This window comes from Spermophilus citellus, assembly GCF_964194105.1.
Source record: "Spermophilus citellus genome assembly, chromosome: 5".
In the NCBI taxonomy this organism is placed as follows: Eukaryota; Metazoa; Chordata; class Mammalia; order Rodentia; family Sciuridae; genus Spermophilus; species Spermophilus citellus.
Genome location: NC_138186.1, coordinates 139,116,257 through 139,335,851, shown reverse-complemented (window position 1 = coordinate 139,335,851; position 219,595 = coordinate 139,116,257). Strand labels below are relative to the sequence as shown.

Here is a 219,595-nt window from a genome sequence, read left to right as displayed (position 1 = left end):
GGCCCCAATTTAAGGTTTGTTTAGTGAAGACATTTGTTTCCCAGTTTCTTTAATACTTGAAACAGAATTGATGCCATGTGGAAAAATATTGAATAGTGGAGAGTATAATCTACAAATGTAGGATGGAAGCCTGGATTGAACCAATTTCCCTAATAACCTATTAAATATTGTCAGACAAAATATTGTTATATACAGTGCTTTGGAATTTGCAAAGTGAGTTCACAATATTTCTCATTTAATGCTTAACACTTCTTTTGCAACTGAATGATTACATTTAAAAAGCTAAATGTGTGGCTTATTGTACTGCAATAATCATGGGAGACCTAAGTTCCAATCAAAAAAAAAAATATATATATATATATATACCAGATTGAAATTGCTGTGTGAATGACACCTAATCAAATGAATATTAAGTCTGAGCAAATTTGGCAATCACTCTGAAAAAATAAAAATAAAAAAGAATTCTTTGATGACTCGCTGAGTACTTTTTAGGTCTCTTGTTTCTGGAAAAAAAATACATTTTGCCATTCTTTTTCCTCTTGGAAATAGTCTGCTCTTGTTAAAATGAATAAAACTTCAGAGTTAAATTGAATAAATGTGCCTTTTGTCTTTAATATGATAAAATTTTTCTAAGGATAGCTTTAAATTTCTGCTGCAGTTTTTATTGCTTCATGAGACTTTCTTTTTTTTTTTTTTTGATTAATGTCTTTTCACCTCACCTTGACTACTCTGTAAGCTTCCTTAATAGGATATGTCTAGAAAAACACACTTTTCCAAATAATCCTTCTGAACAAAATGATATTCTATCAACTAAAATAAGGAATGACCTGGAAAACAAAGGAGGGGAGGGAAGGCGTTTCTTTCCTATGGTCACTAGAGGGCACTTGTGTGTCTGGTACAAACCCTGCCAATCAATGCTGGAGCAGTGCCTGGAGTTTTGGGGCTGCTCTGAGACCTGCTCTGACTATTTACAGTTCTGACTCTGCCTACCTCCTTTTACCTATTACCTTTATTTTTGCTAAATTCTAATTTAAATTACCTAAGGGTTAAGCTTTTTTTTTGAAGGTTTAGTTCCAAGACCAACCTTAAGTCTTTTAGACTTCTTGTACAATGATTCTAAGCCTCTTTTCTAAATTTCCAAATAATTTTTTCACCATAGCTTACATTTTATACTTTACTTGGTACTATTGAGGGCACATTTATATCTGTAACTTCCTGTTTTCCTATGTCTCATTTTTTTGTTGTTTTGTTTTGTTTGGGGGTATTGGGGATTAAACCCAGGGGTTTTACCACTGAGCTGCATCAACAGCCCTTTTTATTTATTTATTTTTAATTTTTGAGACATGGTCTCACTAAATTGCTTAAGGCCTCCCTAAGTTGCTGAGGCTGGCCTCAAACTTTCAATCCTTTTGCTTCAGCTCACATGTTGCTAGAATCACAAACACATTCCACCACCCCCAGCTTTGTTTTCTAATTTCCAGTCCTAGTTATGATCTAATCATCTTGACCACTTTTTAATCGGACCCTTTATCATTTAATCCATTAGTTCTCTATTTTAAGAAGATATGCTTCTTCAGTGAAAGTTGGAGGAAGTACTCTGAACATTGGTGAGAATATGCTTTTTAAACAAGGAAAAGTGGACACATTTTTTTTTTTTGTCAATTATCACTGTAAATGAATTCCCAAGCAAGATGAGAGACTGTAATTCTCCAGTGAACTTGCTTGAAGTCCCTGGCTAGTCCTTGCTGGGCTCATAACCATAGTCAGTCAGAAGGCATACAGGATTTTCAAGAACAGCCATGTTTTCCACAGACCATTTAGTCCTTATTCGAAGGACTTTGTTCTTTAGAACTCCACAATTGACAAATTATTAGGCCATAGGACCTGGGATAAACTAGTACAATTCCATTCTCCAAGTCAGGAGTCCTTTATATCAATGCAGATAAGGAATAGAGCAAGTATGGCTTATTAACCCTGCTCCACAGGTTGCTAGTTTTCTTTTATCACTTGGGTGATTTTTGCTAATTAGCTATAGAAAATTTCCCTTTCCATCTTTTAAAATCCTCCATTGTATGCTAACAGAGCTTTCCTGTGGCCTGTCCTCTTCTGAACCAGTGTGTAGACTCTGCAGGAAGTCCAGAACAGCCTTCATATAACCTTAACTGTCCATCAGTCATTCACCTTTGAGCCACTTTGCTACTTACTTAATACATGGGTGAACATGAAAGCTGAAGCTAAAATCTACTGGAGAAAATGAAATTGCAGGTATTTTATTTAAAAGAACCTTGTTCTCGAGTCTGCATTGCTTAGCAGATATAGCATTAATTCTGAGGACCATTGTACATAATTTCTTTCCACCTATAGAATATATTTTTCTGTGTCATAATATTTGGCATATGAAAAATATGTACATCTAAGTGTTGTTTTTACCATCAATGTCATTGGTGTTTTGGGAACTATCATACTTTATATATTATCTACAGGAGAGACTTTATTTAAATTCAATAATGTAAAAGATCTTCATTTTAGATATGTCTGCCTCTCCAATAATAATAATATTTTATGTGATTTAGTTCCACTTGACTCTAATTTATAAATTATTTTTTGGAGCCTTCTATCTACAGGTGTGAAGAGGCAGGGAGGTAGGATGAGGGAGTGGAACCCCAGCAGAAATGAGTCATGTTCTGTATTGGATCTTATTTTGATTTTGTGTATCTATAGGAAAACACATGTACTTGGAACTCTCACACAAAATGCTTATTCTTTGAAGAACGATACATTTTAGTACCTATTTTGATGAAAAGAATTGGCATAGAATCTTTGTCTGCCTTCATTACAGGTAACAGAATATTGATTCAAAGTTGACCTAAGTTTAGTCCCACAGTGCACAACAGTGATCTGCCAACTACAGTGGTCCCCAAGTTGGTCCTATAAAAGCAATTCACCTAGTGATATCCAGCCATCTTGGTTTGTGTAGGTACACTCTGTGATGCTTGCAGCTTATTTTAAAGCTGATGATTTTTTTCTTTCGTCTTATCCCTGTCCCCCTCCCAACTGTGCAGGAAGCAGATGAACATTCTTCCTGCCCTCTGCCAAGTCATCTGCTCTTCCACTCCCTGTCCATAAGAGCAAGAAAATGTTAGACCTGAAACTAGATCCACAGCTCTTTCAAGGATGTGCTAAACATTAATTAGATCTACCTAGATGATGCTAATTAGATCTAATTAGATGATACTTGACAAACAGCCTTGTATCCCCCTTTTTGAAGCTTTCTGCTCCCCTGGCAGTTAGTACCACAGCCTCTGGGACATTCTCCTTTGCTAGCAAAGCAATAAAACTTCTCTTTCCTTTTTCTCAAAACTTTGACCTTGTAATTAGACTGACTTCAGGGACAAGGGCCGAGCTTTCAGTACATTATGACTACAGTGAAGCCAGCCAGAATAAAACATTAAAATTTTAGTTAAATATTTATTTAAAAATCCATGTCTATTAGACTGTCTTGAGTAACTTAGGAAAAGTTTTTTTTTTAATCACTGTTTTTCAAAAGCCCTATAAAGTTTAGCACAGTGAATTTATATAGTAATTTGGCAATGAATATTAGTTGTATCACTCTGAAATTAGAATTTTAGGTTATCTCCAATGATGCTTTAAAAATTTTTTTAAAGTAAGCCATCAAAAGCACAATGGAATAAACAGGCTCAGCATAAATATGCTTTTTAAAACTCCTAAAAATTCGAACTTAGAGTGTTTCCTCTCAATGTGATATAGAGCATGTACTGTCAGACTAAATAGATCAAGATTGTCTGTGGAAAGTTTTTTCATGGGCTATCTTAATGTTGGTAGAAAAGCTCAGTAAATAGAACTATAATCCTGGCTTAAGGCTATGTCTTATAAGCAAGGCTTGCTTTGTTAAAACTGATCCCCATTCCCATGATTTTTCAGGAACTCAGAAGCCTCTGGGGTGGAGGGTAAACCACACCACTTGGTGGCTGTCTCCCCTGATTACAAAAGTGGCATATCATTATTTGGTAATGGAAAAAAGTGATACCTTAAATCTTATTGTAACTCCTTCCTGAGAAAGAAGAAATAGAATGGGAATGTGGTAAGGGTAGAGGGCTGGAGGAGGTGAACTAGTTGGTATATTTTTAAAAAAATATATTTATTTTTTACTTGAGCACAATACCTTTATTTCACTTATTTATTGTTATGTGGTGCTGAGGATGGAACTCAGGGTCTTGCGCGTGCGAGGCGAATGCTCTGCCGCTGAGCCACAACCCCAGCCCTAGATGGTATATTCAGGTGAAGAATGAACAAGAGTGCCCAGAGGAGGTAATGGGCACTAGTGAAGTTTAAGACGATCCTCTCTCCTGCTTCCTTAGTTAGCACTACAGATGTGAACGGACTACACTCTCAATATTTTTCAAGAAAATTGTTATTTCATGCATTCTCTGCTGCCACCCACAAAAGCAACATAATATTCACCCCAGGGTAAAACAGAAGCCTGTGGTTTAACAAGAGGGAAAGTCTAATTCAGAATTTTAAATGCCCTTGCCCCTGTGTACACCAGAAATTTTCTTTCAATCTTCTGCAACTAGAAATGGACTCAATTAACCAAGAACAAAATCATGGGCTAGGAGATCAAGGGGCTTTTCCTCCCCTTTGGTGGCATACGAGCCCTTCAAAGCCAGTCTCAGCAACTTAGTTAGGCCCTAAGCAAGTCAGTGAGATCCTGTCTCTAAATAAAAAAGATTCATGAGTTTAAAGCCAGCCTCAGCAATGGTGAAGCAATAAGCAACTCAGTGAAAAACTGTCTCTAAATAAAATACAAAATAGGGCTGGGGATCTGGCTCAGTGGTCAAGTGCCCCTGAGTTCAATCCTCAGTACCAAAAAAACACGACATGAGTGGCCCTGTGAGAGCTGAGGGCCAGGCACATTCCTGGAGAGTCCAGCAGTCTGCTCTTGCCAACAGGACTATGGCCTGGACTTGAGCAAACTGTGGCCCCACAGACTCCCTTCTTTGTCCTCTCCCCTCCCTCTCTCTGTGCTCCATTTCTCCCTTTAAATTTATCAGTTCTTTCTAGCCTACTCTCAGGCAGATAACACTGATTGGGCACCTAACTTTGCCAAGCCATAAAAAAGACCCACTGCCTGAACTCCTGGAACTGATGGTCTGGAAAGAAATATGCTGACCAATAACCACACAAATAATGTTATACACATATTCAAATGGCTAGGCATTTTTAAAGAATACTTAACACCTGGTGATTAGAATGTGAAGCAATGATGCACATATTTCTTACACATTGCTGGTGAGAATAGAAAGCAATGTAATCACTTTGAGAAAAGTTTTGCAATTTCTTTCTCCCTCCCTCTCCCCTTCCTTCTTTCCTTCCTTCCTTCCTTCCTTCCTTCCTTCCTTCCTTCCTTCCTTCCTTCCTTCCTTCCTTTTCTTTCTATCTCCTTCCTTCCTCTCTCTCTCACTCCCTCCCTCCCTTCTTTCCTTCCTTCCTTTCTTCCTTTCTTTGTTTCTTTCTACTGGGGGTCGAGCCCAGGGGCACTTTACCACTGAGCACATCTCCAACCCTTTTTATTTTGAGATAGGGCCTCTCTAGGTTGCTTAGGGCATCGCCAAGTTGCTGAGGTTGGCCTCAAACTTGCGACCCTCCTGCCTCAGACTTTGAAGCCACCGGGATTACAGGTATGTGCCACCAGGCCCAGCCAGTTATAAAGTTAAGCATACATTTAGCACACAACTCAGTTATCACACATCTGGGTATATGTACTGGAGAAAAGAAACTTTATGTTCATGTAAAAAACCTACATTAATACCCACAATAGCTTCTTAAATAAAAGCTAAGAAACTACAATAGCTCAAATGTCCTCCATCAGATGAACAAAGTGGATTAGGTGTAACCAATAAAATATTACTCAGCAATAGAAATGAATGAATGACAGACACACAACTCCAGTCTCAAAAAGTTACATAAATGATTCCATTTTTACCACATTATCACAATTACATGAATGTAGTGATGGACAATATTATCAGTGATTGCCAGGAATTAGGGTTGAGCTAAAGTCTGACTTTAAAGTCAGACTTAAAATGATGAAGTTTCTTTGTGGTGGAAGAAGATTTCTGTATGCTGACTGTGATGCTAACTACATGAATGTCTAATATATATATGTGTAATTGTTTCTATGCAAGTGTGTACATGTGTGTATGTGATAAAGAGAATGTATATATATACACACACGCATATATATTATGTGTATATATGTGTGTATATACTTATATATGTACATACGTGTACATATATATACCCATACATACACATATATAATAAAAAAAATGCATGGGACTATATACTACTCCCCCAAATACATGAGAATTCTGACGAAACAAAAATATTTCCTGTGGTTTATTAATTTTATTTCATTAATGTCAATTCATGGTTTTTTGACAATGTGCTATGATTATATAAGGTGTTATCATTGGGGCAAGCTGAGTGAAGAGTACTAAAAGATGTGATGAAAACAATTCACTATGTATTTGCTGCGGAAAAAAAATCACACAGATCAATAACTTATTCAATCATGATCTGTGCTCAGTGAAAAAGTATAGTGTTAGGAAGATGCTTAAATTCAAGATAGGAGTTAAAATCTGGAACATTGGTGATCATACTTACATAATAAAGCTCTCCTCTCATCTATCCTGCCATATTAGGTACAGGTGGCATTTTATGTAGCAAACACATTTTTATGTACTGAGTTAATATTGGCTAGTGGTATTAGTTAAAAAAATAAAAAGTTGGTATTTTTCAACCTTTTATTTTTTAACTAATGTCTGTTTTTATATTTGTTTGGGGCAGCATGTACATTAAGCAGAACCTCTGCTCAGGTACTGGTGAGAAATGACAAGAATACAGTGAAAATAGCTCTCTATTTCTTTGTTCTAACATTTGGTTATCTCTAACGGGAAAATATCCATACATACCCCACTTTCTCTCTCTCTCTCTCTCTCTCTCTCTCTCTCTCTCTCTCTCTCTCTCTCTCTTAATTTTGCAGCAAATGTTTATAAGTAGATGAGAAAAAGGAAACTAACAATTACAATGTTTCTTAATAAAGCCTTTATTTTTTAGCCCATTTTCAAAACGAAAACTTTCTGGCAACACAAAGTTCTAAAAAAATTGACAACTGGCTCATGCTGGCAAAACAACTATAACTGAGGAAGACGCGCCATCGTGCGGCATGAATGAAAATGACTTTAAGATTTGACCAAGAGTTGTCACATTAGATCTCTTGCTTTTGGAACTATTGAGCTCACAATGGCTTCTCTGTTCCATCTCTATCCACATCAATGAACACGTGCAATCGTTCCTGTTGCAACACCAAAACTTTTCGGGATGAGCCCGGGCAGAGCTATTGTTTCTGCAAATGTTTGGTTTTTTGAATGAACTGGGAGCACAGTGCCCTCTTGTGGTAGATCTTTCACTTTGCAAAGAGTGGTGCGTTTCTCGGAGAAAGCAATCCAGACTTTGAGATTGTAATTTATAGTTAAATAGGAGCAAGAAGATGACAGTAATGTTCTATACATTTAAAAAAATATCATCTAGAATACAGTATTTTAAATAGTTTCACCCATAAATAAATGCTAAGTATTTATGGAAATAGAGAACGTTTAACTTGATTTAAACATTTCACATTTATTGAATCAGCACATGGTAACTCCTAATATTTACAGCTTTTTATATTTTCATGGTCAAATAATATATAACAACATTAAATTCTGCAACATTAGAAAGGCTTTTTTGGTTTTGTTTTGTTTTTGAATTGCAGGAATTCTAAACATAGTTAAATATTTGTATTAGTAGAAATTGCAATACTACTACTTTTTAGTATTTAGTACATATGATATACCAGGTATTTTGCTAAATGTTTAAAATATGACACCAAATTTAGTGCACACAAAAATAATTGGAGAGATAAGCTATCATTAGTCCCATTTTTGTGGATAAGAAGATGAAAATGGAGCAGTTAAATAACTTATCTGGAGGAAGAACTGCCCCTGAACATTATAAATCTCTATGCAACCCAGGTAAGCTTCAGTTCATTGCATTTCCCAAGCATTCTTGAAGCGGGACCCCGTTTGTACAGCAAATCATGAGGTTAGTGTCTTCAGAATTTACTCTAATTAATGCCACTGTAAAATAGAAAAAAGCATATTGCTGGCTCAATACTAAATGTTTTGCAAAGAATATATAATTATTCCTTGGGAATCAGTCCAATATTTTATAGGGTGAATAAACAAGGTCTTGAAATAGGCAAAGGACTTGAGTAATACTAGGAAGCAACTGAGGAATAGGGGTCCCAGGGTGTCACTTATCTTTCCTGCCACACTGTCCACCACTAGGCACCCGACTTTGGTGTGCTGACCCAACTTCCTGCTTTCTAGAAAACAGAATCTTGTTTTGAAGAGTTTCAGGAAGACCCTAAAGGCTGGAGAGTGCAGATCAGAAAGCACAGGCACATGTTATCAGTGGGAAGGCAAGACCTCAGGTCTGCATGGGTCGTAGAAGAGAGTCCAGTAATGGTGCGGTGAGGGCAGCAGGACCAGATTCAAGCAGGTGGGAAGTCACTTCAGACAAAATAGAGAACTAGAGTGGTACGGTGGGTGATCAGATCCAAATTTTATGGTTTTTGTGGGCTTGGAGGCAGCTTGGGGTACATGACAGGAATACATCTGCAGTCTTATGTGACCCTAGAACCTCTCTCAGATCAGGGGACGTTTGTGGGGAGCTAGCAGCCATGACTGGCATCATATGAGGGGTGTGTCCTGTCTGCTTGGCTCCACTGAATGAGACCGTGTAGGGGTTGGGGCACCTCTAAACTTGTCTTAGAGGGTCACTCCTTCTTTCCAGTAAACAGCCTGTGGGCAAGGATGTGAAAGAGGCTGACAAAAACTGCTGTGGTCAAAAAAGCATTTTCCTCTTCAGAACTTCACCTTCAGAACTTCAGAAGAATAGTAGATAATACTTCAGAGCTTAGTAGATACACTTCAGAACTTCAGAAGAAGAGTAGATAATCATGTTGCTGTGGTTCAGATGTTTAATGTCTCTCAAACCCCAAATCTTGGTCCCAAAGGAGGTGCCATTTTAGAGGTGGCGGAATCTTTAAGAGGCAAGACTTAGGAAGTATTTTGGCCACTGGGAATGTGTTCTTGAAGGGCATAGTGGGAATCCAGCCTTTTCTTCTTTTGCTTTTTGTTCCCTGGCCATCAGGTGAGTGGTTTTTCTCTGCAGCACAGCCCTGCCATGATCAGTTGCCTCATCACAATCCTAAAAGTCATGAGTCTAGCATAGAAAACACTGGAATTGCTAAAATCATGAGCCTAAATACACCTTTCCTCTTTATAAATTGATTGTGTCAGGCATTTTGTTATACTGATGGAAAGCTGACTAATACAGGAAATTTGCATTAAGAAGTGTGGCTATTGACTATAACTATATATCTGACAACGTGGAGGAGACTTTGGGATTAGTTTATGGAAGAAATTGGAAGATTGGAGAAGCAGGCTAGAAAAACCCCTAATTTTGTTTGTGCAGCTTAATGTGTGATTCTTTAAGGGGCTCAGAAGATCAGAATGCTGAAAGGAATATTGACAGCAAAGACTGTGCTGAGGAAGCTTCAGATGGAAAGAAGACTCTATTGGGAAGGGAACATTAGGCCCCCATGGCAAAGAATTTGGCTGATTTTGTTCATTCACTGAGATTTTGTAGGAGGCTTAACTAAAAGGTGACAGAGTAGTTTATTCAGTGGAGGGAATTTCTAGGCAGCATAGCATTCAGGTGGCAGCATTTGCTTTTAATCAAATTTACAAATGAGAATAGGAAGCAAAGAAGAGCAGAGTAGAAAATTTTGAACAATTTGTAACCTGGAAGAGAGGAAACTTGATTATAATGGTGTAGTCAAGGAGTATGTAGTTGCTAGTGCCATAAAAAGAAGCTATGTGCCTTTGGGACAATAGGAAGGATAACTGGAGCACATGTCAGGAATTTGCGGGGGCACCACATTTCATCACAGACTTTAAAGGTGTAGAAACAAAAATTTGTTTATAAAACATTCTGGAGATTAATCATTTGGGAAAAGAGCTTCCAGGTGCTTTGCTGGCCAAGACCACAAAGAGGATAATTTTCTTGTGTCTAGCTGGTAAGGCCCCACAGCTGCTGCAGCCCAGATATGCCGGAGTACGGCTGCAGCAAAATAACCAGGGGGTGCCAAGCAACTTGTGTACATTGATACAGCAGGAGTGGGAGCCGTTTAATGTAGGACCGGAGGGGTATATATACATTCCACACAGCTTATCTTAATTAACATAAACTAGGTACAGCAGTCAACCAATAAGGAATCTCCACACTTAATGGCTCGCTGGCGTTACTTCACAAACCACTCCCTCTGCAAAATGCCAGGCGCCATCTTGACTTGTTTACAGACTCTAACACAGATAAGCATTCATGAGAAGCTTTTTTTTTTTTTTTTTTGAAGCATGCAAAATGCAATGATTATTGTGTTATAGAGTCTCCCACCGATATTTCAAAGGAAAGCCTGGAAGGCCAGTTGGTATGTTGTAGGATTAGGGTACCTGCAAGTGGTCCCTGATACAAGTGATGTATGAAGCTGAAGGAGTGAAACCAAAGCTGCCATGGAGACCCCAGAGAGGCAGAGATGCCAGCAATATGCAATGACTTCCAAAGGAACCTGTAGGCAATGGGCAAAACTTGCCTGAGACAGACCACGCGTTATGCAATGTCCGTAACGACAGGCTGTCCATGCCCTTAGGAGTTCATAGTCCTCCACAGTGTGCCTCAGGTACCAGACATGGAGATTTAGAATTTAATGTTTGCCCTTCTAGGATTCAGTCTTGCCTTGAACTGATGCCTCTTTTCTATTTCCCTATTTCTACGTTTTAGCATAAGAGTGTTTGTCCCGTCTTTCCCACTATGTGTCTTGGAAGTATATAACTCTTGTTTTGATGTTTTATAGGGATTCACAGTTGAGTTTGCCTTGTCTAGGGAGAGATTTTGGACTTTGATTTTTAAGCAGCGCTGTAACAGTTTAGACTTCAGAGACTCTTGGGGACTTGCTAAATGCAATTTGCATGGCTAGATGGGTGTGATCCTTTTGGAGCCAGTGGCAGAATGATATGGATTAGGTCTTGAAATTCTCCCAAAGCCGGTATGTTAAAGTCTTGATTCCTGGAATGGAATTATTGGGAAGTGGTGCAACCTTCAAGAGGTGAGGCCTATTGGGAGGACTTTAAGTCATTGGGGCATGTCCTTGAAGGGGATAGGGGGATCTTAACCTCTTCCTTCTTCTTCTTTTTATTTCCTTCTTGGTCATGAGGGGAGGGGTTTTGCTCTACCACAGCTCTTGCCATCATGTACTGCTTGTCATAGGACTGAAAGCAATGGGTACTCCTTATTGTGAACTAGCTCTAAAATAGTAAGCCAAAATGAACCTTTCCCCTTATAAGTTGACTGTCTCAAGGGTTTTGTAGCAGTGACAAAAAGCTGATTAACACACACATAATGCCATGTTTGTTATACTGGGCATTGCATAATCTGGAGTGATCAAGATAGAGACCATAAGTATAAGACACTGAGAGTAACTAAAGAGATGTATTTAGCTCCTGGTTTTGGAGGTGAAAGTTCAAGTTTGAGGCCCCTTGGTTAGGTCTCTGGAAAAAGGCTCCTGGACTGTGTCACCTCATGGTGAACAGAATCATAGTGGGAAAGTGGGCAAGAGGGAAAGATCATATGGTGAGACAGAAATCCAGAGAGCAGGGAGGCGTCAGTCTTGCTCTTTCATAACAATCCACTCTCAGGAGAAACAACTCACCCTGTGAGATCCGCATTAATCACTTCCATACACCAATGACATAACTGCCCTTGCAGGAAGCCACCACCTCCTGACATCTCTGCACTGAGGATCAAGCGTCCAACAGATGAGCCCTTGGGGTACCCATTTAAATTACATACAAACCGTAACAAATATTAACAAGAAAGGACAGAGAGTAGGAGATTTTACAATTTTTCCTGTGTATGGTGTTTTAAAAAGAATATACCAATACAATTGTTTAGAAAGTGAGACTTTGCAAATTTTATTCAAAAGCATTTACGTAAACAATTTTTTTTGGGGGGGAGTGGGATATATAATGGCTATTATATACATTGTAGTTTACAGATTTATTCAAAATGGAAAAAATATTTTTATCAGTGGTATTTCATCTACAAATTTATATTTACTATTGAATATTGTCTAAATTTCTTCAGGGAAATAGTTACTTATTATCAGTAATTACTTATCATCAACCCAAAGTTGTTTTCTGTAGAAAGGGGTGTGTGTGTGTGTGTGTGTGTGTGTGTGTGTGTGAATGTGTAGGTGTTTGTGTTCATTAGAGGAATAATGGGAGCTGTCAAATTACATTAATTATTCAGAAGAAACACATTGATAAATTTTTCATGTAGGAACTTTGAGAAGTGCCAAAGGAGTAACACTGTTTTAGAAAACACATCTTCCATTTGATTTTAAAGATCTCAGCAGGTGATGAATTTGCTGCCTGACTCCCAACTCTACAAAATGAGCCATTAGGGTAATCAGTGGGGCTCCAAACTTGGAATGGGAATGGAAGGGCTGAGTAAGGATGGAAGGCTGGTGACTACTGATCAGCTGTGTTTATCCACACTGACCTAATAAATGCGATCCAGGCAGTAATTCAGGACTTTGGTGCATTGCCAAGTGCACTTGGATAAAGAGATAACTCAGGGACAGGGAAAGAAGAAAGGCCAATGTTTGCTCTCAACGTCTGGCTGTTAAAACAACTTACGTAAATCACACTGGGTTGAATAAGAAGAGGCCAATGGGCTGAGCAGACACACAGGAAAGGAAGCGTCTCAAGACATGGAGGGAGTTTTCACATCCTGTTAAACTTGAGGCTAGTGTTATTTTCTGCAGTAAAGCTATGGAAAATACTGGAAGGTCCAGGCAGGCAGTTTGAAAACAAAAATTGTGCTGCCTGTAATTGTACATCTGCCTCTTTGCCAGCATTTGTAGGAGAGAAACAGCCCAGCTGAAGATCATTTCCTCTTGCTCCAATGCCCATTTGCAAGATTGATTTTTAAAGGTCACTGGGATTGCCTGCCAGCACATTTTTATATGAGGAGACCAGCACTCTGTTTTGATGTGAGTCAGATGCATATGTGGCACCCGAGGAACAAGGAAGAGACGGGGAAGAATCAGATTCTCTTGACTCAACTGCTGTCAAACTGGAGACTCTTACACATCTGAGTACCTGATTTGGCCTGGACACACCCCACCAAAAATAAAAACAAAACAACAAAACAAACCCCCCAACTCTTTTGTGATATTTCTATACCACAGTTTTTACCCTTTGATTTTTTTTTCACTCTGATAAGCTCTTCCCTTTCTTCCCTTCCCATTTCCAATTCCTTTCTCACACTTTCTCTGTACCCTTACTATGTGTGTTGGAGACCACCCAGCTGAGCGTGCGTACCAAAATACTAGAATCACTCGACCTTATTCCTTTGTAAGCTCCTGTTTTAGTCAGCTTTTTCATCCCTGTTACCAAAACACCTAAAAGAACAACTTGGAGGAGAAAAAGTTAATTTAGGACTCACAATTTCAGAGGTCTCAGTCCACAGACAGCTGACTCTGTTTCTCTGGGCCTGAGGTCAGACAACACAACATGGGGAAAGGGTCCAGCAGAAGAAAGCTGCTCAGCTCATGGTGGGGTCAGGAAGAAGAGAGAGGAGACAAAGACAGACAGAGAACGAGGAGGAAGGGGCCACAGGAAGAATAACCCTTCCAGAGCACCCCACACACCCACGCTGTAGTGATCCACCTCCAATCACACTCCACCTGTCTACAATTGGTTACCAACCAGTCAGGCCATTCTAACTAGGATGGACAGATTAGGTCACAGCTTTTATAATCTAATAATTTCAGCTCAGAATATCCGTGCATTCACAGAAGCTTCCAGGGGTATTTTAGTCATCTTTTTTTTTCTTTCTTTCTTAAATTGCTGCAACCAAAAGACCCATCAAGAATAAAGCAAAAGAGGAAAAGTTTATTTGGTGTTTACGGTTTCAGAGGTCTCAGTCTATACATGGTCAATTCCATGCTCTGTGCCTAAAGTGAAGTAGAACATCATGGTGGAAGGATGCAACGGAGGAAAGCAGTTTAGGACATGGCAATGGGAAGCAGAGACAGCAATTCTATTCACCAGAGACAAAACACAACCCTCACCCTCCCCCCACCCCCCGGAAGCCATCCCCCCAGGGACCACCCTCCTCCAGTCACACCCTACCTGCCTATAGCTACCATCCAGTTAATCCCTATCAGGGGATTCAGGCACTGATTAGGATTAGGTTTTCCTAACACCAGCATTTCACCTCTGAACTTTCTTGCATTGTCTCACACATGAGCTTTTGGAGGAGACCTCACATCTATACCACAACAGCTCCTCATGTCACATCCTCATAAATAGGACATAAATGCAACTACTACTACACAAATCCCTCCAGTTCATTGCATGCTGGTCCCTCTCAGTAGAGATACTGCTCAGCTAGGGTTCCACTGGTGAGCTCCGTTTTCATAAACAGAAAGCCCAAAAGGTGTAATTGAGCCTCTTGGGTGAATATTTTCTAGACTATCAAACCAAATCCTGACTGCAAGAGATGCTGACAACAGAGGACCAAGTACAGATGGAGTTTAGCTATTTCCTAACAGGGACATAAGTGGCTGATGGTCTATGCTTGATAGTTGTAATGGTAAAGGTTACAACTATCAAGCATAGTTACGGCCATGAGTGTTGCTGCTGCTTTTGTTCTTAGGAGTCTGAAATTTAGACCAGACTAAAGAAAGTCAGTTTTTGTTGTTGTTGTTGTTTATTGTTTGTTTTTAGTTCTTAGAAGAAGAAAGCCAAGTCCACTTTTAGGGAGTCTGCATTTTCTGAGCTTTTCTCAAATTTTCTCCTTGAAGGTGGAGAAAATATTGCTTTCTGAGAAAAGGTACGTTCTCGCAACAACTGCATAAAGCTAAAAATAGTGGCAGTGGAACATATGAATGCCTGGAGGCAGGAGAGCCAAGCTGTAGATTCTGTCACTACATTCGACTAAAAACACCTACCTCCAGGGAGAAAGGAAACAAAATCCTAATAGGTTATATTAAAAACATGACTAGTGTAACTCCACATCATGTCCAACCACAAGAATTGAGAACTTATACTCCATGTATGTATGATATGTCAAAATGCATTCTAATGTCATGTATGACTAAACAACAAACAACAAAATTTAAAAATACAATTGGTGCATTTTTGAAAAGCAGTTGACTTTTGGTGGCAAGATTTACTTATCTTAAAAAATTATTTTGTTTTATTGATTAAAATAACTCAGAATGGATTCAATTGGCTTAGAGTTTGAACTATTAATTGATTAGATAGCTAAACAGTTTTGTAATCATAAAGTAAAAATCATAACATCCTACTATAAAGGGTAGAACCGCTATCTTCGTGATTTTTAGGAATACCGGATTTCCCTTCAGTCATTTTCTACATGGAGCAGTGGAGCTTTCAAAGAGCAAGTAGAAGAGCCAGCTGAAGGTGTTACTGAACCACCATTTCCAGCCTGGTGCTCCTTTGGAAAGTACTCTTTGGATACTAATGACAATAACACATTTTTATACATCTCCTGGTTAACATGAGTGGCCGTTATTCTAATGATGAACCCAGAGATATATATTTTTAATCCTTCATCTAAACTCATAGCCTTTCATTTTGAAGGTAAGTGACACCAATAACATTCTGCCTCCCAAGGTCCAAGTTTAACGGCAGGCTAATCCACTAGATGACATTTACAGATGTCTTAAAGCTTTTACAAAGAACGAGTAAGGCTCCCTCTTAACATCTTCACAATTGCTTTCTTTCCAGTGGTTTCCTTGGAAAACTCTCCCTGGTAATGCCTGCAAAATCATCAACTTCCCTTTATGGTCCTATATTCTATTTTTTATCATAACATTGCATTTGATCTTCTCCATGAGTTATCAATAACTGAAAAGATCATACTAATTTTTCTGATATAGTTTTTATTGGCCATACTGCCAATCTTCAAAGAGAATAATAAGAACTGCTTGAAGAAATTCTTTCTTAGTTATATTTTATACCACTGCCTAATACCTTGTAGGTTACCAATAATTATTTGTACATAGCTTAATTTTGTAATCAAACATGGTAAATATTGTCATAAACATACAGGAAAGGTGTACAAATAAGAAATAGTTGTAAGCACTAAGAAAGGAACAATACTTTAATCTCTTTAGCTATTTTTTAGGGGGGGAGGTGTACCAGGGATTTAACCCCTATTGCTTAACCACTGAGCCATATCCTCAGACCCCTCCTTTTTAAAAAAATTTTTGAGACAGGATCTCCCTAAATTGCTGAGGCTGGTTTTTGAACTTGCAATCCTCCTGCCTCAGCATTCCAAGCTGCTGGGATTCCAGGCATATTCCACCATGCCTGGCAATTTCTTTGTTTTGATGCAGTAGAAAAAGCAATAGATTTAGAGTATGTACAGCTGATTAATCCATCCATCCACCCATCCATTTTCTCTTTCATTTACTAATTTTATGACCTTAGACAAATCACAAAATAACTTAAAATTTTTCCTTTTCTTTCAATTAAGTAATGGCAATGATCCCCATCTGCTTCTAAACAAAATATTTTCTGTGAAAGTGCTTTGAATATGGCGATGTGCTCTACATTGGTAAGATATTCTCATTGGGACTAACAAAGCTGTCACTAAGAATGACCCCATTAATACAAATAAAGACCAAGAAAGTAAGAATATTCATTACTGTAGTTTTCACATTTCACATGTGCTTGAGATAACGGAAGCTAAAGATATACGTCTATTTTATTTTTGAGCCTTTTTGTTTTTTCACAGTACTAGGGATTAAAGCCAGGAGTGCTCTGAGTTATATCCCCAGACCTTTCTACTTTTTGAGAGCAGGTCTTACTAAGTTGCCAAGGCTGGCTTCTAACTTGTTATCCTTCAGCTTCAGTCTTCTAAGTTGTGGGATTGTAGGTACGTTCCAAGATGCCAAGTTTGCATAAATTTGAAAGAACTAATCATATGATGTATGATGAAGAGAATTGCATTGTTCATTTATCATCTTACAAATATTGCAGTACCAAGTTATATGCAAAGCACAATGTGTGAAAGAAAATGTTTAGAGAAAGCAACTCAAAGATAAGTCTATGTTCTCTCAAATTAAAAAAAGTCAGTCAAATTAAAAAAAATATTTTTCTATCCTTAATCATTTAAATAAAATCTGGATTATTGTCATGTTTCCACTTTCAAAACATGATACATATATATAAATAATGGTTTATTCAAGCCATTAAGGCAGGGAAACCACTCTTTCAGGCACTCCTGGGTGGAATCCCCCTGTTCGAGAATTCCCTGATCATGCTGGCCTCTATCTTGCTCACAGCCTTAGGATGAAACAGCCTCCCCGAGATGGGCATAGCCTGCCAAAGGCCAGTTAACCTGTTTACTGCAAGACACTTGCCACAATGAGAAGCAAGCATGGAGACAAGACTCCTCCCACACCCAAACCCTGTACCTACTGATCCCTTTGATCTGTACCTCTATAAATAAAGGGGAGGGTTGTTGTTTTTTTTTTTTGTTAGAAGCCAGACCCTTCTTCTGGTCTGCTCAACTGATCATGCCCCTGCTTTAAAAATATTCTTGCTTTTTGTCTTTATTTTCTGATATGTTACTTTCACAGCCTGTATTTCGAAGCCAGCCCATCCTTCCAACAGGTACCCACTTCCTCACCCATGCAGGACGTGAGGGAGAAATCCAAAGCACTGACATCATATAATGCTGTCAGCAACATTTTTAGAAGACTTCATCTGTGTCAGTAATGAGTAGTCATCCATTTGTATTATGTAATTTAATATCTGCAGCAAACCTAAAGGATAGATATTCCCATTAGACATACTAAACAACTAAGGTGACATTACTCAGACCAAAACTATTAGCGACTGTTTTGTACTCTGTCCAGATTTTGCTGTCCAAATGTGTAGACCCACCATATTGTATAAAGACGAGTATGTCAGTAATACATAATATTGATATGTAATATGTTAAAGGCAGTTGTTCTCCTGATCAGACTCTGGTCCTAACTTGTACATATCAATCATAGAAACAAATAAGAACTAGAATCCTGTAGGCATAGGAACTTTTCACATTGTCTCTCCCTTAGATCACGTTTTAGCAGCTTAAAAATAATGGCTCCATTGTACATGGAAAATATAGTCATGCTTCCAAAAAGCTGGGAAATGTTTCAAAGCGTATCATGCCTAAGCCTGCAGCAAACTCTTCTTTGACATCACCCAGTTGCAGAATGTCCCAACCTGTCTGCCTCTGTTGTGCTCAACAGAGTGATGTGGCCCAAAGAATACCACCTGCTGGGGAAGCATGTTGAGTTCCAAATGACACCAGGACTTTATCCTCACTTACCCTTCAAGTGCACATGCAATAGTTGCATAAAAATGGTGAGAATTCAAATGAGAATTTTTATTTATACCATGACAAGAGGGAAGTTCTCCTTAGCTCCATAGGAAAAAATGCAGATGTAAAGTTTTTATATTTACATAAATTAAGTTTCCATTGACATTTTTATGATAGAGAGAGATTTAAACAGATAATAGTCATGGAGAAGACCAACTTTGTTGGAACTGAGATTTGCCAAGACTGTACATAGAGTGTCTCATTCTGAGCCTGATCCAGAGGTTTCTTGTGCAGACTAGAGGAGCAAGTCTACAGTTGCCACAAGCCTGAGAGTAAGAACAAATTCAGAATTCACTTATAACTGAGGTTTAGTCTCACATTCCGCCATGCTCCCTTCTGCACAAAACTCTACATAGTACAACCTAGAATAATGCATCCAGGTGAGTCTAGGTTTAGAAGGGACCATTACTGTCACTATCCTGTTTCACTTCACTAGCATTATGTCAACAGGCCAAAATCTCTCCCTTTGTGAAGGAAAATCTAATGAACAGGAAATCAAAGATTTTTAATTTATGTCCAACACGGCTTCTCCTAAGCCATGGGAGACCTTGATTATGTCTCTTCATTTCCTCCTTTAATGAATGAGGCTTTGGAAGCTTTCTTCCAAATCTAGAAATCTCTTTTTCACTTCCTTTGAAGTTGACATGTCCATTTACCCATGAGCACCTTCATTCCTTTAGTATTTATCCGTATCCCTTCTGTTTTCACCTAATCTAAATAAATAATAAGTCTTCAAATTCACTCATTCTCTACAGAGACTTTATGTTTCAATTAGGACACAACGTATGTTTTTCCAGTTACTAAATATACTGGAACAAAGCCAAGTCTGGGATATATCAATTATTCATAGTGTTTATATTGGAAGGGAGGGATAACCATAATTGTTATAGCCTATTGAGGAGGAGGAAAGCAGAAGTACAAATCATTGCCTTGAGCTTCCTAGACCACATTTGAGAATAACATTCTGAGATCCTAAGCAGAGCTCAACACGCCCAGTACAGTAGGCCCCTCTATCTGCAGAGGATATGTTCCAAGTCTTCTAGTGGATGCTGAAATCAAGGATAGTAGCATACCTTAGATATACTAATCTTTTTTTCTATATATACATACTGACGATGAAGTTTAAAATATAAATTAGGCAAAATAAGAGAGTAACAATAAATGATAACAAAATAAAATAATTACAATGATACACTGTCATAAAAGTTATGTGAATGTGGTCTCTCTCTTCTTCTCTCAAGATGTCCTATTGTACTGTCCTGTATTTTCAGACCATGGTTGACCACGGGCAACTAATACTGTAGAAAGCAGGACTGTGGATAGTGAGGACTACAATTTTGATTCTTTCTCCATATCTTTTCTGACATTAAATTTTTATTTTATTATCATTTCTTATATTTCTTATTATCATTGATTCAATGATAGTTCAAAGATTCTTGATTGAAAAGATTAGTATATAAAATTTCATTGTTAATGATTAACAAAAAGATAAGAATACACAAATATTATAAGGTATCATTTGGAGGTCTGAGTCAGAGGAGCCTGGAAGTAGCGTCCTGATGGCAGAGCTGCAGGTACCAGCTGGCGGTCTGGTCTTGCAGGGTCCAGGTGGCGGAAAAGGGTCCTGTTCTTCAGGACTTGAGTGTGAGTCAGCCCTTTCCTTCTTCCCCAGGAAGAAACAACAAGAATGTTCTCAGAAGTTGGCCTTGATCTTGGTCTTCCAATCTCCCTAGCTTGAGAAATAACATCTGTGATATATATATATATATATATATATATATATAAAGGTATCAGTAACTTACGTTACTGTAGTATAAAACAAAACATGTTATACTACTTAATGGTTTAAAACAGATTTTGAATTATCTTAAATGGTTAAAAACAGCTTGTTTAGGTTGAGATGGCCTCATCAGTGTCACCTCGGCTGCGGACTTCTGAAGCTAAGAGATGGCCTGACCCGCAGGCGCCCTGGAGAGTGGGAGGGCGATGGATGAGCAAAGTGTGACCTGGGGAGAGGGAGGTAGGTTCAAAAGAAAGACCCATCGAGGCGAAAACATTGCCCAAAGAGGAAGTCATCAAGTTTGCCAAGAAGCCATTTTGTGAAGCACCTGTTGACTCAAGGCTTTTGATGATGAATTCATGTATGGAGACTGCAATTCTTCATAGATCTTTGCATTTGGGATACGGTGCTGTCAAACACTTCTGTGCAGCTGGGAATGCAGGCCTCTGCTTCACTTTGAAGGAAACATTAATGATTCATTTCAAGAAGATATGAAAGAACTGAGCCTCTGGTATCATGCAGATTCCTTGCATTGTCCATGGGTTAGAAGAGAGAAGAGTTGCTTCATGAGATTTGATCATTTTTTTTTTCCTGAAAAGTTCCACACAGAGCTGTCTCCCCACTGAGGCTTCCTTGCACCTCTTGTCCTAGTTCCTTCATGGCAGTTTCCCTCCTTATGGCTGAGAGGACCGAGTGACCCCTGGGTTCACACACTCTCTGGAATCACCAACACTGTGCAGTATTCTCCATGGGACTGTGGTGTTTTGCATTTGAACCCACCCTCTGACCTCTAAATGTGGTCTAGACAATTGGATTGACTCCTTCCCTCCTGAAAGACCAGTGCTTGTTTGACGCCCTTTGAAGTAAGTTATTATTTTGGATTCCTTCCACAGTAGGCAAGTCCTTGGATCCCCTGCAAGAAAGTCTTCTGGTCTGAAGGTCAGACGTGTCCAGATGTTGACTTGGAGGATATCAGCTCCTATAAGCAAGAAAGTGCAGTTGGCCCTGCACCCATTCTTCTTCATCCATGGTCCCCACCAGCTGGAAATCAAAACTATAAGGAAAGAAGTTATATCTCTATTGATAGATACTTCTCTCATCGTTGTTTCCTAGATCTTACAGCATTACTGAGGATGACACTGCCCTTTCATTGTATTATGAGTCAGAAGTCATCTAGAGATAATGGAAGTAATATAGGAAGAAGATACGCAGTGTTTATGCAAATACTCTGCCCTTTGTGTAAGAGACTTTAGCATGTGTGGACTGTTATGTTTTTGGTGGTCTTTGAACTAATCTCCCTTGGATTTCCTGTGACATTTCTGATTTCTGGACTTGAGAGTCTTCAGGACTTGAGTGTGAGTCAGCCCCTTGGGGATGTGGTAGGTGGGCAGTTGGAGCTGGTGTGCAGAACCTCAATAATGGCTTGTAAGGCCACATCCAACACTGCAAGCAGGAGCAGAGAAGGGAGCCCTCTCTCCATGTCTTAAGCTTAACTCTTGTCTTATCCAAAGTCATGACTTGTGAAATCTTGAAGAAATTGAGTTATCCCAAGAAGTTTGGATGTGCTGGGAAGCACGGGATATCATTCTATTTTGTCTCTACAATATGATGTGTTACCAGGTGGGAATTTGAAGATGTGCTTAGGCCATGGACTCTCCTTCCCTGTGAAGGGGCTTCTCAAAGCAGCCCTTTCCCCTGTTTTACCTTCTTCCTCAGGAGGACACAACAAGAACGTTCTCAGAAGTTGGCCCCTGATCTTGGTCTTCCAGTCTCCCTAGCTTAAGAAATAAAATCTGTGAGATATATATATATAAACTAGCAACATAAGTTACTGATACCTTTATATATATCAGTAACTTATGTTACTGCAGTATAAAACAAATCATGTTATACTACCTAATGGGTTAAAACAGATTTTGAATTATCTTAAATGGTTAAAAACAGCTTGTTAAATTAGAAAAGGAAGAGCTACACAAACATTTCTGTGGACACTTGTGAGAAAAAGAAAAAAAACCCACTATTTTAAAACGTTTTCAGATTTTGCCACTAGGTGGCGTGAAGAGTCCAGTTTAGCTTGGTTGTTTTGTAGCTTGGAGGAACCCAGGGAGCTTAAGGGGAGAAGAGGAAAAGCAGGGCTGGGGCTGGGGAGTGCTGGAGCTGGTGCTGAAAAGTCAAGAAACTTGGGACATTTCTGTAGTGAGTACTTTCTTCAGAAACCAACCAAGTTCTTCCTCTGTTCAAGACAACAGGGGTTCTCCCGACCTGACATCTCCTCCTCTTTAACTGGCAGGAATCCTCTTTTTCATTCCAAACTATCTTCAAAGATGAGTTTTGTCTTGAGAAGTAACCACAACACCAAAGAGGAAAAGTTGCCTCTTCAGCTATAAAACACATATAAGATAAGAGTTCACGGATATTTTACAACATGAACTAAGTACTGAAATCTATGACCCATACATTTAATCTATGTCTCTCCTTTCTTAACTTGAGAGATTCGTAAGAGTATGGAAAAAAGTGGAGTAATAGTAGAAGGCTATTCCACAGGCTTAGCTTTCTGGACCAGCACCCTTGTAAGTGTTTCAACATTTTCCATCTGGGCTGTCAACACACATCGCCAGAGCAGAGCAACATTGGCGGAAACCAATCTGGAAAATCCCCTACAGGGTATTGATTTGACCTTTCCCAAAGAAAGGTCTGGGCATGAAAGGAAAGGTCGGTTGTTCTTACTGAGAGTCAAATTCTTTGGAGTGGTTGGTTTTTCTACTGGTTTGTGGATCTGAGATTTAGCAGTCCAAAAAGGCACTTAGAAAACTTTATTTTCCTGGTAAACATTATTTACTCTCAGGACAAGTTCTGCTCTGTAGGACTATCATTAATCAGAGACATTCTTCAAGAAGTAATTTATTTATAAAATTTGAGTGAAAGAGCTGCCTAAAATATAAATATATGTGTGTTTCTTCTCAATTCACAACTAGTTCTTGATGGTATTAAGTGCTGGTTTTTAAAGTCCTAGTGATGGATACAACAGTTTTCACCTTCTACAGAGTTGTTTTTCTGCCGTGAAGATGAGTCAGTATTCCTGCGACAGCAGTTGTAGGTACAACCACATAAACATCAGAAGAAAAGCAGATCAAAGTTGCTCTAGTATTTTAAAGGAGGGTCATTAATATCTGGAAAAGGTCTTTGTAGGATGCTGAATTGTGGAGGAATCATAGATACTGAGCACGTGTAGTGACTCAATTGAACACAGAGGATCCACAATCCCAGGTTTGTTATAATAGCAAGGATAATGAAAGCAAAGATTCATTTAGCCTTTAGTATGTGCTTTTATAGACTCTACATATTTAATCTTCACAATAGCCTCTTGAGTTAGATCTTATATATTACACAAACATATATGTTTATATTATATATTGTATTATATATTATATATTTTTTCAAGTACTGAGGATTGAACCCAGGGTCTCACACATGCTAGGCAAGAACTCTACTGATGAGTTACATCTCCAGCCCACATTAGATCATATTATTACCTCTATTTTATAGATAAGAAAACTGTGGCACAGAAAGGCTAAGCAACTTACCAAGTCACAGCTATTAAATTAGCTGTGCCAGGATTTAAAAACAGCCAGATTGAATTAAAGAACCAATATCTTAATTACTACATGATGTAAGTTCAAATTGGAAGGCTGAAGATGAGCATAATTGTCCTGCTAGAAAATAAACAAACTCATCATTTTAGCACATAATTTGTTAAAGACCTCCTTTATTTGTCAATCATATATACTCAGAATACAGTTGCAAACCAGGAATCAGGGGAAAAAGTGGCTTGAGGGCAGCTAAAATGTACATATCACAAAGTCAAGACGTCATCCCACAGGTGCCAAGTTCTTGGGCAGCCATACCTGGCCCTCAGTGCAACTGTATTTCCTGCTACTGAATGTACATCACTCATCCATTATTACTGTACCACACAACTTATCTATTATCAATGTAGACAAAAATGTTTTCCAAATCTAGGGCAATTCAGATTTGGTCGTTGATATTGACATCTATATTCACAGCAGAAACTGAACTCATATAGGGTCATTTAGTGCAAGGACCCAGATCCTTACTGGTTTTAACAAACCCTAGAACCATCAACAGATGATTCCCGGCAACAGAGCTCATTAGGAAATGTTCATGCTGGTGACACCACCGAATTAATATAATGTCCCCCATTCAGATAAACAAATGCTCCAATTAAAAAATATATATCAAGCTGTATTTGACTATTGTTTCAAGAAGAAAGAATAAATACTATTTGGACAGGTGAGTGAATTTCTGTTCAAATTAGTTAATAATTTTTGAAAATGAAAAGTAGTACTTTAGAGAGAAAATACCCCACTAGAACCCAAACTCGTCTAACCATAAGTAGTATTCCCTGAAGGGCCCAAAAGGCTGAGGTTGAACCCATTCTTTATTTTTGTAAGTCAGCATGACTTCTGAGTGCTGAGCCCTTAACTGGGGAGAGCTGGTCACTACTGGGCAGACAGGTCCATCTCATAGGCTGCCATGGTGAAGAACAGCCTAGCCTTTCATGGTAAGTCCAATTCACAAAGTCTTAGCTGGGAGGCAGAGCTGATGGGGACTGGCTTTTCTTTCTACAGTATTTCAACATAGCTAATTTTACATAACAGATGTTTTTAAAAATTCACATATTAGCAATCAATGGTGTATAATTTGTTTTTGTTGTTGTTGTTAAGTATTCAGAGTCCAGATCTGTCTTGGTGCCACCTGATGAAATGATGAAATTTCAATCATGATTGTTTTAATAATGGACCAGAGGTTCCTACCTGAGAAACAAAAAATATACAAGTACCTTTCCCTCTATTACTTTAAAAACCAGCTTCCTACTGAACACATGATGATTTTAGTAGTTTATCTGCTGTAGGAGATGTGGCAAAAATGTGAAAAGCATCCCGTCAACATTCTGTTTTATTTCACATACTTACTGTGATCTCTCAGTTTTGGAAAATGAGCACTTCTTCACTAATAGCATCAATTACATCAGAATATCAGTTAAAATCTGTTTTATATTTATTTTTTTCCATCATAACTCTCTCCAGCTTAAAAAACAACAACAATAAATGAAGTCACCCCTGGAAAGCTGGGAAAACTAGAATTAGAAGGAAAACTTCTTATTAATGTGTCTTTATGACATGAGAAGACCTTGCTATCAAACTGAAAATCAAGCCATTCATACATAGACTTTTTGCTCTGGGGAAGACATCCACATCAACAAACACCAAGGACCTAGGATCCATCCTTTCCTATGTCATTGCCAGAAGAGGACACTGTTGAGGAAAAGAGAAAAGGTGGAGGATCTCAAGGAACTCAGAATCTAACAGGGGACACAGAGACTTCCAACTAACCAGCAATGCAGGAAGAGCTGTGCAAGGGCAATAGTACCAGGCAGGAAGGAGGGGAGGGAACGGAGGGAGCCATGATCAGGGTCTTTTTTTCTGGATCAGGCAACAGGCCTAGACTGCCAACCTAGCCTTACTACTTAATAATAGTGGGCCTTGGGGCCAGTTGATCTTCTCTGTGCCTTTTCTGCCAAGTGGAACTAATCACAGCTGCTTCCTTCTTGCAATGTTTTGAGAATTACAGGAGATCATGTTTAGAAAATGGAAGCCCAGTGCCAGTGTATAGTTGTCCTTAATAAATGTTAGTCAAAAGTAAAGAAAAAAAGGGATATTTTTGCAGAGGAAGAGACGCTTGAGTTTGGTGGAACAGCAACTAGCATATTATTTCTTGGGGATATAAAACAATGATGCCAACAATAAAACAGTAACAATATGTTACATTCACTAGAATGTAACATACTCCTTGAGGAGCCCAGCAATTGCAATAAATTATCTCCCAGTCTCACAAGAATGCTGAAAGATTTTATTTGTAAGTTTAGTTTTCAAAACAAAGTTTTAAAAATGGGTCAAAAAATAAGTAAATGTGGGACAGAAACTTGAACATGTGTCTTCTCACTTCAAAACATAAGCCTTTTGAACTAAAGTATATCACACATTCCCTTACTATTTTTCCTCTGGATACCTGAGGGCTTTTCTTATGTCTGTGTCAATAAAGTACTACTTTTATCCATCTTGATTGTGTATCTAAAAATAGTATCCTGATTTACCTGTCAAATTTACTTTCTTATTACCAAACTGCCCTATGGGAAAATTTAGATCTTGGGTCTTTAGATGTAAGTCAATGGTGGTATACAAAGCCACGGATTGTTCTCCAAGTAACACTAAAATCACTTTATAATGCTGTAATGGTTTTAGTGACATAAGCCTTGGGGCTCAGACAAACTATAGCAACTGCAAAACATTAACAGATGTAAATAGATTGTATCTTCAAAAGTGTTAACAGCAAGACAAATGCTAATTGGACAGTTAAAATTCATCGCAACTAAAATTTTATACTTAATTTGAAGATTAATACAGTGATGTCACTATTTTCTTTACAAAGCAACCTATTATTCCATCAAAGTAGCTAAAGTCATTAAAAATAAACATATGGATTAGGGTGAATCAATATTTTGGATTAGTGATGGGAGAATTTTGGCACACAAGGAAGATTTTCTATATCTTGCTTGCAGAAATGGCTTGAGCCTGTCACAACCTGTCTTACTGTGCAGAAGTCCAAGTCACTAATTTAGTGCAAAGGCAGTTCTGTTTTCTTGTTTCTTAAAAACAAAACAAAACAAAAAAGGAATTCTACTGCCCTGTTCCTTTTCTCTAAAAAAAAAAAAGAAGAGAAACAGCCCCAAGGTGTCTGCAAGTCTGTCGGTCGGTGGTCTGTCCTGGACAAAAGCGCCCTGTAAACATGCAAGGTATGACGCTCTGGATGTGTGGTGTGTGAACACACATCACGGACTCTCCTGCAGGACTCAGAACTTCTGCTGAAACCTTGGGGTCAAGGAACATTTCACTGGGTTTTTTTGCCCCACCACCTCCCTTCCCCAGCTCATCGGATGTGTCGCCTTTCTTAATTCTCCTGCTGCCACACCTTTGACTCACCGGGGTACATGGTTCACAGTCGAACAAGAGCAAACAGAAGGATTTTCTTCCTTGGTGGGATATGCAGAACTCGGATGTGTGTATGTATAATATATAATATATATATAAATATATATAATACTGACTTTAAAAAATCAAAATTCCCCGACATACATTTTTTTTAATCTGTGCCAAAAATGTGTTTACAGAGAAAATCTTATTTTCATACTCAGACTTTGTATCGTCACTCATTTGTATAAGTGTGCTTCAGTACAGCACGGGCCCCGCTCCCGCGACGTGGAAGTGTCACACAGCACCTGTACAAAGACTGGCCAGTCCCCTCCTCCTGTGACCCGGGCCTCTCCCCAACTTCCTAACACTTATTAATTTATGAAACTGTTTTTCTCAGCACAGTTTTGTTTTGTGTGTCCATTGGATTACAAACTTTATTAAAAAATACAAAAAAAAAAAAAAAAAGAAATGGCTTGAGCCCTTCTAATTAATTCCTGAAATTTGGATTTATTCAGTGGCCTTGTTTTATATTCCATTGCATTCTTTGCCTGAGGCCCTCTACCTCTTACATGCATTCTTTAGTAATGTTTCTATGAACTCTAAATAATGTGAGTTTCCCCAGCAATGTTGTCCTATGCCACTTTTTATTAGGTATCAGTGTTCTATGCTCATCTCTTATTGCAGTTACAGTGGTTTTACTTCTAGAATAAAAGTGTGATATGTAGATTTAAAAAAAAAGAAATTTGGATTTATTGAACAGTTTCCAAGATATATGCCATGAAAGACAAAAGAATTTTAAAATGCAAAAGTTAAATTTACTTCTCATTTTTTATTCATATAACACAATCATGTGAGGATGAGTGGTAAGAAAAAATACAAGGATTAGTTAGATACTGCCGCAGTCCAGCTGCAGCAAAATAACCGGGGGGTGATGAACAACTTGTGTAGGTTGATACAGCAGGAGTGGAAGCCATTTATTGTAGGACAGGAGGGATATTTATACATTCCACACAGCTTATCTAATTAACATAAACTAGATACAGCAGTCAACCAATAAGGAATCTCCACACTTAATGGCTCGCTGGCATTACTTTACAAACCACTCCCTCTGGCATTTTGCCAGGCGCCATCTTGACTTGTTTACAGACCCTAACATTTCTCTGGCAAAATGCCAGGTGCCATCCTGACTTGTTTACAGACTCTAACAAGATACTCCCTAGCTTCAATAGAAGTCTGACTTACATGGGGAGATGAATGGTTGTAAGCAAAGAGATAAAACAGAGAAATCAGCGCCTTAGCAGGATTGAGAATGAGGGGAGCAGGTCTCCCAAACCATAGTCCAGTCCATAAGAAACTCAATGTTCTTTCCTTTAGCATGAAAGAAGCCAGGTGGTTATTAACAATCTTTAGAGTAGTAAGGGTTTCTCTTCTTGGTCTGGGAAAGTTTAAGTAGGACCTACAGTTCAGAGATTGAGTTATGCATTCCTGATAATGCTGTGCTTGCAGTGACTTCTCAGTTTCACTGATTCTTCTTAGAAGGCCAAAAGTGAAGCTAGGGGCAAAAGGGCAGTCAGTGTAGGTCATCAATGATTGAGTCAGATTGAGGAAGAGAGGGGCTAGTTCCAAAGGAAAGAAAATAAAATGCTGATGCCTCCATAGTCCTTCCCCCTCCTCTACTTGTTGTCAAGGATACCAGTCTCCAGGGAATTTTTCCTCTCTACAAAGAGCTGTTAATGAATGAATGCCCCCTGAGTGGTTCCCTTCCTGCCTGTACCCCTGGGTGGCTTTGTTCCTGCCCCTTGATCACTCCACCTTTTGACCCACCTTTTGGTCTCTAGTCACACTAGTTGCAAGGGAAAGATAAGGTAGGACACCAAACAGGAAACAGGAAGCAGGTTTATTTGTGTATAGCCAGGTTCAGAGGACAAAACTTTTGCTGTAATCAACCAGTCCCGCTGAACCCCAAGTTCAGGTTGTTTTAGAACTTTATACTCAGAGCGTAAGTGGAAGGGCTCAGAAGTTTACAGTCTGCAGAAGTTCACACAAAAGTAGCTTTTTCTTTCACTGTTCTGGGCAAGTTAACCCTTCAAGGACAGCGCCTGAGAAGGAGAGGGCTTCTTCTCCCCTTTCTTCCCTCCCGCTGCCAGCTGTTACCAAGGAACTCAATTAGTAACATCTTTTCTTATCTTTGAAATGTAAACCTCTCTGTGATGCTCTGGACCAAGGCCAGAGGCCTAGTTAAAATAATCTGTTTTCCTTATCACACTCTGCATTTGTGAACACACTTCCCTTGAAAACCTTTACAAATTGTTATATAAAATAGTACATAAATGTTTGTGAAAAAACTAGTGAAGAGGGGCTCAGCACCTGGAGTACTGATCTCTTTCAGGCCCGTGGCCAAATTTAAAGACTGTAAGATAGAGCAACAGGAAATAGGAAGCTTAACTACACTGAACTCTTTTGTAGAGATTCTTTTGCTGATAGTCCTAAGATCAGTTATGGTGAAGATTTCTGGAGAAGCTTAATGAAGATTTTCTGTCAAGGAGGGAGTGCCACTCTAGTCACATAGGCAGGATGGGGGAGGAGAACAGAGGAAATGTAATGAGAACAAAGGAAATCCAAAATGTAAGGGGCAGGACATCCCTACTCCCTGGGACATCCAGCTCTGGGGCCTCTTCTCTTCCGAGAAGTCTCTCTCTATTGTATCCTTTAAATAAAACTTGTTTTCTACACTGGCTTTGGCATTTCTCAGGTGTTCAATCTTCACATCAGGGAAATGGCACTCAGCCCTGATTCTCATCACTGGCATCAGAAGGATGTCTGGGACATCAGGATATTTGAGTTGGCCATTGTTTCAACCTTGACAATAGTTCTGGATTTCTTTCAGAAAAAAAGACTATACTGGTCAAGGAGATGCATGCACTAAACTAATAAGAAGACATTTCTAAACTATATGAACTTAGAGGTTGACATGGGTCATATATGATTCAATATTTCTATCTTGTGGTACAGAAGATTTATTTGTATCATGTTCTTTACCATTTTAACTTTGATACTGTATTAGTCAGATATGCATTGCTGTGACAAAATACCTGAGATACACAGCTTTAAAGGAGGAAGGATTTATTTAGCTCAAGGTTTCAGAAATCTTAGTCCATGATTTGTTGGTTCTGTTGCCCTGGGGCCTGTGGCAAGGCAGAACATTATGGCAGAGAACACATGGTAGAGCAAATCTGCCCACCACTTAGTAGCTTAGAAGCAAAACGAGAGAACAGACAAGAGTCCTAGTATCCTCTTCAAGGGCATGCCCCTGATGACCTAACTTCCCTCTCACCTCTTAACATCACATACCAACAGTACCATTAACTGGGGAAATTTTTCAACACATGGCCTCTGGGGATTATTGAAAATCCAATCCATAACAGATAACATACATGAAACCAAACCCTTTCCTCCTATTTCTACTACAGTAACTCAGTTGCTCATTCTACAAAACTAGGAGTCATTCTATTGCTTCCTTTTCCTTATTTGTTTTCAGTTGGGAAATAGTTCTCATTGTAGCACCTATTCTTGCAAGTTTTGCAAGCAAGGCATTGAGTGTCCATTGTTCATTACAAGGAAGACTATGGAGACACTCGGTAAAGACAGTTCCTATTCCTCTGCAACAAAACACGGATTTGCTTACAGTCTTGTAAGATAAAGATAATGTCTCTCACAGAAAAGGGCAGACATGCTTAATGTCCACGAAAATTTGGGCCTCCTAAACTCAGAGTTCTTTTCTTGTAATTCAATCAATTGTGTGTGAAAGTGTCATCTGGACTTTTCTTTGTGTCATCCTGTAGTCACAGAGATTCTTGGAATTAGCACAAAACTGCAGACACTCTGGGTACTGCTATCTCTTTGAGTAATGAACTGTCTTTTGTCTCTGGCCCGGGAGATTTGTGTCTACCATCAGCATCCATGAAATGGTGGCAGGCTAAATTGCTAACTTGCAGATAGGATATAGAGCTGCTATTGTTCTTGACATTTCTTTCACTCAAGTACTTAACCCTCACCCAAAGTAGGCTCAGATCTTTAGAGTATTTCCCCTTCAGAGCTCTAGAATTCTTATTTTCCTTATCAATTTAATAACTTCTCTGAGGCTCCCTCCCTCATCTTGCTCCTCTCTTCTTAATAGTCCCTCATGGTGCTGCCAAAGTGTTATTTCTAAAGTAAAATCCATGAACCATTCTCCTGAAGCTTCCTCCAAGAAGTGATAGTGTCAGGATAAGTTACAATTCCATGGAGTGGCATCAAAGTTTTCATAAATAGTGATTTAACTAATTCTTCCAGCTTAACTCCCAGAATCCCCAAAGTGCATATTTTACTTCAATAATAGCAAACCAAGTATTCTTTAAACTTTCAATACTCTTCCACATGCATGCCTTTGTCTATGAGGAACAACCCACCACACTGCCCACCCCATCCCAGGCCTGCTAGAACATACCCATCAGTCAGAACTCAACAAGTGTTCTCTTCTATAAGGAAATCTTTCTGGACACCCCACTTCCCAGACTGACTATCAATTATTCTTATTTCCCTTGAAGCATACTTCCAAATCGTATTTGTAGCATTGTATTGTAATTATTGTTTTGCTCATCTGTATTATCTGCTAAAAAAGAAAGTCATGTCTACTTGCCTTCTATCCTCACAGATCACACAGTGCCCCAGAAAAATGTAGGTGCTAATTCATCCTTTCTTAGATAAGTGATTGTGTATATAACTGACAAGCGAATCAGAATGTAAATTTGTTCTGAAATTGCCGTGAAAGGAGATGTAAACTTAAGTTAGAAATATAAAGGAGGTTCTTGATGAAATCGCCTTTGGTATATACAGAATGTAGATCAACTTTTCGTTACCTATTGTTTATTATAATTACTGACCCATCATTATACATGAGTTATAAAATATCAATGAATTAGCCATTCAATAAATCCTCGGGCTCTGTTGACACAGCTGGCCTTGGTCGATGTTATTAACTTTATGCCAGTCGGTTTGAAAATAGTCAAAACAGCAATTGCAACAACTCTCTACATGAATGGGCCCAAGTTTAATAGTAAAAACAGGATCTTCCTGAGTTGCGCTTGCGGGAAACCTGAGAACTACATCTGGGAAATGTACGATAAAAACACCCAAATTCTGCTCCTGTTTCGCCTCAGAGGAATGTCACCCAGCAGAAAGAAGGAGCACTCTGTGGCTGCTTCCTAGTGGATTTAAACACATCCCTTTGCTTCCTCCCCAAAGTTTACCCTGCATTCCCAGTAGGGGCAAGTCAAAGGAAGCAGGAGTATGCCTTATTTGGGGCAGGCATGCCAAGGGAGGAAAGGCAAAGACAAGAAATCAGAGAAAGTTATGACTTTGGATCCCAGGGGAGCAATACAAGCCCGTCCTCCACCTCTCTCTCCTGTGTATATTTTCATAGCCTCTCCGTCTCAGTTCACCGGCAGCCCCAGGAATGAACGCCAAGTGGGAAGATGTGAGTGAGTGAAGACCTGGGAACAGCGGTGTGCTTGGCCTCCTGGGTTTAAGCTAGAGACAGCCTCCTTCACCTCCAAAGTCCAGAGCATCCCAGATATCAGCCCACAGGCACACCCTTCATGACAACCTCCAACCCTGAGCCCCAGAGGGAACTGTGATTAGTCAGTGCTGCCTCATCAAAGGGCAAGAAGAGGGGCTGGCAACAGCTCCTCAAAGGAGGGAAATCTAACCAAGATTCCTACCTGAAACTGAAGGCCCCTTCTCTGGAGCAGAGGTGGACATGGGGACAGAGACTTCCTCTATGAGACAGCTTTGAAGTTGCCCCTTAGTAAACATGCCTCTTCTCCAAGCAGTGCACACACACTGAGCTGCCACCCACAATTCTACCTCTGCCACCCAGGAGGAACCCCTGATGGGATGACTTTCCCTCACACTGAGGATGAAGAGGAGGACCAAGGGGATGCCCATGACCTCCCGGCATTGGGCACTGGGGATTGCGGTGCTGGTTTGCCACTGCAGAGAGCTGTGCTGGAAGGGTCTGCACGGAGTTTGAACTGGCATATTTTTAAAGCCTTTTTAAAAAAAAAAATGAAATATTTATAACAGGAAATCAGGTTAGACATTCTTGAAGCTAACAAGAGTTTATGAACACACTGTCCTATCCTCCCAGTACATCTAAATGCAGTTAATATTTTGAAGAAAAACCCAAGTACCTCATTCCTTTACATTTAACCTGAACCATTGAAGGAATGCAAACATTGATTTGGAGCCAGGCCTCTGGTAAAGGATTACCATATGTGGCCCTGCAGGGAAATTACTCCCTGCAGCCAGAATTCATACTGCAGAGTGAGCTATGAATAGAAAGTTTGTGCATGGTTATGAATATGGATCAAATACATCACTCATGGCCAGGGAATGGCAAGCAAACTTGAAAACACATATTTTGGATCACAGAATATTTTCAAAAATATATTTGAAAGAAAATAAACACAGATTGTGTGTATTCATTTATTGCTTAAGGTACATTTGGGGGAGAGACATCAACAACGTTTCTTACCAAATCATTTACTCTTCCTCGTGCTTTTTAGCATAGTTGGACCCTCCGGGAAGGAACAGAGGTCTTGCAGAGTGCATGGTAAGTGGTTTTACTGGCAGGTATCACACCTCCTTCTGTAGAAGACAAGGAGTTGAGTGTCTGAATATGTTCAGAGAGGACATTGTGGCTTGAGCAGATGTGTTCAATTCTTTCCTATGAGGACTTGTTTACTCCTCCTTTGAATGGGAAGGATTCTGCCCGCTTCTGCATATTTTGCTTTCACCTTTATTTTTTTCTTTTGCTAGATTATTCACAAGCTTGCATCTATATTGTTAATCATCCAGAAGAAAAGTGTAAATTTGCCATTTTGTGTCACACAAACATGACTGGCCTCTAGTAAAATTAAGAGTGGGGAGAATATGGCTTTTGTATTTCCCCCACTTGAATGAGTACATGATAGCAACCTCTCCCTACTCCTTCAGGGCCTCCCATCTCCTTATCTTTGAGTTCCTGAAAAATCACTCACTCACCACAGCCTACATATGTCTTCTCCAGATTGGACAGATCACTCTATATCTTCAACCTTTCACTCTCCTTCACCTCAACTAAACTCAGCTCTTTCCCATTGCATGGGGACCCTGAGGGCTCATTCATTTGATAGTCTAGTCATTGGCCTGTGGTGGGGTCCAGGTGATTTTTTCCAGTTACTACCATGCTCACGTTTTCCACTGGCTCTCCTACTCACTTCCTTATCCTGAGAAACATCTCACCTGGAGCGGTTAGCTGAAGTAACACAAGCCATAGATGCTCTGCTCTGTCTGACTGAATTAGGAATTAATGCCTGGCCTAAGGAAGAGCAATTTGCAATCTGACCAATACCCTACAGCATCATCTGATACAGGCTCTGTCTAAATAGAGAGGCCTGGTGTCAATATTATTATTTCTCAGGAAGTTTAAAGAAGAAGGCCACCAATTGTTATGATCTGAACTGAGAAGTGATGATGTAGTTGACTGGGGGCTGTGAGAAGGAAAATTTAATTTCCAATTCTCTGGTTCAGTGCCCAGATGACCTACCTATTCATTCTTTTTGACTTTTTTTTTTTTTTTAATCTTGATAGGCTGTCTCTGGGCTGGAGCTTTCCTTCTGAGTAAGATGATATTGATTAGAATAGGAATCCCAGGAAAGAATCTGTCTTGCTTGTGCCAACCTTCTGCTCTACTGCACAAAGTGTCAAGGGTTACCTAAGAGTTCTCAGAATAGTTGAATAAAGGAAAAAATATCTGTGGCAACTCTGAGTTTAGTGAGAGTTTGTTCCTATGTTGGTGGCAACGAAGTCAGTTTGTGACCCATGGAATGAGACAAGCAATCAACATTTTAACTTCTTGTCCCTTCTATAATTATAACAGCACATAACTATAATACTACTTGTTGATTACAAATAGACTCATATAGCATTTTATGTGTATTATACTTATATATTACTTTATAAATGCTATGTACATGTATTATTTTATAACATGAAATATAAATATTTTCATAAATAGTAAGTATTCCTTTGCATAAAATTAGATGTACCTTTGTTAATATGTGCCAATTTCATCTGCATCAGGTAGACTCCAGAGTACAGAACTAATGTCTTTATACTTATTTTGTGTATTATCTGGCCTGGTGGTTATTCCAATGTGTGTTGAATATAAGTCATCTGAAGATGGTCATGCCAATGCTATCACTGGGTGTGATGATGATTGTTGATAAACTCTAAGATGTGTTCCCTGTTAATTGTAGCCTATCAATCTGTTTATTTTCTGTCTCCCCTGGTAGAAGGCAAAACCTGTGTGAACAAAGACTGGTTTGTTACTGCTACATCCTGAATGCCCAGAACAGTGTCTTTAATGGAGGAGAAACTTGATAAATATTTGTGAATGAATGAACCCTTAAAGATTATTTTAAAAATCCTTGAAGAGGAAGTAATTTCCTCCTTTATATCCAAACTTCAGTGTTTGGTCTGCTGCAGACAAACTGCTTTTCTCTGTGCTGTGCCAGACCTAATTTTTCTTGACATTAGGCTGTGACTGCTGTTACCCAGCCTTTAATGAATGATTGACCCACTTGGTACAATATTATTTTTTTGATAATGTGGTATTTTTGGAAGTCACACATACCTGATAATATTTCTTATCCCTGACACTGATGCGGTAACTAAAAAAATACATTTTAAATGTGTGCTCTTGTTGCTAAGTAATTTGCCAGTGTTTGAATAGGCAGCAAAGGAGGATGTTTGGTAGTATTTAGAGAGAGAGCAAAATAAACTCTCCTTTCCTCTCTCAGATTTGCCTTGTTATTTTACAGATAAATATTATATACAGATATACACACATGCATGCAGCATACATAAACAGGTAACTAGAAAGGAAAAACTGTGGCATGTACCTTAGTCTATCATTTCCACAAAACTCTTAGAAAAGTTAATTAAGGGAGAAATATTTTCCACATAGCTTCAAGATTCCTTGAAAAGTTAGCTGTATGGGAGACATGACCTAAATACCGAATTCAGATCATTTCTCTATGAACTTTATAGGAAAGAAAAAAATGTCAAATTGTGGTTTATAGAGGAGGTTTCATTCTGTCTTACTATTGTTTTCACCTGAGAGAACATTTCTTAAGGTCCACTCAAATTTCCAAAACCTAGTAGGTTTTATTTATTTTGTAGCAATCACAGAAAGGAAATGGATGGATGCATTGAAGGATAAAAATAACAAATGGGTATTATTGAGTATCACTGTTTCCCTCTATTATTTGGGAAAGCATTTAGAATTAAGAGAAGGAACATTATTTTAGTCTAGGAAAGAAAGACTCACAAGCAAGTTGAAAATATTTCAACTATTTTACTTGATGTTGTTATGGAGGCAAACTTGATGCTGTGTCTCTGGCAAAGGGATGTAGTCACGCATGCCTCTTGGTGGTGAAAAGCTGTAGTCACCCTATGACCATCTTACTGGTGCCTTTTGGCATCTGAAGGTATTAATATTTTATCAAGTGTGACAAATTCTTTTTAAATATTATGTTTATTCACATTGGAAGGAAATAAGGTTTTCTCAAAAATAAACCAAAACATCCAGTCTGAAATGTATATCATACAGGATACACAAGGTATCTGGCTGACAAATGACCTCTCAGTTGTTTTATGAACTGCAATCTTTGCCACAGAGGAATTGGTTCCCTAATAGATAACCCATGATCACCTAGACCCATTCATTAAATTCATCATGCTATTTTTTATTTTATTCTTTCTATTTTCCTTTCAATTAAACTCTATTCAATTTAACTAAGGATCAAATAGTCAAACTACCTTAAATTTAAAAAGGAGTAGTAAAGAGAATTCACACTTTAATAAGTTTTCAAGATAATAATAAAATGATAATTGGGTGGGTTTAATACAACAAAACCAAGACCTCATACATAATCACTAGACTATAAATTTCCCATTGGCAGGAACAATGGAAATCTTGTTTGACCCCGAATGCCAAGGGCTTAGCACAGTACCAGGCATGCAAGATTACACAACAAATACTTGTTGACATACTGGAACATAAGGACTATTTTCTGAATGAATGAATGAATACATAAATAAATGAATAAACAAACAAATAAATAAATAAATAAATGCAAGTCAGGTCTGGGATGTATCCCCAGCCAACAGGCAGGGCAAGCACTAGTGGTGCTAACTAGCAGCAATGTCCTCAAGGAAATGATGAAAAGCACATACATAATTCAGAGAAGTTAACACCTTCAAGAATTTTAGAAAAGCCTTCTATGTCCACATCACTTGAAGAATTATACAAATTAGAAATCAGTGGTTTGAATAAAGCCAGAGCCTCACCAGCTATTTCCAGCTTTTCAAATGTGAAACACATTTTCCCTTCTCAGCATCTAGAAGAAACCTGATGAATCAACTTCATCACAGGGGTTGTCTTCAGGGCCTCACTCCTGAGAAAAACATGGGGTACCAGGAAGAACAACAACTAAAAAGCCAATATACAAATGTAGGATGCAGACTTATGTCAATTTGTCCAACTGGAGTAGTTTAGTGTCCTTGTTCTCTAATTATAACTGGTATGGGCCTACTTTTTTTAACAATTAAAAAAATCACCATATAATAAAAATAAATGTGAGATCCACAGTGAAAGACAGTTGAGCTAGGTGGTGGTGGGGGGAGCTAGAGTACAGTTATTCTGTTTTGATATGCTTAAGAACATTACATTTTAATTTTAGATCAATGATGGTTCCTTGGGGGCAGGGCGTTTAAGTAAGCCAGGTCTATGACCACGGAGGGTTTGAGAAGAGATGCAGGGAGAACAATCACAAGATGCCCCCTGCCCCAGCTTAAAACTAGAACCTTAGCCACTGCCTGAGAAGACCTCCAAGAGCCTACCTAGCATTCCCTTTCCTTTCCTCCTCTTCAGAAGTAACCCTGAGCTGCCTATTTGTGAGTTGTTTCTTGATTTGGATCAAGGGCATGTGTTGGCCCCATCAACACAGTTTGTGGAAATGATGTTCTGTACCTGATGAGGCCAATTCATAAAAAAGATGCCATTTCTGCCTGGCTTTTTCCTCTCAGGACACTAGCCCTGGGAACCCAGTCTCCATTTGTGAAAAAGCCACACACAGAGAGGCTGGGAATTGACATTCTAGCTAACAGCTAGATCTCTGGGGTAGAAACCAGCATCAATCACCAGACACATGAGTGAGAGATGCTCCAGGTGATTCCATTGTCACCACCTTAGTCCTTCCAGCTAAGGTCCTGACATCCTGAAATGTGCCTCCCCTCCCTGGGCAAATTAATGACCTACAGAAATTGGGAAGGATAATCAATGATTATTATCACCGGAAGCTATGTTTCAATGTAATTTTTCTTCACGCAGTTGTCAATAACTAGCCAACCTGCTGCCATTTTTTTTTGTCCTTTTGAAGATGTTGTTTAGTTTTGTGTGCTTTCGAACTCTCTGTGAATAGAATTTTGTTTGATCATTTCATATGAAACAAGCTTTTTCACAGTTATATTCCTAAGATATATATCTTGGTACATAACTGAATTGATGTATTTTCTCCATTATATAGTAGTCCTACTTGAAAAAATCAAAACTTATTGATTGATTCTAAAGCCAATAGAAATTTACTTTTCATTGCCATTGGTCTTTAAAAGAGCATGGCTATGAAATTCTTGTCTTTTCTTGGTGCACAAGTATAAGAGTTCTCTGTGGTGGAGGTATTATCTATAAGCCAACCTATTAATAGCATGAAATCTGATTTAAGGCCCAGTTTGTAGTCAATTTTCAGAAATTCTTCTTAAGAAGTATAAATAGTATCTTTTTGTGTGCACTATTTTATGTTTTTATCATATCATTTATGTTAATGCTATTGCTCAAATTAATTCTTTCCTGCTATTGATTATAGAGAGGGGTATATTAAAATTTTCTGGTGTTTTGGAAAATTTACCTATTTCTTTTTGTACTTCTATCACTTTTTTGGTTTATATATTTGGAGGAAGTCTTACTAGGTAGAAAGCAAGTTTAGTATTAAAATTTCTTACTCATCTATTAATTCATTTATACTTAATTAATGGATATTCCCAGGTTCATATTGTCTAATATTATTGTACTTCACCAGCTTCATTTTGACTAGTATTTTCCAAGTATATGCTTTCCATTCTTGTGAATTTAATTTTTAATGATCTAGTACAGTTGTTGTTATTGTAATATACCAAATGAAAAAAAAATATAGATATATATAGGCTAGATTTAGTTTCTAGTTCAATCTGAAAATGTTTTCTTTCTTTGGAGCATTTATTCAATTTCTATTTGTTATTATTATTTATATATTTGGATCTATTTCTACTTTCTTATTTTGTATTTTCTATTTGTCCTAAATATGTCTTTTTCCTCCCATTATGATTTTTAAGCTCCAAAACAATTTGCTATAATAGTTTTATATGGTAAATTGTTGTTTTATATTTATGTAGGTTTTTATTTAATTTAGTTTAATTTAATTTTATTTTTTTATTTTGCAGTACTAGGGATTGAACCCAGGGTCTCAAGCATGCCAGGTGAGTGCTTTACCATTGAGCTCCATCCTCAGCCCCCTTTTACCATTTTTAATCATTAATTTTCTTTGTATCTAACACCTGGGATCATTTTCTTTCTGCCTGAAATGCAAATTTTAACTTTTAAGTTTTGAGAAATGATAACGTTAGCAGAAAATTCTCTCAGATTTTGTTAGCCTGAACATTTCTTTCATCTTCATTCTTAAATTACTTCTGAAGTTTTTTCAACCTTATGGCAATACTTATTTTTTCCTAAACATTTTGGGGATTTTGTTACATTACCTTCAACCTTCTTATGTTGCTATTCATTAAGTCAGCTCCCCCCTGTTCATTTGGAGACAGTGTTTTGGAGGTTTTTTAATTTAATTTAATTTTTTTCACTCTCCAGCTAGATTTGGGTAAAATTACATACACTGAAATTCACCAATAGCAAGCATGTAGTTATTTTCTAGCTAGATTCTCTTCTTATTGCCTTTTTAAAAAAAAATTTACTGGGCTGGGGATGTGGCTCAAGCGGTAGCACGCTCGCCTGGCATGCGCTGGGTGCTGGGTGTGATCCTCAGCACCACATAAAAATAAAATAAAGATGTTGTGTCTACCAAAAACTAAAAAATAAATATTAAAATTTTTTTTTCTCTCTCTCTCTCTGTCTTTAAAAAAAATTTTTACTCTTTGTATCAATATAAGGTTTTTGTTTGTTTGTTTTATCCTGTTTAAGAGTTATTTGACTAATTGGATTTTAATTAGATTCTTAAATTATGAGTTGGAGATTTTGTTCATTTTTGGAAAATTCATCACAACTAATTCTGGGACTACATTTTAATGTTTGCTACATCTTCTCACTTTATCTTCCATGTCTCTTAAACTTTCTTTCAAATATTCTATTTCTTTGCTCCATAATTTATTTCCATAATATTATGTCTTAATTTATTGAACATCACTTTTAGCAATTAATGTTAACCACTGAGTGTCTAAAATCAACTTCTTATTTTTATAGACATTCAATTTTACCTTTAGAAATTGTGCCTTGCAGTAATTTTATACTTTCTGGAATAATATTTGGATTTCATCTTTTGTTATTTTCAAAATAGAAAGCACATTATTTCATAGTATGCTCTTAATTTTTGCCTGTATGAATAAGTCTGCTGTCTATTTTGCCTGGCCTTCTCACATAATGCATTATTTCTTGTGTTTTTTTTTTTTTTTTATTTTTGATGCACATTTCTTGGAGTATTATCTGTGGAAACTAACTGAAGTCTAGGTTTCAAGAGTTCTTCCAAGGAAGATTTAGATTTGCTTCTACTACATGCCTAGAGATTTTGTTGACCTTTTACCACTTTAAAGTGTTGGCTAGAGAATTCTCCAATGCTACCTAGTTAGTGGGAAAATGGTCTGTGAAATTTTATGAGATATAACTTTTGATTCAAATTCTCAAAGAAAATTTTCACCCTCAAAACCTAGCACCAAGATTTATACATGTGTTTTTCTTTGGAGTCTCCAGAGTGAATTCAAACAATTTTATTTATAGTTCAATCTTCTGCTGAGGTATAGGCTTTGTGGTTATATATTCTTACAGGGTAGGAGATACATTTTGATCTTCAATTGAATAGGTGCTGGGTTCTGTCTCCTATCCACTCTGCAACAGGATGCCATGGTATTAAGTTCAAACCCACCAGGTTTTAGTGAATACCTTTAGCATGAAAGTAGAATTAAGCTTCCCCTCTGACTCCTATTTTTCCTGTTTTTTTGCCCTTTAATTATCCTTTATTGCCAGGTTATTATTGATTATTGATATTATTGATTATAATTGCCAGATTGATACAAAAATGTTTGTCTTTTCCAGCACTTTTGTTGTTTTCAGTAGATTAGTGAGCAGTCCACTGTAATGCCATATTCAATAGCTGTTTCATAGTTTAAAAAAATTAACTGTGACATTTATAAAGATATATAATTCATTCACTATTCTCTTTAAGCTATGTGTCAGTATATCTCTTCTCCAATACATATTCCTTTCTGCAGGGGCAAGTTACTTAACATTTATTTTCCATCTGAAGTGAAAATAATCCCAGTTTCTATTTTTTAGGATTGTTGTGAAGTTTAAATAAATGAATGTTCATAAAATAATATTGTGCTTGATATAGTATTAAGTGCTGAAAAAAGGTTAGCTATTACAATAATTATTTCTGTATTCAGGGAAAAATAAAGGGTGGCTAGTAAGCTTTCTGTAAATAGCTGGGAAAACACGAAGATATGTCCACACAAATTTGAAACTAACAGAAATCTGAGCAGCACCCAAAGATTTTTTTGTTGTAATTAATAAAATAGAAGAAACTTCCATCAATGGTTTAAGTAAAAAGGCAAACAGATTTGTAATGTGCATCTATAATCAAGTAGCAATAGTAATTAAAGGAAAAAATCAGGGTACATAGTCCATGAAAAATGAATTAAAGAAAAAAGTAGAAGTAATTCATATTGGATTGTTAAAACCTTATTTCGGAAAAGTGATGCTTATGATTTGTTGGCAGCTAAACATTCTGTGTAAAATTATTTAATAACACAAACACTTTAATACAGAGTACCTTAACTTCTATGCCTCATGTCTTCTCTGGATTTAAACTGTTACGATACCTTATATTCTGAGAATCTGGAGATTTGAGTAGGTGATTGGTGAAGAAGTCTAAGCCATGAGATTTTTGTCAGCAAAGCATAATCATGGTCATTGCTGAGTAGGATACTAAATCTGAGAGCTGCTGGCATCTGGGCCCTCAGAACAGTAACCTCATGAAAGTCAAGAACAGTGATCAATCAATATTCTGACAATCTAATGCAGTTGTCATTTGCTTGGCAAACGGGTGATAATAATGACTAAGAAAATCTTATTTCCCTGATGACCCAGATTTTGGGGATCTAAAGAATGGATCTCCTCAGCATTTTGTTTCCTTAATGTTTAAAACGAATCTTCAGTGGATGAAAGGTAATTTAGGGACGGTATCTCTGGGAGCAGAGGGCTGTTTATTCATAGGCTGGGGACAAGTCTGTGTGGCTTGCATTTTCAACTTCCCACAGTGTTATGGAAACACAAGTTAGCCTTGGCCTGGAAAAATGGCTCTCTGTCATTCTCTGGACGTGTGCATCTTCAGGGCATGGGCTGCCAAGACAAATAGGCACCATCAGATTCCTTTCCACCTCCCACGGAAGAGTGGCCTTATTGAGGATGAGCTCTAGAATGGTGAGAAAGGACTCATTCACCCATCACTGACTCTGCCCTCCTCACATTCTTAGACCCCTCACTTGGACCTTGCAGGGGATGCAGACAATCAGCAAAGGAATGTTTTTGTAAACACTATTTTTCAGACAGTCTTTCATCAGTGAAAAATGAGGACCTGCTGGACCCTTCCTCTGTAAACTGGCTCAGGAATGTTAGGAGGTTGGCATTTGAAATGTCACCTTGCTGTTGAGCATAGCTTTTGTAGACCTCTATGTGCATTGAAATGTATTGGATCTAAAGGGCCTTCCTAGCAAGGTCTGAGATTTGCCCTTGTTGTTCAATAGAGGAAGTTCCATAATGTGAAAAACGTAGAAGATTTTAAAGACTAATTAATCCATCCCTCCTTTACATACAAAACATGCCTTGCTTGTGACCCAGTGATTCATAACCCCTCACCAAAATGCTTACTACGTGAAATTTCTTGAATATTTTCATAAATCTGTTTAACATTCTCCAGCCCTTCTGAAAACAGTTCTTTTAAAGGGCAGTAAACCAAGTGACCTGTTAATACGTACAGTGAAAAATTTACTCTAAGGTATATATAACATGAAACCAATGAGAAAATACTCCTAATTTGGAGGAAGAGAAGTACAGTATTAAATATATTATAAATATTTACATAGTAAATATAAATTATAAGTAAATATAATATGTATGAAGTATTTTAATGTTTTAAAGTATTTAAATGTTATAAAGTATTTGTAATCATTAGATGTATCATATATTATTTTATATAATATATCTACATTTCATATATATATATGATTTTTCTTGAGCCATGTTTTTGCATAAATAAATCAAACATAAATATTTCTTTCATGGCCTGCTATGTTATAAACCATAAATTTGGAGTCTTGATGGGCATGGAAGAAGTGAAAATCTGTTGCTTGCAGAGAGGTGAAGTTATTGCAATGCATTCTGAATCAAAGAACAGAACAACACACAACATATTGCTAAATTTCATAGCACTAATCAACAGGGTGAAAAGGAATGAAGGGGAGTCGGGGGAGACCTCACAAAGAGATGGGACCAGAATTGGACTGGTTACAAAGGGAACTCTTTTGTCTTGACTTCATTTAACTTGATCATTAGCATAAAGAATCCCTATGCATGAATTGGCATAATAGAGCTATTTCTGACCACTTCACCGAATGAGATGGCCAGCAAAGGAATAGTGAGTTTCACAGACCACACACTGGCTGGTCAGGAACTGTATCTTCTGATCCCTAAGTAGTGCACTTCTGTCATCTAAGTTTCAATGAATAGCATCTGATGGAAAGAGCGGTAGGGTTAGAAACATGGTTGTAGCAGTGAATAAAAATTATACAACTTCTTCAGTTTCAGTGCTTGATAGCAGTTTAGCCCCATATCATAAATGTATCTCTCAAATTCTCTCAGCAGTAGTTAACAGGAAAGAAATGTTTTGCAGCTTTATTAACAATGTCACAACAAGAAAACTAAAAATTTACAAAACAGAATTTCTTGGCTGAATTGTTGTTAAGCAGCATAGCACAGGGCTTAAGGGAAAGTGCTGATTGCTCTATCATGTGAACATATTTGCAAAGTTATAGCACGTATGCGTGATCATGCACAAGTCCAGACAGGACCACTTGACCCAAACACTTGTTTGAGATATACCCTATCAGTTGTTCACCCTAGGCAGATTACACATATTACTTTCTATAAAATGAAAAGTTATATAATTTACTGAAACCATGAATAATTTAATAGTAGCACACACACATATATAAGTAGAATATGTCTATTTATGGTACACGTATACACATATTTAAAATAATATTCAAATCTATAGCATACACACATACATATATTTAAATGAATATATACACACATATATACACATATATCAATAGCATATAAATCTATTTATAGCATACTCACACATACATTCCCCCCAAGATGGGGGTGTTGACTTAAACACGTCTTAAAGAACTTTTAGTTATAGAATTCTCCGTTGAAGCAAATTATTTTAGCAGTGGTTTTAGGGTTTAGAAAAAAATCTCAAATTAACCTTGCAGATGAACTGAGAAGCATCTAAAACCCTATGTGAATTCTTTAGGATCTATGTGACTTCTAGACCAAGCTTAGGCAGAGATGCAGATGTATATCAACTAGGAAATGCATGAGAATTTGTTTTCATAAGGATCTTTTGTTATACTATCTCTGTGGTTAGTATAAAAACACTTTTATTGTGATTTGTCTGGAAATTGGCTCTACAACTTTAAATGCAAACAAATTCCATTCATATTTTATATCTCTAATAAAAAAAACGTTGGTTTAGAATGTTGTTTTCCTGAATATGTCAAAAATATTCCATCTCACAAGGAGTTCATAGACTTTTTGTTTCTACTTGATGGATGATTTGAGTAATTAAAACACCTGCGTGTAAGACCAGCACAGTTACCAAGGTCCAATTTAGGAAACAATCTCTCAGAAATGAGCATTTTTCCCTCAGGGAATAGTTTCGTCACTTGGCTTTGGTACCTCATATTATTTCATCATTGACCATTTTAGAAATGATTTACAATCACTGCAAGAATTATTGTTCAATAATATTTTTTGCTAACTACCCAAAACATACAAATTCATCATGAGACACTTTCTCAAAAAAACAGGTCTCTATTTTCTAAAGTTGCAAGGAATATTTTAGCATCTTGAAGTGCAAATTTTGATGATCTCAAGTTCTTTAAATATTTGAGAATGCCATGCAGAGTTCATATTCAGCTGGTATTGTAGGAATTAACTCAGGTATTATTTAAAAACAAAGAATAATTAGAAATTTTAAATGTATTTTTTTTGCTTTGCTTTATTTTTTGTACCAGGGATTGAATCCAGTGTCTCTTAACCACTGACCTATATCCCCAGCCCATTTTATTTATTTATTTTTTTTTATTTTGAGACAAGGTCTAAGTTACCTAGGGCCTTGCTAAATTGCTGAGGCTGGCTTTGAACTTGTGATCCTCTTGTCTCAGTCTTCTGAGATGCTAGGATTACAGGCATGCATCATTGTGCCTGGCTAAATGTATATTTTAAAGGAACATTTAATAGACCTGTAAAATTTTTCAATGATTTAAATAATTTTTATTTATAAATTGCTGTTTAGAATACATGTATATGATGAACCCCTCTAGAACACTGGGTAGTTGTTGAAGATATAGCACAAGAACAGAGAGAAAACAGTCCTGTCCTCATGGAGTTTACATTTCAGAAGGGGAAGGTGAGAGCATATACACTACATGTGGGCATATTTATCACAAAACTGTAGTATTAAAATCTAGCAGTTAGTAACTTAATTATCCCAATGATTCAGAAGCATAGATTTTAATGAGTGCAAGTGAAACATAGATCATAAACTATTACATATCATATAAAATTCTACTTAGACATTCCAAGGAAGATGATTTTAAAAAGTTCAGATATTTTTATTTGTTCAAATATAAGAAATAAATGGGAAAAATTGCAACAACTACCAGTCTATAAGAAATCTACATCTCATTGTTTGGCCCTGCAGCTAGGCCTGCCATTTGCCCCTATTTATTCTTTTATTAAAAATTTTTTTTATTAGGTACCAGATATTGAACTTAGGGACTCTTATCCACTGAACCACATCCTTAGTATTTTTTATTTTATTTTTTTTAAGACAGTGTCTCACTATGTTGCTTAGGGTCTCGCTGCTAAGTTGCCAAGGCTGGCTTTAAACTTGCAGTCCTCCTACCCAGCGTCCCAAGCCACTGGGATTACAGGCGTGCACCACCATACCTGGCTTTAGACTTAGATCTGCAATTTTAGTTGACTTAACTCAGAACTAACTTAAATTGTTGAACAATTTATTAGTTATTTCTGTTAGATTACCTAATTGTTTGACCATTTTGTGAACCAATCACTTGTTCATTATTCATTATCAGAACACATTGCCCTAGTATCTATGAGGGAATACTCTGTGGCACCATCTGAGGTTGCTCCTCAACAGATTTGTGTTATTTAGTATTTTACCATCTGTTAACAGGAAAACAAGTCTTGTTGAAGAGTTTTCTGACTCAGCCATTCCAAAGTGATTACAGAGGTCGGTGGTCCAAGAAAGTTGAGCACCTTATTATACAGAGAGACTGCTCTGGGAATCTATTTTCATGCATCTGGCAAAGTTTGAAACCTTGATCACTCTAGCTACTGCAAAGAAAAGGCTCTGAGCCATGATAAAACCAATGTCTTATCCCTAGGATTGGTCATAGGCCTATATAACAGCTCAATTTTTCCTTCTATTAGTTCTAAAATAAATCATTAGTACATTTGTTCTCTCAGTCATTAGAAGGAACCAGCTTTCAAGTGAAGGCCAACCCAGACAATGAACTCTTATAGCCTCCTTCTGACGTATACTTTCCACCATTTGTTGGTCTACCCATTGAGCAACACATACCATTTGAAGAAGGTATGTGTTGAGGAGGCTACAAATATTCTAGAGATATGGATATCCTGTTAGAATACAGTAGGACTTTCTAAATAACACTATACATTGGAGAGTCTGGGGAAAATTCAATATTCTCAGGTCTAGGAGATGACCCAAGACTCAGCCTTCTGTGTTGGTGTTAATTTAGTGGCTGAGAGCAGGAGAAGTCCTGGGTTCCCATCAAAGCTCTACCCTAATGAGCCATATAATCTTTGGCAAGACAAATGCCCCTCTTTGCCTTCTGTCTATGAAATGCTTACATGGATGTTATGGTGTGGATCTGGAATGTTCCCCAAAGGCTTGACTTTTCAAGGCCTTGTCCTCGATGCAGCAATGTTCAGAGGTGGGGCTTTGGGGAAGTGATTGGATCATGAAAGCACTGATCCCATCAATGGATTAATGCATCAATGAGTATTGAGTATTGTGAAGCAATGGATTCTATAAGTTGTGGGGCCTACCTAGAGGAAGTAGGTAATGTGGGTCATGTTTTCAAAGGCTATATTTTGTCCCCTGTCCTTTCACCTCTTCTTCTCTCTGCTTCCTGGCCAGGTGAGCAGCTTTGTTCCTTCATGCTCTTCCACCATGATGTGCTGACATACCACAGACCCATAACAATGAAGCCAGCTGACCATGGACTGAAACCTCTGAAACTGTGAGCCAAAATAAATCTTTCCTTTTTAAAGTTGATTTTCTCAGATATTTTGTCACAGCAATAAAAATTTGACTAACACAATGATTATCATGGGGATTTATAATCTAATGAAAAAAGCACTTGTCCTGGTGTTCAATAAGAGTTGGATTTCTATTATTACTTTAGGTATGATTTTATTTTGTGCCAAACTGATCTCCAGAGTAAACACTATCGAAAGCTTTGTATTTCAAATTACTTAAATGATATTTCATTTATTTAAATGGCATATGAATAAAGAATGCAACATATTGAAGATAACCATGAATATAATTACATATAATTTTTTTCATATTACATATATAAAATCTGATGTAAGATGTATTTCTTCATGTGACTCATACTCTAGCCAGAAAAAGAAAAAATACTGATCTAGAGTTCACTTTTAAATTAATATATTTAATCTGATAGAATCTTATCTCTGCTGTGTGTGGAAAGGGAATGTTCATCATGCAAAATGTCAAATAGCCTAACACTTCTTATTTTGGTATTGTTGAATTGAATTTTCTAGTAGCTTAGTGATTAAAAAAATAAACAAAACAGAAGAGGCTGTTAATAGGAATCATAATAGGTTATTTCACTTTACATTGGCCAATGGTTTCACAAGATTGGCCCAAGGTCCACAAGTTCATTGTATAAAATCAGATATCTTATTCCAAGTATACCCCTCCCGTAAAGAAAACATTAAGACATAAATCATTACACCATGGATTCAATGAAGTTTTAGCAAGGCTACATCCTGGTAATAATAGTATGGCCATACAGTTGGTTAGAAAATTGTTTTTAAATGATCAAGAACAAAACAATCTTTGCTCTTATATATCTTTGTAGAAATCTGTTGTATATAATATTAAAGTCTGCTTTTTAAAATTAGCTGCAACTGACTTGTGTTAACCATATCAAGCTGATGAAGGGGATTCCTAATGCAGTGGTTAAAACCAATTGTATAAACATTCTTGGTAAGTAATGAAAACAGTCCAAGAGTATAGGGACCTGATTCTTTCACCTTTCCCAGCTCCAGGGAATTAAAGTCTCACATAACATGGGTTTTGCTCAGTGTTTTCCACTCAACAGAAGTTTTCTTTGTGAGACTCCTGCAAGTAGCATACCGATGGGTAAAGGAATGACTTTTAAAAATCTGTTCTGTTTTTTTCTCAGATTTTTCAAATATATTAACTTTGGTTTCAACTCATCTTTCCCACAGAAAAAGTAGGGAAAAGTGCTTGTTTTCATCTGGCTGTAATGTTTTCTTTCATTCAGAGAGAAGTTAAGAGGGCATTTGTCTGGGTCACAAAGACAGATCTCAGCTGTGTTTTTCAATGTGCAGGTAGGTGGTCTCAGCCTTCTTGGCAAAATCCAGAAGTCACATAATAAAATGACTCTAGGGACAAAGTGCCTTTGTTAATCTGCCATCAAAGACTCTTCTTCTAATATGATTGTTTTCTACAGTGTTACAAATTTTCAGATGTCCCCAAACTCTGTACATTGAGGAATGCCAAATGAATCTCTTCTTGAAAAAGATAAATAAATAAGTAAAAAATTCTTTAAGAAATGTGCAGACCACATCAGATACATGAACTACCTCTGAATTTTATAAATATCTTGTGAACAGCACAAGAACCACATCAGTGACCCATAACCATGGTGGACAGCTGTTGAGAGACTCACAAGCTGGCCACATAAAATATTTACAAAATGCTAGAAACACAAGATATGTTGACTTATGCAACTGATGTAGAGTCAAATTCTGCCAATCATTCCATTTGGAGGAATGAAGCTGTAACAACCTTGTGATCGATTAATGGATATACCACACTGTTGTGAAGACATCTTTGATATTTTTTATAAATTTAGAAATCTCTGATTATGCAAACTGTGGCTGATTAACTGTGAGCGGTTTCATAATGGAACTTGGAAACCTTAATTATTTCTATGTGAAATAACCAATTTATTAACATTTTTATATGATAACATGTTACTTTTGTCCTGTTTACTTTGGTTCCTTTCTCATGCTCTTTTGTCGGGTATAGCAAAAAGAAACAGCAAGTAAAGCCAATATTAAATACTCACTTTCTTAGATATTGCATTAGAAATGGCCATTGAAACGTGGAGAAGAACAGTTAAGACAGAATTAAAGACAGGCAGTCATCGTAGATAGGCAATCAGGTTGGGTCAAGAGAATGAAGAATAGATTGGGTCTGGGATGTTGGAGAACACCCCTGAGAGACTGAAATGTTAATGCCTTCAGAGACCTTCCTCCACCTGCCGCTGCTCCAACCTGTTGCTAAGGTAACCTGTCCAAGGAATTATCCCTCCCTATAAGGAGTTATAAAAGCTGTTAATTAATGTCTCCTGGGCTGCTTCCTGCCTGGATCACTCTATTTGGCCCTGCCCCTGCCCATCTGCTACTCACCTTTTGGCCACCCCACCGGCATTTCCTGGGCCTAGTCATATAGGTAAAAAAGGCAGAGATAAGAGGGAAAAAGGCAGAAGAACTAGGAAAGTCTAGGATGATTAAAGGAGGAAGAACACCCTCACTTCTTGGGATACCAGGAAACCAGCTATGCCCCCCCTTCTTCACAGAAGTCTGTGTTACTCCTTTTTAAATAAACCCTACTTTATATGTTTGCCTCGGCATGCTTCTCTAATGTTACACTTCAATATGTGAGGAAGCAGGACTTGTCACCCATAACTGGCAGTATCAACAGGATGCAAATTTAATAAGAAATTGTCTTTCTCCAAAGTCGAGGAGAGAGACAATGAAAAATGCCAGAAATGATGGCTTAAAAGGCTTATATTAGAAGGATGACTAATTCACGTTTGTCTTATGGACATTTCTGTAGTCTTTAGTAGAAACATGCAGATCAAGCAGAAGTTTCTAGGTAAATCAACTCCAAGAGCAAAACACTACCTTCTATTTTTACATATGAGGTCACTATCAGTATTACTAGCATCTGCATCCTGAAAGTCACTTTTCAAAATGACTTAATAGGTTATGATTTTAATCATGTCATAACTAAATTTAGCCCTACAATTATTCAAATTTGAGTGCCACTTTCTGTCTTCACAACTACAACTTATACAACTTTCTTAAATGGTAATTTAGCTCTACATCTCATAACATGTATAGAATGAAGTTAATGAAGAATAGGTTATAAATTCAGTCTCTTGCTTTCTGCTTTTCTAAGGTCAAAGAAAAGGGCTGTCCCAAGCAGTCCTCTCACAAATACAGGGCTTTTACCCATAGCAGATTAGATAGAGAGAGAATATTGACACAGTGCCATTCAATGTTGAGTGGGCCATTGGGATCCTAGGACGCAGAGACAAAGGGTTGTAGAAAAGAACATTTTCTTTTCATTTCACTAAGTGTCAATAATCTGATGGGTCAGAGTCCTGAACCAAAAAGCACAGAGGCAAGATAAGGCTACTACACACAGAAATGAAGAAACTATTATGTGATTGCTATTTTTACCGTGTTTTGTCTAGTGTGTTGTTCAAAGTTTCCTGTGATAAGCTTTCCATGAGTTCTCCTGATGGGGATTCCTTGATCTGAGAGATCTCATCAATAGGAAGTTTATCCTCATGCGGTTCTTGTGTTTTTTTACCAGACATTTTTGAGGTCTTGATGGAGTTCAACTATTTCTGTGTGGACCACATAAGTTTTATGGAAGTCATTCCATTTATTTTTATTTAGGGAGGAACCTGTCAGGAATTTCTTTGCCACAGAACACTTTTTGTGATTCTTATTTGTCCTTTGTAAGATACTGATGGACTTTTGATGTGTTAGAAGTCCAATAGAGCTGAGAATTTAAAGGTCATGCTTATGGAAGAGAAAATAGTTTCTAGCTTGGCAGATGATAAAATGCAAAATTATAATCATGTGTTTGGATCTTATGATTCACTGCAGTTTACACAGCTACTCCAATTATTTTAACTCTATTGATTGATAGGTTGATAAATAAATGAAGGAATTCACTGAAAAATTATTTATATGTGTCATCTACTCTCTCAGAGGTGAAACAGTCATTTAGCTGACAATTATTTTTCACTTTTTTATCATTTGTTTTAACACATTGAAGATAAAAATCAATCTAGCATAGTAAGGAAAAATCAAGTCTAAATGGAACATCTTAATTGCATTTGATTAGGTTTTTGAGCACAGGGGCTCACTAAAATATAAAAATGTTACAGTAGAAAATGTCACTTATAGCACTTTGTATAGACATTCTAGAGTGACATAAAAGACACCATAAATGTCATTCCATCATAAGGGAAAAAAATAACAAGGAGGGAAAAGAGAAATTCTTTCAAATAAATTTCTTCTGCTGGGCACAGTGGTGCATGCTGTAATCTCAGTGACTGGGGCAGGAAGATCACAAGTTTCTTTGCCACAGAACAGACACTTTTTTGTGATTATTATTTGTTCTTTGTAGGACACTGAGGGATTTTTGATGTGTTAGAAGTCCAACAGAGCTGAGAATTTAAAGGTCATGCTTATGAAAGGAATTTGGTGAGACTGTGAGTCAAGAGGAAGGAGGAGAAGGAGAAGAAGAAAGAAGGAGACAGAGAAGGAGAGAGAGAACAAAGAAAGAAAGTAAGAAAAATAAACTTTTTTCATTCTGATTTTTTCTGGTCTCATATAATTTCTGTTTCCATCATATCCGTCTCCTTACAGACCTTAAAATATCACATTCGTTTTTCTTTATTTCTTTCATTTTTTGTTCTCTTTGGTAAATATCCATCCCCCTTTCTCTTTGTGGGCCAATAATCTAACCCCCTCTTCAAGTTCTACATTCTCCATGACACTTTCCTTGATGGCTTTGACCCACCCTGATCCCAATCTTCACAATTGTGAGCCAGAATTTCCCAATACACAGAAGATTTAAAATATTTGTTTGTCTGAAGACTGACTGTCAAGTGTTTTTGAACCAAGACCTTGGTTATCTCACAACAAACTAGGTCCTGAGAGGCATTCAAATAACACTGGTGTAATCAAAATACAAGGGGAAGTAGGGAGACAAACTAAAAAGAGGAAGATAAAGAGCATAAAGTTTCTGGCAGTATAAAGAAACCAAACCTGTGGATCAAATGAAAGTAGAGTTTAAAGAGAGAGTAACACACCATATCTAGCAAACATTTTTTTAAAAAATTAGACATAAAAAAACCAAATCTGGAAAATGTAATTCAAAATCAAAAGAAGAATCAGTCAATAAAAGCAGGCTCACAGACATCATAGACATTGAAATTATTGGACAGAAATTTTTTTAAGTTAACTGTAACAAATATATCAAAGAGTATTGTAGAAAAGGTGAAAAAATTATGATAGATTTCACATTTTATCAGAAACACGGAAACTATAAAAGGAAGCCTAAAACTATAGAACTGAAAATATAATACCAGAAATAAAGATCCCATCTTAAGAGCTTAACAGTAGACTAGACACAGCAAAGATAACATAGTTAAACTGCTGGACACTAATGATAAGGTCATGTTTGATATGGATCAGAGGAAATATCAATAAGAATGGAGGTTGAGGTTTCATTTGAAACCATAGGGTCCAGAATGCAGAATGACAATTTTAAGTGGCTGAAATAAAAATGAAACAATATCATATTAAAGGTGTCAAACAAACAAAGTAGAGGCAGTTCATCTTCAGCAAATCTGCACTATAATAAATGTTATAAGTTCTTCAAGTAGAAGGGAAGGTGATTGCTTATGAGAGCCCAGATTAGAGCAAGAAAGAAAAAGCTCTGGAAAATAAATCACCAACAAGTTATAAGAAAACAATAGACAAAACTACTCTTCATCTTGAACAGAAGTTTAACTGTTGTAAAACCATGAGACATGGAATCCCAGGGCATATAAAAGGAGGAATGGCCACCAAAAAGAAAAAAAAAGCCAAATAGGAATATATGTGACATAAGGAAAGGAACAATTGTGAATTCAGCAAAAGCTAGTGGAGCAGACTTTAATAAGTGGGCATATGTGTAAAATGGTTTGTGAATCAAAATCTCCTATGGGAATGGCAGCATGGACTCATAGAAGAAGCTTCTATGGGCCCTAATTGAGACTGTCTTAAGAATTGAAAAGGCTGAGATTAGTAAGTACATGGATGAAGACATGAAGGATGTGACTCTACTTTGTGTACAACCAGAGATATGAAAAATTGTGCTCTGTGTGTGTAATATGAATTTTAAGGAATTCTGTTGACGATATAATAAACCAAAATTTAAAAATATTAGGAAAAAAAATAAACAAGCCACACTGACTCTCTATTTGCAACTCCATCCCCTATCAACTCATCCCAACATAGCAGGCAAAGTGATCCTTTATGATGACTGGCTATCTACTTCCACCTATGTTCTCTTATAGGCTCATCTTAATACAGCATCCACAGGGGTCCTTTGAAAACTTAAATCAGAGAGCATTACACACTCCTGTCCCCCATTCAAAACTCCCCAGTGGCTTCTCTTCTCAATTACCCCAAAGTCAAAGACCTTACCAAAGCTTGGAGGCCCTTAACATCTGACCCTGATGACCTCTCTGCAGCTCTCCCCACCCTTGACTCTGGGATACTTGCTGTTTCTCAAACACAACAGGCATTTTCCTGCATTATGGCCTCAATTCCAATTCTAGCTGTTCTCTCTCTTTAGCGATTAGTAATACTTTTTCAAAGTGATCTTTTCTAAAAAAAAAAATCACCTTTAATCAATTATTCTTCTATGACTTTATCTATTGTTTTCCCATTGCACCTTGGCACCCCATATCCCTTTCCTGCTATTTTTCTGCATAACAGTTAATAGCATCTGACACACTATATATTTTGCTTGTGCATCTTCAATATATATGGCTCCACATGCCACTTTTACTTTGTCATCCAAGGAAACCCTAAAATTACTTCAAGAACCACAACTTGGACAGTATTGTTCTTCTTTTTAAGAACTCACCCATGGAAAATGTGCCTAATGTGGAAAAAAAAGCCCAACTCATCTACCCACCCACAAAACAAACAAAAACAGTTATTAATATCAAATAAGTCTAGAGCTTCCTTCACACTTTACAAAGTTTGGGTTGTTCCTCATGTGGAAACATCAGCTGGTCTTCATCCACACTCTAAAAAAAAGAATAATTTATAAAATGTTTTATGCATCTATAACATATGTGTAGATCTGTTTACAATCCATTTTTAAACTTATCCCCTTATATACAGCTATACTCAGGTACACAAAAGGATGCTCATCCAATAATCATTTGTTAGATTTCCTAAATATGAAAGAAAAACAGGTAACATATTTACCCAGGGTTTTGTAGTGTCTCCAGTTATTTTTGAAAAGTGTAACAGAATTACAAAAAGAAAATGCAAGTATTATGTTACTCTAATGTTATTCTCACGGCTTGCTTCCAGAATCCTCTCATAGTGACAAGGCAAATGTGAAGTGAGTTGGATTGTTAACATTCTTTCCCAGCCTAAATGAATTAATTCTTGATTGGGGAAACTGTGGCATTTGTGGTCTATTTCCATATGTGGCAATATTTTTCATCATTCATTGTAGTCTGAACTATGATATTTTCAATCCTAGATTCTGGATTTGGTCCTGGGAACAGCTTTTTAGCAGCATTCTCATTTCTATGGGAAAAATTTATTATCATGAATTTCGGAGCAGATTTTAGCAGCTGCATTTCAGTCCCATTGAGAGTCCATGAACCAGCAGCCATTAATCAACCACAGAAATATATGAATCTTCTTCTTTTTCCTTACTTTATCTCTGAGGAGAAAATCAAGTTTCATAGTACAATCTTATTTGAAGAATCTGTTCTTTGTTAAGCTTCTTTGATTTCAATAAGAGCATCTTAATGAGTGGTTTGACAATGGGAGATGAGAGAAACCATGTCATTTCCAAGGGCATGAAGTATCTGCATTATGTATGGACTTATCTTTATTTCTTAGCTGTAGGCACAGCTGGCTGCCATTTTGTTTGATACTTGGGTTCACAAGTCCAGCAGAAAAGTCATATGTTCAGGACATAATGAAAAAATAACTTTAAGAAAGGGTTACTGCTCTTCCTTGACATAAGAAAACTTTTATTTTAAAAACTTTTATTTTTTAATTAATATTTTTAAAAAACTTTTATTTTTTAAATTAATATTATGCCTTCTACAAGTAAACTGCTGGTACCCTAAGAATACTCCTTAATGGAATGGGCAGCAAAGATATGACTGGGAGAGCAAAAGCAGGAGATAATGCCAAGTGAAACTAAAGGATTCTTGAGTTCTGTGGCATAATGGTAGGAAATCTCACCATTCTTGGCTGCTGTTATTCGAGAAAACATTTTTCATTTTCTTTTTCAATGTCAGAAAGTGACTCAAATCTTTTGAGATGTGGCTTACTTCCATTAATCGTACTTAAGTTATTTGGGAAACAGAATTTACAGAGCATTATGACTCCTTTTCAAAGGAATTTTACCTTCAAGTTTATTCAAGAATTTGAGTATATGGGTTGAATTGAGAAATAAGTAAAATGTCCAATGAATGAATAGTAAATGTTAGCAGATAATTCCTACTCTGCTACTAGCTATATGAATTTAGATAAACTTTTCAGGCCTTTCCTTTAAAGTAATGAGTTTTGGTTTGTTTTATTTATTTATTTATTTATTGTTGTTGTTTGTTTGTTTTTGGTATGATACTGGGGATGATTGAACTCAAGAGTATTTTACCAATGAGCTAAGTTATATCCCCAACCCCAGCTCCCTCTTTTTTTTTAAGTTTACACATATTTTATTTGTTTAGATTTGATAACAATATGTAATAGCATATAAAACCTTTCCAATATTTTAAAGGAAAATTTTAAGATATATTAAAATTTGATATTCAATCTTAAAAGGCATATTTTAAAATGAAATTTAAATTTTTTTTAAATTTTGAGATAAGTAAGACTCACTTAGTTGTATAGGGCCTCACTAATGTGCTAAGGCTAGCATCAAACTGATATCACCAGTTATTGGTGATGAGTTTTGCTCCCTCACATGTTGAAGTATATCATTAGAGAAGCACACAGAGGCAAGCATATAAAGCAGGGTTTATTTTAAAAGGGGTAACATAGACTTCTCACAGGAGGGAGAAGGGTGCCATAGCTGGTATTCTGGTATCCCCAGAAGTGAGGGTGTTCTGCCTTTTTTTAAAAAAAATATATGCTATATATATAACAAAGGCTTCCTTTGTTCTTCTGCTCTCTTCCCTTTCTCTCTCTCCTTCCTGCACACCTCACTAGGCCCAGGAAATGCTTGGTGGGATGGCCAAAAGGTGGGAAACAGGTGGGCTGGAGGGGCTGGGGAGGAGTGATCTGGGCAGGAAGGGGGCATAAAATCCCTGTAGGGAGGGACAATCCCTGGGTCATGTTACCTTAGCAACAGGTTGGAGCAGAGGCAGGTTATCTTGGGTAAGGTTGGAGGAAGGATGGATAAGGTTGGAGGAAGGGCTCTGAAGGAATTAACATTTTAATTCCTCCATTCTCTGGATCCAACCCTTGCCTATCTGCCTGTCTAATTCTGGCTTCAAACCTTGTGATTCTCCTGACTCAGCCTCCTAATATCCTGAGATTACAGACATACCCTCAGCTAAAAAAAAAAAAAAAAAAAGAGTTTTGCCTATGTTACATCTAAGATCGTGCTGAGTTCTAACACATATAATTTTGAATACATATAGACAGGAAAACTGCTTTAATTTATTAGGGGGTACACTTATAATGTATTTTTTCCTAATTTGAGTCAAGTAACCTCTCAACTATAACCTCAGTTCTTTTCCTTGGAAGAAAAATAGAAAAACAATATTGACTTTACAAAATTAGAGGGGTTTTCCTTCCTCTATGTGCTCTTGGATGCTGTTTAAACAATATAACATGCAGTCGACAGTCCAGATCTTAAATAGAAATAGACAACTGAATTATAACATAAAATAGCATGTAGTTTGAATTGTATCAGAAAATATGTATTAAGTCACATTGGTCCAATGCCTCACACTGCTCTTTTCTTTCATGGAAAATTCTTGATAAGGAATACGCTGTAGGAAAAATTGAGTTCTGAGATGCCACAGGCAGAACAATGTGTGGAGCTGCTGTGTGTGGCTATCACATCATTCATCCCAGGCGCTCTTCAGACTAGAAGTGATAGCACTGTGGTAGGTAGAGATTAGGAGCAACCAATGAGAGTTAAGACCAACTGAAGCTACTAGATAGTCAGACTTGGCGCCTGAGGATACCTTTGACCTTTTCCTTGGCAACTCTTCAAACTGGTTCAGAAGCTTATGGAAGCATTTCCCGTTTCAGGAACTCAACAAGTGACTTAAGAGGGAGAGCCATCCTATTGTGTGTTTATTTTCTCTGATCTTTTACTCATTTTTGTAAAAATTCTTGCCCATTACATCTTTTGGGTCATTTGGCTCAACTCCCTGCCTTACATGACATCTGTGTCTCGTAAAATTTTCCTAGTTGTATATTTTCAGTTTAAACGTGTTCTTGACAGTTTTACTGTTACAAAATGAACTTGTTTGTGCTAGTATTTGCCAATTCACAGATGTCTTATTTATAGCGAATGGGAAGGCATTTTTTCCCCTTCATTTAGAAAACAGATCATGAGTCTTCACAGTCTTAATAGTCTCCTTATCCTTAAAAGTTGTGAGACTAGTTCTGATCCAAGACTACTCAATATTTGATTAATCAAAATCCAGAACAATGGATTTAAGTGGATATTTGAAAAATATATTCTCATTAGCCAGATCTATTTCTTCCTCTCCTCCTTCTTCCCTCCCTCCCTTTCTTTCTTACTTTTTTTTTTTGTTTCTTGATTGAACCCAGGGCCTTGGGCATCCTAAGCTCTCTCTCTGTCATTGAGCTGCATTCCTGACCTCCTAGATCTATTTCTTTATCTTCTATGAATTTTAATAACTTAGATAGCTAAATGATGTGTGCAATGCTTCTTGCTCCTACACTAGATGCATTCTGTGTGATTGCTTTTATTGTGAGCTGAATTTCATATAGGATAACAGGCAAGGGGTTTCTTCCTAGTGGGTCAGATCAGTGTTTAAGAACATAAGAAACACATGAACTGATTCAATGGGTCGTGTTTATTTCATACTATTAGGTACTATTGTTTCTGAGGGTACAAGGATGATCAATTTAGACATGATATTTGCCTTCACTAAGCTCAGACAAGAACAAACAGATAATTCTGACACCATATATGAGTTACTAAGATAAGGAAATACCTATAAAAATATCTAAGCCAGATTATGGGGTCTGAAAAAGCTTCCAAAATATGTGAAATCTATGCTGAGAACTGGACAACAAATAGATGAAGCCCAGTGTTTTGTTTATGCACTGCTGCCTAACAAACAACTTGGTGACACAGAGCATATTTTATTATATCTTATGGTAGTATGGGTTAGAAGTTTGGACAGGGCTTAGCTGGGAGATTCTTCTGCTCCATGTGATTTTCCTAGTGTATCACATTCCAATTTATAGATATTCAGCTTGACATAAATGCAGCCATCTTGAGTTTTAACTTCTCTGAGTAACCCTGATCAGTTTCCCTCATGTAGTTTCTTGACATGTTATAATAAAATCCTCAGAGTGGTATGTGGAGTTTTACAACACAGACCCTTGTGACATTGGTGCCAGGAATGTGCCTGATGTCCTTGATATTAATTTAAGATGAGTCAGGTGCATTTTGACACACATGAAGCCATTTTTGTCCTGACCACTATATATACCCCTTACTTTTGATAAAAATTGAGGAGATCCACTAGTCTTCTGCTATCCAGGACCTTGCTTCTGTCTGTAAGTTCCCAATAAATTGCAATATGAGCAATCCTGGATCTGTCTTCCTCTCTCTTTGGTCTCCCAGCACCTTGGGACTGGTTCTCACATACAAGAATTGTTTTTTTCTGGAACACAAGCCCTGTCAATAGGTAATCTCTTTTTTTTTTCCATCATTGCTCAAGGGGTCCAGGCACTTTAGAAGACTAAAATGGAATCTCAAAGACACCCTTTGACCAACACTAGGGTATAACAGTGTCATTCTTTAGCACTCTACTGGTTCCAAGTGAGTGATGGGGAAAGTCTAGATCCAAGGCCACATAACGTTGTTACTAAAAGGGGGTAAGTTTCTCTGGGATCCCCTTATATACAATAGCTACTCCACCAGGTAATGGGAAAGGATGAGAAACAGTATCTCAGGCAAGGAAGAATTAGAAAGCTTAGTGACAGTGGAATGTGTGATATTTCCTTCCTTTTCTCTTTATCCAAAATAAATTATATTTATTGCCCTTTAAGAGATGCCATTTTCTGAATAAATTATACTTATTACTCTTTGAGAGATGACATTTCCAAGGATTTTCTGAATATACCTAGATAGTTTTCTGTTAAGAAATCTGCATAGCTTCAACTTTTCCAGGTGAAGGAAGAAATCATGGAAGTCATTGTCTATGATCTGTTGCTACTTGACCTTTGTCCTTGTGGACAAAGAAATCTTTCCAATCAAGTTTAACCTATAGAATAAACACATCCTCTTAGGACATACAAAGCTTCATATGTGACACCCTTGCCAATGTAATAAGCTGATATTAACTGTTCTCTGTCATCATTCCACACTATGTTACCTCTTGCAAAGTCTTTTTCTTGAGATAAGCCTCCCATTTTATCCATTTATTCAGAGATTAATCTATTTTTTTAAATTCTCCTTGGTAATAAGGGCCAAAAAAAAATTGGCTAAAGATCTGAGGAGGCTGAAGGAGAGATATGACAAACACCATAATTTAAAAAAATAAGAACTAATCTGGAATAATTCATATGAAATCACCTGGTTTTATTGCCAATGACAGTGAAAGCTGAGTATTGCTTTCATTTTTAATACTTTGGAATTTTTATCTGAGTATGAAAAAAAATTCCTTTTGGCAATAGATTTTAGGCTCCCAAGGCCAGCAACTTCTAGTCTACAAAATAAAACTATATCAAGTTTTGATTTTATTATAAATAACCTAATCAAAAACACTTTATTTTATTCTTCCTAGTAGATCTCGGTTCTGAATTGCTTATGCATTAAATCCACAGTTTATATTAGAAACAAGTTTTCATCCAATAGGCTATAAACATTTCTCTATTGGGTGATATTTTTGAAAGTTTAATCATGTCAGAAATAAGTTTTTGAGGTCTAGAGGCCATCTTTCCTCTTCTATATTTCAAGTACTCAGTAAGTCAGTCCTGTAAAACTGCATCTGAGCCTCAATTTCTTTCTTTCTATCCAAATGGGAAAAACAGGTTATAATTTCTTCCTAAGGTTTATATTCAATTTGTCACAGGCACTTGCTTTGAGTCTATGGAACATGAACAGAGAAGGGCCATTGTAGGTTTTCCAGCAGAAAGGGGGCAGAAAGACATCTTGGAAACCCAGCTACCAAAGGTTTAATCTGAAGTTTGTATCACTGTGATCTAAGCTTCTCCATCTTCCTTCCTTTCCTACCAATCTTCAGCAACACTCACAAATGCCACAATTGAATGGGTGCTTTTCTGGAAATTTACAATGAAGCTGAATTCATGCCTGGCTTGCCATGTTCAGAGCAGAGGTGTACTGTATGAGTATAGGAGCCTGGCAATGGAGATGACTTTGAGAATGCAAGCCCAGTGGACATTTGCAGAAATCCTGGGGAAGACCTTGAATTCTAAAGGTATGAGTTGATATACAAGCTGATCTTACTAAGATCTTAATGAAGTGAAGGATATTCCTATTTTACAAGGAAAATACCAGATATGACAAAATCACCAGCTGGGAATTAGTCTTTTTATTTGGTAAGTAATATTTTAAATTAGAGATAATATTCTGTTATTTAAGAACAGCCTGAAACAGTGTCATCAGTCTAAAACACAAGTTAGTAAATACTATTTTGCAGGCAAGACTCACACCAAGTGCCTTTGAAATGCCTAATAGAAAACAAAATAGAGCTTTTAAATGTATCTTTCTGTAAAAAAAATATGAGTAAGTTACCTGGAAACACTATAAAATTTTATTTTTAGGCAAAATTCCTTTTATTTATTTGTAGCAAAGAAAAAAATAGTTTCGTGGAATTTTTGAAGGTATATGCAAGTCATATATATCAATATATCTATTTCAAGATTACATATCTTCTATCTGATTATTTCTTATTTCAATTTTTATAGACATTATAAAATAATAGTAGTGCCATGTCATTTTTCATGCCATGTCATTTTTCACTACAATTTGAAAAATAAAGTGTACATAGTATTTTGATTTTAGAATAATAGCAATAGTATAATATGCTGTCCACTAGATGGAGACAAGCACTCCTTCCTGCTTTTGGTAGTTTTCTTATTGTGAGAATAAAGCAGTGCTGAATGTTCAGAATCAACAACAGACTTGTACTGGAAGGTTCCTTGAAGGTTCCTTGACCCTCAGCACCACAGGGACTATTATTTGAGGAATTCCCATGTGTTTATGCAAAGACTTTTTTATTATCACGGGATAATTTTCAAACTAAGCATGTAATAATGACAATTTAAAAGCAGGTCTTCCCCCCACCCCCAAAGAATTTATCATTACCTTCAAAAGTCACAGATTTTGTTTGTTTATTTGAAGTTTTACAAAATTCTTTTTTGATGAAACGTCAGAAAAAAAAATTGCTCTCTTTTTTTTTTTTTTTCGTGGTACCAGGGATTAAGCCCAAGGGTGCTCAACTACTAAGCCAAGCCCCCTTCCCTTTTTAATATTTTTATTTTGAGACAGGCACTAAGTTGCTCGGGGCCTCGCTAAAATTCTGAGGTTGTTGTTGAATTTGTGATTCTCCTGACTCAGCCTCCTAAACTGCTGGCATTGTGGGCATCTGTTTCTGAGCCCAGCCCTATCATATTCTTTTTTTTTTTTTAAGTCTTTTTTATTTTAAGAGAGAGTGAGAGAGGAGAGAGAGTGAGAGAGAATTTTTAATATTTATTTTTTAGTTCTCGGCGGACACAACATCTTTGTTGGTATGTGGTGCTGAGGATCGAACCCGGGCCGCACGCATGCCAGGCGAGCGCGCTACCGCTTGAGCCACATCCCCAGCCCTTTCATATTCTTAAGAGAACATTTAGTGTTCAAATTACAAGTAATTTCTTTGCTCTGATAAATATAAAACATAGTTAGGAAAAACTAACAAATTTACACTCAGCTCCATAAGTGATATTTCATCACAGAACTGAAACTGATATAATAAAATGCAAGGCAGGTGCTACTGCCCAGATTAGCATGACCTTCGCCCTCCCCTGAGGGCAGGATCCAGTGGGTATCACATTTGCTCTGAATTTTATAAAATAATGCCCTCAATTGAACATTTTAAGGAAGGTTTCCACATTTTTTTCATCATTGTTGAAGAAAACTATCAGCATATTGTAAAAAGATTTTAAAAAAGCAAAAAATAAAAATATTTTAGACACTCTTTTTAATATTCCAATGGAATCTAAAGGAAAAGCCATAAGACCTTTGCCATGATCTATTTACAAATGCTTAAAGAAGCTTTTCATTTTAAAGTTTTTTTCTCCTTGAATTCATGTTTTCCATCCTATTTTCTTCACAGAGTATTATATTAATACTCATATATAGTCATGCTTGAAAGACTTATTGAACACCCATCTGGGTTTTTCTGGGGCAAAATTATGTACTTCTGCCATTATATTTTATATGCATTTGCTCTTTGGTTGCTCTTTGTCTCTACCTAATAGAATTTTACATTATCTCCTTATAGACATTTGCTTTTTGTTTTGTCACTACTGAATTCCTAGCATTTGAAACACAGACTAACATAGCTTAAGTGATGTATTTTTTTTAATTAATAAGAGTGAAATTTAAAATTTACCCTTTATATGACCATAAATATCTACATTTTAAATGTTCAAGTGGCACTATAATGACAACTATTTTTAACATACAGCTTTAAAAAGCAATACAAAATATATCACATTGATAAAAAGTAAAATGTTATTAGAAATACAGTTCTTAATGGAATGGATGAGATCTTCCTTGTTTTCATTAAGTCACATATCCATGGGTGAATATTACTGATCGTTGGAATAAGATAGAACTGAGGATCAATTCTGTTTCATTTCAAAAATTTTTCAAAGGTGTAAATGCAAAAAAATACTGAATCACAAATTAAAAATATGAAGGTGACTTTTATAATACTGACACTTCTTTTACTCCTTCTTACTTAGGTGCCATGTATCACATAGTTAGTTATTTATCATTGAAAGAATTATAGTGACCCATCAGCTAATGCCTCGAATAGGTCCTTCAATCTGGCTGAAAGTTGAGTTTTAGGCAAATTGATGTTATCCAGAGACACCACTATTCCAATTGTACATTCATTTGACTCCCTAGAAGGATGTGCTCCTGAATGTGCCTTTATAAAGTGAAAAGTGGGTAGTCACAGAAATGGAGGCAGAAACACCCATCTGATAGAAAAGAAAGAAGAGTGAAGACACCTTCATTACAGATATTTTCTCTACTCAACAGGGAGTTTACCTTGAGAAATGTGTACATATGAAACTAAAGACTGAGAAATGTATTGCCACAAAACTGTGCCTCCTACTGTTTACTAAGCTTTTCAGATCACCCAATTTAGGGGTTGCTATTCTAAGGTACAATTAATTCCACTGTGACAACCTGACTCCTGCTGTATTAAGCTGATACAGCTAAAGCAGAGTCATGTCATGTTTGACAATAATGGCTGCCTGTTTGGAACAACTCACTACAGTGATATGCAAGCAGATCCTATTGAACAAATAAATAGTTACACTGAACATTAAATAATGATGCACTCATCTAATAGAAAGGTCTTCTCATCTGACAATTGTGGCTGGTCATAGGCCAGTTTAGGGAGGGTTGTGTTTTCCAACAGATATATTAATTATTTGAACCTAGGAATGGAATAGAGTTGTAAGCTGATTCTCAATGTGATGGTGTTAAAAGGTGTGAGACTACTACATGGCCATAGCGGCCATGGAGGAGGCAGTGTGAAAGGCATGTAGCTAGCAGGTTTAAGAAAAAAGAAAAACAGCAAGCGCCCAGCCAGACCGGAGGAGAAAAGACGCCAGGCGCCCAGCCAGACCGGAGGAGGAAGTCCGGCCCTGCCCCAAGTGCTAGTCCAGAGGAAGCCCATCAACCCTTAAAACCCATCAAAGGGGGTGTGGCTACCAGCATGGTTCTGCGGCTGATCCAGGTACCCAGTTTCCAACTCCCCCACCCTTAGCTACCATAACTCAAAATATTTCCCACAAGCTTTTGGGGGTTGTAGCTATCAACGCAAAACAATAACTATACAGACACCTGGTTTCTACCTCAGAGACTAGAGTAGGGAAGATACAGGTGGAAGCTCATTTCCTTTCACACTGGCTATAACCACCACCCTGAATACAGAGGCTCAAGCTAGGAATAGACAACGCCTCCTACTGGAAGCAAGGAAAACAGTGTTCTGAGAGATTTTTTTTCCTCTCTTTCTTTCTCTCTTTTCTTCTCTCTCTTCCACAACTTCAGCGTATGTGAAACCAAGAACTGTGCATGAACAACCGAATTACCAAAGTAATATAATATAGAGGAATTGCATATACCCCATCTTCCCCCCCCATTTTTTTTCTTGATTTCTATCTTACTTTCCTTTTCCTTCTCTTATTTCTCTTTTCTTCCTTGTTATTTTTTTCTTTTCTTTTTTTCATTCGTATTCTCTTGATCCCACTTTCAATCTCCTAACTTTTGCTATTTATACATAGAGTAACTATCTAAATAGATAGGAGGTTGAGTCTATACATTCTTCCATAAATTACCAGTCTAGTGGTTAGAGTTCTCCAAAGGTGTTAAATTAGTTTAACCTCATACCCTCACTCCTTTCCCTCTAAATATAACATCCTTCGTCTGAAATTAAGTTTTCTATATGCCACCAGATATGGTACACCTTTTATGAAACTAATGAATATATTCTTAAGTAATAATTAAAACCAATATCTATAGTCTTAGAATCCAACTATAAATGTATTAATAATGAAAACTTGTGCTTAGATAATGTACTGTTGATATTGGAAACTGTTAACATTGTCTTTCTCCGCAAAAGAGGGATTTTGGAGCTATACAAGAACAATACTAATATATAAGGGGAAAAACATTAGTACAACAGTTTCACAAAGCTAGAAAGAATCATGAGCAGTATGAAAAGACAAGGAAAGAAAGGACCACAAACAATACAGGTCAATTCAACATTAGATGAGGTAAAATCTGCAGCTGATGGAATGTCAGACAGAGTTCAGGATATACATGCTTCAGATGATCTGGAGTCTCAAGGAAGACATTATACAGCAAATTCAGACAATGAAAAAAATCACTTTGACAATGAATTACATAAACAAATTCAAGAAGCAAAAGATCAACTCTATAGGGAGATAGAGGATATAAAAAACAAACAAACAGAAATCCTGGAAATGCAGGAAACAATAAACCAAATTAAAAACTCAAATGAGAGTATTACCAGCAGAGTAGAACACTTAGAAGATAGAACTTCAGACAACGAAGACAAAGTTTTTCAACTTGAAAAGAACATAGACAGCTCAGCGAGAATGTTAAGAAATCATGAGCAGAACATCCAAGAATTATGGGATAACATCAAGAAACCAAACCTAAGAGTTATTGGGATACAAGAGGGTACAGAGGTCCAGACTAAGGGAATGAGCAATCTATTCAATGAAATAATACTAGAAAACTTCCCAGACTTAAAGAATGAAAAAGAAATCCAAATACTAGAAGCCTACAGGACACCGAATGTACAAAATCATAAGAGATCCACACCAAGACACATAATAATGAAGATGCCCAACGTACAGAATAAGGAGAGAATCTTAAAAGCCACAAGAGAGAGGAAGAAGATTACATTTAGGGGTAAGCCAATCAGGATAACTGCTGATCTTTCAACACAGACTCTGAAAGCTAGAAGATCCTGGAACAACATATTTCAAACGCTGAAAGAAAAAGGATTCCAACCAAGAATCATGTATCCAGCAAAATTAAGCTTCAGGATTGAAGATGAAATAAAAATCTTCCATGATAAACAAAAGTTAAAAGAATTTGCAGCTAGTAAAGCAGCTCTTCAAAACATCCTTGGCAAAACACTACAGGAAGTGGAAATGGAAAATAACAATGAAAACCAGGTAGTACAGTAAAGGAAAAACTAAGCATAGAGGAAAAACAAATCATGTTATGTAACATACATAACCAAATATGGCTGGAAATACAAACCGTATCTCAATAGTAACCCTAAATGTTAATGGCTTAAATGCACAAATCAAAAGACATAGACTAGTAAAATGGATTAAAAAAAAGATCCAACAATATGCTGCCTACAGGAGATTCATCTGATAGGAAAAGACATACACAGACTGAAGGTGAAAGGTTGGGAAAAATCATATCACTCATATGGACCCCGGAAGCAAGCAGGGGTGTCCATACTTGTATCAAATAAAATAGACTTCAAGCCAAAGTTAATCAAAAGGGATAAACAAGGACACTACATACTGCTCAAGGGAACCATACACCAACAAGACTTGACGATCATTAATATATATGCCCCAAACAGTAGTGCAGCTCCGTTCATCAAACAAACTCTTCTCAAGTTCAAGAGTCTAATAGACCACAACACAATAATCATGGGAGATTTTAACACACCTCTCTCACCACTGGACAGATCTTCCAAACAAAATTTGAATAAAGAAACCACAGAGCTCAATAATACAATTAATAATTTAGACTTAATTGATATATACAGAATATACCACCCAACATCAAGCGGATACACTTTCTTCTCAGCAGCACATGGATTCTTCTAAAAAATAGACCATATATTATGTCAAAGGGCAAATCTTAGCAATTACAAAGGAGTTGAGATACTACCATGCATTTTATCTGATCATAATGGAATGAAATTGGAAATCAATAATAAAATGAGAAAGTAAAAATCCTACATCACATGGAGATTAAACAATATGCTACTGAATGAACAAAGGGTTACAGAAGACATCAAAGAGGAAATTAAAAAATTCTTAGAGGTAAATGAAAACTCAGACACAACATATCAAAATCTTTGGGACACTATGAAAGCAGTACTAAGAGGAAAATTCATTTTGTGGAGTTCATTCCTTAAAAGAAGGAAAAGCCAACAAATAAGTGACCTCATACTACACCTCGAAGCCTTAGAAAAAGAACAAATCAGCAGCAAATACAGTAGAGGGCAAGAAATAATTAAAATTAGAGCTGAAATCAATGAAATCGAAACAAAAGAAACAATCGAAAAAATTGACAAAACTAAAAGTTGGTTCTTTGAAAAAATAAATAAGATTGATAGATCACTAGCCATGCTAACAAAGAGAAGAAGAGAGTGAACCCAAATTACTAGCTTACGGGATGAAAAAGGCAACATCACAACAGACAATTCAGAAATACAGAAGATAATTAGAAATTATTTTGAAACCCTATACTCTAACAAAATAGAAGATAGTGATGGCATCGATAAATTCCTTGAGACATATGAACTACCCAGATTGAGTCAGGAAGATATAAACAACCTAAACAGACCAATATCAAGTGAGGAAATAGAAGAAGCCATCAAAAGACTACCAACCAAGAAAAGCCCAGGACCGGATGGATATACAGCAGAGTTTTACAAGAACTTTAAAGAAGAACTAATACCAATACTCCATAATCTATTTCAGGAGATAGAAAAAGAGGGAGAACTTCCAAATTCATTCTATGAGGTCAATATCACCCTGATTCCCAAACCAGATAAGGACACCTCAAAGAAAGAAAACTACAGACCAATATCCCTAATGAACCTAGATGCAAAAATCCTCAATAAAATTCTGGCAAATTGTATACAAAAACATATCAAAAAGATCGTGCACCATGATCAAGTAGGATTCATCCCTGGGATGCAAGGATGGTTCAATATACAGAAATCAATAAATGTTATTCACCACATCAATAGACTTAAAGATAAGAACCATATGATCATCTCGATAGACACAGAAAAAGCATTCGACAAAGTACAGCATCCCTTTATGTTCAAAACGTTAGAAAAACTAGGGATAACAGGAACTTACCTCAAAATTGTAAAAGCTATATATGCAAAGCCTCAGGCTAGCATCATTCTAAATGGAAAAAAACTGAAGGCATTCCCTCTAAAATCTGGAACAAGACAGGGATGCCCTCTCTCACCGCTTCTATTCAATATAGTTCTCGAAATACTGGCCAGAGCAATTAGACAGACAAAAGAAATTAAAGGCATTAAGATAGGAAAAGAAGAACTTAAATTATCACTATTTGCGGATGATATGATCCTATACCTAGAAGACACAAAAGGGTCTACAAAGAAACTACTAGAGCTAATAAATGAATTCAGCAAAGTGGCAGGATATAAAATCAACACGCATAAATCTAAGGCATTCCTGTATATCAGCGACAAATCTTCTGAACTGGAAATGAGGAAACCACCCCAGTTACAATATCCTCAAAAAAAATAAAATACTTGGGAATAAAACTAACAAAAGAGGTGAAAGATTTATACAATGAAAACTACAGAACCCTAAAGAGAGAAATAGAAGAAGATCTTAGAAGATGGAAAAATATACCCTGTTCATGGATAGGCAGAACTAACATCATCAAAATGGCGATATTACCAAAAGTTCTCTATAGGTTCAATGCAATGCCAATCAAAATCCCAACATTATTTCTTGTAGAAATAGATAAAGCAATCATGAAATTCATATGGAAAAATAAAAGACCCAGAATAGCAAAAGCAATTCTAAGCAGGAAGTGTGAATCTGGAGGCATAGCGATACCAGAGGTCAAACTGTACTACAAAGCAATAGTAACAAAAACAGCATGGTACTGGTACCAAAGCAGGCAGGTGGACCAATGGTATAGAATAGAGGACACAGAAACCAATCCACAAAATTACAACTATCTTATATTTGATAAAGGGGCTAAAAGCATGCAATGGAGGAAGGATAGCATCTTCAACAAATGGTGCTGGGAAAACTGGAAATCCATATGCAACAAAATGAAACTGAATCCCCTCCTCTCACCATGCACAAAAGTCAACTCAAAATGGATCAAGGAGCTTGATATCAAATCAGAGACTATGCGTCTGATAGAAGAAAAGCTTGGCTCCGATCTACATATTGTGGGGTTGGGCTCCAAATTCCTTAATAGGACACACATAGCACAAGAGTTAATAACAAGAATCAACAAATGGGACTTACTTAAACTAAAAAGTTTTTTCTCAGCAAGAGAAACAATAAGAGAGGTAAACAGGGAGCCTACATCATGGGAACAAATTTTTACTCCTCACACTTCAGATAGAGCCCTAATATCCAGAGTATACAAAGAACTCAAAAAATTAAACAATAAGAAAACAAATAACCCAATCAACAAATGGGCCAAAGACCTGAACAGACAGATCTCAGAGGAGGACATACAATCAATCAACAAGTACATGAAAAAATGCTCACCATCTCTAGCAGTCAGAGAAATGCAAATCAAAACCACCCTAAGATACCATCTCACTCCAGTAAGATTGGCAGCCATTATGAAGTCAAACAACAACAAGTGCTGGCGAGGATGTGGGGAAAAGGGTACTCTTGTATATTGCTGGTGGGACTGCAAATTGGTGTCGCCAATATGGAAAGCAGTTTGGAGATTCCTGGGAAAGTTGGGAATGGAACCACCATTTGACCCAGCTATTGCCCTTCTTGGACTATTCCCTGAAGACCTTAAAAGAGCGTACTACAGGGATACTGCCACATCGATGTTCATAGCAGCACAATTCACAATAGCTAGACTGTGGAACCAACCTCGATGCCCCTCAATAGATGAATGGATAAAAAATGTGGCATTTATACATAATGGAGTACTACGCAGCACTAGGAAATGACAAAATCATGGAATTTGCAGGGAAATGGATGGCATTAGAGCAGATTATGCTAAGTGAAGCTAGCCAATCCCTAAAAAACAAATGCTAAATGTCTTCTTTGATATAATGAGAGCAACTAAGAACAGAGCAGGGAGGAAGAGCAGGAGGAAAAGATTAACATTAAACAGAGTCATGAGGTGGGAGGGAAAGGGAGAGAAAAGGGAAATTGCATGGAAATGGAAGGAGACCCTCATTGTTATACAAAATTACATATAAGAGGTTGTGAGGGGAATGGGAAAAAATAAGGAGAGAAATGAATTACAGTAGATGGGGTAGAGAGAGAAGATGGGAGGGGAGGGGAGGGGGGATAGTAGAGGATAGGAAAGGTAGCAGAATACAACACTTACTATTATGGCATTATGTAAAAATGTGGATGTGTAACCGATGTGATTCTGCAATCTTTGTAATGTTTTGAATAACCAATAAAAAAAAAAAGGTGTGAGACTTTTGGGTGTGATTAGGTCATGAGGGTGAAATCATCATGAACTGGCTTGATAGAGACCGTTGGTCCCTTCTCCTCCGTGGGTACAGTAACAAAAATGAACCAGGAGGACAGCAAATATGTCAGCCCCTTGATCTGGATTTCCCAGCCTCCAAATGGTGTGTAATAAGTTTCTATGGCTTATAAGCTGCCCTGTTTGTGATATTTTATTATAACAGCCTAAAGAGCTTATGACAAACCCATTACAGATGTTTCCAAACTTAGGATGATTTGACTTATAATTTTTTGACTTTATGATGGTATTAAAGCAGTACACATTTTGCAGAAACTGTATTTTGAATTTTGCTCTTTTCTGGGGCTAGTCATGTGCAATATAATTTTTCTTATGATATTGGGCAGCAACAGCAGGTAAGCAGCTCCCAGTCAGCCAAGAGATCAGGAGGAGAAGCCCTTATTCTGCAGCAGACTCTGTGGCCAAGCTATGTTCCATAGGTGTATTAAATGCACTTTAGCAGACAATATATTTGACTTAAAATGGGTTTATCATCATACAACCTCATCAAAAGTATCTGCATTTCATAAAACCAATCTAACCTAATGAGAAAGGCATCATTATCACCATCTGCTAATGAGAAATACAAGGATGAAAGATGTTTAGTACATTGCTTATGGTCACGTAAGACCTAGCAAAGGCCACATTAGCCACAAGAAGAGCACATAATTGCAATCTCCACTCCAAACCCTGACAATAACAAGTAACATTTATGGAAAACTTACCATTGTTAAGTTCTATAGTATTCTAATTGGTGAGCATCAAGGATGGAGTTCCAAGAAGTGCTCTTCTTTGAATCACAGTAGCATTGAAGACATAACACTTAAAATTCTTTTGTTTACAATAATACACCTTGAGAAAGTTTGCTGCTCCATATAAAACCTACAAGATCAAAACAAATTAGCATTTTTCTGACAGAAGGTTAATATCCAGAATACATAAAGAACTCAAGAACTTAACACCAAAAAGCAAATAACCCAATTATGTGTGGGAAGATGAATTAAACAGACAGTTCTCGAAAGAAGAAATACAAATGTCCAAATAATGTGAAGAAAAAAAAAGTCCAACACCATTAGCAATTAAGGAAATGCAAATCAAAACTACACTGAAATTTCATCTCACATTAGTCAGAATGACACTCATCAAGAATACAAACGACAATAAATGCTGAAGAGGTTGCAGATAAAAAGGAAAACTTTTACACTGTTGGTGGGATTATAATTTAGTATAACCACTATGGAAATCAGCATGGAGATTCCTCAAAAGACTAGGCATGGAAGTACCAAATGACCCAGCCATTACCACTCCTTGGTATTCATCCCAAAGAATCAAAGTCATCATACTACAGTGATACATGCACACCCATGTTTATAGCAGCACAATTCACAATAGCCAAACTATACAACCAGCCTAGGTGTCCATCAATGGATGAATGGATAAAGAAAATGTGGCATATATACACAATGGAGTTTTATTCAGCCACAAAGAAAAATGAAATTCTGTCATTTGAAGGAAAATGGATGAAACTAGAGACCATTATGTTACAAGAAATAAGCCAAACTCAGAAGGTCAAGGGTCATATGCTTTCTCTCACATGTGGAAACTAGAGAAGAAAAAAGAAAAAGAAGGTTGGGGAGGGGTGAGCCTCATGAAAATCAATGGGTAATCAATAGAGGAAAAGGGACCAGGTGGGGAGGGAGCGGGGAAGTGCTAGAGAATGATATTGGCCACATTATATTGTTATAATGTATGCATGTTTCAATATGTAACAACAAACCTCATAATTATGTACAGCTATGATGCACCAATAAAACTGTGGGGGGAAAAATTTGCTTTAACTTGGAGAACAGAATGATCAGTACGTTAAAGTTATCCTGCCAGAACTCAATCAAAACTAATCATCACTTTTGATAGAGTTATTAAAAAAACTTGTATGCTTGTCCAGAATTGTATAAATGACCTTTATAGGTTTTGTTGGAAGTGGTTTTGTTCTTCAGTGTAGGTCTCCCTTTTCTGAAGAGTCCCCAATGTTGGGCATTGAATCCAGGGCCTTGCACATGCTAGGCAAGTGCTCTACCACTGAGCTACATCCCCATCCCTGCCTGGAAAGTTTAATACAGGTGACTTTGTATTTTAGAATCTTACTTCACTCTGAACCAAGCACCATTCTGAGCATTTCAGATGACAATTCATTTTATCTTCATAGTAATTCCACAAACCTTTTTGATCTCCATCTTCCAGAGGCACAGAGTGGTTAATAAATTTGCTGAAGGCCACAAAGGAAGTGGCAGAGCCAAGATTCAACCCAGGCAGCCCAAGTCCAGAGTCCACATTCTTAATCACTACCATATGCCTGGAAAAGAAAAAAAAATTAAATGCATAACTGTATTAGAATAACAGAAAGGAAACATTTTACTTTTGAAAGTATTTTCAGAAACTGTGAGGAATGCCTGAAAGATAGGGAGCCAATAGGAACAGAGAAGAATCAGATAATTCAGGTAGATGAGGAGAGAGAGAAACTGTGGAAACCCTCAGAGTAATTAATTTGATACAGTAGTGAGAACATCTAAGAAGGCAGACTCCTGGTACTTAACTTCTTGGCCAGTCCAGATGTCTGCATCTTAGAGGCACCAGTATGTGGAAGTGTGTGTCCAAGTAATAAGACAGAACTCCAAGTACTTGGCAAGATCTAGGAGAAGTGGGATGTGTCACATGCAGGCCAGTTGTTGATGTACATGGTCAAGTGGCATATTCTGATCCTTCCAGGACATATCTCTGTAAACAGATTTCTGCACAAATTCCAGCAACTCATCACAACCCTTCATCTCTACCTAGGCTATGCAATAAGGTAGCAGACTGTCTAATAAGAATTTTCTGCCATAAAATTGAAAGCATAAGCACAAATCATCAAATATTCAAAAATACAGTAAAAGGAGACCCACTGATTTATGAAACCAAATCATTTATACCTGAGAAATTCAGAGTACTACAAAAGAATACTTATCCAATTAAAAAAAAAAACTAAAGAGAGATCATGAAAATTAAATTCAACCAAGAAGGTGCTGGTCCATGAAACAAAGTTGATCATATATTAATAAAAGTTGAAGATGATTAAATGACAGACACACAAGTTTCATTGTTATTTCTTTCTACTTTAACATGTTTGAAAGTGAAACATGTTTGAAAAGAATACAAAAACATATCTAAAAAAAGCTAGCCAGGCTTGGTGGCACACACCTGTAATCCCAGCAGCTGGGGAGGCTAAGGCAGAAGGATCGCACGCTCAAAGCCAGCCTCAGCAAAAGCAAGGTGCTATGCAACTCAGTGAGACCCTATCTCTAAATAAAAGACAAAATAGAGCTGGGGATGTGGCTCAGTGTTTGAGTGCCTCTGAGGACAATCCTTGGCACCCTCACCCCCCCTCCCCGCAAAAAAAAAAAAAAAAAAAAAAAAAGATAAATAGAAAAACCAGCATGACAGAACATTAAGTTGCAGGATTCTTCCTTACAGCACATACCACAAAAGATAAGAGAATGAAAATACGAAAGAAGAATTAAGGGACATGAATGACAAATTTAGCTGTTGTGACATCATTTTGTAGCAATTATGGGCCACAACACATGTGGAAACAATTCACTGGGCTCCTGCATGTTCTGAGACTTGGAGACCTTGCACTGTCCACCCCTGCATCCCACAGTGTGGCTGTCAAGAAGATCCCAATGTTTGGTGCCACTGGTACCATATAAAATATTTCTTTCATATTCTTAGTCTCTATTTTTTGTAATATGTTCTGTAAAAAATGTTTTGGCTTGATGTTCCAACATGTTTTTTTTTCTATTTAGCCTTTTTTTAAAGATATGTTTTTGTATTTTTTTTTAATCTTGGAAACTTTGAATCATATGCTAAAATAGAAGGAAATACCTGTAAAATTTGTGCATTTATCACTAAACTATCTCCAACAGTTTATTAACACAAGACCAACTTTGTTCATTGTGGAGCAGATGGTGCAAGCAGGTAATAAAGTGGCAGTGCTGGTGTGGGACTCCTCCAGGATGCCCTCAGACAAGATACAGTGGGCCCAGGTGAAGTGGGTGATCGTCAGCAGCCAGATGACTTGGTGGGAATGTACCCAAGCAAGGTGCTCTTGATGTGCTGAACACTGGCCCTGACTTCAGTCCTGCTACAGTGATGTCTCAGAGCCCTGTAACATTGTGGCTGCAATAAATGTCCACAGAGTACTCAAGGTTTTGGCCTGATTCTCCCTCTTCCTTCTATGGGACCCAGCCAACATGCTGCTGCACTGCAGGACATAAACAATAACCACATCTGGATGCACAAAGTATTTCAGGAACAGGTCCTGAAGTACACGTCCATGATGCTGCCACACATAGGACACCAGCCACTAACTGGGACTTACTTGGTGACCCTGGATGGACAGACTTTTGAAGGTCATCTCCAAACATTACGTGGACCACTTCATACTACGCAGCCTCATGACTGATGAATACAGTGGGCCGAGCATCTACCCTTCCCACCAGTACAACTAGGACTCTGGCCCCACCTAGAAGAACAGTATTCTTGGAAATGAGGTACAAGCAAGGGAGCAAAAAATCTTGAGCCAAAAGCTTCAATTAAAAAAAAAAAAGAAACAGAAAAAGAAACAACAAACATAGCCGTAGATCAAAAAAGATACCAAGAAAGACAGGTAAGTGGATAGATACATACAAATACACAAATGCATACGTGCGCACAACCAACACCACCAAGATGCCTTGGTTAACATAACACAGGTCCAATTCAAAGGTGTGCCATATTTCAAAAGCCAGTTTTTTTGTTCCACTGCATCACACAGAGACATACACATCCCTATACATCCCTACTGTGTATGGGCTCAGAGACACTTGAAAATGTTCACAGCATCAATGAGTAACAGCAAAAATGTGAAGACATTGGACAAAGTAATTGTGGGAAAATCTTGCAATAAATATTGAAAATGAGTGAACTATAGCAGTGTGTATCAACATGAAAGGACATTATTGAAAGATACATACACTATGATACCATTTATGGAGACTCTGAAAACAATGTAGGACATTGTGTTGTAATAGTGTGAACGTGCATGAGGATGATAAATAACCAGATTCAGTCTGGCAATTATTTCTGGGAAGGCAGAGAGGGAGGGTAAGATGAAAGGAAGTTAATCAGGGAAACTCAGTCATATTTGTAACAAGCTACTTCTTTAAAAAAAATTAAATATATTGAGGAAACTGTGGCACAATGTTAGAATGAGGTAGAACTTAGTTGCTGGTCTTGGCTTCAGATTCTTGTTGTGGGAAATCCTGAATCTTTTAATATATTTGAAATATTCCTTGACAATTAAAAATTGTAGGTGCATTCAAATATGAGAAAACTGCAAAGACTTTTTAAAAATGGGCTTGATAAGGGCTGTATACAGAGTGGTGTTGGACTAAAATATTTAACTTCCTGCTCTGAAAATCTGGGACCCTCATTGAAGGAAATCATGTCCTTATCTTAACCCCAGTCTTCTCTGACCATCTGAATTTTTCCAAATGGGATCTGTCAGCAACAAGTCTTTCAACAATTATGATTCAGGAGCCTTATGTCATCAGTTGGAGTCTTTAGACAATGCCATCATTAAGAGCAGGTGAAACTGTAAAGTGGGAAGAAGAGAGATTTCCTGGAGCTCAAATCTAAGATTAGATATATACTGAGCAATGAACAAGTAATACACGTACATATCCTATGATTGGGGGAAAAGTTTGTTTTGCATTTTTTAGCTGATTGTGGAGAAGACTTTTAAATGATCTCTTTATGGTCTCATTTAAGCATTTTGTTTTCTTCTTTTCTGGGTATGGTTAACAAATTAAAGAGCCTATTTCCTGTCCACAGCTGTGCGTCATTGCCTTTGGGAATATAATGGCAACGGATTCTAAGGGAGTTAGTTTCGGCCGTCTGGCAGCGAGAGCTCTAGCATAAACAAGCCTGCGACCTACTCAGCACTGAGCAGACACGTCTGTGAGCACTCCTGCTGTCCCCTCTGTCCTGTGGGCCCACGGTGTGTGTGTGTTCACTGATAGCAGAGCCTTGACCTATGAAGTAATGTTGTCCCAAAGATGTCCATGCTGAACCGGGCCTCAAGTAAATCCAGGGAATTTACTTCCTTGTATGGTCCTTGAGAGGTTATGACTCTAAACCTCAGGAATTATGGGTGATATTTGTTAATTTTTATTATTTCCATGAAAATGAAAAACTAAAACTGATGTCTCTCAGAAACAAGTATTTTCCAGCAGAGAAAAAAAAAATACACACTATAAAGTTCCAAGTTGTTAAGTGCATTAAAACATGAGAAAGCTGGAAAGCGTGTTTGTGGGAGCTGTGTGTGAAATCAACAAGGAAATGTGAGCAATGATTAGTTTTTTGATGGCTTAATGGTTTTTTGATGGGTGTGTTTTATAAAAGTCCCATTCATAGAATGAGAATTTTATAAAGATTGTTTAAAGTTGACATAGCAGTAATGAAGCTAATGCAGACTTTGTTTATAATATATGAAAATAACCAATTTAATTTCAAATATTGAAATTTACCTTGTTTGCTAGACATCTTCAGTTTATAGGAAAAGAATATATATACATAACAAAACTTACATGGAAAATGGAATAAGATTTGGGAAAATAGGTCAGGTGGGGCACCATAATTCTTTAGATTATTAAGCATTTATCTTCTTAAAAGACAAAGGGCAAAAGGTGGAGGCCTCAATGTATCTGAGATGTTTATAGGTTGCTGTAAACCGACTTTGAGAAATAAAAGGAGGAAAATATCTTTGCAATATTGTCATATTGGATGGAGTTCGCTGATCTCATAGTCTTTGAACTTCTGGGGTTGGAGAATTTAGTATAAATAAGGAAGATTGAACAGGCCACACATTATGATGATATAAACATCGCTTTTTAAAAACTGTAATCTTTAGTTTAATTTTTGGATTTTACAGGTACTTGATTTTATCAAAATCTGAAAATGTTTATCTCTTTCTATCTATAGTACATCTATATCACCATTTGCATGGATCTTGACAGAAATAAGAAAAAGAAAAGAAGACCATATTAGAGGACACCATGGGGGAATGCAATCAGAAAAATTCAGAAGTGAGAAATTTTACTGGGTAGAGAGTCTTGTTTCCTATGTACACAAAAGTTGTTTTGAAGAGGGAAGCTTTAAATTAAAAGAATTTTACTAAACATACTGATCCAATATTAGTAAAAAGAATTTTACTAAACATACTGATCCAATATTAGTAAAAGTGTCTGTGCTTGTGTGATTTGTATGTGGAATAAACAAGGAAATATGAGCAATGATTTATTTTTTATGGCATCAAATAACTATTGTTAGAATTTTTTATTTATTTTTCTACTTTGATAACCTTAAATTTTTTTCCAAGTATATTGCAGTATAAGTGACATATAAAATTGTTACAATAGAATAATTTGAAATATGTATATATTGTCAAATTATTACCACAATCAAGTTAGTTAACACGTCTACTACCTCACCTAGTTAACATTGTGTGTGTGTGTGTGTTAAAAATCTTTAATGTCAACTGTTTCAACATATTTTAAGCATACAAACAGTAGTTTAACTATAGCACACATTTTAAGTGTAGTAATGGTATTATGGCTTTTTAGAGTTCTTATCTTTAAGACACTGAAACTAAAATATTTATGCACAAAATGATATATGTCTAAGATCCTCATCAAAATAATCTGACTGGTTGAAAAGCATAATTATTCCTATATCAATAATTGTTGAAAGTGAATAGTGAGCTCATTAATTTCCTTAAAGTATTCTCTTAATCCTTGTGTGTGTTTGAAACTGTAACAAAAAGTTTGAACACTTAATGAGAATCTTCATGAGTGAGGGAATTGTGTCTGCCTTTCTCACACTTGTATCCTTAGAACAACAGTAGATGGTATAGACTAATAGTAAATAGTATATAGCATTGTCTCAATAAATATTTGCAGAATTTATCAACTAACAATATTTGGAGGAAAATGCCTTTGTAAAAATTCTGAGAAATTCAGTTCACTACATCTTAACAAAGGGTGGCGGAGCAGGGATGTCAAGATTAAGTCAGTCTGTTTACTGTGTGAATGTTTCTTATGTCTCATACTTAGATTTAAATGATTTTTTTCAATCTAAATCTGTGAAGTATATCCTTTTAAAGAGTTCTTCCTCAAGAACTAGAGTCACCCCAAGGGCTATCTAAACAATTATTTTGGAAGTTTTCTTTCTAAATAAGTTTTGTCTCAAAATTATTTGGAAATTTTACCTAAACTTCCATAATTCTCAGGAATTCAATTATACAACTTTTATTTAGAAATTCAATTTGAAAGATATTATACTTTCTTTTGATCATAAAACAAATCTGTGTTTCTCAAGAAGCTAGCTCTATCTAGAGGAACTTACTCTGTGAACCAAATCTGACTCAACATTTTTTGGGGATCCTTTGCTCATGAGATAGTGGAGAGTTAAGTTTCCCCAGCTTATCTTACTGTTTTAGAGCAGTAAATTAAAGTAGGATGATTGGTTATTTGAGGTAGCTGATGTATTCATCTTACATAACTCTAAGATAGATGACCTCATATGCATGAGCGAAAGGTTTTATAATTAATGTGATCCTGGCTTTAGCTGTGGACCTTTCTTTAAAATCTCACCTGCTCAACTTGTCAAATCAGCATAGTTAGTTCTATCAAAGATATATCTAAATAGTGCTGGACATACATTGTTATTTTTTGGGTGTCTGTTTTTATTGGTGATATTGTTTTGTGGTTTTGGGGGCGTCTCTCTCTCTCTCTCTCTCTCTCTCTCTCTCTCTCTCTCTCTCTCTCTCTGATTGACTATCGTTGGCAGAAATCTTATTAAGACAGAATTCTGACTAATCATTGGAAAATCAGCCTTCTGTTTGCCAAAGATTTATTCAGATTTTTTATTGCATTATTATTACCATTTTTCTCTAGAGTCCAAATTCTTAATATTAAACCTACAGCATAGGAGATCATCCTTGAAATATTAAAAAGGGAAAAAAATCCCAAACTCAAGAATGTGATTATAATTTGTTCTAGCCATGAAAATTCGTGACTCCAACCCACACACAAGATGAAATTTTATTAGTGTACAGTTTGTACTGTATGCTCTTACATTTCAGTTTGTCATTCCCCAAAAATGTGCTTTTCTACTTGAGCAAGTAATTGAAAATCGCCCAATGACTAAGGTTGTTCTGGGTCTAATTTCCACTGTGTGGCTGGCTGTACAACTTTAGGGAACATGTGACCAATGCCACACAAGGGCAGAAGTCTATAAACTGCAGGTTTTTGAGCAGAACGTTTGGTGCTTGGTCTGTCTCCCACTAAGGATTTTTTTTTCCTAACATGGAATGAATCTATTTTTTGTCCAAATAACAATTGTATTCTAGTCTACAGTATAATTTTTACATATATTTGAATGGTTTTGACAGTGTTACTTTTGAACAGATTTTAAAATGACAACATAAAAATTTATATCCTACAAATAAAAGGTATATAATAAAAAATTGGCATCTAGATATCTGAACCATGCCTGTAGGAGTTCCCTGGTTGGTTCTGTCACTGAGTACCTGGCCTATTTAAGAATTCACCACCAATGATAAGTTCTCCTCAGTCCCATGTAATTCACCAAAATCAGAGAGTTTTATATATACACACACAAAATAAACACTCTTTTAAAGCCTCATCAATACAAATATTCAATTAGAAAGGTTAAATGTATCATCAAATAGCCAATTCTATTGATCAGATCCATTATAGGCAATCTCTCTGTATGTCTGTTTCAGTCTTCCTAGAAATACAAAAATTCTTTTGAAAGACCATTCTAGAAATACAGATTCCTTTGAAAGAACTTCAGTGCAATATCTTAGGGTATGTGAAGAATAATCAGGAGTAGGTCTAGTACATATTTAACTACTATCCAATCTTCCAGAACACAGATGAGAGGAGGAACCCTAGTTACAGACTGTTGTTCTAGAACCCTTTTTTCCCCATGAATACTACTGTGCCAGTGCCTGGTTAGCATTTGTGAGCTGCTGTATCAAGTCTAGGGCATTCAAAGAAGAAATCTTCTGAGCCAGTGCCAGGTACCTCTGACCAGAACAGAACTGTACCTTGGGCACCTGAACCTCTCAGGGTTATCTTTCATCTTGACTTATGGTGGAAACAAGTTTTGATCCTTATGAAGGATCATTTTGATTTCAAGGATCAATTTCCCCCCACCTCCAGGAATATATAGAAATGTAGATATGCTCTTTTAATATAATATTAAGTTTCACTTTCTAAACATGCTATTCCTAAGGGGAGTTTAAAATTGTGAACAAAAAATATATGAACACATAATAATGATGAAAAGGTTTATTAGCACATGTTTATAAAGTTGATTGCTATTTAATTAAAATGCAGTAGTCAAAATTCAAAGAAAAAAGTAATAATGACAAAAAAATGAAGCATTCTAGCAAAACTGGCAGGCTTTAAACTAATGTTAGCTTAATTGATAATAGATAATCTTTGAGCAATCGTACTGACACCCAAGAAAGAAAGAGGTAGGGCACTGCCTCAGCAGATCCATAGCCTGGACAAGTTCATTGCCACTAAGGATGACAGGAATATTATAAAATTTAGATAGGCAGAGGATGGATACTTGTATTATGATTAATAAAATATATAATACTCAAAACATTCACAAGGGAAATGTAAATATTTATGACAATGATAAAAACTGAATGTAAATTTGTAAAAACAATGTAATTTTATTATTTAATCTAGGCATGCTTTGAAAAGTGAAGGGGTTTTTTGATAAATTTTTGTCTATTTTGATTTATCTTTGTTTCTCCTATTTGTGTTTTCTAAAATTAGAGTGTAAAAATTTTATGAACAGAAAAAAATCAAGTTATTAGAAATACATTCTTGGAATGTTATTTTTCAAGAAGACGGTCAGATTGTTTCTAAATCACTAAATCTTTAGATACTATGCACAACTTAAAATAAGTCTTGTTCCATCTTCTGTGTTAGACTGGATATTTATCTAATTATCCATCTATACTTTGTGTTACAAAAGTGATCTCTTTATCTTCTAAATTTGCTTCTTTTGCCAAGAGTTAAAACATTTATATGTAACAAAGGCAGTATAGGCTATCTGCAAAGGCGAAAAAAGCGTCAACCATATTCAATTAAAGACAGTATTCAATGTGAGTCATTTTCCTCCGCCTGTCCCTGGATCTCTCCAGTTGGAGCTTCTCACTTGGTCTGTACCATAAGTCAGAGAACGGCATGTACTGTACCTGTACTGGCCAATTTTATTATTTGTTAGAATTTTTCCTAGTGCTAGGTCATTTGGGGCAGGAAGTCATTGCCAGTTAGCAAGAAGAGAAAGCAAAAATAATGCACTCTAAAAAACAGTGGCATTTGCAAGTTGCACACAACTGTGTTATTTTAAACCAGCAAGAGCTGGATTTGGGGATGGCAGCCACATGTACCCTGAAGCGTGTCATCCAAGAGAACCAGGTATTACAGGAGCCACAAGCACACTGTGCAATTAGGGTTAGGCGAAAGGATTAAGTAATCCTGCAATAGTCACTGTTACATAACTCGGCAGTTGCTGCACAGGGATGGGAGCGGTAACTGAATACTATAGCGGGAACTGGCAGCCTTGCTGCAGCCAAGGGTCACTGCTGTTTTCATTATAAACCTTATTTTGTAGTTGGTTTATAACCCAGACAGTTTAATTCACATCGGGCTGAAACCTGGCATTCTAATTAGAAGTCTAGAGGCAATTTTTTTTTTTCAATAATAGAATTCTGAGCTAGAAGGCACCAGAAGATTGTCTGGCTCAACTTGTATTTTGCAGCTAAGATACAAGCATATAGAGTGAGGCATATATAATGTCATACAGTGATAGGCAAAGCCAGACCTAATTTTTCTGCCTTGAGATTAAAAAATAAAAAAAAAATTAAAAAAAGACTTCTACCATTTTATGCTAATTTATCTTAACGTACAGAGGAACTGGCAGGATGTAAGTGATGACTCTTTCATTTACCAGGGATCCCTCTTACCACTTGAAGTATGTTGCCCAGGTAAGTACAGCTTGTCAAGTGGCACAAAAAGAAGAGCTCAGGCTCATTTTGTGGCTATTTTGCACTTTTACATTCCTTTTCCTCCCATCCTATCAGTTCTCCATTCAGTTGACTCATTCACGATCCCAAAAGGAATTATTGCTAAACTATTGATACATGGGGCCCTAGTTTACTATCTTCTAATGGTCATAAAATGCATCATAAATTGAACTGGAAAAGAAAGAAGGGTTCTGAAGCCAGGATCATGTTTCTGTAAAACCACAACTGGTTGAAGAGTGAGTGAGTTCATGCAGTCAACCAAACAATCACTTTATCCCCATGATACCAAAAGAAAAGTGTTGTGGTAGATTATTTTTCTTTGATAAATTCCAATCATTATTTTGTCAATATTTGAAAGTCACAATTTTTTTATATGAATATAGTGATGATATTTTTGTCATCCAGTTATTCGGAACCATAGAGATACACATCCCAACTTCATGCACAGCTAGTGTTCCTGAAATCCAATTCAGAAGAGCATACTGTGTCCATATACAATCACTCAAGTCTCTATAAGGCCTGTTCTCTCAGATCTGAAAGAACACTCCATCACAGCCATGAGTGGAACTTTCAATAGTTCATGTCACAAAAATCAACATTCAAATGTTAAACCTAGTTCTATACATCCAGCACATCATACTCATACCTCTATCTTCACCTCTTGGTTCACATCTAAGATCCTGGAACTTTTTTTGAACATGTTTTTTTCTTCTATTGGATGGTAAGTTCCTTTGAGTACAGGGACATATATTGTTTTTCAGATTTACATTCTTTCTTCCATATATTGCACCCTGCACCAAGCCACAGTGCTTTTTGTCATTCATACACAATGTATATGTTTAACAATGCATGATTTTTTTTTCTTTTTTGTGTGAGTGGTGTTTGGGATGGGATTCAGGACTCATACATGCAAGGCAAGCACTCTACCACTGAGCCACACCCTCAACCCATCACAATTTATATCTTTATAATGTTATTTTTTAGATGTACCTGTGCAAAGTATAAGAACACTGTGTAGCAGTTTTCATCTCCTGTAGAAGAATATGATGATAAAGTGAATTAATCCAGTTGAAGATAGGAGAAAGAGGAACATGCTGGGACTTTGGCTTTTGTTTACAAGAAGTTGGAACACAGTAATTATAATTCCCAGAGGATAATTTAATAAGCTAAACCCTACCAACAAATTTTGTTTCTTGTAAACTTTTCAGTCCCTTTGTGCTATTTCCCTCCGTTTACCCCCTTTATTTCCCAAATTAATATACTACATTTTGACTGCTCTTTGTTTATACTTACTGCTTGTGGTCATTATTATTCTCTAAGTTTATGACATCGACAGCTTGAAATTCCTAAGAACCACACAAACCATACTCAGGAAGTGAGTAGTAATTGGCAAAAGGAAAGCATAATATGGAGAGAATTAGTCAAAAAGTGTTGTAATAATTTGGCTCAGTTAGAGGATTCATTTGTTTTGCATTTCTTGTCCAATGTATTATAACATTATTGGAGATGACTTCATAGGTCAAGTGTCACTAAGAAACCTCATATTTTTATTTAGCATGAAGAGACCCAAACTTGCCAGAAAGTCAATATTTATCAGGGGCACTTCATTTAATATTTTGATTTTCTCCATAACCTAATCCCCATTTCAGGGGTTGACAACTTTAGTCACTGGTTTAGTTATCCTCATTTTGTCGGAACTAGTGTGTGCATGCAACTTACCTTCTGGTTACTAAGAGTGAGACTAGGCCAAAAGTGCTTTTCACTGAATAGTATGTCAGGTCGATGGTGGTGACGTAGGAACAAAGCACCAAGCAGCCCATGCATGGAAAGAAACATCAATCAGTCACCAACGGAACCACCTGTCAATCAGCAGGTTCTTCTGGCCAATCCTGGATCTCAGCCAGTTCCCCCAATCAACTCCATTGGGACAAGGGACTCTAAAAATCCCTTTTCCTGTCCCAAGCCCTTCCCTTCCTGCTGTAAGCCCCATAAAATTTCAATCCCATTGAGCCCCTGTGTGGTTTCTCCTCAGACCCTCTTCCTGTCTGCTCTGCTGGTCTGATAGAGTTCTGCCTGGGAGTGACATCTCAATAAAGCCTTGTTCAATGACCTTTTAAAATCTGCCCCCTTTCGGTTTCGACTGTTGCCTGACCTTACATAGTATGTCTCCGTGGTTTTTAAAACCTAAGTATTGGTGGACTTCTTGGTATTACCATTAAATTTCAGTGGCATGTGGGTCCTATTTTAGGAGTTTGGGGCCATCAGGTTGAGCATTTATATCTTATATGAAGCATGCTTCTTTAAGAGAAAGTCCATGTGCAGACAACCCAAATTACATAACAAAACCCCAAATGCCTGCACAATTTGACATGCAAATGAAATTCTCTGTACTATTTAGTTTCAAAGCCACTAAAAAGGCAAATTGGTTTGAGATGAGTTGAAAACTATGCAGAATCTTTTCTGTAAATCTAAACTCAAAACAAGTCTCAAAGAAGTTGGAAAAACTGAACCAGTTTCCCAAATGACCATTATCTGTCCCCCCAAACACCTCTTTTCTATGATCCTAGAAATTTCAGAGCATGTACAAAACTCCATGCTTACCACACTTCAGCCTGTATTAAATTCCATCTTGTAATTCTTAATAACCTATGTGATTTCCACAAGGATGAGAAATAATTCCATAATAAAATATGTCTTATGAAAGAGAATGAGATTTAATGATGTCACATAGTAACTATTCAATTAGATACATATGCATGGATATGCTCATGTATTTTTACACAAGGTAAATGTATTTGTCTCAATTTTCTCTTCAAATGTTTAGAATTCTCTCATTATATGTTACATTTTACTATACAGTTTTACAAATATATAAAACTATATAGTATATGGTTTAGTATAATAACATATATAGTTTAATAGTGAAACATTTTTACACACATCATCTGATTTTCATCTTATTGGTGTTTTGCTTCTCATTCCGGGAGATTATTCTAGATGTGACTTTATTTTCTAAATCACTTTCTAGATTTTCTACCAGGCCTATCTCATCATGATTTTCAACTTCTTTATAAATAATTTTTTTTTGCACAATCATGATTTTAAAATAATTTGTTTCTAGAGCACAATTTTAAGTTATAAAAACATTTTCAGTACTTGATTATTCTTTTCTCATGGTGGCATATGATTATTGTATGGATACAATACTCTCTGAAATCTGTAGAGGACCATTGTTTTAAATTTTCCCTTCATAGAATTCTCTCTTTTCCCTATGATATTTCTCCTAATAGTTAGTAGTGTGTAGTTTTACATTTATGGTTATAAATGGGGGACAAAAGACAAGGAAAAATGAGGAAATGATTCACTGAGTTTCCCTTGACTTGATTCTTATTCCTATTAGCATCTACATTGTGGTATTTAATACCACAGTATGTAGGAAAGAGAAAATAGCAACTCATGCTTTCGGGGCAGCCTAAATTGAAGATCAATTTGACCTCCTAAATCTGTGTACTTTGAGTCAGCAATTCCATTTCTAGAAACATTAAGGGATACTCAAGGTTAAAACACAAGGGTTCAAGAATGTTCATTGCAATTTTGGTAATGTAAGAAGAAAAGAATGAACCCATTTCCAGGTTTATGAACTTGAATATTGTCAACAACTTTGGAATTTTTACCTATTACACTTACATGTTTCTCTATCTCACTTTCCTGTCCCCAAAGGAAACCACTCTACTTATTATCAATATTAGCTCCAAGATTATAAATTCTCATTTTTTTTTCTAAAATTTAATAATCTTACTTTTGAATTTAAATGTTTAAGCAATCTAAGTGATTGGTAGGAATTGTGTAGATCTATTCCATGTTTTCTGGAATGAATGACCCATCATTAAATGAACATGGCATTGTACAAGCATTAATTATTGAAAAGACCTAATTTTACCATTTATGTGCTTCCACAATTATATACCATTTTATGTATGCGTGGATTTATAATTTTTTCTACTATCTGTATCGTTTTTGTTTGTGAACTTACACCACTGTCAATGCTGCAGCTTTGTAGAAAGTTTTGATGCCTAATGGAGAAATCCCTTCACATTATTTTTCTTCAAGTATTCCTTAACTTGGACTTTTCCTTTTCCTCATACATTTCCAAATCAGATTCTTAGGTTTCTAAAATATAAAATCCTGTTCAATTTAAATTGAAATTGCATTTAGGCAATTTGAGGATATTGATTTCCTTATAATAGCAAGTCTTCCTTGAAAGTGGCAAAGATTTAAATTTATTTAAGTTGTCTTGAATGTCTCAATAATATTTAAAGGTTTTCTTTACAAAAATTTTAAATATGGGCCTTCCTGGAGAAAGTATATTTTTATGTAGCCTGTACTTTTTTGATAAGGTAAAAAGATATCTACTTTAAAATTACATTTCCAACTCTTTGTTGCAAGAGTACAGCTTTCTATATATTAATTTCCCCCAAGCATCTGTATATATTATATTTTTAATTCTGTAGATTCTTTGGAATTTTTTTACCCATGAATTATAAAGATTTTAGGTTTTATTCCAAACCTTAGAACTACTCTTTCTTTTTGTCTAAATTGATTGTCAGGCTGCTATGTTGAATGGGAGGGGTCTTCTCATTTCTAACTTCAGAGGAAGCACTTTTAATATTTTGCTGTAAAGGCTGATATTTGCTATAAGTTTTCTGTTGATTCCTATTATCAGATTATGGGAGTTTTATTTTCAATTTATTAAGAATAATTTTAATATTGTCAATAACTGTTGAATTTTAGATACTGTTTTCTGTCCCTTTGGAGATGATTATGTGACCTCTCTCCTTTTCTCTGAATATACTAATTCTAGATTTTTTTGAGATATTTAACAATGTTGAATTTCTTGATTATAAACTTATTGTGAACTCTGATTCCTAACTTATTCTTTTGTCAAAAATTTGTTTATAATGCTTGCATATGTATTCATGTCCTTTAATTTTCTTTTCATATTTTTGTTTCCCAAGTGTTACTAGGCAGAATATTGGTTCCACAAAGATGTCCACATTCTATTCTCTGAAAAAAGTGCCTTGGCCAACCTGATGACAATATTAAGAATCTTGAGATTGGAAGAGTCACCTGGATTATCCAGGTGTGCCCAATCTAATTACATCCTGTTGAAAATATATCCCTGCTCTGGAGAAAGAGAGATATGCAGTGTGTAGATAAAGCTCACCATTGGGGCTGCCTGGAGAAAGAAGCCCATGAGCCAAGAAATGAGGGCAGCCTTTAAAACTCAGAAAGAAAAGTAGCTCTGTGTGGTGAGATCAGTGCCAGACTTCTAAGTTCTAGAATTATATATAAGAAATATGTGTTCGTTTAAGCAACTAAGTTTGTAGAAATTTGTTACAGTAATAGAAGGTAAATATCTCTGGTTTCATTATTAAGATCATACTTGCTTTATTAGATGAAATGAAGTTCTTTCCCTTTTAGTTCCATTTTCTGGTTCCTTCTGTATAAGATGGGAATGAAATATTTTTTAAAAGTTCAGCAAAACTTTTTCTTTAAAATTTTCTGGATATGTTACTGACTTTAAAAAGGTTTTGTTGTTATTTTTGAACACTGGTTCAATTTTGAATTATTAATATTATTCTTAATTTTATTATTATAAATTGAATCTTACTGTTATAAGATTTTTGTTGTACATTTCCTCCTAGTGCCTCTAATCTCCCTGTGTTCAAATGTGAAGTGTCATAGTGTTCTGATATTATCTTTTTTTTATCTCTTGCCTTATCATTAGTTATGTTCTTTTTTTCCATTCCTAGTACTATTTATTTGACTTTAATCTCCCTTGAAAAATTCACTCTTAGTTTACCTATTTTGTACATATTTTTTTTTCCAATTTCGTTGCTTTTATGCATTTGGTTTAGGTAGCTTTTTCACTGCTCTGACCAAAAGAACAATTTTAGAGGAGGAAAAGTTTATATTGGGCTTATGTTTTCAGAGGTCTTAGTCCACAGACAAACAATTCCATTCCTAGGTGCCTCAGCTAAGGCAGAACATCATGTTGGAAAGTTGTGGTAGCTAATCATCATACCAGGAAGCAGAGAGAGCAAGACTCCTCTCACCATGGATAAAGTATAAACCCCAAAAGTATGCCCCCAATGACCTACCTCCAGCCACATCCTACCCACCTTCAGTTACCACCAAGTTAATCCCCATCAGGGGATTAATACACTCATTAGGTTAAGGCTTTCATTACCCAGTCATTTCACATCTAAACCTTCTTGCATGGTCTCACACATGAGCTTTTGGGGGACACCTCACACTAAATTTTTGATCTTCCTTTTGGAGTCATGTCCTCTTCTGCCAAGGAGGAAGCTCTCAGTTCTTATATATCTCCATGTCATGATTTTTTTCCCTTATTATTGAAAGAAACTGGCTGGTTACATAGTTCTAGGTGGACAATCTTATTGTTTCGCTGTGTCCTGACTCCTGTTCCTACTGCTGAGGCATCCTGTTAGTTCAGTTTGCTTTTAGAAGATTTGTGTATCCTCTCAGCCTGCTTTTAAGAGCTTCTCTTCATTTCTGGAGTTCTAACATTTTAGTGGCTAGCAGGAGCATAGTTATTGATTCATTTTATTTTATTCAATAAATAAAAAGTCAATAAAAATTATTCACATTTCTTTTTACTTGGATTTTTGTGAATCTTTACTCATTACAGTGCCTATCATTCCATCTGTGCTCCTTCTATTTGTATGTTCTTGTCTTTCATTGGAGTTTTTCTGGAAATTTTTTTATCATTACCTTTACAATAATTGGCTCTCTTATGGATTTCTATTCTCTTCTTCACAAACTGATAAAACAAATTTAGATCCTCATATTCTACTTTTCTTATCTCTTAGCCACTTTTTAAATTTATTTTCACTTTATTTTGTCTTTGTGTTGGATTTCCCATTATTTCTTTAAAATGAAACTTGTGTTATTTAAAATAAATATATACATAAAATGAAACTTGTCTCATTTGTGTTAAGTGGATAATCTGCTAAATTTTTAATTTTAAAGATTATATTTTCATTCTTAAAAGCTGTATTTCATTAAATCTATAAGGTAGTTTAAATTTTCTGTCATCTGTTTTAAAATACTTTATTACATACATTCTATATCAGATAATACCCCTATCTGTTGTTTTGGGGATGGAAATATATTGTGTTTTGATTATCTTTACTCTCAACAATAAGTTGATTTGCTTTTGTTGTGATCTGTGATCTTTGATCAGAGATAATATTTGACAGGCATAAATAAAGCAAGATCCCAAAGACCTGGATTTCCTCCAGGAGAATTAATATAATGATAAGTACTGTTTCTCATTAAGTAGAAATCTGTAGAAATTTAAGAAATTAAAAAAAATGAAGTTCAAAAAAAAGAAATTTAGAAATTAGAAAATTTTGAATAATAATTGTTTGTTAGAATTGAATATGTTAAATCATAAGATATTTTGTGATTATACAGCATGCATAATTTTATATAATATAAACTAGAATATATAGTGGTAGAAAGTTTAACAAAGCTTCTTTGTATTTTTGATGCTACTAAGTAAGTTCAGGATATTATGAGGGAAGTTACAAAACAGATCAGTGGAGTCTTACAGGAAGTTAATATTATAAGACTGGTGGGTAACTTTAGTTTCATACAAGAAACATAGTTAACAAGTGAACACAGTTTTACCAGCAACATTAAAAATGTTCTTTATTATTTTAAAAAGTCATAACTTTGGAATTTCAAATATAAAGATTTGAAAACTTTGAATCACACAGAAAGAAGAATGTGTTGTCTTCCATTTTTAATAGATTTCGGCAAAATCTTAAATTTCTGAGGAAGCTAAGTGTACATTTACTTAAATTTCCTAGGCTTTGTTTTATCCTTCTGATAACATATCATAAAAAGCTTTGTCATTTAGAAACAGTGATATCACTTTTCATACCATTATATTTAAGGTGTCTTTTTAAAACTTTTAACCAAGTTCTATAGCCTCTTCCTTCAGTTTCTTTCCTAGGAAAGATTAAAGAGGAAGTAAATCATTCTTGGATTTACCAGTTTGAAATGTAAAGTTTAACAACCTCTCAGTAGAGCAAACTTGCAACATATGTTAAAGTTAAGCATATTTACTTGTACTTAAGCATTCCATCTGGTAAATTATCCAATAGAAATGAAGAGTGCATAAGCATTATCCCATCAGCTAGTACTAGTTTTTAATAAAAGAATACTCACCAATGGCAGGGTTGATTGAGAGAGAGTAGTTGAATACATTGAAAAACATCCAAGCTACAGAATGCGTTGGGGAACAATTCTCCACGGGTCTCTCACATTTTGATGCGCCTTGAGAACAGAGGCACTGACTGTCATTTGATCTGGACTATCTTTATAAAGATGTTTGTCTCATGAAAAATCTTGAATGACCGAGGTCTTCTCTTCCCCTAGAACAGAAAGCAGGCATGTCTGCTGTCCACTGTGATATAGTGTCTCTCTCTAGAGAAAAAGAAAAAAGCAAGACATGCTTGCTGTCATCATAAAATATTCACATTTTCTGTGCAGGGTTCTTCTACTGCAACACAAACCATTGATGCATTAACTGAGTTTGTGCCCATCTGTGTCACTTCCAAAGGGCTTGATAGCAAAGGAAATTCAAAAGAAGAATGATGTTCATGACATTTACCACACTGTGACAAAGTCTTTTGTCTCTGACACAGGAGTCTCATGTCATCTTTTACATCCATAAAGCTGGAAGACTATCTTGTTAGCTTACAAGTTAGAAAGCATATGGATCCTTCACAGTTCTTAATAACTTGGGTGATGATAATGGGATGCTGACTTAAATGTGACTTTCAGGAAGAGAAAGAATAGGAAGCCACAGGTCATATTTGGAAATATGACAAGAATCTCTGGATCCGATAGTAAATGCTGGGCAAGAGGGAGAGGTGAAGGGAGGTGGTCCCACTGTCCTTCCAGTCAATGAATCTTTAGAGGCTGAATAGTGAGAGGTAGATTTGAAATAAGTTCCTGAAGCGGTGCTTGGTTATTGCACTTTCCTCTGTGGGGTGGGTGAGTGGATGCTACCATGACAAAAGGGCAGCAAGCCTTGCAGCGCCAGCCCAAAGGCAAAGAAGCTGTGGCTGATGAACCAGGGAGCCCTTGAAGCTGAAATAAATAGTGTTAGCAATGTGTCAGCATAATCTTCAGTGTAGCTAAAATCATTAGACATTCTTTTGGTCAAGCCATGAGCCTGCACCTGTTCAAAACCAGCTCCTGTTGAATCTACTGCCTTGCTCACAGGCATGGAGCCCCTCTCACTTTTAAAATCTGATTACTCCTTTCACCTCTACTCTGACTTCAGCAGCTTTACAAAGAGGTCTTCCAGTTCCGAAAAGAGACCAAAGGTTGTACACACCTGTTCCATTATGCTGGGGAACTCTGTTGGACCCAACTGCCCAAGTCATGATCTTACCCAGACCTGTGGGGGGAGACAGCCTCCTCAGTAGCTGGAATTATGGACAGGTACCATCACCATGCTCAGTTGAAAAGAAAGAAAAGGTAGTTTTTAAAATGATAACTTGCTTTTGGGCTCTTGACAAAGTCAAATACCTCATGCAGTGAAGCCTTGTGACTCTCTGGCCTGCATCAGCTACAACTCAATGACTAACAAAGTGAGAAAACTTCACTTGTCAGATAAAAGTAATATATTCAAGAACATAGTTGGCCTGGCCCCACCAGCATCTGGGTATTATATGAGAAGTGGCAGCCAGACCTCTGGAGGAAATTTGATCTCTTACTTTATGTCCCAAAGCAAAGCCATTGGCTCAGTGGGGACCTTAAGTTTACAGGAGTTCTCCTAAAGGTCTGGTCTGGTTCAATGATGGTGACATCAATGTGCATTATGTTTTCACCTAAATAATTCAACCTCTGGTAATTTGGAATAAAACCATATTCATATAGGTACATAGAGTAATATTTGCAAGAATTTTTATAGCAACATTGTGTTTGATAGCAAATGACAAGGAGCAACCTAAAAATCTATTTTAGGAACTCAGTAGAGAAATTACTTGTTGTTTCCTACAAACCATGAAAAATTATCTAAAACCATGACAAACAAAAATAATACAATTTTTGTTTTCATGAAAAGTAGGCATTTTCTCAGTATTGTGTAAAATATGAATAAAAGGCATATTTTATTACTGTTGTCATTTGTTTATGAGCTATGTACATCTAAATCAGAACAGCAATGTGACTACTTAAGCAGGACAACTTCAAGGCCAGCCCTATAGTCTCCTTCCTGAAGCTTCCAACTCAGGTCCTACAACACTGCAACCCTATGTTTCCCCACAGAAGTTCTGAACTTATTGATTATAAGACTTATTCTTACATGAAAATCAAAGTGCTCAAACTGTCAATTTTATCATTTTCATGTAAAAATACCATATATGAAGATGTAGGTATGTTCTATGCTGACAGAAAACACAAGAAACTGGTAATGGTAGCCCTGGATAGCTTTTGAAAGCAAGTCTTATTTCCATTGCTATATGTAAAGACTCACATGAAGGTTAAGAAATACAATCTCTGGGGGACAAAAATTCAGAGGATTATTTATTACCTGATACTCATTTTGTTTCATTTCTTTACTGAACTTGCACTAGGGAAATCATTTAAAAAATCATTTGAAAAAGTTATCCAGCCTGGTGTGGTAGTGCACACCTGTAACCCCAGTGGCTGAGGCAGAACAATTGAGAGTTCAAAGTCAACCTCAGCAAAAGCAAGGTGCTCAGCAACTCAGTGGAAATCTGTCTCTAAATAAAATACAAAATGTTATCCAGAGGAATATAGAAGAAAATAGGGTATATCCATATTTTGAAAAAGCAACAAAATTTTTGTGATCTCTTTTGCTAAAAAGAAAAATACAATCCTGAAAGTAAACCTGGAGGCTGACATTACAATAGAAGCAATAAATTGATATTCAACTAGATGAGCAAAGGCCTGGCAATGAAAATATACCTAGTTGCAACATTGCTTTTAAGAAACATTATCAGACTGTATCATTCAAAAGAATATCTAGTTTTTATTATTTACGCTGATGTCTTCTGGGATACCACAATATGACCAGTGAAGTAAACAATATTGTAATTAACAAATTCCCCATTGCATTCTTTAGTTTTCAGTAGCCAGGCTTCCCAGAATCCTATCTGGAATAGCCTCAATCATTTCCATACCATATAGACAAATATTTGGAGACTTCAGTGAGGATTCTTTTATTCCAACAGTACTTTGAAGGAATTGAGATGGAGAACACTGTGCTTTTGTCTTTGCACATCTTCCGGACAGTGGAGAATGTGTTTGGGAGCAGAAAATTCAAGTTCATCTCTTGGGGTCCTATAGAAATATCTTTGCTTTTGTAGACTGGTTGAACTAAAGGGGAAGAAACTCTCGAATTATTGGATTGGTATTATATATTACCAATACTTGACATATTAATAGTAATACACACAAATCTGTTTTTATAACTCCAAGAATATAAGGTAGTTCTTACATCGTCTTGGAAAACAATTATTTTATTTTATCCTTGGGGTTGTTGCTAATGACAACAGAAAGAATGCACTGGAGTGTCATAATAATCCTCCATTAAATCCCTAGTGTTTAAATTTTAATGCTATAATTCAAGAGCTGACAAAAGCCCATTGAGTGTGTCTATGGGGAGGAAAACAGGCAGGCCCATTTTCTCAGGAGTGATGCTATAGCAACATGGAATGAATTTGGGGTCAAGGAACAAGCAGTCTCTAAGCTTTGTTTGCATTTCTGGCTAAAAGTGGAATCCAACATTATAACTTTCACCCAAATACATAGTTATTTTGAGCATCAGGAAGATAGCTCACTTTGTACCACCGTTTACACTGAAAACAGAGAGAAGGTAACAAAACCAGAAGTGGAAGAAAGACATGCTGACAAACATATTATGAAATGATTTTCCATGTAACCACTTTAGAAACCACTAGACAACCCCCCCACCCCCACCCCACGCTTGACACCCAACCCTTCTTCCCTGAACAAATAATGCTTTAGAACATGGAGAAGTATTACAATTCACAAGGAGACAAAGGAAGCCTGATAACAATCCGGGTGTGACCCCTTACAGTCACGCAAGACATGGCCAAGTAGGGTGGTGTTGGTTTTGTCTAGCTCTTTATAATGGCACTTTTGTTTTAGTGGGAGGATTTTTTTTTCTACCAGAATAAACAAATACACCTGAATTACAATGGACTATTGTGCAGCAGAAACCAAAAAAATAAAAAATAAAAAATAAAAAATAAAAAGAAAAAGAAAACCGCTACCTAATTCCCAGAAATTTTCGTGGCCAACTTTTCTTTCCCGAAGCATCTGTGTTTTCACTTTTGGTTTTGGTATTACTATTGAACATGAGCACGTTGAGTCAGTGTTCAATAACACAAAATACTCTGTTTGAAGTGGTTATCCAATAAGGAGCATCTAGTAGTTATAGCCTCTATTTATATGACCTCCAATATGCAAAACCAAAAATTTTAAGTTTTTAAGTGCTAAGTCATAGGTGAAGACATCTGTAAACTATGTATCTCAACACAACTCAGAGCTGTTCCTTCTTTTCTAGTCCCTCTTCCAGGTCGTCCACTGTCCCACCTCAACAGTGAAGACCTCCAGTACCTGCCTCTCACAGTTCATCCTACACACACATTGGCAACACAATCATCTTCCTAAAACAATAACCAAAATTTTCCTCTATGCCAAAACCTGCGATGCCTATACAATAAAGTTCATATTCATATAAATTAACTGCTAATACAAAGAAGCCAAACTGTATTACTTGCTATTTCTTTAACGTATCTTGCTTATACTTTCCCCAGAGTATATCTGTTTATCTATATATGTATATATAGTTAATAGACACTGCCTAGAATTTTCCCATCATTGTTCTTTCCATCATTCAATCCCAGATGAAGTGTCACCTTTTCTATAAAACCTTTCTGGATTATTCCTTCAGGAAAAATTTTTTTTCTTTCTTTCCTTCTTTTTTCCTAAGCTGACATGGCCCATGTAGAATAGTCTTTGGAAACTTAATTCCTTTTAACAAACTGTCTATTGTCTCCTGAAACAGAGTCTATATGCTTAATTATTTTTCTTTCATCCATTTTACTCTTAGAAGAAAGCACTTTTTAAAGAAAACATTCTGTTCTGTGTTGTTTACCTGGCTTTTGTCTACTAGGTGCAAAATAAAGTTTAATTAAAGGTATGAGATAAAACTAGTAATAAGTGATGTATTCTGATCAAGTACAAGGACCTTAAAGGGAAGAATGGTTTAGCATAAAAAGGAAAATAAAGGACAGGTTAGAGTATACAGTATGAATAACAACCCTGCTATCTGCATGGTTTACCAAGATAAGAATTAAGGCTTTGCTTGTATTATCACCCAACATGGTGTAGAATGGCTCTGCTCACTGCAGTCACTGAGGGATCCAGGCTGGGGAAGGTCCTTCTTTCATGCACCTACACAATGGTTGTGTCTGAGAAAGAGAGATCTGTGAGCCACACTGGCTCTGGAGGCTCTGCCAGGAAGTGGCACACATCTCTTCTGCTCATACTTACTAAGCCAAAGCAAATCATATGGTCACACAGGCTCCAGGGACAAAGAAGGGATATTCAACATGGGTTGGAAATGGCAATTTGAAATGTTTGGAGAACAGTAAATTATTGCCCCATATTTTCCCAATAATTAAGAAAATTATAAAAAATCTCAAAACCTATTGAACTCAAATGAAATAAGTTGAAGATATCTTTTAATAACCTTAGCAAACAGCATCCATAGCCATAAAATTTTATACTTGGTTATCTCTTGGTGCTTCTTTACTCAATTTTTATAATAAATTTTTAGATATGCTAAAGACAAAGATGCTTACTATCATTACTACTGATCAGTATAGACTCTAGACTGCAAATTGTTGCCAATACAAAAGACATAAAAGAAAAAATGAGGTATATGGCTTAGCCATTTCTATAGGTATATATAAACTGTTGGAATTGCTTGCTATTTGTTTTAGAACTTTTATCAGAATTGTTAATAATCATGAAAAAATTTGCCACAAAAATTATTTTAAAATTCTAAAGCAGAACATCAAAGTCCCTTTGGAAGTATAACAAATGAACTAGAATTTGTGTAACTGGAATTCCATTGAGAGAGAGAGAGAGAGAGAGAGAGAGAGAGAGAGAGAGAGAGACTAGGAAGTAATGGTTGAAACTTTCAAAGCTTTATTTTTAAAAATCCACCCATAATTTAATAATATTTAAATAATTAGCAAACACCAAAGAAGGAGCAGGGAGAAACCGAAGTTACACAGAACATAAAAAGGCCGAGAGGAAAGAGATATGTCAATCACTACACATTAAACACAGGGGACCAACAATAAGAAAGAAGCAGAACTCTCATCAGAACATTGGAAATTAGGAGACAATAGGGCAACATTTTTAAAGTAATGAAAGAAAATAAAATGTCAACCTAACAAAGCATTTTAGCAGACATACACTATAAGAAGTGCTAGGGCAAGTTGTTTTCCCTAGGAAAAATGAAAATGGAAAATTGATTATATAAGAGGGAATGAAAGATTAAATACCATGACTATAGTCAGAACTTTCAGCTTTCAGTGTTTTCCAGAAGTTGCCATCTTCTAAATAGAGTCACTATTTTACTATTTTGTAAAAATAAATTGAACATAATAGATAAAAGGGATAAAATTTCTTTTGAGAAACCAATTTAACTAAAGTGACAAAAGGAAAAAAGAAATTGGATAACCCTTTTAAATAAATAAAATTCATACTTAAAAGCTTCCCAAAAGAAAAATTCTAGTCTCAGTTAGTTTACTGGTGAATCTTATTAAACACTGAGGAAGAAATTATTCAAGTTTTACCCATTCACTTCTGATTTGTCATTTGTTTCCACAAGAATTTGCATTTAAGGGAATCATTTGTGTTTATTTGCTGAGATATTTAGATCTTAGGCCTAGCCAATAAAACTAAGAATTTGATTCATATTATCAATGGGGCTATAATATTGGCAAGGTTATTCATCTGTTCTTCAGTTAGCCCCTGACATTGGCCCTTAGTTTCTGCCAGTTTCACTATGCTATAAGCTGTATACAAGAAGAGAAATGACAAAACATAAAAACTTGGCACAGCTATTCACATAGCTCAAACAACTCGAAGTGACAAAACATAAAAACTTGGCACAGCTATTCACATAGCTCAAACAACTCGAAGTTACAGTCTTCCTAAAGATGATTGATATTAACATTGATAAAAATAAAGTCAACGTGTTTGAAACAAGAAGAAAGAAGAGGCTATGGAAAGTTTGAGTCAAAATCAAGATGAATTTGCACTTTATATACAAATGTTTCAGGCCAAATATTTGGTGGACTAATTATAAACTCTATCAATATTTTTAATCACATGATACTTGTTGCATATTTTAAAAAAGAGCTAAGGATGGCCTCTTACTTGCTTTTCTCTCCGTTAATAATTGCTATTCTGGCTTCTAGCAGAACACACTTTCCCAAGCATGAAAGAGAATAGGTAAAAGTGGGTAAAAGAATGAATGGTGTGTTATCTATGAACATTCAAAGGATAAACTGTTATGAAAAAAGAAAAGTTCTAGAAAATTTAGGCAGCACACTTTCACCAAATCATTAAGTGTATGCACTGCAATGTATATACTAATATAGGAAAGCAGATTCCTCAGAAGGTTGACTAGGAGATTGAGCTTTGTATAAAAGAACATTTTGGAATAATTATTGTCAGTATCAACATTTGTGGGAATGGAAGAAAGGAGACTAGGCTGAGGGAGAAGGTGGGCTACAATGCAGTAACAATAGAAGGGGACTCCAGGGGAGACTTGAGGCTGAAGGTCCTTTTGATACATTCCAATTCCTTCCAAGGAAAAGGTATCAGTCAGTCATATTTCACATAAATAAATAATTGGATACAGCTTGTCCCTGCAGGAATAATTGGATACAGCTTGTCCCTGCAGGAAGACTGACTTTGGGTGGTGTGACTCTATTTAAAAGATGGCAACTTCCAGAAAACACTGAAAGCTGAAAGTTCTGACTGCAATCTCTCCAGAACTCTGATGTGTTTGTTTACTGGAATAAACTCACTAGAGGAAAGTAAATGGGGCCAACTCAAGGTCTCATGGCTGCATTGGGGCTTGAGGCTACCACTCTTGTATGTTATTGTTTCCTTCCTCCACAGTCCATCCTCGTTCCTTTTCTTCCACAACTAGTACCTGTTCTGGTCTTGGTGGCTTACCTGGTGGGATGACCCAAACTCATCTCTGATTGATAACCTAACTACCTGATAACCAAACCCTTCTTAGACTATGACTATATTATCTAGCAACTTATCATTAAAATTTGGCAAAACATACCAGGAGGTTACCAAATGCCAAGCATGCTACTCCCTGTCCCCAGTATATCATAAAATCTTTCTGATGATCTGACCAATCACCATTGTCAAAGTAGTGCTCCCTCCTTGACCACTGGTCCATTAGTATTTGCATCTGAAATATACAGGCAGAAGCTGTAGCTTATATTACACTGGTGGATATTTTATACTTTAGAAACTAAGACCAGTAAACACACAGAGATCAAATTTCAGAAGATAGAGGCACAAACTTTCTACAGGTCATTTCTATTTCCAGCCCTTGACATCTGGTAATATGTATTCTAATTGATGGACATTGTTTATTTTAACTAATGGTCATGGCACCATATATTAGTTATTTGATTTGTGTCTTGGACTAAAATTACCTATCTTTGTCTAGTGTAATTTTCAAATTTGTGCTTCACCTGTGCTTTTGATAACTATTCTATCGCTCTTCAGTGCCAACCATTTGTAGATTATGTGGTTTATAATAAGAACAATGGATTTCATGACCATGGGCTCACTGTTGTATCTTCTTTGCTGTAAATTTTCTTATATAGAAAAAAATGATAAATTGAAGAGGCAATCTATTAAAAGGGGGAAATATTTATGACTATATATCTCAAAAGAGCTTATTATCCAATGTACATGAGGATTTCAGACAATTCAATAGAACGCAAATTATCTGATTTAAAAAATAAACAAGGATCTGAATAAACATTTATCAAATGAGACATACAAATGGCCAACAGGTAGGTGGAAAAATGCTCAATATCACTAATCACCAGAGAGATTCAAATTAAAACCACAATGACTTATCAATCATCTGTTAGGATGGATATCATCAAAATGTGAAGAAATAAGAATTGGCGAGGATGTAGAGGAAAGGAATGCTTGTGAATTGCTGTTGGAATGAAAATTGGTGTAGCCATTATGGAAAAAAATCCAAAGTTTCTTCTTAGTTCAGAGTTTTAGAACAGTGGCATATTGACATCATGGGGCCAGATAATTCTTTTTTGAGGGGATTGTCCTGGGCATTACGGGATGTTTAACAGCAACCTGGCCTGTAACCACTAGATGTCAGTAGCATCCTCCCATGACAACCCAAAATGTCTCCAGACTTGGAAAAATATCTGGGGTTTGAAGTAGGGGCCAATATGGAATGTTCCTGATGAAGAACTATATCCTTAGTCTGATAAAACGTTATATGTGCTCCCATGTTGACCATCTTTAATCCCGTGGATAATGGTGAAGTCTAGGGTTCTTAAAACATGAAAGGCAAATCTACACCTGAAATAGATGTGGATTCAAAAAGTATTAATTCAAAATTAATTGCTGCCCTTGCAGGACGGAAGACCAAAGTACTCAGTTTGCCACCAGGTGGCTGGTTGGTCTCCTGAAAAGTGGTGTTGTATTTGGGGCTGAGTATGATCTCTGTTACTAGTTTTGTGTATTTGGCAGTGGCAGAAGTCATACCAAATTTAGGTGAATGGGAGCTTGTGTGGTTGGGTCCAAACCTCCATCCCTGACGCCATGGTCACTCTGTTCATGTGCTCATTCAAACACTGGAGTCTCTGATGTCAGAGGATGGCTGACATTGACTAGCAGTCTTTTTCTACTATAAAAGACTTGATTGTTTAATGACTGTTCTAGAGTAGATGATATCTTTTAGCTGTTAATATTCAATGCAAAGATCTTCACTCTTCATGCCCACCCCATTGTTCCATCCACATACCACAACCCCAGAACTTCATGTCCCCGGGACTTGCCATCTTTCTCTTTCCAAGCCATTTGCCATTCATGGATTTGTATATATCCTAGTTTTGGGCAATTCTTTTTCCACAAAAAGAACATAACCAGTTGTGCCAACTCAAGACATATTTCTCTCCACCATACAGATCGCCATGGAAAAGGTCTGTAGTGAGGTCCCAGAAAATTTTTAGCTTGCACTACATTCTGAACAGACAGTTTGTAAGCCACGCTTTGTTCCTTCCCCTCTTTGTCAGCTCTTATAAGAGACCTCCTATGCAACCATAGGTATATGCTGATGAAGAGATATTGCTTTGTACAACTTGGTGGATGATAGAGAAATCTGGGGCAGTAGATAGTGTTGCTTCTTTCAGTCTTCTGGTGCTTTCTTATGCTTCATCCTGGATATACACACCACTTTCATCATAAGAGTTGGGAGGTCTGACAAGATATTTAATTTGACTTCTTTGGCTCTTATTTCCTCATCTCTAAAATAAGAGATTGAAGGAACTATAACATCTCTTCCAGTTGTAGAATTTTATGACTGGAAGAATATTCTGTATTCTGAATGATGACAGATGTTGACTGTTATTGTGCTCCTACTTTATGACCAAAGTGTCAGTACATCATCCTACCTGGGAACACCTCAACTGACTCTTTATATCATTACTGAACAATTAAGACATCATTAACTGTGAGAAAACCAGTGTTTTCAAAGCAAATAAAAATCCTTTATATTCACAATAGCAACTTTATTTCAGGTGTTCACTGGTCAGTTTCCTGTTCCAACTTGCACAATAATTTGTAAACCCAAGTTTTACTAAAGATTATAGAATACAGGATTTTCATTGGAGAAACCTTTCCAATGAATTACCTGAGCACTCTGGCCCCATATGTTTAGACCCAACCACACAAGCTCCCATTCACCTAAATTTGGTTTTTATGTTTTAATATTTTAGGTTTTTATATTTTATTTAGGGTCTCACTGAGTTGCTTAGTGGGATAGGATTATAGACATGTGACACTGTGCCCAGCTTTCTTAGCCTTTTGATATTTTTCAAGGTCTGTTTCATTCTAATATTAGTTATTTTGTTGTCTTTCTTTTTTCTTAATTTTTTGAAAACTTTTTGTAGTTGTAGATGGACAACATGCCTTTATTTTATTTATTTTTTTATGTGGTGCTAAGGATCGAATCCAGTGCCCCACAGTGCTAGGCAAGCGCTTTGCTACTGAGCTACAGCCCCAGCTTTCTCTCTCTTTTTTCTTAGTCTTATTTTTATGGATTTCTTTTAGTCAAACGGCTGGCAATTTTTTTTAACAATTTCAAAGTACCAGTTTTTGTTCATTAATTCCTTATTTTAAATTGTATTAATGTTTTCTCTTATCATTATTCTTTTCTTCTGCTTGCTTTGAGTTTATCTTGTTCTTCTGTCTCCTAGATTCATGAGGTGGGAGCTTAGATTATTGATTTGAGACATTTCCTTCTTTCTAATATAAACACTTTGTATTTAAAATTTTCCCCTTATTCACTTTAATAATGTCCTACAAATTTTGATATTTTTAATTTCATTTCACTCAATGTATTTTAATGTTCTTTGAAAATTTTTCCATGCATGGATTATTTAGAAATGTGTTGTTAATTTCTAAGTAGTTGGAAAATTTTCTGTTATCTTTCTTACACTGGTATCTAGTTTGATTTCATTGTGGTCAGAGAGCATACTTCAGGTGATTTCAATTACTTTTAATTTGTTGCATTTTTCATTGCTGAGGATATGGCTTATTTTGACATATTCCATGAATTATTAAAAATACTGTGTATTCTGTTGTTGTTGGGTAGAATATTCTACAAATGTCTGTTCAAGCTTGTGGATGATGGTATTTCTGATTTAGTATCCTTGTCAATTGTTTTATCAGTAACAAAGAAACAGGTATTGAAATTGTCTATTTTAATTGTAGGCATGTCTATCTTTGCAAATCTCTCTACTTTTGGATATAAACATATTCCATCTTGCTAAAAATAGTTATCTCCTCTTACTGACACTTTTGATGGAACTTTCAACTCACCTTGTAAACATTTTCACTTTCAACAGATGGTTTGAAATCAGCTCTGCTGACTTTATTACTTGAATATAAAATCTCTTCATATGCTTGGATATCAAGGAAGTCATGTGATCACAGTCCAATTTGGCCTGTTGTCTTTGAAAGGATTTTACTGGATGAGTGAGACAGATATAAACAAGCCCTGCTCCATGCACATGTAATATCTTCTGCCCTCATGATAAGATGGCAAGTTCATTGCACATACAAGAGATGTACATTATATTCTGGTCTTTCAGCTAATGATTTTAAGGATTAAATAAAAAGAAAAACAATAAAAAGATTTCTCTTATGGAATTTATAAAAGATAGAATGGTGAGCAAGAGAAAGATGACTTCTAACAAACTATGACCGTAGCCCTTGGGAAAGAATTCTTGCTTCGTCACAAAAGTCCCCTGGATTATATATCTGAAAAGCACAAAAGTCCTTGTGTTTTTCTGAAAACCACCTGAATATATATATATTTGGAGCCATTTTTCACTTTGACCATTTTTTACCTCTTATCATTATTCTTATTTTTACTATACATATTTTTAGTGTGAAAATTCAATATATGCATATAATTTGAGGTCAAATTGAGGCAGATAGCATTTCCATACCTTAATACAATTTACCATTTCTTTATGTTGGGAAAATTTGACCTCTTCTCTTAGAGTTCTCTGTAAAAAATGAGATAGATTTTTGTAAGCTATTGTCACTCTAATGCCCTGTAGAACTATAGAACTTATTCCTCCTAAATGTATTTTGATACCTGTATCTGACCTCCCTCTGTTCCCCCTTTCCCTACCCTTCCCTGAGTCTAGTGACCACTACATAATCTCTACTTCTATAAAATCAACTTTTAAAAGTTTCTACATAAGTGAGAGATTGAGGCATTTCTCTTTCTGTACCTGGCTTATTTTATTTAACATAATTCCCTCCAATTCCATCCATGCTACCACAAATAACAAGACTGGATTTCTTTTTATGCCTGAATAATATTCCATTATGTATGTGTATGTACATATGTATATATACATATATATAATATTTTTATCCATTCATCAATCAGTGCATACCTCTGTTGATTCTATGTTTTGACTACTGTGAATAATGCTGCATTGAACATCAAAGTACAGGACTGCAGTTGTAGCGTAGAGTGCTTGCATAGCACATGAAAGGCCCTAGTTTCAATTCCTGGCACCAGAAAAACAAAACATGGAAATTCTTGTATCTCATGATAGACTAATTTCTTTTCTTTGGATGTATACCCAATAGTGGAACTTCTGGGTTAGATGGCCATCCTGTTTTTATTTTTTGAGGGACCTCTCTAGTGTTTGCCATAATGGCTATAGTACTTGACATTTCCACCAACAGTGTATGAGAATTCCCTTTCTCAGCATTCTTACCAGCACTCGCTAATTTTTGTCTTTTTGATTATAGCCATTCTAACTGGGATGATTTCACTGTGGTTTTAATTAGCAATTCCCCAATGTTAGTGATGTTGAACAGTTTTTCAAATGCTTGCTGACTATTCATATATTTTCTTTGAGAATTGTCTATTCAGATCTTTGACTCATTATAAAATCAAATTTTTCTTTTTTTTTTTGTTTTGTTTGAAAATATTTTCTCCTATTTTGGAGGCAGTTTCTTTACTTTGTTGATTTTTTTCCTATCCAGAAAAACTCACTGTACAGAGAAATGTCACAGAGTTTCCCCTCTATCTTTTCTTCTAGTAATTTATAGTCTTAGGTCATAGATTTAGTTCTTTGACTCATTTGGAGTTGATTTTTTTATATGGGGAGAGATAAGGGTCTAGTTTAATATTCTATTATATTAATATTAATTTTCCAAGAATTATTTATTGAAGAGGCAGGGTTTTCTCCAGTATATATTTGAGAATTTTTTTCAAAGATTAGTTGCTATAGATACATGGATTTATTTCTGTGTTCTTCATTCTGTTCCACTAGCCTATTTTTTATGCTAGTACCACACTGTTTTTGTTACCATAGCTTTTTAGTATGGTTGGAGATCAAGTATTGTGATGACTAGAGCTTTGTTTATTTTGGTTAAGATAACTTTGCCTACTCAGAAATTTGGGGCAATTTTTAGACCAGAAAACATGTCATTATTCAGTGTAAAAAGCAATTCTGAGTACAAGAAACAACTAAAAGTCCTAGACCAGTTTCACTATTTTTTTCTATTAAGAATACTTTTATGACCATAGAATTGTTTTATCATAGCATAATATAAAAGTCTTAAGAAATAAAAATTAAAATTTAAAAAAGCTATTTTTAAATTTTAATTTACTAGTTTTTTTTTTGTTTTTTTTTTTTTTTTTTTTAGAAATAGTTTGATTCAGTACATGTATCTAAGTGAGCTTATAGCTGGTTACAAATCTGAGAAAGCTCTGATACGTGATTTGTTGCTTGATTCTGATTCTCAATTGTTAATGTGAATCAGGGTTGTATATTCTGCATTGTGCTTTGGAATGACAGTTGAAGGAAGGGAGGAAAGGAAGAAAAGAGTAAGAAAGGAGGACAGAAAGACAAAGGGTAGAAAGACATAAAAAGGAAGGAAGGAGGAAAGGAAGCATTATGGTTTGGATAAGAGGTGTCCTTGCCCCCAAATCTCCTGTGTGCAGGAATGTTTGGAGGTGAAATGCTTAGATTGTGAGAGCTGCAGTTGACATTCCAAATCGGAATCAAACAATCACTTATCAGAGTTTTTTTCAGATTTGTAACTCATCAGTCCATCCTAGTATGAATGGACTGAGTAGTTAGACAGGTGAGGCGTGGCTGGAGGAGGTGGGTCACTGAGTGTCCTGGAAGCATTCATATCCCCTGGGACCTGCTTCCATATTTCATTCTCTGCTTCCTGGCCACCATATGCTGAGCAGCTTCCCTCTGCCATGCCCTCCTGCCATGATGCTCTTCCTCATCTCAGTACCAAAGTGATGGAGTCGAAGATCAAGGACCAAACTTCTGAAACTGGGGGTTTCAAAGTAAATGTTCCCTCCTCTAAGTTGTTCTTCTCAGGTATTTTGGTCACATAGAAGCAAAGCTGACTGACACAAGAAAGAAGAAGGGCGGAAGAAAAGGAGGGAGGACTTAGATATTTCAAATAACCAGCACTTGTGGGGGGGGACCCTCTATTTTCATAAATGTACCTCATTGGGTATTATAGCTTAAGGAAAAACCAAAATAAATAAAATAAAAAGGACAGGACATATTTATTTATTTATTTATTTATTTATTTATTTATTTATTTATCTTTGCCTTCCAAAGCTTCATTACCATTCATCTATTAATAGTGCCTCAGTTCTTCTTTGAAGATGTGTGCTTCCTAATGGATCCAGCAGGGAGCTTATTACTTCAGCTGGGTCATTACTTAAGGATACAAAAAGTTAAAATGTGAATAATATGTATTAAAGCAACAATATCTGTCTCTACCTAAAACACTGTTTATTAGCCTCATTGGATTAAAATATAAAGTCCTTAATCATTCTGAATGGCTAGATTGAACCTCCAGAGTGACTGATGCCCTAAAGCCTTGTTAAGATTATAAAACTTTCCAAATGAGGGCTATAATTATGATTCCATATAGATTTCAAGATCCACAAGGATGTTTTCTGATTAAAAAAAAAACTTTTTTAAAAAAAAATTCAACCAGAGTGCTTAACATAAATGTCCTTCAAAAACAGTTACTACAATTAGTCTTCCTTACATGGCACTAATTGGAATTCCATAGATAAACCACTCCAATGTGATTCTGCAACCTGTATACTCAGAAAAATGAGAAATTATATCCCATTTGATTCAAATGTATGATATGTCAAGATCATTGTATTGTCATGTGCAATTAATAAAAAATAGTAAAAAAAATCTCTCCATTGGATTAGGAGAAGGAAAGGTATTCATGAGACTTGAGTATAATTTTCTACAGGGGACAGTTTGCAGTCTCTTATAGACTTCTATGTAACACATTTCAAATAAAAACTTCTAAGAAATTATATCCACAAAAACTATTACTTGAAAGTACCAATCTTTGATTAGAGGCAAATATTTCTATCTGAATAAGAAAGAGAAAAATGTGCAACTTCTAATAGATGAAAGGTGCTTTCAATATTTGAGTTGAAAACTGAAAAATGGTAGTAGAAAAGTCAGTAGGGTCTATATTTGAGGTAAGAATTCTGATTTTTAAAAAAATTTACGACTAAATTGAGTGTGATGATGTAAAAAGTTGGGTTGAGGTCAAATATACTCAGCTATTTGTTAAGTAATTTCTTGTGAGGCCTTTATCATGATTAATTAATACCTGCCACAAGGTGGAGATTTAAAGTAGCATCCATCAGTTAGAGATGGGTATCTTTGCATGAGAACACTGTCACTGAGACATGTTTAAGAAGAGATGGTTCCTTATCCACCTTTGCTTCCACTGTTTGGTCAATACCACATATTGGTGCTTATGTCAAGTGAAACATTCACCTCACCTCCTTCAAAACCTGGCCATTTGAGTGTCACCAAGGCAAGTGTTTCCATCTGAAATGCCCCCTTTAAAGTTTAATATGTGATGTGTGACATCTACTGGACCAATGTATTTCTTTTTTGGTGCAGGGGTGTACCGGGATTGAACTCAGGAGCACTTGGCCATTAAGCTACATCCCCAGCCCTATTTTGTATTTTATTTAGAGACAGGGTCTCACTGAGTTTCTTAACACCTTGCTTTTGCTGAGGCTGACTTTGAACTCACAATCCTCCTGCCTCAGCCTCCTGAGCCCCTGGAATTATGGTTTTATAGGTTCAGTTCATGGTTGTACAACTCCAGTGCTCATAACAACTAATAAGGAGAGAGAGGGGGGGATGGAGGCACCAGGAACAAAATATAATCCCCAAAGGCATGCCTCTGGTGACCTAGTTCCTTAAGCCACAACCCACCTGCCTAGAGTTACCACACAGTGAGTCCATTCAAATTCTTACCACCAAAGGAATTAATCCACTGATTAAGTTACAGCTCATGATGCAATCATTCACTTCCTGTATTAACACAAGAACTTTTGGAGGACACCTCCTATCCAAATTGTAGCACTAATTAATAGTTTGGTGGTATTTTTTTTTTTACTGATTTTCTTTTCCATACTAGTTTTAAAATAAACTATGATACTACTAATGGAGCATCATGTATTATTAGATCCTACTTTTCCATTTAACTTTATAATAAACACATACAGTAGTTTCTAAACTTTTGTAAATAGGCATGGGTGGCATTTCAATGAATTGGATGTTCCATGGTTTAGAAAATGCTTTCTATTTTTGGTCTAATTTTGGATTGGAGTCCTCCAGGCCTAAATATTTTCTAATAGTGCCTAAAATTTTTTTTATTTATACCTCTTATGACTTTAGGAGCACAGTGTTCATTCTAGTTACACTCAAGAATCACCTTGAGAAGAAAATCTCAATGGCAAAGCATGAACAAGGGAAAGAACTGCCGATGGTAGAAAGCAGCTACTCCTATCGTGTTGCAATTCTCAGAGCCAAGGAAGAGGTCTCGGATATTCTGGGATTGGATTGCTCAAATACACCATCTTCAGGTTCACATTTTTTTGTGGATTAGCTTGTCTTTGACTCTTTCTCCTTATATAGAAATGGCTGGACTGGTCACATTTTCAAAAGAAATGAAGAAAAGATTTTTCAGACCAAATCAAATTTTATGTTTCTGTTTCTCCCAAATTATTTTCAAATGCAAGAGAAAGCAAACCACACAGAAGAACTGCACAGTACAGTGAAGTTGGAATGCAAGTCCTCATCAGAAGGGAGGGAACAAACTTTGGATAATTCAACCACAAAATATGTGAACCACAAACAAGTGTAAATACACAAGTAGACACAACACACACACACACACACACACACACACACACACACACATCTACTCTTTCCCCCAGAATTTTCATTAATGCAGTTAAGGCAAAAAAAAAAAAAAAGGGAAAAACTCTATTCATTCCCCAATAAAAGTATATGAAAAATTTATGTTTCTTTGCATGTTTAAATGCTTGGTGTTATAAATAGTGTGTATATTCTTTTTCAAAAAAAAATTATGAGACAAAATTTTCACAAACAGGTCACAAATAACAGATTAAAGTTGAGACTAAATTAGTATTCCTCAAATGTCCTTATAGAACCAGGACCCAAAATGTCCACCTAAAACATACTTTCTAACATGAATTGTTTTTGTTCTCTTTTATATGCTTAATTGCATAGTAAGAAAGTGAAGTTAGAGATAAAGACACCCATAAGATCTTTTTTTTCCCTGGGGTATAAATAATTAAGTCAAAAACAAGGAAATTAAATCACAGTCATCTGAATTAAATTGTAGCCTTTCAGCCGATTGCCAAAAATTAAAACAACAGCAACAACAAAAACTGCATGTAAGCATCAATTATAACTTTGTAGCAAAATTTTCTCAGATAATTAAATTTTTCACTGATCAATGCAATCTGTTTCAGGGATGTTTATAGTAAAATGAAAACCTGAAATCCCTTGACTTCCAAAAATCTCTTGGGGAAATAATACTGTCCTCTATTTCTAAGTGACTATAGTTTCCAAAAACCTTATGCTATAAGATTATGTGATTGTCTCCATTCATTCCTTCTTTATTTCTTTTATGTGTTAGGTATTGAGTTAGGTGTCAGAGATTTTGACATTCATAACACATATTCATGACACTCATTCACTTAGATAGAGGTAAGCAGATAATCTAAGCACTTTTATTTAAAAAATATATGATAACATTTGTTGTCTAGAGAGCCCCCCTAGAAAGGAATATCTAAAAACATTGAATATACTATTGTGAAATAATATATCGTTATGTTAGTTGTCTGATATGAAGTCAAGGAAATCCTGATGGGCAGAAATGACAAGAAAGTGTGAATCCAGAAAGTAGACAAGTTTCAAAGCCACTGTTTGCCCTGAGTGTGTTGCCTCACCCAGCGGCCCTTAACTACATTGATAGAGCAGAGAGGGAGCCTGGGATCTGTGCAGGGAAAGATATAAGAACAAAGACATGACCCCAAACAAAAACCTTCCCAAACCTGACATCCCCAGTTAGTGAATGAAAAATGAACATTCTTAGGAGATTGAAGCCATGCAAGCAAATATGAATGAGAGTTGTCAGAAAAGTCAAATTGCCAACACAACTCAAGATAGTGCATGTTTTGGAAAAACACAAAGAGAGAGAAGATAAAAATGCCAAAAAAAAAAAAAGAAAGAAAAACCACACCCTCAATGATAACTATGGAAGCCAGAATAATATTTTCAAAGACCTGAAACGAAAATAAATGTAAAGCTGGAATTTTGTACTCATAAAACTATCTTTCAAGAATATGAATGAGATAAAGATATTTTATATACTTGAAATGTAGTATACAGGTATTTGAGATATAAACCAAATTGTAAAAATAATCCCTTTTTTTAAGTTTTCTTGCTCTATGATTTACAACAAACTTTCACGTTTTTTTTCATTTGAGCCATAATAATGTGATGATGCTGTTGCCCCGAATAAAGGTTTGTGTTTTTCCAAAGGCATAAAAGCAAATTTTATTCATTCACTGTTTTCATTCACTCTTTTAAGTGACAAAAATAAAGTTTAATCAATTCAGCTGACTTATAAAATACTGAAAAACATGTACAGAGGAAAATAATGCAATATAATAATGATTCCTCAAAGGCAACTACTATTCATATTTTGTCCCAAAACTTTACTATAATTGTCTATGTGTATGTTTTTGTAGATTTTTAAAAAATATATCATAAGCATATTACTATTTCAGTAATTTTAATATATTTTAAATAGATAAATAGCTGTTTGTCATATGAATTTTGCTCAATCACAAATCTACACACTACTTAGATATTTATATAGTTGGGTTATTATATTTATCCTCTTTTCCTCCCATTGTGGAAGACTTTCTAAGCCTGTTGAGATTGAACTTGACAATGAAACTTATTTTAGCCAATGGAAGTTAATGTATTTTATGCAGGGATTTTAATTTTGCTTGCTCTAATTAATTTGGCTCTGGTGCTTTGATGATTCACCATAGGTAGTTGCTGAGCTTTCAGCTTAGGTCCACAAATAAGCACACACGGAACAAACCAGAACCCAGGTTGGACCTTGGAGCCAAGCCCAACCCATGTAGAACTGCCCAGTTATGCTAGTTTAAGTCAACCAACTCAGTTGTTGTGCACTAGAATATGAGCACTAGAATAATGTTTGCTGTTGCAAACCATGATATTTGGATACATACATTTTTTACGTACATTATTGTGACCACAGCTTATGAATACAACCAGAATTAAACATAGAGGTTATTTTCAAGTTTTTCTGTGATGAATATGACTTTATTAATCATGTCACCATAACTTAGAAAAAAAAGCTATCATTCTTCCCTTTTCTCAGGGAAGGGATCTGAAGTTTGGTTCATCGCCCAGTGGCATGCAGCTATTAAATGGCAAAATCATAATTTGCATCTGTCTTTATGATTCCAGAGTCCATATTCTTTATGAGATTCTGCATTGTTGTCATTGAAACATATACATTGTGTTGTGTAACAGGTATCAAAATGAATTTGGAGTTTTAGAATAGCATAGAACAGCGTTGACTAGAACTATAATTATTAACTGCTTTTTTTCCTCATTTTCATGATCATTTAAATACTGTACAAATGTCATGTTACATGAAACAAAACCTGTTTACCAATTAATTCAGCTATTTTCTTAAAGCAGACTTGAAATCAGATGGTAATTTGTAGTGAAAATTTTAGGTTCAATATGAGAATGTATAGCTTGCTAAAAATCTGCATTTCTTTGTTAATTTTATTAAATAGGCATCCTTTTCATAACATCAATGCAGATTTATTCATATTTAACAAATATGACAGTGAGAAAACACTTGAAAGAATATGGCAGTATTTTACTGGGAGTCAGAAATGTTCACATTATTCACAAGGGACAGTGTTATAAGGGAATACTATTTATCTTGTGAAATGGCAGACATACAAATTAGGAGCTGCTGAGGAACTCCACATTCTGCTGCTTTGTATTTGAAAATTGACTAGGTTTGATATTGGAGTGGTTCATTTATAACTAACAGTATGTCTATAAGTCAAGAGTACACAATTTATTTCTTTATATTTGGCAAATATATAACTTGACATCATATAACCCAAAAAAGGTTATGTAATTATTTGGAATAATTCCAGTATACCAGAAAGCATTATCCTTATGGGAACCCTGGTCAATAATCTTTCTCACTTTGAGGTCCAGGGACATTATTGCCAAAGGGAAGGATTATGGCACCGGGATCAGTTCTCTATACGGCCCCTGCATTACCTGACTTTGCACATATGCACAAAAAGAAACCAAGTTAGCTAATGAAAATAAAGAGCAGCTTAGTCTTTCACAAGCAAACCTGTGTGCCTGAAGAGCTACAAATTACTTTCAAATTTTTACATACATTTAAGTGAATACCCCATATCTTTGAGTAATGTACATAAGTGATGAAAACCTAAGAAGGAGTGGAATGTAAAATGAGAGTGAAAACAAAGTCCTAGAAGGTAAAGAGGGGCATGTCTGTCTAGTTGGACATGAAATATCAGTTGTCTTGGAGAAGTAAAGATGGAGAGGTACTGGTCACAAGCCAGAGTTGGGGTGGAAATGCAGAGTCATTTGTGAGAGTCAAATACAGGAAAGGTATGTTTGATGTCATGTTCATGATGGAAGATTACACACACACACACACACACACACACACACACACGCACAATGAGTTTATACAATATAATGCTTAATATAGTAGAAGCAGTAAGTCTTATGAAAGCTGGATTAAGCATTTTCTGAATTTATTTCCCTTTTATAGAATAAAAGGCACACACGTGCCTCATATGTGCCAACACTATGACAGGTATTGACTAAGTAAGTACCTGTCATATTTGTGACTGATACAATGAAATGCTGCATTGGTGTTTTAGCCTTCAGATTTCTCTGAACAACATACTCCACTAAAGAGTTCAGCTCAAGAGCATCTCCTGTCATATCAGTGGATATATTAGGGACTTATGCAACCAGTATGGAATCTGTAGATGTATCCAACTTCTCCTGAAACAGCTCAGGCTGAAGGTCTGGGTCATGATCAACTATTTCTTAGGCCCTAGGAACTGCTTACAAATCTGTTTCTGCACTGGGATTTTTAGACCATGGATGTCTGTGGCATTTCCCTTCACCCCAGGGAGTCTCAGATCTTACTGTTCCACAAATTGTCCCTAACATGATGTCATAATGAAGGCAGTGATGAAGCACGGCCAACTGATGTTCACAAGGACAGAACAAATCCCAGCACTGATAAACGCCTCTACCATTCCCAGAATCGTTTTTGGACAGTCCCTATTAGCCATATGTGACCTTAATCCACTGTAGTCAGCTAATTTTGTGATGACTATACTCCCACATTGCTGGCCATAATTATTTCCTGCTGTAGGGACACTGTACTTTCTGAATGTGAATGCTTCTTTGCTTTTCCTGTATTGGCTGCTATGTCAGATCATGTAAAGTAGTGTTTTTCAAAATGGAAAGTCTATAAGATCTGTATAAATTTAAGGTATTAGTTATTATCTTCTAAATCCTCACTCTGCTAATATTTATATAGAAAAGGACATTTTCAGTGCTTGTAAAATGGCATCTAGTGTCCCAACTATAATTCAAAGAAGCTAATTTTCATGGACAATCTCATGTAGCTAAAAATTCACATTAACTCACCACATCCTAGTTCACTTAGAACATAGATGAAGAACAAGAAAGGGTCCATTCCATGAAAAAATAAACTCACTGTATCCACCCCTACAGTCTCTCCATCCTGCTTGAAGACCTGTCCCCCTTTCATCCTTACTGAATAATAAAATGGTGAAACAGTATTATATTATAGTACATTCAGATACTATAGCAAAATATCTTAGTCCATGTAGATTATAAACAATATGCATTTATTTCTCACACTTCTGGAGCCTGAGAAGTCCAAGATCAAAGAATTGGTGAGAGCCAACTACCTAGTTCATAAATGGCCATCTTCTTGCTCGCATGTCCTCACAAAGGGCAAGGGATCTTCCGAGTTCTCTTTTATAAGGACACAAATCCTATTCATAGGAGATCCAGCTTCATGACATAATTATCTCCCAAAGTCTCCACCTCCTAAAACCATCACCTTAGAGTGAGTATGGAAAAGGACAAATATTTAGAACACAACAGTGTATATACCAACAGAGGCTCCCTCTTTGATAATCTTGGGATTCAAGAATAATATTGATAATTTATATTGTGTATATATATATATATATATAATTTACATTATATATATAATTTTTATATTATAATTCAAAAATAAATTCTTTCTTTTCTTGGAAAGAAATTTGCATTAACTCTATGGTAAAACACCTTTGCAAACTTTGTAGTTCCGCCTAAAGATTTACTAAGGTTTCACAAGGGATTTAGTGTATCTAGCTGTTATAAATCTGGTCAAGGTGAAATATGTCTCTGATAGCCAGTTGCCAAATTAATAATTCAGGTTGAAACTGCATTCTTTTGTGCTCATGCATTTCTCTGTTATACACTATGCAACAATGTTTATGTGATCAATATACTCTCAGGGGCATATGTGGATTTTCACATCACCCTCAAAATTTGTTTCATCAAGTGCTTTGGTGATTCAGAATCTCTAGTCATTAGTGGTCCATTGGTAACAGTCTTTTGTGTAGCTGAATTCCAGAGGCTGCTGGTCAGGTACAATTACTGAGCAGCCTGTTACAACTCCATTCTCTCCTACAAAGCTCACGAGAATGCAGTGATGGAGTATCTTAGTTTGTCTAAACTGCTATAACAAAATACCTTAGACTGGGTAATTTCAACAAAATTTTTGCTCACATTTTAGAGGCTGGAAAGTCCAAGGCACCAGCAGATTCAGTATCTGGTGAGGGCTCACTCTGTGTACCAAAGATGGTTTCTTGAAGCTATATCTTTACCTGGTAAGAGGGGTGAATAAGCTTCCACAGATATCTCCCCCCCCCTTCTTTATTTATTCATAGTACTAGGGATTAAACCCAGGGCAATTTGCCACTGAGCTAAATCCCTAGTCCTTTTTATTTTTTTTTATTTTTAGACAGGGTCTCACTAAGTTGCTGATTCTGGCCTTGAACTCATGTTCCACCTTTCTCAGTCTCACAAATCACTGGGATTGTGGGCATGTGGCCCTGTGCCCAGCTCCCTTGGGTGTTTTTGATTAGCTATTAATCCCATTCATAAGGGCAGGGGCTTTATATCCTAGTCAACTCCCAAGGATTCCACTTCTTAATAGCAATACCTTGGAGGTTCGTTTTCAACATGTAGATTTTAGGGGGATACAAAACATTTAGAATATTCCCCCGAGAGAGATATTTCCATAATACATTTAAAGCATTCTAATTTATATTATAAAAACTAACTCATGCACAAGTTTGGTACACTAAAAATTATTAGAATTAAATCACTTTGTAGTCATTGATCCAAATAATTCAGTGTCAGAGCAGGAAGTTGAAAAGTGCTTCTCTAAAGAAGGATATTAACCTGTTCTCCAGTGATGACTTTTTTCAGGTTGTTGAATTCTGATTCTGATAGTTTCAGGCATTATTGTAAACGTGTTGTCTCATTTCACACTCCACTCCATCCTTAAAGGAAAATCTCCGTGTGGAGCGAAGATGTCAGAAGCTACAATACATGGACTTTGCACATTCAGGTCTGATAACGGCATAAGATAGCCACAAGTTCATTGGAAACAGCAAAGTTTGAGGGAAGTTAGAGTAGTAATTCAGCTTGGAGTGGAAACCCCCACATGTGATTCCCCGCCAGGTCTTGTTTTACCTGGGTACCACAAACCATGGTGGGAAATTGAAAGGAACTATTGGATGTGGAAATAAATAGATCATCAATGAGAAACATAAGTAATGGTTGATGCTCCCTGCAGGCCTATGGACTTTGCTTTTCCTGAGACTCTTTTAACCTAAATATAATTTCCATTTGTGATGTTCTACTTGAGAGCAATTGGAGCTTGGGCTTCAAGAACAGTAAACGTGGGAGGAAGAGGAAAATGAATGTGGGTAAAGAAGAAGCAGACTGGAAGACAAGATGAGGAGGGGGGACTTGGAGGGAGGATGGGAGAAGAAGAGTTATCATTTACTGTAAACCTTCCCAGGCATGTGGATTATAGCCTTGTGCTTAATGTCCTAGACTTTTGAAATATATGTTGTTTTGTTATAGATGAGGAAACAGGAGAACCTCATTGCCAAAGCCACTGAGCCACTAAGCTGGAACATAAACCCTGGTGTGTCTATCATCAGAGCCCAGTACCTTACAACTGCTTAACTTGGGCCTGAGATTCCTGTGCATTGTGAGTCTTCCTCCTTTCCCAGGATGGAATACAGCTTTGTAGAGCTAAGGAGAGCTTTTGTTTAAGGAGACCCTGTGACTCTGAGAATGCTAAGAACCTATTCAAGACTTTTTTCTTTTCTTTTCTTTTTTGACTGGGCAGATATCATGGTGTTTTTCTTTTCCTTCCAGGTTTTCCTGAAAGTTGACTAGGATAAGGAAGAAGGCAAGAATTCAGGAGAACTTAATGTAAAAATAAAGATTTGTATTTGGCTCTGGTTTTGCTTGTCCTGTAGCTCTTAGAAGCCAAAGAGTGTGTGTGTGAGACTAGAAGGAGGCAGAGTTCTCATACTTTGAGAATTCCTTATTAACTAATCAGTCTCAGTTTTCAGGAACTTAGAATGGTTTTGATAAACACAAATGTGTTCATTTTTGTTCAGACTGTAACTGATTATTAATGAAGCCACTTTTTTTTTAAAGGTTGGGGACTGTACTTCTCTCTCCCTCTGTTCTCTCCATCAAACTCTACATCTTTCCTTTCTCCTACTTTCTTCTCATAACTTCTCTCAATAGCTTCACATCTAAAGATAATTTATGATTTTTTTAATCAAATTAGTGCCATTATAGAATTAAATCATGTAGACTGTATCATGCAACCTATTTCTTTCTCTGTAGCAAATTGCAATAAAAATAAAAAAGTTGACCAAATAATGTAAATGCATTGAACCCCACTTCCAGATATTTAATTGTATGAAATAATAAGTGATCACTATGACAGCACTAAGTAAACTTTCAGAAAAAGTAACTCCGAGAAGCCACAACAAAACTTCTGACAACTGCACAAACACTGACATCTTGATGTACATTCAAAGGGGATCTTAAATCTAGTGAGTGTACTAATAGTATCAATAACACTTTTGAAAAAAATGAAGGGATGGCATTTTTACTAATTGTTAATATCATAAATTGAGACTAGTTCTATTTTGCAGTTACAGCTACTGATAAATACTCCAGTAAACATTGTAGTTTCCATGGGATATCTGATATAAACACTGATAGACATATTCACTTGTGTTCATTCTTAGACAAATATCCAAGATAATAGTCCAAAGTGTAGACTCAGCTTCTTCAATATTAATGCTTACATTAGCATATCAGGAAATCCTGCCAAGATGTAGATTTTGGTCTAGTCTATCAAATAGGACCTGCATTTCTAGCAAGCCCTCAGGGTATACTGCTATTCCTGAGACCAACCTTTAAGAAGCAAGATTCTATGGGATGGAAAATGTACACTACAGAGGTCATCACTGGAACACATTTTTTGGAACTTTTAATGGTAAGATCCATAATAGTGGCCTTGTCCCAGCATGACACAGATGCAAAGAGACTTTGATGTCCATTTAAATTTTATGATTTCAATATTGTGCCAAACAATCCAAATTCAAAGAAGAGAAGCAGTGTAGGGTAAAAAAACAATTGGTTATCATAGTCACACATTTTTAAAATGCATTTTCTGGAGTCCATTGGTGGAAGCCGACTACAAATATTTTTTTAAATGATGTGCACAGTAGCTCTTCATCCCAAGAGAATGAGAAGATATCAAAAATAGCAATCTGAAGACATAATAATCTATTTTTAATATCAATGTTTTCAAGACCTATTTAAGCAAAACAAACAGAAAAGAAAATCCTTTTCCTTTCTCTGAACCCACATGTCTGATAAGCGGCTGGCGCCATTTCTCAGTGTAATCTTAATAAAACACATCCCATGGAGGTTTTGTGAAACCATCCAAATAATTTCCTCCTCATTCTGTTGCTGTTATTACCTACACCCTGCACTCACATGTGTGCACGTACACACCTACACACACACAAACACACACACAGTTATATATGTATATACAGTCATGTACACACAAGCCCACATATTCATTAAAGGTATTTTCTCTATAAATATCAGAATATTGTTACTTTTATCTTGGATTCAGGCACATTACATTTTTTAGACTTTTTAATAATATGTTGATAGTGAATCAAGCTTTCATACAATCTACAGATTAAGTTCTTCCAGGAACTGCCAATTTTTCTCTGATATGATTCCAGCTTGCTGAATGAACGTTATTTCAGCCAGAATGTGCTGAAGGGATGGATGCAGCTCCATGCAGAGTACATTTCAGTTTTTTCCAAGTAACATTCTTGTAGAGATTAGAGGATAATCTGGCCATCAGACCCAGCCAATTAAAACTGTAATTGAAATAGTAAAAAAATGTTTTCCTTGGCAAAGTTCCATATTTTGCTTCATTTTTGGTTTCCTTGAACAACAACAACAAAAAAAAAATAGAGTCAATCATAAGACTTCTAATTTATTTTCTTGGTTATCTTTACTCATCTAAGAGAAAAGCTCTGCTGTAAGTTTACGTTAAAAACTGAGAACCCTGGTATGGGATGGTATGAAGGCAGACTTGAGAAAACAAGATGATTCTCAAGCTGACACAAGTACATCTCCTCTGAGCATAGAATATCTGTTTTAGATGGTGAAGACAAAATGAGGAGAGAAATTCAAGATGAAATAAAATAAAACTACACATATACTTGTAAAATGTAGGCTTAATTTTCCCCATACTAATAGGTACTTAAAAGTTGAAACTTAAAACTTTTAAATTTCTAACATCAAGTATGAAAAAAAAATTAACTTATGTACCATAACTCTCTTCCACCAAAATTGATGGTGCGTTATTAAATATTTAACAATTATCTCTGGAGTAAGAGAGTATTTGATTTTTAGTCTTTGCCAATTTCCTTGGTGTAAACACATCTATCATGGCTGATACCAATTTATTAAACTGATATAGGAAATATATGGGCCTAATCAAATTCTTCAAATCATTTCTTCTACTTCAGCACACAACCATGACGGAAGTCATAGTTTTATAAAAGGACACAAACATGAAAAAAAAAATCTAGATTGACATCAAGTATAAGCACTAACAGAGGCAATTAGCAGGCAAAGATAAGCATCTCACAGATTAATTAATCTAAGTTTCACTGATTGAAATGACAAAACTTGAGGAAATCCAAATCATATAATGGATTTAAAAATACAAATAGTTTTCTATATCAATCCATGTTTCTTTTCTATAAAATCATAAAAAAGTTCAACTCCTCAATGAACCTTCTCTAGAAAAAAACCTGAAATCAGTTGCTGTACCCATATTAGCATTCTCTTGGAATTGAAACAATTTCAAAATAGCATATACTTCAGGCTTAACTGTAAACATTAGACTCACTTGGAAACTTCCAAGTACTGAAGTGCTAATTACTTGGTCGCACCCTGGACCAACTAAAGTGGAACGTTTGGGGTGAGGCCAACTACTGATAATTTTGAAGTACTCAGGTGTTTGATTTGGAGCCAGTATTGAGAACAATATGCTATACATTTGCCTATATTTTCAACAAAACTGCTCTGAGGTGTGGCTCTATCCCATGCTACTCAATTATCAACCCTGTGGCTGGGCAATACATATACTTTTTTCTCTTTTTATTCCTTTGCTGAACCCAGAGCACTGGCAAATGTTATCAATAAATAATCACTTTTGATTAAGTTTTGAATGGATTAGAAATATAATGTCTTCTCTGTGAACTATTAATTTAACTTGTGTTACTTCTATATTCCTATTTTTAGGTTTAAAATCAAGCTCAGAAAATCTGAGGTGGATCACACTCACCAATAGCATATGCTAGTCAATAATTATTTTCAATTCCTTCAGGAGATACATGTGGAGCAAACCACCATTTTTACTTTAAAAAGGAAACTAATTGTAAATTTAATTTAGTCTTCAATTAACCCATGGTATTTATCTATATCATGCTGATGTAAATATTATTACACAAAGCTCCCAAAGTAGTCCATATATACAGGTTTTTAAATAATATAAAAATATATTAACAATATAAATAAGATGTTAGCTTTTTCCTGGAAGGGCTAAACATATGATGTTCTATCAAACAAATTTATGAGATTAATTTATTTGTATACTTCTTGCTCTAAGAAAAATCTCTAAGATATTTTAAAATGGTCTTGGCCTATTTTCTAAATACACAGTCATTATCATTAGCAGCTGCATTGATGAAACTTCTATCTATGAATCTTGGAAAGCCACACTTGGTGTGTAGAAATCTATGCCACCCTCAGGCAATACGACAGAGCCAAGAACAGCAAGAAGCACAACAAATAGCAGCTGTGGCTCTTTGCATGTGTGGTACCATTTAGGCTAATGCCCAGGATATCATATCATTTGTCCAAAGGGTGCAGCTGCACCAGCTGGCAGACTGTTGAAGGCAGCAAAAACACAGAAGGCAGAAATTGGCACCAATCCTTACCTCTCCCAACACCCACTCATGTTCCTGCAGCACTACTCTGGGCAATGTTCACAGGGAGCGACAGCCAGCATTTGAGCAGAACATAATGTAGCAAGAAAGTGGCAGTCATCTCTTGAGTCTATCACTAGTAGGTCTTCTATGTAGGTGAAACTGAAATAGGTATATTAATTCACTACTGGCGCATAAGAAACTACCCCCAAACTCAGGGGTTTTGAGCAGCAATCACTGTGCTCACACCTATGTGGCTGGGGTTCGGGTGACCTAATTTGGACTCATGGGAGGCTTCCCATTGCCATCCTCTGGATTGACCAGCACAATTCTAGCCTATGTACATTCACTGTGGGGCTCAGGCTGAAGGGGCAGAAGTGGCCTGGAAGGAAACTTCATGACAGTGGCAGAAGTGCAAAGGTGCAAGTGGAACACACAGAGCTTTTAAAGCATTGGGATCAGAACTGGCACATTTTCACTCCTGCTCGTGTGCTATTGACCAAAACAAATCACATGGCCAAGTCCAAATTCAAGCAAGAAAAGAATTACATTATACTTAGGAAGAGGTAATGACAAAGGCATAGTCCAGGGAGAAATAATTAAGTCTAATCCAACAATCTGCCACATAAACCTATCAGTTTCTCCAGTAAAAAGTCATGATGATGATGGAGAAGAAGGAGGAAGACAACAAATAATAATAGCAGCTTTTATTATGCATTTATCATGGATTAGGCACTGTTTCAAGTGAGAAAGATAGGAGAAATAAATCTTATTTAGTCTTCACAGCAACCTTACGAAATGAATACCAGGTTACCGAGGAAGGGGATTTATAAGGAGATATTGGGTGACAATTGGAAAGAACAACCTTTGCTAATTTTGTGACCCATTACACAGGCATGTTTTGTGGATTGAGTTCTGTACCCATGGGGTGGTTGCTGTGGTATCATGGCTTTGCAATCAGACATAGACTATCTGGTCACCCACACACAGTGTGCTCCTGTATGGGGTTCACCTGCAGAATGTGCACAAGAGCAGAACTTAGTAGCAGTGACCAAGTGGCCAAAACAAACCTGCCAGCACACCTGGTTCAAAAAAGAAAGAACGGAAGGAAGGAGGGAGGAAGAGAGGGAGAGAGGAAGGGAAGGACGCAGGGAGAGAGAGAGGAAGGAAGGAACAAAGAAAAGAAGGGAGGAAGGGAGAAAGGGAGGAAAAGGAAAAGGAGAAAGAAAAGTCAGGGTGAAAATTTGATGAGAAATCCAATGTGTTTTTACTTTTTTTGGTCTCTTTTAGTTTGGGGACTAATGGAAATGTGTACTCAGAGGGATGTCTTGTCCATTAATATCTTAGAGCATAAGAGGGAAGACACATTCTAGTGGCAAGGAGGAAATCATTACTGTTTCTCTGGCAGAGGTGAACCCTGTGGGGACCGGAAGAGTCTGCAGATGTGATGTGAGTGGGTGGCACAAGCTGATGTGAGTGGGTGGCACCAGCTGCAGCTGCTGAGATCAGGAGTTATGGGAAAATTTCCTAGGATTCTTTCCTTTTCCCAAGTTCCTCAAAGGTCACAGTAGCTTTCTCTGTCCCCAACTTCTCCAAGGGACTTTTTCAGTACCTAATTCCTTCCCTATGTTTAAATTTTCTCCTGGTTGAAGTATTTACTTGACTATTCTAATTTGTAAACACTGACTGTTACAGGTGATGAATGTTGAGAACCTATAATCAAAGATAAATCTCAACAATTATGAGAAATTTGCTAAAAAATAATGATTGTATTAAAAAATATCTTCAGAACTGAAAAATTCTACAAACAAAATTTTAATAACAATAATCTATATTTTAAGGCACCCTTAACAAAGATGAGGTTATTGGCTAGGCAAAAGAATTATGAAATAGCTAAAGAAAATATAAACTTTACTCTGCAATAAGGAGAGAATATTACTCATTTAAAAAACACAATGGAGGAACTGTGGAATGAAATGGATTATGCTGTGTGCATATATAAAAATATGACAGTGACTTCCACCTTTATGTATATCTATAAGGCATCAATTTAAAAATAAATAGAGCAGAGGAAGAGGAACAGGAAAGGTAGAAGAAAGGGAAAGAGAAAATAGTGGAGACTGAAATGGAACAAATTATATTCCATTTATGCATGATTATCTCAAAACGAACCTCACTGTTATGTATAATCACTAATGAAAACATTTTAAAAACCCACTCTATTGAAATATGATAAACATTAAAACAGCTGCACATAGTTAATGTATACAATTTGAATTGCAAATAATTATGCATCTGTAAAACCATTACCACATGTATGTTATAAACCTATTGCTTCCAAAAGTTTCCTCCTGGCTTCCTATTTGTTTGTTTGTTTGTTTGTTTATTATTAATGCTGTGATAAGAGCACTTAACATAAAATCAACACTCCTAGCAAATTTTGAAGTATACAACCCAGTACTATTAACTCTAGGCATTTGCCACACAGTGGAACTCTAGGACTTATTCATTTTGAATAACTGAAACAGTGCACTTTGACCGATCCCTTCTTGGTCCTCTGACCCACCCTCACCTGGCAACCATCATTCTACTCTGATAACTATGAGTTTGACTTTTTGGGGGTCCACCTATAACTGAGACCATATTACATTTATTTTCTGTATCTGGCATATTTTATTTAGCACAATGTCCTCTATGTTCATCCTTATTGTCACTCACTCATGGCAGGATTTACTTTCTTTTTAAGGATGAATAATATTGCTCTCTCTGTGTGTGTGTGTGTGTGTATGTGTGTGTGTGACATTTTCTTTATTCATCCATTTGTCAATGGGCATTTGGGTTACTTCCGTGGCTTGGCTATTTAAAATAATGCTACAATGAACAGGGGAATGCAAGTATCTCTTTCAGATCCTAATTTCAATTCCTTTGGATATATACCCAGAAGTTATATTGCTGGATCATATGGTAGTTCTATTTTTTTTTTTTTTTGAGGAATCTCCATACTTTCCCCATAGCATCTGTACAACTTACATTCCCACTGAAAGTGTACAAGGGTTCCCTTCTCTCCACAATCCTTGCCAAGGCTTATCTTTTGTTTTTTGATAACAGCCACTCTAACAAGTATAAGGTGATATCTTATTGTTGTTTTGATAAATATTTCCCTGATGATTAATGAGCATCTTTTCATGTGTCTTGGCCATTGGTCAAGAATGATATTTTTTAATTTATTTTTAAAATATACATTGAGGAATGTTTTTGAAAGACTAACTGTATCCATTAATAGAATCAAACACGAGATGTGCCCATCTGAAATTATTTGATAATAATGAAGCTTAACGAATTTAGAAAGAAAAACTCATTAATTCTAGTTCCCATTTTTTCAACAATTATTTCTTGAGAACCTCTGAATTCCAGGCAGTAGTTAGGTGCAGAGGATTCAGCAGTGAACAAAAAGACAAACCCTTGCCTTCATGGAGCTTGGTTCTAGTTTCTGGGATACAGACAATAAAGATGTTAAATATTCATATTATATACCACTTTACAAGAAGATCATCATCATGAAATACAAAGTGGTCATGGAATTCTGGGGTATAAGTTTGCAATTTTAAATAGGGTGATCAAGGTAGTCCCTAATGAGAAAACAAGACTTGAGTCAAGATTTAAAATTGGCAAGAAGTAAGCATGAAGAAGATGAAGACAAGATATGTCTGGCGTATCTGAGGGAGAACAACAAGCCATTGCTTACGTAGAGTTTGTGTAGATAAAATGGAGGAAATAACTCATTTAAGAGTGAAATTGAATAGTTAGCTAGATAACAACGGAAGAGGATCCAGGTGTTTTCATTTGGCTTTAAAAAAATATTAGTTTAAATAGCTGATTAATTAGCTGCATACATTAGTAGAGAGGTAGGGATCTAGTTTTAAGAAGGTCACATATTCACACTGTATACACTTTCACCTTTTCCATGGTACTAAAGAGTGTACATTGAGAAGTAGGCCCTTGTGCTGACCTTACCAGAGTGTCAACTCCCTCACCCCAGAGGAAACAATGTCACCAGGTCTTCTATGTGTCTTTCCAGAGACATTCCATGACTTCTTCTAATACACTCTCCCAACTGAGGTAATTTGGAAAAGTAGAGTGAGTCTTTGAGACCTGGACAATGTTTGCTTTCATAGGTGCAACTTCACCTTTGTACTCTAATTATAGGCTCCAAAAGAGCAACCCAAGTCATGCTCATCCCAGATGGGTGGGGTAGGGCCTATCTTGTGAAGTCACCAAGTCACCTCATGAAGAAGCTACCTGTGTGTGGCCAGTATTTTTTTTTTTCTCAGAGCTATTTCTGTTCTCACATCCAGAGGAAGATTCCATGCCTGTCATTACTTGTCTGTCATTTCTCCCAAGGATAAGGAATGATTTCACTCAACTCTTGAAAACAGGTGTAATGAAGTGAAAAAAAAAAACAAACAAACTGTAGACAAAATAAATAAATAAATAGAATAATAATGAAGTGAAAAATAAGTGGAAAGTTTCTGTGCTTCACCAATGGAAGGGGACAATAGGTTCCTTGTATGATAAAAGTTAGAAATCTAAGTTTTCCCTCTAAGTGCAACCAAATCATGTGTAACATATGCTGCTGACTTCTGCCATCTCCCTTGCAGGTAAATAGTCAGCCACAAAATCCCAGTGTTCTATTTGATCATGGATACATTGTTTAAATCTGTGTAATTTTCTAATAGTATTAGGCCATGTATTATTTAATTATAATATTTACTGCCTCAATATGAAAGAAATGGATGCTGGTTTCTTTATAAGGATTCTTATGACCTTCATATTGCCATCATCTAACAAACTGACTTTTTATTTTACAATCACAACTTAGCCTGGGGTTCTCAGGTTAGGTAGTTTAAAGATGCTAAATCACCACATCATATCTTCAACATCATCATTAGAGAATGACACTGCTAGAATGCAAACTGAATGTAATTATTTTTTTTAATATTTATTTTTTTTAGGTGGACACAATATCTTTATTTTATTTTTATGTGGTGCTGAGGATCAAACCCAGTGCCTCATACATGCCAGGTGAGCACGCTACCACTTGGGCCACATCCCCAGCCCCCAAACTGCATGCAATTATAATGGCTACATCCAAAGTGCTTACAACTGTGATTAGCATGTGTTATGGCTAATTTTATATGTCAACTTGATTAGGCCATGATAGCCAGACACTTGTTCTATGATGGTTAGTTTTAAAATAGGATTAACATTCCTTGAGGGGAAGAGAGAGCCTACATTTTTGGAGCCAATTTTTGCCACACACACCTCAGATAGCACAGTAATCCCAGGATATATAAAGAACTCAAAAAATGTAACACCAAAAAAAACCTAATCAATAAATAGGCTAAGGAGCTGAACAGACACTTCTCAGAGGAAGATATACAATTGATCAACAAATGAAGAAATGTTCAACATCTCTAGTAAGTAGAAAAATAAAAATCAAAACTACTCTAAGATTTCATCTCACTCTAGTCACAATGGCACTTATCAAGAATATAAACAACAATAAGTGTTGGTGAGGATTCAGGGGAAAAGGCACACTCATACAGTGCTGGTGGGACTGCAAATTGGTGTGAGAAGTATGGAGATTCCTTAGAAAACTTGGAATGGAATATTTGACCCAGCTATCTCATACCCAATGGACTTAAAATTAGCATACTATAGTAATGCAGCCACATCAATGTTCATAGCAGCTCAATTCATAATAGCTAAACTGTGGGAGCAAGCTAGATGCCCTTCAATAGATGAATTGTTAAAGAAACTGTGGTGTATATGCACAATGGAATATTAATCAGCATTAAAAGAGAATAAAATTATGGCATTTCCAGGTATATAGATGGAGTTGGAGAATATCATGCTAAGTGAATTAAGCCAATTCCAAAAACCAAAAGGCTGAATGTGCTCTTTGATAAGTGGATGCTGATCCATAATGGGGGGGGGGGAGAAAAATGGAGGAACTTCAATTGAGCAAAGCTGGGGAAGGGGGTATGGGGGCAAGAAAGATGGTGGAATGAGATGGACATTATTATCCTAGTAATAGGGTAATAGCCTGCTCATATGTGTGATGCTACACTGTGTACAACCAGAGAAATGAAAAGTTGTGCTGCAATTGGGTACAATGAATCAAAATGCATTCTGATATCATATACACCTAATTAAAATAAATAAATAATAAAATTAAATTTAAAACAATAAAAGATTAAATTTAAAAAAAATTAAATTTTAATTCGCTATATATGACAGCAGAATGTATTACAATTCATATTACACATATAGAGCACAATTTTTCATATTTCTGGTTGTATACAAAGTATATTCACAGAATTCATGTCTTTATACATGTAATTAGGGTAATGATGTCCATCTCATTCCATCATCTTTTCTACCCCCATGCCCCTTCCGTTCCCCTCCCAATCCTTTGCCCTATCTAGAGTCCATGTAATCCTCCCACGCTCCCCCTCCCCACCCCACTATGAATCAGCCTCCTTATATCAGAGAAAACATTCAGTATTTGGTTTTTTGGGATTGGCTAACTTTACTTAGCATTATATTCTACAACTTCATCCATTTACCTGCAAATGCCATGATTTTATTCTTTTATTGCTGAATAATATTCCATTGTGTGTGTATGCATGCATGTGTGTGTGTATGTATGTATATATGTGTGTATATATATATATATTTCTTTATCCATTCGTCTACTGAAGGGCATCTAGGTTGGTTCCACAGTTTAGCTATTGTGAATTGTGCTGCAATAAATATTGATGTAGCTGTGTCCCTGTAGTATGCTGTTTTTAGGTCCTCTGGGTATAGACCAAGGAGTGGGATAGCTGGGTTAAAAGGCAGTTCCATTCTTGGTTTCCAAGGAATCTCCATACTGCTTTCCATATTGGCTGCACCATTTTTCAGTCCCACCAGCAATGTATGAGTGTGCCTTTTTCCCCACATCCTCACCAACACTTATTGTTGTTTGTATTCTTAAAAACTGCCATCTGTCAGGAGTGAGATGAAATCTTAGAGTAGTTTTGATTTGCATTTCTCTAATTGCTAGAGGTATTGAACATTTTTTAATATATTTGTTGATTGATTGTATATCACTTTCTGAGAAGTGTCTGTTCAGTTCCTTGGTTCATTTATTGATTGGGTTATTTGTGGTTTTGGTGTTTAGCTTTTTGAATTCTTTATATACCTTAGAGATTAGTGCTCTCTCTGATGTGCAAGTGGTAAAAATTTGCTCCCAAACTGTAGGCTCTCTATTCACCTTACTGATAGTTGCTTTGCTGAGAAGCTTTTTATTTTGAATCCATCCCATTTATTAATTCTTGATTTTAATTCTTGTGCTATAGGATTCTTATTAAGGAAGTAGATGACTAATCCAATATGGTGGAGATTTGGGTCTACTCTGTCTTCTGTTAGACGCAGGGTCTCTAGTTTTATTCTTAGGTCCTTGATTCACTTTGAGTTTTGTGCATGGTGAGAGATAGGGGTTTAATTTCATTTTGTTGCACATGGATTTCAAGTTTTCCAGCGCCATTTGTTGAAGAGGCTATCTTTTCTCCAATGTATGTTTTTGGCGCCCTTGTCTAATATAACTGTAATTATGTGGATTAGTCTTTGTGTCCTCTATTCTGTACCATTGGTCTACCAGTCTATTGGTGTAAATTCCATGTTTTTTTATTACTATTGCTCTGTAGTATAGTTTAAGGTCTGGTATAGTGATGATACCTGTGCTTCACTCTTCTTGGTAAGGATTTCTTTGGCTATTCTGGGTCTCTTATTTTTCCAGATAAATTTTAATGCTGCCTTTTCTTTTTCTATGAGGAATGACATTGGAATTTTGATTGGAATTGCATTAAATCTGTATAGTGCTTTTGGCAGTATGGTCATTTTGACAATAATAATTCTGCCTATCCAAGAACAAGGGAGATCTTTTCATCTTCTAACGTCTTCATTAATTTCTTTCTTAGCATTCTATAATTTTCATTGTAGAGGTCTTTCACCTCTTTTATTAGGTTGATTCCCAAGTTTTTGTTTTTTTGTTTTTTTGAGGCTATTGTAAATAGGGTAGTTTTCGTCATTTGCCTTTCTGAGGATTTGTTACTGATATACAGAAATGCCTTTGATTTATGGCTGTTTATTTTGTATCCTGCTACTTTGCTGAATTCATTTACTAGTTCTAAAAGTTTTCTGGTAGAATTTTTTGGTTCTTCTAGGTATAGAATCATATCGTCAGCAAATAGTGCTAATTTCTTCTTTCCTTATCTATATCCCTTTGATTTCTTTTGTCTGTCTAATTGCTCTGTCCAGTGTTTCAAGAACTATATTAAATAGAAGAGATGAAAGAGAGCATCCTTGTCTTGTTCCAGTTTTTAGAGGGAATGCTTTCAATTTTTCTCCATTTAGAATGATATTGGCCTGGGGCTTAGCATAGATAGCTTTTACAATGTTGAGATATATTCCTGTTACCCTTAGTTTTTCTAGTGTTTTGAACATGAAAGGGTGCTGTATTTTGTTGAATGCTTTTTGTGCATCTATTGAGATGATCATATGGTTTTAAGTTTATTGATGTGATGAATTACATTTATTGATTTCTGTATAATGAACCAACTTTACATCCCTGGGATAAACTCCACTTGATTGTGGTGAACTATATTTTTAATATGTTTTTGTATAAGATTTGCCAGAATTTTATTGAGAATTTTTGCATCTATGTTCATTAGAGATATTGGTCTGAAGTTTTTTTTTTTTTCCCTTTGCTGTGTCTTTGCCTGGTTTTGGAATCAGGGTGACATTGGCCTCAGAGAATAAGTTTGGAAGTGCTCCCTCTTTTTTTTATTTCCTGAAATAAATTGAAGAGTATTGGTATTTGTTCTTCCTTAAAAATGTTATCGAACATGGCTCTGTATCTATCTGGTCCTGAATCAAAACACATTCTGCTGTCATATATACCTAATTAAAATAAATATATAAATAACATTAAATTTAAAACAATAAAAATATTAAATATAAAAATAAGATTAATATTCTAATCAGTAGATTTTGAGTAAAGCAGACAATGTTTCATAATGTGTGTAGGTTTCATCCATATAGACCTTAAGTGAAAAACATGAACCTTCCCAAGCAAGAAGCAGTCTGCCAGCCAACTGTATTTGGACTTAAATTTCAACTCTTTCCTTGTCTCCAGACTGTGGGCTTATCCTGCAGATTTTGGAATTGCCACGCCTTTATAACCAATGCCTTTAACATCTCTTTCAAAATATATATATATATATATATATATATATATATATATATATATATATATATTTAAAAATAAATATAAAAAATAAAAAAGTTCTTCAGAGAAATAGAAACAACAGAATGGTGTGTGTGTCTGTGTCCTGAATTCCCTTTCTTTTACTTTCTTCCTCTTGCTTACCTTACCCAACACACGTAACACCCCCCCCCCAATAAAATTTGAATATTAGATTACTTGTTTAACCCTTTAAAATATTTACACTAATGCACATGTATACTAGACATTCTGGCTTCAGCATATCCTCTGTTGACATGTAATTTATTCTTTTAACTCATTCTGAAGATTAAGTAGATCAATGAAAGTGCAGAATTTGAGAAAGAAGCAAACAAATATAATAAGACTGCTTGTAGAAATACATCCCCTTCCCCAAGCAGGTAAAGAGAAATCTGTAATTCTGTGACAGGGTTCATTGATATTCTGTCTCTTATTCTCCCCTTAATCCCTATGGCTTCTCTTTCCAGCATCATCTATTAGGACCTTTGTGTTGGCTTTTAGACAGTGAGAAAAAAAAATTAGAGAAAAAGAAAGGAACAAAGATTTATTTTGGCTTACGATTCCAGTACATGGACAGCTGTCTATGGCCCTATGGTGAGACAGGGCATCATGGAGGAGAGGATGTGGAAGGAGAGCTGTTTAGCTCATAGTGGCCAGAAAGCAGAAAGGAGTGTAAGGGTTTGGAGAGAGAGAAACAAGCAAGGAGCCAGGAACAAAGAATACCTTTCCAGGGCATGTCCCCAGTGACCTACTTCCTTCAATTAGGCCTCACCTCCTACAGTTTCTACCATCTCCCAAAAAAGCCATCAGCTATGAACTCATGGTTGGATTAACCCATTGATGAAGTCAGAGCCCTTGTGATACAATCACTTTTCAACAGCTTCACCTCTGAACATTTTTGCATTGGGAACAAAGTCTTCAACACATGAGTTTTGGAGGGATGCTTCATATCCAAATCATAACAATCTTTTATGTTTACTGTCAAAATGTAGCTCTCATTTTTTCCTATGCTGAGATCCTGGGTGTAAAGCTAATGTACTCATGGGTATTAATGGGCTAGTACTTTGACACTACTAGATGCCAACTGGTACTGTTTCCTGGGATTAACATGACTTTAGGAGCTCCTTACACCCATTATGAAATTCCCTACTCATATAGTATATTCAATGATGTCATGATTTCATTAGAAGTGCAGAAAAGAAGTTTAAAAGTCTAACATAAGAAGAAGAGAGAGATATTATTATCAGCTTTAAGTGAGAATTTTGTCATACAAAGTAGTTATTTTACTTCTTATAATTAACAATGCTGGCTTCCTAAAATCATTCACAAGGCATGACTTGGCTCTATAGTGGGTTGAGGAAGGCCATCAAATGCAGAGAAAGCTGGAATAACTCAGCTGGGCTTCCTATATGAAATAGACAGATTGCCCTACAAGATTCAAAAGAAAAAAATAATGAATATGTAACAGAGAAATTAAGGCTGTTGGATATCATCTAAGATGAGGCAGTATTACCCATTTCAAAGATTATAAAACAAGAGAGATAAAATTAGGTCTGATTTTACATTTGTATAGATAAAACAGAAGTTTTCCTAAGGGAAGTTAACAAACTTGAAATCAGAAGTACCCACACTGGGGAGAAATATATGAAACAGATTTGTGTGAGGAATCTGTGTGTGTCTGTGATATAGAGCAAAAGAGAAAGTTGGATCTCAAATTTAGTGTTTTACCTTATTTTTTTCATAAATGGATCTTTTATTTTACTTACTTATTTATATACAGTGCAGAGGATTGAACGCAGGGCCTCACACATACCATGCAAGTGCTCTACTAGTGAGCCACAACTCCAGCCCCAGTGTTTTACCTTATTGCGTGAGCAGAAATGTGTTCATACAACCAGCATTTCCTCTTTAGTATTTTTGCCTAAATTTTTCTTCTAAGTTGTGATATTTAGCCATTCTAATCCCCAGGGTTCCTCATATTTCTGTCTCAGCTCATGTAATAAAATTCTTACAAAAGCATTTCTAGAATATCAAGCTTGTAATGGCCCAGGAAGGTAGACATAGAGCCATGTCATGAATAGATATTTTTAGTGCAAGTACAGTGTAGAGAACACACTGAATAGAGGCCAAAGGATCTGAGTTTTAGGCCCAACCCTTCTGCTGGCTACCCAGCAGTGACCTTGCTATGCCTCTGTGAATTCATGGGTGAAGCAAGATGGTTGGAATGAATGACTCCTCAGCCACCTTCCAGCAAGGAGAATCTGACTTTGATATGTGGAAGTAGCCTGGATCCTACTGAGAGCTGTCCATGAATAACAACTCTGTGAGTAATGCACAGAGTAATTTTTTAACAACTTGGAGACTCTTAATCTTGAAGAAAACCCTGAAAATTATATAACTTTGTCCCCATCACAACATCAAGACTGCATCTGAATTATCCAAACACACTCTTCCAAGATACTCTTAAAAAGTCTCTCTCCAAGAGGCAAACTTCACAAGTCTTTTTGTCTTTCTTGCTAAAAGTTTCTTCCTTTATGTCTGGCTGAGTCTCCCTGTAAGATTTTCAAATTATTTTCATTTATTCTATTCTTAACAGAAGGAATAGGGGTGGGGTAGACCATTCATGTGCTATCTATTATTAATCTGAGCCATGGTAAAATTTTACTATAGAGTTTCTGTGGTCTTATGTTGCATTCCAGTAAAATGATAAAACCTGATCCCCTGATGGAATGTTCTCTTTCAGATCTAAAATGCCTGAATAATAAAAGCTAACAAGTTGGCAGAAATACTGAGCAGTCTTGATAGGAGCTACAGCAAAAGGCATTGTTCATCTTGCTGACCAGTCTCCTCCTAGCAGCCTAGAGTACAGCAGCTCTTGACATAGTGTTCTCTGAAATCCCAGATTCAGAGATGTTAAACTAATTCTTATAAACTAAAGTATGGGTTCAGGGAATTACCTTTTAAAAATGTGATAAAAGAAGAATCTTCCCAATAGTACCTGGTACTTAACAGAGACAGGGAAAATTGATGGAATGGAATACACAGTTGGCCTTCTACATCTACTGATTTCACATTTGTATTCAACCAACTGCAAATTGAAAATATTTGGGGGAAAAAATGTTGTATCTATATTGAACACGTACAAACTCTTTTGTTCTTGTCTTTATTCCATAAAATATATGGTATAACAACTATTTACATAACATTTACATTGTACTAGATATTGTAAGTCATCTAAAGCATATGGGATGGTAAATATAGGTTACATGCAAATACTACACTATTTTGTATAAGGTACTTGAGTATCTCCTAGATTTTGCGCAGAGCAATAGACAACACTATTAATATAAACTTGATTTACATTTAAGAAGGAACTGTGTAGGGTTTTCAAAACTGAAAGCACCTTCACTTTGCTGATCCTTCAGAAATAACAAGAAAGAGTTCCCTCGTTCATTTCTGCCTCCTTCTAGTGACACGGGTGCATGGTGAGAGGCCTGGAAGAGGGGGAAATGGTATTCCCCAGAGATGGACTTCCCCAGCCTCCTCGTCTGTGAATCCATGTCAGGGGTGGGCTGGGCAAGGCTTTCCCTCCACCCACACAGCTGTGATTAAGAGGCATCCATCTGTCAACAGAGGCTCTCGTCTATTTCCTGCCCAGCTTCCTCCCCAGTGACTCATCCAGTGATGCCACATCTAATGTTTATGACCTAACAGTTGATCACCATGGGAGTAGCACAGACCCGAGACTGTTGAAGAGCAAAACCAGTGTAGAGGTGCTGGACAGTGTAGGAAAAGAGGAAAAAGAAGACCCTTATTCCCAGAGACCACATGTTAAGACTGAACATCCCATTCCTCAGGTGGCCACTTCCACCCGTTGCTAAAATTGATACTTGGATGCCTTCATGCATCTTGGAGAACCCAAATAAGGATTTAGGGTGACCAAGTACAAACAAATACCATGGCATTTAAAAACGAAGAGCGAGAAGCAGAAGGGAAAATGTGTATGTGGCAATTTAATGAGGTTTGGATTACAAACTCAGTTTCCTTACCTTTTTGCCTGCATGTGGGTCATTGATGAAAAGAGAAACAAAACGTGCTGAATGCACAGAGAAAGATGAAGGTCCCTCACAACACAACCTTACAAACTGTCCTGTGTGGTATATTTGCAAGGAGAGACAGTTAAGATACACAAGTTAGACCGTGCCCTTCCCCCAGTGAAAAGAAAAACTAAAATGAAAAATAAAGCCAATGGAAATAAGTAAGCTCTTTTTAGTAAAGATCGTCATATTTAATACTGTGAGTGGCAGGAGGCCTTGGCCTAGACATGGGAGCCAGGTGAGGACTGCTGTGGCATGGTCAAGGTGAAGGGAGCCTGACTTCCTGGCTCACCCTCCCCAGACTAATCATCAAAAAGAGCTGCCCTTCTCCAGCCCTGAACAGTCCTGTGTGAAGGGAGTGTTTCCGTGTAGTGCTTGCGGCTTCCAAGTAATGTGAGAGTCTTTTTATAACTGTTGAGGTTTAATTTAAAAGGAAGCTCAGAATCAGCGGTAAAGGGAGGGGAATGTTGTGAACTACAGACCATCTGAAACGGGGAAAATCATAAATACCAGAGTGTCTGATTATGTGAGCGTCTCTTGAAGTCAAATAATGAGCCTTCTTCATGTTCGGCTGCTCTGGACTTGGCTCCCTTTGACAAATTTGCAGGCATCAGGGTCTGTCTGGAATTCATTCCAAGTTGGAGGGATATTTTTTTCCCTTGACATTTTGCAGCTGAGACAGCCTGAGCAGGAAGCTGAGGAGCGGAGCATTACCAAATATGTCCTTTCTCCTGCCTGTATATTTTATTTCCACAGGAAAAGAAGGCAGATGCAGGCCAAGCAGAGCTGGCCAATGGGAGTACAGACATGGCAGGCGGCCTCTCCTGGCAGTGGGGAAATTGATCAGGTGCCATTTTTCACACACAAAAAAAGGAAACTGTTCTAGGTATCACTGGTTGAAATTTGTGCTACACTGGAGGAAGAAGTCTGACACTTTCCTACAAGTTGCCCAGCTATTTCAGGAAAATCATTTATCACTGTGTTGGTCTCGCTTTCTTGAGAGTACCTCAGTAGGATTTAGCAACACTGGTATGTGTTGCTGACAAACTTGTCCTTTGACCAGACCTTTTTGCCTCCAGGGGCTGGAGTTTTATTTGTAAATGAAGTTTTATTTGTAAAATGAAGGATTGAATATGATAAGATCCCAGATTACTTCCAGGATCCCAAACCCATAATCTCCCAGCTTGTTTGGTCACATGCTTCCATCTCTTGAATTTGAATCCCCCTCCAGATATCTATCTGTATGACAATAAGGACTACTACGTTATGACTACATTAAAACTTACACAATATAAAAGACAAATTAAGAGGAACATAAAAATCTATAAATTCTAATAGTTTTCTCTCTAAACCTCAGTAATTTATTTCTAAACACTCTCCGAGGCAAGTTCACACCTCTTTGGAGATCTCCTCTCTCAGGTCATTTCAGCTCTGATTTACTTTTTGGGTCTAAGGTATTACTTTCAAGCTACCACATCTACAGAGGATAGAAAAGCATGTAAGTGGGAAAAGAGACTGCAGACTGCATTCCCTTTGCTTGCATATTAATTATTTGAACTAACCCATTTTTAAAAAACATAATCCTCTCAGTTAATCTTCTATTAACCTACTTTTAAAAGAGAATGTTTACAGGGAAATTTCTTTACCTAGCAAAATAATAGTATCAATATGTTGGAAATGACAATGGACACTTTACCTTGAGTCAGAATACACTGGGGCACAGTGGGAGTTGGGGAAGGGGTTGGGGTGATCTGCAGCACTTAGGCACATGTGAAGATAGAATCTACTTCTGTGGGTTGTCATCATGCAGGAATGGAAGGTTAGTGCTGCCAAATGTGATTTCTCAAGAGAATTGGGACACCCTGATTTTAAGGTGAATGCAACTTAATTTTAAAATAAATTTTGATTTTAAAATATTAGAGCCAAGCATATGATGACGATGGCCGTACCCAGCCAATGGGCAGTGCCTTGGTCATCTCTGATGATCTAATATTCAGCAGATTAAGCACTGTAATTTTTTGTGATAATATTGGCACTTTGCATTCAAGCTCTGGTCAGAGTGATTATGTATGTATAAGACAGAAAAAAATGAAATGACATTTCATTAAGACCACAATGTTTTTCTCTTACTAAGTTTTCAAAAAGAGCCACTTCTTGAATCCTTCTAAGGTTTCCCATCAGACTGATGAACTCAGTTGTTTAGTCATAAAAGTAAGGAAAAAATTACATTATTCTTAATGTTTTCCCTTTTTTCATATGGAAACCTCATAGAAAAATATGCTATTTTAAATAATTTTGATGCTTTATTAGATAAGATTGGCAAACTTTTTGTATGAAGGACCAGATAGTAAATAGTTGCCAAGAGGTGGGTCAGATGGTCTTTTGCAACTTCTCAACTGTACCTGACTGCTCAAAACCAATTATGGATTATATAAAACATAATCTTCTCAACCTGGTCGAGTTCCAGTAAAACTTTTTTTATACAAACAATCCATGGGCAGATTTGGCCTGTGGTCTATAATTTACCAACCTCTGTGTTAGATCATTAGCTTTTCTATGGTGTACGCTGGATAGGATTCTGTACCTTCAGTCCACACAATCTTGGCTCTCCACAAATATTTGTTAAAATAAATTGAGGTTGTTGAACTTAGCAATTTTTATCAGTGACAATTAGTTTCCCATTTGTATGATTGATAATGCAAAGCAAGGTTTGTTGACTGTGTTCATCCTGAGACTTACATAAGCATTTGGAATCCCCTCAGAACACCTTAATGTTCTGACCAAAGGAATGAGGTACTCAACCAGGCTGATGAAGTAACCAAAGGGACTGCTTAGATCTCTCACTTAGCCTGATGGGCCAAAGAAGAAGAGTCACAAAAAGATGCTCATGATTTTTTGGAGTCTCCTTTGCAAATCTTTACATAAACTCTTAACAATTTGAATGACCCCTAAACCAAGGATTGATTAGAATAATTCCTATTACTAGGAATAATGCTCTCTTGGCTTTTCTCTCTTTCTTTCTTTCCTCTTCCCTCCCTCCTTTCCTTCCTTCCTTCCTTCCTTCCTTCCTTCCTTCCTTCCTTCCTTCCTTCCTTTTTTTAGTGATGGTCACAACTCTCAAAATCAATAATAGAAAATTTTTGTAAAATTTTCTAAGTGAATATTAAATCCAATATCACCAAGGGCCTGCTTCTTGGCTTGGTGTGGCCCATTACTATCACATGCTGGGACTCAGTTCTTGACTTTAGAATTTTTAGCCAAAATTTATTTATACAATGCCACCAGCTGTAACACTTGGTTTCAAAAACAAAAACAAACAAACAAACAAAAAAACAGAGATTCAGCTCTTGTCCTTAAGAGATTTACAATCTAACTGGCAAGACAAGACACATCTATGCCAACAGGTATAAACTGTGCTCAGAGATCTGATAGGAGACAAATTTCAGCATCTGAAGCGCTTAACTGGTGATAGTTGTGATTTTGAAAATCATAAGTGAGCAATGTCATTGGCCTGGATTGGAGCCTTGACACATGGAAAATCTGCCTAAAGAAAAAAGAAAGAGCTGAATTGATATAAGGCTCCATTGTAGGAAAGGAGATAACATTTCCAAGTAAATGGGAGTCACAGGACGGTTTGTTTTTCTCTGATTCTATTTCCAGGGTAAAGAAGGAAAACCTGAATTTAAAAATGGGTTTCATTGACTGAAAAGGTGTGTGAGAGGATTAGAAAGGAATGGAGGTTCATCCTGATTCATTTCCAAGGCCCAAATGAAATCCATGGAGGAAATGAGCTAGAGAAGAGTAGGATGCTTCTAAGTAAAGGTAATTATTCAGAGGAAAAATAAGATTTGGGACTGGCACATTTGCAATTTAGATATGCAAATATAAAAATTATTTTCTCTTTGATAAAGATTTGTAAGATAGAAGAATGTAGACATTTTCTTTGGTTATTACATTGCTAGTTTGTCAATCATGGCAAGAAATTGAGTAGATAATGAAGAAGACAGCTAAGATAGAAGTTTTGGTAGTCAAATGGCAAAGAAAATTAGTTAATTTGATAATATTATTCAAGTCAGATGTAAAAAAGATGTCAAAGAAAATTAGTTAGTTTGATAATATTATTCAAGTCATATGTAAAAAAAAATAGATTGATTAATCATCATTTGGAAGAAGAAGCAAAGATGTAAGGAATTAAGGGACTGAATTTGGCAGAAAGACCCAGCAACCAAATACATGAGTAACCATGAGAATTTTCATCAATGTAAAGAAATGACAAAGTAGAGAAACGCTGTAGAAAAGTCCTGCAAATGAGAACCAGTTGGGAAAAAATTAAATAAAAAGAATGCCTATACAATGACTGATACAGATAAATTAATGAAAAAGATACAGATATTTGAGAATTAGAAAACAAGGGACTGTGTAAGATATCTCAATAGAAACAGCACAGAGACAATAGGAGCTTCATATTGAAACATAGAAGACAAATTCTTAGATTGAAGTCTTAATCCCTGATGTGATGAAATCAGGTGCTCTAGCCTTTGGTAGGTGATTAGGTTTTGAGGATAGAGTCCTCAAATCAGGATAGTGGCCTTATAACAGGGACTTTGAGAGCTCCCTTGCCCATTCTTTCATGGAGGATGCAATGAGAACATTGCTATCTATGAACCAGAAGTAGATCCTGGCCAGACACTGGATCTGCTAATGTCCTAATCTTGAACTTTCCAGCCTCCAGAACTGTGCAAAATAATTTTCTATTATTATAAGCCACCAAATCTATAGTATTCTGTTATAGGAGCCCAAATGAACTAAGACCATTATCATGTATGATGCCAATTTTAGAGAGAACAAACCCCATAACAGCAACTAATATCTTGTTTAAAGATATTTATCTTTGACAATTCTACAATAGGATTTTCAGTCAAAAACACTTTATGAAATAAATAGAAGTAATGAAGCTGAGTGATGACCTCCCTGTAACATTGATGATGGCATCATGGACAGCAGCAGTTGGTTCAGCAACACTAACGGAGTGTGTCTACAATTATCTTCCCATGATGTAAACTTAGACCAATCTTTTTTCAAAATAGAATTAATTTTAAACCACTTTTTAGAACTCATGGGTATTGTAAGTGCAATGCTATTAAGTCCATCTGAAATCAGACTTCATTATTTTATTATCATACTATATTTTTACTGTTTCATAGAAATGAGGCATATTTGAAAAACTAAATTTTTGGTTCTCTCTTCAAGTTTAGATATTATCAAAATGATTTATCCTAAATCTGTCTCTACATAAGCATAGCATCTTTAGCAGTGATGTTCTCAAATGGATGGTTTTAAGGGTAAGGCTTATGGAGCTTGAGTTGAGAGCTGAGTTCAATTTCTTGGCTTTTCTTTACAAGAAAAAGAATAAGTCTTTATCCTGAGATTAATTGAGGAGTAACTTAGAATAAAAATAAGAATCAGGACAGGTCCTAATAGTCATCATGAACTGATAAGACGACAAGGGACTTCTCCTTTTATTGGGGCTGTCATATTTATTGGATGCTTGATTGAAAGGTTTGGTCATTTCCCTAGTAAAATAGAAGGAATATCAATTGACATGGCCTCACAGCCCTACCTGTTATACTCTCTCTCAGGACGGGGCATACTGCCTTTGTCATGTGCCCTTAAGGACAACCCCATCTTCCCTCTACTCTGGACTACCTAATGGCTTTTACTTAGTATTATGGAAAAAAATTTTTCTATGCACGATACCAGCTGCTAAAATAGATGGTACATTTTTTGCTACTTCCTTTCTCTCACTATCTTACTAAGAGAGAAATAATAAATAGTAAATTCATTATAAACACGTAACAGTCTTCTTTGACATCCTATTTTATTAGCAAGTGATAAAACAATATTTCCAGAGTCCTGCTCAGTGAAAGACAGGCCAATGACATTGCTCACTTATTATTTTCAAAATGGCAACTTATCACCAGTCAAGAGCTTCAGATGCTGAAAATCCACAAAATGTGGCGGATGGTCAGGAGTAAGGAAGCATTCCCTAAAACTTTTTCTACACAGGAGCAGAATATTCTCTGTTACAACCTAGGGTATAGAAATTGCAGGGATGATATTTTGTAAGTAGAAGAACATAAAAGTGACTGATTTTTCTAGGAAATGAAAATTTCTTTAGAAAAAATATTACATCAACAGAGTCAAAGATATCTGACAGTATTTTCTGGGTGAATAAATAAAATGTCAGATGAGGAGGACACCAGTTCCCTTCCTGTTGAAACATCAGTACTAATAAGCCAAGACACTTAACTCTAGTAACCTGCATAATACTGACTGAGATATGGTGATCCAAGCATGGGACCTAGAGTTGCCAGGCTCAATATAAGAGTGAAATTAGAGGCCAACATAACCACATGTCTTAATATATAAGTCAGACATTATAATTTATATATTCTACACACTGTAAAAGAAAGTTTGTTTTGTTTTCTTACCTTAACACACATAATTTGAAAATGAAAAAATCAGAAGTATATAAATCTGTGGTTTATATGACTGAATGCCAGCAAATTATCAAAGAAAAGTGCACTATTTTTACTGTGTCATTTTGGGGGTTCTGTTAATGGCTCATGATATTTGGGTGACTAATAAACTAAGTATACAAATTAAGAATAATATGAAATTTTAGTATTACAGAATGTTCTACAGCCACTATATACAACTATCATAGATAGAATACTAGTTTTTTGTATTACTGAAGCCACAAATTGGAAGGAAAGTAGGTAAAGTTGCTCCTTAAGTAAGTTGCTTAGCACTGCCAAGAATCAATATGTTAGGGAAGAATCAACTGTATTTATATTGTTTGAGAGACAGAATTTAGTAAGTTACTTAATATATTTTTTCTCCTCCCTAAGGGCTTCTGCTGTTCAAGTCTGGCCTCCATACTAAAGCTATTTCTCTCTTCAATATCAGTAGTGATATAGACACCCTCACTGCCCTGGGACACAGGATATAAAATATACACAAGCATCTGGTGCTGAGCCTGAACAGTGTTGGTCATGGCCTCAGTGTTGATGGTTATAGGCTGTGCTGTTCGGGGAACCAAGTACTGGATCTATAGTTAGGGCATCTGTGTGCTCTTTACTAAAATGATTTGTCATGTATCTGTGATGCACAGAGTCAAGGGCAGGCACTCTTCTTATTTATACAGTCTTATTAAGGCAGTGCTACTCAGTCTAGGTAATTTCTTAAGTGTTTTCACTAATGTGCAGAATCCAGAAGGCTTGTGGCATGAATAAGCTTTCACAGAAAATGTTGTTATTATGGGGTTCCTTAGATAATTCTATATACTCCCTTATATTATTGAGGTAGTTCTTTGACTAATGGGATGTTGATCTACTTTCAGCAAAAGTGCTCCATTATTTGTTTGTTTGTTTGTTTTGAGTTCTCTTTCTCATAGACACACATGGTCAAGTCTCTTCCAAGAGACCTTGGGTTTTCTCCACTGTTTTGTTTTGTTTTCTCATAAGAATTTCTGATCCAATCGAATGTGGCAACTCCTTGATCTTGACCCTTGTTTTCTTGCTCTCCTGCCTCTATGTCTTTTCACCCAAAACACCACTCTGTCACTACTGGTTTAATTTCAACTTAATTACCAGCATTTTTAATTTCTGATCCATCAAAAGCCTTCACTAAGCATGCAATTTTCACTCCAGACTTATAACACTTTACAGACTTTCAACAATGGATATCTGTTCCCTCCAGAGAGGTTTCCAGAAACAGGCTTTAGAGAGCTGCCATGTGTTTATCTTTCTTAACACTCCAACATGCACCACTCAAGTGACTCACACAGAAAGCCAAAGGCACTAAATGGCTATTTATTCTCACCAGCTGGATAATCCTGCACGTGGCTCTCAGCATGGGCGAGGATTAGAGAACCTTGGATTGGCGTATCGTGTAGATTAAGTACAAACAAAACCACACCAACTTGCACTTTGCTGAGATCCTTTAAGGAAATCCAGAGTTAACCATGAAACCCAACTCGGCTTGCCATCTTTGTTTTTCTCCACTTATGCTCATGGGGGAGAGGAGGGTCAGATATGATGGCATAAGTACAAGAAAACACACACAGTGGGAGCCTGTTGTCCTTTTCAACAACACAGTTATCCAGTCCTTAGAACTGACACTGGATATTTTGCACATGAGTCTTGATGGCCTGATAGATCAAATTGCTATGTTTGCTTTAGAAATCTAAAGATGAACAATCACAAATTACATGTGGCTCTAAAAATTGTTCAGCTTACAGCCTCCCTGTCATCTGGTTGTTTTCTGCCCAGTTTTGTAGAGTTTTATCCTCTGCATTTACAAGTTAGTATTCTGCAACAAGATCAAGACAGCCTAGTGTGGAAATGTTGAAGTCTTTCTCTTCTAGAATTATCCTTACTGAGGTCTACCTTACAAATTCCAGCCATCTCTGCTTTCTTGGACTCTATCTCTTCTCTGCAAAACTGAAGTGCTCTATTTGGGTACTTGCTACACATATGATGGTCAGGTTAGGTGTTTTCAAACAGGAAACAAGAACATCACTGGTAGCCACCTTTGTTTTCCTCCTTCAAACTTCACAGTGCTGGTTGCCTTTTGTCCTAGTCCAATTTGCCACCAAAGCACATTTTATCCAGTTTTCTAGTATTTTTATAGTAGGAGGATGATTCAGTTACCAGGTAGTACATTGTGGATGGAAGCAGGAGTTCCACTCATGAATTATACTTTAATAATATTAAGATTGAGATAAAGGCAATCTGTCTACCAAATAAATTTTCTATTTTCCTAGACTTTATTTCCCATTCTGATAGCAGGAAGTAAGAGCTCTCTTATGGAGGCAGGGGAGGGGAAAGAGAAGTGTTTTGAACTTAAGAACAATCTTAAGGAGGAGGAAGAGTTGTTTTTTGGGTTTGTTTTTGGTTTTTTTTGTTTGTTTGTTTTTTCTCCCTGAATAGTGTCTGAGGAATATAAAATCTGGAATTGCTAAAGTCAATTGGCAACTAGTTTACAGAGTAGGGACTTGTGGCGAGGATGGCCAAAAGAAAGATGAAAAGTATCTACATTCTTAATGACTCCATGGAGATAGAAACAAATAAATCTACTCTAAAGTTCAGTAAATATTTTTTGAAAGCCTACAGTATAAATGATATTCTGGTACATCAGGACCTGGGGCAAGAACTTTACATATATCTATAATTATCTTCCCATCAAATGCTTGCAACCTCAAGTATAATATTCCCTTCCATAATTTCTTCAATCCTACAGTTGGGCAATTTTGATTTCAAGCAACATGATGACAACAATCAATGGAGTCTTGGCACCTAGAACAATGGTTAGTAATAAGATGAGTGAAAACACCTCTGAATGGTTGCCATATTGCTCAAATTCAAACAAAAGGGGAAGGAATAATACGAAGGTCATACTAAACAACAACTTTACTCAGTGGTTCTCGACCCAGAAGCTCCAGGTGACCCTCTCAGAGGTCTGCAACATCAAAAGTATTTTTCTTCATAATACTAATGTTATTTTCTTTCTATACTGTGTCAGTATCCTTATAGTGCAGAATCAGCAAGGATCAAAAGTTTTCTGCTTTAGCATGACTCAGTCACTGTGTTCTCACAGCAATGTTTCTAAGTGCATTATACTTATGGAATTTATGATGAAGCAGTAAAAAGGAGTAATATTAGCCAATCACAGCCTATATGTACATGTCTTTTTAAGGTTCTTTGTAATGAGATGGCAAGTAACCATGAAACAATTCTGATAAATATGGTGACTGTCTCAAGAAAAAGCATTTTGTGAGGTTTTTTTTTTTTTTTTTGTATAAATGGTAACTAGCTGTTTTCTTCATAGACATGATTTCCATTAAAAAAATAAAAACTGATAGACAAACCACAGTTATTCAAACTTGGATGTTTGCCATAAGTGTTCTCAAACCTAAATTGAAGCAATCTTATTATTTTAGGGAGAAATAATGATAGCTTTTAATGCCACTGATAAATTTAGAGCAAAAGCCGGTAAACATAAATGTGTCACCTTGAATTTGATAGCTTCCAAAGAGCATGACTTTTTATGAGACTAGTGGTGATATTAATAAATGTGGAAATTGTGTGTATGGGTTGTATGTGTGTATATATATTATAATCAAATGTGTAAATATTATAAGATCTGCATAAGTCAGTGAACTAATCTGTTTCAATTGATCAGTGTGCTATTCTACAAAATAAAAGACAATATCACATATAGACATATAGATTTTAAAATAGATTTCAAAATAACAGAATGAAACATTTATTGATATGGTTTAAGATTCCATATTGTAACTTCTAAGAGACTACCACTTATTGATTGGTGGTAGAGTACCAGAGAAGAATATCCACAATTGTCTGAAAAAGTTTATAAAACACCCCTCCTTTTTCAACTACATATTGATGTGAGGACACATTTTCTCCACAAGCTTCAACACCAGCAACATAACAGCAGATTAACTACAGTTGCCTATTTATGAATCCAGCTCTCTTAAAATTAAATATCAGCTAGACATTAAAGAGATTTCCAAAAAATTATGTCACTTTCTTACTAATTTTATTATTTGGAAAATATAGTTATTTTTATAAAGAAATGCTAATTATATCTAATGAGCCTAATGTTGTTATTTAAAATCAATCAATAATTATTTTAACTTTCTCATTTTAACACCTAATAACACAACACATAAACCAATTATTCTTGGTGTTCTCAATAACTCTTAAGATTATAAAGACATACTGCATCTGAAAGTTGAAGTAACACTACTTTAGGCAACAAAATTCATGAAGACTAATCAACATCACTGCCAATCAACAGTGCAGGAACTCAACAAGAATACATTTAAACAAAATGAAGGTAGAAGCCTGAAGAAATGCTCAAGTCAAAGACAGACTTCAAAATAATGTGAGTTCAGTGGAAAAAAACAAAACAAAACAAAACAAAACCTATTTCTCCCATTGGAAAAGCCCCTCATATAAAAAAAAAAGGTATCAAACATCTCCAGGGCCACCATTCCACCATTTCTGGGCACAGAGATCATAGATACATAAACAAGTTTCTATCCCTTTTAGTGAACTCAAAGGATGTCTCAGAACTCTTACCTCTAGTTTCATGGGGAAAAGACTCCCTTCCCCTTGCAGGTAAAATAATGCTTATTCTTTTCAATGCTGTCTGAAAGGTGTGTGTGGAGGGGTGGAAGCTACATATGATATCATACAAGACAATTTCCAACCTGCAGGACTACAAGTGCAGGGGGAAAAGGGTAAAAAGTGAGAGGAAGTAATATTTCAGAATGAAAGAGGCAAAGTATATTCTCTAACGTCAGTGGTACTATGTAGTGTTCTATGCCATCAGGTTATAACTGCCTGGAATAAATTCTTGAATGTACCATCTATAACAGTTATGTAACTCAATAAAGTTATTGTTTTAAACTTATTTATTTATGTATTTATTATTTTTACTGTGCCTACATTATAGATATAAATTGGTATTTTGGGGAGAAAATTTCAGAAACTATACCAATCTCTCAAACCCAATGGACTTAAAGGTGTGTATTTAAACCTAAAGCTAAGTATTGCAGTGAATCTATGATAAGCTAAGAAAACATAGACAAATTTATATTCAGGCCAGTTTATATTCTATTTGCCTGTGCTGTTTTTAAACTCATGCATATTAAAGGTATGATATAAGCTAACTGAAGCACAAACCAAAACTTGGGATTTGTTCTGTACTTGTGTAAACTCTCAGATTCTCCAAAACGTTCAATGACTGAAACCAGTGACTCTTTTTTTCTAAGTATATGGAGTAGACCTGGGCAGCCGATGGATCTAATTTCAAACTTTGGCAAAGATATTTCCAGCTTATGAATCACTGCGCTTCCCACATGAGTAAGAGGAAAGTAAGATTGTATGCTTCAGGATGATGATATCATGATAACCTAGAAAACCAAGGTAACAAAAATCTGACAGAATCATTTATTTGATCATATCCATTATGCATCCATATCACAATAGGGGTTCCCTTAGCAATTGACCCTCATTAGGTTCTTAGTATCTGTGTTTTGTTTTGTTTGGGACTATTTTGCTTTTGGATTTGACAGTGCTCCTACCCCAGCATGCTCCTTTTCTATGGAATATGGGTTCTAATTTTCCCTTGTGTGTCTGACAATAAGAAGGATATTACAGTTGAGACTCCAATTAAAATTCTGACTATTTTGCATAATGATTAAGATTAAAAAACCCCAAATTTCCAGACCATTTTTAAAATATATGCTTTTGGAGGTATGAGGTTCCCTTAGGTAAAGCCTTCTCATTTTTATTCATATTCATTTCTGAAACAGAGATTAAAATATCTCAAAAATATTTCCCATCCATGTTATCTTTTCAAGCATTCAATGTGAATTACCAAACCCACAAAGCTTATTTTATGAAAATAAGCTCTGAATAAATGTGACATATTATCAAAGCAATGATGTGTTGCTTAGCCCATATGTGTTTTTCTTATCCTTTCTGCTTTAACTCATTCATCAAAACAATGACATATGGAAAGAAAATAAAGAGTTTCAATGCTGGACTATTATAATAGTATCCAAATGATTCACTGATGAGTAGCTTTTGTTTATTTTTCTCTCTCTGTTCTGATTCTTTCCCAGGTTATCTTTAACATTAACAAAACTTTATCTTATAAATAATTTTTAATGGAATCCTTTACACACCCATATTTTATGGGATCATGTCAATTAGTCTCCTGAAGCTCTGAGAAGCTGCTCTATTTACTAGCAAGAACTCTTTGTAAATCACCGACACTTTCCCTTTCACCAGCTGAATGACCCGAGGCAGGACTGAAGGGAAGCTCTCCATGGCAACCTATGTTATCTGTCAGCTCTTGGCTGCAGTATCTTGGGAAATTCTGACAAAAGGAAATATCCCAAAGCTGTTGTGTTGCTTTGATGGAGCCCATTTCTAGTTGTTCTGGAGATATGGAAATGTTTCCCATCGATTCTCTTCTCATACAATATTAAGCACTCTCCATGTTCTATGCAGAAGTCTGGCTGGATCCTGGGAGTACTAAAATAAATAACATGAATGAAAGAATCCTTCACCTCAAGATACAAGGTAGTTCAATACAGATTGTGAATACCAATGTATGCATTACACTTATTTATTGAAAACTTCCTCCACCGAGCACCGTGTGGCCCATGATAGTGGAAGGGAACTCAGAGGAAAGTCCCAAGTGGCTTAATTGGAAGTTTCAGAAAGGACTTCTTGGAAGAAATAATATTTGAGTTGTTATGAAGATGAGGACAGAAGTGAGAGCATGCTGGATAGGTAAAGGGCACAGTCAACAGTACAACAGTGTGAAATGTCATGGAAAATACAGGAACCCAAAGCTATTTGCTAATTTTAGGACAAAAAAAAATACTAGGGGTAGAGAAATCACAGATAAATTAGGAGTATTAAGTTTTGCTACAGGAGGTAAAAAAAAAAAAAAAATCACTCAAATTCCCATTGGTCCCTTGACTAAAGGAACTTGGAAAAGCTGAGCAAAGCATTAAACATTCATCAAGCTACTTTATAACTCTGAAATCTGGATAAGAGATTTCAATCTTTTAGAGAAAAATAAAAGACGTGTGATTTATGCCACAAATAAACAGGAAGGTTAGTTTGCTGAAGAGTAGAATTGTTCACAAACATACAGCACACACACACATACGCGCGCACACACACACACACACACACACACACACTAGCACAGCAATTAATTTGTACAGTATTAGTTTTTAAAAAAAAAAATATTTACTGAATACCCAGTGTGTCTGGAGTTGTTACCTAGGTCAGGAATACCCTGAAAATGAGCAAGTCCAATTCACTTAAATCCAACTGCTGCTCATTTCAGTTCCATGTACTCTTTCTAGCAGTGTCTGTGACTTCCGAGAGCAGAGAAAACAGGGAAGGATTACCTCTATATTACCCACTCGCTCCTAATCCCTTTCTAACTGTCCTTCAAGAGGTAGAGAAAAATCTGTCCTCTGATGTGAATTGCATACGAACTATTCCCAGTTGACCACATCTGCTCGCTTACCACTCCCAAGGAATGTACAAAATCAGGTTCCAAAACACAGGCCGACTGATCATTCTGGCTGTCTAAATTGGGAACTAATTAAATGTTTTAACTGGAAGCCTCACCTCACTGCAGCAGAACACAGCCATTTTGAAGTAAATATTTCAATGAAACACTTCTTTGGGCGAATCCAATTCAACTACAGGAAACAACTTCTTCTGGCTAGTAGCCCAACCTATTCCTATTTGATTTTATTTCCCCTAATGTATACACACAGACTAGATATCACACAAGCAAAGGAATGCAACCACAGAGAAATGATGACATTCTATCTTATCAATATCAAAGTGATCAGAAATAGTTTGTTCTTCCTTATGTAGGATTTCAATGCAGTTCACCAGAATTTCAATTATATAAATAATTGCCTGAAGAGTTGCACTTAAACATGTTAAGTATTGTTCAGATGTGGTATGAGTGGAAGTTAAGTCACTCATTTCTTTTCCACTAAAAAATTAGATCTATAAAGAATTTTTCCTACTTAAAGAAGTAGTCGGAGGCAATTGATCTCTAATTCTCTCAAAGTAAAGAGCTTCCACTTGGACTTCCAGCCCCAGCCTCCTCAGACATAGATTGGCTTGTGTGGATCTAAGAAGGAAGCCCAGCCAGAAATCCTGAAGGTGAAAAAGAGGAAGTTGCTAAGTGTTTCCAAGTGAGAAGCTTCCATTTATACTCACTCCCCAAGTTTCTCATTCCCCAAGGAATCTTTAGCACCACAAAGTCTCACGTGCTATTAATGATTGGGGATCATCTTCCAATTGTTTGGGGTGCAAAAACTAGTGTTGAGCATGAAAACAACTACAGCAAACCTACAAATAAGACCTTAAGTTGTTCAACAGTTGCTCTGGGGCAAGATTTATTTAGATTAGAGATCGTCATCAATGTTGAGTGACTTGAATACTTACCACGTGTCAAAAATTGTGCAGGGTGATGGTGTACAGATATGAAAAAGGTTCACAAGATAAGGAAGCCTGTAAGAGGAAAACTTCAAATAGTAAGATAAGTTCTAAGGTAGAGACAAGTGGCAAAGAAGATATTCGAAGCACAATGTGTGGCTAGTTTAAGACTGCATGGGATAGGTATTCCAGGTAGAGAGAGCAGAATAACAAGAATAAGTTGTATGCAATTGTATTACAAGCAGTTTGATGATACCAGACTGCATGTTGGTAAGTGATGGTTTGTACATAATGAGAATAATATTTGTCTTTACTGCACAAAGAACTCTTGAAAATCAGAAAAGGCAAAAAGGGGAAAAATTCAATTTTAAAAAAATTAAATGCAATTTTAAATGGTCATGGATTCGAATGAGAAAATGACAACATTAAACATCTGAATATCAAGAAATATATAAATATTTTATTGTCTCATAAGTAAACATAGAAATGCAAAGAAACATTTAAGCTGTAAGAAACTTGGACTTTATCTTCTAGGCAATAGTAAACTGTTGAATAATTCTGACAGAAAACTAAGGAGGGAAAATCAGAATATAGGAATGTACCCACAGATGATCTAAATATTGACAACTAGAGTTTTATATGAAAATGCAAAGGACCAAGAATAATCATAATATTCATGAAAAAGAGAAATAAATTTGGAAGACTTACTTTACCTGATATTAAGACTTATTTTAAAGCAACAGTAGTAAAGACAAAAGTGTAATGATAGAACAGACTACACAGGCTAGAATGCTACAAATCAACTCCTGCATATATGGACTCTATAGTTTTGATAAAGGTAACACTTTGCAGCAGGGGTAATATACCATCTCTCAGAAAATAGTAGTGAATCATCTGGATATGCATATGAGGAAAAAATGAAACTAGACTCCTCCTTCACACAACATACTAAAATCAATTCAGGTATATTGAAGAGATCAGTGTGAAAATTAAAATAATAAAACTTCCAGAAAAAAACATAAAATATCTTCATGATTTTTAGTCAGGCAAAGAGTTCTTAAATAGAAATCAGAAAATCCTAGTCTTAAGGGAAACAACTGACAAGTTGGTTTACATTATAACTGGAAACTTCTGAATATGTACATCTCTGTCCATAGCTATTGATCTACCCCATCAAACAAATACATGGCATATATAAAGAACTCTGACAATTTTTTTTAAAAGGGAGTGAATCCAAATTTTAATTGAATAGGCACATTACAAAAATGGATATCTGAATACCCAGGAAACATAAGAATATTTGATTTCTTTTTCAGGTAAATGCAAAACAAAACTACCATGAGGTAGTGTTAGAGTTCCCCTAGATTAGGTAACCTTAGAAATACTGACAATACTAAATGTAGGCAAGGTTCCAGAGCAACTGGAAATTTCAAACACTAATGGTCAGAGTGTAAAATTGATACAAACACTCTAGAGACTTTGGTGGTAACCATTGAACTGCTCATATATGTATTCTGTGTCTTCACAATTTCATGACTAGGTGTCTATTTCTCAGCAAAAATAGATATACATCTCCACTAAAGTAAATGTCTAGAGCATCAGTATCTGTAACAGTTCCAGTCTAGAAATTGGTCAAAGGCCTACTAATGGTAGAATGGCTAAATAAATTACAGTATATTCACACGATGAAATATTACTGAGTAATGAGAATGCATCTTCTGCCTCTCTATGCAAACATATGGATGAATTTCACTTACATGTTAAGGGAATGAAGCTATGTAAAAAAGTATATTATATGCTATGCCACTTTTGCATATAATTTTATTTTTAATATAATTTTTATTTTCTTTTGACATATTCTCATATTAGATACTTAAGAATAGTCTTCACTCTTAAGAAAACAATGAACTCTTGGTATTGTATATGCAATAGCACTGCTGAATCTGATATAATGCTAAGTGGAAGGAGTCAGACATGGAATTTTGTATAAACAAGTGCATAAACAAGCAAAACTAATCTATGGTGTTAAGAAGCAGTTAGGTAATATATAAGGAAGGGTACATGGAGAATTTTAAGATGCTAATATGTTCTATTGAGTGGGTGGTGATTATCTGTTTCTTTACTTTGTGATAAGGAGGGGTAAGAGAAAAATAATACAAGTGAAGAAATGATTTACAGTAGAGGGGGTAGAGAGAGAAAAGGGGAGGGGAGGGGAGGGGAGGGGAAGGGGGATAGTAGAGAATAGGATAAACAGCAGAATACATCAATCACTAGAATGGCAATATGTAAATCAATGGAAGTGTAACTGATGTGATACAGCAATCGGTATACGGGGTAAAAATGGGAGTTCATAACCCACTTGAATCAAATTGTGAAATATGATATATTAAGAACTTTGTAATGTTTTGAACGACCAACAATAAAATAAAATAAAATAAAATAAAAAGAATTCAAAAATCTCAACACTAAAATCTCAATCAATAAATATACAAATGAACTACCGCAAAGAAGAACTACAAAATAGCTGATAATTATACAAAAAATATATTTAACATCTTTAGCCATCAGAGAAATGCAAATCCAAACTATCCTGAGATTCCATCTCACTCCAGTCAAAACAGCAATCATCAAGAATACAAATAACAATAAATGTTATCAAAGATGAGGGCAGGGAAGTACTATTACACACTGTTGGTAAGAATGTGAATTAATACAGCAACTATGGAAATCAGCATGGAGGATCCTTAAAAATATAAAAATAAAAATAGAAACTACATATGATCTAGCTCTACCACTCCTTGGTATTTATCCAAAAGAATTAGCACACTTCAGAGATACCTGCATATCCATGTTTATCACAGTCAGGTTATGGAATCAGCATTGGTATCTGTCAATAGACTAGTAGACAAGAAATAAATGATATATACACACAATTGAGTTTATTCAGACATAAAGAAGAATGAAATTATGTCTTTTGCAGGAAAATGAATGAAACTGGAGAAAATCATGTTAAATGAGAGAGCCACACTTAAAAAAAAAAAAAGAAGAAGCATCATATGCTTTCTCTCATTTGTAGATGCTAGCAGTGTTACATGGGTAACCTATTGGATAGAAGAAGAAATCAGGGAGTGGGGGGAGGTGAGGGAAAGGTTAAGCAGAGGTATTAGGAAATAAAATTGATCAAATTATGTTAAATGAATGTACCAACATGCCACAATGAAACCCACCATTCTCTAAAATTAATATACACTAATAAAAAAACCCAAAAAGGTATAGAACACAACTTGGTAGAGAATGTAACATCATTATTTAGAACTGAGCAAAACTGGAAGAGATTGGCAGAAAATAAAGGCAGAAGAGTTGACCCACTAAACAGAATACTGCTGGGCTTATTTTACTTTGTGCCTGTCCAAGGTCATACACTGATACTTGACCAAGTGGACTGAAAGAAAATGTACTCTCATTCACAGTTGCAGAACAACAGCACAGAGTATTTTTCTGAAGGAAATTTCTGAGTTATAAAGAGCCTTCTTGGGAAATATCTATGCACAGAAAAAAAAAAAAACTCAAACTTTCACATTCAGGATTTCCCCCCGCAGTTTGTAATATGTTTCAAAACACTGAAGATAGGTTAGTTTGTACCCAAAGAAGCTTGTTTTCTAGCTGAACTTTCATCTTCAGAATTAGCTGTGTAAATACAGGCAAGGTTACCAAAGTACCCAAAGCATGTTGCTGTATAACTACAGCCTGAAAGTCCAAAGAAATATATATTTGCAGCCTGCTTTGGCTGATTTTATTTCTTGTTTTAAATGAATGTTTTTTGTTTTCATTCTTTTTCATTTGCTGTTATCCTCTGAGGAAGTGTGGCAACTTGCCTCCAAGTAAGCATCTCCCTCACAGATTGTTACTCTCTAAGTTAATGCATATGCTGCTATTGCCTTAAAGCAGTCAACAGCTTGCTGAATCTCCAGAATTATGCCTCATATAATCAGAAATGATTTCTTCACTGCCTGCGTGTAGGGAGTGAAGATATGCTATCCCACCATAAGCTGAATATTGGTTTTCTTTGGCCCTTGTCATGAGAGTGATAATAGTAATTTCTTCAACTAGGGAGGAAGAAAACTGAACCACTTCAGTGATTGCTGGACTTTTAGACTGGCCTATGTGGAGCTACAAGGAGAGCCCAATCAGAAATTCTGAAAGTCAACAAAGAGAAAGTTGTTAAGTGTCTAATTCAGGGACAGAAGGAAACACCAAGACTTGGATACCTAGCAAAGAGTCCTCAGCAAATCCCAAACAACTCTTGGGATGACATGACCACACCAAGTGCCTGAAGCAGGACACTGGGCTTATTCAAGGAGTATGCCTGTGTGTCCTGGGTTCCTTCTGTGCCAAAGCTGGCATTGTGTCTATGCTATTGTCCCTTTTACTAAAACCAGAATTGAGAGAACTGAGGTACGCCATTGACCAGAGTCTCTCCTTAGTTCCTGAGGAATGTTTACTGAGGTGTGGTGTTTTTCAAAGCCTTTAATAAGTAGTACGCCATGTCCTCTGTACCTGTATTTTTCTAAATGTGTGGGGAGGACACTGTTTTTTGTTTCTTTGCCAGCATTCCAAAACATTTCTGTTGCTGTGAATTCCATGCCATCCTCTGAAAGTGGACATTATGACCACAGCTTTGTACTGCAGCACTATATTCAGGTTTTCCAAATAAGAGAATCCTTACTCTATAGACAACTCAAAATAAAGACCCATGAAAGGTGTAAAGTGGAAATCTTTTTGCAAAAGGCAATGTGGATAGGAATAAGAGCACAATTGATATTTGCCTTAAGGACTGTAGGACAGAAACTAGGGAGGAAAAACAGTTTTCTTTAGTGTTTTTTTTCTTGTCATTTTGATCCATTCTGAAATTAATTATCATAATTTATCCAAATTGCAAAATACTGTATCAGAAAGAAATATGGTTTTTTTTCTGTTTGAGAAAAGCTTTCACTATGTTGACCAGGCTGGCCTGGAATTTCTGGGCTCAAGCAATTCTCCTGTCTCAGCCTCCCAAGTAGCTGGCAATATAGGCATGCAGCACTGTGTCCAGCTCCAGAAAGCAAATTTTAAGTTTAATGATGTAAATATTTGTTTTCCTAATGTGAACACTGAAACTTTTACTGATTTTACCACTGTGCACTAACCTCTATGAAAGTTTTCTCACTTTGCAGAACTAGGACGGTGTGAGGCTTTTACTCTCTGCCTACTAAGAAAATATGGAAATGCATTTCACCCAGGTAGCAAGTAGACTTAGCAGACAGAGTAGAGATGAAAAATACTTTATTTTTGTACTTGTCAGTTGAGTTTACCAAGAATACACATGGATACATTTTTTTTAATTAACCAAAGAACAGCTTTTAGACTTTCCAAAGATGCTTCCCAATCTTGTAGGATATGAGAAATTCGGAATTCCATGAACTGAGGGAGCCTGTTTTGAGAAGGAATAGTTGGCATTTGATTTTGGATTTCATTTCAGAACATCCAACAGTTGCATTTTCCAAAATGGGTGGCATGGTGCACTGTGATCTCTATGTCAGTAAAGATTAAAACATGAAGGGGAAGCATGGGTGCTGATGTGTATATGAGTTCACCTGTGTGCACACTCACACACACCTGCACACAGAGTCTCAGTAAGAATTACTGCAGTGTAGGACTTAGAAGCTTCCCAGCCAGCCAAATTATCTTTAGAAACCAAAGGCTGAGTCCTAAATTTTGAAAAGAACAATCTAATGCAAAGTGAACAATAAATAGCAAATTAAAAAAGTTGCTTTAAAATAAAAACTTGTCACTTTAGCTCTTAAGTATCAAATATGATAATAAGGAAGACAATCATCTGTGAAGAGAAAAAGATAGTTTGCAATTTTTCAAAAAGTAAAGAATTACAATAGATAAAGAAAAATCAGGAAAATATTTTGCTATTTAAAAAAATAAGCATATATTTATGAGGAAGCCAATTCATTCTAAATGCCTCTGTTTTTGAAAGGAGTTTTAAAACACACTCACTTGTATTAAGTTAGCATCATGAAGGCCATTTTATCCATTAGTCATTAGAGTCCAGTTCCAAATGAGCTGTAAGATTTTTAAAGGTCTACAAAAATTATTAAACCCTGAAAAAATGTAATATTGGCTCCAAACTACAAAATGAAAGCTGCAAAATGGAAATTAATAAATGCTTATTTGAAAATCTACAAAAATAACATTACATCAACTATTCAACTGTGACTATATTCTTATAATTACAGCATAAATTACATTTAATGTGGGATATGGTGGATTTTAATTTGTTTGATATTTCCTACACGTGGAGCAGCCAAAAGTAAGAGTACCAGGGACTCAGAACTTCCCTGAGTAATAGCAACATGATCCAAATGGTAATTTATGTTTTCCTAGAGATATTGGAAGTTAAACAACAGAAAATAGGAGAATTGGGAATGTCCATGTCCAATACCAAAGCAGTTGGCCTTGAAGAAAATAACTGCCACTTCTCCCTCCTCCCAGGAGCAAACTATGCTGACTGGAATCATCACTTCTATTTCTATGGCTTAGGCATTGCTGTATATGAGTGTCTTTGGGGGTTTCTAAAAGTTGGTTTACTCTAAAACAGATAATATGCTATTAACATTTCATTGTGGATCCACTTGGAAAATCCATTAGATACTTTCCTTGAGGGGTGATATCTATCTCGTATGTTGGATGGTGAGAAAGTGGTGTGGATTTTCAATGTGAAGGAAGCCCCAGTTCAGAGCAAGCCAGGCCCAACTGAGATGTGCTATCAAGAGTGCCTGGGACATTAATGTATCAAGTGGGAAAGTTTAATTTGGGACTAACCCTGGATTTAGATAACCTTGTCTGATCTCCCTTATTAAAGGAAAATGAACTGTTTCTAATTATCTGTTTAATACCCAGTAAATAGGGTAGTACATTAGTTGATAGTCTAGCAATATAATTTACAATCAGTGAACTACTGGAAAGCCCCAAATACTTTGCTTAAATAATTTTGTTCTGTTTCCTCCCTCCCTCTCTCCCTCTCCCTCTCTCTCTCTCTGTACACACACACACACACACACACACACACACACACACACACCTTCAAAAATTAAGTCAAAAATTATATTACGGTTAATTGCCGGATCAGCAGGTACAAAGTTAGGACTTAGATAAAGGATAGTTCAGCTAGTGAGATGTTCAGCTGTGAAGATGGGCACACAGTGTTGTATTTTATGCACAGTGAAACCAGACAGACTATCATGAAACAATTCATCTTTAGGTTTTTTTCTTCATTCTTCATGCAGTTGCCTCTGGATCTCTTAATTAAGCAAAAATAAACTCAGGCCAGGAGGTAAATTAGGAAAATTAAAAGGCATAATGCTCATAAATCAGGGGTAGGGAAAACAGATAAGGAAGTTATGCAATTAATTTAACAAAATTAAGATTGATTTTTCCAATAATTCTTATGTTTAGCTTTTTATATAACTGCCCTCAAGTTAGAATATATTTATTATACCTTTACATCAAGAACCAAAAGAATGACTTTCGTGTGTCCTCTAGGATTCAGGAGAGTTTGGATTTTTCATCTCATATTCACTGCAGATCCCCACATGAGGCCCATGATGCATTCATAATACAAATGTGTTGAATGAATGAACAAATCTTCCTTTTTCCAAATTAGGAAAACTCCATATGATAAAGATTAAATTATTAGGCCCAAAGTAAGGTAGGAAAGAAAATAGGATGCTTCTATAAAAAGAAATTCTATAGAAAGAAATAGGCAGAGGTCAAAAAGTAAGGAGATAAAGAGGCCATCTGCCGGGAAGAATAGAGAAGCCCAGGGAGAAACCATTCAGAGGAGGACAGCAGCCTCTAGTCTCCACCACCCTCTAGTCTGTCTCAGCTCCACGTCCAAAGGGAAGATTTTCTCTTACTGAGCTCTGTACTCATATAATATTAAAAATAAACATAAAGCATTTAGTGGCTAAATTTTAGGAAAACTACTTTGACTTTGAAGAACAATTTCAGTATTGAAAACAACAACAAAATATAGCCTAGAGAACAATGGTTTATGTTTGTCTAATCTGGCCTAATTTAGTACTGGTGGTGTAGCTCAGTACTGAAGTAGTGCATGAGGCCCTGGGTGTGATCCCTCCCATCATAAATAAATAGTATCTTTAGTCTCAGTTGTTCATGAACATTCTTTCTTTCTCAATTAGTGGTAGATGAATTTCTTTAGTCTTTCAGCAAAGAGCTTATACTTGAATTATAATCAAAGAACATAAAGGTTAAATTAACTTATGTAAAATATATGGGAAAGGAACAAACACAGATATGAATGAAGCATACCATACTTCATATTCTATGATGGTTATTTTTTTTAACAATTTGAGTTGTCCCATATTAAAAAAAATTAGTTGTTGATAGACCTTTATTTTATTTATATTTATGTGGTGCTGAGAATTGAACCCAGTGCCTCCCACATGCCAGGCAAATATGCTATTGCTGCGCCTTAGCCACAGCCCCTCTATGATGGTTATTTTAAAGTTCAATCTATTTACTTATGGATAGATTAGAATGTTTATTCTTCCTGAGGGACTTAGTTCCTTAGAGGTCACTGTCTTCTAAGACTAAACTTACTGTATAGACTAGAAATCTCTGTATGTTTGCTCTCTTACTCCATTTCATAATTATTTTTTTCATCTCATTTTTCAAATCATAAATTTTTTATTTATGATAAGATCAGAGGTACAGAGCCTATGAAACATCAAATATTCTCAAAAAGTATTGAATAATAAAGCATATGCTTTGTAAAGCCTAGATGTACATTTGTTATATTTTGCTACTGAAAATATTAAAAAAACTAAAGAAATAGCATATCAGATTTGAAAATATGATTCTTAAGGCTAAATTGATATTTGCCCAGGATGATCCTACTTAGTCCCATTATCCTAGCATAATTCTTAATAGGATCCCCTTTCAAATTCAGGGGGTTTGAAAATAAGCTACATGGTTACCATGTCCTAAATATATATCTATATATAGATATATATTTAGGACATGGTAACCATGTAGCTTATATATATAGAGCCTCATTTCAAATTTCTTTCTGTACTTTCTTCTACTCCCTTTCCTATCATAGTCTTAGATGCCAAAAATTATAGGCTGCTGATTAGATAACATTGAAAAGATAATGGGTATCATCTTCCCAGTGTGATAAAGAACACACTCTAATTTGGATTACAGCAGAGCCCCAGCTGTGACACAGTAAAAATTCAGAACAACTCTTTAGGTTGCACTTTTGCAGGAAGAGAGAGCTGTGTCATACTGAAATGAGACAGTGTGTACTTCTCTGTCTTTGTCTTTCCCAAATTAACCTGATTAAGACAAACAGCCTATAACAAGGACACTAACATTCCACTTCCTGCAAATCATCATGGACAAACTAAAATTCCAATGCAGTAAAATAATTTGAGTGTTTTCATGAGATAGCTTTTAACCTGCTCAACAAAAATTGATTAAATACATTAATAAGCTTAGAGGCTAAAAAATAATGTAGTCCTAAGTAGCTTTCTCAGTAAATCACTTTACTATCTCTTATTCTGTCAATGCATGAGCTCACATATCTGATATTCTTTAAAAATCCCTTGACATTCCTAGGATTTTGTTTTTCTATTTCATAATTGCTTTCTAGCTCCAAGCATTTATTTTGATGGAAAATTAACTGGCTAATACGCTTTTGGAGGCATGTATTTAATCAAAAGCAAGAGGGAGGCTAATTAAATTGGAATGTGTCATAAAACTCTTTGTTAACAAAAATGGTAGAAGCAGTAGTAATGAATGTAGGTTTTTAATTTAATTTTTGTTTTTATGTTATGATTATTATAATGGCCTGGGTCTGATACAATGTGCAGGAAAACAACTTCTTCCTTTCCATAAACATTGGGTAAATAGTTGGCATTCTTATACAGATTTCTAGAACTAAACATTCTTTGAGTTAAAATGGCATTGTTTTATTCACACTTCGATAGAATGTTTATTTTGGCATGAGTTCCAATCACGTAGTTTTTTTTTTTTTAAAGCTTCTACTTAATTAACTTTCTAAATATGTTCTATATTCTTTAAAAATATAAGTGATACTAACTTCAAAGAGACCAGATTTCCCCTGCCAATGTTCTTACTGCAGACTGGAAGCATCTTGCCTCTGCAGCCATCGAAGGTCATCTTGCATTTCCTTACCTGTACAGAAAGCCTGGCAGCTCATCACCTGCACCCAAGCTTATACTATGGTTCAGCTCTTTACTTCTGTTCTCTTCTTCCCATTTATCCTAAACTCTTAGGAAAATATGACCATTGGATATCCCTCCTCAATGCCACAGTGACAAGGTGCCCAAATACAACCCAACTCCTCTAAGGACACCTTGTTTTAGTGGGAGATTTCAGAGCAGCTTCCCATACTTTCTTTTACTACTGAAACACATCACAAAAACCAGTCTGAAAAGTGAATAGGAGATGTTTCCAGGCGTGGAGCCTTTGGGTGAACCTGTTCTTTCAGTCCCCAGATGCTGAGATGCAATTCCCAGACTTTTTGTCCTCATTCTAGTTTTTCTGCCTTCTTTTTTATGACTTTGGAACTTGAACTTTAAACCATGGCCATAGTCTTAAACTCTACTCTGGACTGACTTCCAGGCTACATGGTGTTCCCAACTACCTCCTTATACTCAAAACCTTCCTGCACTGTACATTTTGGCCTGATATTATGATCCTGTGATCTCTAGGTCATAATCAAGATTCACACCAGTAAAAAGGACATGGAATGTTTCTAGAACATTCCATCAGTCTCCATCTCTGGCTTGTGTCAAGACTTTGTGGAACCTCTCTAACTTGCTGTTCTTACATAGTCTTTTCCCATGGCAATCACCAGTATTATACAAAAACATAGATATGGAAAAAAAACTGAACGATAAAAAGTGTCCCAGTTCTCATTATTCTCTTCTCTACTTATTAGCCTTAGATGGTTTTTCATATATCATCAAAAAATTGCTTGCTTTGCTAGATAAGATTACTCAAAATTATTTCAAACAAAATTTCCAACTTTATCTCTAAATTTTACATCTATTCCTCCATATCTGTGCACCCTAAATCCTAAATATGCAGGATGACTAAAATGGTCTTATCATGATTTTAATATCTTCATGCCATTTTTCTTTCTCTGTCATTTGTCTGAAAATGCTTTCTCCTCACATAATGTCTCTGTTCATCCTCTACAGACCGAAGTGTATGTATTACCACAGACCCTGAAACACCTTCCTCAATGCATCCATAAATTTAATTTACCTTATGTAAACCATTATATATGTGCCCCTCACAGAAAAATCTAATCTTACAAAAAAGAATGCAGTGCAATATAATGTACCACGTTGACAAAAAAAGGATAATTGAGAAACGATTTTCTTAATAAGTGCTAAAAATTAATTTAATACTCATTAATACAGGAAAACAAAAAACTTAGTAAATTAGAAGACGAATTCCCTTAACCAGAAAAATGATTTTTATCTTCAGCAAACATCATTCAAGGATACCTTCCATTACCACTTTGCTTCAACAGCACACTAGGGATGTTAGCCAATTTGATGATATAAGAAAATCAAATTAAATATGTAACACAGAAAGAAAGAAATACAAAACTTTTTAAATTTGTAAATGATATGGGAGTCTACATGGAAAACCCAAGAATACCTACAAATTATTAAGCTAGATAAAAAATTTTGAATTCAAGATCAATATGCAAATGTCAGAGATTACTAAACAAAAGCAATATCTAAAAAGAAAATACAACAGCAAAAGAATATATCATGCAGCATAGCAACCTAAACTTTAAGTTGACATTATTTATTAACAAATATCTAAAACATATTTACAGAGAGATTTACACAGATCATAAAGAAGATATAATAAATAAATAATATACCATGTCCAGAGGTAGAAACACTCAATATTACAAAGATGAAAATATTTCCAAATAAATTTGTATAATAATGTAATTCTATTTGTTGATTGATTGTATGTCCTCTTCTGAGAAGTGTCTGTTCAGGTCCTTGGCCCATTTGTTGATTGGGTTATTTGGTTTTTTTGTTGTTTAACTTTTTGAGTTCTTTGTTACCCTAGAGATTAGAGCTCTATCTGATGTATGAGGGGTAAAAATTTGTTCCCAGGATGTAGGCTCCCTATTCACCTCACGTATTGTTTCTCTTGCTCAGAAAAAACTTTTTAGTTTGAATTCATCCCATTTGTTGATTTTTGGTTTTAACTCTTGTGCTATAGGTGTCTTATTAAGGAATTTGGGGCCTGACCCCACGTGATGGAGATTAGGGCCAACTTTTTCTCTTTTTCTTCTGTTAGACACAGAGTCTCTTGATTCCTATATCCTTGATCCATTTTGAGTTAACTTTTGTACTTGGCGAGAGAAAGGGATTCAATTTCATTTTGTTGCATATGGATTTCCAGTTCTCCCAGTACCATTTGTTGAAGATGCTATCCTTTCTCCATTGCTTGCTTTTAGCACCTTTGTCTAGTTATAATGCTCACCATCTCTAGCAATCAGAGAAATGCAAATTAAAACTACTCTAAGATACCATCTCACTCCAGTCAGAATGGCAGCCACTATGAAGTCAAACAACAAGTGCTGGCGAGGATGCGGGGGTGGGGGGGGGGAAGGTACACTCATACATTGCTGGTGGGACTGCAAATTGGTGCAGCCAATTTGGAAAGCAGTATGGAGATTCCTGGGAAAGCTGGGAATGGAACCACTATTTGACCCAGCTATTCCTCTTCTCGAACTATACCCCAAAAACCTAAAAACAGCATACTACAGGGACATCTCAGACTGTACCCAAAAGACCTAAAAATAGCATATTACAGGGACACAGCTACATCAATGTTTATAGCAGCACAATTCACAATAGCTAGACTGTGGAACCAACCTAGATGCCCTTCAATGGATAAATGGATAAAAAAAATGGTGGCATTTATACACAATGGAATATTACTCAGCACTAAAAAATAACAAGATCATGGCATTTGTAGGGAAATGGATGACATTAGAGCAGATTATGCTAAGTGAAGTTAGCCAATCCCTAAAAACAAATGCTGAATGTCTTCTCTGATATAAGGGGGGGGGTGACTCTAAATGGGGTAGAGAGGAAGAGCATGAGACGAAGATTACCACTAAATAGGGAAGAGAGATGGGAGGGAAAGGGAGGGAGAAGGGGAATTGCATGAAAGATGGAAGGAGACCCTCATCGTTATACAGAATACATGTATAATGATGTGAGGGGGAAAAAGAAAAAAAAGAAGAAGTGTGTCACATTAGATTGGGTAGAGAGAAGTGATGGGAGGGGAGGGGAGGGAAAGGGGGGAAAGGAAGGATAGCAGAATAAAATGGAAATAATAATAATAATAATAATGTAATTCTAATCAAAATCCCAGAAAGCTTATCCTGAACCTAGAAATTAGCTCCTAAAATTAGCATAGAAGAGCTTCTAACAAGGATGGTAGGGCAAATTGAAACAGTATGACAGAGGCACAGACCGATAAAAGAATAAAGAATATAAAACAGTGGCCCACAAAGATGGAAACTTCACATAAGAGAATGAATGGTGGTCTTAAAAACATGAAGGAACAAAATGGAACAACTGACAATCCATAAGGAATAAAATAAGGGTATATTACACTGATGAACACCCCCCACTGCACCCAAGACTTTGGATATAATGAATAAAAATGCTAGAGAAATATTAAGAAAGGCATATTCCTATATCATATGAAGAACACAAGTATACAGATTTGAAATGAATTAATAGCTAATGTGAAAGTAAACTTTAGAAACTGAAGAAAAAATATAAACTATAAGGATCAGGTAATTTTCCCTTTTTTTTTTTTTTTTTTTTGGTTTGGGGAGTGCTAGGGATTGAACTCAGAGCTTCACACATGCTTTTCAAGTGTTCTACCACTTAGCTACACCCCCAGCATGGAAGAATTTTTTGAACGTGCAAACAAACCATAAAGGAAGTGATACATTAATTTACCAAAATTAAAACTTAACAAAATCTATACAGGCATGAGAAAAATAATTAAAAAGAAAACTTCAGATTTTATGTATTGTTATATTATTATGCAACACCGTTTTCTCTCCTTATTTGTGGTTTCACTTTCTATGGTTTTATTTATCCTCGGTCAACCATGGCTGAAAGTGGAAAATGGAAAATTCCAGAAGTAAACGATCCATGAGTTTTAAATTGCATTCTGTTTTGAGTAGCATGATGAGATCTCTCATGCCATCTTACTCCCTCTAGCCTAGGATGTGACTCATCCCTTTGTCCCCCATGTCCACACCATTCAGGCTACCTCACTTAACAGTTGTCTCAGTTACCAGGTTGACTGTGGCAGTGTCACAGTGATCATGCTCAAGTAACACTTGTGTAGAAGCCTAATGCAGTCACAGCACCCACATCATTCACCTCACTTCATCTCATCACATAAGTACTGGGTCATCTCATAACACCACAAGAACAATGAGTGAGGAGGTACAAGAAGATATTTTGAGAGGGACCACAATTTAAGGAAATTTTATTACGTTGAACTCTTATAATTATTCTACTTTATTATTAGTTATAGTTGACAATCTCTTTCTGTACCTAACTTATAAATTAAACTTTATTATAGATATGTATGTATAGGAAAAAAAACATAGTATATATAATTTTCAATGCTATCCACAGCTTCAGGATACACTGAGAGTCTTGGAATCTACCCCCCTCAGATATGGATGGGACCACTGTAATTCTATTTTTAGCTTTCTGGGGGAACTCAGTGCTGCTTCCTTAATGGCTGTATCATTATATATTTCCACCTACAGTGTGAAACATTCCCCCTTCTTCACCTCCTTACCGACACTTGTTCGGTAGTCTTTTTGTTAATAGCCATTCTAACAGGTATGAGGTGATGTAACATTATAACAGTAAGTTGCATTTCCTTGATAATTGGTGATTTGGAGTATTTTTTCTTATACCTACTGCTCTTGATATGTCTTCTTTTGAGAAATGTCTCTTAGGTCCTCTGCCCAATCTTTAAGCAGGTTGTTTGTAATAGTTTAGATATGAGGTACCCCTCAAAAGTGCATGTGAGAGACAATGCAAGAAAGTTTAGAGGTGAAATGATTTATTTAATAGAGTCTTAAATTAACCCATGCATTAATCCATCCAAATGGATTAACTGGATGATAACTATAGGCAGGTACCAGGTGGCTGGAGGAGGTAGGTCACTGGGGACATGCCTTTGGGGTACATATACCCCTGGTGAGTGAGCCAAATTTAGGTTCTCTGTACCTCTTGATTGTCATGTACTGAGCTGCTTTCTTTATTACACCCTTCCACCAGGATATTCTGCCTCACCTCTGGCCTGTAGCAAGACTCTGCCGTCTATGGACTGAGACCTCTGAAACCATGAATGCCAAATAAATGTTTCCTCCTCTAAAATTGTTCTTATCAGGTCTTTTGGTTACAGCAATGAAAAGCTGACTGAAACATTATTTATTTTCTTGTGATAAAGTTAAGTACTTTATATTTTTAAGAATTATTTCAATCCATGAGCACAAGACATCTTTCCATTTTTTTGTGTGTCATCTTTGATTTATTTCATCAATGTTGTATATTTTTCAGCGCACATGTCTTTCACCCCCTTGGTAAAAAAATTCTCCTAAGTGTTGTTATGCCATCATAAATGAAAATAATGATTTTCTTAATTTTCTTTTCTGATAATACTTTGTTAGTGTATAGAAATAGTTCTGATTTTGTAGGTTGATTTTTATATTGATGCAAGTTTATTGAATTTGTTTATCAATTATAAAATACTATTTCACACTCATCACACTGGCAAAAATATAATAAGCTAAGAAACATTCAGTACTAATGGAATAGAGGAAAAAGCAAACCACTTGAGAGAGCAATTTGACAACATCCAGTAAAATTGACATTAGTCATATTGTATGTCCCAGAAACTTCACATCAGGATATAAACTCTGAGGGAAAAAAATCTCAGATTGGTGCAAAGAGACAGCTGTATAAGGCTGTGAATGACAACATTGTTTGTAATAGAAAAAAAATATCTGGAATTAGCTCCAATGTTCATCAGTAGGAAAGGGACCTTAAAAATTCAATATATCCACTGAACATATTCACTACAACACAGAAGTTTGAAATGAATGAACTATTAATAGATCTACTTGAATCAACATGAAAAAGAATTGCTAAAAAATTCTGAATTAAAAATAAATTTTCAGACTTCTATATAGATTATAATATTATTTGAGTAGGATTTTAAAAACAAAACATGATTTTTGACACACACATATATGTCTTATAGAATTGCTAAGTTAAGAATAAATCTATATTTAAATGCTTTAAAATGCCCTTTCAAATGAGAAAAGGTAAAGAACTAACTGATTAATTAACATTAGGAGATAAATTTATGGCAAAATTTCTTATTTATGCCTGAAAACATAAAATAATAATAAGTAATAAAGCAGAAATATAAAATACTGATTGACATTAAGGCATCACTAGGAGTATATTTATACATACAAATGTTAGGATAGTGGTTGTCTTTGGGTAAGACAAAGCATATTTTGCTAAGAATAATCTAGATTCTACTATTAAACAAACAACCTCAAAATATTAGCCAACTAAAACAATGACATCCTCTCCCAACAGAAACTATTCTCAGTGTAACAGATTTACAATTCACCTGCACATTAACATGTCCTTCAAGACCACAGCAGCAGAGGAAGACAGCTGTGGAGAGACTCTCATTGGCAATTCTACTCGAAAATGACACAGGTTACTTCTGCTCACATTCATTAGGTTATAAAGCCATTTATAACTCCAGACCTAAACCCAAGGGGGCAGAGAAGTGCCATCCATTATATAGTCAGGAAAGGAATCATAAATATGGGTGAGCAGTACTGATGTATACCAGTGGGAAATGCTTACACATGGGAGTTATTCCAGTAAGTTTTAAAGTGAAAATTGAAGCAAATATGGCAAAGTTAAGAATTTATTTAAAAATGGCCAGTCATTACATCAGCTAATCATTACATTATCTTTGACCTACTTCCGTAAAATTTTTTGAAAGTTAAAATGTTATTAATACAACAATCAAGAATTTATAATTTAGCTTTATTACTTATGATTCTGCGTTTGCTGGCACAAATAAGCAATACTGTCATAATAATTAAGCTCCTAATGTTAATTAACCAGCTCGGTTCTTTACTTATTCTCTGTTGAAAGAACACATTAAAGCAGTTGTGTACAAAAGACTTATTTTTACCTTAGCAATTTCATGAGAGATGTTTTTAAAGCTTCTTTGAAAAGAGTTGCAAGAAAAAATAAAACAAACGATGCCTTCTAAATTCAGGCAATCATAAAATTCTTTGGGTAATATTAGGGAAAACATTTGTTTTAGAATTAGATAACACTGGATTTGAATTGTTACTTAAGTAGCTGCGTGATTAGGATAAGTTTTCCTAACCTTTGCAGACTTAATATTCACAACTATAGAAATAATAACTATCATGCATTTTTTAAGGAATATCATAGGTATAAAATGATATAATAATCAAATACTGGGCATATAGAAGTTCAATTATTTCAATGTTCAAAACTATGCAATTATTGCTTTCAATAAACCCTGGAAATAAGAGGTGATATAATGAAGCAGAAGACTAGCCTTTTCAGAAAATGCTATCAGAAGAGTAAATCTTCCAGTCTCTTGTGGCCTCCCACTCCCGCTGCTTCAGAAATATTCTCTAGAATATTTCTGGAGAGTATTTCTGAAGAAATCCCTTCTTCAGAGAGATAAACAAAGAGAATATCATAGTAAAATGCAAATTTTTATTATCAGTTATGCCCATTGCTCCAAATCCCTATCTGATTCATCTCTAATCTGGTGAAATAGACTGAAATACTTATAAGTTTTGAGGGTAACTTGTTCTTTTCACTTGAAGCTCAGAACAAAATCACTTTCTTTTCCAAGGATCTGGTTTTAACCTATTAAACCTTTTCCAAAAGTCAGTAACTCAAGACTTTTTAAAAAGGTTTTCTTGATATCTCGGGTTTTACTAGTTTGACTACAATGGTGCTAAACTTTCATTCTTTGTTTTGTTTGAGTTTCTCAAATATGTAAATTGATAGTTTTTATCAAATTTTGAAAATTTCACCCACTATTAGCTTGTCAAACATTTTTTTTCTGCCTCACTTTCACTCTCATATTCCTCCAATACAATTGTCTAACATAGTCCACAGGTCATGAAGGTGCCCTGAATTTTTTTTTTTCATTTTCTTCCTTAGTATTCTTTGGATTGGATAATTCTATTGGTGTATCTTCAAGTTTACTGACAATATTCTAACTTCTGCAACTGTCTATTGAAAGCATTAGGTGAATTTTTCATTGTGGTTTTTTAGTACAGAGTTTCCATCTGATTCTTTTTTGTAGACCTCAATTCTGTACTGAAATGCCCCTGTTTCGCTCATTGTGACCATTTTTTCCCTTTAATTCTTCTAACATTATCTATAGTAGTTTCTTTAATGTTCTCGTATGTGTTGGAACAAATATTCAAGTCATCACAGTATCTGTTTTCAATAAAATGTATCCTGTTTATGGTTCACGTTTTCTTATCTTTTTGGATGTTAAGTAAGTTTTTATTTTAAGTGTGATATGTGAGTTATATGTTGTAGTAAGCAGAACTGTGCTGTATTTCATTCAAGAAAACTGCACTCTATTCTGGCAGGTGATTAAATTTCCAGCAGCATCTTGCGCTTTTCTTGGGTTTGGTTTTATTCTTTAACAGTATATCTATTTTGATTTGGTCTTTTGTTTTAGATTGAGATCTCTACCCCATACATAATGTGATCCTTACTCACAGGAAGTGATATTTCAATTAAATGCTCAAACACATATCAAAGGCGCTCCACCCTGGCTAGATTGGAACTTCAGTGTTTTCAAGCTTTGAGAGACCTCTGGCATCTCCAATCCATTGTCAGTCCCTCAGCAGTTACTCTTCTATGGCTCCCATATGTGGCCCAACTCCTTGTTAAGGATCCAGAGAGAGCTGCCCTGAGAATTTCTATTCTCTCCTCCTCTCATTTCACACACACAAAGCTCTTTTTGTTTTTTGGTTTGCTTGTTTGTGGTATCCTGCCTTGTAAATTGTAGTCATGTCAAAAAACTCAAACTCTGATCTCTGCCCCTTACATTCAGCAAGACTGCTGCTCTACTTGGAGATCTCTCTTGTTCCACAGTAAGAAAAGTATCCACAGGCCAACAGGTAGATTGAATATCAGGGTTCACCTCCTGTGCTTTCCTACTCTCAATTATCATAGTCCCGTGCTGCTTGAAATGCATGAAATCAATTGATATATATATATATATATATATATATATATATTCCAGTTTTATGTTTATTTACTATAGGAAAGCAAGTCTAGTAACAGTCACTTCATTATGGCCAGAAGTGGAAGATTGAGTTCTTTGCTTACTATATAATTAGTATCAGATCTTGCTTTGTCTTTATGATTTTTTCATTCTCTATAGGAGATATAAGAAAGTAGCATATAATAAGCTCTCAGGATTCTGTTACTCAACCACAGAGTCTCTTAACTTGTAATAAAACCCTGGGAGCCTTTTAGGACAAAATATATTAAAATTTCCTACACATACAACCTCTTGATGTTTTCTGCAGTTAACCATAAATGGATTTCTTAAATGAACAAGTAAGGTTGGCTGCTTTATAAATCAAAATACCCAAATGTTTGGTTACCCAAAATAACCAAGTCATATTTACATTGATATTTTCTATAGGACAAGTTTTTTAGTTTGGACTGTCATAACAAAGTAGCATAGTCTGGGTGGCTTAAACAAGAGAAACTTCCTCATAATTGTAGAGGCTGGAAATTCTAGAATCGAGGTCTGGAAGAATCCTGTTTCTAATGAAACCTCTCTTTCTGGTTTATCAATGGCCATCTTTTCCCTGTGTTCTCACATGGCAAGGAGGAAGACAGAGCGAACCTGCTGAAGCCTCTTACAAAGGTACAAATCCCATCATGGAGGCCCCACCTTTGTGACTTCATCTAACTTGATTTTCTCCTAAAGGACTCGTCTCTACAAACCACCCCACCAGAGGTTTGGGCTTCAGCATATAGATTGGTGGGGGCATCAGGGCACAAATCAGCCCATAGTAATTTTTCCCACCTATCTCAATTGTGAAAAAGAAATTCATATTTTTAAAAAAGGCTTGAGGGAAATGTAGCAGGAATTCCTTAGGAGAGAAAAAAAAATACTCTACAGAGATGTCCACGAAGACTACACATGTGTTTTTGCAGTCTTATACCCTGAGGTTATTTGTAAAAGAGGAAAAGTTACTCAAGCTTCTCAGTCAGGCATTTAGAGAGCATCTCAGTCCTTGCATCGTTTGGATGCTGATAGGACCCACCTGCCAGGAGCAGAAGCCTAGACAGGATGGCCAGAAATCCCAAGAAAATAATCAAGGTGGAAAAAATATGCCACCGTCAGCTTCTGAATAAGAAACTGGCTCACAGTCACACATGAAGCCATAGACTAAATAGAAATTTCCCGTCTTGAAAAGGAAATGTGTGCAGAATCTTTAGTGGGTGGTATCCAGTTCAATATCTACATAAGAATATCATTATTTGCCAACCTACACTGAGTTTTCTTTGTAGAAACAGGCTTCCTTCATTAAGGTTCTGCTGTTGCTGAGTGATTGGGAGGGGCATCCTGAGGGGCAATGTGACATCTGACAGCAAAACTGCACATGGCATTGATACTAGAAAAGTGGTCATACCTCAGTAACAGGATACTTGTTTTGCAAAAAGAATCTGAATCAGGAAGGAATTTTCTAACTCAATTGATTTTTATTTTGGCAGAAGATATCTTAAAGCACTCTTAGCAGGTCTAAAGAGACTTTAGACACTCTTCTGAGGTCTAAAGATGTAAAAAAAAAAAGGATGTTTAAAAAAAATTAATTACTATATACGTGTATTTCTTTATATTTCTGTGTGTCTCAAAAAGAGGGAAATATGGTGGCCTTTATTTATATATTGACCCTACTGACCCTCTTATTTTCTAGCAGTGATGATCTATTTATAATCTCAAATTTTCTTATAAATAAAAGGGCAAAAAGAAGCCTGGGTAAACTCAATGGCTAAAATTTAAAATATTTGCAATCAATCCATCCAGTAATAACTGAATCCAAAAAGGTAGGCTATTTCATGTGCCATGTCTACACAGTTGCTATTGTACTAAATTAAAGTATTTCAAGGCAAACACTGACTTTTTATCGTTGTGCTCTTTAGTAGTAATATATGCATACAGACTCTGAATTCAGTTCTGCCAGTGTCTAGGTCACCAAGAATAAATATCCTATTCCCTTTCTATTCAGTCTCTTTATCTGTAAGGTGTGGAGGAAAGTGACACAAACATAAAAGGACTTGTACAATGTGAAGTCAAGACCTGGCAGAACATCATCAGTATAAGTGCAACTAGGGCATGGAACAATTTCTGTTCTGTTGGCCTGCAATAAATCTGCCATTGGGAAACAACTGGTGGAGAGATGCTCAGAAGCTCCACTCAAAAAGCACATCATATGAACTTTCTTTTTAGATGAGTCTCTTCTTACATTACACTGTCAACTATTAGAGCATTTCATATTATATGTTACTATATTTTTATTTCAATATTTAACATTAATCATTTTAATACCAATTAGCTGCTTCTTTTTGTGAAAAAAATGTTTCAATGGAGCATGGTATTGTTAACTGTGAGTTTTTAATTACATATGTGAGTGTGATTACTTAATATGTGTACATATACACCTATACATCTATATGTTTTTAGTAGTTTTATTGAGATTCAATTTATATAGAATAACATTCATGGGTTTTAACGTTCAACTCAATGGCTTTTAGTATATTTAGAGTTGTGCAACCATTACCATAATCAATCATAGAACATATTTTCCTTGGGATTTGAACTATGTATGTCTTTTTAATAAACAATGCCAAACCTTCAAATGGAAGGCTTTGTAAGTGAACCACAGAATTTCAGAGCCAGAAGGGATCTGAGACAATACAATGCCAGATATATAATTTATACACATCTCACAGCCAGGACATGGCACATTCCTGTCTCTAGGCCCTTAGCCCAGCACTCTTTTTATCACCAAAGATAATAATCTTTCATATGAACCACTGACGTTTGCCACTGACAGCCTATTTGTGCTAGCTCCCTTCATAAAGAGCACAGAATCATTCCAAGATATTTTATTTAAAAAAAGAAAAGATCTAAACAAACAAAGTCTGATAAACATAGCATATGACCATCAGAATAAAGTTATCTACTAGGTTTTTTGTTTTATTTCAGGAACTAGAACTTAATGGTCAGAAGCATATATTTTGGAGTCATAAAGGTCTGCATCTCTACAACTTATGGGTTTCATAATCTTTATGAGCCTTAATTTTCACACTTAAAAATGGAAATAATAATAATAGTTACTCCTCTTACAGGATGGAGAAGATCATATGAGACAATCAATACACAAAAGGAGATAAGTATCTGCCTAAGGTAATACATGTGCCAATATGGCAATTTCCTGACCCATATCCATTTATTATTTTAACAATATAAATGAAAATAAATGTCTCAAAGTTAATGTTTTAATAAGTCATTTTAATAATATTTTTAATTTATATAGCATTTTGAAATTTAACAAAACACTTTAAAGTAAATTATTAATTTGATCCCCTCCAAAGCCTGCTGAGATCCCAAAGTCTGATCAAGATTTTCCCTTTTCTTTCATTATAAAGATGTTTGCAATATCAGATTACTGGTATTAGAAAAAATTTAGACTGAAGATTTAAATTTATAATACAAACATAGAGATGCCATAATTAGTTATTTTCTAGTTAACTGTTTTCTAATGTAGGTCTGATGGCCCACAGTGTTGAGTAAAGATAAGGCATACCATTGTGCCTGCAATGAAGAAGAGATAGTTATAATAACGAGCACCCTCTTCTACATGCATGTTCTTCTTTTTTTTTTTAGAAAGTATTGAATTTCTTTTTTTTCTTTTTTTTCTTCTTTTTCTTTTTTTTAATATTTTTATTTTTTTATTTTTTATTGGTTGTTCACAACATTACAAAGCTCTTGACATATCATATTTTAAAGTATTCAATTTCCAAATGACCATTTATTAGAGGTGTTAATTTTTTCAATCTTTTCTTGAAGAACACATCCAGAAGTCTCTTGGATATGACTTTGTTTCTATAGGAGAGCTCAGAATGTCAATTTCAATAAAAATTTCTTTAGAAAAGAAGAACTACATTTCTCATACGCAGTTTTAGCTAAGAAGGTTAACTTCCATGTTTCATAGATCATATTAAACAAGTCAATTGTAGACCCCACATACTACAGTGACACAACCATGTCAATGTTTATAGCAGCTGAATTCACAATAGGCTAAGCTATGAAACCAACCTAGGTACCCTTCAACAGATGAATGAATAAAGAAAATGTGGTATATGTACACAGGGAATATTATTCAGCTATAAAGAAGAATAAAATTATGACATTTGCTGGCAAATGGATGGAACTATCAGGCTTAGTGAAATAACCCAACCCCCAAAATACAAAAGCCAATGTTCTCTCTGATATGTGAATGCTAAAACACAATAAGATGTGTTGGGGGGGGGGGAGTGCAGAATAGAAGTTTAGTAGATTAGACAAAGGGGAATAAAGGGAAGTATGGGGGATGGGCATAGAAAAGACAGTAGAATGAATTGGATGTAACTTTCCTATGTTCATATATGACCAGTGAAATTCCCCATCATGTACAACCACAAGAATGGGATCCTAATTAGGATAAGTTATACTCCATGTATGTACACTGTGTCAAAATACACTCTGCTGTCACATATATCTAAAAAGAATGAATTAAAAAAAAGTTAATTCTCACAGTATTAAATGCTTACACAATTCAAAGAGGACATCTCCATATAAGTAAAATAAAGGAATAAAGCCATAAAATACAAAGGAAAGACTGTCTCTCCCCATCAATACCTCTCTTAACTGCCTAAAGCTATCTCTTTGTCTATTTTACATGGGACCAGCACCATCCTCCCTTTAATTGAGTGGATTTTTTTTTCCTAAAAATGTCCAGCTACTTGATTCTTCCTGAGGGTAAGCAAACCTCACAAGCTGTCATACCTAAAATTTAAAAAAAAAAAAAAGTTAATTCTCATAGTATTAAATGCTTACACAATTCAAAGAGGTCATCTCTATGTGAGTAAAATAAAGGAATAAAGAAAAAAATAAAGGAATGAAATAGAATGCCAAGATGCTGTGGCTTAAGTGTTTTCCACACAGCTACAGGGGCCACAGGATGAGTAGGTATGGGCACTGCCAGTGGATCCGTTACACTGCAAGAGCGCAGTCCACTGACTTTCCATTTGCTATTGATATGCATTTCTCAATGACAGGCATTACTGGGCAGGGCACCAGGAAACCAGGAGGAGTGATTTAAATTCTGTTATTATTGGTTAATTACTGGGTAAAGTGTTTTAGAGCTGAGACTAAAGACAATGCTGTCATACATTTGAGGTTTTGTTTTGTTGAATTCTTTTTGTTTTGCTTCAGTGCTTTGATCCTGAGATTATAAGGAATAAATGGTGAGGTGGAAACTCCCCCATGTCTTTGAGAGGAGCCGGCCAGCCTTCCTGCACTCACAGAGGGCTCAAACCCTTCTGCACTGAAATGTTTCTGAAGTGAGAGCCAAAGCTGAGATACAATTGGCTGACTGATACCGCCTGGGAAAATTCACCGACTCCTTTCAAATTCTCTGACATTATCCTCTAGAGTGCCTCGAGTTCTATTTATTCTTCAGGCACTGAAATAACCCCACATATTTCAGAAACAGCTCAAGAAAGCGCGTCTTTTTGACTTCACCATGTATGGTGTCAATCCAGCTTTTGCCATTTCCATGTCACAGGCTGGCCCCGAGTTCTCCCAGGCTGACATACAGCCACATCTCACTGAAAAGGGGGAAAGATGCTTGCTGGAGAGAGGCACATAGAAGTTCCACTCAGCCACTTCAGATTTTTATTCTTTACACTGCATCTAAAAGTTTAGTATCTCTTCTTGCCTATTATAAATAGGTTCTGGTGTCTGTTCCCTTGCTCACTGGGAAAGAATGCAAACAGTCCCAGGAATGAAATACTCGGGAAGGTTGTTCTGCCTGGTAAGAGCTATTTTACTTCAAATGACAGCATTATCTGCCAGATACAAAGAAAGCCTGACATTTTTAGTCAGTGAGTTTCTCATCCTCAGGCATGATGCAATGCTTCATATGAGGAAAGAGAGGAAAAAATAAAGAGAGAGAGAGGGAGGGGGGAAGTTAGTACATCAGGAGTAAAAATGTGCTGAACAATACCTTTCGTCCTCAGTTGGCCTTTAAAGGAATGCTCATTATTTTGCCCAAATCTGTCATGCTTCTTCTCCAACAACAGATGTCATTCACGTAAAGGTCTGATTAGAAGGACATCCAGAAACCCAATGCAGAAAGTGAGATATTGCAGTAGATAGTAAGTCCGTAGAATCAACAAAAAAAATCTCAAAGTTTCAGAAAATAGACTTTTTCCTTTTCTCTGATGCAAATAAATGTGGATCTGAGAAATGCTGATCATTTTTAAATTAAAACCAATTAAGATTGTAAATAAACAAATACCTGAAGACCATTATAATTGTAAATTTGTCTAATTTAGTTATCAATAAACTATCAGTATTTGCAAAGGAGTTCTGTTGTTTTTTGTTTTGTTTTGGTACCAGGGACTGAACCCAAAGATGCTTTATTTGATGCTTTGTTTCTGAATTTATACAATCATAATAATTCTGATTTTTTTTTTTTTTGGTACCAGAGAATTGAACCCAAGGGCACTTAAATTGAGCCACATTCCCAGCCCTTTTCTATATGTTATTTAGAGAAAGGGTCTTACTGAGTTATTTAGGGCCTTGCCAAGTTGCTGAGGCTGGCTTTCACAGTCCTTCTGCCCCAAGCCTCCTAAGCTGATGGGATCTTAGGCATGTGCCACTGTACCCAGTGTAATTCTGAGTCTTTTGAAGAGTCTTAGATTAAAAAACTTTTGTTCATAGCTGATGGTCTATAGAAATACCTGTACATACTAAAATTTGTTAGGTGATGTTTGATTTTTGAACAGTAAAGAATTCTAGCTTAGTCCATATATATAGTGCAAATCAGAGTTCTAATGATACCATAATATAGATTGCATCTATAATTTGTAATTAATGACATTTTTCCTGAAACCAGAAATAGGAAAACATTAGAAAAATATGTCCTAACAGTTTTAGTTGTCTCTTGATCTAAGAAACAAACATATCAAAATCCAGGCAACAAAAGGATAAATTCCCAGCAGCTCCTGGGGGCTGAGGCAGGAGAATTTTGAGTTCAAAACCAGCCTCACCAAAAGCTAGGGGCTAAGCAACTCAGGGAGACCCAGTCTCTAAATAGAATACAAAATAGGGCTGGGGTTGTGGCTTAGTGGTCAAGTGCCTCTGAGTTCAATCCTTGGTACTAAAAAAAGTCGGGGGGGGGGGGGGCGCTGGAGATGTGGCTCAAGCAGTAGCGCGCTCGCCTGTCATGCGTGTGGCCCAGGTTGGATCCTCAGCACCACATACACAACAAAGATGTTGTGTCCGCCGAAAACTAAAAAAATAAATATTAAAAAATTATCTCTCCCTCTGTATCTCTCACTCTCTCTTTAAAAAAAGGGGGGGGGGTGATAATAGTGGTGTTGGAGTTAGGAAACATTCCAAAAAACAACTTCCTGGTTTTTTTTTTTTTCCACTAGTTCACTCTTGGCCCATGTGAATCAAACCTTAATGATTAGCACACACAAAGGTTTATTTCAGGCATAGAAATTATTTACATGAAGTTCATAGAGTATCTAAAAATAAAATTGTTCTTAAATTGAATCCTCTATCTTTCACTTCTTTCTCTCCATTCAATGAGCACATCCATGTTAATTCTAATCCTTAACAAAGTTTAGCAGATGGACAAAGAGGCTTTCAAAATGCTTCTCAAATCAATTAATTATTCCCCTGTAAGAATATACAATGACTGACTATATTTTTTTTTTTTTACAATCTCAGTGTATTCTTGAAAGAATTTTTACTGAGGCAGACTCATTTCAGCTTTGTGGCATTTAAGATGTTTCTCAGGTTTCTTATCAGTCTAGCTCTAAGAGGTCACATTTCTCCCGGTCAATTTATCAACCACCAAAGCTGTATCAGCTGCAACTGAAACGCTTAGATCAAAGAGAAATTTTCATGATTATCAAAAGCATACTTAATCATAGTATTCATGTTATTAATTTATGAGCCTATAAAGTCTAAATCTAAAGAGTAGGATTTAAAGAGAAAGAAACAAAACAAAATTAAAAAAAAAAAAAACTATGTTGGCCCACTTCCTTTTAAAATGGAAAAGGACAATTCAAGGATAGAGTGGTTAGAAAATAGAAAATGTGAAGGCAGGAGTTTGAAGTAGCTCAAAACCATACTTGAGGTTTAGTCTACTTTTATAATTTGTACATACTTAGGAAAAATAGTAAGATACCTTAAGTCCATTTTTCTTGTCGAAGTAGCTGGAGATCCTTCAAATTTTCAACAGCAACTCAGTTTGAAATCAAGAAACTGCATACCTCCATGATGGTCCCTTATGACAGATGATAAGAATGAGAAAAGATACAGGAAAGTTCAGTGCATAAGCGTGGGGATCTGAATGATGTACAATCTTTCATATAGTATTAAAGCAGTTCAGCTGCTAAACAAATGGACCTCAGTGCTGATAATCACACTAACAACTTAAAAGGAAAAGTTGTTAGAATATCCTTTTCTCCTCACAAATACAGACACTTGAATCAATGAAACTGCGAAGAGGGACATATGCCAGTAGAAAGCAGATGAAAATTAGAAAATTGTCTAAAATTAAAATGAGAGCAATCCTCAAAGCCTGCACTCACTTTGTGCTTGGAAATGATGAGCTTTGATCTTAGTTTCAGTTAAAAAACACCATCCCAGTTACCATTTCCCCTTTCTTCACAATTTAAACTTTTGAAAACCCATGTGAGCAATTTCACATCTTCCTTTGCACCTGGGGAAGTGCTGTTTCAGACTCCCAGGTTGCCCTTGAGTTCTTCACTCATTTAACTTCTTGGCTGACAATGAACACTATAGGGAAAATGTTCTCTCCACTAAGCATATCTTCAGCCTGCTCCTTGTTTATCAAGTTCACTGGGGCCATATGGTTTTCTGGACTTAAGTCACCCTGACATATTAAAATTGTGAAGACCCTTAAACCAAAGTCTAGTGGGCAGAATGGAGAGCAAATTTCTAAATAGGAAGACAAATTTTCCTTCCAGACAGTTTGGATGTCATTTGATTATCACATAGGATTAAAAATAGGGCAGGTAAAAAAGGACTTTTGACAAATGGTGTTAATTTTTGGAGAAGACCAAATGAGAAGAAATGTATGAACAGTCCCAATAAAGGTTCAGTGAAATGTAGAGCAATTACCCTCTCCTCTGCTAGCAAATAAACAATGCTACTGAGCTTTATTTATTTCATGCTTAGCATTTTATTTGGTATTGTTGGGGGTGGGGGATTAGAGGTTTTTACACAATCATTGCCTTCAAAGGGCTTACGATGTGAAGAGGAAATTAATGAACACAGATGAAGGAGGAACAAAATAAAGGTATAACTGTAGCTCACACAATGTGTATAAGGAACTTTGAAAAAGAACAAACAGAAAGTCAAGAGTTATTGGGGAACAAAAACATGGTGGAGGACAGACCTGAGTAGGACCTAGGAGAGTGGTGGAAGCTGAATGAGTAGGATTGAAGGATGGGAGGAATAATACAAGATGGAAATAGAAGGATCAAAGGCCATCCATAGTCCAGCGTGCTGGGTTAGGGAACATTACTGAAGATACTTATGTACACAGAGAAAGGTTGCACATCAAGAATGAGACAATAAACGGGTAGAATGGAATTGTATAGAATCCAATAAATACAACAAACCTGAGATAGGTACAAAGGGCTACTGTTCTTTCTTTAAAATAACCTATGCCATGAATAACAAAAGGCTTTTGGGAATATTTTACAGCATTCTTAAAAACATTATTGAAATTGGGCTCATTCTGGAAATTTTCCCAGTTAATATTTACTTACACTCTAAATCCTAATTTTAAAAATTTATTATCTTTTCATGATGCCAGGAATCAAACCCAGGACCTCAGAAATGCTCGGCAAGTGCTGTACCACGGAGCTACATCCCCAGCCCTAAGCCCTAAATTTTTTTTAATAAATGTGATGATTTGGGGCAGTATCTTAGCCTAATAGCATAAATAATGCTTCCTAATACTGTAATATATTCTGGTATTCCACAAAACCTGTTGGAAAATTATCCTACATACTCTACTGTAGAGGTTACAGTTATATATACACTCAACACAAATGTATTGATCCATTTCTTTATGCATTCATTCATTCATTCCACATTCTGAGCACTCACTCTGTGCCAAGAACTCTTCTAGGCACTGAGGATACAAAGATCAAATAAACAGTCCTTTACTTCAGTGAATCCAGTGGGAGAGACAAACTTATAAACAGATTCAAAACTGAGTGATGGAGGTAGAAGTTCACTACAGTGCCTCTTTTAATAAGATGGTTTCCTTTTCAGTGGCTTCTTACCAGAGAGCAAAGCAATACAAAACATATATGCTGTCGCAAGAATAGTGTTTCCACAAAAGCATATCCTCAAGCTGCTTACCAAAACATGACAGTCAGAACTCACAGAAGTCCTAAGTGATGTGATGCCACAGCCTCAGTACAGGCAGTGATGGGGGTTAGTGTCTGGCGGAACACATGTGCCTGCTACATCTGTTCCAGTCTTGGAATAAAAGGATGACAGCAGGACACATGTTCTTCCAGAAGCTCTTGGAGGTTCTGGGAAATGTCTTCCACAACAAGTATTGGACCACTGCTAGTTTTACTTCCACCAGAGGAGAGTAGGTCTGAGCAAGCAAAGGAACAACACTTTAGGCATCTCTACCCTCTCTCTCAGTCTCATTCAGTGCAGTAACTTGTGGAGTTATTTCAAGGGCCTTCCACCCTCAAATTATCTCACCACTTGGTTACTGAACGATGACATTTTAATGGACCAAAAGCCTTCCATTAGAGATAAAACCAAAGGCTGAGCGAAGATGCTTGGCTGAGATAATGCACATGACTGAAATTCATTCGCACTGACCTAAAGTGGAATCCATCAACCACATTATAAAGGCTGCTATCAAATTCTCTTCTGTTTGTACAAGAAGGGAAGGTTAGACAACAAGGTCAAGTATGTAGAGGATGAGTACTGTAAAAAGAATTATAAATGTCATCAACCTCACAGTCTTGTTTGGGAATGACTGAGTAACTCCAAGTGTATGTAAGGGGATCTGTTTGTGGAAGCTGACCACTCTGGGCAGATAGAGCCCACCAGTTAAGGACGGACCAACTCTGCTATCCATGATTGTAAATATTTTATTTTCCCTTTTCACAAAGAAATGCTATTCTCTTGGGATTCTTTCCAGATGAACAATAGAACAATGTATAAAGGTGGGACCTCCAAAGGAGGACCACTTTGTTTAAAACCTGGACGCTACTTTTTTGGACTGAGTGACCTTAAGGATGTAACTTGATCACTCTGAACTCAAGTTCTCATCTTCAAAAAGAGATAAAATAATACCTAACAGAGCATTTTTCCAAGGGTTGCTGTGATGCTTAACAGACAATATAATAGGGGCTCCTTAAAAACAGAAAGCTCTATATTCTTATTGGTTAGTCCTACTTTTTTACAGGACTGAAACCATCATCCAAAGTCATTGAATTGGCTTACCTGAGACAAAATCAGGTATGTTTTGGCAAAAAGAAAGACTGAGTGACTTAACAGGAAAATTATTCATTTACATCATGGACCACAGACTATTTTTAAATATTTTGCATGTTTATAAGAGCCATGGGTGTGATGTCATCAGTAGCTAACCCTTGGGATCACTGGGGAATTGGCTGCCATCACAGAAACTTTTCTTGGGAACTTTTATTTATTTTTAAAATTTTTTTTTTATTATTAGTTGTTCAAAACATTACAAAGCTCTTGACATATCATATTTCACACATTTGATTCAAACGGATTATGAACTCCCATTTTTACGCCGTATACATATTGCAGAATCACATCGGTTACACATCCACTTTTTTACATACTGCCATACTAGTGTATGTTGTATTCTGCTGCCTTTCCTATCCTCTACTATCCCCCTCCCCTCCCTTCCCCTCCCATCTTCTCTCTCTAGCCCATCTACTGTAATTCATTTCTCTCTCTTGTTTTTTCCCCTTTCCCCTCACTTCCTCTTATATGTAATTTTGTATAACCCTGAGGGTCTCCTTCCTTTACCATGCAATTTCCCTTCTCTCTCCCTTTCCCTCCCCCCTCTCTTCCCTGTTTAATGGTGATCTTCTTCTCATGCTCTTCCTCCCTGCTCTGTTCTTAGTTGCTCTCCTTATATCAAAGATGACATTTGGCATTTGTTTTTTAGGGAATGGCTCTCTTGGGAACTTTTATAACTTCTTAAAAATTCATATCAAAGTACCTGAACAATAAAGGAGATGGAACACCAAGGGTCTTGGATTTGGGGCCCAGCCCAAGGGACCTATGGCAAATGAAAAATTATTTGTTATTGTTTTCTTTGTACCCAACTTTGTGTTCCACACTAACACATATCAGAAAACATGGAAAGTCTACACACACACACACACACACACACACACACACACACACAAATCCTAACAAGATGGCGGGCCCACAGAGTTTCACCTTGTTCATGCTGGAGTATAAACCACAGCAACCTGGCCCAGGTTCCCAGTAAGAGACACAAACAAATTCTCAGTTAGCATACTGCCACTGAAATACTCACACAAATTATTTAATACACAGTTATAAAATAAGACAGGGACAGAAAGGACATTCTGGTTCTCTGATAATTCTCATGTAAGTCAACAATTTTAAAAGAATTAAAATACAGCTGAGATCATTTTTCATTTGCAGAATTGAATTTTTTAAATTTACTCAGAAGGTACATATAATTCTCAACATGAAGTCATCACACTGATAGACAAATTTATCGTATTAAAATTGTCATTTTTGTATAAAGCTTACTTAATGGTAGGTAGTTTTTGAATGTTTATTTGCTCTTTAATATTTTTTTTGTTGATCATCTTGATCAATGGAAAGAACAGGGAGAGGGCTGGGGATGTGGCTCAAGCGGTAGCACGCTTGCCTGGCATGCGCTGGGCACTGGGTTCAATCTTCAGCACCACTTAAAAATGAAATAAAGATGTTGTGTCCACCGAAAACTAAAAAATAAATATTAAAAAAAGAAAAAAAGAAAGAACAGGGAGATATGGAAAATGTATAAAAGAAGTAAATCCAGTTTAGGTTTAGCTTTCTTCTGTAAAACAGGAGAGGGAAAGAAAGATAGTAACAAACCACCAATAGCATGACAGCATAAAATCAGACTTACCTTGCTTAACTACAAAAAAACTAATTGACAGAATACTGATGCTAACAATTTACGCATTATCTAGTTCTTTTAATGGATCCCTGTCATACCTCCCAATAAAAAGCTTTAAATCCTACTCTAATTTACTAGATGTCTTCCAACACCTTGTAGAATTATGCAGGGAATGCAGAATCTCTTTGGGGGGGGGGGGACAAAAGTTCTTGAATGATTGCCATCAGTTGTTCCAAAGTACAAAAATGGACAAGTTTAATTATAGAGAAGTTAATTTGTGGATATCATGTTGGTGGTTACACAGGGATAAAAAAATGACCTCTCACCACAGAAACAAAATACAAGGAAATTCTAATTGAGTCACATGTGTTACATGGATATGAGCCACATTGTCTTGGTCATGGGCATTTATTTTCCATCACCTTTGTAAAAATAAATTGCCACAATACAGTGACATTTCAAAGGTGTTTCTTTCCTGCAAATAAGTAGATCATTTTTATTTAAAATTACTTTAAAAATTTCTTTTACAAGTAAAATAAAATTTTCAGATGTTATGGTTTGAATATGTAGTATCTTCCAAAAGCTTGGGTGTGAGACAATATAAGAAAGTTCAGAGGTGAAATAATTTGATTATAAGAGCTGTAATCTAATTGGTGGATTAATCCACTTGAACGGATTAACTGGGAGGTTAACTGTAGGCAGTTAGGATGCAGTTAGAGGAGTAGGTCCCTGGGGGTTGGCCTTTGGAGTTTATATTTTGTCCCTGGTGAGCAGAGAGCTCAGCTCTTCCTTCTTTTTCTCTCTTTCTGCTTCCTGTCATGTCCAGAGCTGCTTTCCTTTGCCATACCCTACCTTACCTTGGGTTCAGAATTATGGATTTGAACTGAAATCATGGACTGAATCTTTGAAACCTTGAGCCAAAATATACCTTTCCTCCTCTTGTCAATGTTTGCATCATAGTTATATAAAAGCTGAATAAGACATCAGAAAACCATGTGTGTGAACTTCTGAATAAATATCAACATTGAGTTGAATACACAAGTTTATCATTGCCCTAAATGAAAGCCCACTGTGCCATAATAAAAGGAACATAACCAATCATAAAGCAATGAAGACAAAAGGGAGACAGGATTAAAATAAATGAGAGACGTAGATTGAAATCCTCAGATCAAAAATCTTTGCATTATCCATGAATCTACTCTCTCTAATACTTATGTCTACTCCATTAGGAAATCCTGTAAGATCTACCACCAAAATATTCACCACTTCCATTACTATCATGAACGCTTATGGCCACCATCATCTCCTACATAGATGACTGTATAATCTATTCCCTGATCTCCCCTGGACCACCGTTGTCCATTCTCAGCACATTATCTAGATTACTTCTTTTTATACTTCCCTGTCTTTTAATAAAATCAGTCATGGTTAAATACTCCACTGCCTTCCTGCTTCACTCAGAGAGATCTAGTTTCCACGGTGGTCTATAATGTCTACTGGTCTGGACTCTTGTTCCCATCCTGAACTCATCTTGACATGGGTACCCCTGCTAAGCCAGTGGGGACACTGACTGCACTGCTACTTGGTGCACCTAGCTGCACATGCAGCTTCTTCTTCCTGGATCACCCCCACTACAAATTTATGCCACTTAAGTTCTTGTTGTAATTTCCCTTCTGCTTTGATGCTCTCTCTAACACATCTGAAGTGAAATCCATTCCACATAGCTTATTTCAATTCTTTTCTATGCCATCTATTTCCCTCCAACTGTGAAGTTACAATAAGTTTACTAGTTATATGTAGTATTTGTCCCTCCTAGCAGAACATAAGCTCCTAAGAGCAGAGATTTTGAACATTTTTTATCTATGTCACTTAAACCTACAATAATAGCTAACTGAGTATGTATTCAGAATAGGGTTATCAGTAAAGTATGTGAAGACCAGTTATCTTTGACTTTCAGAAAAAGAATGGATTATTTTTTAGTATAAGGATGTCCTATGTCATATTTGGAACATACTGTAATTGTATTTTTCTTAAAAAAAAATCTGTTGTTTATCTGGAATTCCAATTTAATTGGGTGTTATGTAATTTTATTTGCTAAATCTGGCAATCCTAATTCAAAAACATTTGTCAAATGAATGAATAAGAATTTCAAAAGTCGGAAAACAGAGAAAACAATGGAACACAATTTAGCAAGTTACAGAAAATTAAATATTAAACATGAACAGGACAGGAATGAGAAAGCCAAGAAGAAAGAGGGCTGATTCATGATACAGAATGTGAAAACTCCAAGGAAGCAAAAGCACGAAATACTCCTAAAGTGGAGGCTACAAACGTGCACGGGGTGAGGGGCAGGCACTAAAACCAGGAGGATTAGGCACAAGTCTTTAAAAGACACAGACACCGACCATCTGCCCAGACAGATGACTGCCCAGCTGATGGCCTCCAGCACAGGACTAAAGTCTCTTCTTTTGGAGAAAATGAACAATAAAAGTACAGTAGACCGAAAGTTGAGCAGAAACTTTGATAAAATGTGACAGCAACTTATTATGAAAACTCAGTAAAACAGGAGTTGAGAGGACTTCCTTACTGAAAATGGCCATCTAAAATTCCTATAGCAAACAATGCTTACTGGTAAAATACTGAAAATTTACCCCACATTTTGGAAAGAAAACTAAGTTCTTCGCTAAGACCACATATATTCACTATCCAGTTAAGTAATGAAAGGCAAAAAGAAGCAAACATGGAAGAATTTGAAAACATAATTATGAATGTAGAAGATCCAAATATGTTTACAAATGAGCCAATAGAAAGAGTAAACAAATCTAACAACATTACCAGATACAAAAATGCATTTATATGTTAGAAAAATAGTTGGAATATATACCTTTAAAGAGATAACATTGGTAAGAATATAAATTAAAGACATGGCAATAAATCTGAAAGACATGTCTGACCTCTGTATAATACTATAAAACATTGCTCAGAGAAATATAAAAGATTTCAATGAGACTTTATGGATTAGAAGGGTCAGTACTGAAAAAGTTTCAATATCCTGCAGTTAGTTTATGAATTCAATAAAATAGTAATACATGTTTCAACTCAAATTGTAAATCTGGTACTATAATTTACATGAGAACACAAAGGGCCTAGAATAATCAAACAAGTCTTAAGGAACAACAAAATTGGAAATCACACACTACCAGATTTCAAGACTGTGAAGTTACAATAAGTAAGACTGTATAATTTTGATGCAAGAACAAATAGACTAATGGAGGATAAGACAGAATCCAGAAAGAGTAGGTTAGATATATGATCTCTTTATTTATGACATTACACAAAATTCAATTCCTTGTGAACATTGGTGATGTATAAATATGAAAGGCAAAGTAATAAATATTCAGGCAGAAAACATGGAAGAATAACTTCATGAATTGAGGAAGGACAGATTTCTTAAACAAGACAAAAAACTATATTCACTGTGAAGGAAAATAATGAAAAATTTGACTTATTTAAACTTGAGAAACCACATTCATTAAAATGTATGGGAGGAAAAAAACTAGCAATATTTAAAGTTGTAAGAAACAATGGAGAAGTTGTAGACCAACTGCAACTTTCCCTCATTGCTGACAAGAATGCAAAGGGTAAACACTTTAAAAAGAAGAATATGTGCACACCCTAGTAACTCCACTCATAACTAAATACCAAGTGGAAATGGATGCATATGTTCATAAAGAGACAGGATAAGAATGTTCATAGCAGCGTATTTATTATAACCCCTAATTAGAAACAATTCAGTTGTCTATCAATAAATAGAATGGGTAAACTGTGGCCTATTCATAGAATATAAATTTAAAAAACTACTAGTACATAAAATAACCTGGGTATGTCTCACAAATTTGATGCTGTGCCAAAACAAAATTCATAGACCAAAAGTACATCTTGTATCATTATATTTATATAAAATCCAAAAGCATTTAAAACTATAAAGCCAGAAATCAGCTTAGTGACTATCCTAGTGGAGTTAGATAATTTAGAGAAAATAAGGAGGTTGCCAGGGCTCTGATAATATTTTTATATTTATTTAGTTATGCACATACATATTTGATTTGTAGCAACACATACATCTGTACTTCTGTAATTTGCTTATTTTTCTGCATACATATTGTGTTTAAGTAAGCATTTTCCACATGAGAAAAGCACTGCCGAACAAGAAAGGATGGTCTCCAGCATCCAAGAAAGAAGAGGAAGCAGTTAACAGTAAGGATAAATCTCCCTGAGGGCAGTCACTATCCCAGGATCTAGGAAGGGACTGAGTTTTAGCTTAGATGCCTGCAAGGTGATGAGTGAAAATGGAGACCTTGGCTGTGAAGTTGGACCCTTCTTATCAAGAAACAATAGATGATGTCTAGATAGTATTTCTCTTTTCAAAATGAGAAATGTTAAGAAAACTTCCTAGTCTTTACTCTTAGGTAGAATAAAGAAAGGTATTCAGAATTGCAAGTTTGGGGTTCACACCTAATATTACCTCTGGGGTCTGAGAAAGCCCAAGAGAAGGAATTAGAGTATTGATAGATAAATGATATCCCAGGATGCTTGACTGAGGCATGCAATATCCTATCCAGAGGAAATACATTCTCAGTTCATATGTCATATAGTTAACACAGATTAAGTTCAGAAGATGAGCTGAAAGTAGACTTTTTAAAATGACATGAGAAAAAAAAGCTACCATACACTTTCAATGCAATTTTCCACTCAGAATAAATTTTTAAGTAGAAACAATTAAGATCTCAATTTGACAGTTCTATTCCAATTACTGATACATAAACTTAAATCAATGTAGGGAGAAACTATGTTTAAGTTTTATATGGGAAATTTATTTCAGAATTTAAAAAGAAAAGATGAGTCAAATATATATGTGATTGAAAAAATTCATAATTGAAAATTTTGGGTAATATGGGTGGTAATATTGGTGGTGTATGGAGTTTGGAAGACCTTGGTATGTTACAGCTGAGAAGACAAATAACCCCATCAAAAGAAAAGGCAAATTATTAGAAACGTGACTATTGAAAAAAGGTAAAACCATATATTGTTGGTTCCCATATGCATCTTTATAGGAATAAACTCATTACACAAACTTATAATTGTGAATAAATATACTACTGCTAGTCAATACAGAAAGCCATTCTGCATGACCCTTTTCCCCTTAATTGAAAATAGCCTTGGAAACATCTGAGCTAATAGAAAGTAAAATAAAAGTGGCACTAAAGTTGCTTAGATGCTAGGAATAAACATACATAAACTGTTCTCTGTTCAGCATAGATAAACACAGAGCAACACAGGAGGCTAAAACTGTGCATTATAAAGATAGAAGGACTTTTGACATGTCCCAACAGCTGTGGGGTACACTTGGTCCCAGGTCAGCACCTATTTTGTACTGTGAGGTCTTCATGTTTTTGTTCCGTTGCTAATGGTTCAAGATGGTGCTTGCCATGTACCTATAATTCACATGATTTTAAAAGCATACACAATGTAACTATAGTAGCATAATTTTAGATACAACAAATTTACTAGTTTTTATTTACCAAAGTTTGAAGATATTTAGGTGTCTATGGTTTTCTACCAACTCAAAACCATCTTGAAAATCTAATTCCTTTTGTTCTCAATTTTTAAAACTTTCTAAATGTTTTTAAGTCTACAGCAAAAGATTTTATACATATCAAAACAAAACAAATAAAGGAATTGACATTAATGTACAAGGAATTTCTCTTGAAATCCCAATTCATACAAAATTAAAGCTGAAGGTTCATTAGAAAATCAGGTTGAGAACTGTCAAAGCTAGATCAATATCAAATTGATTTAAATATCTGTGAATTTCAACATCTTCTTCTTTGACTCAGTACTGGAATGAAATTATTCAATTTTGAGGTCAGATAATCTCTGCTAATTTCTCATCCATAGCTTTAAAAATTAATGTTAACTTCATAGTTATAGAACTGGATAACATAGCATAATTTCTGTTCCAAGGAATTATTCCAACAAGAAAGACCTGAGGAACCTCCACAATTTCATATAGGTAAATTTTTTATATTACTTTTAAATAAGGCTTCTATACACTCACCATGAATGTAATCTGACTATGGCTCAGGTCATCCTTACTTACATGAAGCACAATCTAAAAGTAAAAGTACTCATTTCTTAAAACACTGAAGGGAGGAGATTGAAAACACAGACCATAGCCCTTAGGACTCAAATTTCTCTTACTAATCACATTTCCAAGACTTCCATCCTTTGGCTGCTTTAGATAACAATGTATAAGGACAAGAAATCAGGTATGGAGCATTTCAAGTTCTACAGGCCTTGAGAACTATAAAGACCTTAGAGGCAAGCATACTGTTTTCTTTTTCCAATACTGAACTGAATAGGTGAGATTGCTCAGTTTTACCTGTTACTTACATTTTCATTGGAATATATTTAAATCCATCTGCATTAATTAAACAACAAAATTCGAGGGGCCCTCTATGTGATAGGCTCTCCATATACTATATCCTTAAGTACCCAGAATCATGTCTAGTTACAGAGACAAATCATTCTAGAGCACATGTTATCCACAAAGAACCAGTACAATATACACTGAATCAAATAACCCATATGGTTGAAGATGCCTGATTTCAAACTGTATTGGGAAAGACTACTATCAAAGATCATCAAGTGCTGATGAGACATGGTCAGCTTCTGGTTCTCTTCTGAAATCTGGAATGGGATTTCACTGATGTTGAAATAACTTTTTAAATCTCATGTTTCATTAAATATAGTTCTCTTGGAAAAGAACTTAAAAATACCACTTCACAGTCTTATGTGCTTCTGTACTTAAATAAAATATTATTTGTTAGTATGTAACCAAGGTTGTACATAAAAAAAGACCAAAAAAATGAGTCTAAAATAGTCAGAATATTCCACATATGCTCTAAATTATCTAATTATAGAAACAGTCAAGTAATTGATGAAGAGGGACAAAGGTAGCTGTGGGAGTGAACTAACATCTCTCTCTAGGGCCAATGCCTCCTTATAAAGGAGGCCAAGAGAAAGCAGCTCAGTGAGATGAATCACTGAAATCTGAAGATGTAGCTGGGTTTATATTTATCCATTCCTTTCTGCAACTTGGTGAGATAAATGTTTCTTTTTCAGCTATGAATATAGAATTAGACAAAAAAAAAAGCCCGAAAATTCACAAATACTTGCTTAAATGTGAAGTTCTTTTCATCCTGCATTTTTTCCAAAAAGCGTTGTTTATAATTTTAAATCAGAATATTAATATATAAATCAGAATATTAATATGAAATAGATAATTAAATCAAAATATTCAATAAAATACTTCTAAAGCAGGATTAGTTAATACAAAAAAATCACTTCACAAAGTTAAAAAACTCAAAGAAAAAATGTTTTGAACAGGAATATTGTTATTTTTTATTAACTTATACTTCACTATTTTGTAGATCTTCCATGTCCCACATTAGTAACATGCACAAAGAACTCTTAAAAAGATCTTCCAATTAACTTCTTGTCCAGTCCAGTTTTCCCTCTGAGTTCAGGAAGAAGTTAAACCTGAAGCAGCGGTCACCTGTCACCAGTCTACCAATCACTTCCATCTCTGCAATCCAACCATTCCAAACTCTGCCACTTAAAGAAACTGAACATACTGCCCCACCTCAGGGCCTTTGCCTTTCTGTTCCTAGTTCAGGATCACTCTTCTCATAAATCCTACCTTTCCTTCAAGGTACATCACATCAGACAAATAAGATCTTATTTGATCCCTGACCCCCACCCTCCAAATCCAAGTCCAAAATAATTTTATCATCTCCAAACTCTCATGGTCTTTTGTTCTCATCTCTTTCTACTTGATCGTGCTTTGTTTTTTAGTGGTCAAAGGATAAATCTGACCAGGAAATACAGAAGCTCTAAAGGGGTGATGAAGTATATAAGCCAATATTCACACATGAAGACTTAGGCTACGTACCCTATCAGTCTTGCAGATATGTGAAGACCCATATTAACAGCTTAGTATGAGGAAAGCTATTATCTATTGCCACAGTAATTAATTAGGCTCTATCTACCATTTTCAAACAAACTCCCCTTCATGGCAAAAGCAGCAGTAGGGGTGGCTTGCTTCTAAACAAGGTCAGTTCTGAGCACAAAACAGGAATGGTCAAAATAGTGTCCTCTGCTACTGCCTTTGTCTGTATCTGCATCCATTCAACCCTTCTCTGTTCTCACCCAACCAAAAGGGACTCCCATTGGGTACCCCTTGAACATCAATATACCTGGGTAGGAGAGCACCATCCCTAAACTTCCCTGCTCAATGCACTTTGCTGAACCATATCCTCATGGACAACTTGCTCGTTTGATAAACTAAAAGATGAATGTTTATGAATGATGAACTCAGTGTTTTAGCCATTTGCAATAACACACTGTTATGGTTTAGATATGAGGCATCCCCTAAAAGTTCACGATCGAAAAAATGCAAGAAAGTTTAGAGGTGAAATGACTGAATTATCATTAAGTTAACCTCCTGATAGGAATTAACTGGGTGGTAACTGTAGGCAGGTAGGGTGTGGCTAAGTCACTGGGGGTGTGCCTTTGGGGTATATACTTTGTCCTTGTTGAGTGGAGCTTTCTCTCTGCCTCCTGGTGCCATGTCCCAGCTACTCTCCTCTGACACTCACTTCCTCCATGATGTTCTGCCTCACCTTGGGCCCTGAACAATGGAGTGGGCCATCTATGGACTAAGACCTCTGAAACTGTGACCCCCTGTAACCATAAGCCCCCAAATAAATTTTTTTCCCTCTTCTAATGGCTCTTGTCAGGTCTTTTGGTCACAGGAGCAAATAAAGCTGACTAAAACACATACTATACCTAATTCCAAGATGTCACTGAAATGAGTGAGTTGGTGGATGTGAGCTTCAAATTATAATAAGAATATATAGTATTGTGTTTGACAATTTAAAGTCTGCAGTATTTCAACCTATGGTTTGTGTAATTCAGTCATTTTAAACAAAATAACCTAAATGCGATTGCTGCATACACTCCCTGTTCCAAAGAAACAGAGGCATATAGTATAAAAGGCAGAGCTGTTTAGGTTTCCACCTTCTCAGTGTGTGGGATGGAGACCAAGACCAGAGAAAGCAGTAACCAAAAGATTTGGCCAACAGTTGAATAAATTAACAAACAATTACACAAGTACAATGTTAAGTCCCAAGTCAGTAAAGACCCAAAACTTTAAAATGAGTTTGCAAAACATGCAACTCATGGAGGAATCTGGTTCAGATTTCCAGAACAATTAAGGACAGTCAGGAAAATGATTACCTGTTGCAGTAGTTTTTAAAACACCAATAAATTTAGTTTGTTTTAGTAGTGGCTGACTTTGAGACCTTTTATGAACTGTGATTTTCAAATAAGCAACATGCACGCTATTTTTATTGCTGTTCCCATGAAACTCTGTTTTCTTTAAGTCCTCTGTCTTGCCATCTACAGTCCTTTTCACAAGCACATTACTCAAGGTTTATCAAGATTATCCTATTTCCAGGCAGGTCTGTATCCCAGCCCCACCTGAGCAAACACTGTATCTGCCTACATGAAGTCTACCTCTGCTTCCTGCTTCCACTGGGCAGTTGAGAAAATGCAAAATTGCTGTCAGCATACTGTAACTAAATCCACCATCATCCTCCCTGGCTTATGAAAAACATTTTCCTCAATTGTAACCATCCCTACACTTAAAATAGTTTGTTTCTAGTAAACAGTAGAAAGAAACACATTTTAGTTAGCATGTCATCATTGTGACCATCGTACCCAACACAAGAAACCCCTTCCAGGACACATCAGCCAGTCCCCACCTGCCTATGGTTACCACCCAGTTAGTCCCACAAGGATGGGCTGATTAGGTTACAGCTCTCACAATCCAATCATTTCATCTCTGAAAATTCCTGCATTAACAAGAGCTTTGGGGGACACCTCATGTCTACACTATTACAAAATACAACCCTAATAATTAAAGTGGGTATTATGCTAAAAACACTCCCAAGGTGGATCTACAAACATTCTGCCATTTACTTGATTTCTAAACAATACTCACTACTAAGGTAGATCATATTCCTATTTTATAAATGAGCCTCACATCACACAGCTAGGACTGAGATTAAGATCCTATCTTTGAGTTTCAACTCAGTTGTTACTTTTTCTCTATTATACCCTTCTGCTCTACCTTACTCAAATGCATGGTTCTTTATATTATTATTATTTTTTTATGATTGTTTTCTTAATTTTTTTAAATTTTTTTTATTGATTATTTAAAGCATTACATAGCTCATGATATATCATCTTTCATACATTTGACTCAAATTGTGTTTTGAACTCCCATTTTCACCCCAAATACAGATTGCAGAATCACATCTGTTACATATTCACATTTTTACATTATTATTGATTACAACACCTTGGTACTTGGAGGGCACTCTTTTATTTTTATTTTTTTTTGTACTACACACAACATAGTTTTAACAGATATATTTAAATAAGGTATGTATCTGATGAAATTAGTGATTCCGCACTTCTTTCAGTAAAGAAAAAAATAAATCTTTCTGCAGATTAGCCAGTGGAATCTATCAACAGTTTTCCAAACAAAGGGAATGAGTGTATTCAGAGGCATATCTTAAGACTTTTGGTCTTCAGGGCAACAGCATGAGTGTTATTAGATTTGATAGATGAGAAACCCGAGCCCCAAGGAAGTGAAGGAACTTAACCAATCCACACAGCACATGAGGAAATGGGACTTAGAGTAAAGTCAACCTGCCTCCAAATCACATGGTCTCCCATCAAACCATCAGACCTTCCTTCCTCCCGGTGGGCTCTTCGGCAGATTCTACCAGAATCCAATTTAAGCTCATTCTGATTAAAAGGTCAAGGTCTGTCCCTGTTCAGGAGTAAGTTCCAGACAAAGTGTATGTGCGCTGGGCTCTAACTGCCTGTTTCAACCTGGAGATTTGCAACAATAACAACCGTCTCTTTGGGGGGCGTCCAATTCTTCAGTCTCCCTGGCACAGTCTGGGATGACTCAGACCAGACTCCACAGCTCCAAACAACCCCTCTGAACAAGACCTTAAGAATGTCAACGACCAAGGTACTATTGTTCTCAGATGACCTTGGGTGGGGGCCATGATCACTCACAAGTATAAAAAATTAAACGCTGCAAGATGGAGAAAGTTAAGCTGAGGGATTTTATTGCTTTCAAAATCCAAAAAGAAAAGTTTTTAATGTACCCAGTACAGCATTACCTGATAAATGGGAGGCCTCTTTCAAATCTTGTTTCTTCCTCTTTTGGTTGAAGGAAAATGAAAGATAAGACTTAAATAAAGTTGCCCTCTGAAGCCCTACAGGAAGTGTTTATTTTGTCTTATGTATAAAACCATCACTAATATCCAAAAGAACTTGATGTCCCCGTTAAGAATGAAAAAGACTATGGTAAACAGCTGGAGGGAGCTGATAGCATGTTGCACTGGTGCATTCTTTACAGGCCCCTTGAATTGCTCATTTCAAAAAGAAGAAAACATTTCCTGCCTCAGTGCATAACAGAGGAAGGAAAATGGTTTGGAATGACCTCAGAAGGCTTTAGCAGCTTCCAGAAGACCTTAAACAGAATTTGTGCAAAGCTTCAATCAATTGAACATTTGCCACATTACTTGGAAAATTTCTGCATTCAGACAGGAGAAAGATCCTTGCCATGAGAAGTATTCTCAATAAGAAATCATTACAACCTCTGAGAATATTTTCACCAATGATATCTAGGAGTGATGATATCAGAATTTTGGTGTGTTTCTTCAATTTCCTTCACTCCTATCCAACTATAACTTTTTGAAATCAAAGACTTTAATTTAATGATGTATGTAATTTTGTGGTATTTAATATATTTACTCATTCAAGAAACAATTGTACTTGTGTTATGGGCCAGGCTTCATGAGCAATGACCAAACAGACTTAATTTTGCCCTGAGACTCCATGTCATGTAAGAAATGCTACTCCCATGAGAAAACTCCACCTCTGCCATCCTGATCCTGCTTAGCCCACCCTGATTAGAAACATAAATGTTTCTGTTCTTCTTATACAATGTAAAATTGTTCTCTTTTTGTTTCCCATTTTTCTTGGACAATGTACCCTGTCAGAGGATGATTGTCTAGACATTAGTAACTTGTACTCAACTAGGGTCATTTTGACCCACTTCCCCTTCTGCTTATGATTTTAGATCTCATGATGTTTGTTTATGGTTTTAAATCATAGCAACAGCCACTTACTATTAATGTGGTTTTGGACTATAAATGTATGCTCTAAGCCTTGGAAGATGTCAAGGAGTACAGACTAGGAGTCTGCCCTTGTCCAGCTGGTAAATAAAGATGGTTCTGTCTCTTGCTTTAAGATCAACTTGGTGATTTATCACAAACTTGCCATAACACTTAACATTGTACCGAGCATTGGGCATACCAGGACATCTGGTCCATACATGTATCTTGAGCATATGTTTCTGGTACTGAGAGAGAAAATGGGATATGACTGTAAACCATCCATATTTGTGGAGCTGTTTATCAAGTTCAGCGGTCATCTTAGCTATGAACCAGAATCACCAGTGAATTTTTAAAATGGACCACTGACCAGGCCCCACCTAATATGAATGAAATAAAAATTCTTGGTTTGCAGGTAGATGTGCACAGTAAAACTGATATCACAACATAGTATGATAAATGCAGGGATGGGGGGAAATCAAGAGATATTTTGAGGGTGACATAGAAGGTACATGACCCAGATTCAGTGATGAATAACACACTTTAAATTTTAAAAAAAAAACAAAAAACGCTAGAGCTTCAGAGAAAATATAGATAGAAAACAAATGTGTAATAATCCATTCTTTTTTTCCCTTTACTTTTGGGCCATGCACACAAAAATTTTGCAGATCTTGAAGCAACAATTGAGTAACCCAAATTATGTCACCTCTTAATTCCTGGAAAACATCAATATGTAATCTGCTAAAGCTATCTGTCATTATTTGATTTAAATGTGTGCCTGGGTTTCTGTATCTCTTGTTCAGCAAAAAGAGTCATTTGCAATTAAGAATTTCTCAAGTCCAAGCCCTGAGTGACACTGAGGAAAATTAAAACCCATGTTCCCATGAAAAGGAGAAAGCACAGCATGGGGGAAGAATAATTTGAGCTTTGTGCCCCGGCCTCTGGGGGAAAGGGAACAGTTTTCTAAAATTGTTTTTAAAGCGTTTTGTCAGCTTGCTTACCTGATAAGTTAAAAAGGGATCACTTATTTTTCTGGGAGTTGGTGGTAATTTAAACTCATTTTCAGACGTCCTACAATTGCCTCCTGGGTTTCATGAAGCCCAAAACATGATTTTGTTATTTAGTACCCCTTATTTTCCCCCCTCTATTCATAAAAGAGTGAAAAACAGCTCTTTTAAATAAGGGAAAATTCAAGTACAGTTGCCTGCTTGTTTGACCCAATATTTTGATTTGATTTTAAAATCAATAATTTATTTTAACTAAATGACAGACATTCATTCCTATGTACAAAGAACTCAGAAATTCCATCCTACCTCCCACATCCCGTTTGGTCACAAGAGATAATGGCTGCATTGACAAGATCTATTTCCACTTCCTGTCAAGGGTCATTTCAGAAAGAAAGCTCAAGCAAAAACCCCACACTATTATTTTTCATTTTAAAACATTTAAAAATAAATAAGTAGCTATTGACCTCAAGAGTCTTCTTGTTTCTGAGAGTGAAAAACGTGGGAGGAACTTTTATGCTGGTGAAGCAAGGGGTTGGATCAGATTGAAAGTGGTGAAAAATAACAGCACCCACCTAAATACTTGCATATTCAAAATAGGGTATAAGTTATACAGTGGCTTTTCTCCCATTTGGTATTGCTAGTAGCCTTCTGGGGTCCATAATATGAGACCCATACTGCCATGATGCAAACTTGGGTGTTAGTTTCTGTTTCAGAGGAGATGGACAGCCCAACATAATAACAGTCACTGTTTGATGTCTTTACTCTGTTCTAGACACCATGATAAGAGTTTTATATACATCTATTTATTTCACTTATACAATAACCTTGTTCCAAGAGCCTTAGGTACACTGTACTGATAGAAAAACAGACACAGCCATTATGTGGGACAAAAGGGATTAGTATCCATTTCTAGGTTTCACCAAATCGAGAGCTCACCACCACTATGCAGTTCTGTTTCACAGTCATTAGATTTGCCATGCAAATCATTGTTGTTCAGTATTTACATGATGCATATGTGATTAAGGCAACAAGAAATGAACTGAGCTCTGACTCACCCCATATTTGTCCTTGCTGTTTAGCTGTATGCCATGAAACCACAAAGAATGTCAGTATTTACATCTCTGGTGGGGCTCTGGCAGTTAACCAGCTGCAGGTCACCTGGCTTGCAAAACCACTGAAAGTCATATGTTCATGTAGCTCTTTTCAGTCAGAAAAAGAGGAAATGGAGTTTTGTCAAGGATGGTTTTGTTTTGTATTTGTTAACCTTGAGGTAGATTAATTGTCTACTGAAATATTGACTCTTTTCCTCCCCATAATATCATTCCCATAGCTACTCTTGATATGCCTGGCAGATTACCATTCATGACTAATTTTCATTCTCTGTGTTCTTCCTTCTATTATTCTACCCAGTGATAACAAACAGCACTATTGTGTTCCTCATTCTGTCATCACTCTCTGGCTTTTTAGTTCAGTTTAACATAAACAATGACCCTAAGTGTCTTCAAGGATGATCCTTAATCAGATCTGTACTTGAGGAAGCAGCATGTGGCACTGGAGAGCTGGTTTCTTGAAGTAAGGCTGGTTTAATCCATGGTGCCAATACTTAACGAATTACTTAATCTTGTAATTCAGAAGATTCTCGCTTTAAATTCTTAGATGTTAATTAATGCCTAATATGTAGAGCTGTTAAAAGAATTAAGATATCTGGGGCTGAACATTTGCATTTTCAAAATAAGGTGTAGACATCTTACAAATGATAGTATTTATGGTCTTATTCTTGAAAGCTATTTTAGAACTTTTTTCTCCTAAGTCTATTTTATAAATTACACAATATTAAATGTATACAGGGAACTAATAAAAATCTCTTTAGATCTTAAGTGATTTATTTTTCTCTGTGTTTTTTTTTTTTTCTTAAATGATGCATTTTCTCTCCATCCTCAGTGTTGCGCTGGAAACTATGCAATTTTCCAAGAATGTGATTATTCTAGTCCTGATAAATTTCACAAGATAGAAGTGGTAGTAGAGCTTTTAAACATAGTTAGGAGCCTTCTTTTATGCACCTGTGTAAGAGATAACGATTTCCATAAAGATAATTTTTAAAACTTCACTTTTTTCTTCCACCATTTATGTAACTGTATATAAAAACTCTTTACATCAATGTCAAGACAGTGTCCATAAATGCTCACAAACATTACTCTGACCTGGATGATTAACTTCTTTTGGGTGAAGAGGCATCATGGTAGAGTAGACTGGAATACCACTGGACTCTGAATTCTAGCTTTGACATAAAAAATGGATTGGTCTTCCTGAACTGCAAACAGATCCTCTTGCTGCCACTATTGTGGGATAACAACACAATGAGGGTTACAAGTGCATACATAGAAGCTCAGTTTGTGTCTCCATTGCTTGCACTTATTAGGCTAATTAAATCAAATCAATATTGTCTTCATATGTGCAGTAAACACACTTCCACAAAACCCAACTAAATACATTGACATTATTTTCTATATGCAGGAAAATAATGTCTCTTCTTACTTCTTTTTCCAATAAGCCTGTGAGTGGAGATTAGCACACATTGCGTGTGTGCACACCACACACACACACACACACACACACACACACACACACACTGACCTGCATCTACCTAGTCTGGTTCCAGACATTAAAAATAAGCAGATCCAGGCAGCAACACTACAGAGCTGTTCAGAGGTCCCAGTGCCTCAAATAGATTTGTGAAATGTCTTCTATTTTAATTGCTAGTGAGCAGCAAAACCATCCTCAGTGTTGCGCTGGAAACTATGCAATTTTCTAAGGACGTGATTAGGCAGATATGAAAACAAGAAGCTCTTATATAATTTGCAGCTCAAAATATATATGATATCCTTCTGAGGCCATATATGATTATCTGATTCCCCAAAGAAAGACAGTAATAATGAAATAAATATATATATATATATATATACCTCCTTACTTAGCCTAATGCACAAGAATCTCCAAATTTCATAGGTCACTTTAGACCCTTTCTGCTCTCTGTAGGAAAAATACAGAAAATAAATTCTTTTATATCCTTCTCAGACAGGATATTTCATAATGACAAAGTTCAAAACATCCCAAGAGAAGAGGAAAACAAACTGATATAATAAACAAGAAATTTAAATGATGCAACCTATTTATTCATTTTTAATTATATTCCCCTGATCTGCTATGCTGGTGACCATTAGCAGGTGCCTTCCATTCTGAATGTGTTGATCTTGCTAGGTTGACAAATTATTACCTTTGTTTATTAATTTCCAGTTTGGGGGTCCTTAGTAAAAAATTGTATTGGTAATGAATAGCCTCTTTACCCTTCCCCATTAGGAGGCAGGTAGGTCTTGTTTTATGAAACTGTCATAAAACTGATGATGTTGACCCACAGCCCCTTCATGTTATGCAAGTAAAGACTTGAAATGGAAATCCTGAAATCATCAGTGAAGCATGACAAGGTAAAAATACAGCAAGGTAAAAACTTTATGTGCTTCAGTTAGAAATTTTTGTATTGGGTTTATATTTTCCATTTGAAACTTTTCCTAAGAGTCCCAGTTTCCCTGAGATTTTACTTGGGATACTAAAATGTTATGTCTAACAGAAAGCTACTTTAATTTTTTTCCTTTTCTGTTTCACAATTGAAACAGAGAATTTTTTTTTATCATGAACCTTATCAAGGAGATAAGCGAAACTTTCATCTTCAAAGGCTGAAAATTTGAAATGTATGCCATGGAATGCAAGCCATAAGTAATTTATTGCATGATAAATCTGCTTAAAAGAGAACAAAAAGTATAAATTAACTCAAGAGGTTGTTAAAAATATATTTTATTCACCAATAGAAATTTGGCCCAGGCCACCAGTCATCATTATTCCAAAAAGCAAAGACTGACAATTAAGCCTATCCTGGAGTTGACAAGGGTCATCCAAGAGCAGAGTTGAGAATGATGGTAGGGAAGGGTGGGTAACACTACACTGTGACTTCCTACATTGAAAAAAATTCAATAGGGAGACAGTTGTCCAACAATATCAAGTTACGTTTTAAAGACAAAAATTATTGATAAAATAGTTGAATAAAAAGGAGTGCCTCAAATTATCGTTATTGTTTCAGAAATATGATCTTGGCATAGTTTATGTAAACATAAGGAGTCAGTTCACATTCTTTTTCAAAAACTGTCTCCATTGGGACTTTTCAAAGACTGTCTCAGTTTTCTTCTGCTTAACAAGAAAAAAAAAAAACTCAACCTTTTTTTTATAGCTGCTCAACCCACTTTATTTAATTCACCATTTGCAGGTCAGCAATTAGAGCTGCATTCAGCTGGGCAGTTCTGGTCAGAGCTAGAATCACTCCTGTATCAGCCCCTGGTGTGCCCGATGGTCAAGCATGGTATGGAAAGAATAATAATCACCTATTCAGCAAAAACAAAACAGGAAAGCTGTCCACATCCTAGTCCCTAGAACCTGTGAATATGTTACTTTACATGGCAAAGAGGAATTACAATTGCAGATGGAATTGTAGTTGCTAATCAGTCTATTTTAAAATAAGATCATACTGAATTATTTGTGTGGACAACTATAAAAACAAGGACCTTAAACGTGTAAAAGAGAGTCAGAATAGGAGGTCAGTTATGTGACATGACAAAAACTGTCCTTGCTGATGCCAGCTTTGAAGATGCAGGAAGGGCCCAGAAGTCAAGGAATGCTGATGGTGTATAGAATATCACATTGATTTAAAAAAATTAATAATAAAACAATGAAATAAAAAAGGAGTGCTCAATAGGATTTTGTTTTAAAGAAATTAGATCTGGCATATTTTATATAAACATAAGGAGACAGTTCACATTTGTTGGGCCTTTTCAAGGACTGTCTCAGTCTTCTAAAAAGGTAAGGAAATGGATTCTGAGTCTCCCCCAAAGAACACTGATAGTCATCCAGTAAGACCTATGTCAGCCTTCTGACTTACAGAACCACTCTATAATAAATGGGTGTTAATTTCAGCTACTCAATTTGTGATAGTCTATTATACTAGGTATAGGAAACTAGCACAGACAGCCTCATTTGGGACAGTTCCTCTCTGCTCCACAGGGTCACTCATCTTCAAGCAGGCCAGCCTGGGGCCTGTTCACAGGAAAAGTGGAGAGCGCACCAAGACAATGAGCAAGCAGAGTGTGGTCTGTTGAAGTCAAAGCCCAGAACTGGCACACAATCCTTTCTGCCAACTTCTCATGGGTAGATTGAAGGAGAGTAGGGAAATCAAATCCAATTATTACTGACAGGAGCTGCAAAGTAACTCAAATAAAAGGAGGGGAAAGCCAGGTGTAGTGGTGAATGCCTGTAATCCCAGTAGCTCTGGAGGCTGAGGCAGCAGGAGTGCGAGTTCAAAGCCAGCCTCAGCAAAAGCAAGGCACTAAGCAAATCAGTGAGACCCTGTCTCTAAATAAAATACAAAATAGGGCTGGGGATGTGGCTCAGTGGTTGAGTGCACCTGAGCTCAATCCCTGGTATGTCCCCTGCCTGCAAAGGAGGGGAAAATCCAGTACACTTTTTTCCCACATTTTTTATTGGTGCATTATAGTTGTGTGTAATAGTAAGATTTGTTGCTATGTATTCATACATGCACATGATATAACAATATAATTTGGCCAACAAAGTCCCACAAAGACCAAGACCTTCACCTCTACCTTTTATAATTTTTCAGTAATTGGGTTTAAAAGTTTAAACAATGGAATTATCTTGAAACTAAGAATAGTATGTTATATACTTTGAAAAAAGTTACTAATTTTATATTTGAATACTATTTATCTTTCCCCCCCAAAAAAAGGTAAATCTTAGTTTTTTCATTTAAATTAAAAATTTCTCATGGTTGTCAAGGTTATCTAACAATCTAACGCAATATAATAAGGGTCATATGGGTCATTTAAAATTCTGGGAAGCCATGTTTAAAAAAGTAAAAGGAAACAGGAGATATAAATTTTAGTGGCACATTTTCCTTGTGCCAATATCTCTAAATATCACCTTTCAACATGTAATTAGTTAAAAAAAATATTCGTGAGACATTTTATATTCATTTTTTTTCAGGTTAAATCTTCAAAATCCATTGTGCATTTTATGCTTGGAGCACATCTCAATTTGTATCAGCCTCTTTTCAACTGCTCAATAGTCCACTTGGGCAGTAGTTAGACAGCATTAAAAGGTTTCAAGGAAAGCCCAGGTAAAAGCATAAGGTGCTCCAATCTTCTCCTTAATGCTCCTCTTCTCCCTTTCTCCATTGAGGCTCCTTTCCATTTCCCCTTTCAGGTCCCACCACGGTTTAGCTGCCCATTCTCCATCTTGGGAAACAAGGCGTACCCAGGGCTTGGAAATACATTCTGATTCAGCCATTTGAAACCCAAAGTGCCATTCACAGGACCTCCACAGCATGCCTCACCTGAGCTTCAGATCCCTTATCAGTTCCTTTTTTTACCATTCATCCTAGAGTTGTGCAGTGACACTATTTTAGTCAGCTTTTTCTCCACTGTGATCAAAAGACCTGACAAGAACAATTAGAGGAAGAAAACTTTATTTGGAGGCTTATGGCATTCATTAGGGCCTGATGTAAGGCAGGACATTGTGGTGTAGGAAAGCTCAGAACATCACACCAGGAAGCAGAGAGAGAGATTTCTCCTCTTCAGGGACAAAATATAAACCCCAAAGGCATGCCTCCAATGACCCACCTCCTCCAGCTGAAGCCAGATTTAAAGACAAGTAGTTAGTGTAGTTGGGTATATCGGGTCTGATGGAGAAAATGGAGCCCAGTTCAAGCCTGGAAAATTGAAAACAGCCCCTGGGAGAAGAAATGTTCATGTCTCCACAGCCCTTTGATACTCCTCTTCCCAAAAAGGTTGTTAATGAAGCAACACCTGAGAGGACAAGGAGCTGCTAATCAACGTCCCCTGGGCTGCCGCTCCCTTCCTGCCTAGCACCCTACCTAGGCCCTTCCAGCCCACCTGCCCACCCACCTGGCCATTCCACCACGTCCCCCCAGTCACTATGCAGGATGAGGGGAAATGAACAAGACAAGGGAGAAGAATGCAGGAGAACAAGAGAAACTTTAGACATATAAAAGGGATAGGACTTCCTCATCCCACAGATTCCACTTTTGGGTCCCCTTCTTCCACCTGGGAGAAGTCTGTTTTACTATCCTTTAATAAAGCTTCTTACTCTCTACTCTCCCCTTGCCTTGGTGTGCTTCTCTGGTGTTCTACTCCTCAAGATAACTGGTAATCAGCGGAATTACAACCACACCCCATCTGCCTACATTTAATCTGTATTAGGGGATTAATGCACTAATTAGGCTTTCATAACTGAGGCACTTCACCTCCAAACTTTCTTGCATTAACTCACACATGAGCTCTTGGGGGACACTTCTTATCTAAACCACAACAGACATGTAAAGGCATTTAGCTCAATTCCTGGCACTTTAAAGGCATTGCAAAGGAGCTTCAATCAGTTTTTCTTTCTAAACATGTTTTCCAGAGGGTAGCAATACCCAGAATTAAAAAAAAAAAAAAAAAAAAAAGATTGCTTTTAGAGTTTCAAACTCTAGTCACAGGCTCAGGAAGGGAGAATGAAAGAGAAAGAGAGATATAAATTGATGGTGGAGGAAAAAGTGTGTTAGAGAGCAAGACTTCCTGAGATTCCTTCTAGATTATAGATTCTTCTCTCCTTCTACTATTATAAAAGGAAAATTAAGAAATCATATGCTTATGGTTCAGATATGCGATGTGTCCCCAAAGCTCCTGTGAAGGACTGTTCAGATGTGAAGTGATTGGATTGTGAGACCTGTAACCTGATCAGTCCATCCTAGTTTGAATGGACTGATTGGGTGCTAACTATAGGCAAGTCAGGGGAAGTGGGTCGCTGGGGTGTGCCTGGAAGGGTTCTTTTTCCCTATGGCCCCTCCCTCTTCTGTCTGTCTGCTACCTGAATGCTGTTAGGTGAGCAGTTATCCTCTGCCATGCCCTTCTGCCATGACGTTCTGCCTCACCTTTGGTCCAAAGCAATGGACTCTGCCAGCCGTGGACTAAAACCTGTGGAACCATGAGCCAAAATAAACTTTTCCTCCTCTAAGTTGCTCTTGTCAGGTACTTTGTTCACAGTGATGAAAAGCTGACTAACACACATATTTCGAGTGTTCATTCAAGATGAGATAATTTCCATTTTATTTTATTGCAAAGATTTTTTCTTAAATCAAGTTTGGAGTAATCAGAACCAAAAAAAAAAAATGGTTTATACTTTCTTTTAAGCATACTTATTTTCCAACTGGACAAACTGCAATCCAACAGAATATGAAAATGAAAATCAGAACAAAAGGAAAAATTCATGGACAATTGACAGATATGTTAAGCCCTGACCGTTTTTCCTGCAAGGTAGACAAATCTAAATACGGTTACATGAAACCAGCACAGTTCATACTGTCTTAGTGAATCACTGCCCTTCCAAAATGAACAAAAATATACAATTATTAGTTTCCCAGAAACTGAATACTATGTTGGCACATTCAATAAAATATTCACTTTGTGAGTCACTTTGTGAGGGTGCTATTTGATATTTCTAAAACATACAGGAGCAATTGCAAACATTGTCTTTGGCCTTCCTCCCCTGTGACTGGATTCTTTGTCGGCATCTGATGAATATATTAGGGGAATATGATAAGTAGGTGAGATGTGCTCACAGGCTATCTGTGCATCTGGTCAGGCACTGGAATGTCTTTCTAAGTTATTTGGTATATTAAAACCCCAGCGCCATTGCAACAAGATACCACAAGCTTGGTGACTTAAAACAACAGGAAATTAGACCTTTGAAGGCTAGAAAATCCAAAACCATGGTTTAAGCATGGCTATGCTTCCTCCAAAACCCCTAGGAAATCCTTCCTTGAACCTTTCTAGTTCCTGAAAACCTGCAACTATGTAACCCCAGCATCTGCTTTTGCCCTCATGTGGTATCCTCCCTGTTGTGTCTGTGTCTTCACATCATCTTCTCATAAGGACACTAGTCATATTGGACCAGAAGCCCACCTTAGTTGAATATGACCTTCTCTTAATTAGTTGTATCCCAATAAGTTCCAAATAAGTTCCCATCTTGAGGTACCGGTGTTAGGGTTTTCATTTATTTGTGGTGTTGGAAGAATAAAAATTGAACCCATAATAATTGGTTCCCTTGGATGTGAATCAATGGTTAAGAAGCAATGCAGTAGAGGGGGTAAAAACATGGATTCTGGAATGCTCATCATCCTTGACAAAGCCAGGTGGATTCAATACAGTTTCGCCACTTAGCTGTGTGATGCTATTTCTTCACTCCACTCCACGTGCCTTAGTTCTGTCAGATGCAGGCATCAGGAAGTAGCACCTAACTCACAAGGTCGTAGTTGGGACTGAGTTAAAACCTAGACAGCACCCACCTCATGGGAGTACTATAAAAGGGGTTACTTGTTATTACTTTTTGTTGTTTTGCAGATTAGATCCTCAATAGCTATTCTCTTCCAAATTTTAAGTTCTAGTTTTCAGAGGTAAGTATGCTGTCATTCTGCTTCATTTCATTTTTGTTTTATTTCATTTTCTTTCAAAACTGAGTGACTCTCCTGTCACTCAACTGAGAGCATATAAATGGACAAACTTCCTGGAGAAGAATTTAGCCATACTTATCAAAAGCCTTATAAAATACCTATAACATTTAACTTGGGCATTTTATTTATTTCTTAGCACTTACTCTAGATAAATTATTTAAGTGTAAATATTCTGCTATATATATATATATATATTTTTTTAAATTTACAAACATGTTTACAATAACAAAAAGTTACAAAAAGCTGATTTTTAAAATTCATAGTAGATTCATATAATCAGGAATTATGTATCATTTAAAATTAAATTTGACATAGTCATTGACAAGAAAATATATTCACTATCTATTGTTGAGTGGAATGTGGACAAAACACTATCTACAGCAGTGTTCTACAAACTCTGTAGTAACAAAAAATGTTTCACATCTCTATGTCCATATGATAGTCAGTAGCCCCCATGGCAACCAACACTTGAAACAGGCTAATACAATAAAGGACTTAGTTTTTAAATTTGCTTTAGCTTAAGTTTAAACTTCTCATTAGTTTAAATAATCAGATGAGGTTCATGGCTGCCACGAGGAGTAGCAAAGGTCTACAAAATTATCTCTGCGTTAGTTCCTATGCCCCTTCTTCCTTCTTCCTTTGAAGCCTTTCTCCTGTCTCTGTTCCTCATTCCAGGACCCACATTGCAAGTAATGCCCATTCTTTTCTATTGATTCTTTTCCTCAGCATTATCTGATCTCAGAAGACAACCAACCTAAGGAACGCATCTACTTCAAGGTGGAGAAGACGTATATGCTACAGGTCAAGTATCCATCATCTGAAATTTTGGGGACCATAGATGTTTTGGATTTCAGATTTTGGAATTTTATGAATACATTCTGAGATGTCTTGGGCATGAGAATCAAAACCAAACTTAAAGTTCACTTATGCTTCACATGGACTTTATCCACTTAACCTGAAAGTAATTTCACACAATATTGTTAGCCCACTTGTATTGTGAAAGCAACCTGTCACATGAGGTAAGATGTGAAATTTCCTAATTGTGACTTCTTAGTGATACTCAAAAAGATTTGGATTTGGAGGCTATCACTAAGAAGATTTGGATCTTTTTTGAGTATCACTTCTTAGTGATACTCAAAAAGATTTCAGATTTACAGATTAACAAAGTTCTGCTAGTCTTATATGTATTTCAAATCTTACCAAAATTTGACCTAGTGCCAAAATAGTTTCATGAGAATTTTATGCATTAAAATGACCATGGGGACAGTAAACAAAGTTGTTTTTTTTTTGGGGGGGGGGTTGGGGGTTATTGGAAATTGAACTCAGGGGCACTCAACCACTGAGCCACATCCCCAGCCCTATTTTGTATTGTATTTAGAGACAGGGTCTCACTGAGTTGCTTAGTGCCTCACTTTGATGAGGCTGGCTTTGAACTCAAGCTCCTCCTGCCTCATCCTCCTAAGCTGTTGGGATTGCAGGCATACCCACCACACCTGGTAACAAAGTTATTTTTGATCATGCTATGGGAGAGCTTCCATGTACACATTTGAAAACATTCAATGTTGTTCTGAGAATAAATCACTAGTGAGAACACTAAAATGCTGAACTATGGCCCGAGAATGGAGCAACTGTGACCTTGCTGAGTTAGTTTGGAAACTAATTTTGGATTCTTTAGTATTTTTTATGCATAGGGTTATGTCCTCTGATATAGTTTTACTTCTTTCTCAACTAGGATTTGTGTATTTCTTTTTCTTGTTTAATTGATCTAGATAGAATTTCCAGAATAATTTTGAATAGCGGTGATAAAAAAAAGGGGATCCTATCCCATTCCTTTTATGGGGAAAGTTTTAGACTTTCACCATTGAGAATGATGATAGCTGTACGTCTTATTTTGTTTTTTACTTTTTAACAAATGATATTTATGATGTTGAGAAAATTTTCTTTTATAGTGCTATTTTTATGAGAGTTTTTATAATGATAGGGTGTTGGACTTTGTCAGAGTAAAATACTTCCACATCGTTAGCAAGCTGTTCACAGCACCTAGCACTGAGCTTTGCAGAGTCAATAATTTTATAAGTGTTTGCTGAGTTAAACTGATTTGAAAACAGCAAACACCAAAAACCTGGAATCACATGTCAAGAGACATTCTTTGAATAAATTATCCTTGGAGATTTATTTGGAAAGCTTGGCTTTTTTTCCCCTTGCACACAGCTATAAGAGTACAATAAAATGCTCTCTTAACACTAAATAAAATTTTAAGATATGGAAAAGGCTAACTCTGACACCCACTATCATTAGCAAATATAGTTGTCTAAGAACATTCCTGAATTTCAGCAGGCTCTGTCAAATGGGGGAGTGGGAACACAAGGCCTCTGTACAGAGGAGTATTTACAGCCTCCGTAGTCTGTGCCAACTATAAAAGGTTCCTCGAGAGCTTGATTTCAAATGTGAATATCTGAGTTTCCTCTAATTAGATCACAGGACATATATTTTTAAAATCTACCAACATCAGAGCAGAATTTTTCAGAGGGGCTCTGTGGCTTCCACCAGAAGTCTATATTTTTCCTCCTGGGTACATCTGTGGCATTTCTTGTTAGGTATGATGGCCCTAGGTATGTTATTTTCCTTTCAGGCATCTTAATTGGACTTTGCTGATGAAAAAAAAATCCAAAAGGAACATGCAGTACAGAATAATATTTGTCACTGATGTGGTAGAAATAGAAAATTACACAAACAATTTGGGAATTATAGGTTCATCACCGCTGGGGTGAAAAGTTATAGACCATTTCTCACCCTCAATTATCCACTGGTTCCCTCTTGTGCTTGAGCCAAATGCTGGGTTTCTTTGCATGCTTCTCTAACTTCTGCTAGCCAAGATCGAACACTGAAGAATGCTAGCCAGGAATGACATTGGACAGGTTTTTGGTGAATACCTTTGAGGGCAATAATATATGTTTACTTGTAACTCATCATTAATCACCAAAACTTCCTTTTGAAAAATAAAAACACACTTGGGGGTATACTTTACTGTCTGGGGGGCAAAATATGACAGGATAGGAAGAGAGGAGAAGCAAGTAAGGAGGGGGGGGGCTGATTAAAAACATTTGACTTGGCTTGGAATAAAAGTACATATTTCACACATATTTTTAAACCAACCCCAAAAGACGGCCTGACTTCGAACACGCTGAACAGGAAGCCATTTACTGTTGGAATGCTTGCTGAGCCCATCCAAAACATACATGCTCTTAAAACCCCTGGGCTATCTAAAAAGTGTTGGGTGAAAATATTTAATTTATATGTGCAATCCTGCTTCCTGTTTTATTTTTTTTTTCCTCATTGCCAATTCTGTTTTTTCAAATGTGGTGAAAAATGATAGGAAACCCATTTCATCCCCCACCTCCTTACCCTTTATTGACCCAGCTGTATATTCTACCTCAATTTATAGTTCATGCCTGGCTTGAAGACCAAAGAGAGAAAGTTAAAGATGGATGTTAAACTTTTATGGTTACTGCGGCTAAAAAGGAATCTGGATGGGAAAACTAGCCATGGTGTCGATATCAAGGACTGGAGGGTGTGGATCTGGGCCTTGCCTTAGCTTTCAGGATGTGTGCTTTCAGTGGTATGCATTCAAAAAGGGTAAAAGAAAGGATAGAAAGAAGAGGGGGGAAAGAAAACATTTTCTTTGAGCATCAAATGAGAGACTAAAGACACCTGAATCTTATTACATTTCCAAGGAACAACCCTGGATATCAAGAGGAATTTTAAAATGGTTTGGAGAAGAAAAACTACTCAAATAATTAAGAATTATAATTCATGCAGAAGATTTCCCAGAATTTTAATGATATCAAAGTGTTTTCTACTTGGTTAACATTAAATATATATTCTCTGAGTTCCAGAGATGGGGATGAGTTCCAGATGGGGATGCTTTACATAGTATACCTGTTACCCTTATATTTTGATTTCTTGAGAATGCTGAGTCAGTGTGCTATAAAACATTTGGAAGAAAATATGAAACCAGATGGAGATCCAGCAAGTTTGAAGTTCAGATTTCAAAATTCTTGAATTCAATCTAATTTTCCCAGAAAGCTGACCACACCCTATGGAAATCCATCATAGGAAAGGTTTTATGATCAAGCAGTTTGTTTGAAATACTTCAAGTGAAGGAGAAAACATGTACATACCTGAACTCAAATAAGCATTTCAATACTGCTTCTTATAGCTGTATTTCAATTTTAATTTTACACCAGAATAACACTCTTGAGTGGAACGCAATCCTGGGAAATTCTACCCTTTACCAGGGCTTTCACAATGCTTTAATGTCCAGGTTATTGTTTGCCTTAAACTTAATTTAAAGCTGTGCAGCACACCACTTTTACACTACTGTGAAAATATTCAATTGTATAGTAATATGGCATCTTATATCTTTTGTTAAGCCAGCTCTAAAAATTGATAACTGTGGCAACATCAGTTAGTACTGTGAATTTGGAAAGTCACATTTCATATCAACCTATAAATATGGTGTGGCATATAATATGCATATAATATGTGCAGTTCCATCAATTTCTACATTACTGATTTTTATTCCTGTAACATGTTTTCATTGAATTCTTTCAAGGAAGGTGATGTGAAAGTCGATTTCTTATATGTTTTCAAGATAAACTAGAATGGATCATTGGTTCTGCTGCACAGTCAAAACTCCCTACCAGCCATCTATAATCAGCATTAAGACTATGTCTACAAAACCCCATGCAGCAATTTCCTCCATACATTTGTACCTCCTGGAATTATGTACCATTGCAATGCTGAATCCAGTCACCTGTGAAGTGTGCCACTTGGTGTGTATGTGGTAAGGCAGCTCTTGGGGTGGAGGAAAGAGGTTAATTCTAGTTTTTCCTGACTCTTATGGTATAAATACCCTCATCATGTCAATTCCATGGTACCAACTTGATGAGGTCGCTGAACTCAGCTACAAACTGGATCCAGCACATTCCTCAAACCAACCCACCCAAATCTCAACAGCATGTGTCATTAGTGGGTATCCCTCCCTCTGCAGGGTGACTGGGTCTAGTGCCTCATGCTCTGTCTAGTGATGGACAAGCTGAAGAACCATGAAATCTGAGGCACTGGGATCAGCTCTGGGTGAGCAGGAGGATCTCAGCTCTACCTTGAAGAGTCTGGATGAATTTTCTGACCTTTTCTGCTCTTATTTCTTCTACCTTGGAGCTTCCTTGGGGCCCCAAATCTGCCATCAGTGGTGTCCCGTGGTCCCTAAAGATGGATGACGCAGAGTTTGCTTGCTTTCTTTACTTCCACTATACTCTTGCAGCCTAGTGTTAAAATCTAACTCCAATTCCTCTTACTCTAAATTAAACCACTTTTCCCAGTTAATGACCCATACTGCCCTTGTCTCAGGCTTTGACTACTACCAAAAATCCTCCAAAACATTGCCCATAGTTCAGAACCTCAAATAAGCTCTTATATCCCAGTAGGCTGATTTGTTCTTGTTGTTGTGGTACTCTATGAATTTTTGGTTTAGTCTCTTTGTTGAGGTAAAGATCTTTAGCTGGCCCTGTCTGCCTTTCTTCTTTCTGCTCAACTGAGTCCCTCTAAGCTTCTCCTGGTTGCCACTCTGCAGTGTAAACTTCTAAGAGTAACTCCTGGTAGGTACTGACTAAGGATGAATATTGATCTCTATCTAGAACATTCACTCCTGGTATTTCCAAATATAAAGTTCACTTGAAGGTCAAGAAATTAGACATCTCCGGATATCACTATAGTTTTAATACATGACTTGCTGGGTGACAAAAACTATCCTGATAGGGAGAATTTTTTAATTTGTATTTTAGATCACAAAAGCTCTCATACCTTCAAAACATAGTCCACACATGACTAAATTAGATGATGCATGTGGGGCCTGGCCTGGTGTCAATACTTAGTGTGGAATAAGCATTAGCCATGGTGACAGTTGCTGACATTGTCCTTACTCTGAATACAAGATCTCAAAACCAGACCACTAAAGGATATTGCGTCCACTCTTGTCCCACTACTTCTCACACAGCAGCAGGAGTGACTGCTGTAAAATCTGAGTCTGATCAGGTCACAAAACACAAATTTGTTTCAGTTTCCCAATGTTTTCCTATCAAATGTAAAATGCCAACTTCTTGTCTATACCCACAAAGCCCTGTATGAGCAACCATCTGCCTACATTGCTAGCTTTCTTTCTGGTCATGCTTTTAGCCTCCATTAGAACTTCATCTTTGTTTTTGTTTTTGTTTTTTTTTTTCTTCTTTTTCCACCTGGTAAATTCTTTCTCCAGATTTCTCATAACTGGTTTGTTTTTTGTCATCAGATCTTGGTTAAAATGACACCAGTTCAGAGAGGCCTTCTGTGACCATCCAATTTAAATAGCCATCAGGCACTTTCTATTGCCTTACCTTATTTCAATCCACCACAGCAATTTTAGTTTTCCTATTTTTACTGTGTTTTTATTTCTTTAATCCACACCAAAATATAAGCAGAGCTCCTTTCTTCTTTATGATTTTATTCCTATAGAACCTAATTTGTGAAACATCTACTTTATTAAGTCTATCAAAAAACAACTATATGCATATATTGTTGGTTTTTCCTTAAATGCAATAACACTGCATATTCAATAAATTCTTGTACTTTGTCCTATCCACGGCACACTACATTAAATGACATTTTCCTCTGAAATCTAACAAATCACTATCCTCACACAACTATGTGAAACCAAAGGCAATGGCATCTATGTTCCAAACCTTGTCAATTACAGTAAGGCTGGCCAATCACTATTTTCCCACAGTAATGGATGGCCATTTGATCTGCCTTCTCCCAGGCCCTGCTCTGGACATCACCAGGGATCACAGATTAAGTACCTCATTATGTAAGTGATAAAGTCCTTAATATAAAACCTGGTTCTCTGAAATCTAGAATTTTAGCATTTTAAGTATCCGTATCACAGGAAATAAACCATTTCACCTGTAATTACTGCAGTAAAAAGAATCGGGGATGAGACAAAATGAAAACCTCTTTATAGAAACAGAGCCTTTACAGTCATAGTGGAAAGTCTCCCGGGAGCACCCAACCTGGGGGGATGGAAATCCAATTCATGAAAGCTCATGGCAAGCCATGTAAAATGTCCCGGAATTCTGCAGCAAGCGTCTCTGCCAGAAATACTTGGTATGGGAAACATGTTCCTCTCCAGCAGTATATAATTCGCATAGAAAAAAAAAATCTAAGAACAAATAATATAATATAATATAATGGGTTTCACAACAAATGGGAATTGTTTACCTGAAGTTTGCCTGTTGTCGAGAGAGAGATTGTGAACAATGGTGATTGACAAATAGCCAAACAGAGATGGAGAATTTGGACTGGAAATATTGCTTGTGGATGGCAGGAAGGAAGCATGATGGAACTCACAGAAAAAGAGAAAAGATATGTGAATACAGTGAGAACCCTGGAAGACCACTTGGGTGCTATCTCTCTGATTACGAGTTTCATCAAAACAGGAAACCACCTGTGGCTGTAATCACATATCGTCTGTAATTGCTATATATGTGGAATAATCAATACAGTATGATAAATTATTTAAGAACTAAATATAAACCATTCCATATTATTTTGATTTTTAACTAGTTATTTCATTTTTTAAAGACTAAAGAGCATGTTTTGTAATTATTGAGAGTTACCAAGCCCAATACATCCTATACTTTTATTCACTTATGCAGTGAGATAAAATAGTTTACAATTCTTATAAGCAGAAATTTCTTAACATGCTGCACTCTATTATGAGGCAACATAAGAGGGAAAATAAAAACAAACAAACAAAACAATGAAACATACCATCTTTTGAAACAAAGTTAAAACTCTGGTACTCAGATGTTTCCACAAGCTGAAGTTTAAGATGTATTTCAAGGATGTAGGATGCCCATGCAGATGCATATGGGCTCCTTTCTATTAGATGATCATAGTTGTACACACCTGCAATCCCAGCTACTCAGGAAGCTGAAGCAGAAGGATTGTGAGTTCAAGGCCAGCCTCAGCAATGTAGCAAGGCCCTAAGCAACTTAGTGAGATCCTGTCTCTAAATAAAAATAATTTTTAGAAAGGGGTTGAGGATATGGCTCAATGGTTAAGCATCCCTGGGTTCAATCCCCAATACCAAAAACAGCTAATAAACAAACACTTCTAAAATACTATCAAAGAAATGCACATTTAAGTGAAGAGTTATTATAATATCAGGATGAAATGTTTTACATACAAATTCTCAATACTGTCATAGTGTGGTGAAATAGATAAGCTCATAGGTTGAAAGTGGGAAGGAAAAGTCTTGCCATATTCCTGAAATGCGATCTAGTCACATATTAAGTTCCTTCAACTCTCTAGTTCCACTCTAAGGAAATCATCCTAAGGAAATATTCAGATGGAAAAAGGACTCAGGTATAGACTATTCACCATGGCTTAATTTTTAATGATATAAATGAAAAATAGTCTACCATTACATTTATGCTACAGTGATAACAACATCTAAAACTTACTTTGGGCCAGGCACTATTCTAATGTTTTCACATTTATGAATGTTTTCAGGAACACTCTATCATCCCATTTAATCTTTTTTTTTTTTTTTTTGAGGTGCTGGGGATTGAACCCAGGGCCTTATGCATGTGAGGGAAGGACTCTACCAACTGAGCTACATCCCCAGCCCTCAAACCATTTAATCTTTATAGCAATGCTATGAACCTTTTCTCAATCTCATTTTGGAGTTGAGGGCACTGAGATACAAAGAGGTTATGTAGCTTTTCCAAAGGGACCCAGTGGGCAAGCAGCAGAGCTGGGGCTCCAATCCAGTCTGGCTTTTAGATTTTAGCTCCTCCACATATCACGTCACACATCTGTCTATATAACAGAATGTTATACTCATTAAAATATTTTCAATTACTAATGATGTGGGAACAAGCTTACATTATAATTAGAGGGGAAAATCACCATATAAAAGTATGTGTGGCATTATCCCAATTTTGCTAACAAGCAAAAACAGATGAATGGAAATAATTAGAAGGAAATAATATAAAGGTCAAAGTGATTATCCCTGCCTAGAAAGAAGCAGTAATATTTTTTTCTTTAGACTTTTATGTGCTTTATAATGTCCTAATGAAAATGGGTCACTTTTATAATCGGAGAAGAAAAATATAAAATATTCTCATCTTTAAAAAGAGATTTTAAAATATTGGTAGGAATTTTGTGTACCTTGATATAACTAAGTACTATCTGGGTAGAAAATTCCAGGTGTAGCTAGAATAATCTGAACCCTCTTGCCTAACTGGCCTTTCTAATTGCATTCTCTGGCTAGTACTAATTGGCCTTCACTATAGTCACAGCAATGTGAGAGCTGCAGTTATGTATAGAAGCTGCCACAGTTACAGTATTCCTTCCCTACTTAGGCATCTGAAACATGACTTTTAGCACATTCTCCAAAATACCACTGAAGACCTCCCTCAAGAGCACCATATTGCCATTGCTGCAACTGAAACTTCCAGAGTTTCAGACCTCCCGTCCCCATCTATTGAGAGAAAGATTTATGAAGAGAAAATTATCCTTTTCGTTCTTTCTTTTTACTTTTACCTTTGGCAAGGATGTTAAAACATTCCTGTCTACAGCCGTTGTTATGCTTCTTTCAACTCTAACCTATTACCATGTTAAGAAAGCAAACTTGCCCTTCAGTTTGTTCCATGGAATTTAGATACAGTTTGGGTTTCTAAAGCAATTGGAAACTCCTATTGTGTAGACCTGCTTTTCTTTGAAGTCTGAAAACTATTAAAGACAGATGGGAACACAGGCACTTAAACACATAAACCACCTCTCCTTATATAAAAATCGAACACATTTTTACATATATCATCTTTAACCTAACAACATCCCTTTGAGGTAATAAAGATGCAACTCCTCAGGCCATTGGGAGGTTTTCAAAATAAAGCTAAATTATGACTTACTTATAAACAAAGTAAGCCTGAAGTATTAAAGCTATTCACATACCACAGACTTTCAAAGGCTAAAGGCTGACCACGAAGAAGAAAAAGCGATGCACAAGCAAACGAATGCAGGAATTACGGTTAAGGCAGATTGCTATTTGGGGTCTGGCTGAATGATCTGCAAGAAAGCTCTGGCAATGCTAGAAGGAGCTTCTCATCCTACCAAGGGAGGTGTTTTTTTTTTTTTTTTTTTTTTTTTTTTTTTTTTTTTTTTAAATACCTTCTGGATGCATATTATTTGTTTATTTTTTTCCAGGGTCTGCCTTTGGCTTTGTCCTTGTCAAACCCCACTCCCCTTTAAAAACTATCCTCTAATCTCTGAATCCCTAGATGACAGTTTTAAAATTCATGAACCATCTAAATCCAGGAGTGGGTCTATGAGGACCAGACGTGACTCTGCCGCTTAGAGAGGCTACCAAGTTAGCCAATCATGGCCTTCAGTATGCCCAGAGGCAAAACAGAAATAAGAGTGCTAATTTTAACTTCACACTGGATTGGGGATACAGAAAGTGACTTAAAATTTCTGTCCTCCATGCCTAAAAAAAAAAAAAAAGAACTAGCTAGGCATATCAAAGAGTGAAAGATCACACACAGAACTTGATTCTAAGCTTGTTGTGAGCACAGATCTGATCAGGTCCCTTTCCCCTCAAGTTCAAAGTTCTAATATTTCATGGTATACAAAGTCCAATCCTTCTTTCTGCCCTGAAACACCCTCCATGGTCTGACCTTTCACTTCGTTCCCAAATCAACTACCTCGATAGGATCAGCTTAAGCACAATTTCCAGAATGCAACCTGCACCTTCTTGGCTCTGAACCATTTTGCTCATGGATCCCATGTGTGCCCTTCCCTCCACCTCTGCCAGTTGTGCAGAACATCAGTAACTGTGATGCTTAATTAAGCTGCTACTATGTGCTAGGCAATGTTTTGCATGCTTAACATCTGACATCGCAGGTTAGCCTAGAAACAATCTTGAGTACTGTTCTTCCTGTTATTTCTAACACAATGGAAAAAAAACAGTAAATATAGAAGTTGAAAATACGTATTTCTTCAACATTCATTTTACACCAACTTTCCGTGTCTTTTTGTTTCATACTATTACCTGAAGTGTCCTTAAAAAGGCAAAATTAATGTTTGGAGTAGATGAGTAGAGATAAGGTAAGTCATACTTGAGAAGTGAATGAGATAAATATTCAAAATTAAGATGCCTAACTGGGTCTTCTGAGTTATGTAAATTGGTCCAAAGTTTCCTGAAGTAGCTACTTCTGGTCCATCCAGAATCCCTGAGAACAATTCAGCCAATGTGAGTTGGTTCTTTTCAGTCTGACCAAAAGACTACAAGTAAATGGAATGCTAGGAAGTAGATAAGGAAAATCCTAATAATATGTAAAGTGTACTGAATTTGGCCCACTTTAAGTATGACTATTTTCACAAATCAACTTGTATATCCTTGATAATTATCAAGAGACTTCAGAAATCGTGAGTTCCTAGAGGAAGTTCAGCATGAATGATGTAAAGGTATACCCTCAGAATTAATAGTCAAGCCCATATTTCACTGGCAACACCATTGGTTTGGTTATTGTGTTATTTCCTATAAGTTGAAAGGCAAGATTTTCATTTTTAAAAATTCAAATTTGGAGTTAATTGCCTACTTCTCTTATAATACAAATTTGTCTTTGCAGACTTTCCATTTTCCTTTATTAATTCAACAACTGAGTATCACACCAGGGTCAGGAAGCAGAGTTCTGCTTGCCAGGGCCAAAATATAACCCCCAAAGGAATGGCCCCAGTGACCTACTTCTTCTAGCCATACCCTACCTGACTACAGTTATCACCCATTAATTCATTCAAAATATTAATCCATCAAATGGATCAGTCCATTGATTGAGTCACAACTCTCATAATCTAATCATTTCACCTCTGAACACCTTTCATTGTCTCACACATGAGCTTTTAGGGGACACCTCATATCTAAACCATAACACCTTCCCTAGTACAAATAATCCTCAATTCCTTAAGGCTTGAATAAAATTTTTAAAAATTTACATTGAATGAGAAATAATGTTCCTTCTGCTTGTCTTTGAACTAGAACATCCACCTTTTTGTTCTCAGTTTCTAAGACTCAAATATACTTTAGGCTCTTCAGCTTATTAACTGCAGATCTTGGGGCTTCTCAGCCTCCATAATTGTGTAGAACTGATTCTTTACTCCATGAATCAATGACCACATCGTTCCTGATCAGTTCTGAATTCCTAGTACCTGGCATACTGCTTGACATATATGGGTTTAGCTAGCCAGGCTAAAAGAGAACCCACATGCGCTTCAACTGATAAAGCCAAAAGGGTTGGCCTGCCCCAGCCCTTTCGAAATAACATCTCTCCACCACTTATCTTTGATGAGGTATGCAAAAGTACAGGTAGAGTTACAGGACCAGTTTGTCCACCTGGGTTTTGTTCTTGTTTTGGCCCCATGCCTTCTCTCTCTGCCCCTATTTCTCCCTTTTATGTTTATTCTGTGCCAATGCGCATATATATATATATATATATATATATATATATATATATATATAACTTGATTTTGATTATTATAGGGGTTCACAGTTGAAAGTTTGCCTAAGTCTCAGAGGAGACTTTGAACTTCGAGTTTTGGACAATGTTAAAACTGTGGAGATTATAAGACCCTTTGAGATAGACTAAATGCACTTTGCACTGTGAGATGGACATGAGCTTCGGGGGCCAGGGGTAGAATGTTATCGTTTAGATGTGAGGTCTCCCCCAAAAGCTCCTGTATCAAGGCAGGAATGTTCAGAAGTAACATGATTAGATTGTGAGAGCTGTAAACTAGTCAGTCCATCCAGTTTGAATGA

The 219,595-nt window shown here is 36.2% G+C and overlaps 1 protein-coding gene across 1 annotated transcript; it reads right to left on the bottom strand.

The window, feature by feature from the left end:
* Positions 1-10,402: 10,402 nt before the first annotated feature.
* LOC308649636 (uncharacterized protein) lies at positions 10,403-176,679 on the bottom strand. The gene is made up of 10 exons (XM_081295357.1): positions 176,528-176,679; positions 93,746-93,808; positions 92,569-92,826; positions 86,029-87,003; positions 85,300-85,340; positions 74,318-74,451; positions 72,824-72,980; positions 34,061-34,173; positions 28,641-29,038; positions 10,403-10,447 (listed from the first exon to the last, which is right to left on the bottom strand). Exons 4-7 carry the CDS (start codon positions 86,143-86,145, stop codon positions 72,937-72,939), a joined length of 336 nt encoding a protein of 111 aa, XP_081151483.1. The 5' UTR covers positions 86,146-87,003; positions 92,569-92,826; positions 93,746-93,808; positions 176,528-176,679; the 3' UTR covers positions 10,403-10,447; positions 28,641-29,038; positions 34,061-34,173; positions 72,824-72,936.
* Between the last annotated feature and the right edge of the window lie 42,916 nt (positions 176,680-219,595).

Bases quoted from the DNA above. Each gene is read 5' to 3' on its own strand.
- LOC308649636 (XM_081295357.1), bottom strand. From the start codon at position 86,145: ATGTTTCTTTCCATGCATGGGCTGCTTGGTGCTTTGTTCCTACGTCAC. The intron at 85,341-86,028 runs GTAAGTTGCATG...ATTCTTCTACAG, and splicing joins TCACTCTTAGTAACCAGAAG to GAGATGAAAACTGCTACACA. The intron at 74,452-85,299 runs GTACATCTAAAA...TTTCTTTTCCAG, and splicing joins TGTTCTTATACTTTGCACAG to GCATATGGTAGTGATTAAGA.